General features: G+C 59.7%; 7 protein-coding genes across 22 annotated transcripts; 2 read left to right on the forward strand and 5 right to left on the reverse strand.

The window, feature by feature from the left end:
- The first annotated feature begins 4,429 nt into the window (after positions 1–4,429).
- Positions 4,430–128,140, forward strand: MACROD1 (mono-ADP ribosylhydrolase 1). 2 transcript variants are annotated; one of them, XM_054697583.1, is made up of 11 exons: positions 4,430–4,718; positions 14,739–14,840; positions 15,286–15,402; positions 116,476–116,505; positions 126,654–126,770; positions 127,017–127,138; positions 127,220–127,250; positions 127,323–127,396; positions 127,634–127,715; positions 127,802–127,838; positions 128,002–128,041. In XM_054697583.1, exons 1-10 carry the CDS (start codon positions 4,430–4,432, stop codon positions 127,804–127,806), a joined length of 969 nt encoding a protein of 322 aa, XP_054553558.1. In that variant the 3' UTR covers positions 127,807–127,838; positions 128,002–128,041. The 2 variants fall into 2 exon arrangements, with proteins under 2 accessions (XP_054553558.1, XP_054553557.1); XM_054697582.1 differs by lacking the exon at positions 127,802–127,838 and having other exon boundaries at positions 128,002–128,140.
- FLRT1 (fibronectin leucine rich transmembrane protein 1) lies at positions 34,721–101,143 on the reverse strand. Of its 2 annotated transcripts, XM_037517711.2 has the most exons (3): positions 101,089–101,143; positions 48,418–49,330; positions 34,721–41,554 (listed from the first exon to the last, which is right to left on the reverse strand). In XM_037517711.2, exon 3 carries the CDS (start codon positions 41,504–41,506, stop codon positions 39,482–39,484), a length of 2,025 nt encoding a protein of 674 aa, XP_037373608.1. In that variant the 5' UTR covers positions 41,507–41,554; positions 48,418–49,330; positions 101,089–101,143; the 3' UTR covers positions 34,721–39,481. The 2 variants fall into 2 exon arrangements, with proteins under 2 accessions (XP_037373608.1, XP_037373607.1); XM_037517710.2 differs by lacking the exon at positions 101,089–101,143 and having other exon boundaries at positions 48,418–49,730.
- Positions 128,141–129,050: 910 nt separating the features above from the next.
- On the reverse strand, positions 129,051–134,274 carry OTUB1 (OTU deubiquitinase, ubiquitin aldehyde binding 1). Its single transcript, XM_037517777.2, is given in 8 exon segments — positions 129,051–129,279; positions 129,379–129,409; positions 129,411–129,571; positions 129,681–129,765; positions 129,930–130,048; positions 132,305–132,403; positions 132,629–132,690; positions 134,176–134,274. Coding segments are annotated over 8 exon segments (813 nt in total). The 5' UTR covers positions 134,234–134,274; the 3' UTR covers positions 129,051–129,081.
- Positions 134,275–146,930: 12,656 nt separating this feature from the next.
- Positions 146,931–162,371, reverse strand: NAA40 (N-alpha-acetyltransferase 40, NatD catalytic subunit). 2 transcript variants are annotated; one of them, XM_037517800.2, is made up of 8 exons: positions 162,290–162,371; positions 155,140–155,235; positions 154,350–154,402; positions 151,902–151,997; positions 151,660–151,818; positions 151,395–151,478; positions 150,998–151,075; positions 146,931–150,716 (listed from the first exon to the last, which is right to left on the reverse strand). In XM_037517800.2, the coding sequence occupies exons 1-8, from the start codon at positions 162,293–162,295 to the stop codon at positions 150,575–150,577; spliced, it is 714 nt and encodes a 237-aa protein (XP_037373697.1). In that variant the 5' UTR covers positions 162,296–162,371; the 3' UTR covers positions 146,931–150,574. The 2 variants fall into 2 exon arrangements, with proteins under 2 accessions (XP_037373697.1, XP_054553565.1); XM_054697590.1 differs by lacking the exon at positions 162,290–162,371 and adding an exon at positions 161,535–161,618.
- Positions 162,372–179,243: 16,872 nt separating this feature from the next.
- RCOR2 (REST corepressor 2) lies at positions 179,244–183,702 on the forward strand. 4 transcript variants are annotated; one of them, XM_054697569.1, is made up of 12 exons: positions 179,244–179,406; positions 180,113–180,169; positions 180,458–180,538; positions 180,681–180,733; positions 180,824–180,985; positions 181,093–181,223; positions 181,310–181,379; positions 181,468–181,686; positions 182,305–182,382; positions 182,507–182,564; positions 182,686–182,912; positions 182,996–183,349. In XM_054697569.1, exons 1-12 carry the CDS (start codon positions 179,280–179,282, stop codon positions 183,308–183,310), a joined length of 1,578 nt encoding a protein of 525 aa, XP_054553544.1. In that variant the 5' UTR covers positions 179,244–179,279; the 3' UTR covers positions 183,311–183,349. The 4 variants fall into 4 exon arrangements, with proteins under 4 accessions (XP_054553544.1, XP_037373628.1, XP_037373629.1 ...); XM_037517731.2 differs by having other exon boundaries at positions 181,093–181,217; positions 181,307–181,379; XM_037517732.2 differs by having other exon boundaries at positions 181,093–181,217.
- A 2,148-nt stretch (positions 183,703–185,850) lies between these two features.
- Positions 185,851–238,542, reverse strand: MARK2 (microtubule affinity regulating kinase 2). Of its 5 annotated transcripts, none has more exons than XM_037517702.2 (19): positions 238,077–238,207; positions 199,180–199,359; positions 198,895–198,948; positions 195,865–195,913; positions 195,532–195,597; positions 195,374–195,444; positions 195,120–195,176; positions 194,192–194,428; positions 193,680–193,799; positions 193,479–193,578; positions 193,290–193,402; positions 192,349–192,481; positions 191,955–192,133; positions 191,541–191,638; positions 190,657–190,818; positions 189,780–190,037; positions 188,765–188,791; positions 186,810–186,854; positions 185,851–186,236 (listed from the first exon to the last, which is right to left on the reverse strand). In XM_037517702.2, exons 1-19 carry the CDS (start codon positions 238,128–238,130, stop codon positions 185,876–185,878), a joined length of 2,364 nt encoding a protein of 787 aa, XP_037373599.1. In that variant the 5' UTR covers positions 238,131–238,207; the 3' UTR covers positions 185,851–185,875. The 5 variants fall into 5 exon arrangements, with proteins under 5 accessions (XP_037373599.1, XP_037373606.1, XP_037373600.1 ...); XM_037517709.2 differs by lacking the exon at positions 238,077–238,207 and adding an exon at positions 205,527–205,546; XM_037517703.2 differs by lacking the exon at positions 188,765–188,791.
- Positions 238,543–249,478: 10,936 nt separating this feature from the next.
- Positions 249,479–261,069, reverse strand: SPINDOC (spindlin interactor and repressor of chromatin binding). 6 transcript variants are annotated; one of them, XR_008552611.1, is made up of 7 exons: positions 260,937–261,069; positions 258,167–258,496; positions 257,947–258,096; positions 257,636–257,794; positions 257,301–257,501; positions 255,679–255,921; positions 251,840–251,857 (listed from the first exon to the last, which is right to left on the reverse strand). XR_008552611.1 is itself a non-coding variant. In XM_037517758.2 (6 exons), exons 1-6 carry the CDS (start codon positions 261,061–261,063, stop codon positions 251,684–251,686), a joined length of 1,176 nt encoding a protein of 391 aa, XP_037373655.1. In that variant the 5' UTR covers positions 261,064–261,069; the 3' UTR covers positions 249,479–251,683. The 6 variants fall into 6 exon arrangements, 4 of the variants coding, with proteins under 4 accessions (XP_037373655.1, XP_037373654.1, XP_054553552.1 ...); XR_005126224.1 differs by lacking the exon at positions 251,840–251,857 and adding an exon at positions 251,858–251,895; XM_037517758.2 differs by lacking the exon at positions 255,679–255,921 and having other exon boundaries at positions 249,479–251,895; positions 257,636–257,791.
- Positions 261,070–270,306: the final 9,237 nt, after the last annotated feature.

Below are 270,306 nucleotides of genomic sequence, written 5' to 3' on the forward strand. Positions count from 1 at the left end.
TTCACCAGAGACAGAGTGGGGAGCAGAACAGGCAGATCTACTGAGATACACTGCTGAGGGGAGCAGTGGGCAAAACAGCAGAGGTCTGCTGCGCCATGTGGGTAGCTCCCTGGCCGGGGATTGAACTCATGCTGCAGTGGCTGCAGTGGCTACACTGGCTACAGTGGCTGGAGATAGCTTGATGCTGCTGAGATTTTAACCCCTGCACCACCAGAGAGGCCCTGTAAAGACCTACTCTTATCTCCCCTTGAAAAGGCAGAACTTAAATCTGGATACCTTTGTTTGTTGTGTCTTCCTCAGTAAACTCCTTACCTGACCTCCTTCTTTTCCTCCTCCCCACCCCCCTTGCCTTTGTCATGTGAGATGGCAGCTGAAGCCTGGTGGCCAGGAACCAAGTCCTCTGGGTCTCTTCCCTGTATACAGGCGGAATACAAGTTATTTTATTTTTTTTTTTTAATAGAGGCATGTTTTATTTATTTATTTATTTATTTTATTTTATTTTTTTTTGTTTATACATGCACTGGGTACAGTCAGAAGCGCGGGAGGGTGAGAGAATTCACCAGAGCCAGAGCGGGGAGCAGAACAGGCAGAAGGACCGAAGTCCACTGCTGAGGGGAGCAGCGGGCGGCAGGAGAGGTCTGCGCGCCATGTGGGACCCTCCTCCGGTGGCCGGGGAGCAGCCGGGGATCGAACCGGCGCCGCAGAGGCCGCGGGCAGCTTCGCAACCCAGCGCTCAACCGCTGCGCCACCGGGGAGGCCCCAATACAAGTTATTATGAAACTTTTTAACTTTTTTCTCTTATCACTTTGTCTGGTGCTTGTCAATTTGCCAGCCTAGAAGAACCGGGAGGTATGCTCAGGATGAGTTCCTTTGCACTCTGACACTGACAAAGCAAACCTAGTATGTTGTTATCAGTTTAGCAATAAGTTTTGTAATCACTGTGCTAATAGCTGTGTCTTCACTCAGGTTTTAAAATACTTGAGTCAATTTGCTCTATTTGATTTGTGATTTTCATGAGCGGCCCTGTTGCCAGGCTGCTGCAAAGATGGCTGTAATAGGCCCCCCACCCCTGGGTGCCTGTCCTGTGCCACGGGATTTGTCTGCTCTTCTCACTTTGAGGTGGAATTGACTTCTCCACTCCCTTGAATCCGGTTGGCCTTGAGACATGGCACTGAAAGGCAGGACCACGTAAATTCTGTGCAACAGAATGTAGTGGTAGCCATGGAGGGAATTCCGGTCAGGCCTCGAGGCATCCTCTTAGAGCAGGGCCTAGAGATCATCATGCCGTGAAGATGCCCAGTCAAGCCTGTTGGAGGATGAGAGGCTGTGTGGAACAGACCCAGGGGCCCTGCCGAGGGCCAGCACGGAGTGGCAGTGGCGTGAAGCACGTGAAGGAGATGATCCCGGAGCCGCCTTTGGGTTGTGAGCCCCTGCAGCCATCGAGTGACCCAGGTCAGACCAGCAGACAAACTTCCAGCTCACCTCAGCCCCCACTGTGAGCTCAGCTCTGGCTGTCATTTTCAGCCAGTTTTCAGTGGTTTTATTACACGTCAATAGATAACTAAACAGTGTGAATGAATCTAAGTTCATAAATAGTGTTGGAATATTGGGAACGAATTTACTGTGTTTTGAATTTTAATAGTATGTAAGAGTGGCTTAATTGATTGGGGGGAAAAAAATGTTTCACTGGGGCAGAATAAGGTGGGTTTGGAGGTGGAGGGTGAGGGTTGGGCCTATTCTATGTGAAGGGAAGAAAAATACATGTTTGCGTGAACTCTTTTTTTTTTTTTTTAAAGATTTATTTATTTATTTATACAAGCCCTGGGTACAGTCAGAAACGCAGGAGGTTGAGAGAACTCACCAGAGCCAGAGTGGGGAATAGAACAGGCAGACCTATGAAATACACTGCTGAGGGGAGTAGCGGGCATGGCAGGAGAGGTCTGCGGTTTGTGTGAATCTCTTCTGCTGAGAGTTTAAGGTGCTTGAGAGGGCCAGCTCTTTTGACTTTAAAATGTAGTTTAAAATCTATTAGCGGGCCTCTCCAGTGGCGCAGGGGTTGAGCGCCGGGTTGCGAAGCTGCCGGAGGCTGCCTCTGCAGCATCGGTTCGGATCCCCGGCTGCTCCCCGGCCACCGGTGAGGGTCCCACATGGCGCGCAGACCTCTCCTGCCGCCCGCTGCTCCCCTCAGCAGTGTACTTCGGTCCTTCTGCCTGCTCTGCTCCCCGCTCTGGCTCTGGTGGATTCTCTCAGCCTCCCGTGCTTGACTGTACCCAGTGCTTGTATAAATAAATAAATAAATAAATCTTTAAAAAAAAAAAAAAACTCCAAAAAAAATCTTAAAAAAAAATAAAATAAAATCTATTAGGGAATTTAATTACCTAAGTTTGTAATTGGCATTCATTTTCATAATCTGTTGAACCTGTGAGTTAATTAAATATTCATCACAGAATAAGTGAAAGTAATTGTTCTTATTTTTATCCCAAAATGAGTGGATTTAGAAAGAGAAAACAAGATTTGCAAGTTGCACTTGGTTGTTTAAGAAAAACGAAGCCTTTAAAAAAAGTATAAGTTTAATAACTACGGTATTAATTGAAACACAGCAGCAATCGCTGGCTTTTCTCTGCACAAGTCCCTTCTCCAACATTAAAAATCAGCAGCCCCACTGGCAGATCCAGGCCTGGCCCTCCCCACACCTTTGGTATCTGTCCAAAATTTACCTTTTCCAAAGGTACATGTGGAGACTCTGTGAAGAGTCCCCGTGGCCCAGTGGGAGTCATGTCCCTGCTCTAATGATCCCCAAGACCCCAAGCATGGAGGGTTGCGAGTTGCCGTTTTCCCTGTCCCCGACTGCCCTGTTGAGAACGAGCTGGTTCTCAACAATGAGAAGCAGGAGGTACAGGTGCTGGGGTTCCAGAGCCCAGGTGCAGGGGGCAGGGCAGCCTCCTGATTGGGGACAGTCTGGCGGGCTCTCCCAGTATCCTCTTCCCCAGACATTGCTGGGCTGCGGGAGCCAGAAAAGACCCCCTCCCAGTGTCTCCAGGCTGACCTGTGACTGTAAGAGCTGGGTGGAGGGGCGAGTTAAGGTGGCAGAATTGGTCTGCTACTCAGCCTAAATAGGGAGATTCTCAGGGATTATTCCAGGGGACCCAACACAGTCACAGAGTCCTTGAAAATGGAAGAGGGGAGCAAAAGAGCGGACTGTGGAAGTGGGGTCAGAAAGAGGCAACGTCGCAGGTGCCAGGTGACCCGGGCCAGGGGCCTGCTACTGCACACTGAACCTTTTCGCCAGAGGGTGCAGGCCTTGCCAGTGGTCTGGAATGTTGGGGGACCCTGGGCCCTTACTTCCTGTCCCCTACTTTCTGGTCTCCCCTCTCTTTGCCTTCATTTCCTGGGCTGAGCACCCCCCCCCCCCTGCTGGCGGGCAGGTGTCCTACCCCCAGAGTAGCGCCGGCAGCATCCCTGGGACAGACCCGCTGACCGACCCCTCAGCCCTGTCCAGGGTCATCGCCGCACTCGGGGGGCCTGCGGCGCAGGGCAGGTCTGTCCCGGCCAGAGCGCGGGCCTGTCTGATTCCCGACTCCTTTGCCCCAAGGTGGCAAAGCTGGTGAATGCGAGGGAGGGGGTGTCCCTGGCGCCTGTCCCTAGGGATTAAAATACGTCCTTTATATTTCTCAAGGACTAGGAATCGTACAGACAGATAAAATACTATGCTAAGAGCCCACCTCACCATCTCTGCAAAAAGTTAGGGAAAACAGAGAGAAAAAAGGACACCCCAATCTTTCCAGGGAAGAACGCCACGTGGCCCTCAAGTTTTCCGTCTTCAGATTCCGCTCGCGCACCCCGGCCTCCCCGCGACTCTCCGTGCGGAGGCGGCCGCCCCGGCCCCCCCGCCCCCCAGCCCCCCAGCCCCCCCGCCCGGGCGGCAGCGGCTCCGCGGCCCGGGAGAGTCGCCGGCCCGGACCTGCCCGACCGTTCGCGCCGCTCGTTCCTCCGCCCGCCCGGCCGGGACCCGCCACGCCCGGGGACGGGGTGCGGGACGCGGTGCGGGACGGGGTGCGGGGCCGGCCCAGGCGGCAACACGCCCGCGCGCCCGCCGGGGTCCGGGACAGGGACGGGCCGGGGCGCGCCGGGCGGGGCGGGGCGGGGCGGGCGCCCGAGCGCGGGGGCGGCGCGGGGCGGGGCGCGGTGGCGGGCGGAGTCCGGGCGGGGCGCGCACGTGTGCACACAGGCGGGGGGGGGGGGGCGCCCCGCGGCGGCGGGGACTACAAGTTCCAGGGTGCCCAGCGGCGGCTTTTCTGGCGGCGCGGCCCGCCGGCTCCGAACTGGTCGCCGCGCGCTGGCGCTGGCGCGCGCCTCCCTGGTCCACAGGGAGACACTTGCCCGGCCGGTGCACAGAGCCCAAGTGGGCGGGGAGCCGCGCCGCCTGCCCATGCCTCTGCGGGGCCGCGTGCCCGGCCGCCTGGCTCAGCTGCGCGCGGCGGGGCAGCTCCTCCGCGCCCCGCGCGCCTGGCCCGGCCCCTCGGCGGGAGCCGCGCGGACCCGCGGCAGCGCGTGCAGCCCCCCGCCGTCCCGGGGCCCCCGCGCGCGGCCCCCGGCGGGAGTTGGGGCGGGGGGGGCGGCGGCGGGGGGGCGGACGGCCGGGGTGCGCACCTGGGCCCCCCTGGCCATGGCGGCGAAGGTGGACCTGAGCACCTCCACCGACTGGAAGGAGGCGAAATGTAAGTGTGAGCCGGGGCGCGAGGAGCGCGGCGGCCCCCCGGGCCTTCCCCGGCCGAGCAGCCCCCCAGCCGCCGCCGCCCCGAGGCGCGGGGAAGTTCGGACCCGCCGGCCGCGGTCTGGGTTTCCTCCCCACGGCCACGCCCCCTCCCCCGCGCGCCCGGCCCCGCAGAGCCCGGTGCCCAGCCCGGGCGGGGGCACAGGCCGCTCAGGACCTGCCACCGTCCTCTCTGCAGGGGGAAGCCGGGGCCAGCGCTGAGCCGGGCGCCCAAGGTCACACTCCCGGGCCCCCAGGCGCGCACAGTTTGCTTCCTCGAGTGGTGGCACTTTAGCCGGAGATGCAGGGAATGGGCAGAGGGCACAGCTCAGGGGCTGGCCTCCCGCCCGGGGGGCTCAGGGAGTCCTCCCTGGGCTGACCTGTCACCTGTCCAGCCCACCCCTACCCCAGGGGGCCGGCTCAGTCACGTGGTCTGCTGCCCTTTTGCCCTCATCCCTGGCCTCTGGCCTTTTGTGAGCTGTCTCTGCCCCCTTCCCGCGGGACACAGGGCAGAGGGCCTGGGGCAGGACAGAGGTAGGGCATTGTGTCCGTGGGAACAGTGCCCCCCAGGCCCGGTCAAGCCGTTTCCTCACTCTCTGGGCACGAGTCCCGGCCAGGCACGGGGCCCAGACCTGGACTGGGCCCTGCTCAGGGCAGAGAAGGGAGGGGACCCGAGAGCCCTATGTAGTGCCAGCGGCCGTCCAGCTGCCCCTGCCCTTCAGAGTCTGCTCCCTGGCTCTTTGTGCCGGGTCTGGCCCTACCCACTTTCAAAAGCCGAGGAGAAGGCAGCTCATTGGCTGGACACAGAGGTGGGTGGGTGCAGCCAATGGGCTGGGGAGGGAGCCGCGCCTCGTTGGGGATGAAGGGGAGGTGCCCTCTCTTCGCAGGGGACTGGAGGTGGAGCTCAAGTTGATTGACCCCTGTGGTCCCGGAGTGGCCGGGCTCTTCCAGGTCGGGCAGAGAGCACCTGACTGCGTGCAGTGATCACATGGGTGCCTGCCCTGGGCCAGGGCAGGGGGTGCAGAGATACCTGGCCAGGGACTGTCCCAGTGGGGACTGGGAGCCCTGCTTGTCCTCTGTCAGAGAACAACCACCCAGGGTGGTGGCAAGGAAGCAAGGGGCACAGACACTCCCGCAGCTGCAGCTGTTGCTGGGACTCTCCACTGGCCTCCTGCGCCTTGGTGCCACTGGAAACCCCTGGGTTTCCAGGTTGAGGCTGCAGTAGCGTCTTTGCCTGGAGCTGGGCTCCCCATTTATTCATTCATTCATTCGTTCATTTTTGGAATCTGGAAGGAGCATCTTCTGTGATGCCGGCACTGTCTGGTGCTGGGGATTTAGCCCTGAGCCAAGGACTCTGCCCTCATGGAGGGGGTGTGGGGGAGAGCAGTGTGGAGAATGATCAAGCTGATGAGACAATGGCAGGTAGAGGCCAGTGTGTGAAGAGACCACGGGGCAGATGGACACTGAGCTCGTGTCCAGTGTGGGGGGACAGTATTCTGGGGAGGGTGGACTTTCCTAGGTTCCCCCCACACTCAGTGTGAAGCTTCTGGCAGGTGTGAGATGGTAACTTGCAAGGGTGAGATGGAGCGAGACCTCCGTTTGTTTTAGTTGTGACAAAATTACCCCAGACCTTAGTGTCTTAAGGCAGTGGACACCCGTGACCTCGCCATCTCTGAGAGCCGTGAAATGGGAGTCACTTAGCTGGGTGACGGGCTGCCATCGCTTGGGGCTGGGTGAACCTTTCTCGGACGCTCAGGTATGAAATAGCTGTGGCTGGAGGCCTGGGTTCTCCCCCACCCTGGCTTCTCCACACGGCTGCTTGAGTGTCCTCACGATGTGGACAGTGGCTTCCCCCTGGAATATAAGGCCTAGGAATGGGGAGTGAAGGTGACCCCGCCGGAACCCCAGTGCCGCTCTGTGGCCCAGTCTTCAAGCCCCACCGGGCTCTGTCTCGTGTGTTTCGTGCTCGGGCCTGGAACCCAGTCTCAGGCTCCAGCCTACCTCAAGGGGAGGGACGTGAGGTCCCGCCTTTCGAAGGAAGGGGATCAAACCACCACACTGTGGGAGGGCTGGGGGCGGCCTCCGTTGGATTCTGCCTCTGGTTGGGGTCTCAGCTTTGGTCCTTGAAGGATTACCCCCTTTTCCTTGCAGTCAATACGCACGTTGATTTGAGTCCCAGCATACAGGGAGGTACGGGGCGGACCTGAGGATAGTCCGTGTACTTTCACATAAGCAGCCGCTGCTCTGCTCAGACAGGAGGGGCACTGCCATCACCTCAGAAGGTTCCTTTGAGCCCTGTGCAGCTAACCGTTTTCTCTCTCTTCAACTTGTCTCTTCTCCAGCTCTGTGAACAGAGGTGTACATTGTGTCTGGCTCCTTTTGCTCACTGTGTAATTTGTCTGCATAACTGGGTGTACCCACAGTTTGTGCCTTTTTATTGCCGTCTGAAACTCCATGTCCTGGAGTTGGCGTGCGGGTTTTCTTGGTGATGGGCAGGGGATTTCCAGCGTGGGACTGCTCTAAATATCCCTGTCACTTGCTGAACAAGTAGTCTCATTTCTCATGTCTGGATGGGCCTCGAAATGCCTGTCTGTCTGTGCCCCACAAGGTCCTCTGTCAAAGACTGGCACGCAGTAACCAGACTCACAGGAGACTGATGTGTAGGCCAGCAGGTTGCTGAGCGTGGTTGGTGGTAGGCCTGGACAGGGCCTCTCCCCATGGAAGCCAAATCATGGTCTTCAGTTTGCTGATCAGAATGTGTGCTCAACCAAAGAGCTGGCTAAGTGATTTTGGAAACTAATCCCACCCCTGCCAGGGAACCCCCTTTGCTGGGCGGTGTGTCTGCAGCACTAAGTGTCTGCTCTGATCCCCGGGTGCAGGGTGCTGGGCGCGGGCGCCTCGGCCCGCAGTCCAGGGAGTCCTCCCGATGGATGGATTCTGCCTGGCGCTTGGCACTCCTTTTCTTTTATTGTTTTCTTTTTCTTTTTTTAAATTTTCATTTTTAAAGATTTATTTATTCATACAAGAATGGGTACAGGCCAGAGGTGTGTGTGGGGGGAGTGGGGTGGGATGAGAGGATTCACCAGAGACAGAGTGGGGAACAGAACAGGCAGATTGACCAAAGTACACTGCTGAGGGGAGCAGCAGGCGAGTCAGGAGAGGTCTGCCGTGCCATGTGGGTAGCTCCCTGGCTTGCTGGGAATCGAACTCGTGCTGCAGAGGCTGCGGATTACTTCATAGGTTGTGTCTTAATAACCCTTGCGCCACCAAGGAGGCCCCTTCATAGGTTGCTTCTTAACCCCTTGCACCACCAGGATGGGCATTCCCTTTCTCTGCCTTCAAGCTGTGCCCCTATCAGCCTCTATGCCCATTCTCCCCTCGGTGGGTGAACACCACCAGACTGGATCTTCTTGGCTAGCAGACAGACAGCCTTTTCGGGGGGGAGACCTTTGCAGTATCTGATTTCATCATCCACAGGTTGATTTCTCGAATTTAATTCCCTCAGTTCTGGGGCACTGCGTTACCCCCCTGGGCTGTGCCTTTTTATCAGAAGTCGTGCTGTCAAGGCAGCTGGGGAGAGAGGGACTTAAGGTCAGGCCTTTGGGGGCTCCAGGGGCTGTGTCACCACAGGAGGGGCCCGGAGAGGGCTGAGGATCCTCATTCAGGCCTGAGGTGGGGACAGAGCTGTGTGCTGCAGAGAATGGACCTTGGTGTCATCCATCAGACACAGTGAGCTCCCTGCCCCTATGCTCCTGGGCCTCGGTTTTCTCACCTATAAAGTGGAACCAACTGTGCCTGATCTGGAGGTTGTGCTCACTCACACTAGAAACCATTTTCTGGGCATCCCTGGTGGTGCAGGGGTTAAAGACAGCACTATGAAGCTATCCCCATCCACTGAAGCATGAGTTCAATCCCCAGCCAGGGAGCAACCCACATGGCGCAGCAGACCTCTCCTGTCTCGCCCGCAGCTCCCCTCAGCAGTGTACTTCAGTGCATCTGCCTGTTCTGCTCCCCGCTCTCTCTGGTGAATCCGCTCACCCCTCTCACCTCTGGCCTGTACCCTAGTTCTTGTATGCATAAATACATAAATCTTAAAAAAGAAACCATTTTCTGACTGGTTGACATTGTCTCCCCAACATGTTCGCAGTGCTGGAGCCCTGCCCCCCTTATAGCCTCAGCCACGTTTCCTCTCCCTGGGGGCTCAAGATGGGGCTCCTGTGTCCGAACCTCAGTTTGCTCTGTCTGGGCCGGGGCAAGGACTGAGTCCGGCCCCTGCAGGCCTTCACGCAGAGCGGGCGGCTCAGCTGACTTGACCGCACTGGAGCGTTTCCAGGCCCACCTGGGAAGACACAGGGAGTGGGGGTTTCTCCCTGCTGTCATCTGGGAACGCAGCCTTGCGCGGTGTGGGTGTGGGTGGAGGGAGGGCATCTGGGGAGAGCTGAAAAGCTCCCACGTGCCACTGGCTTCGATGAACCCCCGCTCGCGGGGACGGTGAGCGCAGGGATTAATGTCCGCGGAGCCTGGCCATTGTCAGCCCTGCCCACCCGGTCCTCTCCGGAAGAGAGGCGCCCCCGGACCCAGCCTGCCCTCACCTTTCTCAACACCATCTTGCAAAGTGCCATAAAGATACTTATTAAAACACATCATTGCGCTCCCCTCGGCCCGCTGCGCTTTATGGCTCTGGCTCGGGCCGCCTCTGCGGCTCCCACCTTGTGCCCGGGAGCCGCTGCGCCGCATCTGGGGTCAGGCCTCCCCATCAAAATTGACTGCAGACATCTTTTACAACACCTGTCTCACTGAGCTGTGAAATACTCTCCTCTCTCTAGAAAAGGAAGGAAATTAAAAGTATGTTGTACATATTTTAGAAGAAAAATAAAACTCACTGTGCTTCCAGTCTGCCTCTGGCCTTCTGGCAGAAAGAGGTAGAAAATGGTATGATTGCGTGGGGTGTCTGCCCCGCCTTGCTTCCTGCTTTCCCGCCTTCCAGGGATAGTGGGGGGTGGGGGCTCTGGGGCGGGCCCCTGCTGAGAGATGGAGCTGAGGACTGTGAAGGTGGGACAGGGCGGCATGTGGTGCCTCAGGGCCAGCCCAGCCACAGCCTCACTGGAGATGAGGACGCAGCAGCTGTGCTGGCCTCTCCGTGTGTGCTTGGGGGCTGTGGCCTGGAAGGAACAGACTGACAGATGTCCCCAAGGTCACAGACCGGTGGCAGAGCCAGGATGTGGCTGTATCCTGCTGTCTCTGGGAAGCAGAGCGGTTATTTGGACTTGGCTTGAGTGGGGGTGGGGGTCAGTGCAGAACAGGCCCTTGAACTTGCCTGTGACTGGGGCCGACCCCCGCGTGGTGGCATCTGCTCGGGGACCTAACGCATCTCAGGACACCCTCATCTGGTGTCCTGGGATGTCTGGGGCCTGCCCCAACCAGAGCACCCACTTGGGAGGTCAGTGGGGACAGTCTGGGTCCTGGCTGACCTCTTGTCCAGTGTCACAGCAGGCCCTGGGGCCAGCTGGCTGCACTGGCCATGTAAGGCCTGGAAGCGGCAGAGGTGTTTGGTCACAGTTGTGCAAGGTGACAAATAGGAGGACCGGAATCCTTAAAAAGCTCCTCTATCTGCCCTTTCCTCAAGTGGGAAAAAATGTGTTCCCTTCCCCCTCAAACGCAGGCTTCTTTGTCCTGGTTCTCTTCGGGATTTCGGGAAGGATGGAGCGTGTGTGACGGGAGGTTGCACTTTACAGCTTATAAAGCATTTCAGCTTCTCGTTCGCAGCACACCTGGGCGCCGGGGTAGGCCTGCGGGGCCCTATTCCAGAGATGAGACTCTGAGGGCGTGAGGCCTCGCGGTGAACTCGAGGTTGGGAAGTCAGGGCCCCAAGCCTACCGGGGCCAAGGAGCCAGCATGGACCCTGGGAGGCTTCCACAGCCTGACTTGTGCTCAGCCCGGGTACGGTGGATTCCCTGCTGCATGTCCTTCCTGCCTGCACACCCTCTGCTCTGGCTGAGCACATACTGTTCCCTCTGCCCAGGAGATGTTCTCTTAGCAAACCTTCCTCACCTTCAGGTCTCCTGAGTTTGTTCATTGATTCCTCTCCCAGACGCCCACGATCTGCTGAGCCAGTGTGAACAGGACAGATTCCTGCAGGGCCAAGGTCAAGTCAGGAATGAAGTACAGAAGGTGGGGAGGGGCTTCTCTGGGCAGGGGGCAGGGCCTCGAGGAGACTGGGAAGGAAAACCAGGCTGGGGTCACAGCAGGTACCAAGGCCCTGAGACCGGGAGCAGTCTGGCTGCTGGAGGAGCTGGGAGGTGATCTTGGTGGCCAGGGTGGGCAGTGAGGTGCAGGCAGCTCCGGAGAGGGCGGGCAGAGACGGCGGACCACGCTTGGGACTTGGAGTTTGGACTGAGCTTTGAAAGAGCTGAGGATGTCTAGGCCCCCTGGGCTGCTGTGTGAGGACAGACAGCAGGGTGGACACAGGACTCAACTGGGGGCCGGGGTGATGGAGGGGTCTGGGGAGCCAGGAGGAGTCTTGGCCCCTGGAGGGGGTGAGCAGAAGGCTTGATTTCCGGGGTATTGCAGGGAAAACTCTAACAGCCTGCAGATGGATGGAATGGGGGAGCGAGCAAGAGAAAGGGAAGAGGCCTAGTTTGGGGCCCAGTGGGGTCTGGGGTTATTAATTAAGAAGCCAGGAAAAACACATTTTGGGGGAAAGGAGTCAGAAGTTGAGTTTTGCACCACCGAGTTTGGGGATGAGTGCAGGCAGGGTGGGGGGCAGGTGCTGGGGGAGAGGTGGGAGCCGGAGGTGCAGCTCTGGGGTCAGGCACAGGAAGACGATTTTCAAATGCGTGGAACTAACGTGAGAACTTCATGGGAGGGCGGATTCCAGAGGGGAGGCTGCGAGGAGACCCAGGCGAGGCCAGGGAGTAGTGGGGTCCAGGATGGGTGGGTCCTGGCAGAAGGGGCTGCGGATGTTGAGTGCACAGGGGAGGACAGGAGGGGCCACAGCCTAAGCCAGTGGCCAGTGCAGTGACTGACCTTGGCCTTGTGGAAGGATGTTGCCAGACAGGCTGGGGAGAGCAGGGAGGAGGTGCAGGAGCAAGTGTGCAAGGTGAGGGGGGACAGCGAGATGAGGCTGCGGGATGCAAGCCCAAGGAGGATTTTGTTTTAAAGCTGGGGGTGGGCAGGGAAGGTGCCTGAGGGCAGACAGGACGCTGGGCGGCCTCAGCTGGTAAGAAGGACCTTTGTGCCCAGTGACCTGTGGGCAGGCAGTGGTGGGAGGTGGCGGCTGCTGTTTCTCAGCGCAGCTGGAGGACAGTGCCGGGGGCTCGGGAGAGGAGAGAAGGGGGACCCCGCTTCCAAAGCAGCAGCTGGAGTGGCCTGCCAAAGGGATCATCAGCAGGGGTCTCCATATTTAGAGGGGGCCTTCTTCTTGGGGGTGGGATTTTCTCTACGGATTTGCTGGCCCTGGGGCAGACCAGAGAAGTTGGGGGTACCTCTGGAGGGCCTCCCCTTGCCTCCCCTCTCCCCCTAGGATTGTTGCATGGGGGACTCTCAACAAATATTTCTTAACTGATCTGCATGGAAACTGCTGGGGAGAGCGTGTGTCTGGGCGGTGCAGAGCGGGTGGTAGGAGATGGGGGTGGCCTAGCCCTTTCCCCAGGGCTGTACACCCAGCCAAGCCTGTTCTGCCTCTCACTGAACACAGGAGGAGCTTTCTGTACCCCCATTTCACCTGAGAGGACAACCAAGGCGTAGAGAAACACTTCAGTCCCTTCCAAATGCCCAGCCTATTCCCAGCACCACCCCCAGAATGCAAGGGAGCGGGAACCTTGCAATGCAATGGGAACCTTGGCCTGTTCTGGGGGTGGGGGGGAGGCTCGTGAGGTCACATGCACAGCGGAGAGCGGGGCCCCTGGATGGGGCAGGGAAATGGGCTGTGAGCAGCGGGGACGTGGCGAGGGCGGTTCACCATTCATTCTGAGAGTGAGAGTTCTTTGGGAGAGTCTTAATCTACACCCGGAAGCATTTTATTTTAAATTCATTTTGTGACATCGTTGTTTATTTTTGGACAGTATTTGATTTCTCCCCTCTGGTGTGGTCCCCCTAGTTCGCCCCCTGCCCCCCGCGGGCCCCCCCCTTTCGCCTCCCCTCCACTGCTGGATGCCTCAGATCCGGGGTCAGCCTGCAGGTTTCATGTTTTTCCTGCCCGCTGGCTGGGTCCCTCTGTGTTCCACATGTAAGTGAGACCAGATATCAGGGCGCACTTTAAGTCTGATGAGTCACCCTCACAGGCCTCCTCTCAGTGTCCTCGCCCCACGATGAGTTTAACTCAGCCTGACCTCAGACATGCTGTTCCTGCTGGCGGAAACCCCTTCCCGGCTTCTGGCTCCTCTACTCCTCTTCCGAGTCTCTCTTTTGCCCCCAGGACTGGGGTGCATGTGACCTCCCCAGTCCCCTGACAGTCCCCATGGCAGCTGTAGGGTCAGGAGGGCCAGGACCAACTCTGCCGTGTGGGGTGTGTCCTGGCAGCACCTGCGTGGTGTGGGTGTTGGTGGAGCGGGGGGGACGTGGCTTCTGGGAAGTGTGGTTGAACAGATTCGGGGTGCTGCTAGGCCTTCAATACTGCTAGGCTTTAGTACTGCTCCCAGGGCCTCCCTGGTGGCGCAAGGGATGAAGATACAGCTGATGGAGCTGTCTGCAGCCTCTGCAGCACGCGTTCCATCCCCAGCCAGGCCAGGGACCTGACCCGCGTGGCAGACCTCTCCTGTCTCGCCCGCTGCTCCCCTCAGCAGTGTATCTCAGTCAGTCCGCCCATTCTGTTCCCCACTCTGTCTCTGGTGAATCCTCTCACCCCCACACCTCTGGCCTGTACCCCGGCTCTTGTATGCATAAATAAATAAATCTTAAAAAAAAATACTGCTCGACTGAGAACTGGGTCCGCCTGCGAGTTGTTTGATCCTGCGTCCCCAGCGTCCTTGAGGAGCAGACTCCGTGGGCCTAAGCGGCCTTGGGGAGAGCTGGGGCACGACTGGTGAGCCCCACCTGCCCCAGGCGTCCTCTCCGCGGGAGACTTGGGAGGGAGCTCCTTCCACCCCCCTCCTCGGTTGCGGGTCTTCTTCGTTTCTTGTGCCCCTCAGTGGTCAGTGGGGGCTGCTCCACCTGGGGTGCTGAGCAAGGTGGGGCTGAGAGCCCCGGTGCCTGGGTGGCCTCGGACCAGCAGGGGGAGCCCGCGAGCCACGGGCCTGGACAGCTGCTCCTGGCGCCTCTGGGGGGGCGGTGAGTGCCTCCAAAGCCAGGGGCCACCAAAGCCAGGGCTGGGGGCCAGGGAGCAGGGCCAGGCCAGGCAACCAGCCCCAACAGCCAGCTCTGTGACCACGAGTGGCTCCTAACCTGCCTGGCTGCCCCACCCCGTGTGCTCGTCCATAGACAGGGGGTGATGTCAGTGGCTCCCCTGCTCTTGCTGGGGGAGACCCCCAGGGGGGCCTGTGGCGCTGCCCCTACAACTAATGACCATGAAGATGTAGCCCGTTGGTAATGCCCCCATTGCTGATGTAACCGATGGACCATGTGCCAATGGGACAGAACTGACCCTGGGCGCCCACCGGCTTGGCTTAGCTGCCGCGCAAGCTTGAGACTTTCCCCGAAGGGCGACTTACTCCCCCTCCTGTGAATGGAGAAGTTAGGGCATGTGGACGCACGGGTGTGACCAAGTTGAATTCTGAATTCAGGTTTGTGGTGCCTAAGAGATGCTCTCTGCCTCCCTGGGCCTCAGTTTCCCCTCCTGAACAAAAAGGGCGGAACAAGGAAGTCTAGGGGCCTCTGGGCGCCTCTCGGGGCACCCCGCCCATGGGCCTGTAGGGTAGAGCAGGTCAGTTTGTGACTTTGGAGGAGGTGAGAATTCCTGCTAGGGGGGAGCTGGGGGTGGGGAAGGCCCCGGGCTGCTCTTCTCCCTGCCCGCCTGACTCCTTCTTGCCCGTCTCACCCGCCCCTGCAGCATTTCTGAAGGGCCTGAGTGACAAGCAGCGGGAGGAACATTACTTCTGCCGAGACTTCATCAGACTGAAGAAGATCCCCACGTGGAAAGAGACAGCGAAAGGTGGGCCCGGGGCCGCGGTTGCTGCTCGCTGAGTCGGGGCGCTTTGTACCCCTCACCTTATTTAACTGTTAGCCTCTGAGACAGGTTCAAGTTGTCTCCCCACTACGCACTTGGCTCTCGGGGGCTGGGATTTGAAGCTGTGTGAGGTGGCACCAACTGGGGCGAGCACATTGTAGGCCTGGTGACCCGCAACCCGGGCAGGTCACTCAGCCTGCCTCTGTGGCAGGCTTGACATTAATACTCTAGCTCTGTACAATGTACTGAAGATTCGAGAGCCTACGGGGGGCGGGGGTGGGGGGCTGCACACAGTAGGTGCTTTATCCACACGGGCTGTCATTACCCGTGTCATCAGTCAGGCTATCTCTAGAGGTGTGGGGAGATTGTGGGGGCACACCTAGCCTGCATGGCCTCGCTGTGACCCCCTCCACACCTCTGCTCATTTCAGGGGTGACCGTGAAGGTGGAGGAGCCGAAGTACAAGAAGGACAAGCAACTCAACGAGAAGATCTCCCTGTTCCGAGGGGACATCACCAAACTAGAGGTGGATGCCATCATCAACGCCGGTGAGTGGGGCTTCTGGCGCGCTGAGTGGCCCCTCTTGGCTGTTGCCTTTGCTTGGGCTGTCAGGCCAGGCGCTGTGGATGCCGCCTGGCTCCGGAGAGGCTCGGTGGCTGGATGAGGATGGCCTGCCGGCACCGCGGGAGTAGCCGCCAGGACTCCTCTCTCCTTGAAACCCTGACCCTTGTGTTGGAGGCCCTTGGCTGAGCCGCCCCGAAGCTCTGAGACCCATTAGCAGCCGGAAGGGAGAGAGCTTGGCTGGAACTGTGCCGGGCTGGGCCGCCCTGCCGGGAAGGCAGAGGTCAAAGCCAGGTGGTCTGATCTTGGGGGCTGCAGATGTCCCTGACTCCCGCCTTCCTTCCTCGGCCTCCTGCCCACCCTGTCACCCTTGGGACCTAGAGCAGGTGTGGGAGCTTGAAGCTGGTGGGGGGCGCACAGAGGCCCCCTATGCCCCAGGCTCAGCTTCCTGCAGAGGTGGCTCCTGCTGACTTGGCAGTTTATTGTAATGAGTTGAGAAACCTGCCATTCCCCCCACCTCGGGGGAGGGAGGAGGGTGGCTGCTCTCCTCCCAGGTGGTGGTTGTCTGGTCAAGGTCAGGTCTGCCAGGTGCGTGATTGCTTCACTGGACAAGAGCCGGCGGCGCCGAATCTCACCAAGCATCACAGGGAGGAGCCACCTTCTTTGAAAATATTTGGAGACCCGTGCAGACCCTCCTGTTTTTGGCTTTGACTCCCCAGAAAGCCCCCACTATCCCAGCCCCCTCCCCACCTGCACATCTCAGGCACTCCCTGGAGGAACTCAGCTCCCCAAGTCTCAACCTTGGGCTTGTAGTCACATGTCGACCCTGTGCTGGTGAGCGGGGAAGTGGGGTGTCCAGGCTGTCGGCATCCCTGTGATCCTGTTAAGTGACTGGGCTCTTGGGAGCCAAGCAGGGAGAGGTGGCTGCTCGCTGCGGCCTGCTGTTTGTGGTCCGGGTTGCATTTCCGACAGTGACCTTGCTCAGCTGGTGTTTGCAGTCACATGTGTGTCCCTTCCCCACAGGTGACCATTCATAGGGCAGGATTCTGACCCTGCAGAGGGAGCCTGGTCACCTTAGGTTTTCTGTTGGTGCTTCTGGGTCGGTGGTGGCAGTGAGGGCTGTGGGTCCTCTGGGGAGACAGCAGACGCCGTAACACCCAGGGGAGGAGGCTCTTGCTACCTGGACTCAGGAGGGGCTGGTCTGGGGGCCAGTGGAGGGGGCTGTGGTTGGGGGGACAGTCCAACAGTTCATGGAGCTTCCCCCCTCCCCGCCTTGTCAGTCATTAGTGAGGGTGGGGGGGTTGCCTCCTGCTACTTTTCTTGCTCAATTATCAGGTGGCCGGAGGGGAACAGCGGGGGAGGGGGGGAGGCATGTACCCCTTTTCATCCAGTTGTGTTCTTGGCTGCAACACAGGGGCCAGGACAGTACCAGGAGGATGCAGGTGGCATAGGGACTCTGGTGGCCTGGGCGTGGCGAATGGCTCTTCCTCGGCACTTTTGCTGGTGGGACTGGGGGCGGCGCTGTCAGTCCCTCGTACCCTGGTGGGGGCTTTCCTGGCGGTGCATCCACAGCCTTTTTTTTTTTTTTAAAGATTATTTATTTATACAAGAACTGGGGTACAGGCCAGAGGTGCAGGGGGTGAGAGGATTCACCAGAGACAGAGGGGGGAACAGAACAGGCAGACTGATGAAATATGATGCTGAGGGGAGCAGCGGGCGAGTCAGGAGAGGTCTGCTGTGCCATGTGGGTATCTCCTTGGCCGGCCGGGGATAGAACTTGTACCTGCAGAGGCTGCGGATAGCTTCACAGTGCTGTGCTTAACCCCTTGCGCCACCAGAGAGGCCCATCCTCAGTCTTTTTTAAGAACAAAAATTTTCTTGAATTTTTTATTTGAGCTTGTGCAAGAAATTTACAGGGTGAAAAACACACAAGTGAAGACGAGGACAGAAACCCAGGTGTGGGAGGGGATACTTGGTCACAAACACCAGTACGCAAGACACTTCTGAGTTCTCCCTCTGGTCTGACTACGGCCCCTCACCCCAGAGGGGGGCTGCGAGCTGAGCTGGGGGAGACCCCAGTCTTAGCTGGGCTTCTGCTTAAATGGCAGAGGCAGCCCCTGGACAGGGCTCCTCACGGGGCTGCGTCCCCTCGGGCTCTCCCTGCAGGACTTTGCCCTGGAGCTAGTCCCACCTCGGGGCTCCTTTGTGGTTGTGGCTGTCTGTACCCCCCCCTTCGGGGTGAGTGGGGTGGGCGTGCCCACACCTCATCCCTCGGGGTACCCCCCCCCTCGGCCCGGCCGCCGCCCGCCAGGGGGCAGCAGAGACTGCGGGTCCCGCGCGGCCGAGCCCCTGAATCCGCCTGTTCATTCGCAGCATCACAGTCGGGGCGCCGCGGCTGCTGGGGACCCCGTAAATCTGGAATCTGGGCGAGCCCGGGGAACCCATATGCGCTTAATTCATATGTAAAGTTTCAAGCAGGAGGAGGATACGGTCGTTCAGTTCCCTTTGACTTGGTTGTCATCTCTAGCCTGAACACCTGCATCTGGGGAGACGGGCGCCTCCACCGTGGGCGGGAGCGAGCGGTTACGGGGGGCGGGGACCCTTCATTGTCAGTGTTGACTCCGGGGCCAGCGCCGGGGCGGTGGGTGTGCAGGGCTGGGGGCTTGCGGTGACGGGCAGCTTCTGGATTTGGGGGCGCTCTCTTTTTGTCCCTGTGGTGCGATGGGGGCGGCCGGGGCGGGTACTCTGGCCGCCGCGCCTGTGGGGGCTGGCGGGGAGCTGGGGAGGGGCTGTGAGAGAAAGGGGGGCCGAGCCCCGGAAGCCCTGCATCCTGACGCACCATGGGCTTAGGGGTCTCCTGCCAGACTGAGGTGCCCTTTCTGGCCCCCAGGAGGACCCTGGGGATCCTTGAGAAGGCCCTACTGCCCCCCGCTTCTTCTGTCCCCACAGGGGACTGTGTGTGCGTGTGTGTGTGAGATAGATGTCGGCGTGGTGGTGCAAGGGTATCTGTGATGTGTGTGCGAGGTGCGTGTGTGTAATGGTGTGTGTGATGGAGTGTGATGGTGTCTGTGATGTGTGTGATGGAGTGTGATGGTGTGTGATGTGTGTGATGGTGTGTGTGATGGTGAGTGTGATGGTGTGTGATGGTGTGTGATGGTGTGTGTGATGGTGTGTGTGATGGTGTGTGATGTGTGTGATGGTGTGTGATGGTGTGTATGATGGTGTGTGTGATGGAGTGTGATGGTGTGTGTGATGGTGTGTGTGATGGTGTGTGATGGTGTGTGATGGTGTGTGATGGTGTGTGTGATGGTGTGTGATGTGTGTGATGGTGTGTGTGATGGTGTGTGTGATGGAGTGTGATGGTGTGTGATGGTGTGTGTGATGGTGTGTGATGTGTGTGATGGTGTGTGATGGTGTGTATGATGGTGTGTGTGATGGAGTGTGATGGTGTGTGATGGTGTGTATGATGGTGTGTGATGGTGTGTGATGGTGTGTGATGGTGTGTGTGATGGTGTGTGATGGTGTGTGTGATGGTGTGTGATGGTGTGTGATGGTGTGTGATGGTGTGTGATGTGCATGATGGTGTGTGTGATGTGTGTGATGGTGTGTGATGGTGTGTGTGATGGTGTGTGATGTGTGTGATGGTGTGTGTGATGGTGTGTGTGATGGAGTGTGATGGTGTGTGATGGTGTGTGTGATGGTGTGTGGTGTGTGTGATGGTGTGTGATGGTGTGTGATGGTGTGTGATGGTGTGTGATGGTGTGTGTGATGGTGTGTGATGGTGTGTGATGGTGTGTGATGGTGTGTGATGTGTGTGATGGTATGTGATGTCTGTGTGATGTGTGTGGTGTCTGTGTGATGGTTTTCATGTGTGATGTGTGTTATATGGTGTAAGGGAGGTTGGGGAAGAGAGTAGAAAGGGGTGCCTGGCTGGTGGCAGGACCACCCCCCAAAGCCCTGGTGCAGTGCAGGCCTTCCTGTCCCCCCTCGGCCTAGCCCCATGGAATGCTGGCCGAGACCACTTGCGTGGCGAATCTGGGCTCCCTCGTCTGTGGCGGTCACGGCTCCTGCCCAAGGGGCACGCCGCATCTATCTTAATTAAACTGGGCTGCCACGCTGGCCAGATAAGCCTGGGCAGCCCTGCAGGCTGGGGAGCTTGGGGGCAGAGCCTGTCTATCTCGTTTGGCCTGTGACCCCAAGGCTGTGTCTTGGGGAGAGTGAGGAGAGCAGACCTGGCTTCTCCTGCAGAGAAAGCACCAGTCTGGGGGTCTCCACCCCGGGGCTCTTTGACTTCTGGAGCATTCATCTTCCCCTTGCCAACAGGCCAGGGCCTTGGCTGGGTCACTTCCACGCCCCCAGGGGTCCGAGCTAACCACTCCTGTGCACGCCTCTGGTTCCCGACGTACAGCTGGGGCTTAGGTAGGGAAACGACTGTGTACAAAAACGAGCCCCCCATTCTGGGCCTGCCCAGGGGTCCGGCAACCTGCTTTGGCCTTCAGAGCGGAGCGGAATGTGGTGGTGATGAATGATGCTTTGTGCAAAGATGGGCGGAACCTTTCACTTCAAAGCCAGCCTAGGTCATAGAGTCAGGCTCCTGGCCACAGAGACCAGGAGCCGTCCGAGTCCTGGCATCCCTGCGGGCTTCCCTGCCTGGCGTCCTCGTGCCCCCAGCCGGGGTCCCCAGTCCTCCCTTTCCTCGACTGAACCATGGCTCTCCACCCGCCGGCCCAGCATGGGCGCAGGCCCGTCCCCCACTGGCCTGGGGCCTGGCACCCAGAGGTCCATTATTACGGGAAGGCAAGAGCAAGAGCAGTGAAGTAGAAGATAATGTGACAAAGTGCTCGGAGCGAGGCCTGAACAAAGTCCCCACAACAGCGCAGGGACCAATTAATTCTGCAAGGAGGTGTCGGGAGGTGAGGGGGGTCAGCGGGGCCTTCGGGGGACCGGGCCTGCAGGCGGCTGTGCAGAGCTGGCGGGAGGCTGTGTTTCACAGCCACGAGCTGCGTCACTGGGAGTTTTTAAGCCGCTTATTTATTTAAAATGAGTCATGAAGTGGCGCTCTGGTTCCTTAAGTCCTGGGCTTTGATTTGTGGAAACCCGCCAGCTGCTTATCTCCCTCCCCACCCCCAGCAGCTGCAGCCGCCTCAGCCCGCCTGTACCCGGAGGGCCGGTCCCCTCATGGGCCTGGGCGAGCAGGCAGTGCGGAGTCAGTGATTTAGAGACCGCCTTGATGGACTAGCAGACAGGGGGGCCGAGGGACACGGGCTGCCTTGTGGGAAGTGATCTGACGCTAAACTGTCGCCGTAAATCGCTTTATCTGTCACTTCAGATTTAAATGTGTTTGCTAAGCCTTGCGGGCCGCGGGCAACCTCTCCGCAGTGGGCAGGCGCGTTGGGTGTGGGCAGGAGCCAGAGGAGCTGGCTGGGCCCCGGGCCCTCCGGGCAGGCCCCCCCCCCACCGCCCCTGCCTTGCCGCAACCACCCCCCCCCCCCCGCAGAGGCTGCTGGGACTCTGATCTGCGTTTTTGGGGATCCAACCCAGGCTCAGAGCAAGAGATAACCTGCCCCAGCTCAGCAGATGACCAAGTCAGAATTCAAACTCCTGCACCGACATCTGTCACTCAGCACATGTAGGGCTACACCTTGGGGTAGGCCCTGGGCTGCCAAAGATGCAATTTCTAATCCCAAATGTGGAGTGAGCTACGTGGATGGAAAGGGACTGCAGAGCTCGCGAAGGCTGGGAGTTCTGTACGCAGGGGTGAAAGCCATCTGGAAGGCTGCCTGGTGGAGGTGGCACTTGAGCCGGGCAGGGGTGTGCCGGGGGAGACAGGGAGAGTGACGGCAGACTGAAGTGAGGTGGGTAGGATCGGAGAAGTTCTGAGGGGCTTGGGATGAGCTGGGGCGTGAGGGCCCTGAGCTCAGAGGGCCTCCCTCCAGGTCTGAGCTGCAGTCACGCCTCCCTGGCCTCCCAGAGTTCTTACATCAGTCACATGGGGTCATTGGGGAAACTGGGAGTCAGGGATGGGAAGCAATGGGGAAACGGGCTCGGAGAAGCTCAGCCACTTATCTGAGGCCACACAGCAAACCAGAGCTGAGAGGGGCGGTTTGCCAGATTCCAGAGCCTTCAGGAAATGGTTTTTTTTGCTGGTGGGTGGGGCTACTTCTTTGTCGCCTTTTCCTTTCTGGTTCAGGGATTTGAGTCCTCAGAGTCGGTAGACATGGGCAGGTGTCCTTGCAGTTGGTGGTTGTGCAGACAAGATGGGACAGCCTCTGGGTGGAGGTCCCTGGGACTCACAAGGCCTGCTGGGGTGCTCCAGCCCCTCACCTACTTGGGCATCCTGTGTCCCAACCCCTTGTCCTGGTGCCCCCATGGAGCCCCTGCTTCTGGGCTGGGGAGCAGCTTATTATTGACTATTCCCACTGCCCCCCTTATGTCTGAGGCAGGCACTAATACAACCCCCATTTTACAGATGAGGAAACTGAGGTACATGTGAGGCCACAGCCCTGGGTTAAAGGTAGAGCTAGGAATCACATCTTCTTCTTCCAGACTTGGCATTTAAGAGGGATGCCCTCAGCTTTGCTTTTTCATAAGTTCCCTGCACGTCCAGCTTGGGGGCCGGGGCAGAGTGGATGGGGCAGGCTGGTTGGGAGGCCTGGGGCCCAGCTGTGCTCTCCTCCACCTTAGAAAGCCCAGGCACCCCAGACTGTGCCAAGACCTGACTCTGCCACTGCACGAGGAGGGCAGCTTATTCCCACAAGGTTAAGAGGTGGTTCCATAAATTCATAAATGATGGATCCCTCCTGAATTATTGAGGTTCCCTCGAGACTCTGCAGGGTCTGGTCCAGCCAGCCGGGCGGGACTCCAGGACCCTGGATGCTCTCTGCTATTAGCTAGGTCTTTCCCACAGGGGACATGAGGGCGCCCTGGGCCCCATGGCCCTTGGCCCTGGGTTTCAGTAAATGTTGAATGGCCGCGCCATCATGCCCTTGAGAGTTGGCGAGACAGGGTCGGCCGGATGAAGCAGTGGTCTTGCCAGGCTCACCACCTGCGGCAGCCCAGACCCCCCAACTCTCTTATTTGGTCTTAGAAATCAAGCTGGAGGGTATTTGTGCATTTTGCAGAGGAGGTCAGTGGTACCACAGGTGTGGGGTGTAGGTGAGGCTCCAAGTTCAGTGTGAGGCGCTGGGCTCTCAGGCCCCATGACCCAGTGCCTGCCCTCAAGGCAGTTGCTGCTCTGTAGAAGACGAGAATACGGAAGCCCAGAGACCCCGTCTGCTCGGGGTCACACAGCAGGGCCCCAGACCCAGCCCCCTGACTGCCAGCAGCCCCCCACCCCGCCCTTTCTCCCTGATCTTCTCTCCATCACAACTGACAGGGCACGGAAGTCCTCGTCAGGGCACTGCTGCCCACGCTTGTGCTGAGCGGCTCCTCCCCACCCCCGGCAGACTGTGTCCCCATATGCACGGCCTCTGTTCCCTGACACGGAGCCGAGGAGGCCAGCGTGCATGGGTTGTGTGTGTTTTGAAATTAATGGGGACCATTAAGCCGGCCAAGCACGGGAGGGTGAGCGCCGCAGCCTGCAACCCAAGCTCGGAATGACCGCCAGCGCCTTGGCAGAGGGCTGCCCAGCAGCTGCCGGCCCCAGGAGCCTGTGGCTGGCTTCCCATTTAGCAGGCAGGTACCCTGAGTCCCAGGAGGTGAAGGGGGTCTGCCCAGTGCCCACTCCAGGACCTGGGGTCTCTTTCCTTCCCCTCCACGCCAGCCTGTGCAGACAACGCAGTCTGCGGCCGTATTGACGCCGCCCCCTCAACCCTGTTGTGGGCACACAGTCCAGACCCCCGCCCGGGGGCCCTGGGGACATGACAGGACCTGAGGGAGTCCACGGATTCAGCCCCTGTGCTCACCTCCCGCTCCTAGGCAGCCCCGCCTGCTCCCAGGTCTCAGCATGGGACGCGGTGACCACGTCACGGGAGCGAGGCCCCGGCTCCACAGGGTATCCCCCTGATCGCGGCGGGTCACGCAACCCCTCTAGTCCTCAGTCCTCTTGCTGCGGGCCCAGCCCTGCGGGCTAGGAAGTGGCACCCTTGGGGGTGGTGGGTGGGGGAGGTGAGAGGGTGGGGGCTGGGGCAGGGGCCTCCCACGGGAGCCACCCGCCGGCGTGGCCGCTCTAGCTCTCGAAACCCCGTCTGCTGCCGCCCACTCTTCAAAGGCAACAAGTGGCCCTTGTAAGCCGGTAGCCCCCCTTCAGCGGCTGCCTCCTCCCCTGCTCGGACATTGTAATTGCCATAAAAATAGGAGCTGCGCTGCCGCGCGAGTGGGGAGAGAGGCCGGCTGTCAGCCGTCCCTGCCAGCAGGACTCGCCTCTGTTTTATTATTGCTGCCTGACTGTATTTCACGTACGGTTTAAACATCATCAAACGCTACATCCCACTTGAAAAGCAAGCGCTGCCTTGCTGAGGATGTTGAGGAGAAACAGGAACATTCAAATCTGCGCAGCAAATGACCCAGAATTGACATTTGCGACGGGAGCTTTCAGCTTTGCCCGTCAAAGGAGCTGAGTCTCGGCTGGCGGGGAACTCGCCCAGGGAAGGTCTCTGCAAGGTGGGGCAGGTCACTGCCAAGGCTGTGGGCTTTGGCAGGGGTGGACCGGCATCCAGGTAGGGCCCTGGGGATGGGCACCTGCCAGCCTCAACCTTGACTCAGCCTCCTCTCCCTGCCATCAAGGTGTCCGCCAGAGCAGGGTGCTGGGGTCTGGGGGTGTGTTGGGGGCGGAGAGACAGGCCAGGGCTGGGTTCAAGAGTTCCTGTGACCTGGACCGGGCTGCACCTTCCCTCTGAGCCTTATTTTCCTCCTTTGTGAACCTGGGAGACAGGTCCCCTCATCCCCTCGCAGGCAGTCGAGAGGATCTAGATGATACAGCTCAATCAGTGGTAACTGTTATCACCCAGGAAGCGGGCATGTGTACTGGAATTAATTTTTAAAAAAGATTAAATGAGCAGTTTTCACTGAAAAGGGGGTATCAAATAAAATCAGGGACCAGGGCATCCCTGTGCTCTTGGCCCTATCTGGAACCCTTTGGCCTATACAACCCTCACACATGCTTTCCAGCCTGCCGGCCACCTGCTTGGTTCCTGGTTGTGGCCCTCTGCTCAGCCCTACCACCTGCCACTTGATGTGGCTCATGCCTGCCCTTGTACTTCATGGTCTCAGTGGCTGGCTTGGCTCCCAGCACCTACCCTGCCCTGCCCAGATGATACCTCGAATGTAGGTCAAGGAAGTCTATTACAACTAAATATGAAATGTGACTGAGCTTCCTGGCAGCCATGGCAATATAGGAAACAAGATTGGGTTTCTGTAACTCCAAACTTGGGAATCTATTTAAACCTACCTCTTTTGCTTTCTTAATTACTTTCACTTTTTTTTGCCATTCTCTCCCTGGAAACCCTAATCAACTGTTTATTTCCCCCACAGATACCTATACTTTGCCCCAGAGGCTTTCCATCCCACCGAGTGCTCCTCCCTTCACATGACTCTGCTACCCCCTTGGGAGATCCCTCTGCCACTGGTTGGTCAGTCACTGTCCATTCCTCTGGGCCTCTTGCCTTGGCCAGGCCCCGGGTCTGTCACTGGGATTTCTCTCAGATGAGTCAGTGACTAATAGGGGTTGCCCCTGGGGGGCCAGCAAAATCTCTCCCTCCTTAATATCGGGGTTTAAAAATGTGTCACCATCGATTTGAAGAAAAGACTTGTTCCTGCTGAGAAAAGCGGCCTGGAGATTCGTCTCGCCTTAGGAATCACAGGCAGCTGCATAAATTCCAGAGCCACAGAGTGCTCTCCATGCAAATGCTGACTCTCAGTGACTGTCAGCCCCAACCTCTCAGTGCCCGCCCTCTCCAGGCTACCCTGGCCTGGCACCTCCTTCCACAGAGACTCAGGGAGGCCTGTGCAGGTGGGGGGTCTCCTGGCCAGGAGATCCGCTCTTCCTTTCTCCCCATCTCTTCGTGGTGAAGCCAGAGGCTGAGTCTGTGGCTAATTCTGTGTCATAAATCTGTCATCATTTCAAGGATGAGTGGCTTCTGAGGGGGGCTCCTGGGAGCCATCTGGGTGCCCCCATAGGTCTTGTGAATCCCCCTAACCCTTGTCTGTAGTTCTGGAGGCTGTTCAGCTGCCCCAAAGGTGGATTTTTAGAGTCCAACCTCATTTCATTCTTGCCTAGACAGGACTGTTGGGGTCAGCCTCTGGCCTCTGGGCCTAACCTCATTCTGGCCCATCCTCTGCAGCAGCAGACTGTGGCCCCATCCTCCATGCCCACCCCCCACCCGCCCCCCAGCCCCAGATAATCATCATAAGAATGGCCTGGGAAGCTCTGGTGGGGCTCTTAGGTGACTTGTCCCTGAACAAATCAGGAAACTTGAATCTCGGGTCTCTCACTGTGAATCCTGGGTACTTTCCACTGCGTCCTGTCACCCTTGAATGAATAAGTGAATGGGGGAGTGGATGCGTGAGGGAGTGAGCGAGGGAGGAAGGAGCACATGAAGGCGTGAGTAAATGAGTCAGTGAATGGCTGCAGGGGGAGCAGGCACATGGGAACCACTCATAGTTCTAGGGTCTTCTGGTTAGTTGCCCAGGCTGGGGGGTGTTTGGAGAGCTTGGCGGGAGAGCTGAGCTTTCCAGGCCTCTGAGAGATCTTACCCCTCTGCCGTCCTGGTGGCTCAGAGGCTCACCGGGCACGGCACAGAGCAGGATGAAGGGTTTATCTGCCCGGATGCCCGCCTGGCCGCCCTCAGCACAGGCAGTGTTTGGTGGGCATTCTGCAGCCTGACTCTTAGTAGGGATGAGCAAAGGGGTGGGTAGGGTGCCAGTGGCCAGGGGAGTCAGGGAAGAGATGAGCAGGCAGTTTGCAGCCTCCCTGGCTGCCGAGCAGCTGTTACACCCGGTGTGGGGAAGCCCATGTGCTGGCGCCGCGCCGAGCCACCCCCTGCTGAAGAAAGGACCCCCAGGAGGGCTATGGCAGCCATTTCTCCCGGAAATGAGGGGCTTAATTTTTCCTGGCTCCCTAAATGTTATTGCCTTTATATGCTTTGGAAATCAGTTTTATGGCTTATGATGCTTGTCCCCTGAAATATGGAAAGCTCTGGAAATTAAATGTCGGGAGGCTTCTGGTCTTGAAAGGCCAGTGGCCAAGGGTGAGGGGCAGGGCTCAGCGTGTCCTTCCAGACCTGAGTCACTCTTTAGGAACCTGGCTGGCTGAAGGGAGACAGGGGCAGTGTGTACCTCAGGGTAAGAGGGTCATCCTGAGGCTTAGGGACCGCCCCACCATGTCAGGTGGTCCTGATTGACCCATCCTGGGATGGCAACTCATGCCTTCCCCCTAGATGCCTGACTTTGCCAGCAGGCTCCCCCTGGGGGCCATCGGGGCACCCCGCCAGTACCCCGCCAGCCTTGTCAGTGTTGACCTCTCAGTATTAGCAGCAAACAAGCCCCCTGGGTTTCACCAGCTGAGCTCAGGCCTGGCAGGGGCTCCTACCCACAGGAGGGTTCCATCTTCCCACAGAGTCGGCCTGTCATGAGCTGGGGGCGGGGGAGGGGTGTGGTATAGAGATTAAGTGTGGGTATCCAGAGGCCCACGAAATTCCACTTCCCTTTCCTGGGACCTCAGACTCTCAAGCCAGGTCCTGAGGGTCTGCCCCAGGAGCAGGCTGTGTCTCTGCTCCTTCTTAATATGCGAAGAGCTCCTACAAATCAATATGAAAAATGGGCAAAAGATGTGGACAGCCAATTCCCAGTAGGGGAAAAACAAATGGCCAGTAAACAAGTGAAAAGATGCAGAACTTCGCTAGTCATCACGAAAAGGCTAATTGAAATCAGAGGCATCATTCTTCACCGCGAGCAGCAGAGGCCGGCGTGCTCGGCAGCGGGAGCGGCCGTTTCTGGGGCTCACCCCAGCGTCTGGCAGCAAACCAGCACATAGTAGGAGCTGGGAAGCAGGTGTCTGTGCTGCTTTCTGCCAGAAGGCAGCTGGGGCTCCTCTCTGCTCTCTGTACGGCTGGGCAGGGACTCCCCCCTCTCCCCCCCCCACCGGCCATGGCCGTGGTCTTTCTGGGCCTGGCCCTTGTGGGCTGGATGCTTCTCAGTGGTGCGTCTGGGATTCTGCTCTCTGCCTGCACCGTTACCAGGACTTGGCGGGGGCACGGGGAGGGGTGTTAGTCAGACCACAGTAGAAATGGGGACGCCCAGAGTTGGGCAGCCTGCCTGTTCTTGTGGCTTCTTCCAACACCCTTGGGATCCTCTTGCCCTTGCCATGACTTTGGCTCTCTGGGCCTCCCTGCTGCCCATCTCATCTGCCCCACAACAGCGCCTGCCTATCCCACTCCTGTCTCCATTCCAGCCTTGCTAAATGATTTGGGGGTGTCATACTGCTTGTCCTCGCCCCCTTCCTGGTCTTTGTGCTGCCGGGAGCACCCACTTAGGCGGCGTGTCGCCCAGGACACTCCTCTGGCCTGGGGTAGGTGTCCCTCCTCTGGTGATTGCTCACTGTCAGGTGCTGGGTCTGCAAAGGGGAGCAAGGGAGACTCGGCCCAGGCAGCCAAGACACTCTCGGGGGCTCTAGTCACTTGTAGTGACCCGGACCTGGGGGGACAGACCTTTATGGAGGGTCAGGAAGGGGCAGCAGGGCAGAGCAGCCCTGACTGACAGGTTGGCTCAGTTTGCTGCTCCCAGAGCAGGGAGCTGAGGGGGGCCCAGATACCCTTTTCTGCCTGCCCCCAAGGGCAGCCCTTATCTGCAGAGCCAGGCCTACCACGCCACAGCAGAGCTGCCTTTGATGCAGAGGCACTAGACTTCATGCTGCTTCCATCCAGGGAATCTGGATCTCTGAGTCCTTGAGTCACCCTCCCCCCGCCACCCCCTGCAACTCCAAGGGCAAAGCCAGCCAGCCAGAGAGCCCGGGCCTGGGGGTCACCAGCCTGGAGCTCTCCTTGGATCCCAGCTGCCCCCCTGTTTGACTGCCCTCCTCACGGGCCCAGCCTCCTGCCAGGCTTCTCTTTCCAGCCCTCCAGACTGAGGTGGGCACAACCCTGTTCCTTCGTTCAGAATATGAGATGATGGGGACCAAGTCCTGCCCTAGGAGGAGCTCAGTGTATAGTCGGGGGCAGGCCCGAGCACAGAGTGTAAGTGCCTTGATGGGGAATCCTATGCAGGTCCAGGAAGGCTTCCTGGAGGAGGCCTGCGGGAGAGGCCTGCTTCCCCACTCGTTTTCCGGTGGGGCTCACTGTGCCTACAGACCCCACAGTCAGTCCTCCTCACAAGGCCTCATAGGACTTGGGGCTATGGGGGATCCTGGGCAGACCTGGATCCAGTGCCAGGCAAGCCCCTCACCATGACAAGCCCTTCACGCTGGGCCTCGGTTCGCTGGCTTGAAAATGGGGATAAGTGAGGATGGACGGCAGTGGCAGATATGTGGGGCCTGGTGCCGTTGGGCTGCGCTGCCTTGCCTCTCACAGATGGGCGCCCCTTTAGGAAATCACCCCCAGTGGTGAAGTTACGGGTCTGTGTGGTCCCCTCGGGAAAGAAGCGCATTTGTGAGAAGACCCAGCCACGGAGCCCGGCTCTCCCCGGCTTCCCCACGGACCTCGGGCTCCTGCTGTACATCCCCGGCGTCTTCCAGATTCCGTCTGCCCGCCTGCCCCTGAGGAGCAACGCCCGGCAGGGCTGCTCGGGGACCCACATGCCCCAGTGATGCCCCCTCACCCCAAGCTGGTAATCTCCGGGCTCAGGAGGACGCTGGCCCCTTTCTCCTGCCCCGCCACGACTAATCCATTCGCCAGGGCCCTGATCCAAGAGAAAGCTAATTAAGGAATTTCTGCACTTGGCTTAGCCTGGACTCTGAAGATTCCCCTTGGTCTTCCTCGAGTATCTGAAAACAGGTGGAGGGAGAGGGCAGCAGAAGGAGCCTGGGATGAGCCCCCAGAGTCTCTGTAACAGACTTAATCCCCCCAAAGCCGGCAGGATTCAACAGCCCCTGGCCGAGTGCTGCTGAGAAGGGGAGGGAGGCTTGTAGGACAGAGGGGCCCTTGGTCACCCAGCGGACCCCAGACCGCACGGCTCCTTGGCCCCTGCCTGCGAATGGGACACGGTGCATCCCCCAAGAGTTTCAGGGCCCCTCACGGCACAGTTCTCCAGAGCAGTGAAAGGCACAGCTCTGTGACTGGGGAGTGCCTGCTTTGAGGGCTGCTGCCGGGTAGCAGATGCTCATGGAAGTGGGGGTGGCCCCCCTTCCTTCAAGGGCTTGTTTGCCTCCCAGATATTTTAATCAACCAGTGCAAGTTTGTATTCAACACTGGCCAGCGAATGTGGGCTCCACAGGGCAGGGGTCTTCGGGGCTCCACTCACTGTGCCCCCAACCTCGCTGAGCCTGGCACACAGCAGGCTCTCAGTCAAGACTTGCTGACCATGCGGGTGGCAGCAGGTCCTGAGATGGGTGGTTTCTGTCTCGCACTGCTACTACCTTCAGAAAACACCTGAAGGTCTTTGGGGTTCACTGCACCCCAAATGTGGGTGGGGGTCTGAGAGCCTGTCCTCCCTGTCACTCTGGGTATTGACTGATGTCTCATCCTGGGGAGAGTCAGACCCGCTGCTGCCTCTCTGCACCCCCCCATTCCCTCTGCAGTGCTGGGGGTGGGGCGGGAGCATTTAGACCTGCAGATCCCTGTGCAGGGCGGAGGGGAGAGGGGCGCACTTGCCTGCATCATGGAAATAAAAATGATAAAAACCTGCCACTGAATGCTGGGTGGCAGTAAATTACTTAACACCTGAAACAGGTTGAAATGTGGCCGCTGTGGCTTTTAATAAGCCGGTCTCCGATGCAGCCGCTTCCGAGTAAGCAAGCCGGCCAGGTCTCTTCTCGAGGCATAATTTCATCGCATCCCGGGCTTGGCAGTGGTGCAAATAAGATTTCACTTCCCCTGTAAATCTCGGGGCGTTGCGGGGGGGTTGTTGGGATTTCATTTGTGCTGTCCGTTAGTGGCTTAGAGAGCCCATTTACTTTGCCCTGGGGGGAGGGTCCTTCCTGCAGGCCAGACGGGCGGGGAGGCAGGTGCTGACCTGAGGACCTAGGTGCAGAGGAGGGAAGGGCGCAGGCCAGGGAGCACCTTTGTTTTGGGTGCCTGCACGTGGATGAGCAAGCTTGCCCCAGACCTCCTGGGCAGCACTAGGGTCTAGCCGGGTGACCTCGCTTCTGTCCAGGACCTCTTAAGCAGGGTGTGAAGACTGGGCTGGAACTTGGGTGTGGGGGTTAGTTCAGGGCTGGTGGATACTTCCAGGCTTGATCGCCTCTTCTCCGGGATGCTTGGTGGGGTCCAAGACCACTGCTTGGTGGAGGCAGGAGGGAAACTTCTGGAACCTGGTGGTAGCCAGGTAAGAGCAGGAGGGTAATGGCTTCACTCTTCCCCTTGAACTGGAACTTTTAGTCCTGAGTCTGACAGTGACATTAATCTGGTTGTTTCCAAATACATGTGACCATGAACCTTTGCTGGGCAAACGCCCACTGATTAACTGTAGGCGCTGAGGAATCCAGTCTGGGAACCAGCCCTCCCGCCCCTGGGGGCTGGGCTTTGTGGCTGGGTCACCAGCACCACTGTGTGGAGGGTGAGGTGAGCTGGGGGTGGGTCCATTGTAGGGAGACACTGGCTCCAGTACCCAGTAGGGCTCATCAATACTTGCTGACCAGCTGCCTGGTGGACAGAGTCAGCTGAGCCCTGGCACTTCCTGGGCACCCACCGTGCACGGGCCCTGGGCTGCCCCCCGCCCCCCACAGCAGGATGGGTGGTGAGGACTGAGAAAGGAGGGTGGGGGCGCAGGGGGGCCCCTGAGGAGTCAGGGCCCCATCACCCCAGTCAGGTGACCCATCATCAAAGCACGTGGAGGAATACATGTGCTCCCTTGGAATAGAAGGAAAAGCTCATTAACCCATATCCAGACGTGAAATCAGATCTAAGGCAGAAGTAATGAGTTCTTATTTTATGTTAAATTTAGCAGAAACTGCTATTGTTCTCATGGAAAATTATTTTTTCCCCCTCTGTGGGATGTGGGAGATCAGACAAGGCCTGGGAGCTGTGAATGTGGTGGGTGCGTCCAGGGAGGGCGGGTGTCTGGGGGGAGGAACCCAGGTGTGTGCTTACGGGTGGGGGTGGGGTGGAGGGGTGGGGGCAGGAAAGGCACACTCCCCACACCCCCACAGCTCCAGGCTGATTGGGTGTCCGCACAGGAGCTGGAGCCTCTTACGGGATAATCCACGGGCTCCCTAATGCAGCTCCACGCAGGGCCCTCGGAGTTGGCCTTCAGCTCACGACCTCCCTGCCCTGGGCCTGGGCTGGGGTCAGGATGGGTCCATCTGGCAGAAGGGTCAGTGTTTTGCTTTGGGGTGGTGCCCCCCGGAACTTGCTCCATCCTCCACCAGAGGCTACCGACAGCCGAGCCCACCCTGGGGTGAGAGCCGGGAGGGGCGGGGCGGCCGAGCCCACCGTGCGTCTCGGCCCTGGCGCCGGCCCGCTGGGCACCAAGCTGAGAGTCAGCAGCCAAGAGGACTGTAAAAGTTAAATCTTTCTATTTATTTCAAGAAAGGACAAGGAAAGTGGACCTGGACATCTTATATGAAAACAGACAAACAGAAAATAGGACCAAATAGTTGATCACATTCATCTCAACGTTGAAGTTTCAAGGCACCTACTAGAAGGAGGTCACAGGGCGGCTCGCAGTGCACTTTGGTCTGGGTTGTCGTCGTGGGGGTTGTGGGTCTCAGTTTTCCCGGAAGCCCCGTCTGGAGGGGAGGCTGGGAATGAGGCAGGCAGGCCTGGGACCTGGCCGGCAGCGGCAGCAGCAGCAGCAGCGGCAGGAGCAGCCCCATCACCCAGAATTGCTCCACCCTCAGAACAAAGGAAGGAGACAAGGACATGGACGCTGGGCTGAGTCTGCAGGTTGGAAGGGCAGAGGCTCCGTCGCGCCTAGACAGGGGCCCCTGGGGTGGCAGAAGGAGTCACAGCTTTGGGAGAGACCAGGCCTGCCCTCCGCAGGCCGTCAGCCACGGGCACCCGCCTTCCACAGCAGAGGGACCCACCCGTCCCCGGGTCTGGCCAAGAACTCCACCCTGGCCATCTCCTCAGCTGGCTGCCGGAAGTCCAGCGCCAGGGATGCCAGGATCTCTTCCGGTGCCAGCTGAGATCCAGATACCTTATGTCTCGTTGTCATGGGGAAGGGAGTTGCTGTCACTGGTTAGGAGACCTCGCTCTGCAGTGCTTCTGGCTGGGGGTTCTGTTTATTTTCTTTGCCTAGGGCTTCCCAGCAGCCCCAGTTGCCACCTTAACCTTAGCTCTGCTGGCCTGTGCTAACAACTTCCCGCCTCCCTCAGCCCTCAACCCCACTCCCTCTCCACTCTCTCCCTCACTTGCTAGCTCAGATGACAAACCTCTGTGTCTCTTTATGAGCTGGAAGGCACCAGCGTCCCCCATCAAAAGAAACAACACCCCCATCCCAGTCCTGCCTCTCCCCTTGCTTCTCAGCCAGGGTGCTGGCCTGCGGGCAGGAGGTGTGTTGGGCCAGTAACAAGCTAAGGCTAGTTTCAGGGGTCCGGGTGCCTCCCGCCAGCCAGAGGGAGTGTCTCTGCACACTCTGCAGCCATGTCCGCCGCCGGGAGGCGCCCTGGACAGCCCAGCTCCGGGAGGAGAGCGTGGCTGCCAGCTGCGCTCTGCGGTGGGTCGCTCCTCTTGCTTTTATCTCCTTGGTCTTGAGCAGAAAACCGGGTAGTTCCTCCAGGTGGTGGCTTGGGGTACGGGAACTCGACAGGAGCGTTAGGCAAGGTGGGACACCCCGTTCTTCACCTCCCTGGTCACCAACTTGAGGCTCCATTGGGAGAGGGGAAACTGAGTCACCCAGGCCAGCGGCTCACAGCTGATTGTTGGTGGGTCCAAGGGATGGCAGAGGGAGATGTGCCCTGGCCAGGCTGCCAGCAGGGCGGGCGCGGATGATGACAGGAAGGCCGGGCCCACACACCCTCTGGGCCTTGTGCACGGCCTGAGGAGGTGGACGGCAGGTGGGGAGGAGGAGGAAGTGAGAGGACGGAGGAGGAGGCTGGAGCACGCCCGTGTGCCAGGCACCTGCTGGGCCTCATGGCCCAGCGTCCACCCTGACGGCTGTAAGAGATTAGGGGTGGTGACAGCCAAGACTGTCTTGCAGGGACTCTGTGGGCTTGGCCTTTGGGCTTGCTGGTGTGGGGGGCAGGGGTGTGTGTGGGAAGGACAGATTCGCGGCATCCTGGTGGCTGATGGGCGAGTGCTGGGTGGGGGTGAGTGGGTGGGGGGCTGACTGACCACATTCCCCAGCACCAGCAAGCATTTCAGCAAACCGGTGGGGGCGTGACAGTGGGCTCAGCGAGTGGGGGCCTGCCAAGACCTCTGGTGGGGAGTAAGGCAGGACCCCCCCAGGCTCTCCAGGGGAGACTTGGAGAAAAGGTGAACTTTGCTTCTCGGTCACAGGGGCCCTGGGCACACCCGCAAATCTCATTGACAGTGAGAAAGTGGGCCTGACCCTGGCAGTAGTGGAATTTCTGAAAGCAGAGGGGGAAAAACCTCTGCTGTGTTAAATATGCAGAGAGGGAGGAGGAGCATCAAGAGCCAAGGGAATCTTTTGTGATTGTTTTTAAAGAAGCAAATGTGGATATTTCAGGCAACTACTTGGAACATTTCAAAAGAAATGAAAAATGCTTGAAAATGCAGAGTGAGGAGCGCCCCCCACCCCAGCAGCCCCAGCCTGGCTGGGGAGAAGGACTGAGCAGCAGCCAGGAACTGCTGAGTTGGGGAAAAAGCCCCGCGGAGCCGGGGTAGGGCCTGGCACACACAGGGACCGCAGGCCGCCGCGTCCTGGAGGTGCCCCTGCATTTCCTCTCCCGCTGCCTCTTGGACAAAGATAGGAGGGTTTGGCCTCTTCGCTGGTGGCTCTTTGATAGTCCTGGACGGCCTGACTATGTCACAGCCCTGACCAGGGATTTCAGGGGACCCCTTCCTTGCAGGACCCTCGGGGTGATAAAGTAAAGGAGGGAGCCAGGATCTTCTGGTCACAGAGTCAGGCCTTGGCTTAGGCAGGAAACTCTGCCACAGCCCCATCAAGGACTTGGATGCTGCCAGGGACGGGGAGCTCACTGTCTGGCTCCTTTGCTAGACCAGAGTTTCTCTTCCCTGACCTTCAGTTTTCCTTTTACAGTTGGCTGCAGGGAGTGGATCAGAGGTAAATCCCTGTCCCCCCCCCCCCCACCACTCCAGCCCCAGCCCCTGGAAGAGAAAGGACCCAGAAAAGCTCAGGGCTCCAGGCTCCCCTCTAAACAACTGGATGAGCCACTTCCCCTTGCTTTTCACCCCTGAAGGCAGAGGTCAAGGGGCAGAGTCTGCAGAGGGCTCAGATGGTTTCTGAATGACTTTGTGGGCCGAAGTGCCCCCCGCAACGGAGCACAGGCCACTACATGAGGAGAATCAGTCTCCCCAAAGCCACGCTCAGGCCCAGCACCTTCAAACCCAGCATAAGCCTCAGCCTTCCAAGACCCCCAGTGTCCCCACCGGAGCTGCTCAGAGGCAGCCCCTCGGGTCCGGAAAAGCCATCTGCACGCAGCCACTGGGGGCAGGTTTATAAAATGCGAAAAATCCCCTTTCCCATCACCTCCAAGGAGTTTAATCTCTCCTAATCAATTTAGCAGACTCGCTTGGTTGTAAACGGTAATGATTTGCATTTTTGAGCCTTTTTATCCCTCCTTAAGAAAAAAGATTGCCTGCTCTGGAGGCCTGGCAGGGTGTGAGCTGCTTGTTAGCGCTCACCCAGGCGCCATCCAGTTCCTGTGCACTGATTTGAGTTTGGAGAGCAGCCGTGGGGTACCCGGGACGCCCGCAGAGGACCCTGGCTGCGCCCGGGCATGAGGACGAGGTCTGGCCTTGGGGGCCCAGTGCACTGGGCCCAAGGCCCCTCCTTCCAGCAGGCACCCAGCTCTCTCCCAGTTGCCTTCCCAGCTCTATTGCTCCCTGCTTGCCGCATTCAATTTTCCTTGTTGTATTTTTCATAAGCACAAAGCTCAGAAGCCCCATCCTCCTCCCTGGCGCATTCAGCAGGGAGCAGATTTCTGGAGTGGGTTGGCTTTGGGACTGAGCTGCCATTGGTGGGGGAAGGGTGGTGTCCTCCCCTCCATGCTCAGCTCCAGCGGGTGCAGGAGGGAGGCGCAGATGCCGTCCTGAACATGGCACCCGACCCCTCCCTCAGGCCCCAGCCAACCCTCTGAGACCCCACAGGGATCCTCACCTGGCCTGTCCCTCCTCCTCTGGGCCTCCTTCACCTGCCTGGACCAACTGGCACCTCCTAGAATTAGGAGAGGGCCTTCCATTTGACTTTTGGAACACCCAGATTTCCTGGGTGAAGCTGGCCCCCGCCTTGGCCCACCCCCACTTTACAAAAGGGAAACATCTTTCCCTTTACCACTCCGGAAACCCTCTCTGATGCTCCCTTCATGCTCTGGCCTCAGTTTCCCCTTGTTGGGGCTGGGTTCCCCAGCCATGGCATCTTCCCAGCTGCTGTCTCCTCCCTGGCCAGCGTCACCCTGAATGAGGAGTCAGTGCCCCAGCTCCTGCCCTCAAAGCCGGCCTGCGGGCCCTGGTGGGGGGCCCTGGCCAGCCACGTGGCTGCCATGTTAACACAGAGGCCGGGAAGAGGGAAGATGGAGGCTTCCAAGTGAGGCTGGGAAGAGGGAAGGAGAAAGGGAAGAAAAGAAGCTTTCGATGCACATCATGTCTGCGGAATTGAGTATGACTAATTAATAGATTTTATTCTTAGTAATCTCTTAAGCATTCCATACGTTGGGCCCCACGCCTGAGCTGAGCTTACAAGAGGCCTCATTCGCAAAATGCAAATGACTCTCCTGGCCCTGCTGCCCCTCCTCCTTCCCTGCCTCCTCTTGCCTTTTTTTTTTTAGGGGAAATTTAAAGGAAAATTGCCATGTAATAGAAAAGAGATTCCAATCACTACATCTAATTACCACGAAGGGTAAACCACTTAACCAAGGAAGTGTCGGGGGCTTTTTTTTAAAACTTTAAACCTGCCTTAAATGCCACAAGATACACTCATTAATGCTGAGGCCAAGGAGGTGGTTCCGGTTAGTTTGAGGTTGCGAGGGTCAGGTCGGCCGCCACAGAGAGATGCTCTGGACAGAAGTGGTGGCCAGCCCTGGGCTGGTCTACAGGGTCCTGCGTCCTCAGGGGTAGGGGAGGCCGGGCGCCCTGAAACGCCCTCTCTGTTGAGCCATGGCCAGCTCAAGGAGCTAGACCAAGAGGGGGACAGGCTGTCCGAGTGGATCTGCCTTCAGGCCCTCCCTCCATGAGGCTGCAGGCATTTGGGGCCCACTCTCAGGACGGACACTAGGAGAATGTCAAGATGTCAGGATGCTGAGGGCAGAAAAGATGAGTGTGGGCCGGCGGGGCCATCTCTACTAACTCGGCCCTTACTGGTGCGGGGGCTTGTGAGCCCAGACCTGAGCCCATTAGATGAGAACCTGGCCCAGGAGGCCAGCGTGAACCTGTTTTGTGCTATGGTGAAAAATGTGTCACCACCAAGGCCTGGGTTTGGTGGGCATAGTTGGCACAGCCTGACTCCTTCTCCAGGGCGTTCCCGCAGCCCTCGCTGTTCATATGCCTTCCCTCCTCAAAGGGGGTGGTCCTGCCTGGCTCGGGAAGGAGAAAGCAGGACCTGGAGTGTGGTGGGGGTGGAGCATGTTGGCAGCGGGGCAGGGCGGGGGCGGGTACCTGAGGGAGGGCTCCTCCTTTCAGAAACAGCAGAGACCTTGCACTTCTGCCCCTGGCTAATGCCCCCACACCCTCATGCACCCTCTCCTCCCAGACACTGCGGGGGAGCCTCTGCTCCTCCCCAGCTGCCAGGGATGGGCCTGTGTGGGGAGGGTGTTGCAGGCCAACGGGAGGGCGACCTTTACACCGACGAGAAAGTAAGGCTTGGGAAAATGTCTCCCCTGATCTCATTGTATGAGAAAATGATTCAGGTGGGAAAAGGGAAAAAGGCTTAGGTTAGAATGAAACATCCGTGCCCTCGGCCTCTCCCTGGGAGGGGGCTGGGCGCCCCATCCAGTGAGCCTGGCCCTGGGGCCTGGGCGCCCCACCCTCCACCTCTCTCACGCAGCCGCTGTCTCTTTCAGCCGCCTCGGCACGGATGGGGTCAGTAGCATCTTTTCATGTCAGGCGAGCAGCCGGCCGGGGCTGTCACTGGTGATCCTGTGACCGCGTTCAGCTTCCTCTCCCTGCCTTGGGCTTTTGTCAAAGCAGTTGAGGCCTTTTGAAAACACCACGGCCGGGAGCCGGACCCCTTCTCATCCTCCCTGCCCTTGGACCGCGTTTCTCCTTTGACATGGCTTCTCCCCAGTGCAGGACAAGTGGCATGTTGACAGATGGTGACCCGGCCCCCGGGGGTGGGGCGCAGGAGAGATGAGAACCCCAGGCCCTGCTCTCTCTTCTTTCCAGAGCTGCTGTCATTATTCCATCATCGTTTTAATCTCACGGCTCGCGGAGCTGCACTGTCAGTTGATAGATGGCCATTGGCCACGCTGACTCCAGAGGGAGGAAATCAAGACCCCGCTCCTCAAGGCCCAGCCAGCGTCCTCCGAGAGGAGGCTGGTGTTTTTAGAGCGATCTGGTCTTCCTCATGCCCAGCAGACTTCCAAGGGCGGCTGCGAGGCTGAGTTTCCTGCATGGGGTGGGGTGGGGGAGGTGCTGTCTCCCAGGGCTTTTCTGAGAATTTTCATGGCTTTTCTGGGCTTTGTTTGAGCAGCCATGGAAACCATTAGGTCTAATCGGTTGATGGGGGGTGGGGGGGAAGAAGCAACAACCTGTCCCTGTGCCAATTACCTGTCCTGTGAGGAAGCACATAGCACAGAGGAAATGCTCAGAAAGTGGCTGTTGGGGTGTTCGCATCTGTGTGGGGTGGGGGAGAGAGATGAGGACACTGGCCATGGAAGAAAGCTTCTTTCTGCTATCAGAAAGTCGCCCCCAGCTCTGGCCAACCTGAGATAGGATCGAACTGAAAGCTAGGGTCTCCTGAGCGACCCAGCCAGGACAGACACGCCTCCTCCTTTAGAAGCAGCATTACCCCCGCCCGCCTCCCTTCCCCGACACGCTTTGTCTACTCACTCAATGATTTCTAGGAGAAAGCAACGTTTTCTTGACTACTGTCCCAGGAAATTGTAGGAACTGACCCAAGCAGTCCTGTCAGGCCCGCGCGGGTGGTGCTGTCTCCCACCTGCGTTAGAGACACAACGCAGAGACAGGTCGGAAGACGCACCTCCAAGTGGCTGGGGAAGCCACAGCTTCCGTGGGCCCACGCGTGTGGTGCATGGAACTGAAGAGGGCTCCAGTGTAAGAAAAAGGTTGGTTTTTTAATCGACTACAGAATTGTTCAAAGAATGCAGTGAAAGGTGCTATTTCTGCCGATCTGGAAGGGAGACGGTATGGAAAGAACCGGGGAAGAGATTTCAGGACAATATCTCCACAGCAAAGCTCTTTTCTTCCTGCTTTCCTTTGTGAGGCGCCTGAAACCTTCCGTCCCACGGGCGCAGCGAGCAGAGCAGCCCGGGCGCCGCGTGGGGGCCGTGCTCGGCGGCTGCTTCTCTCTGACGGTTCTTTTGTGCCCTGAACAGAGCGCGAAGCGCAGACGTGCACAGGTAGTATCTTGCCAGTTCAGGGAAAAAAAACCCAGCCCAACCTTTCCTGCCACATTATTTTTAGTCCTTCCCTCCCCAACTGGCGTGATTCGGTATAAATTATGCCTTCAGCAACATCAGATCTCCCTCCTGCCTTCCTATGACTAAAAAAAAAAGGTTTTTCATTGTGTTCTACCAAATCATCCACCCTCCCCAAACTCGCTTTCTGCCGGGAGAGTCATGGTGGCATTTCTTTCCTTTGCTGTTGGGTGGCGGCAGGCGGGGCAGGGCCCCCTGGTCGCCTCGCGGAGGGGCGGGAGCCGGCGGGCGCGGCCGCGGCGTCAGGTGTAGGAATAGTCGATGTCGGGGATGCCGGCGTCCCGGTAGCCCCGCGTGGTGCCGTAGCCAATGGTGTGCGTGCCCTTGCAGAGGCTGCTGCCGTTGGAGGGGAAGATGGTGTGGACCACGTACTCCTCTTTGGCGCGGTAGGGGTTGATGGGCAGCATCTGCAGCCCGGGGCCGCGGATTTCCAGGATGGAGTTATCCTTCTTGGTCCCCGACTCCATGTAGTCGTCTTTTTTCCGGCTGCCTCGGTTGTAAGCCCTCTCCCGGGTCAGTAGCTCGCCGGCCCGGTGCACGTGCCAGCAGATGGCTCCCAGGACCAGGAAGAGGAACACAAGGGCGACCGCGCCGCCGATGATGCCCGCCAGGGGCAGGCCCGCCATGGGGTCAGCGTTCTGCTCCTGGTTGAGCGTGGTGGTGGGGCCGTAGCTGTCGGCCGTCTCCGCCTTGGCACACACGGGTGTCTCGTCGGCCACGTAGGTGTTGCCGGTCTCCATGGTGACCATGCAGATGATGTAGGTGGACTTGGGCTCCAGGGCGGTCAGCAGGTACTCTGTCTTGTCCCCCTGCACCAGGGTCTCTGTGATGGAGCCCACGGCCGGGCTGTGACCCAGGCGCAGCCAGCTGAGCCGGAAGGAGGAGGCGGGGAGCATGGCCTTCCACGTGATGCGGATGGAGTCAGCCGTCAGGGCCTTCACGTGGATGACCAGGGTCTTGGCGCCCTCACCCGTGGCCATGGGGTAGTCAAGGCTGGAGTCGGGGAGGCGCAGCCCCGGCCTCTTGGCCTTGAGGGTGAAGAGGGAGCCCTGGGGTGTGGTGGCCGATGCATGGTTGCCAGCCGTGGTCTTGGGGGCGGCGTTGGCCACGCTGCCTGGCGACCCTGCTTCGAAGCACTCGTCCATCTCGCTGGTGATGTCCTTGATAGCCATGCCCCGGACCTTCTCGGGGCCCTGGCACATGAGGCCCCGCACATTGACCACGGCCGCCCGTGCCTTCACCCAGTCCCGCAGCCACATGAGGTTACAGCCACAGAACCAGGGATTGTTCCTGAGCAGCAGCTGGGCCAGGTTCTCCAGGTCATCGAACAGGCCACGGGGCAGTGTGGTGAGGTTGTTGTTGGATAGGTCCAGCCGCTCCAGCTCGCGCATCTTGGCCAGTGTGTTGTAGGGCACGTGGCTGATGGCGTTGTCCTGCAGATAGAGCTTCTGCAGGTGGGTGCTGGGCAGGTTGAGGGGCGGGGCGGCCAGCGAGTTGCGCACCAGCGAGAGCTCGGTGAGGTTCTGCAGGCGGCTGAAGGTGTCATCCGCGATGCGCTGGTTGGCCAGCAGGTTGCCATCCAGCACCAGGCGCCGCAGGCTGTTGAGGCCCTTGAAGGCGTGCAGCGGGATGGTGGAGATGCGGTTGTCGTCCAGCCGCAGCTCCTCCAACGTGCGGGGCAGCCCCGAGGGGATGCTGCTCAGGTGGTTGCGGCTCAGGAAGAGCAGCTTGAGCTGCTTGCTGTCAGCAAAGGCGTCCTCCTCGATGCTGACGGTGGACACGGAGTTGTCGTCCAGGTGCAGCTTCTCCAGCAGCGGGATGCGGGCCAGCGAGTCCCTGGCGATGGTGCGTACATTGTTGTCCTGCAGGTGCAGCTCCCGCAGGGAGCGGGGCAGGTTCACAGGGAACTCATCCAGGTCGTTCTCATACAGGTAGATGACCTGCACGCTCACCTTGGTCTTGAGGGCTTGGGGGATGCCGGCGTTGTTGATCTGGTTGTTCTGCAGGTAGAGGGTGGTGGCGTCATCGGGGATGTCGTCGGGGATGGAGGTGAGCCCCCGGTCGTTGCAGTAGATGAAGCCGTTGTCGCAGCGGCACACGGAGGGGCAGGTGGTGCTGTCGATGACCTCCGTCAGGAAGGCGATGAGCCCGTAGCAGAGGAACAGCCAGTCCCGCAGGTCCATGGTGGCCGTGGTCATCACCACCGTGGCTGTGACAGTGGCAGAGGGCGAGGCAGTGGCAGGTGTGGTGGGGTGGGCCACCACCATGGTGGAAGGCTGGGGGGCCCGGCCCCACCTGACTCGGAGCCGCGGCACCTACAGGGGCACAGGACACTTGTGGTGAGAATGGGTCTCCTCCCCACCCCCCGCCACCCAGGGTCAGACCCCTGGGTCCCCGGTGGTGGTCATTCGGGCTGGCTTTGGGCTCTGAGGGACAGCTGGCACCGTTAGACCTCACCACCATCAGTCAGTGGCCTTGTGGACGGGACCGTGGGCCCAACAGGGGCAGGGATTTTGTGAAGGCAACTCGGTTTTTTTGCTCAGGAGTTCACCCCGAGCCAGTCTTTAGGGCTGATGCTAAAAGTGGCTGGTCCACAACAGGCCTATGAAAAAATGTTCAACATCACTTGTCATCAGGGAAATGCAAATCAAAACTACCATGAGATACCATCTTACACCAGTGAGAATGGCACATATTAAAAAAACTAACAACAACAAATGTTGGCGAGGGTGTGGAGAAAAAGGAACTCTTCTGCACTGTTGGTGGGAGTGCAAACTGGTCCAACCACTATGGAGAGCTGTGTGGAGATTTCTGGACCTACTAAACATAGAGCTTCCATAGGATCCAGCAATTCCACTCCCAGGTATTTACCCAAAGGACACAGAAACATCAATTCCAAAGAGCACCTGCACCCCTATGTTTATAGCAGCACTGTTTACAATAGCTAAGCTTTGGAATCAACCCAAATGCCCAAAAATAGATGACTGGAGCAAGAAGATGTGGTACATATACACCATGGAATATTACTCAGCAATCAAAAAAGATAAACACATGCAATTTGCAGCAACATGGATGGCGCTGGAAGGGATCATGCTCAGCGAAATAAGCCAGAAAGAAAAAGAAAAATACCGGATGGTCTCACTCATAGCAGGAATCTAGAAAACCTAAATAAGGGACCAGGAGAATGAATAACTATAAGAAAGTGAAAATCAAAATCAACAAAAAACTATGAACCAGAGACACTCTATGAGGGGTGGAGGGCGGGGAGGGGAGGGATTGGGGTCAAAATAAGGGGATTGCAATTGTATGGGGAATATAAAAATAAAATTTATTTAAAAAAAAAAAGTGGCTGGTCCACACAGATGGAGGGACTCAGGGCATGCTTGATGGATTCAGAGCCACCCTTTCTCACTAGCGAGGGGCCCTGCATGCCTGTCTGGCTCTGACCCAGGGCTGGGAGGGAAAGCTGGTTTCGAGGGGCCTGCGAGCTCAGAAGGGGGGCGCGTTGCCAGAACCTGCAAAGGAGAGGCCGCCTGCATCCTCACTGCCGTGCAGCGGAGAGCAGGGCCTCACGCCTGGTGTCAGAGCGCGTCCTGTTTGTCACTCATGCATTTTAGAGATGAAAGAAGGTGTCGACAGAACAGCTTCCTTGTGTATTTGCAAAAATCTCTCTCCGGGGAGACGCCCTCCCTCACCGTGCTCCGTGTTGATGGGAAATTATGCCACACCTCACCCCCTTCCCGGGTGGCGAGGCTTTCAGCTATTTAGAAATACATACGTGTGTGTGCTTGTGCACACGTGAGTGTGTGTGCATGCGTGTGTGTGTGTTTGTGTGTGTGTCTGTGAACCTATATGCATTTCTTGTATTGAGACAAACAGAAGGGGGGGTCTGTGCTCTGTGAGAACTGCATACAAGGTGTAATTTCCGTTTTCACAAATGGAAAAATTGCAGCCTAGATTTTCCCCATATTACTTTACTGTTCACTGTGGTAAAAAAAGTAAATTAAGAAGAAACTATCTCTCAGCCTCGGTGGGAGGTGCCTTCCTGCCGCTGGCAGGGGTCTGCCGGGTAAGACGCGTTCATTAAGGCTTCTCGCTGGTGGACATGACGGCCTCTTGGAGTCGGGCTGGGCCCCAGCCTGGAGGGCAGCCCAGTGTGCAGAGCAGAGACTGCCCCAAATGAGTCTGTGTGGGACCCTCTCCCGTGCCCCGGGGCCCAGTGTCCATTTCTTAACCGTGGCAAGCCTTCTCCCCTGTCTGGCCCGCTGTCCCTGCAGTGCTCCTCCCCAGCCAGCAAACTGCTCTCCAGCCTCAGGGCCCATCGCAGATGTCTCCTCTGCTAGGCCTTCTGATGCCAGATAGAGCTTCCCTCTGCTCCACCGTCTAACCAGTCACGCTTCCATCCACTCCCCCAGCCACCCCTCCCCCCCCACCCATCCAACAGAACTCTATTGAGCACCTATCACGTGCCAGCCCATGTTCTAGCCACTTGGGATTCTATTCTGGTGGGATGGTAGAGCTCACACTACAACAAAGTTTTCTCCTAGAGCTTTATGAATACATAAGTCACTTAACCCTGCCCCCAAACACCAGGTTGGAGCTTCTCATTACCATTTAGCAGATGAGAAAAGCGAAGCTTAGAGATGTCATTAACTTAGTCAAGACGACTTGTGCAGGGGAGAGGAGGGGCCTGGCCTCTGGGTCTCGGGCTGGAATTTGACCGCTGGGCTGCGGGTGCCACGTCTAGTGTCCCGGTGCCACACCTGTGGGCTTTCGGTCAAGCTGTCTGGTGACTGCTGTCTAACGTTCCTACTGGATTTCTGGTGCTCAGGGGCAGGGGCGGGGGCTGTGTGGCTTCCTTCAGAGACAGAGGGAGCGGGCTGCAGGGCCAAGTGAGCGGAACCGCCCCCAGGGCCACCACCCTGCGTGCTGGTGCCCGCTGAACTTTCAGGGACCTTTGCCAAGGCAGCCCTGTGGCCATGCCCATGGTTACCCAACACCCCAGCTCAGGGCCCGTTAGAGCATAAAGTTTTCTCGGTCCTGGAGGTGGGTCCAAGCCAGGTAGAGGGCAAGCAAGGGCAGGGGGATGAGCACGCGAGTCTGTGTCTCCCAGCCCCAAGGGGAGCCAGAGAAAGGGGGCTGAAGTTAGCACCGCCGCCTGAGGGGCCAAGATGCTCTCCAGATTATTCCTCACTGTTCCCCCAAGCTCATGGCTGTTAGTCAGGGGCTGTGACCTACTCTCACCCCCACCCTTGGACTTGGAGTTGGTGTTTGCTTCCCGCACGCTGAGCGCCCGGCTCTGGGTGGCCCTGGCTGTCGTCTGGGTTTCCCCTCGCCCTGGCTGCCCTCCTCCAGGCACGTCCCCTCCAGACTCCTTAGCCTACCTCGGACTTGCTCCTCATCCCAGGGGCTGGGAGGGGCACTGGACCCCACTAGTGGGCCACCCAGCTGGACATGCCGCCTTGAGAGCACAGGAGAGACAGGTACCGGGGTGACTCTCTCTCCAAGTGCACGTCGTACCTGCGCCCACCTCTCACAGACACACGAGGCCTCCGACCCTCCGTCTGCACACCTGTCCCCTCCTCTGAAGCCAGAGCTGAGGAAGTGGTGGGGCCTGGTGATCCTGTCAGAGGCTGCCATGGGCAGAGAGGCAGGCTGGGCAGGTGTGGGGCAGGAAAGACTGCTCAAAGGCCACCCTCCTTAGCCTTGGGGTCACATCTGACCTGTGAGGGACTCTGTTCTGAGTCCCCAGCATCTGGCCAGAGGACACACCCCTTCCCTGGTCTGTCAGCTGCTGAGTCACCCAGCACTGGGGTGCAAGGGTCTCCGGACACGGCCATGCCGGGCCATGCCCTGAGCCGGGGCAGGCTCGTTAACACCAACACCAAGGGCAGCCACCACCACGTCTTCTGGCGTGGACATCAGCTCACGGCTATAGTCCTTGCCCTCCAGAGGCCCTGGCGTCATTAGAGTGTAAACTGCGCCTCCCAGAGATGCCTGGTGGATAATTAAGAAGCACTGGGGAGGCAGGCACCCAAGGCCTTTCCATTCCCCTGTCTGTGGGCCTCATCCATCTTGGCTGAGTCCCCCGGCCTCCCCCTTTCCCCAAGGCCACCCCACACTGAGCCCTCTGGCTCCAGTGAAGCAGGGCAGGGCCTGCGGGTAGGGAGGACGTGAGCTCGCCTCCCAGGGGGACCCCTGTAATTGCCAGGGTGCCAGGGGCCTTTTCATTCCCTGTGGTGCGTTGGATGGTTTATGTGGCCGTCAAATCAAACCTGGTAAATCGCCCGTCTTTTATGGGGTTGCTTGTCGCATGGGTCCCGCAGACACCAGCATGGTATGAGTTATGACCTGCCAGCCCTGTGATTGACAGCAGATCCTTGTGTTCAGTGAGGGGGAGGGGAACAGTGAAGTGGCAGAGACTAGAGATCCCCCCTGAAGGGGGACCTGGGGCAGCTGCCCCACCTCCTGAGGGCACCCCTGGGTCTCAGGCCATGAGCAATGCACTCCCGGGTTCTCTGAAGGATGAAACGTGGTCACTCTGGGTCACTCTAGCTGCTCCTGGCAGCAGGCAGCTCTTCCAGACCCAGGAGCTGTGCACTGGGAGGTCAGGAAGGAGAACTTGGGACTTTTGGGTGAGCAGGGTTTTCCCAACTCCAGTTCAGGCACATGCTGAGGGCTGTTCCTGCCCCGGCCCTGGGGGCTAGGCCCCCCAGAGGCACCTCCTTCTGGCAGGGAGCTGGACCCACCACCCTCAAGGCCTTTCCAGCCCTGCCTTGTACGAGGTTGCCCCTGATCTGTCTGTGGCTGCCATTGAGAACTTGTAATGCGTCAGGGCGGGGGTGCCCCTTCTTTTAAAACCTAAAGTTAATTATTTTTCTAATTTCATGCTGCATGCATTATGCATTAGCTGTTATCACTGGCGGTGATTGCAGACAGGTATGCAAATCCGCTGGAGATGTACCTGGAGTTCACCTCTCTGCGTGGGCCACGTCAGGTGGCGGGATGCCCCGAACTTCAGAGAATGCAAATCACTTTAAAAAACAAGACTTTAAAATTGTGTCTGAGGAGGTTAATTATATTGATAACATGGTTCGATATTAAACTATTCCAGGCCAGGAGGGGGTGGGGGATGAAAGGAGACACGTGTAATTTTGTTTCTTTCTCTCTCCACCTTATTTAATAAGATGTTCCTGCTCTTGATAGTTCTGTCTCTGTATGTTTAGACTGAGATGAATTCCTTTCAGGAAGGAAAAGGAAAGACCAGGGAAGTTGCAGACAGTAGAGAAGGGGGCTGGGGGAGTTAGGGAGGAACAGAAGGCCTCCCCTGCAGGGATGACAGCAGCCCCCAGAACAGGGTGGCACCCCGGGGTCTGTGCTGCTGGACTTCTCTGCAGCCAGTGGGATCCATGGTGAGGAGCCGAGAGAGGAACGGGGACCAGCGAAAACCAGGTGCGGTGGTCTTACTGATCATAAAGCCACATGGAGGCCCTGCTCCTGGAGAGGGCCCCCCTACTTATTTATCATGATTGACTGTCCAACCCCTCCCACTAGAATGTCCATCCTATAAGTCGGGATACATCTGAAAGTCCAGGGCTCACTCACTGACCTGGATGAGCCAGGAGATGCTCATAAACGTCTGAATGAATGCGTGAATGAATGAATGAATGAATGGAGATGCCAAAAGGGAAGCCCCAGAATCTGAGGAGTAGGTAATGGGAGGAGCGAGGGGGGCCAGCATCTTCCTCCAGCCCCACTGGAGAGGTAGTGATGCAGACCCAGGCCTTGGACTCACTGTCCAGTGCTCCTCCCTTCCCAGGTGTCTCACCTGCCCCCCTCGGCTGCCCAGTCACCCCAGCCTGGATGAAGCAAACTCCAGGGAGATTCCTGGCTGTCCCCACTGGTCCCCTTTGATAAGGGGTGGCTGGCCAGGCACTGCTCAACCACCGGTTTTCCAGGCGTCAGAGGCTGGCCCTCTCCATGCCACCCTGTCCAGGCCAGACACACATAAGCCGGAACCCTAGCCCTCCGGACCCCGGAATTGGGAGGTATAGGACCTTTTTACAGAGGAGGAAAACAGGAGGCCCTGAATGGGGAAGTTCTAGGCCGGAGGTCTCCTGCCCTTTCCAGGGGGCGGGCCTGGGGTGGAAGACGGCAGACAAGTGCCCCACCTCTCGCAGGGCTTCCCCCTCCAAGCGGGTCTGGAATGCCTCTAGCCTGATGGAGGGTTAATAGCTACTTAATAGAAGTAGCTCAGCGCCAGCTGCACAGACTCCTTTCCAGCGGGGCACGGCCCTGCGAGCCGCGTCCCGTGCGCCCAAGGGCGTCCCGTGCGCCCAAGGGCGCGCCAGGTGAGGCGGCGGGAGCGCGGGCGCCCCGCTGCGTCGGGCGGGCTCGGGCTCGGGCTGGCGCGCCTTTGTAATAAATAACAGCAAATAGCCGATCCGCAGGGCATCTTTCACGCCGGTGGCTAATAACACGACTATTAATGCCCCGCAGACGGCGTGCGCGCCGCGCGCTGACGGATGTCCCGGCCCCGGCGCGGCCATCCATCAGCCCCTCTCCCGGGGAAGAGCGCGCCCGAGAGTCATTTTCCATCTCGGTAATGAATTGGGGCTGCCCTGCCCTGCCCTGGGCGCCGCGCTCGGGGTTGCCTGGGATTCGAGTTTGGGGAGAAGCAATCCCGCCCCCGAGGCTGCGGCCCCGCCCCGCCCGCCCCCGCCCCTCCCCCGTGCGACCCGGGGCTGCTTCGTGACCTGGGGGCGCCTCGGGGCCGCCTTCCCACACCCGGGCAGAGCGGGAAGCCGGCGCGTGGGCTCCGGAGCCCGCGGGAGCAGAGCCCTGGGTGGCAAGCCCGACCTGGGCCCCCCCCCCACCCCGGCCAGGACAGAGGCTGTCTGGATGGAGGGGACCCCTGGGCTTCCTCCAGAAGGAGGCAGCAGGTGCCCTGGCCTGTGGCACAGGTGCCCCAAGGTCCCCCTCCCTAAGGCTCCCTGCTGCCCGCTACGGGCAGAACAGGAGGGTCTCACTTGTGCAGCCACAGCAGGGGTGGGTGATCCTTTCACTCCAGAAAGGGCCACTGCTTGATTCCCTGGGCCCACGCCTCGGGGTAGACCTCTCTGCGGGAGGAACCCCTGGGCCCTCAGGGCCACCCCAGAACTGTCCCAATCATCCTTACCTCCTTCGCTGCAGCCCTGGAGCCTGCTGGGTCCGGCTGGGGTCTCCACTCTGGATGCTGCGCCTCCGGACACGGGGCCTGGGCCACACTCACATTTCCGTCCACAGCCGTGGCACTCAGGGTGCAAACCTGGGGTGTTGGAGGCGATGGGGGCACCCCTGGGGCACAGGGAGGTGGGCCTGTGCTTCTCTCTGCTGGGCTCCTCGAGTTCAGATGCGTCTGTGGGTCCGGAGCAGCATCCCTGGTGCCCTGAGCCACAGGCACTGCTGGCCTCTCTTCACAAAGTGAGGGCTGTGCTCAAGGGACCTGTAGGGGCGCCCCCCGTGGCCCTGGGATTTCCTCACGTAGACTGGGGGTGTGCTGGGCCCCTGCTCCCCGGGCATGCCCTATGGTCTGGTGCCCATCCAGGGAGGGGGCCTCTGTGGCCACTCGCTGCTCGCTCTCAACTTTCACTCTTTGTCTGTCGGCCCGCCTCCTCTGAGGCTTCTGCGTGGCTTTTACCCCTTTTCTTTATCGAGTTGTTTTTTTTTTTAATCCCTTTAAGTCACTCGGCAGAATGGGCTGGTGCAGAGAGCGGTCTTGCGTGACAGCGGAGAGGGAACCGCTCTCCAAAGAATCGGTGTTCCTGCCACTCAGGCTGTGTCTCCGGGGGCGGGGGGAGGCCGGGTCCACTACCCTGTGGAGGGGTTCGGATGCTCACCGCGGGGCTGGGGCTGCTGACATGCTCTGCTGGGCTGTCAGGCCCCACATGCCCCCCAGTGGGAAGATGCTCAGGGGTGCTCGGTCCTGCTTGGCTGCGCCTGCTTCTGGAGGTTTTCGTGCTGGGGAGGCTGGGGGATGGGTTATTCCTGCCTTCCCCCCGTCTTGTCTGTCCAGAGAGGAATCCTCCTTCTCCCACTTCCTGCCTCCTCACCTGCCAAAAAAACAATACAAGTGATGAAACCCAGGGAAATTAGGAGCCTGGGCTCAGCCCCCTCCTTGCCTCCCTCCAGAACCCGTTTCCAGAATGCCACTTTCCCTTGAACTGGGAGGGCACTGGGATTATTCTCCGCCATCTCCCTTCTCTTGAAAATCCAGATAGCAAACAGCTGGCCCTGCCGGCAGCCTCCCCCGACTCCCGGCGGCCCTCTTCCTGGGGGTGGAGGGGTTGGGAGGAGAGACAGTGGGGAGAGCTGGCAGTGCAGGGCAGCGCCCTCCGGCCGGAGCTGGCTGCTCTTCCCCCAGCACCTGCTCCTCTTGCTAAATGTTCAAACGATCCAACTGGGCCACTGTGGCCTTGGCTTCCAGAGCAGGCACTGCCTTCCCACCGCAGAAGCAGGAGCTCCAGGGGGCCAGGAAGCCGGGTCTCTGTGCCCCTGGCCTCCCTCCTCCCCTGCCCCACTGCCCAGGCCAGGGTCAGGGCTCCGGACCTCCAGCCACCTCCTGTGGCCGCCTCCCCATCCACAGACCTGGGGATCCCAAACGGAACCCAGCCCTCTGCGTTCGACTCTCATTAGCACGGCGTGTCTGAGGCCCACGTGCCCCGATGTCGTTTCTCCCCTGCAGGGGCCCCTCTTTGGAAAAGGGCTTTTATTACACATCTGAGTGTTAGCTCTGGTTTGAAATCAGATCTAGATGGGCTCAGCTGCATCTGGGCACTTTCCTTTGTAGGGCTGAAGGTGGATGATTTGGGAATGCTTGTCTGGGGCTGTTATGAATAAAAACGAAGCTATTTGGGGGGGTTAATATGCCTAGTGCCCAGATGGGGGCTTGCCCCCCCCCACTGGATGTCCAGTCTATTAGGGAGAGCATGTAGGCTGAGGGGCAGGTCCTGGCCAGGGGGAGGTAGATGGGGTGGACATGGGGTGAACAGGGTGAAGGGGATATGCTGGGGACCCGCTTCCCAGAAGGAAGGAGGCTTAAGAGCCAGCAAGTCCCGTGAGACGTCAATCCAGGGCCTGGTACATACTCAAGGTGTGAGCAGGCAGGTGGGGTGCAGCCTCCCATTCCCCAAGGGGCAGGAAGGGGGTTGGACAGAAGGGAAGAGGAGGACAGTCTCTGCATAAGCATCGAGCGAGCATCGAGCACCCGGCTCCAGTGCAGACTCGCGTTGCTATTACACTGCGTGATTTCATCCAATTATAAATTGTAATTTCTGTATGAAAGCGAGAGATGGAAAGCATCCAATGAGGTCATCTGCCTCCCAGGCCAGGGCGAGGAAATTGTTTTATGCAGCGGGAGGTGGGGCAGAGGCTATTGGGCCTCCATATTAGAGGGGATGTGTCCTCGGAGCCGGAGGCTCCAGCCAGCCGTGGCTGATCCCCAGCACACAGACACCACCGAGCTCAGCTTTCAAAATCCTGGATCCAGGAAGGTGGCTCCGTCCCGTGGGGCGGGGCCCTTCCCACGCCCCCTGGATCAAAACCCCCACCAGGCCCCCTAATGGCTGGAGCTGTCTCCTGCTGCCTTCCCACCTGTTGCCTGTTCCCCACCTGCAAGGCTCCACCCACGTCACCCCTCACCTGCAACCACTCGCCCCTCTGAGCGATCACAGAGGCCACGATGGTGGCCTGCCCGAATTGTCCCCTTGGTGCAGGGAAGGGGACATCTATTTGTCTGGGGCTGAGCTCCCAGCCCCTGGCTCCATGCCTTGCACACAGTGGGTGCCTAATAAATGCACCCCATGAATTCCCCCCACTGGGCTTCCTCATTTAGAAGACCAGGGCTCTTGGTGAGCCTGTCCAGCTTAGTACATCCTGGGTCTGCCTCCCTATTCCCCCCACTTCCCCTACTCCCCCCACCTCCCCTGTGGTCCTGCAAAGCCTCTTAGGAACAGCATGCCCCAGACCCCACTGAGGATACTGGGTCCCTCCGCTGTTTCTGCTGTGGGTGAGGGGGAGCCTCTCGGGCATCTAGGGAGTGTATTTATATTCAGGGTCAGCCCGGCTGGCAGTGCTTGGAGGTGTGGGCTCCCTCCACTGTGGGTGTGATGAGGATTGTTAGTAGCCGCCTGCATTCACTGAACCAAACGAGACCCAGGAATCAATAGGCAAATGAGCCCTGTTCTGCGTCCAGTAAGCCCACCCCGTCAGTGGTGGCGTGTGGACTCCTGTGTGGTCACGCAAGTTGACCAAGGACAGAATGAACCTTAGGGTCCCCAGGGTTCAGAAACAGAGGCTCCTCTTTGGCCGGCTCTGGGCGCTCCCCGACAGGCAGCCTCTGCTCACCCCCTTCCGTCCCAGCCCTCCCCTGTTCCCCAAGACTCCAGGCCTGGCCTCTGTGCCCGGGCACCAAAGAACCAATTTTGGGGTCAAAGGAACAAAAGCTTCCCTCTGTCAGTACTTGAGATGGTTACACAATTTTCCTTTTTGTTACAAGTAACGTCATAACTGTACTTAAGGAAATGTCAGCGAGGGCGGGGAGAAAGCCCAGTGCACACCCCACAACTCCACCCTCTCTGACTATGGCTGACCTGCCCACACACATGTGCCACTACCAGGGGACAATGCTCCTTGTCCTTCTCTGGTCATTCTGTTTTGCTGTCTCCTCTGAGCTCCGGACAGCTCAGCTGGCAGGGCAGGAGGCCCATCTCCAGGGCGCAGGTGTTGTGCCCCTTGTCCAAGGCTGCACACCTGCAGCTGCCAGCCGTGGTCTGGGACTCATGGCGGCTCCTTTCTCCTGCAGAATGCCAAGTCCCGGCGCAACACAGACAGGCCGGCAAACACATGCAAGGCGGCCCTGAGCCCACCCCGCCAAGGGACCTGGGGCTCCACCTGAGGCCTCTCGTGCGGTCACCCCGCCAGCCATTTCTCCATCCCCATCTGCCCAGCGCGCCATCCCTCAGTTCATCCTTCCACCCATGCCTCCATCCCAGCCCTCCCAGCCCCCGCCTGTCCACCCAGGCACCCTCCCACCCGCCCCTCCTTCCCTCCTCCTCCCGCTCCTCCCACCCTCCATCTCCATCCGTCCGTTCATCTCCCTGTCCACCTTCCTGTTGTCCATCCATCCATCCATCCATCCATCCATCCTCCATACAGAGAGCCGGCAAGCATGTACCAAGCCCAGTAATGCCCCTGGCACCCCGCAAGACACTGGAATCCAAAGAGGAGCCCCTGCCCCCAGGAACTCTCAGTCCTGGCGAGGCCACTGCTTTGCAGATGGCCCGAGTGAGCCATCATTGAGGCACACATTCTGGGAGCAAAACGGCCCCCTGCCCAGCCTGATGGGGCAGGGATGGGTCACAGGAGGCTTCCTAGGGAAGGTGTCACTGTGCTGGGGTCCTGGGGTCCCGCAGACGCCCACGTCGAGACAGTTACACGTGAGCTCAGTGGCTGGCTAGAGTGGGCAGGTGTGGCCAGTGTGGTCCCCGGCTGCCAGCGCCCGTCCACCCTCCAGCGCCACTGCCCCACCTCCGGCCTCCAGGCGTCCACTCCAAGTGGAACGCTCCTCGCCTAACAGTTGCCAGCTGCCTCGAGGCTCGAAGTGCCACGATATTAATTCCTCTATTAGCAATTAGCCCTCCTGCTTCATTTCAACCTCTGGCTCTTAGGTATGGATTTTTATGTGGGTGTCATTAATCAGATGCCTGGGATGGGCTGCTGGACGCGCAGGTGGGCTTGGAGCTGGGGACTTAGCCGAGTGGCGTTTTCAAGGAGCAACAAGCAAGCGGGGCCCCCCGCTGGCTGGAGCTGCCCTGTGGCTCAGAGGGCGGAGTTCAGATTCTGGTCAGCAGTTCAGAGCTAGTGTGAGGTTTTCGCTCATTCTGGACTTCCAGGCTGAGGTCAGCTTGTATCTGACCTTTATACATGAAAGGCCCTTTGTGACTCGGCCTGGAGATTGAGCTGGGCCTGCTGAGTCCCTCCCCACCTAGGCGCTGTCCTCAGGGCCGTCCCGCCCAACCCCCCTGCAATGTGGGGGTCCCTTCTCTCCCGGGGGCCCACATGGTCAGCACAGCCCCCTTACCTGATGGCAGAGGGCTGTGGGCTGGAGGGGGACTTTTCTATTGGGGGGTGGACTGCCTGCAGGGTCAGCAGGGTGAGGTGGCGCAGGAAGGGCATTTCAAGAGCTCTGAGTGAGTAGAGGACAGTAGCCTGAGCTGGAGAGGGACATGGGTTTCTGGTGGGGGTGCAGGGCGGTGGAATGCTCTGCAGAGGGGCTTCACACAAGGGGCGTAGGGGCCAGCGATGGCACCCCGGCAGGGAAGAACATGAGCAGACCAAGCTCACTGTGGTTACGGGTGAAGAGTTGGAGGGACCAGTGGAGACCTAGTGTCCTTAGCAGCAGGGAGTGGGCGGCAGTGGGGCTGAGGGGCCCGGCCACCAGCCTGGAGGCTTCCCTGAGACAGGCTGGGTGCTGAGTCCCCTGGGCCTGGGTTCCACCCCAAACCCTCCTGGAGGGTGGGAGTGCCCCCTCAACACCTGGGAGCAGCACCGGGAAGGCAGCCTGTGTGGGCTGCCAGCCTGGGGGGTGTCTAGGTGCCTGGGGCAGGGGGGCAGCAGGAGGCCCCTGGAGGGGCGTGTGCAGGCCCAGCTCCTTCCTCTGCAGGAGACAGGCCCCCGCTTCCCACTCACTCTGCCCCCAAGCTTGGCACCGCTGCGTGGCACCACTCTTGGTGAGAAGGGGTGGAGGCGTGAGAGCGGCACACTCCCTGTGAACCCTCCGAGCCGCCACTCTGCTAATTAAACCACTTCCTGACACAGCCCAGACTTTCAGGGATGGGTGTGCAAGCGAGTATATGAGCCGGGTCCGTGGATGGATGGATGGAGGAGCTGCTGCTGGGCCTTGTCAGCACCCACCCCAGATTGCAGCTGGGTGTGCCACAGCCCCAGGGCCCATGGCCCGCTCTAGGATTTCATGGGGCTTCTGCTCCCCTCCTGTGTGTGGGCTGGAGCCAGGCCCTAGGAGGAAGGGCAGGTATGGCCGAGTGGCCTGAGTTCATTCCCTGAGCCCGACACCGGGCAGGACCACATCAGCCTGGACCACTCGCCCCTGCTGCTCACCTGCCCCAGGGGGCCCACAGCACCCCCCCACCCCGCACTGTCTAGGGTTCAGCCCTCCCCCAGGCCGTTGAGTAACTGGGGCCTGGGTAGGCCGCTGAGCGAGCACTGTCATCCGGGGCAGCGGTCAGCCAGACAGAAGGAGCACCCCAGCACTCTCGTGCCTTTGAAATCTCCAACAAGGGTGACAGGGCTTTCCCAGGGGAGCGCAGCCAAGGCCTGGGGCCTTTCAGGACTGCCGGGGCTCAGCTGGGCTTACAACCCACCCCTGCCCTCAGCCTGGGGAAGGGGAGGTCCCAGGGGCCTGCCCCTTAGCAGGGGAGGAGGGGCAGGCCCTCACAGCCCCACAGGGGCCAGCCCAGGGGCCAGGAGCGCAGGCATAGCTCTTTATTCCCTCCCTGCCACCCCTCTGCCTTGCCTGGCTTGCTGTCATGGGTCTTGCTCACAGAGCCTGTGTCCAGCCCAGGGGGAGCCCAGGGAAGACGAGTTTGGTGAAGGCCAAGCTCTCCCAGGATGCCTCACCAGGGAGCCCCCAGCCACGGCAGGTGGGGCCCCTCCTGGCCACACTGGCTACAAAATAGTTTCTACGTAGGCTACGTGCTGTAGCTCTGGGGCAGCTGGTGTGCATGGTAGGTCCAGGGCCCCTCAGAGGTCAAGGCTGGCGGTCCTCCGGGGAGACGGTCAAGAAGCTTTCAGAACTCAAGGAGTGTCCACTCCTTTTGCGTACCGCGCCTTTCCCTCAGCCTCTCCCAGACTCAGTTTCCTTTAGGAACCCAGGCAGGTGTCCAAAAGTCAGTCCTCCCCACTAGCCCCACACAGTGCTGGCGGAGCTTCCCTCCCGCCAGCTGTGCCGGTTCGGCCCGAGGGACAGAGGGACAGGAGCCCTCCACCACCCCACCCACCCACCCTGCCCCCCACCCCCGCCCCCCGCCCCGGCTCTCCGGTTTCCCTGCACCAGCAGAAGCCCGTGCCAGGGGATTTTCGCCCCCACCCCCTCCCTCTTCCCGTCAACGCGCTGGGGCCGGCGTATGGGAGGCTGCATGCTTGGGCCGGCTGGCCAGACTCTGAATATTTACAGCGAGTGGCTCAGGAAGCTATTAGCTTCCTTTTCTTGTTGTTAATTGAAAGCGGAGAAGATGGTTGTAACACTTCAAAAGGACTTAAAGCCCTGCCTGAGAGACCAGCTGAATCGGGGGGGGGGGGGAAGGGGAGCAGGGAAAAAGGAGAGGAGTTTAAATAAACAAAGCCAGGAGGCCTCGGCCCCGCGAGGGGGCTGACGTGCCTTCGCTGGGTGTTGTGTGGTGTGGTGCTGCTGACATTCTCCCAGGGCTCCTCACTGCTGCTCATTGTACATTTTCCTTTTCATTTCGAAGCCTGCCTTGAGGAGAGAGGGGGGAGAAAAGAGGCTTCGAGGCTCAGAGGCTCACTTTTGTTAACGAGGCTCTTTGAAGCTGAGGCTGACCAGGCGCCTTCACTACCTGAGCCGCCTGGGTCCATACCAGCCTGGCAGCTGCAGGCCCAGGAGCATTCCTGACCCAGGGCCACCAAAACACAGGCCCAGGTGTGATCTCGGGGAAGTGCTGGGGCCTCAGCCCCTGTAGGCCCAGAGGCCACAAGGCAGCCATGGTCCTGGTGGGGGTGGGGGCTGCTGAGTGGTCAGGGAGCTGGAGTTCCGGTGCGCCAGGCCTGCGGCCTCTGCGGTCAGCCTCCAGGGCCCACTTTCCTTACTGCTAAGTGATCCTTCCCTGGCACCTGCCAGGTCATCTTCCGGAGTTGGCCCACGATGTAAGCCACCAGAGGCTTGGCCAGTTGCCCTGCGGTCAGATGCGGCGGGTTGGGGGACTTGAGAGTTCATGGCAGAGCCTGCCATTCCGTTCCGGCTGGCAAGTGTGCCCTCCTCCAGGAAGCCTCCCTTGATTCTCCCCATCCCCCATCTGCTTTAGAGTGGCCTCTGCGGCTCCTCCAGCACCCCCTCTCCATCAGCCTGGCCTTCTCTGTCTGCAGAGCAAGGTGGCCCGCTGTGCCAGAGGTGGAGGGGCCAGCGCCTGGTACGTTAGAGGGGCAGACGGCACACTGAAGGCTTTCGCCCGCCCGCCCGCCTCGGCCCTGCTGCTGCAGGCACTGTGCAGGCTGGGCCCCAAGGCACATGACCACACGGCACAGCAGGAGGGCGGGGCGGGAAGCGGAGGCAGTGACCAAGCCGGGGAAGGGAGCTGGCCTGTCCTGGTTTTTTGGAAGCAGGAAGAGCCTGTTCCTGCTCTGGAGGCCCGAGAACAAGAGGGGCCAGGAAGGGTGTCCTGGGAGGGATTCAGTTACGGAGGTACTGGAACACAGGGAGACACCAGAGACGGGCCGGGCTGTGTGGCCCGGGCACCAAAGCCAGACTGGACAGCCGCCGGGCAGACAGGCTGACGATGGTGAGCGTGGGGGTGACCCAGGCTTCCTCCCAGGCACGCCCGTTGTCTTGCTACTGCTCAGCCTCTTCTCCTGAGGTTCCCCGCCCTGGCCTCGCCTCTCATCTGGGTTCTCATTGTCCCCCCAACCCGTCTTGAGCTCTTCAGGGCAAGGACCGCCAGCAGCGACAACAGTAGCGAGCCCGACCGCGCCTGCCCCAGGGCTAAGTGGGCTGCCGGCCCTGGTCACACATCAGCTCAGGCACCCCCGGCGCCCTTGTCACCCCTTCAGTTCTCCATGTGAGGAAGTGCAGGAGCCTGCCCGAGGCTGCCCAAGGGCCCCTTCCCTACCCCTGCCCCGGCATGCTTTAGTGTTAAAGGCTCTGAGAAGTCCCGCTGCAAAGCTACAGCGACCGATGTAACGTGCTCGACCTGCTTCTCTCCAGGAGCCACGTGTCCTCCCTGAACGCTCTGGGAGACGCCGACCAGCCTTTGCTGCGCCGCACAGGCCGCACCGGGCAGGGTGAGGACAGGCAGGACCCTGACGGCTGCAGACACGCACGCAGCCAACGAGGGCGGATGAGCTGGGCAGGGCCCGGGAGCCCTGGGTCCTGGCCGGGCGCCTCTGCCCTGAGCCGCCAGCCTTCCCGGTCTGTGTTGGGCCCAGCCCCATCCTCCCCCAGCCCCGGTGGGCGGGAAGCAGCCCCTCCACACCGCCCTGCAGGTCAGCCTCTGCCCCCACGGAACCCCGCAGGGTCACCTCCTCTCTCCCCCCAGCTCTGTGTTTCTGGCCTTGACATTCTGATCACATCCTCGGCCCTGCCTGGAATACTAATTCTCCCAAGATGAAACCATCCGTGTTTAATTTTTTTTAAGAACCAGGCAGAAAGAAAAGACAAGAAAAGGGGAGGCAGCAGTGGGTGGGAGCTGGAGCCCCCAAAGCTTTCTCCAGAGCATCTCTGGGCAGCTGGTCCCCCGTGTGGGTCCCCCACCCCGGCACGGTGCCACCAGCCACCCCAGGACCACCTTGCTGCCGGGAAGGGGGCGCCCTACCTCCCAGTGAACCGGGGGCCGGAGCCCACGGCCTCCTCAACTCGCCTGGTCAGGCTACAGGCCCTGGCTCAGGAGGGCTGTTTTTGGAGACCCTCAGGAGAGGGCCCCTGTAATTGAGGGTGGGCAGCCAGGCAACCTCTCTTCTGTCCACTGTCTGCAAATTAGGTTTCTGTAGCTTGGGTCAGAAAGTCGAGCCTTGGGGCGCCCAGATGGTCACCCAAGGACAGAGCATGGGAGACTCGCCCTGCAGGTGGCCGAGCCTTCTTTGTGCCCACTGACTGGCACGTGCTGGGCAGCCCCACGGCTTCAGCATGAGTGACGTTGACTGCTGGGGGCTCAGCCACCCCCTGGGCCTCTGGGTGTGGCACCGCCTTAGGTGGGCTGTACAGGAAGAGCAGGTGCTTCCCCAGCTTTAGCCGCTGTGTTACCTGGGGCCAATGTCTTCTGTCTCCGTGTACAATTTGGGGTGATGAGGGAGTCGCCTTCATAGGCTTGGGGTAAGGATTAAAGGCGGAACCGTGGGGAGGCCCTGCGCCAGCCGGGCATGCTGCACACACACCTGGGCCAGGTGTTCTTACTACAGCCCCAGAGACAGTATCCTGGGCCAAACTCCCGCCCCGGCCGGCCCCTTGGCCCCCCTACCTAGGAATCCCCTCTCCCTGGCTATCCTGTGCCCCCCAGGCCTGCAGGCCTCTCCCTGTCCTTGTTGGACTCTCCCTGCACCGGCCCAGCCCTGGGCCCTGGGATGTGAGCTCAGCGCGGTGTCACCCCCACCCCAGTTTAACATCCTAATGTCCCCAGAGGCAAGGATGAAATTGTAACGGCGGGAAACATGACAGAACATGAAACATGATGAAATCAGCCACGTAGATTATGAAATCTGTGTCCCAGCCCGGTCCTCCTGCGGCGGATAAATGCTGTCAAATGCTCTGGGCAGGGAACCCTTTCCTGGAGCTGCTGGGGCTCCCTGAACCCCTTTACTGGCCCTGTGAGCGTGGGCTTCGCCCTCCCACTGCCGCACCCTTAAGCTCCCTCTCTCTCTCCTCCCCTCCCTCCCCACCCCCAGTTTCCTCCAGGCAGAATGGGGAGACCACTGACTGACCCAGAGGTCAGAGACTGTTCCCCGCTAGTGGCTGCCAACTCTGCTTGGGCCCCTGCGCATCAGGCCCCAGGCCAGATCACCCCAGCCCCCTTCCCCTGGCCTCTCCCAGTCACTTCCTCCCTCCGGATGTTCCTGACAGCCCAGGCCGACCCGCTCAGGCCTGCCCCCCTGGAGCCCCACCTGCGATAACCCCACACTGCCCCGCTGTCACCCCACACTCTGTTTCAGTCTTAGGATGTCTCTGCCACAGGATGGGGGCCCCGCCGGCTGCCCTGTCCTCCCCTCTGGGGAGCCCGCCCTCGCCCACCCTCCTGCCCGGGCGCTGGCCAGACCCGCCCGGCATCCCAGCGCCTGTGAGCGCGAAGCTGGCACGGGAGGGCGATTCCCAGCCGGCGTGGTGCTTGGGTCACCTCCCCCTCTGCCGCCTTCGGGGACTGCGTCATAAATTACTATCGACCCAGCGCCGGCCCGGGCCGAGACGAGATGGGGAATAAAGCACTGGGCTCAATAATTGTGCCCTGCCGCCTGAATTTACTTATTTGTGGCTTTCCTGCCCACTAGGAAATGCGACGATAAATAACTGCAGACTGTAGGCTCTCCCGACGGGAAAGCAGCCTGGATCTGTTTCCCGAGGGCGGGGGCCCAGCCCCCTGCCCACCCCGTGCCCTCTGGCTCTCCCGGCGCCCGGGCGCAGGCGTTTCCGTGGGGCGGGATGGGGTGTCTCATCCCTAGCGCCTGTGTGTGACTTCACCTCCCCGCGCCATTCCAGCAGGTTCTGAGCTAGGATGGCAGCCCGCCGGGCCCTAGATACACGCATCGTCTTTCCCGTCTCTTTGCCACCGGACAGAGAGAATTGTCCTAAGCGTTGCAGGAAGCTTTTAGAGGCCACAGACCCAGCCGTCTCGCTGCAGAGAAACAAACAGCTTGGAGAGCTTGAGCGCCTGCCCACAGCCCGAGCTGGTCTCCAAGCCCGTCTTCCCCTTCTGGCCTGGGCGGTGGGGTCCCCTAAGCGTGGGTCAGGAGGCCCCTCCGTCGGCCTGCACCACACAGGACCGGCAGCTTCCTCGGGGTCAGGCCCGCTCGGCCCCACTCCCCCAGAGGCGACGTGCCTGGCCCCACAGCTGATGAGGGCCGCCTGGCTCCGGCTCGGTGCTGACGGGACTAAAACCCAGGGAGAAGGAAGGTACCGCTCAAGGCCAATGAGACAAACCGAAGGCCCCGCGCTGGAGCTCCGCTGGTGCGGGATGGGGGGCGGGGGCGGCCGGGCCCGCAGCTGAGGGGGCTCTGGGAGCTCTGGGGGTGAGACAGGGCATGCCTGAGGGACGGGTGCTGGGGAGGGGTATGGGGGTGCATTAGCTGAGTTGAAAGCAGAAGGCTTCCTGGGTCTTCCAGGCGTCAGGGAGCCCCTGAGCCGGGACAGGGTGCCCCATGACCCCCCCAAGGGCTCGGGCCTCGGCTGCCTCTCGCAGGTGGGGTAGAGTTGGCCTGTTCGGGGCGGGCGAACTGGCAGTCATGAGCCTGCACTGCGCCAGGCCCACTGCTCTGCTCAGGCTCGGCCTCACACCGTGGCTGTTCCCAGAGCAGGCTCTGCCTCCCCTCCCCCGGCGGGGCCACCAGAACAGCCTTGCCCAGGTCTCCCAGCTGGACCTGACCCCTCCGCCCAAGTCCCTGTGCCCTGGCTCTACCTGGCAGCTGAACCTCTTGACGCAGGTCCCCTCCATCTCCTGGCTACTGCCCCTGGGTGCCGCCTAGCTCCTCCCAGGGGAGGCAGCCACGGTTTCCGACTCACCTGGGGGAATCCCCAGGTGGCTCAACTTTATTTTTGCCAAGCACTTTCTGAGTAACAGAGTCCCCGGGGCCCCGGGGTGAGAGCAGGAGACTCGTGGGGGGAGGGCCGGGTGTCCATGGGAACAGCGAGAGGAAGGGCCAGGGCAGGGGCGGGGTTGGAAGCAGCACTAACTGGGGCTGCCTGACTGGCCACGCTGGGCTGGTGACCTGGGGCAGGACACAGTCCAGACAATCATCCAACCTCTCCTGCCCTCTCTGACCCCAGAAATGAGGCGCGGAGCCCTCCTCTGCCCTCCCCTGACAAAGGAGGTCAGAGGACCACGGCCAGCCGTGCAGAGAAGGCGGTGCTGGCACTGGGCCGTCCACACCCAGCCTGTGGGGGTGAGGCTGGAGCAGCTGCCCCTTCCACTGTCCAGCGCACCCCAGGGGCCCTCTCTGGTGCCCTGATGCTCCTGGGGGTGGTGAGGGCCAGTCTGGGGCTGCCCACAGGCAGTGTAGCCAGAGGTTTGGGACGAGCCCTGCCCACATCTACCTCCCAGCAGGCTTCTCCCCTCCTTACATCCCAGGGGCTTTGCAGAGGGCCCAGTTCTGAGCAGAGACAAGGCTGGGGCCCGGTGGGGAGCGGGGAGGGGTGGCAGCACGGCCTTCCATCCATGCAGGTACACGTCTGTAGACCCCGGGCCTCTCTTAACCGCGCCACTATTTATTTTAATGCTCTGTGGTCCACATTTGGGTGCAGGTGAAATACAGCCTCGCATCGTTTAATGTCAGCTGTGCACTCTGGCGGGGGACGGACACACATGGGGGCGGCGGTCATGTGGCAGCCGCTTGGTCGGGCTGGGCCAGGGTGGGGAGGGGCCTGGAGTGACCATGTGCACCGCTTGTGTGGGGATCAGGGAGGCGGAAGCTTGGAATTGACGCGGGGGCAGCAAAGGGGGTTTGTCCACATGGAAAAGACTTCTCTGGTTTTCCTCTGTCCTCCTGTCTGGAGGAAAAGAGGCCTGAGGCAGCTCCTGCAGTGCTGGGGAAGGGATGGCAGGCTCCGTCCTACAGGCACCCCCGCAACGGGGCTGCAGAACCAAGAGTGTGGCTAGGGCCGGGGCTGCTGACCACAGCCTGGCCGACTGGGCGTGTCACCCCCCAAGAGCATCAGCTGTGCTGTGGGTGGGTAACCCTCTTCTTGCCTAAGCTTGACTCGAACTAGCATAACCTGATTCTCAATGTCTGTGCTGAGACCCTCAGGCAGGGCTTCGTGGGGATCCAGAGAGAAGCCATGTGGAGCCAGGAGGGGCAGGCGAGGAGAAGGGTCCGCAGCTTTGGGGTGCCAGCAGGAAGAGCAGAGAGGGAGCAGCAAGTTTGAACTTGAGAGTAGAAAGCTGGGGTGGGGAGGTGTGGGGCCACACAGGAACATTCCATGTGCTGAGCTGGGGGGCCGGGAAGGGGAGCCAGGGGGGTGTCGCTAGGGCACAAGACATTTATATAAATTCCCAAAGCTGCCTTGCACCTCCATAAAACCGCAAACAAGCAGACACAAGGGCCCAGCGCTGCTCTCCCCAGCCCAGCCCTGGGGGCTCACACTACTGAGTCTGGACTCTAGCCAGACCCATCTCCCTTCACACCCCGGGGTGCACCCCCCAGTGCTTCGGGGGAGGAAGGCGGCTGAGGGCTGCCTCACTGCTCCAGCTCTCCCTAGTCTCTGTCACTTTCTTAGAGGGGCTGGGAGGCAGGAAGGAAGCCAGCCCACCTCTGATGAGGTAATCGCCCCCGGGGGGGGCCTTTATCCACATCACTTCCCAGATTCCTCCCTACAAGGGATGCTATTGATCTCCCCCATTGCACTGCTGAGCAAGTGAGGCCCAGAGAAGTTAAGAAAATGCCCTAAGCTGACCAGTCTGGAAAGAGGAACAGCTGTGATTTGAACCTGACCCATTCTGACAGCAGCGCTCACCCACCGCACCCTTGGGGCCCTGGCACGGCCTCAGGGCCCTGGGCTGATCACCCTGAGCTTGGGACAGCCAGGCTCGGCCCTTTGCCCAACTCCACAGCCGGCGGGACCTCCAGCCTGTGTGGGCGCGACCGTCCCTTCTCCCCAAGGCAGGTGGCCCTGCCGCCCAGCTGCCATCCGGAGCTGCCGGACAAGGCTGTCCCCAAGCTGGCCCTGACTGTGGCCTGTGGTGGACCCAGCGGGTGGCAGGGGATGGACTTGGAAGATTTATGAGCTGGGTTAAAATTTAATTTGGGTGGAAGATCCCGGCCAGCCCAGCCGGCCGCCCCAGACAAATGGCCTCGTCCCCGCCGGGTCCTGCCTGCCAGCCCCACAGTCCGGCCTGGCTCCCGTGCCAGCCTCTCCCGCCTTCCCCGGAAGGCGGGCCGCCGCCCACTGAGAAATCATAGCACTGAATTTGATTTGGGGCGGGAGCAGCAGGCACTGAGCCTTGTTTGCACTTCAGCTCAAAATTGAAGAAGACAGAATCGGCTTTGGGCGGGAACTGTCTCCACCCGGCCTCCGCGGCGCCCAGGGACAGTGCTGCTCCACAAAGCCCCACCAAGCCCACCTGAGCCCACCCTGGGGGAGGCCATGCTCGGCACGCCCCCTGGCCACTCAGGGCATCCCGCCCAGCTGCCCTCTGTTCCTGCCTGAACACCCCTGACGCTCCCTGGGGTCCACCTGCCTGGGCTTGAAGCCCAGACACAGTGGGGGGTCTTGTGCAAGCAACTGAGCCTCAGTTTCCTCATTTGTAAAATGGATCATCTGTCAAATAGGGCCTGTGTCATTAGCTGACATGATAAGGTGATATGGGCTGGAAGGCTGTGAGCGGGGTGAGCAGGGGCTTGCCCAGCAGGAGGGGCCTGCAGCAAGACCCTGTGATCTAGGTCCTCACTGGGGTCAGGGCATCACCTCTTTGGACCTGGGAGAGCAGTTTTGGGTTTGTCAGACTGGCTGGACAATGTGGGAGCATTGGGGGTGGGGCCTGTGCTGCCCCACCTCCTCCTGGCCGAGCCCCTGGTCTCTCCTGGGTGCGTTTCTGCGTGGGTGCTGTCCACCTACTTGTCAGTCCAGCAAAGTGAGGCTCAGAGAGATCTCTGTCCCGGGGCAGCAGGAATGACCCAAGTCTAGCCCCTCGGCCCCCAAGCCCACTGCCCACAACGGCTCCTGGCTCCTGTCCAAGGTGGGACCGCAGAGCGGAGAGGAGCTGGCTGGCTCAGGGAGGGGCCAGGTGCTTGTGGGGAGGGGGGCACAGGAGTGCACACGCTCACACAGACACAGTGTGCTGGCCCTGGCAGGGATCCGGCCCGGAAATGACTGTGTCACCTTCGGAGGCTGAGTCCCTGGGCTGCTCTGCCTGGGCCTGGGGGAGACTGAGGGGGAGGGCTCGACAGCCCGGACTGTAGGGGGCGTCAGCCCATGCACACGCAAACCTGCACCTGCACACACTCCCTCCACACGCTCACACTTGAGAATGCAGGGTGGGGGACAAGCTGCAGAGGCCCCGCCTGAGCTTCCCCCTAGCCCGCCTCCTGTGGGACCAGCAGGGCTTGACCTTGCTCTGTTGCGCAGCAACACGACTCTCACCACCACCCTCCCCCAAGTGCCCTGGGCCTGGGCTGTCACTGAGAGTAGCTCCCAGCCCCAGGCTGACCCTGGACCTGAGCCTGGCCTGCCCAGCGCCCTCCAGCACCTGACTGGGGCCAAGGTGCTGAGTCAGGACACCCTAGGGTGCTTCCCTGCCCCACCTCGGGAGTCTTTTTAAATATTCTTTGGTGCCCACCAGGAACCCAGGGTCCTTCTTTCAGAAGCCCCAGGATTGGGGAGCTTGGCCTTGGCTCAACCCCCTGCACCAGCCGTCTCCCTGCCCCCGCCCCCGCTCTGGTCTAGGCCTGTCCCCTTGCAAGTGCTGAGCTAATCCTCTAAGTGCGCAGCAGGAGAGGGTAGAGGGATTAAGTGTCAAATATTTGCATTGTAACAGCATTCAGGGTCTCAGCTAAGTGAGCAGCACCCTGAGGAGCCCAGGCCCAATCCCTGCTGCCCACTAGGGCAGCCACACCCCACCAGCACGCAGGCTCGCCCAGCACCCTCCTTGGGGGCTCCCGCTCCACCTCTGGCTGGCCCAGTATGTTAGCCCCTGACTCACCCTTGGCTTTGGGAGCCCCAGTCTGGAGGTTAGGGTACCCCAGGACTCTCTCACCCCGCGCCCCGCCCCCCACAAGAAGGGCCTGGAAACAGGCCTGTCCACGCAGCCTCCCAGCTCTGACCTATGTCAGATGTCAGCTTTCGCTGCAGCCTCTCCTGATTTACTTATGTATTTATTTATTCATTCTCATCTCGTCCTAAAGGATTTGCGCAGCTTACAGAAATCAACCTGATACGGGAGGCTCCCGAGGAGGGAGTGTAGCTGGAAAAACCCAGCTCGGAGGCAGCCGCCTGCGGTACTTATTTTGCTGTGGCTTCACTTCACTGCCCCGAGCCTCAGTCTCCTGGCCTGCAAAATGGGGCCAGCACTGCCCACCCAGTGGGGGTTAACAGGGAAAATGAGAAAAGGAGGGAACCTGGCCCAGGGGTACCTGCAGCACAGGGACAGTTGCTATGCCTCAGGGAGGGAGGGGTCTCAGCCTTGAACCCTGAGATTCAGGAATCCCCCTGGGTTCCTCTGGAGGGACATCCCTCGAGTGACATCCCAGCACCCTATGTGCCTCTCACGGGGTGCCCAGAGCCTGCAGCATGGAGAAGGGCAGCGGTCTGGGCTCCAGGTTGGTGACCCCCAGCTTCTCCCTGCTGTCTATACGCACAGGTGCGGACTCATGCCAAGTTGAACTCCAAGTTGACCTTGAGTTCTGACTCCCTGGTCTTGTTTCTCCCAAGGACCAGCTCTTGGCTCCATCAGGGTCTCCAGTCCTTTAGCCCCTAGCTGCGCCCGAAGCCCCTCACCACCACTGCCTTTGGGGGAGGGCCCTAGCCTGTCCTGAGGAGGATGGAAGCTGTCTGCTTAGGATCACCCCATTCCCCCCACCAGTTTTTCCCTTTCAGGCCGCCCTGTTTTCTGCTGCCTCCCCAATCACACCCCTGAGCAGGAGCGAGCCTCCTCTCCCCCAGGGCTCAGCCACCAGTTGCTGGGAGTGTCAATATTTAATGTTCGCTCAGGACCTGCTCTCCTGGCTCTGGCTTTCCTCCTGGGTGGGGGCACCAGGCCTGGCAGCCAGCAGGGCCTGGGGCAGAGCCCCCCTGCTCCACAGGCTGGCCAGGCCACTTGGGGGTACACAGAGCAGGCAGAGACCCCTGTGTTCCAGCCCTGGACTCTGGACTCACACACTATAATCCTGGGGGGGGGGTGCTCTGTGAACTTGTTGACACAGCTGTGGGGACAGCTCGTCTATTAGAAGACTCCAGGTGGACAGGGGAGCCCAGGAGAGGATCCAAGGGATGCAGCACTCCCCCCTGCCCCGCTGAGCCCCCCATTCCAGCATGGAGCAGCCCCTGGCACTGGCCCAGTCTTCCTGTCTGTGAGTGGGGAGAATGGCCCCTGGGTCTCTCCCTAGCTTAGCTGCTCAGCGGGGAGGCAGGTGGGGGAAGCACAGGACCCCGAGGCTGGAGGATCCGAGCAGCAACCCCACCCCCCCACCCCCAAGGAACAGGCTGCTCCTCCCCACCGGGTTCTAGTGGCATCCAGGGGCCCAGATGAGCAGAGACAGCCCCCACGTCCCACGCTGGAGCCCCTGAGTGTGCCCGGAACACTGGGTGCCTCTGGACGGGCCGACTCGTGGTAGCTGATTTTTAAAACCAGCTCCCCCTTGGGGGGCCGATGGCAGAGTCTCCTCATTAACCAGACCCTGATCATGCCACATAGCCTGTCGGTGTGGGTGCGTCTGGAGAGTCGGAGTCCCCTCGCCCACAGCGATCGCCTGCGGGACCACACGGTCCCCTTCCCTTCCTCCCCCTGCCTCTGCCTCTCGCTGGCCCACTCTCAGAACGGCCTCTCGCAACCGGCCTCTGCTCCAGTGTCGGCCCCGAGGGGCCCCCTCCCCGCCATCACCCCCTCGCAAACCACCTCCCTGGTTTATTTGTGGCCTGTCTCCCTGGAGTGGGCACCCTCCCCGAGGACAGGGCTCCGCGCGCCCTTCACTGCTGGGTTCCCTGCCCACCTCAGGGGCACCTGGAGGGTCGGCGCTCAGTACATATTTGTAGGGTGAAGAGTGGAGGCATCTCCCGCTGGGTAGGGAGCCAGAAGTCTCTCCACGGTGCCCCAGGCTCCCCGGCCAGCAGCAGCCAAGAGCTGCTGGGGCCCCAGGGCCCTGGGCCACGCTCGGCTGCCACCCCCCAGACAGCTGCCTCCTGGGTATCCCGTCCAGGCTGCTGAGGAAGGCCGGGCGGAGTAACCAGATTAGCCTAAGCGGCTCCTAGTGTTTCTTGGCGTAATTGGATTGGGGCAATGTTTCGGTGCAGCTGCATTTAATATCGTAATTCTGAGGCCTCCTGGCCCCGAAAGTGTTGGCGGACCAGACCCTGCGTGGGCTGCAGCTGGAGAAGAGGCTGGGGTGGGGTCTCAGCCACTCATCTCCTTCCGGAGAACACCGTTCTCCTGGCCCGGGGCACGGCCCGCTCTCCTGGCTCTGCTGGGTTGGGCGAAGGAAGGCAGGAAGGGTGGCCTCCAGCACCCCCATGCAGGGCGCCGTGCAGGCCGGGGACCCAGGGCAAGACTGAAGGGCAGAGCTGACAGAGACTCTCCCAGGGCTGCTGGGACTCAGCTGAGGAGGGAGGGGCCGGGAGCCCATCCTGGGTTCGGAAGGTCTCCAGAAGCTCACCCACTGCTGCAGGGGACCCGGCCTGTGGCTAAGCAGAAGCCTCTCAGACTCTGGCCACTGTTGGCTCCGTGCTAGGTGGTGTGCGTGACAGGCAAGGGCTCCGGCTGGCCCCACCCCCCAGACCCGCGCTTAAATGGCAGTGTCTGCAGAGACCGGGGAGGTGGGTGTGGAGTGCAGTGTACGAGTGTCTGTGGGGGTGCCCGGCCGTGTCTGGGAGTCCCCAGTGTCTGGGCAGGGCATGTACATTTGGAGACTCCCCTGCGCCCCCGCCTGCAGCCCAGCTGCGTCCCCACCAGCACCTGGGTCCTGAAGCCATGTTGATGGGTCTTAAAACACCAAGAAGCTAAGAAACAAAACCCAAAGCAGCGCAAAGCGGGGGAGGGAGGGCGAGGCAGCTGCGGGACAGGGTCCTTAATTCCCAGACATCCCTCCCCAAAGCCTGGCCCGCCCCCATCCAGCCTGGAGGCGGCCACTGCTGGCTGCCCAGTGGGGGCACCTCTGGCGGATGAATCCCTGCACCCAGGGTGGCTGGTGCCTTTCGGGGCCCTTCCCCCAGAGCCTGAGACCCTAGTCAGGACCTCAGGCACAGAGCCACTTCTCCCGCACCAGCGAGAGGGGGTTCAGGCCACCTGGGGCTGGGGAGTCACGCAGCTCGAGGGCCCTGGGTTGGGGTCTGTAGACCTCCTCGCTCCCCCCCTCACCCCACTGCTCCCCACGGCTGGAGGGCCTGGTGACGGCTCCTATCCATCACTCAGCCCTATTTTTAGGAGGTGATAACCCAGCTGTGAAAATTCACTCCACACAGATCCCTTCCACGTGAGGCAGGCTGAGCCCCGAGCTGATGCGGCGGGAGGTGGCAGAGGGAGCTGGAGAGGGGGAGCCTGGGGTGTGTGGCTTGTGGCAGGCGCCTGGCAGGGGCGGGCAGTTCTGTCCAGCTGTGCAGGTGGGGTGCCCTGCCACAGGCCTGGCCTCCTGGCCTCCTGGGGCCCACTGTGTGGGAGGGGTGGGGGCCAGAGCCTGGGCCCACTTTAGCTCTGTTAATAACAAGCCCCACCTGCTCTGGGCCTCAGTTGCCCCAGCTGTAACGCGGGCTGTTCCCTCATCACCGCCTACCCCCATCACCGCCTGGGGTTTGCTCTGCCTTTTCTTCGGGGGGTGCCAGAAAAAGTACAGGGACCCACTTAATGTGTATCTCAGACAAACAGCTTTTTAAAAAAAGTACAGGTCTCAAATTTGCATGGGACATTTATACTACAGTACCCCCATCTGAGGGGGGTCCATGCTAAGACCCCCGGTTGGACAGTCCTGAGTCCTGTGTACCTAAGTGTGTGTTCACAGACGTATATAAACACGCACGTTCGCTGTTTCTTCCTATACATGGGTACCTATGATAACGTTTAATTTATAAACGAGGCACAGGAAGATAATAACAGCTAAGAATAAAGCCGAGCAGTACCACGACATGCGCGTTATGCGAGTGACTCTCCCAGAGTGTCCTGCGTAGCATTTGCAGATCATGGTTGACCGCTGGTGACTGAAACCGCCGCGCGCGCAACCACAGACAAGGGTGGATTACTGTGCATGAATTAGTGGTTATTTCTCTGAAATTCAAATGTAATTGAGCATCTGGTACATTTATTGGCTAAATCTGGCAACGCTTATTTCCTTAGAATGTCTCCACCTTCCAGCCGGAGCCTTTGCAGCTGCTATGTGGGGAATGGGCCCCAGGGCTCGCTCCCTCCCATCCCGCTGCACCCCCAGAGGCTCCCCCAGCCCTAGGCAGGGGCCACACATCACCCCCCCATCCTCCCCAAGTTCCTCGGGCAGGGCTCCAGCTCCTGAGGACAGGGAGGGCCAGGTTTTCCTGCTGTGTGACCTTGGGCGATTCCACTCCCTGTTCTGTGCCTCTGGGACATGGGGTGACACTAATGCCAAGGACTCAGTGCCCCAACACTGGCTGGGAGCTCAGCTGGGTGACATCAACCATGCCCAGATGCCCAGTGCGGGCTCAGGACCCGGCACAGACACTCGCTCATTCATTCCTACATTCACCAAAGCATGTGGCCGCCTGTGCTGGGCCCGGGATCAGGTACTATTGGGGCGCCCAAGGAGCCTCCAGACTCGTTCTGTCCTTAGAGTTGCTGAACCCAGGTGGGGTGGGGGAGAGTGTCTTTTGTCCCAGGAGATGGAGGGTCTGGGGCCGCCTCAGCGGGACAGGGCAATAGGTGAGTGGTGAGCAGGCCTCTGGGCTCCGAGCTGGGCCCTCCCGGTCTCCCCAGGGCTAGGGCTGTGTATCACTGAGATGCTTCTGGTTTGGGCTGGGGGTAGGGGGTGGGGGCGGGGGCACCAGTGAGGGGGAAGCCAAAAGGAGTGAGCACATTGTGTAGGGGCCTCTGGGAGGCCCCCTCCACCCCAGCCAGAGGCACCCGGGGCAGGTCTGCTTCTCCCGCCCCTCTTAGGAGCCCTATACTTTCTTATTTCAAGTCAGGATGGAACGGGGTGGGGTTCCAGCCACCAAGGGGGAGGCAGAGGGGCCAGCAAATCCATCCACCCCCATGAGAGCCTCATCCTCCATTGGAGCCCCTCTGGGGCTCTCCCATCTACCTGCTCGGTGGCTTTGAGCAAGTTACTTAGCCTCACTGAGCCTCAGTTTCCCCATCTGTAAAATGGGAGTGATAGGGAGTGTGAGGAAGATCCAAAAAAATGAGGCACTTAAAGCGTCTGGTTCTGAAGGCTCCCAGGAAATGGTTCTCCCCAGAGGGCCCCAGGGATCCCCAGAAGGGTGGGGCAAGGGCCTGGCGGGCAGGTCCCAGCCATCTAGTCCCGGCAGAAGGTTCTGGGGAGAGTGGAGCTGGTGCCTCTGATCTAGCCAGTCCAGTCTCCTGGCCTCAAACCCTCACAAGATGGGGGCTCAGACTCACCTCACTCTCTCTGAGTAGAAGAAGGTTGGAGAGGACGAAGTGCTACCCAGGGCCACATGGAGCCCCACAGCCAAGACCCCGGCCCCATGCCCTCCTCCTGCCTTGCAGGTAGCTGGACAGCGCCTTGGATTCCAGACCCCCCTTTCTGGGCTGCCTTGGTGGGGAAGTAGCCCCGTGGTGCCAAGGCTCCTTGATGGAAACAGGGTCTTTGGGGCCCCAAGTGAGGCCGGAGGTCACTGGCAGCAGTGCCTTCCCCGCCCAAAGTTCCAGGAGTGACCTGACCCCATAACCTGCCTGCTGCCAGTGAAGCTCGGGGCCCAGACACCCCGGGTCCCCAGCAGCTCGGAGGCCCAAAGGGCAGTCAATGGTGTTTGGCTCCTGGGAGAAAGCGGGGTCTATCTGGATGCCCTGGAAGGGTGCAGGCCTCCCTCAGGGAGAGCCCAGCTGGGGGATGACAAGGGGCTGTGACGGAGGCTGGGGGCACAGAGATTACATCTGTCGTTTGATCACCCCTTATTTGCTGTGTGACCTTAAACCAGAAGTTCAGCCTTGGAGAAGGGCTTGTTTCCTACACTGTGATGTGAGGACAGGCCCTCCCCACTTGGGCTGTGTCTCGCCGGGTCTGGCGGGGCCTAGGGCTCAGACGGAAAGCTGCTGTCACAAACCCCAGGCGAGAGGGCGGGGGTAGGGGAGCTTCTCCAGGGCTGTGGCCTTGAAGGCTGCACAGGCCTTCAAGAGGTACAAAAGGTAAGGGAACCTCCCTCAGTAAGCCTCACCCCCTGGTAAGAGAGCAAAGAATCCCACAAGCTGGATCCTGGCACCTTGGGGAAGCCCTCATTCTCTGTCTCAGTTTCCCCATCATAAAAGGCGATCCCTGTCCTGGCCGGCTTCACTGTTAGTTGCGATGTTCTAGGTGACTCCTCCTTGGGGGCGAGCAGGGCTGGGGTTAGGAGGGCATGTTCCCTCTAACCGCCGGGACGATGTGTCCCCCTGTGCCTCCCTCTCCCCCATGCCTGGACCTCCAGGGCACCTCCTGGCCAGGGACCCCAGGCTTCCGGCCACGCCCACTCGGCCCAGCCAGTCCTCCACCCCAGAGCCCAGAGCTGACAGGGCAGGACCCTGGTCCCGATTTAGGCTCTGGCCCCCGCCGGGTTCCCCTCCCTTAGCCCTGTGTGGACCAGGCGGGCGTCTCCACGGGAAGCCTGCAGTGTTTACCCTGCCGAGGCCCAGCTTTCACTCCCCGAGGAGTGTGTTTGGGAGGCGAGAAGCCATGCATGCGCCCGCACACACTCACACACCATCTGATGCGCCAGACCACACAGGCTGCCAGCCCAGCGCAGCTGTGCACCCCACGCTGGCTCTGTTGCACTCCTGCACCCCAGCAGGGCTGGGAGGGCTCAGCACGGCGGGGAGCGGCGCTAATGTTGAATTAATAAATTACTAAGTGTTACATGTGACCCCTGCTAGTCCGGCCCCAAGCCGCCCAGTTTCCTGCTTCCTTTCTTACAGAGGCCCACACTGAGGCTTTGGCAGCTATCACCCAGCCAGAGCAGAGAGTGGCAAGAGGGGGTCAGAGACCCCCTCCAGGACCCCAATTTGGCCTGGGTTGCTTAAAAGGGAGCACAGACAGGCTACGGGGACCAGCAGGGGTCACGGGCAGTGGCAGGGGACAGCGCACCGGTCCAGCATAAGCCTCACCACCAGCGCACTCAGCAGGTGGGCGTCCGGCAGCCCCGGGTGTCTCTGGATGCTGGCCCGAGGCCCCCAGAAGCCTGCAGTGTGGGGTCTCTGCCCCTGCTGCCAGGCTTCCTGCCTATGGCCGGCACCCTGGGGCCGGAAGGCGTGGCTCAAGCCATGGGCCTGCGGGCTCTGCCTTTGGCTGACCATGTGAGGGGCTCGACCCATTTCCCGGCCGCCTTAAAATGGGGAGTGGCGCATACTGGGGGGGCTCACTTTGAGAGTCTGATCCTCTTCCTGAAGTAGGACCCCACCCAGGCATTCAGGTTTACACAGGATTCACAGCCCTTCAGAAGGCCAGTTGAGGGGCCCCCGGGCCATACTTGGGGGGAAGCTCCAGCAGGAAACAAGGAGCGATGAAGCCCAAATCCAGAAAGCAGGCACCCTCGGTGCTCCTAGCGCTCTGGAGATCTGACCACATTTAATCCTCAGAGCCACCCTTAACCAGCCTTGTGGGGGTGCTCTTTATTCTCCCCGTCTTATGGTTATGGAGGCGAGGCACAGAGAGGTGGAGGAGCGTGCCCAAGGCCACACAGCGGAAGTGGCACCGCCGCCGTTCTGACCCGGGGCCTGGGCATTTAACCACTGGCTTAACTTTCATGCTGGGTCCCCAGAGCGCGGCCCATCCTCGTGTTTCATAACTGACGGGGACACCACGGGCGTTTTTTCATATTTATCTGATGCTATGTAGCTATTTAAAACTTTTTAAAAGAGCTGGGTTAAAACAAAAATAAGCTGAATTAGCTAACCTAATTTTAGCTCCTGAGATTCCTGTACTTTAGATTTCCAAAGCCTCTTCCAAGCGTCGCCCCCAAAAGGCCCGGCTCTGACACCCCACTAGCCTGCAGTCCTGGGCCAGCCCAGCCCCTCCCCTGGGATGGAGGGAGGGGGACGTGTGGCACCCCCCAGCACCCTAGCCTGCCTCCCCAGGCCACGACCACTCTCCTGCCCGCTCTGGCCGCCCAGGGCAGGCCGCGCGGCAGGTTATGAGCTCAGCGTGGATGCGCACATCATCTTGTCTGCCCGGAGGATTTAGTGCATGGCAGCCAGTCAATAGTGCATTTGTTTTGCTATCGACCTGGCAGCCGCTGGGGCAGGAGCTGCTGGCCCCTCAGGCCCCTCAGTCCCCTCGGGCCACAGAGCCAGAACCTGGAAGCTCTGGTGAGCAGGTTGGGGGTTCCTAGAGGTCCCCATCCCAGGTCTCCTGCATCCCCAGCCCCTGCACACAGCCTGGCCCCTGTGGTCTTAGGGATCAGGCAGTCTCCTACAACACCCAACCCTCGATTCTCCTGGTGACCCCACCACGGCTTCACAGCTGGGGAAACCGAGGCCCGGAGAGGTGCAGTAACCCGCGTGCTATTGGAGGAGCAGGAGTTTCAGGAGGAGGCCCAGGCCGGCCCCAGGCTGGTCTGAGAGGGGTGTTGCCAGGAAGCCAGCAACAGGACCCTCTTTGGCCCCATCCCAGCCACGGCAGGTCACGGGAAGACACGCCTGAGTCCATCCAGCTCTCGGCCGCATCGCGCTCAGAGCCGGGTCCGGGAATCCGCCTCTGGGAGCCCACAGCCCCCACACCCTGAGCTGCATGGAAAAATGGGGTGGGTTTCCTGAGGGGTGGTGCTAAGGGGGCAGAGGATCTGGGGAAGCTGTCAGGCTGCTTCCTGCTGGGGGCACCCTGTAAGCGGGCCGGGGAGTGGGGGTTTGGGAGGAGCTCTGGGGCTGAACAGGATTTTGGCAGTGAAAGCAAGTTGGAAGTGCGGGGCCAGGAGGGGCAGAGGCCCGGGGTCCCACACAGAACAGAGGGAGGAACAGAAAGTGTGGCTGGCAACAGGAGATGGGGGGCACAGTCAGTAGAGACTGCCCTCCCCGGTTTACTGGACCAACCCCCGGAGGGGGGCCACGAGCACCCCCTTTGTCCATAGGTGTCCCAGGCAGGGCCCTACCTCACTCTCCCCTCCCACCAAAATGAAAACGGGCAAAAAATACTATTATTGTTCACGCCTCATCTCCCACCAAAGTTATTAAATTTCATTCCACGAACAAATAAATCCATTTTTATTGCAGCGGCGGGAACGGGCAGTGGTTTGCTGCTTCACCTTTTATTTGTCCAAGTCCTGTTAAATCCGCCCCACCCCGGGGCCCGGCTGCTGCCAGGCCCCCAGCTACACAGCGGCCGCCCCTCCCCCGAGCTGGACCCTCTGACTCCGCCTGCCGGGGGGCGGCCCTCCCACGGCCAGCGGGGCGCTGGGGCAGCCTCCTGCCAGCCTCCTGTTTGTCTGGCATTTTAGTTTCCCAAACATTTCCCGCACATTTCCTCCCAGAGGTCCAGCTCGGCCTTTGCTTTTCGCGGCGCCTGCATTTCACAGGAGAGGAAACGCGGCTCAGAAAGGCTCGGGAGGCAGGAGAGCCCTAGTCTGGTGGCAGCAGGGAGGTGGCCTGGCCTGGCCACCGGGGAGCGGGGACAGGCTAGGCCGTGCTCACCCACCTCTGTCACCCACCAGCTGTGTGACCCCGAGCCCGAGACTTGGCCTCTCTGGGCCTCCCCGGCGCGTCCCGAGATACCCTGGTCGCCTCTCCTTCCTAAGGCCGCGCGAGGGCCGAGGTTGGAGAGGCAGGGGGCGTTCAGAGCAGAGCTGGTGCTGCCCTGGCCTCTCTTGCCTGCCTCCCCTAGACCCCCGGACCCCTGCCGGCTCTCCTGCAGAGGGACACTGATGCCACTATCGGGGTGGGGCAGTTCCGTGCCTTCACAGCTGAGGTCTGGGATGAGCGCCCAAGATAAATCCTCACCACAGCTATTTTTTCTCCCTAAACCATTTGCTAAAGACTTAATGACTGTCAATAAGAAGCCTGTTGCATCTCCAGCGCCGGCAGTTCCTGGAGGTTTCCCGGCGAAGCATTTCGGTGATGCAACTGCCCAGGCCAGGTCGGGGGATGGGGGTTCAGTGAACCCTCTCCCCACAAGGAAGGTGCAGAGGGATGGTCGCCCCTAGCCCAAGTTAGGGGCAGGCCATGGCTGGGCAGAGCCAACAGCCCGGCCCTCCACACAACTGGCCCCACATTTGGAGAGGGGGACCTCCCCACCCCTGCTGCCAGTGGCTGTGCTGACCCAGACCTGTCCCCTCCTCCAGGCTGGGAGCCCCCGGAGGCCCCGGCATCACCCAGTCTGGACAGCTGGAGCCCACCCCTCCCCCTCCTGGTACAGCGCTGTCTCGAGTGTCAAGTGGGCTTGTGGTGTCTCGAGTGTGAAGTGGGCTCGTGGGGCCAGGTGAAGACATCTGGGTGGTGGGGGACTCAACATGCCCTCAGTGCCTTCCAGCTCCCCCTCCCTACTGGGGGAGGGTGGTTGCCCACCCTCATGCTCCCACCCCCCCCCATCTCCCTCACCCCGCCTGCCTCTGCTCCCTGGGGATTCCCTTCTCTTCTCCCTCCCAGGCTGATAGCTAGTGGCCCTATCAAGAAAGACTAGACAGCTCCTGATAACGTTCCCAGCACTGTCGGCACCTGAGGCCACTCCAGCCTGAGGGGAGAGGCCGTGGGTACCCATCTCCCACCCAGCCTCCTACCACACCCCAGAAGCCTAGCCATTGACCCCAGCCACGGGGGGGGGGGGGGGGGAGGGTGGTTCAAGGGCACAGGCCTGAGGGGGTGGGCTCTGCCTGGCTGGAGTGCAGCCGCGCGTCCTGAGCCCATTATCTGGCACCAAACTGGCAGCAGGCCCAGCCCTGGCTTCCCTGCCTTAGCGGGGAGAGAAACGGACCCAGAGAAGTGACATTAGGCTTTTGTCTCCCTCTGCCAGCCCGCACGGAGGGTCCTCACTTCATTTCTCTGTGCCTCCCTGCCTCAGTTTACTTGTCAATCTGATGGGAATGCAGCTCCTGCCAGCTCTGCAGGGATGCTTGCAGCAGGATATACGTGCGACCATGACAAGCATCCTCACCACCTGCTGTACACTCCTGGCTCCAATCAGCTGCAGGCCCTGACGTGCTGGAACCCCCTTTTGTTCTGTGGGCACCCCCACGTGACAATGGCCGGGGTGTCCCTGGAGCTGGGCCAGAGGCAAGCAGGGAAGGAGCAGCGGGGGCCCCTGGGGTAGGTGGGCTTGAGTGTCCTCAAAGGCAGAGGGTCGGGGGTGTAGGGGTGGGGTGCAGGCATCCTCGTCCCAAGCGGCGGCAGCCCAGTACCAAAGGGCTCCCGGGGAACTGGCGGGAGGCGCCGAGTCACCTGGACAGAAGGCAGCGCCTTGCCAAGTCCCCCGCGCGTGACGGCTGCCAACTCAAACACCGCGTCGCAACGCCATTAATTTACATTTTGATTCGACTTTCTTAATTTTACTTCGACTTCGCGCGACTCCCGTTTGAGAATCATTTTAACGTATTTATCTGTGAGGCAATTTGTTAAATAACCCCCAAGACTCGGTGGTTTTCCGTTCTGAGCTTTTATGGCAAGGCTGTTTTAAATTAAATTAGTTGTCAGGGCCCCTGAGTGCGCTGTCGCGGGGATGAGTTCGCCGCCAGCCCACTCGTAAAAGTTGAGCAAAACGCTGGCTAAATGGCTGAGAGCATGCTGTGGGCCGCTCGGCTCCTCCCAGGCCCCCTGGGTGCTCATTTGGGAGGAGTTGGGGGTGCGCAGCCACCAGCAGTCGGGAAAGCAAACAGCTCTGGAGCCACCCCAGCTCCCAAGCCAGGACTGCGCCTGCCCAGGCCCCCTGAGGGGCAAATCTGAGGTCACAGGGGGAGACAGCTCTTTCCCTGGACCCCCAACCTGTTCCGGGGACCCCGGGTGAGGTGCGTGCGCGAGCCAGGGCACAGGTGAGCTGTTCCCTCTGAGGGGCAGTGGGGAGGCAGAGCCTGGTCTCTGCTCTGGGCCCCCAAGCCACAGGGAGAGGCGCTGGGCAGTTGTGGGGGAGGCCAGCCCCCCTCTCTTGTCTCAGCGGGGCGTCTGTGCTGGCTGTCTCCTGGGCTGGGGGCATGATTGGTGAGCTGAGAGGCACAGGTATTGAATCTATATTTCATTTTCGCGTCAGCAGCTGCTACTTGCCCGATAATGGATTCCCCTACGCCACTCTCCCGGGGGGGGGGGGGGGCGAGCGGCGGATGGAGGCCGAGTGTCCTGTTAATGATGCCGCCACTGCGCCACTCAGTGATGGGTGCCCAGCCAGGCCTCTCCTGCCTGTCCCTTCCCCCGGGTGGGCCCTGGGGGCCCAGAACACTTCCAGCCTCCCTTCAAACCTCACAGACCCCAGGAGCCGCCCACCCCTGGCACATGGACCAGACACTGGCCATAGGGAGTCTTGCCAGCTCCCCCAGGGCCGCCCAGCAGGAGGGCAAGGGTGGGATGCGTATGGCACATGGGCCCCTCCTCCACAGCCACGGGAGGAGGCTGACACAGTAGGTGTTCAGCAGGCGCCTCTCACTTGCTGGGGGCAGGGGCAGCAGGGCTTCTGGTGTCCGTGTGGGCACTGGGTCTAGGTGCCAGGTCCAAATCCTGGCTCTGCTGGTCTCCAGCAGTGTGACCCGGGACTTTCTAGTCCAGCAGCCCCTCTGTAAACCAGTCCTCCAAGGACCACCTCAAGGACAAAGTGGCCAAAGTGCTTAGAGGACCTGGGAGGAAGGAGCTTCACCGTGTTCCCACCTTGCAGGCAGTCATCTCCTAAGGGAAACGACTCTCTAGCCACTTGGCAAGCTCCTGTGCATCTGTTAAAGCCCACCCAAAGGTCACCTCCACTGGGAAGCCTTCCTGAAGCAGGATTAGTTGTGCTCTCCTCTGCCTTCCACCAGCCCACTTTGGCCCTGGGGGGAGCTGTGGCCATGTCCCTCTCCTACAAGGGTGGGCTCTCCTTTTCATCTTGTAAGCTGCCACCTCACCTCCAGGGGCATAGCCAGCCGAGGTCACCTCTGGGAAGCCCCCCAGGCCCCCAAGTCTGGGCCGGATGCCCATCCCGGGCTCCCTCCTGCTGTGCCTGACCCATGCCTCCACTAGCTGTACAGGACGGGGGAGGGGTGGGGGCGGTGAGCAGGACCCAAGCTGGACCCAGCCTGATGCTTTGGGATGGGCTCTGGATGCACTCAGCAAATGGATGAATGAATGAATGAACAAATAAACTAGTACGGTCCAGGTAAATCTCTGGAGTCTGGCCACTGCGTGCCTGAGGGCGCTACAGCCTTCCTGGGTGGTGTGTGCCAGGCCTGGCTGTCTGCAGGGGGTGGGGGGCAGAGGAGAGGGGAGAATCTAGAACTCCCCGCTCTGCCCATCACATGCTTTAATGTCTGGCCGGAGGCCCTGCGCGTTGGACCCTGTTCTCATGCTGTCAGGATACGTTCTGGGTTTTAATGGAGCCAAGAGGAGAATCCAGGTCCCTGCAGCCAGCAGGCGGCCACAGGCAGACGTGCCCCCCCACCTGCAGGCCCAGCAGTGAGGGACGGGCGAGGCCTCAGGCTCTCTGGCCAAGAGGAAACAGACCCTGTCGCGGTGGGCTGGTGGAGGGAGGGGCTGACAGTCGGAAGCGCACGTCCTGGCCCGCGTCCTCCCGGAGGTCCAAGCCAGAACAAGCAGCCCCTCCGAGGGGCCGCGGGAGGCAGCAGCTCTGGCCTCTTTCTGTCCCCAACCCTGGGCGGTGCCTTTGGGAATTTTCCCCCCTCCCTGATGTTTTATTCATGTAAACCCAGCCTGCATCTGTCCTCAAAAGACGCAGAGCTAGAGGGGCGCAGAGAGGAGACCTCGGAATGTGTGGGTGTCGCTGTTCAAAGCCCGTAACCTAGAAAGAGCCAGCGCGTGGCTCCGGCTGCCTGACAACAGAGGAGCGGCTCGATGCGGCTCATTGTCACCTCTTAGTCTACCACCGGTTCCTTTCCAACCTCTCCGCAGCTCCTCGGGGAGGGCTGCCGCCCTCCGCCACCCTCTCGGGCCCCAGGAGGGAGCGGGCGGCTTTGTCTGTGCTAATTGCATTGTTAGACCGAAGGTGCCTGCGTTGGGCTGTCTAATTTGGGGCCTTTATTAAACGTGATGGCTGGCTGACAGCGGCAGAGCGCAGCCAGCCCCGGGAGGCCGGCCTGGGTACAGGCACAGGTGCCTCCCTGCCGCCCTCCCCACCCCCACCCACCTCCAGCAGCCGTTTTACTCCCACCTGAGCTTCAGGTTGCTGGGAGGGAGATGCTGTGGGGTGTGCTGGCCCGTGGTGGAGGGACTCGCGCCTCCCCTCCCCTCCTTGGCAACTCCTGTTCATCTGGCAAGAAAAGGACGTCACCTCCTCTCAAGTCCTCTCCCTCCTTTGCTGCCTGGGCTTCCCTGCTGCCCAGGGGACCTGTGGTTCTCAGCTAACGTATGTGCGGCACCTCTGACACCCCCAGGCATCCTCCATGCCCTACATCCTATTCCTGTGGTCAGTGGGAATGGAATGACTAGCATCACCTCCACGTGGCTCAGATGAAAGGCGAGGCCCACAGCTTGAGCAGCCTGTCCAAGAACACACAGGGCTGGAGTCCCCTGGACCCTCCCTCTCCTCACATCGCTCCCAGAGACGCTGTGTTGGGGTGGAGACCCCATTAAGCCGCCGGAGCCCTCACACCGCACCTCACCAGCCAGGCACCCCATGTCCTCACAGTTTGAGCCCTCATAGCCCAGAAATGGGCAGGAGCCCTGTCCCCTAGCACTGTTTTGTCCCAGCCCCTGGCCAGGCCAGAGCACAGGTATGGCACAGCTCCTGGGCCCTGGGCTGAGCAGGGCTGGCCTGGGGGCCTCTTCTGCATTGTTCCCTCCCCCAGCCTCTACTGCGTAAGGCTGCCAGGCACCTGGTCCTCCCTCCCTTGGATTCAGGGTGGCAACCCAGGGCCTGGGTCAGGCCTGGGAAGTCGGGGACAGGTGCACCCAGGGCACTTAGCACAAACGGCTCCCAGAGGAGCCTCCATGCCAAGGGGGAGTCATGGAGCAGCAGGGACTTGTCAGTCTCACCCAAGGTCAGCGGCTGTGAGTGCTAGAACCAGGCCCACACCTGGTGGGTGTCCAGTAAGCCCATCATGATAGTATCTCACACTCAGACATGCCAGTGGTGCTAGTCTGAGTGTCTCAGTGCAGGGATCCCCACTGCACTGGCTGGAACCTGCAGGGTGTGTGTCAGCTGTGTCAGGCGGGACGGTGCCCCCCACTGTCCAGAGCGCTCAGGTGTGGGCAGAGGACTCCGCAGACATGCGACCTCTGCAAGCCCAACCCAAGCCAGTCCACAACCTTGGGGCGCCCTCTGGGAGGCTCTCAAGATTCTTGTTTGCTCAGTGATTCATGCACCTCACACCACTGAGCGCCCACTCTGTGCCAGGCACAGTGCACGGCACAGGGAGCTGCTCACAGACCGAAGTCAGGACCAGGCCCCTGTTTTGAAAACAAAACAAAAACAACCGTAATGTGCAGTCAGGGGGCACAGAAGAGGGTCCTCTGTCTGAGGAAGTTCAGGAAGACTTCATGGAGGAGGGGGCATCTGAGCAAAGCCAAATGGACTTCCCCAGGGAGGACGGGGCCAGGGCATGCCAGGGAGAGGCTTGGAAAGTCTCCGGGGCTCCGGCGAGGGGTGTTTTTGGAAAAGCAGTCAACAGAAGCAAGCGGGAAATGAGGTGTGTGTGAGCGAAGGGAGAGGCAAGTCGAGTCTCATTTGCCACTTTGAAAAGTAAAGTTGGAACTTAGCATTCCACTGCGGGATGCTCCCGAAGCGCCCCTGCCTGGGGGCTAGAGGGAGGCTATTCAGCGAGCAGACTGGGGGCCCCATCCAGCAAGGCGGGGGCACCCAGGACCGTGCGCTTTGAACACGCCGTGGGGGCCTCTCCAGGGGGGCACTAGGCGACCCGACTCGTGGCAGGTGACTTGAAAGCCCCGCCCTCGGGTGCAGGAGGGACCCCAAAACCCCCGGAAGCAGGCCTGGGGCCTGGGGCCGGCACCCGCGCCCCCCAGCCTCCCCGCGGGCTGGGGGCGGGAGCAGAGGCGGCGCGAGGGCAGGCCGGTGGGTCGCGGGGCGCATCCTCGGCCCTGACAGGCGGCAATTACCCCGCGCGCCGGCCGCGGCAAATGCATTTATTACAGGGGCTGGAAGCGGGGGGCTTATTTACTGGCAAATCCATACTCATTACCAGACTCAGCCTCGCCTAGACTGAAAACAGCTCAACTGAAACAAATAATTACCAAAGTCCTTCCAGCGGGAGGCTCGCAGGTGGTTGGGGAGCAAGGGGGGACGCGCCCGCCCCCTGCGTGGGGACCCGGGAGGGAGCAGCCGCCCGGGGAGGGGCGCGCGCCCGGCCGCGGGGCGCATGCCCGCCGGGTCATGAATATGCAAATGACATGGGCGGGACCGCCACGCCCACAGCCGCAGGCGCCGGGGGGCGGGGTGCGGGGAGTGGCGAGAGCGAAGCGGGGCGAACTGGGGCCGGCCCGGCTCGAAACTGGCCTTCAAAAGCCCCGCGTTTTCCGCGAGGGCCCGAGTTGCTGAACGAAAGGACCGGTGACCCCAATGTCCGCGAGACGGACCTCGCCCGGGATCACGCAGGCTGGGGGACCCCCTCTCTATCCGCAGGCCCAGGGCACCCTGGGGCCACCTCCCAGAGCGGGGTGTTCTCCAGCTGCCCCTCACAGGCACGCATAGCTCTGACCTCGTAGCCACAGAGCTGGCAGACGCCGGGCACCCCGTGGCAAAGGCTTGGGGGTGCAGGCAGCACAGAGTGGGCTCCCAGGCCCCAAATGCCTTCGGCAGCCCCCTAGGTCCCTCAAGGTCCAGAAACAGAACCCACCCGAGGCTTCCCAGGACTGCAGAGCACCCCTGGACTCCCGTCCCATTTTACAGATGAGGAAACTGAGGCCGAGAGGGGCCGTGGCCAGGCCTGGGTGGAGAGTTCCACTGCCCTGCGCTTTCGGGCCTCCCGGGCAGTGGCGGCATGGATGCCCCTGTGGGAGCTGTCAGACGGTTGAGATGTGGGCTCGGCCTCTCTGCCCGCTGGGCAGATGCTGGCACCGCCACCCATGCCTTAAATATTCATTCACTTGACAGAACACTAATTAAACAAAGTAAGGTGCATTATTACTTGATTAAATTTTTTATTGGCAGCTTAATTGGTCTGTTAGTTGCCCCTTAGGGAGTTGCTCACCCCGCTCCCCCCTGCTGTGAAGGAGGGGGACCCTAGTCGTCCGTGAGCTGCCCCAGCTGCCCTTCCCTGCCCGCTGAGCCATTGGGGCGCGCCGCCCTCCCAGCCACCTCCAGCCCAGCATGGTCAGAGGAGGGTCATCACGCCCTTCCCATAGGGAGTCAGGGTGGCGAGTGGGAACCCGTCAAGCAGAGAGTGGGCCTCTCGAGGTCAAGGTCGCCTGGGCTCCACCTCCAAATGTGCCAATTAGACACTCTGGAAAAGGGAACAGACCCTGATTTTGGAGGGGAAGCGGGGAGTGGCTGGCTGAACTCGCCCTCTCTGGGCCTGGGCCTCAGTTTCTCTGTCCACTCAGCCTGTCCCTAATAGACTGGGCAATCCACTGGCTGCACCCAGCCTCCGTGCCACCGCTTCTGGGGGTGCCTTGCAGGCAGGGATGGCCTGGGGTGCCCAGGCCTCACGTCCTGCCATACAAGAGCACGCCCCCTCAGAGCAGGTGTATACACCTTCCTGTCCAGGTTCCCCCTTGGGGCATGCCCTCCTCCCATCTCCCCTACAGGTAGCGAGGCAGCCCCTCTGCTGCACCCTTGGGACAGGTGTGCAATCTCCACCCTCAGTGGAAGTGGAACCTGCAGCCCCTTTCACAGCCACACCTCTCCCCCGCCCTCGCCCCCTACCTCCCATCAGGTGGCAGAAGTCTAGAGCCAACCTTCCCTTCCAATCTGTCCTCCATCCACAGCCCCCATGTCTGTCCTCTGGGGGCCAAGGCAGAGGAAAGGGCCAGGGGCTGTTCTGTCACATGTGCGCCTCAGTTTCCCCTGGTGCAAAATGTCTGTCCTCATGGAGTGGTAGGACTCCCGGGCCAGGCGCTCGCGTGGGACTATGCCCTCCGTCCCGAGGTCCCGGGTCACCCCTAACTCCACACCCACGCTTCCAGGGCACCTCCTTCCCCCCAGTTCTTGGATGACATAGCAGGTCCTAAGGGGCTCAGTGACTTGTCCAGCGTCTCATGTGGGGCTTGGATCTGCTGGGTCCGAAGCACAGACAAGGGGGTGGGGGCAAGGCCAGGAGAGTTGTTCCATGACCAGTTCAGCGCACAGCGAACCCCTCTGTGGTGGGAACAAGAGGAAAGTGGGGCCTGCCCTGGGCGGCCTGGGTCTTGTATTCTCACCCCTACCTCCCACCATGCCCAGCAAACCCCCACCCCAGTCGTTGCTCCTGCACACCCCGCCACTGCCCTCTCTACGGCCTCCTGCTCCCAGAGAGGGTCAGGGCCAGCCGATGACAAAGGGGGTGTCTGGCGAGCCCAGAGCCACACTGAGAAGCAGGAGGCGAGGTAATTGGCACTGCCAGCCGTGGGAGCAGGAAGTGAGCGGCGGCAGCAGCGCGGAGCGGGAAGCTGTTCAGTGTCATCGGCCTTATCTGGGAACAGGCTGCCCAATTACAGGGCCAAGCCCGCTGCCCCCGGCAGCTGCCGGCTCTGCTACGGCCCCTCCCCGGTGTCCTCACGGCATCTCCAGGCCTGGGCCTCTGCTGCCCTTCAGAAGGCACAGGCAGCTGCCCAGAGAGAGGCCTGGCGATACTCCCCACCCAGGTGTGCAGCCGCAGGTGTCCCCGGCCAGGCCGGGGACCCCGGCTGCCAGCTCCACCCTCGGGCCTCCCCTGCCGCAGGCCCAGGCCTTGCCCTCCTCTCCTAAGTATCCCCTCGGGTGGGGGCTGAGTTGGGCCTCAAGGGCCCACCGTCAAGCTGGCAGTGGTCCCCACCTGTCCCATCCCTCCGGGCACGAGGCCCAAGTCATCCTGCTCGGCTGCCCGCCCCCTCCCTGTGCCAGCCACCAAATGAGAAGATTAATAATTCTGTGGGTGGACAACGCTCAGCAGCACAGCGCCGCTGGGGACGGCGAGAGGGTGTCATAGATTAGGAAAATATGACTATAATGGGTTTGCAATTGTACAGAATGCAGCCATAATTAGCAGACGACGCTATGGCTCCCACTTCGGGGCAGAAACGCTGCCCCAGGGGGGCTGGGCCGAGGGTGGGCCTGGGCCACCCGTCCAGCCCAGCGGAAAGAGAACTAACTGGCTTTGGGATTGGACCCGCCTGACTGAAAGCCGTGCCTCTGTTTCCACATCTGTAAGGGGCGTGCCGCTGCCTGCTTCCTGCTAGAGGGAATCCTTCTAGCAGGAGGGATTCATCAGACACCCCTTTCTGGGCAGGCCCCTCTCGGAAAGACAGAGGGGGACCCTGCACAGGGACTCCACTCTGCAGTCCCATTCCTGACACCCTCCAAAGTGACCCAAGGGGTACTGGGTGGGGCTACCACCCCCATGCGTCTTCTGGGGACACAGAACCACATGAGAGCCCCCTTCCTGTTAGAAGACCCCCACCCGCACCCCAGCAGCAGGCAGAGGAGAGCTGCTCCTGGAGTCAAGCCCTGCCTGGCAGTCCCCTGCACTCTCTGCCATCCACGGGCCCATGATGCCTGCTTGGCCCCGTGAGCGCTGGCTGGTCTCCACAGCGGGCTTCTTACTGGCTGGACCTTCCTGAAGCTGGGATGGCCTGTCTGGTTCCTCTCTGTCTTCAGAGCTGGCACTGAACCTGGCACTCTCCCCCAAGGTTCTAAGGCCACCTGAGCAGGGGAAAATGCGTACTGGGCAGGGGAGGGGCCCACCACCACCCCCAGCCTGAGCATAGGGACCCACTACTCTCCACCCAGGATCTGGGACAGGCAGACTCCTCCCCTAAACCCAGCCCCCTAAATCCTGGCCCTAGGTGTCAGCTGAGGCCCAGAGGAGTACAGGGCACACCAGGGCAACCAGGCTCTAAGGAACCAGAGGACATGCTGAAACTCTGCTGGTGGTGACCTATGTGGCTGTGTGGCCAGGGAGCATTCCTGGAGAGTGGCTGGAGCAGAGGCCAAGAGGAAGGCCAGGGCAAGCTTTGTTCTGGGCAGGGAGGCTGGGCGGAAGGAGGGGGCTGACCTGTGGCAGTAAGCCTGGGGGGTATAGAGACACCCTATATAAGATAGACTCAGGTCTCCCCAGGGTGTGGGGCAGGCACCTCACCAGACCCCTGACTTCAGCTCATTGTTCACACCACCCCCAAATCATGGAGCCCAGGGCTGGCCTAACACCACCACTGCGGGATTCTCACTGTTGCCAATGAATGGTTCACACGGGCAAGCCTCCAGGGGGCCCCTCCTGCCCCAACCTGGCTCACCTCTTCACGACAGCCAACCTGCGGCTGCCACCACCAGCAGGGGGAAGACAGAGCCCAGAGGGCAGATCACACACTCCCCAAGGCCAGGCCAGCTTCTGCAGAGCCTCTGTCCCCACCTGCCGTGCCCCGCCTGCTTGCAGGCCCCAAAAGGTGGGGACCAGCTGTGCCCAGAGGGAGGTGAAGCCCTACAGTGCCCCAAGTACATAGGGGGAAACTGAGGAAGTGCCGGGGAGCAGAAGGACACTGGCCTCTGCCTCCTACCTAGCAGCCATCCCCCCCACAGGTGTTTATTGTTGGCCTAAGGGGCCAGGCCCCGGGGAGCAGGAAAGAGAGGAGGCGCCTGTGCCAGGGGGCTTAGGCAGCGGGCAGGAGCGGTGCTGTAGATAATGTCAGGTGGTGCTGGAAGGGACACAGGTGAGGTGCACCCCAGCTCCTCCTGGGCCCCAGCAGGGGAAGAAGCCATGTGGGAGGGAGACAGGCTGCCCGCTCCCACCCCAGCCAGTGCGAAGCGCTGGGCCCCTGTGGTTTCTGCTAATGAAGGGGCCTCCACCCTCCCAGGAACCCGCCCCGCTTCCAGCTGGTATTTAAAGAGGTGTCTTTGAGTGTGATGGTGGCGTTTTGTTCCTGGTTCCTGTCTCCTGTCTCCTTCCCACCCCCAATGTCCCTCTCAAGGTAAATTAAGACAAAGCTACTGGCTGCCCCTCCCCCCACTTTGGTACAGGCTGGGATCCTTGCCAGACCCTGTGCCGGGCACCGTGGATTTGGGGAAGACCAGGTGCTGCTCTAGGGACAGTGTGATGAGGGTCAACTCTGGACTGTGTTGGGAGAAGCAGGGGAGGCTTCCTGGAGGAAGCGGTGTCCACACAGAAAAGGTAGAGGGGGCTGGACTACAGCAGGTGGGGAAATGGCAGGCGCGAGAGTCAGCCATGAAGCGGTGGAACGAGAGGGCAAAGGGTGGCTTGGGGGTTGTTTATAACACCAGACATTGGACTGTTCTGAAAGCCGACTAGGACATCAGTGTGGACGCAGGAAGGCAGGGCGGACGGGGTGAGGGGTAGGCACCAGGAGCAAGGAGGACTGGCAGCGAGGTGGAAGGATCTGGGTAGGACTCGCCCATCTGAAAGATGAGGAAACTGAGGCCCAGGAAGGATCCGTAGCTTGCCCTGGAGTGTAGACAAGCTGGGGCCACGGCTGGTGCCAGCCTGCACTCGAGGGCGCTTTCAGGGAGCCCAGGGCCCACTGTGTGGATCCTGTGCCTCGGCTCAAAGGCAGCGTTTTCCAGCATGCCCAGATCTGCCCGCTGCCAGCGCTCCTGCTCCAGGGCCACGTGGGCCACCCGGCCCGCCCTTCCCCTGTCTAACCTCAACCTCCACCGCTGTCAGGGCTCGAGCCTCTGTCTCCTGCAGCGCGCCCCCAGACCCCCCAGGCCTGCCTCACCCCCTCACCACACCCGGGGGCCCCTCTCCGAGAGGCAGGGCCTCTTCCTGCGGCTCTCTCTGGGCTGGGCCTGTCCCCCTGCACCTGCTCCCCTCCCCTGCCTGTCAGGAGAACCTTGGGCCTTGGGCACTTCTGGCCGCCAGAGACAAGAGTCACTGGCCACCCTGGGTGGAGCACTCAGCACATGGGAAGTGCTAGGAGGAAGGTGCCTCCGGCCATGGGTGGTGGGCGGTTCCCGAGCCCCTGGGCAGTTCCCTTCCCCTCGCCAAGTCTCTTTCCTCATCCTCCCTGGTCACAAGTCCTGGAGCCAAGGGCTTTGCAGAGCCAAGGACCTCCAGGTTGTCCGCTGGAAGCAGCCAGAGAAGGGCTGGAGAAGGGGGGCAGGGATTTCAGCTCCCCAAGCCTCCCCCCGCCAGGCATTCACACTTGCTGAGGGTACCCAGGGTAGGGGGCTAGTCCCCCCCACACCCCCGCTCCAGCTGTGGCTTTTTGTGCTAAGGCCTCTGAGGCCAGAGGTGTCCCTGTAGCCTCAGGCCAGCCCTGCCTCCCAGACTCCCAGGCCTGGGTTCCTGGGCACACTCCCAGGGGAGACACAGAAATCCCTGGCCCACCTGACCCAGCACCTCAGCCCCCCAGAACTCTTTTCCTGGCCTGGGGAGGGGGCTGAGGCCAAGCTTAGCAGCCACCTCCAAATCCCAACCTGCAGGAAACCAAGGCTGCGACAGAGCCTGGCCTGGTTAATCTGCTCCATTAGAGGCACTAATTAATTGGCTTAATTAAAAGGGTAACCTGGAAGCCAGCAGAACTACCTCCTAATGAAGTACAAGGCTATGCTGAGCAGTCCCGGAGCTGAATCAGGGAGCCTCCCTGCCCCCAAACATGCCCACCCTAGGGCCTGAACCCCAGCCCTGGGCTTCTGGTGCACACTCTCCCCTCCCCCATTGCCTTTACAGTGGCCTGGTGACTGCCCTCCCCTCTGCCCCGGCACCCTCAGTCAATCAGCATGCTGGCGCTGGCAGGAACAGGAGTCAGAAGCCCCCCCATCCACACGCACCGCTTGGCTGCCGTTAACAGCCCAGAATGTAAGCTGCTGTAATTAGACGGCGCACAGCCAGGCTGCTGCCCATCAAGGTGAACAGGCCAGCGGGCAGAGCTGGCCCAGGAGGGAGGCCTAGCTTGACCACAGGCACGTGTCCTACAAAGATCTGGGGGCTCTAGCACAGGCACCACTCCAGCTGGCGCGGAGCCTCTGGGCCACCCCATCCGTGCTCATGAAATGGGAGTCATGAGAACCAGGTTTGACTCCCCACTCCCCCCCTAAAGGCTGGGTGGCTTTGCCTCTCAGCCCCATTCCCCACCCGTCATGTGGCAGCCTCAAACACCTGCCCACAGCTTCCCTCCCAGGCTCAGCTACGTCTACTCTGGCTGCGGGTCAGGAGCGGAGGCCTGCGTGCTACCCTGATCCCACCCATCCCGTCGCCCTCTGGAGAGGGGAAGAGTCCCACAGCCAGAGGAGAACACTTTCCACAACTACTTGCATCTCTCTAAGGCCTCATAACGCAAAAGGTTTTCTCCCGCAGACAAAATCCACCTGAACTTCCTGCCACCCTTCAAGCCTTGGTGCATCCCTGGTGTGACTTGTTCAGGCCATCCCGGCCCTGTGGGCACTTTCTCACGGGAGAGAGGAGACTGGGGGCATCCGCCAAGGAGGAGTGGGGTGGGGGTCACCTCCGTGATCCCAAGAAGTCCAGTTAGGCCCTAGTGTCCTTGGGGGGCAGGCAGGGGTGGAAGCAGAGGCCATGGACGCTCTGTCCATCCGTTCAGGGTATACAGGATGGAGACAGTAGGAGGATGCCCAGCCCAGTGCACCAGATGGATGAGGCCGGCGCTGGGTGGCAGCCCGGGGCACACGCAGCCCACAGCCGGCAGCGCCGAGCCCTCTCCTCCACTGAAACTGCAGTGGCGGCTGTCACGCCCGGACAGATTTAGTCTCTACGCGAGCAGCTGTTAGCCTGCGCGGCGACAGCTCTGCCGCCCACCCGGGAGCCCAGCGCGGTTCCAGAGAGGGTGCCCCCGCCCTGTAATGATGCGCCTCTGTCAGTGCCAGGCCTGGGAGGAGGGGCTGCGCTTGCTGTCACCAGCGACGGTGTCAGGCCCAGCAGCCACAGTCCTGCCCTGCCCCAGCTCCTCCCTGGCTCCCAGACCCACAAATCCCCACTCCCACTTATGCACCCCGAGGCCTATCAAGCATGGACTCTGCCAGAGCTGCTTCACCCCGAAGGACCAGCCCTTCCCCTCCCAGGATGGGGCACCCACGTGGGCACAGCTTCTGCCAGGAGTCACCCATCTCAGCTTCCCCCGCCCCATAATAGAGGGGAACCGGGCCTAGAGAAGTGATTGAGTGAGTGGCCAGAGACCCTCAAACCTCAGCCTCTGGGGGCTGCACCTGCCCCGGGTGGGTGGGAACCTTGGGCCTGAGCCCTGGAGTGCGTGGGGGACAGCTTCAAGGGCAAGAAGGACCGGGAGTGGGGCTGAGAGCCGGGCCGCCTAAACAAGAGCGCCTGGAGTAGGGCAAGAGCCAGTGGAGTGGCGGGAGGCCCAGGTCCTCGGCGGAGCCTCGGGCTCGGCTCTCAGGGTGCTCCGGTCCCCCAGGAGCCGCAGCCTGATGGGGACCCGTCCTGAAGCCAGCGACCCCTCAGCACACTGAGCCACAGCCTTGCCCTCACCCCTGACCCAGGCTGATGAGGGGGGGGCTGAGCCCAGGAGGGCGCCACGGGCTCACTCTACTGGCGGGTGACACAGGCCAGTCGTGTACCACCCTCTCTGGCTGGCACACAGTCCCGCGGAGATATCCTCGCCTGGTGGGGAGTAGAAGCCCAGGGGGCGACAGGCAGGGAAGTCTCGCGCTGAGGAGGGCAGAGTAGGCCCGAGCCCTGGCAGTGGGGGCTGAGTGTGCCGAGTCCTGCCCAGGGCTGCCAGGGGACAGCAGATGCCCTGGCCTGGCCCCGGCCGCGGCCCTCGGCAGCCGCACACTCCCAGAAGACCCGTAGGGAGAGCCCTGGACTCAAAGTCCAGCCCCGGGTCCAAGCCCTCGGCTGCTGCTGTGAGTCTGGGGAGCTGCTCGTCTCTCTGTGTCTCAGGTCCCTCCTGTGGGAACAGGGCAACCAGCCAGGCTGGGGTTCAGTCCAGGGAGGGCGCTGGCAGGGTGAGGAGGGCACGGGAGCCCGGCACCTGGCTTCCCTGCAGGAGTCACCTGCATCCTGGCCAGGAGGCCCAAAGGCCTGCTTTCCTGTCCTCAGGAGAGAGACAGGAAGGAGCACATGATCGCCCTCATCATCTCACCAGGCCGCTCAGTGTGAATATTAATAGTGTTAATTATTTATAATCCGGCATCCAGCCCCGGGCGGGCCTGAGCAATCCCGGGCCAGGAGGCGCTGAGGGAGGCGTGGCCTGCTCCCCAGGCTGTGGGGCTGCGCTTGAGACCCACTTCAAGGGCAGCGAAGGGGCCGGGGTGGGGGCCGGGTACGGTCCAGCCCTGGCCAAAGGAGGGTCTGCAGACAGGATCCACCCGTCGTCCCCCAGGAAGGCTCTGATCAGGCTTGGGGCCCATTTCACAGATGGGGAAACTGATCCTGTGCAGGGTGAGAGGCAGGTGGTGAGAGGCTTACAGCCTGCCCTGCAGTCACAGTCACGGAGCTTGGAGTGAGCGGTGGCCCCACCCAGAGGGCCCATCCTCCCTCAGCAGGCACCTCTGACCTGACTCAAGGGCAGGGTCCTGCAGGGGTGGGGAGGGGCTGGGGGGACCTCGAGCTAGGAGGTGCGGGGGAGGTAGGAGGTGCGGGCAGCCATCCCTCCTGCCCTGCAGGGTCAGGGAAGGGACCAGGACTGGTGAGGAAGCCACTGCACCCCTAACCCGTCGTCTCTCGTCATCAGTCCCCTTGACTCTGAACTGGGGTGTCGGGGCCTCCCTCACACCGGCAGTGAGGGCCCTGCGAGGGGGCGGGGCTCCTTGGGAGCCAAACTGGGCGAATTTGCTTCTGCGCGTTGTGGTGGCCGCTTGGGGCTCAGCAGTGGATGTTGAGTGGGACCAAGGGTGCCCATTAGCACTCTGGAGTGTGGGGCGAGTGACCCCACGAGCCTCCGTTTTCTCATCTCTAAAATGGGACCGACAACTGTCCACAACCCAGAGGGCTGGTGGGCTGCTTTGAGGAACCGGTGAGATACTACACACAAATGCCCATCAGCAGACACAGGGAAAGTTCCAGAATAGCAGCAGCCTTTGCTGTGTTTAACCCTCCAGCTCCACGCCCCCTCCCAAGCCCTAGGAAGGCGGAGGCCAGCCCCCTCCATGGCCAGTGGTGTTCCTAGCCACGCTCACCGTCCCCCGGGGCCAGCGGAGGTCCAGGGCGCCCCCAGCCCCCAGCCAGCCGCAGACAAGAGCCTCTGTCCTGCTGACCCGGGTCAGAGCAGGGGCAGCGCTGGCAGAGAAGCTGGGCTCTGTCTGCGCCTCCGGAGGGGCAGCTGCCCACGGGGAGCCCTGCTGCCACAATGAGGCCTTTGAGGGGCTGCCGGCGGGAACCCAGCTCTCCTCGGAGGCCCCCAGCTCTCACAAGCCCTGTCTGTCTGTGAGGCCACCAGGCCAGGCAGGCAGCTGCCGTGGGGGCAGGGCCATGCCCCCCTGCTCCGGGCACCGCCTCACTGGCCTCGCTCGCCCGCCTGACAGTCTGCAGGCCCAAGCGCCAGGCAGGGCCCAGGTGGGCCAGCTTCCCTGCCCTGAGGCCACACCTCCAGGCCTGGCCCACGGAGCTCGGGGAGGACGCTGCCCTGGACCCAGGGTTCTGGGGGAAGGGGGTTTGCTGCGCAGCTGGGCCCTGCCTCCCTGTTTCCCTCGCTCTCTTAGCCTCAGTTTCCTCATCTGCTAAATGTAGCCAGCACGTAGCTCCCTCCCTGGGCAACCATGAGAATCGAACGAGACCTGCATTTAATGCCCCCCTCAGCGCCAAGCTGGCAGCCATGGCTCAGAGAACACCAGCCTGGTCACCGCTTTGTCTTTGCCTCCACTGGGGGCCGGCTTCATCCCCAGCTAGGCCTCAGAGTGCCAGTTTCTCTTGAAATGAGCTACTGCCGCCCATCCCAGGCTGCTGTTAAGTGAGGGCTTGGGGCTTGGATGAATCAGTGAATCCCAGGTTCAACTCCTGGGTTAAGCTGCACCTACTGGGGCCTGGGGAGAAAGAAGAGGAGAAATAAAGGTGGGTGGAGGTAGGGCAGGGGCTAGAGGGATGGGAAGCAGGAGGGGCTGGTCCCTCTAGTCAGTCAGGGAGGGCTTCACGCAGGAGGCGGCATCACCAGTGTGGGCAGTGAGGGTGGACTTCCAGACACAGGAACAGCATAGTTGAAGGCTCAGAGGTGTCAGCCGTGTGGGGCAGGGACTGGAGGCAAGGCTGGTCGGCCAGGCAGGCCTGGGAGGGTCTGAAATGCCAGGCCAAGGGCTATGGTGGATTTTTCAGGAACTAGGGAGCCACTAGTGAGTAGATTAAATGTCTGGCAGTGTCTGTGCTAGGGGGTGGTATGAGGGAGACTTGCATGTGGTACCCCATCTTTTTTGCAGTTTAGGGGGGTCCTAGACAGGAGAATGTGCCAGAGGTCAGGGCCAAGCCAAGCCATCTGGGGCCTGACCGCCTGTGAGGTCCCGTCCCAAAGCCACATGGGGTGTAGCAGTGCTCCCCGCAGCAGCCCCGGCCCCGCCCCACACAGAAGACAGCTGGGCTCCAGCGCGGCTCCGCCCCTCTCTGCAGGTGACACCTCTCTGAACTGCCACCTCATCTGAAAAAAGGGGGATGGCCCCAGAGCCCCCAGTGCCGTTGTGACCTTAAGTTAGTTCCACACTTGGAGGTGTCTGCAAGAGGGGACCCCATTCCCTCTTCCAGGCCTTCCTCACCTGCTAAGAGGGGTGCTGGAGCCCCAGGGGAAGAGGTTGGAGTTCAAATCCCACCCTGCCACCTAAAAGCTGTGTGATTGTGATGCTCTGTGCCTCAGTTTCCCCATGTATCAAAAGCAAACAAAAACGTTCCGCCCGGTAGAGGGGCTGTAAGCGGCGGAGCCCTGTGGGGAGCACGCAGCACGCGGGACCCTGGTGCGGGCTGGGGTCCTGCTTTCTCTGTGGCTCGCTCTGAATTCCTTCCTGTCCCCTAGAGGACCGAGGCCTCTTCTGGTTCTCTGGCATCTGGGGGTGCAGGGACTTACAGAGCCACATATCTGGTGGATATGGGGTTCTCCAGTCACTCTCATAACCGGCTCCCCACCCCACCCCAGAGATCCCACTGTGCACCCCTGGGACCTGGCGAGGCTACCCCCAGCCTGGTCAGAGCATGAGGCTATAGGCTGCACCCATCCCCCCACAGTCCACACCCCTGACTGGGCTGAAGGAGCCCCCAGGAACCCCATCAGGTGCACCTACAGCCTGGGGCCCCGGAGCACCAGACCCGGCCACACTGAGGGCCCCCAGGATGCCGCCTCTCCTCCCCTGGCCCTGGCCGCCCCGGCCACACCCTGGCTGCGCCCCCACCTCCTGGTGGGGAGGGCGGTGTGCCCCACTCACTGCCCCCCCCCCACGGCCAGGCTGCAGAAAGCGGCTGAGTAAATAATGACATTTCCTCTTCACCCCCTTTCCCTTGCACAAATAAATTATCAACATGCCCAGGTCCCGGCGGAGCGGAGCACATCGCGGAGAACAATGAAAAAGCTTTTAATAGGATTCCAGGAGCTGCAGCCGCTCGCTCAGCGGCCCTAATGGAGATTGCTCCGTGACCGAGGGCCCTCGCGCCCTCCTGGGCCGCGCTGCCTCCCAGCTTCTCCGGGGCGCGCAGGCAGCCGGGCCGGCGAGGCCACCGCTGACGTCGCGGGGCCAGCCTCGGGCCGGAGAAGCGGCTGCCGGACGCCCGCCCTGGTCTCAGCCGCCCCAGGCTCTCCCTGCGGGGCTCAGCTGGCACCTGGGCTGGGGGCCCCTCCTGACTCCTCCCCCGTGTGCTGGGTGACATCACTGGTCTCCTCGGTAGCGAGGCCCGGAGCAGCACACCGTGGGGCTCCGGAAAGGCCTGTGCAGTCCCGGTGGGGGCTGGGAGGAGCCTGGGGAGAGGGAGGCTGAGAGCAGGAGACAGGGCAGGTCCCCAGCCAGGGGAGGGCACGGTCGGGGGAGGCTTGAGAGGGAGCAGAGCTGGGAAGCCAGAGACGCGGGGTTACCCCCTCCTTACCCCATTCCCAGGGCTGCCCTCGGCTCCCTGGACAAGAGCGTGTGTAAAGGCCCAGCCGGTGTGGTCCTTGTCCTCGAGCAAGCCACTGCCCATGGCAGTTCTGAGAGCGACGGCCCCTGAGGCTCCTTGGGAGGATGGGCCAGTCACCCCAGGGGTACTCTTGTCAGCTGCTCTGCCGACTTCTGGGCTCTCTGTGTGGTGTGTTGGGGGAGGGGATAAGAGGCCGCATCCTGGCCATGTGACCTTGTCCCTGTCACCTTGTCCATCTGAGCCTCAGTTTCTCCTTCTGTAAAACGGGCTGTTGTGAGGCCTCGGGAGATTGCGCGTGGCAGGGGCTTAGCATGACCCCGTGACACCTGCTACATACAGCAAGCACTCAATCAAGGCAGCTGTGATGGCCTCTGTGCCACCTGCAAGGGAGGGCATGAGCTGCGCTGGTGCCCGCGCCTGCAGGCCTAGCACACAGGAGGTGCTCAGCAAATCCCAGGGGCCCATCCCCGGAACCCACCATGAGCCCCTCCCTTGCCCTCTTGTTGCACAGCTTGGCCCCAGACCCTCTGGCTCCTGCCACCCCCAAACCCTTTGTGCTTTTGGGAGCCCCCAGGGTTTCAGCTCGCTCCAAGCCCCCAAGTCACCCACATTCCAGGCTGCCCCTTACCATAAGCACGTGGTCTGGGTCCTCTCCCCTCCCCACCCTTCTACCTACAACAGGGGGGGCAAGGGAGGCTCTCAAGGACCAGTGAGGAGCTCAGCAAATGCCCCCATGTGTGCAGGCCAGGAAGGGTGGGTGCCGCCTGTGCTCCCTGGGGCCCCGGGTCAGAAGCGACACCCAGCTCTGCATCTGGTTCCTGCGAGGCCTTTCTGTGGACATGTCACAAGCCAGTCCATCTTGCAGTGAGAGGGAGGCCTGAGAGGGGAGGGAGGCGCCCAGGGCCCCCAGCTGATGGACACGGACTCCACCCGCCCGCAGCGCTCAGAGCCGAGCCCACTACCTGGAGGTGAAGCCTCCCTCCCACGCGGCCCGACAGCCAAGTCTGTGCTCTGCCTGGGCCTCCCTAGCCTCACGGCAGCCAGGAGAACACCAGGCAGAGCCCGCCAGGCAGAGCCGCTCCCCTGGAAGCAGGGGCTCAAGCTCAGGTGCCCAGACCCGTGTCGCTGCCGGCCCTTCAGGCCTGTGGTCCACCCCTTTACCTGTACTGGTAGGAAACTGAGGCACAGAGCATCCTGTTGGGGCGGGGGGGGTAAGGGAGCGTGTGTGATCTGTCTCCCGGGCCGCAGCGGGGCAGTCTCCAGGCAGTGCAACCTCAGTGAGGAGGGGAGGGGCCTCCGAGACCCCTCACCCTCTCTAGGAGCCACATGGCCCCCCATGACCCCCCTCCGCTGACTTCCTCCCTGGGGTCAGAGCCTAGGCGGCAGGGCTGGCATCCAGGCCTCCTCAGTTGGAGCAGGGCGCAGGAAGGGGTTTTCACTCAGGCTTCTCATCCCTTTGCCCCAAAAAGGCCGCGGTCAGGGTAAGGCAGCCAGGAAGGGACCGGGGTGAGTGGCGGTTTTGGAGGCGGATGGTCACTCTGCCCTCTCAGCAGCGGTGTCCTGGGGTGGGGCTGGGATGTGGGGTTCATTTACCCCAGAGCCGGCGGGTGAGGAGGGCAGGTTGGATGTGAGGCTGTGTTACAAGAGGGGGTGCAAGAGGTGTGAGTGCCATGCACAGAGCCGAGCCAGGGTGCAAGGGTGGCCGGCTGCGGCCAGGTCCAGGCCTGGGGAGCTTCTCTCAGGGGGACCCTCCCACTCAGGCAGCCCAGCTCAGCCCAGGAGCCGCTGGCCCTGGGCCCACCGTGCCACCCTGTGCTTTCACTGGACAGGCAGCCTCGGGACCACAGCAAGGTCCCAGCGTCCCTGGCCTGCGACCAGCCGGGCCCCCAGACCTCAGAACCTGAGCCAGACCCCCTCAGAAAGTCACCCAGCAGGTGGCTTCCAGGCAGGGCTGCAGGGAACCTGGGTCTGCATTGATCCAGCAGGACCCAGGGGGAGTGTCTCTTGACACAGTCCAGTTATTTCACCCCCAGAGTGCAGCTGGCAGGCTGGGCCCTCCAAGGCTCTGGAGGTGGCTGTTCCTCATTCACGCACCCCTTCATTCTCCCTGGAGCCCTAGGACATGCCAGGCCCCCCACCAGGGCCTGGGGTACACCGTGGCTAAGACAGTCACCATCCCTACCCTCAGCCATCCCTTCCTCCAACCCCTTATGCCCAGCCGCTGCCACCCAGATCCAGCCAGGTGGCCCCACCCCCCAGGGCGGCCCCAGCTCCCCACGGCCCCCTGAAGGCTGGGCTCTCCCCTCCGCTCTGAAGGCCAACTCCACCGGGCCGCCCTGGACAAAGCTCCCCAGGAGCACACCACCCTGGCGCCAGCGCCCCTGCACGTGAGGCCATCGTCCCAGGCACCCCCGCGGGAGGAGAGGGCCGGGGGCTGCTCACAGGGCAAGTTGCTTGTGGCTCAACCGGCTCCTCTCCCAAGGCAGCCCCGCTCCTCTCGCTCGCTCGCTCTTTTTCTACAGTTTGCTAAATCTGCTGTAATCTGGTGCCAATGATGAACTCAGGCGGAAGGAGGGCAAAGGGAGCAGAAAAATGCTGCCACGGAGCCCTTCTGGGGAGCAGTGGAGGCAGAACGGCAGGGCCAGCGCTCGCGACCCCGGCTTTAATCGCCCCGTTTTAATTAAGCACAAAGCCAGCCCCCAAAACGGCCCCGCTTGGCCCCTGGCAGCGGCGCCCGCGGGAGCACAGCCCGGGGCTCGGCCTGCCGGATGCCTGGGTCCCGCACCCGCCGGGGAGGCAGCGTCCCCTAGTGGGCGGCGAGCCCCAGGCCGCCGGGTCCCCGCGGACCAGCCGCGCATGCTCCTCCCGCAGGCCGCCCTGCCCCAGCCCCTCGCCTCCGGGAGGGACGCTCAGAGCCCGGGGTGGGGGTGCTGAGGAAGCCCCCGGAGCACAGCAGCCCTCAGTCTGCACCGGCCACTGCTCCCTTCACACACAAGCCAAGGGTCCCCCCCCGCCCGCCCGCCATCAGGCGCGGGGTCAGCCTGCCCACGAGGGCGATATGCAGCTCTCGAACAGGAGGCCTGGGCCCAGGAGGCCCCAGAAGGAGGCTGGAGGCCCTTAGGGGCCCCGCTGCCCTGGGAGAGGGGGGACAGGCCAGCCGAGGGACGGGACGGGTCGGGGTGACAGGCCCCATCCATGGAGGGGTATCTGATGTGTCCATCACCACATCCAGCTAGAGGGCAAGACTTTGGGCTGCTGGTTCCCCCTTGAACCCCCAGAGCCCAGCACCACCTCAGGCCCACCCCTCGCCCACGAATGAGTGAGCGCAGGAATGAATGAGCAAGCAAAGGGGCAGGCGGGAGGCAGGGCGAGGCAGGGCAGGGCGGCCAGGTAGGCTGCCTCGTGTGCCAGCTCCTGCAGGGCCACAGCGGTACCTACGTCGGCCCCAGCTCTGCAGGGAGGGAGGCTGGCGAGCCCCCCATGGAAGTGGCAGAACCCAGGGCTGCAGCGAACCCAGCAAGCCCCTTCCTCGGGCGGGTGGAGGCCCCCGTGTGCTGACACCATCTGCAGAGCCCTGACCCCGCCGCCGCTGAACAGCCCCACCTGCAGCACAGGCAGACACGCCTGCACAAACACGGCTCCCCTGGGTGCAAGGCTCGGGGCTGCAGCTGCTACTGGCAACGCCAGGTGGCTACAGGGTGACAGGCGGGCATGGCGGGGTGCTCTGTGTTCACACACCCCTTTTCCTGTCTCCTGCAGCCACCTGTCTGCTCCTCCCAGCCTTCTCCGGGCGACAGCCTTGTGGCCGAGGACAGGTGCAGGGGTCTCAGACCCCGGCACAAGCCGGTGCTTCAGGGAAGGGGACGCGCCCAACACACACAGAGGGCTGTGCATCGGGGTCACCAAGCAGGCCTGGGCCAGCCCGCCCTTCCAGGGCCCAGGCCTCCCTCCTGATGGGGCACTCTGAGGCAGCCCCCCAGACATTCAGGGCCTTGGCCTCACCCACACCCCTCACCCCTGCCCTTGTCCACACCTCACTCACATCCCCCACACCTACCCCTGGAGGGGCCCAGGCCAGAGCCTCACCCTTGTTGCTCCCAGACATTCCCGCCATCACTAGGGCCCGGGCAGCAAGCGAGTGAGACCCCAATAGGAATGGTCTTGCGCGGCCAGTGTGGGGGCCCAGCCAGTCCTTTCTGCTACCCCAAGGCTGGGAAGAAGTTGGAAGCCCTCAGCCCAGCACAAAGCGGGGGGGGGGAACCTTTGCTAGGTGTAAACTGTGGTAGAAGCTTCAGGTGCCTCAGCTCATAGTGGGGGCCCCAAGGCGGGTGCTGCTGTTACCCCACTTTACAGATGAGGATGTAGAGGCCCAGTGAGATCCAGTGGCTTGCCTGTGGTCTGGGGCCAGCCAGAGAACCTCCCGGGAGCCACACATCCCTAGGCCCTGGGGACAGCATCCCGGTGTCCCAGGAAGACACTCAAAGGGGTGACAAAGCTCCGGAGACCCCCATCTCTGAGATCGGGCCAGACTCCCGGGCAGCCTGGCTAGGAGGGGGTGGCTGTCAGCAGGTCCCTTGCTCCCAGAAGACACAATGTGGGGGTCACCCACCCTGCTAGGCAGGGCTTCGCCTGTTCCCCAGCACTCCTGAGCCACCCACCCTTCCCTGGCTCGGGCACACTGCCCCAGAGGCCCTGGGTCTGCCTAGCGTGCCCGCCAGCACCCGGCTCCCTGCCACCCCTCTCCGCCTGCTGCCTGCTGCCTCCACCCCACAGCAGGCTCCCGGAATCTCATCCTCCCCTGCACCAGGGCAGCTGCCTCTGGACAGCCTGGCCTGTGCAGGCCATGCCAGGTCCAGGCCCACCTGTCCCCCGACATGTAAGGTGCAGGTCTATCTCTGAAGCTAGAGACACCACCTGCTCCCCTTTTGTGCGCTGCACTTCCCTGCTCCCCAACTCCCCCTACACGGGGTGGGACCCCTGCTGTACCCCCTGCAGGCAAGGAAGTCCTGTCCCCAGAGGCAGAAGTCCTGGGGTCACACCCACTTGGCTACTCGACTGTCTGCTGAGTCTGGCTGACCCCACCCCATAGAGCCCTGGTAGCTGAGATGCTGGGATGATGCCCCCCCCCTCGCCCCCGCCTCCTTGGAAACAGCAGGTATATGTCCCAGGGGCTTGGGCGGAAGGCCTCAGAGGAGGCATGACAAGGACGCTAGGGAGGGCCCCATGTTGAGGTCGATGTCATGTTGCAGACGCCAGCAGCCCCCTGGCTGGAGGGCTCTGTCTCCCCAACCCTCCAAGGTCTCTGCAGGTGTCCTCAGTCCTCAGCTCAGAAGCGAAACAGCTGTCTCCCTTACCCCATTTTACCGTGAAGTTCCACCCCCCCCAACTAAGCCTCAGGCGTTGGGTACAGGCAATCCCATCTCACCAAAAAGGGAAACTGAGGCTCAGAGAGGCAGAAGGACTCTGAGGGATCGCAGCGGCACCTGGCCAGTCTAACGGAAACCACTGCAGGCCGCAGCTCGTGGGGCGCCCAGCCCAGCTTGAGCTCCATGCCAGGGTGGCTTTGTAGAAGAAACCCAGTCCCTGCAGCTGTGTGACATCGTGGGGCTCACGCGCCGCACCCCCCACTCAGGCTCCCCGTCTGCCCACCTCTCATGACTTCAAATCAGCCAGGATGCCAGCCCCTCGGCTCTCCTGCCCATCCGCCCACCAGCTGGGCAGCATCCCCTCTGGTCGGCCCAGGCTCTGGCCAATTCCATTTTAAACCTCTGAGGAAGCCCTGAATAGTCGCCCGCGGAGCGGCACCAGCTGACAGGTGATGTTCCTCTCCTCCTGGGGCTGGCAGGGGGAGCTGCGGCTGGCATCACTCCGGAAGCCAGCCCAGCCGGAGCCCCTGAGCCAGGTGTCCCCCAGGCCAGCCCCCAGCCAGTGGCCTCCTGCATCCTGGGGGGTGTACCCCCACACAGGCCGCCTCCTCCCCGACTTCTCCAGCCGCCTGGGGGGAGGGGAGCAGAAGGGGGGCCCCTCCATCCTCCCTGAGGGGTCAGGGGTCAGGGTGGGGCCGGGCTGGAGGCAGCTCTCCCCACCTCTGCCTCCAAAACAGGCTTTAATTCACATCAGGGCGCAGCTCTGGACCCCAGGGGCCTGGCACACCCCGGCTGGGCTGTGTTCTCTTAACACCACACACCCCGAGAGCCCCACAGCCCTGGGGCCGCTCCCCGAATCTCCGCTCCACAACTTTCTCCTCCGAGAGCTCTGCCCCGCCGGGGCTCCCCGCAGCCGGGCAACGGCCTCCCGGCCCCCGCCCTGGGCCCCCGGTGCCCGCGGGGGGGCGGAGCGCCAGCTTACCAGGGGGCCCCCGCGGCCCCCAGCCTCGAGCTGGGCAGGCGCCCCCCTGCCCGACGGAGCCCACGGCCCACGGCGCGCGCGGGGAGGGAAGTTGGAGGCGGCTCCCGCCCCCCTCGAAGTGGTTTTAAAAATAAAACCTCGCTCCAGCGTGACTCACGCGGCCGGCCCGCCGCCCTCCGCGCCCCAACCTCGGGCTCCCGGGTGCGCGGCTGGAGCCGGAGCCGGAGCCGGAGCCGGAGCCGGAGCCCACCGGCCCCTCCGGCGCCCCGCGGCCGGGCCCTCCGTGAGGTGCCGCGGGGGTCGGGCGGGGGCCCGGCCAGCCCAGCCCCTCCCCGCCGCCGCTCCGGAGAGGGGCCCCGCGCCCCGCGCCTCCCCGCGCCTCCCCGCGGCGGGGCCAGCGCCGCCGGCACTCGGCGGTGGACGCGGGGCCCCCCAAGCCGAAAGCCCGCGCGCCCCCGCGCGCCCCTCGCGCCCCGCCCGCCCCGGCCCGTCCCGCGCCCGGCTCACCTGCGCGGCGCCGGGGGCGGGTCTCCTCGGGAAACTTTGCGGCGACGGCGGCGCCTCGGGGCAGGGCTAGTCCACGGGGCGCGCGGCCGCCGCAGCGCGGGGGCGCCCGGGGGGCCCGGGAGGGGAGCCCCCGGCGGGCCCGCGCGCGGGGGCGCGCGGCGGCGCATCGGCCCGGCTCGGGCGCCGGCGGGGCCGCGGGGGCGCGCGGGGCCGCGGCGGCCGGGGGTGCCGGGGCGCGGGCCGAGGCGCAGCGGCGGGGCTCGCGGGCGGCGGCGGGCGCGGAGGACCGGGCTGTGCGTCCGCCTCTCCCTCGCGGCGGCGGCGGGGCCGTGCGTGCGGGCGGGCGGGGGCGCGGGCGGGCGGCGGGCGGGGAGGCGGGAGGGGGAGCGGCGCGGGCGGGGGCGCGGGGGGAGGCGGCGCGGCGCGCTCCCCGCGGGGCCCGGCGGGGAGGGAGGCTGCGGGGACGCGCGGGGACGCGGCGCCGCCGGAGAAACGCTCTCCGCGTCCCCCCTGCGCTCCGCCGCGCGGCTGGGAGGGGGCAGGATGTGGGGGCGCCCGCCCCACCCCGGGCGAGAGGGAGGCGCCCAAAGCCAGCCTCCGGCGCGGGGCGGAGAAGGGGTTCGGCCTCGCGCGCCGCCTCCCCTCACGCCCGGTTCATTCATCCGTCCGTCCGTCCGTCCGTCCACCTGGTCATTCATTCCTTCTTTCATTCACCCTCGCGTCCTCGGCTCATTCAGCCGCCCCCGCCCCCGCCCACGCTCCTCCCCGCCTGGCACCCCTCCCGCGGGCTCTGACAGCTGCCCCCCCCTCCCCCCCCCCCCCCCCCCCCCGCGCGGAGCTCCCCGGGCTGCTCCGGTCAGAGCCCCGCCCCCCCCACTGTGACCTTGAGCAAGTGTTTTCACCTCCCGGGGCCTCAGTGTCCTCCGTCGTGAAATGGGAATGTTCGTGATGGGAGCTGGGGGGGGGGGTGCCCCTGGGCAAGTTCGGGACTCTGGAAATGTCTGTCCCTGCGGCCTGGGGTCTGCGGTGAGGGCTGGGGGGGTTAGATCAGATGCGCCTCCCTCCCTCCCGCTCGCTCTTGACATTCTCTGGGGTTCCATGAGCCCTTCCTGGGCCCAGCCTCATCCCGGACCTGTCACCCGGCCCGGTCCCCCCCACACACACACTGCCCTTCCTCAGTCCCCACCCCTTCTCCTGGAGGGCTGCTCTGAGGCTCCCCAACTCCACCTGGAAGCTCCCCGCCCCCAGGGCCCATTGGACCCCCGCAGTCTGACCCGGACTCCCTCACGCCACACCCATGCAAGCCCCCACCCCAACTCTGTGGTTCGTCCCTTCCCAGGGCCCAGCCAGGCCCTCTGCTCCGGGGTGCCCTCCCGTAGGGGAAACGGGCCCCAAAGGGGTACAGCTCTCCCTCTGCCCTCCTCCTGTGCTCTCTGGCCGTCCTGCCTGCCCCCCAGCCCAGGAGCTGACCACATCCTGGCCTGAGCTTCTGCCTCTGTCCTCGGCGCACCCCCGTCCTGGCCTCCCCGACTCACCTTTCCCTCCCACTGCCCGCCCCCCTTATTCCTTCTCCCACTTTCTCCTCAATTCACCACACAGCTATTTTTTTCCGCCCAGTTTTTATTTATTGCCCAAACAGCATTATACCAACAATAAAGGGAAGAAAAATCACCCACAATGCCACCGCCCTGGGGCGCCCGCAGCCTCCATGCCTCACTCCCTTCCAGGCCTGTCCTCGCCCTGACAGCTGCAATTTGTACCAAGCTGGGGCTTCCACTCCACCCCCCAGGCCCGCCTGGACCCGGGCCCCTGGGCGCCGCCGGCCTCCGTCACGGCACGGAGCGCGGGTCACGGCGAGTGCTCTCCTCTCCTCCACAGAACCCCTTGAAGGAGGGACCCTTCCCCTCCCGGCCCGTCCACGCCAAGCAAGGCTGGCACGGGGCACGCCTCCGTGCCTCGGGACAGAGCAGTGGTGTGAACAGATTGCCAGTTGATGTGCTGAACTCGGATATCAAAATATCATCTTCGTATTCGGGCTTTTAATAGCTGCGTGATATTCCACTGAGCTGACGGGCTGGGGCTGGCTCAGCCATGCCCAGTGGCTGCACAGTTTGGGGGATATTTCTGAAGCCCCCCTGTGTGCCTGGCCCTTTTCAGGTACAAGAGACCAAAAGCGAACCTGGCTCAGCGGGCCTCCGCCCCGATGCAGCTGATGCGGCAGGGGTGGGGACACCTGGCTGGCACGGCCTCGCGGGCTCTTGCCGAACCCCGCGTCAGGACCAGTGGCCAGGACAGCAGCCGTGCCATCCAGCAGAGGGGGCTGCTCCTGAGCTGGGGGTCAGGGGAGCAGTCTGGCCTTGTTCCCAGGGCCTGTGATATGAAAGAGTCCGGGGGGTAGGAGCTAGGGTGGAAGAGGAGGTGGCTGATGTCTGCCATGCCAGACGTGCAGGGCCTTGGACAAACCTGGGGAGTCTGGACTTTATCTTGGAAAGAGTGGGGGTTTGTGTGAGTACAGGAGCGGCACAGTTGGCGATAGACTCACAGCGATCACTTGTTCATTCAACAAACACTTGCTGAGTTCCTGCTTACCAGGGGGCTCCGTGAGGTCATGGGTGGGGGCCCCGGCCCAGGATGACTGAGCTGGTCTTCAAGTCAAGCAGCCACGGGGATGCTCTCAGCACAAGGGACAGCGCAGGTCACCCAGGGGTGATTTATGGCTTCAACCTCCAGCTGGCCCAGCCTAACTCTTCTGCTCCCAGGGCGGCAGGAACCCAGGCTGTGCCCAGCAGCCAGCTGTGACGGGACCAACCACTGGGCTGCCAAGGTCACCCTGGCCCTGCCCACAGCACCCCTGCCCCCTCTCAGTCCCCAGACCTGGGTTCTGCCCGCCACCCCCACGCCCGACGCTGGCCATCCCCAGCACTGTCCCACCTCCATGTTCTGAACTTAGCGCGACCCTCGCAGACCGGCTCGGGCTAGTGCGGGTTTGACGCAGGCGCCCGAGGAAAGCGCTTTGTGTTTTGTGTGCTGTGAAGTGCCGGCAGACTCAGCTCTCCGCGATCACATTCAGGCAGGGTTGTGTCGCCCTTGTGTCCCAGGGCGCAGGGAAGGGGCATGGACCCCAGCGACGGGCAGGGTCCGCCCCGCTGGATGGAAGTGGACACCACCAGGGCCCCTTTGCCTAGGCCGTGTTAAGAGGAATGAAGCCCAGGGCGGGCAGGGACCAGGGGTCAGCAGCGCTGAAAGGGCAGGGAGCAGTAGTCTGGGGGTCATGACCTTGGACTTCTACCAGATGCCTAACACTCAGAGGCCCGCCTGCCCCACAGGCCCCAGCCAGGGTGTCCTCCCCAGGCAGGAGTGAAGCCCCAGCTCCCCGCCGGGAAGCAGAGAGCCTCCTAATAGACTTTCTGCCCCTGACCTGGGATCTTGGTCTTGGGGTTCACTGCCCTTCGGTGAAAAAAAATGAAAAAAGGGGCCTCCCTGGTGGCGCAAGGGGTTAAGACGCAACCTATGAAGCTTCCGCAGCCTCTGCGGCACGAGTTCGATCCCCGGCCAGAGAGCAACCCACATGGCGCGGCAGACCTCTCCTGCCTCGCCCGCTGCTCCCTCAGCAGTGTGTTTCAGTCAGTCTGCCTGTTCTGTTCCCCGCTCTGTCTCTGGTGGATCCTCCCACCCCCCACGCCTCTGGCCTGTACCCCAGTTCTTGTATGCATAAATAAATAAATCTTCTCAAAAAATGAAAAAAAAAATCCCAGCACCCCCAGGTCTGGGGCACCTGAGGGAACCCCCCAGGGTCCCCGCGCCGATGCCTCAGTGCAGCCCTCGGGGTCTCCGTGAATCATGGGCATGAGGCTGTGGGTGGGGTGAACCTGGGGGGCACACCCACACTCCCCACTGCTTCTCTGCTCCCGGTCCTGGCACCTCCATGCTCACCCTCCCCACCCCCGCCAGTGCCCCAAACCCCTCCCTCCTGCACAGCACAGGGGCTCAGGGCTGCACCAGGGCGGGTGAGGGGACAGAGCAAGGCCCAGGGCAGAACTTCAGGGAGAGGGAGCGAGGCCTCCAGACCCAGAGGGGTCCCAGGGAGGGCGCTCCCCACAGGGACAAAGCCAGGAGGAAGTCAGGCACCCGGAGGGCCTCGGGCACTGGAGCAGCTGGAGGGGCCAAGCTGGTGGGGCCCAGTGGGCCTGAAGCCTAGCTGTGAGCACCCCCCAGCCCCCGCTGTGCTGGGGGACCCCATGTCCCTGCACTTCTGCCTCACCACCCCTGGCTCTGTCCCCCAGCGGCCTCCCTGAACTCCAGCCGTCCTAATTAGGCCATCTTGTTCTCCCTGCTCCCCGGGCCCTCCTTGCTAGCACTTAGCTCAGTCTGTGATTACATGTGATTTGTGTGCCACGTCGTTGTCTACTCCGCGGCCCCTAACAGCTGCGAGCCGGGGCGTGGCTGGCCGCTCCTCTGACCGCGGTCGTGCCTGGTCCAGGGGCCATGCGTGTCTCCTCGGCACACATGTGTGTCTCTCCCTCCAGTGGGCACCAGCTGGAGGGTGCTGGGCCTCTGGCTCCTGCGAGTCCCAGCTCCCGGGCCGGGGGTCAGGCTGAGCCCGTCCTGCGTGGCCACAGGGGCAGCTGTTCTGGCCCACCTGTGACTCCTCAGACCCAGGACCACCCCAAGATGGTGGGACCAGGAGTGTTGGGGGGTCCAGACACACTTGCAGTCACTGGGGCGTGGCAGGGCGGGGCCCCGGGGTGTGCATGGTGGGGGTGATAGGGAGGTGAAGGGCGGCCCGGGAGAGACAGCAGTTCCCGGCCCCAGGTGGGTGGGGAGAGAGATGCCAGAGTCAGCCTGGCAGGGGCAGAGGTAGGTGGGTGCCCCAGGCCAGGGCCCCACACCAGCCGCCGCCCCTGGCTGGCCAGGACAGAGGCCGCAGCCATCCTGCCTTACCGATGGGCCCTCCTCGCCCTCGGGAGCCTCCTCTTCTCCCCAGAAATGACATCACTGACCCCACCCCACCTCCACCAGACAGGGGCGCTCCCAGTACCCCCAGCACAGGTGATGCTCTGGTGGCTTAAGCACTTCTCATTCTCACCACCCCCGTGTTATGCCCATCACAGGTTCTGAAGCGAGAGGGGTGCGTCGGGGAGTGGGGCAGCAGCGTGTCCAGGCAGGGATGAGGCTGGAGAGCAGGCCTGACCAGGAAGGACCTAAGCGCCAGGCGGGAGACTCCCCAAGATAACAGGAGTCAGAAGGTGGGGTCCCCACGACTGCAGGGGCAGGGAGCGAGGAGGGCAGGGTGAGGCTGCAGGGCGGCGGTGCAGGGTTTGAGATGGGAGCTTACAAATCTCTCCGGGGCAGCCTCAAGCGTGCCCCCGTCCCACCCCCTGCCTGTCAGTGCCTCTTCTGACGCCTCCCCCAGAGACTTTTTTGGAGGCCTAGAACTCTGCCCCCCACCCTCCATCCCACCCCAGCCTGATGCCAGACTTTCAGCCCAGCCGGACAGGCCTCCTCTGGGCACTCAAGCAGCTCCGGCTGTCCCCTTGGGTCCTGCCTGTCTCCCCTGCAGGCTCCAGCATCCCAGAGCAGCTGCAGCCACTGAGTGGGAGGAAGCGGGAGTCTGAGCATGGGGTGTCCTGAGCCGGGGCCCCCTCCCCAGTCTCCTGGAGATGTTGAGATGGGCTGGGGGCCTGGGCCAGAGAGTGGGGTGGCTCGAGGCCCCACCTGTGGGCCCAGGCGCAGCAGGCCTGGCGGGTTCTGAGCTAAGTGCTCTGCTGAGCCTGGGTGCCGGCAGGGGGGGAGGGTGTGAGCGATGGGGGGCTGGGTTGCCCAGCAACCACCACGCTGCCGCCACCGGTGCTGCTGCCCGGGAGGGATTCTTAAAGAGCTGAGCAGAAAGGCCGTGCCTTAGAGGGGCTGAGGCGCCGCCTCGCATACCAATGGCTGCTCCGGTCTCCATCTCCCCCTCCTGCCTCCTCTCTCCTCCCGGTCAGAGTGGAGCTCCAGCAGGGAGGGCTGCAGGACGGGCAGGAGGGCGCAGTGGGACCTGCCTGAGGCAGCCAAGGCGGGGTCCTATCTTGTCCCCACAGGACAGGTCTGGGAGGCTGCCCTGTTTTGCGGGGCAGGGCACCCAGACCCTCCACACAGCCCCCCCAGGCCTGCACGGAAGGGGGCTGGGCCCCCCACGGGCCCCGCCACCCCTGCCCCTTCAAGGACTCTAGTTCCAGAGCCAGAAGAAACCGCCTCTCCGCAGAGTAACCTTGGCAGAGCCAGTCCCGGCCGCGGGGCAGATTCCCAGAAGTCCTTCTCGGCCACTAGACGTCCCTGGGGGCCAAAGGCCTGGGCCTTCTGTCCTTACAGAGAGAGAGGGCGCCAGCCTCAGGACCCTCCCGGCCCGAAGCCCCCGCCGTCAGGGGGCACCCTGGGGCCTCTGATCCCATCTACAGGTCAGGGGGCTGCACTAGGTCGTGGGGCCCAGCGGGGCCTCCTGCCGCCCTCTCTCAAGCCGGAGCTTGCTCCCTGCCCACTCCCTGTGGTGGGCGCAGAGACAGGCAGGGGCCAGCGCCCCCTGTAGCCTCACACACCAGGAGCTCCTTCCCCGAACCTCGCTGACGACTTGGTGCGCCAACCCCACCCATGCCCATTGCCAGCCTGTCTCCCGCATCCTCCGCCAGGTCCCTGGAGCTGGGCAGGGTCACCCTCGGCCACCACCTCACCCTGCAGGGGGCCCCTCCCAGCCCCCTCCCCTCCACTCTGAGGAGGGTCTTGGTGAAATGCCAGCTCCACCCTGCTGCTCCCCAGCTCCCACACCTGCCGGCTCCCTGCAGCCCTGAGGGGAGGTGGGGCCTGGCTGCCTCTCTACCTTCCACTCAGCCACAGTCTCCCCCAGAACCTCCCCCACCACTGGGGGGGGTGAATGGATGAACAGCCCCACCCACAGTGTCTCCCATGCTGACCTCTAGGGTGCAGGGACGTCACTGCTGACCAGGTCCCTTCCCACGGGCTGTGGAAAGCAGCAGAGGGTGAGGCCCATTACTAGACAGTGGTGTGGGTCCAAAGGAGGGTGACAGGAGGCACTTTAGCTTGGTGGTCAGGGGAGGCTTCTCGGAGGAGGTGGCATTTTCACTGAGACCTGAAGGATGACAAGCCCTGGAAGAGTGTGCCTGCCGGAGGGAGGGGCGTGTGTCAAGGTCCAGGGGTGCGCCAGAGCCAGGCCTATCGGGGCGAGGAAGAAGCGGGGGAGCAGAGTGTGGGCTACAGCTGTGCCCTCCCTCCCGGGGACGGGGAATACCGACTTGGTCCTGAGTACTGTGGGAAGCCATATGAGTTTTAAGCAGGGAAATGATATGATCTAATTTATATTTTAAAACGATCATCTGAACAACCACTTTGGAGAGCAATTTGGCAACAACTAGTAAAGTCAAAGACGCGCATACGCTGCGGCCCACAGACCCACTTCCAAGCACGCACCCCAGCAATGCAAGCACCTGTGTGCATGAGGCGTGTGCAAGAGGCCACCGCAGCTGCGTGTGCAAGAGACAAAGCTTGGTCAGGGAGAGAGAGGGTGAGTGGAGGCATGTGGGACAGCACCTGTCTGGAATATTATACAGCAGTGAAAACAGGCCGCCTCTGGCCCCCGGGCTGCTGGAGAAGGCTCTCAGGCACCCCCAGGGACCCCACCGTCCATCCCAGGGGAACAGCTTTTTTTTTTTTTTAAATAGAGGCATTTTTATTTATTTATTTATTTATTTATTGGTTTGTTTTGTTTATACAAGCACTGGGTACAGTCAGAAGCGCGGGAGGGTGAGAGAATTCACCAGAGCCAGAGCAGGAAGCAGAGCAGGCAGAAGGACCGAAGGACACTGCTGAGGGGAGCAGCGGGCGGCAGGAGAGGTCTGCGCGCCATGTGGGACCCTCCTCCGGTGGCCGGGGAGCAGCCGGGGATCGAACGGGCGCCGCAGAGACTGCGGGCAGCTTCGCAACCCAGCGCTCAACCGCTGCGCCACCGGGGAGGCCCGGGGAACAGCTTTTTATAAAACAGACCCGCCGACCCCCGTGACACCAATTGTGGGGCATATGATGCACAAGACTAAAGGAAACACCCCAAATGCAGGGTGGGGAGGGGCAGCATCAACTCTTCTGGGTCAAGGGGCTGTGTGTGTGTGCGTGTGTGTGTGTGTGTGTGTGTGTGTGTGTGTGTTCATACCTATAAAAGCAAGAGTAAAGGCTTCCTGGTTGCTGGAGAGGACAGAGAGGAGAAGGGACCTGCGTGAGGGGCACATGGGGACCTCGTAGGGAAGTTAGAAATGGAGGCGACAGCCTGGACTTCTCTGTCCCCCTCCTGCCTGGGGGCTTTGGGCCCTGCCCCACCTTCCAGCGGCCTCCAAGCTGGCCCCCCAGCCCTCGGGCCCCTGGTGTTCAGACCCCCTTTGCTTTCTGCTCAGGTCGTCCCAGGCGCTCTCCTTTCGGGAGGAAAGCTGGAGCTCAGGGCGGGCGGGTCTGCCCCGGGTCACCCCCGGAGCTGCGGGGCAGGAGCCTGTGGCCTTCGAGAGGCTGGTGGGGCCTGTGCAGCACTCAAGGCTGCCTCTGGACGCCACAGCCAGCCGAGCGGGCCCTGGGTAGGAGGCCTTCCCTCCCACCTGCCCACGCCCACGCCCCTCCCCCAGGACATTTTCCCACATCTCCCCCTCTCTCTCTGGGGCCCCCCCATTCCTGCCTAGATGGAGATGCACCCGGCTGGCTGGGGCCCAAGCCATCTTGTCCTAATTGGGTTTCAGGGAGGCTCATGGTTATGCTAATGGTGGACTCTGCGCCAGCCGGCGAGGGCGTGCTGAGTGGGGGGAACTCCTGGGGGGGAGGGGAGCCCCAGTGCTGCCTCAGGAGGGTCGCCCACTCCCGGCCGCACCCAGTGCTCCCCGGGATGTCCACTCCGTCCTGCTCCCCACATCCCAGTGACCTTGGGCAAGTCTCGGGCTCTCGAGCCCCCAGGGCCCCATCTGTGGAGTGGAGGGAAGAGAAGCAGCTCCGGAGGCTCTTGGGGGAGGGCGGGGTGAAATGAAAGACTCCCCCAGAAACGCTTGGCCCCTCGCCTGCCCAGGAACTTGCTCCATAAATGCCTTGTTAACTATTTTTGGTTCTGGAAGGCCCCCGGGGAAATGTGAATGGGGCTCCGTGGGAGCCCACGGGTGACTCATTTGTCTTTTGCTCTTTGTTTACGATCACGGTGTGATCTGGGGCACCGAGCAGGACTCCCTGCTTAGCAGAATCCCGCCAGTGGGCGGAGACCGGACCGGACGAGGGCCTTGGGGGAAAGTGGGTGTGAGGGGAGCTTGGAGGGCGCTGGCGGACGGGGCTGGGGGTCTCCAGGGGCAGAGGAGACGGAGAAGCCCCGGCTGTAGGAACCACAGCCGCGTCACCTGCTTGGGACTGTCAGTGTCTGACGGGGGAGGGGGGGCTCTTGTAAGGGGGGAGGGACACGGGGTGGCCAGGGAGGGGGCAGTGGGAGTGGGAGGCTTGGGAAAGGGGCGGGGGAGGCCCATCTGAGGTGCACGGTGGTGGAGGAAGGGGGCCTGGCACGGGGCCGTGGGAAGGAAGAGGACAAGGGGGGGACCTGATGGTGAGGCCCACTGGGTACCACTCCCGACGGATGTGGGGGCTCCTGGGGCTCCGCTCAGAGATGTTGTGGGGGGCTCAGTCCTAGCGGCAAATAAGCTGAGTCCAGCTGAGTGGGGTGCTCAGGGCCCAGGCTCCATTTCCTGTCTGTCAGGCACTTATCTGCGCCTCGGTTTCCCCATCTGCACTTTCGCGGCTCTCCGTGGGAGCTGGACGCCCACCTGGCTGAGCAGGCGCTGCTGTCACCCTTGTTAAGAGCGCGCCTCAGAGCTCCAAGGCCACAGCCGGGTCACCCGTTGTTCGCGTGATCAGCCCCTCAAAGCCCCACCCACGTGCGGAACGCAGGCCCGGCAGGTGCGACAGCTGGCCCAGGATGGCCCAGGACCCCGCTGGGGGTCAGGACCGGACAAGGATGTCCGTCGGCAACTCTCCCGCCAGGGGCGGTGGCTTTGGGCCAGACTCTGTCCTCTCTGGCTCAGTTTCCCCATCTGTAAATGGGGTGGGGAGGGGTCGTGTATACACACAGCTCAGGGTGAGGCCGGGTGAAAACCTGCATGCAGTTGGCGCTAATCACCACGCTCGCCCCGCCCCGGGGCCCCCCCAAGTCCGGGGAGTGTCCAGTAAACCTCCCACTTCCCGCTGGGCAGCCGCCTCGAAGGACTGTGACCTTGGCCTGGCGCAGTGGAACTTGTCAAATGCGGCTACAGCTCTCGCGGCTTGAGATGCCTTTGAAGTCACTTGTTTTATCTTCACAAATTCAGTACATTTCACATTTGATTCCATCTGCGGGGCGTTTCTAATCTAAAACGTGCTTTGAACGACTCCCCCCCAAGTTACAGGGCTACTCCCCAAGGCCAGCGGGAAGTGGGGGCGGCCGCCATGTTGATTTCCCAACAGCAAAAACCACTCTCCCAAGCCCCGGTGGGGCTGGGGCCCACTAGCGGCGCTGGTGGCCAGTCAAGAGCCTCCTCATAGGTGCCAGGTGCTGTGCCAGGTTCTGGGAGTGGGAGAGCAGCGTGTGCTCAGCCAGTGGCCAGGATCAGGACACTAGGATGGGGAGGGACAGGCATTGTGGGGACCCTGGGGCTGCCCCTGCCCCAGGGCCTTACATAGCTGCCCCTGCCCCAGGGCCTTGCACAGCTGCCCCTGCCCCAGGGCCTTTGCACAGCTGCCCCTATTCCAGGGCCTTGCACAGCTGCCCCTGCCCCAGGGCCCTTGCACAGCTGCCCCTATTCCAGGGCCTTGCACAGCTGCCCCTGCCCGGGGTGTACTCCTCACAGCTGTCCCCTCTGTTCAGCAGGTCCTTGCCCCGCAGCCCACCTGCCACTTTCCCCTCCTTTTGTTCTCGTCCCACCACCTGGTGCTAACAGTAATTCTTGTTCAAGTTCATTCACATTCAGTCCCTTCTCAACTGTCCCCCGGCTCTGCCCGAGGGCCCTGCCCATCCATGTCCCAGGGGCTGGCCCAGAGGAGGACACAGATGTGCCCAGTAACAGGAAGCTGATACTGGCCTCAAGGGAGGGTGCGGGAAGGTGGGCCAGGCCGAGGGGCGGGTGATTCGGGGGAGCAGGGGGTTGAGACCAGGATGCGTGCACGAGGCAGCAGGCAGGGCCCGGCCGCACACAGGCTGTGCCCGCCGCAAAGTCACCGCGGTGCCCGCTCGCCCGGCACCTCCCTGGCCCAGTAACCTGCTCAGCGCTTTCCTTGGGTCACTGAGTGTCCTCTCTGGCGGCCCAGCCCCCGCACAGCGCCCCACCCCCGTTGGGTGGAGGATTCGGTCCCTGGGTCCCTGTCAGGGAGAAGCCGGGGCTGAGGCCACTCCTGTCACCTCCTGCTGCTGCCCTTGGATCATCTAGTCCCCCCAGGTCCTGCCTCCCGGTAGCCCCTGCCAGAGCGGACTCCTCTGCCAAGAGGTACAGTGGAGCCCAGGCTGCAGGGCAGGCAGCCCGTGATCGAGCTGGGCGGCCGCAGTCCACCACTGGGCCATCGGGGCTGCTGGCGGGCTGGTGGCACCCGCCTTGCCAGGAGCCGGGGACACAATTGTGGGCAAGATCCTCAGGCTGGGGGGCCAGGGAGCAAGCAGGCACTTAGCTGGATGCCAGGAAGCTGGAGGCGTGCCCGGGAGAGTGCCAGGGAGCAGCTCTTGACCTGGGAGGGGAGCAGGGAGCACCCCTCAAGGCCGACTACAGTGGGGGACAGTGAGGGGGTCTCCCTGGGGCCTTGGAAAGGAGCCAAATTTGAGGACCTGGAGTGTCAGGGAGACGCGCACACAGGAGGGAGAGGTGACTTGTCAGCGGGGCCCATGGGCCCAGGATACGGGGGCCGGTTCTTTACTCTGAAAGCACAAGGGGCTTTGGGGGGACTAGTGGGGAAGCTGGGGGTAAACAGGAGGTGCTGGGGCTGCTGTGAGCTCTTTCTTTGTTGCGCTGGAAATGGAATGTGCCTCACAGGGTAGGGAGCGGTGGGCCGGTGTCCTCACCCTCCCGCAGCCCCGGCCTGGCCCAGGCAGTTGCGCCCCCGTAAAGCGCAGTCTCGGGCAGGCAGCCTCTCGCCCCTGCGGACACTCTGTCCTCGCTGCCCGCCCGTCTCATGCCCGCGACCTCCTCAGTGACGAGATCGCCCGAGCCCCAGTCCCGGCGACGTGGGCCCCCCGGGAACCCTTCCTTCCGCGTCAAGTTTATTAATATTTCTGCTTACTTTAAAAGGAGTTACATTTTTGTAGGTGCCCCATAGTTTTGGGGCCCTGAGGCACGTGCCGCCCTGTGCCAGGCGCTCGGGGAGGTGTTAACTGGCAGGGGTGGGGGGGAGGCTGGGAAAGAAGAGAAGGGGTGTCTGTGACCCCAGAGGCAGCTCCCTGCCCCTCTCACCCCTTCCTGCCCTGCTCACCCCTTCCCCAGCCCCCTGCCCTGGCCCGGCTGAGTCCCGGCAGGAGCTTACAGCTCATTCCGCCTCCAGCGGGCTCAAAGTCCCCGCCCCGTGCCCCGGGGGCCAGGTCCCCGGCCCAGCTTGGACAGGAGTCCAGGGCCCGTCCCCAGTCACCAACTGCCCAGCCACGGCCACACCCCAGCAGCAAGGCGGCCAGAACCTTCCAGACAGGAGCACGCAGGGGTTAGGAAAACGGTGCTGGCCCCCCGCCATGGCAGCCTCCGCCTCCTCACCTGGGTTGATGCCAGGTATGATTTACAGCTTCAAACCAAACTGAGGGAGCTGGGGGGGCCCAGGAGAAGGGGGCGTGTCTGGGTCGGCTGAGGTGGGAAGGGCCAGCCCTGGTCTGGGGCAGGAGGTGGGAACTGCCCTGCTCCATTCAGGTGGGGGCCAGGCGTCCCGGGGGGCTGCCTGCTGGTGCCTCTGGCACCGCTCCCCTTTTCAGAGACTTCTGGCGCCGCCGGGCCCAGCTGTAGGGCCTTGGACAGCCCTCTGGGGACCCCCTTAGGCCAGTGTCCCGGCCCCGGGGAGAGGGCCAGCCAGGGCCCGTGGGAAGGAGGCGCAGAGGAACTGGGCCCAGAGCACCTACCCCCACGTCTGCGGAGCACGGCGGGCGGAGGGAAGGGGACACTGAGGCCGGCCTCCTAGGCCAGGGACCTGGTCCTCGGCGCGGCCCAGCTCCGAGCGCCCAGCCCCGCCGCGCCCACCCTTGCCCACCCGTGGCGCGTAACTTGGCTGGGTTGGCCGGTGAAGTCCTTCCTCTGCCCCGACCACCCCGTCCTGGCCCGGCCTGGAGAAGGTGGGCGCAGCTCATTGGCGTGCCCCCACGGGGCAGGGCCTCCCACGGCGAGTGCGGGGTGGCGGGAGGGCGGGGGTTGGACCGCCTTCCACCAGGGCCCTGCGGAACAGCGGGTCAGCACCCTCTCCGCCCACCCTCCGGGCGCGCTGCCAACCCATTTGGCGCTGCGCCCCGAGAGCAGAGTCTGCTGGTTTGCGGCGTGTTAATTAAGAGAGGTGATGGGGGAGGTGGGGCGGGGGGGGCCAGCTGCCAGCAGCTGCCTGGACTGACCCCAGGGCCGCCCCCAGGGCCTACAGCTCCACCTGGGGAGCCCCTGTCTCCAGGAGCCCCAGCCCCTCGTCTCTGCAGCCAGGCCTCCCGGGCAGCGGTCAAGATGGCCTCCGAGGGCCTTTTGCCCTGCCCAGCTGTGGGCTGTGGAGGGGCAGGCCCAGCCCTGGCCGGTGGGGTGTCCCCACGACCACCCTGGCATCTGCCCTGAGTTGGACCTGCCTTGAGGCCTGACTCTGGGTTCCAGTCCCGCTACTGCCACGGCCTCCCGCAGTGGCTGGGCCTCCGCCTGGCTTCCCTCCTATGCCGCGTGGGGGCCGGGGTGCCCCGCTGGTGGCGTCGTTGTGATGGGAAGTGGGGGTGGGGGTGTGGGGGGCACTCCTGGCGAACTCTTTGCTCCCTCGGCCGTTGGGTATGTGCCCTCCTGGAGCAGAGGCCGCGCCAGGGCCGTTAGCTCCCGCGCACCCCCACCCACGGCGCCCGCCGGGGTCCACAGGCTCCGGCCGCCCCCCGCCCCGCGGCGCCCGCCTCCCGCATCCCTGCGGCCCCCACCCCACTCCGGCGCGCCCAGCTGCTCCTCGCGCTCCATCTTAATTAGCTGCTTGTATTAATCTCGCAAGTAACGTGGCAACTCGCAGCCCTGGGTTTGCAGGCTGTGCAATTAATTATTCCCCAAGCGAGGCGCTGTCAGCTCTGGGAGGCCGGGCGCTCGGAGCGGCCCGACACCACTTAGCAGCGTCCACAGCTTCGCGGGGTGCCCTGGCCTGTGGCCTGCGGGGACGGCCCCCTTCCTGGAGGGCACTGCCCTGTCCCCCTCATCTGAGGGGCTGCGCAGCCCCTGGGGAGGGGGCTCCGGAGGCTGAAGGAGCTGCTGGCCCTGCCCGGAGCCAGGCCCCGGCAGGTCAGGGGAGGAAGCACAGCTGCGTGCCCGCCTGGGCTGCACCTGGGCACACCTGGGCACACCTGGGCACACCTGGGCGTCTCGCTGCCACTTCCCCATCAGCACAGCAGCGAGCCGAGTGCAGCTGGGCGGCCAGGAGCTGGAAGCCCGGCTGGGAGAGGCGGGACCCACGCAGCCCTGAGGGCCGGGGGAGGCCGCCAGCTTCACTGCCTCCACGCAGCCTGTGGGAAGCAGGACGGCCGTGGCGCCACTCAGGCCGGGGCAGGGGCTGGAGCCCAGGCGCCCTCTCCCCCCGACCTCTGCACCAGCCCCGTCGGGCGGCGCCTCTCCCCGTTTGCCATTCAGGGAAGCTGAGCCACAGGGCAGTGGGCCGGGTCAGCTCCCTGCGGCCGGCTTGGGTTCCGTCCGGTGCCCCGGCCGCTGCTCCTGCTGCTCCAGGAGGCCCCGCTGCGCCTCCTCACCCCAACGCACGCTCGCCCCGCGGGCCGCTCCTGCCAGGTGCAGACATCCTGTTTCCACGTGGCCTCAGTTGCCTCCGCGGCAGCCTGGGAGGCCCAGGAGGGCGGGGCTGCTGTCGCCCCCTCTGCACGGTATGCGAGACACGGGCCAGCAGGACCCGGGGGAGGGACACCCCGGGGCCGTGGGTCCGCTCCTTCTGGGGTGGGCAGGCCCTGGTGGCTCCCCTGTCCCCCTCCCTCGCACCCACACACCCTAGGCCATTGGGAGCCTCAGCGGGAGAGTCGCGCCAGCCTCCCCGCTCACCTGTCCGGCCCTGGCCGCCGGGGAGACCCTCGGCCCCTCTGAGGAGCCCGGGGCCTGGGCCGTCCCCTCACCACACAGCCCTGCCCCCCCAGCCCTTCCTGACTGACCGGCCTGTGTCTCTCTCTTGCAGCCAACAGCTCCCTGCTCGGAGGCGGAGGTGGTGAGTGGACCCTTCCTGGGGCCTGGGGGTGCGGAGGCGTGTGGGTTTGGGGGCTTCGGGGCTGCCCGTCCTCCACATTGACTTCTCTCCTCCCGGCCGCCTCGCCGCAACGCCTGGCTCTCGCGGCCGTCGCCTCTCCCAAAGCCTCCCCCACCCCCCATTCTCCCTCTCTGCCCTCTTCACTGCCCGCCACGCCCCTGGTCTTGCCGGGCCTGCCACCGCCTTACACCAAGCCAGGGACCTGGAGGCGGGCCCTGCTCCTGGGCTCGGGGTGACCCTGGCAGCCCCACCTGTGAGTAGTGGCCTCCCGGTCTGTAATGGGGGTGTGGGGAGAGGGGGGCACACGAGGTATAAAAAGGACCGGGCCTGCTCCTGACGCCCCATTGCCCTCAGCAGGTCCTGTGTGCCTCTGGCCTCAGTTTCCCCACCTGTGAGAGCAAAACAAAAGTCTGTGCCCTGTCCTGTAGCCGGCGGGTGGCCGGGAGCCCGGACAAGGGTCTCGTGGTCAGAGCGGCTCTGCTGCCTGTCAGCCCCCCTTTGGTGAAGGGCCACCAGGAGCAGGGGGTCCTGCAGGGCCAGGTGGGCAGGAAGGCAGAGGTCAGGGTGGGCTCTGTGGCCAGGCTAAGGGCAGGGGATGGGGGGTGGCCCTCCCCTCCCGTGCCCGCCTCCCCTGGCCAGTCCGGCCAGGCAGAGCCGCCCCCGGCCCCCCCCCCACTGGCAGGGCGCCCCGCTGTCTGCCATGGCAGCAGGATGATTGGTGAGCCGGGGGGCAGGGGTTAATGCGCCGTCGGATAAATCCCGGGGGCCGTGTTTACGGCAGCGGTGGCGGGGCCCAGGCCAGGTTTTAAAAGGGGAAAAAATAAAAGGGGCAGAGAAGGTCAGGAATAAATAAGAGCAGCACTAAGAGCTGTCGGGGACCAGCCAGGACGCAGAGGAGGGGCTGTTTGTGGCCAGAGACAGTCCCTCCCGCCCGTCTCCTCCAGCCGGCCCGTGGAGGTCAGAACTCCCCCCGGACGAGGGGCTCTGCTGAAGCCTGTCCTGTTGGAGGACGTGGGGTCCTCGCTGGTGCGACACCGGCCACGCTCTGCCCGCAGCCGCCCCCCTTCGTCCGCTCGTGCCTCGCCCGGTCACTGAGCGCCCGCTGCATGCCCAGGACAGGTCCTCAGGGGGGCCAGGACAGGTCCTCAGGGGGGGCCAGGACAGGTCCTCAGGGGGGGCCAGGACAGGTCCTCAGGCCCCAGCGGGGCCCCGCCCCTGCCCTCCTGGAGCTCACAGCCCTGGGACGGCGGCTGGACGGCGGCGAGGCCAGCTGCTCTCGGGTGCCGCGGAGCTCCGTGAGGAGCGCCTGTCCGGGCTTGGGAGAAGCGGTGCCTCTGGGATCTGCGAAGCGGGCAGGAGACAGCAGCGGAGAGCAGAGGGGCGAACACGGGCGGAGGCCTGGCGTGGGGAGAATGCGGAGGCTCCCCCTGGACAGGGCAAGGCTGGAGGTGAGGCCAGGGCCTGAGTCCACGCGAGGAGCTGGGCCTCAGCCGCTGGGCTCAGACCCTAAGTCAGGCCGTCACCCCGCTTCTCTGAAAGCCTGGCCAGAGCTGCAGCCTCAGCCGGACGCCGGGCCAAGGTCCTCACTGCGACCTGCGCGGGCCCCGCCCCCTCTCCACTCTGCTCCGGCGCCCAGGCTCCTCGCGGCCCGGAACTGGCTGGCGGCTGCCGCCTCAGGGCCTTTGCACAGGCTGTTCTTCTGCCCAGATGCTCTTCCTCCCCTAGGTCTAGTTGAAAGCCACATTCCCAGGGTGGCCCCCCCGGATTTCTGTTGAAATTGAAGCTGCCCGCACCCCACTCCCCGCGCCCCCGCCACGCCCCCCAGATCCCTCACGCTGCTCCACTTCTCTTTCCCTCTGCGTCCTCCCTCCTACGTGCCGTATAATGGACACGTTTGCTGTGGTCACTGCTCACTGTCTGTCTCCCCGGAGCTCACCAGCGGACAGGGCTGTATTTCCAGCACCTGGACCGGGCGCTGGCCCGTGACGTGTAGTAGATGCTCAATAACGGTTGTTGACTGAATGTATAAACGACAGGTAAAGTCAGGGCCGGGCTTCCGTGTTCAGGGAAAGACTTGCTGGCCAGGGCAGGGAGTGGCTCCTAGATGGCCGGGCGACCTCATCCTGGGAGGTCAAAGGCACCTGCTATGCCGGCCTGTGAGGGGGCACCGTGGGTGCCCCTCTGGCCCCTGCCTGTGGCACTGAGAACAAGAGACCCTAGAGCAGGCCCCAAGCCCGGCCTGACCGGCGCAGAGATGGGTGGGGGTGGGCCAGGCCCCGGGAGGAAGCGGCCTGGAGCGCAGCCTGTTAGCGCCAGCTGAGATTTATGGAGCCGCCGCAGGTGCTCGCTGGGGCTGTCACTCTACTAATGTGATTGGAGCAGGTGGGCGGCGGGACGGCACTGTGGTGGGGCGGCGCTGGGCTGGTGGGGCTCTCACCTTGAGTGAGAAGAGCTGGGGTGGAGCTGAACCCCAAGTTGGACGATGTTGGACATCGTCCGCCCTCCTGGCTCCCCCATCGCCCTCAGGCTCTCAGCCCCACCTGCCCAGGTGGGAGGCGCAGGCAGGAGTAGCCCGGGCTGGGGGGCCTGGCCACCGCCCGACTGCCGAGGTGGACCCCCATCTTCCCAAGGTCCCTCCCTCATCTCTTGAGTCCAACCCTGAAGGGGTTCAGAGTTCTCCCCACCCCCACACTGCTGTCACCACCACTTGCCTACCCACCCCCACCCCACCTCCCCCATCCCACCCCCACCCCATGCAGGTGACAGGCCCTGTCCCCTGCCCCACCCCTCACCCACCCTGTGCTGCCCCCAGCACGGACCCCCTTTTACGTATTTGTGTTTTATGCCCTCTCCCCTGAGAATGCACTCTCCCAGGGACGGGGCTCGAGGGGACCCCAGTTCCCTAGAACAGCCTCTAAGGGGCAATTAACTGCACCCTGGTTCTGGGCCTGCCCAGCATGGGGGGAGGGACAGTTCACCAGCAGAGCCCATGTCTCAGGCTCCAGGGGAGCCTCCAGGGCCAGCCTGCAGGGCTGTGGTGCAATGCCCCTGGTGGTGTGGAATAGAGGAGGATTTCTGCCTCTGGGGAGCAGGGAGGGAGTCGGCAGGGCACCCCATCCTCCGTGCAGCCCCCAGGGCCAAAGGACTCAATCCAAAGGGCCAGGCCTCCGAGCCCTGCCACCCTATGGGGCCGGACCCTCCTAGGTCCTGCTGTCAAGCTAGGTGATTCTGATATCACAGCGAGTCTTGGGGAAGCACCTACTCCCCATTCCTTCCCAGTGTCCCCTCTGAGAATACATGGGTGAAGGGGGGACCCTTCACCAAACTCTGGAACTCAGGACTTGGCGCTGCCCTCAAAGAGACCCAGTTTGGAAGGAAGCTTCCAACCAGAAGGGGCATTTGACTTGGGCCCTGAAGGTTGAATAGGAGTTCAGCAGGTACAGAGAAATTGAGAGGACCCAGCGTCTGTGCTGGGGAGACTCATGGGGAGGGGGCAGCCAGCAGGCCTTCCGGAAGGACCCTTAGGCCTGGGGATTCCAGGCCTCTCCCGCCCTCCACCTTCCTCCTGGAGAATCTTTCACTGGCTTGATAAAATTTAAAAAACGACTCTCTCTGGTTGTGTGGTAAGAAGGGAGGCGGGCCCTAAATCAGGATGGGAATCGACAGGGCCCTGACGTGTGTCTCTTCTGTTTATTGGGACTGAAATGTTTACTCGGTGATAAGGAGTCGGCTTTCTCTGGGAGATGTGCGCGTGCTTTTTCAATTACCCCTCGTCTTTCTCTGCCACTTTCGCACTAAAGGGATAATAAATGTATTGGAGCATTTCAATTATTCATCTAAATCATGGCGCGCCTGCCATGGCCAAGCTTTAGTGACAGATTAATTCAGGGCCGCCTTCCTGTGGCTGCGTGGGGCCATCTCTGCTCCCGCCTGGCTGACACCCCCAAGGGCCGGCCTCAGGGCGGGCAGGCTAGTCAGGGCCCCCCCCCCACCGCAGGCGCGTGCCAGCAAGGAACCCCATCCCCTCCTCCCTCCCTGCCAGTGACACGCCCTGCTGGGGCCTTGTCCCTGACCCCCCCAGACCGGAGGAGCCAGTGACACGTGGCCACGCTGCCCTCCTGCCCCTGGCTCTGCGCAGCCCCGGCTCCAGTGCCCACCTCGCCGGCCCGCGTGTGCCCCATGCCCCGCGTGTCCAGACGTCTCCCGCCTGGGCGAAGCCAGGGTGGCTCCCCTTGCCCAGAGCCTGCTCCTGGCACAGGGCCGTTGCACTTGCTGCTCCCCTGCCCGAGGGCCCCTTGGCTGCGTCCCTGGCTATCACCTCCGGATGTCTGGGGCGCCTCCGCCCCTCCCCGCTGCTTGCTGCCCCCCGCCCTGCTGCCCTGCTCCGCTCCTTCACCGTCACCGTCACCGTGGCTGTCAGACTCCCGTCCGTCTGGGGCACGAGCACAGGCTGCCCCCCAAAGGGCACGCACGGGGCATCTGTCTGCCGCCTCCAGGCGAAGAGCAGATGTGCCAGCAGACCTGGCACCCCGCCCGCCCGGTGCCTGTGTGCTTGTGGGTGCCCCCTCCCCCCGCCCTCAGGCAGGAACCACGCCCTCCTCCCCAGGCTCCTCCCCTCTGTCTCTCTCACTTCACCTCCCCCTGCAGCTTCTGTCTCAGCCTCTGCCTGTTGCTCGCCCCCCCCCACCCCGTCATCGCCCTGGCCCTGCTGTCGCCTCTCACCCGGTAGCCAGTTCTCTTCCCTGTTCTTTCTCTCCAGCCTGTGCACGCTCTCCCCCCCTCCTCCCTGCCTCCTCCCTCCTCCTCCCCTGCCTCCTCCCCTGCCTCCTCCCCTCCCTCCTCCCCTCCGCCCCCTCCCTCCTCCTCCCTTCCCTCCCTCTCCTCCCCTCCCTCCTCCTCCCTTCCCTCCTCCCCTCCTCCTCCCTTCCTCCTTCCCTCCTCTCCTCCTCCTCCTCCCTCCCCCCCTCCTCCTCCTTCCTCCTCCCTCCCTCCTTCCTCTCCCCCTCCTCCTTCCCTCCTTCCTCCCTCCCTCCTTCCCCCCTCCTCCTCTCCCTCCTCCCCTTTCCTCCTCTCCTCCTTCCCCCCTCCCTCCTCCTCCCCTCCCCTTCCTTCCCCCTCCTCCTCCCCCTCCTCCCTCCTCCCTCCTCCCCTCCCTCCCCTCCTCCCTCCTTCCTCCTCCCCTCCCTCCTCCCCTTCCTCCTCACCCCCTTTCCCTCCCTCTCTCACCATCTCCCTCTTGCCCTCTCTGCTCTGGGGGAGGATTAGTGACCCGCTAAGGTTTCTGGCCTCCGCCTCTCCCTGGCCTGCCCGTGCTCCCTCGCCCGGCCCAGCAATACCTCGCCTCGCCCGCATGGCTGACCCGTGGCTGCTTCCGCACGGCCGCCACCCGGCTCTGCTGCCCGGCGCGGCCCGGCACACCGGCAGACCCTGCGGGCCATGGCCAGCCGCCTGCGGCATGCCCCTCCCGGGCTGGGCTCAGAGGAGGCAGGTGGCCCCCGAGGGCCAAAAAGCCAGGCCACGAACTTGTCTGAGGCCTGACAGGGTGTGGGTGGGCAGGGCAGGGGGTGAGGACGCCAGAACCTAGAATCGTGGGGTGGGGTGTGCGGAGCCAAGCGGGGGGCATCTCAGGCGAGGGGGGCCCTCCGGCCGAGAGGCCGCCTCAGACCGCGGCTCGCACACTCATGGCCTGTGCCCTGGGCTGGAGGGTGACACGCGCCCCCCAAGGAAGGGCCGCGCCCGCCGCCCCGGCAGTGGTGCTCGCAGCTGTGCGCCTCCCCGTGGACACCGCCCCCAGCCTCTCCCCGTGGCGCACCCCGCGGGCTCTCCATTTTGCTGATGAGGAAACTGAGGCACCGAGTCTGTGGTCCCCACCGGGTAGGAGGGAGAGGGAGGCTCAGACCCCGGGGACAAGCCTGGGCCGCCCCGCCCGGAGGACCCGCCCAGCCCCTGCGCCCGGGCACGGTGACCCGCAGTGAGTGTGCGTGATGCACGCGCCGCCGCTGCGTGGCGAAGCCCTGATGTGTGCAAATCCCCAGTTAAGGGCTGATCTCGCCCGTCATGAATCTCAGATCACACCCCGGGCGGGGTCCATCCCTCCCCCCCAGGGGCGCCCACCCGCTTGGCACCGCGAGGCCGGGCCGGGGCGGTGGGCTCCACATCCCGGGGTCCACGCCCCAGCCCAGCCAGCGCCCAGGCCCGCGCGGGTTTGTGGACTGAATGAGCGACGAGGACTCAGGACGGGCTGAGGCAGAGCAGCGCTTGGGGCGGGGCTCCCCGGCCTGGCCAGCCGGGAGGGGGCGGCGGGAGAAGCAGGAGCTCCTGGGCTGGACCCGCCTGACCCAGCTGGTACCCTCTCCGGGACTCGGTTTCCCCGTGTGCCCGGTGGGGGGCCGGCACGTGGGCTCCTGCGCTGGCTCCTGTGGGGCCCGGGGCCCGGAGGCGAGGGGTCAGGGCGAGGCCTGGCTCGGGGGCACCCAGGCCCAGGCGCGCTCACGCCGCAGTCTCCAGCCCCTCTTGCCCGTCCTCGGGTCCTCGGGGACGCTCCACCAGGCAGGGCCCAGGCGGAAGGGGCCCCGGGCCTCCAGGGGCACTCGGGGCTCTGTGGCTGAGCCCCCATCTGTCTCCCCGGCTGTAGAAGAGGGATGCCGTGAGGAAGGGCGGGGTACTTGGCCGAGGGAGGTGCAGTTCCTGAGCTGGCACGGCGGGGAAGGGGCCCCTCAAAGGGGTGGCAGAGCTGGGGCACTGCGTGCGGGGGTAACCCAAGAGTACTCAGCACCCCGGGAGTTCAGGGCCCAGTCCTGCTCCCTCCCTGCCCTGGGGACCCACTGAGGCCCGGCAGAGCCTGGCAGGGCAGCCTCCACTTCTGCTCCCCTCCTTGGGAGGCCGCCGCATCCCTCTGGCCTGCCGTCCCCCAGGCCCCGCGCAGCTTCTCTCAGTCCTCGCCGCTCCTCTGAAGCCAACTCGGAGGCCCAGAGAGGCTCAGCACAGCCACCAGCTTGCTGCCGGGAGCTGGGGCAGGAAGAGGAAGCCCAGAGGGGGCACGTGGAGAGCCAGGCCCATAGGACAGGGGAAGGGGGGTAGGCCACGCCCCGCGGGCAGGGGGGGCCTGGCGTCCTGGGCAGGGACACCCTGCCCCGCTCTCCCGCCCCGTCCTCCTGGACGTCCTGTAAATAAAGAATCCGCCCTGCCTCAGCCCTGCCGGCTTGTTTGTTTGGCGCGAGGAACGCTCCCCGCCGAGACGCATTTATTGCTGAATAAATTTAAATCTCTAATCTCCCCTTCCTGAATATTACAGCACCCTAAAGAGTGGCCAACACCTCCTCTGGGCGAGGCACAGGGCCCCCCAGGAGCGGGCCCCTTCCACCCCTGCCGGCCCTGCCCGGGGCCTGGCTCGGCGGCTGCCCTCTCCCGGCCCACCCTGGCCAGACGCCGGCACCGGGCGGCCCCCAGGCAGGCGCGACTGGGCTTCTCCGGAGGACGGAGGACGCCCCCGCGGCAGGACAGGACGCAGGACCCCTGCCCTGGCTCAAGGCTGGAGCAGAGGCCGTGGGCTGGGGGAACGCGGGGCGTCCGGACAGCAGCCTCCAAGGAGCTCAGGGGGCGCTGGAAGAGACCAGGGCGGTAGGACGGGAGAGGGGGGTCTCCAAGGTGGCCTTGAGGGACGCAGGGGGTGGCCAGCCCGGGGGGGGGGCAGGAAAGCTGCCTCATTCACGCAGCAAGCAGCGGCCCCCAAGCCCCTCTGTTGGGCGGGGACGTCTGATTTGGGGAGAGCCCAGGCTGCAGGGACAGGCAGGGGGGACGGCAGGTAGCTCAGGTGAGGCGCCAAGGCCCGGGGAGGGGGGGAGGGGAGGAGCGGCAGCGACAGGCCCTGGGGTCCCGGCCTGGGAACCCCCGTGCGGCTGTGTGACCCGGCGTCTCCCACCCTGTCCGCGCCTCCATTTCTTCTCTGAGGCAGGAAAGATGACACCCGGCCTGGGGGGGGCGGGCCTGGGCGGCTGAAGTGCGGGGCCTGGCGAGGTGCCTGCGAGGGGGCACCAGGGCCGAGGGGGCAGCAGGGCCGAGGCGAGGCCGCCGTGCGGGGCCAGGTGGAGGCACTTAAGGGCGGAGGCGAGTGGGCTGGGCCTGTGGAGACACCTGAGGCGCCTCCCGGCAGAGCCGGTTTTCTGCTGATGCGGGGTGGGGGGGGTTAGGTTTGTTTGCTGCGAACTGGGGGGCCGGCAGCCTGGGCCAGGGCTGTGCGCTTTTCCCGGCTGCCCAGGCTGAGGAGGGCAGGGCGGGCAGGGACCTCCCCCAGGATGGAACCCCAGGAAGGTTTTGGGTCTCCCGGGCTCGGCTGAGCGCAAGGTAAGAGCCGAGGGGTCCCGTGGGGAGACTGGGGAAGGGGGGCCCTCTGGGTCTCTAAGGGACAGCAGTGCTGGGGGGCTCCTGGGGCTCAGGGTGAAAGAGCAACAAGGCCGGGCGTGGGCCTGGGGGCAGGGCGGGCAGCAGCGGCCCAGGCTGCCGACACCCCAGCGGCAGGGCCAGTCTGTGCTTTGGCTTGTTGAAGTGGGGGTGGCAGCCAGGACCCCCCCACCTCGTCTCTGCTGCAGAGAAAACGCTCCCCTGAGTGACCCCTGCAGCAGCCGCTGCCCCCCACCCGGGCCACCTGTTCTGGGCCCAGCCCAGAGCCTCTGCCGGTGCCAGTTCCTCCCTCCCCGCGCCGGTGCCCCCAGGTCAGCCCCAAGGCCTGGCCGCCGGCCTGGCCGCTTGGGCAGGAAATAGTCCTGGACCAGCTCTCGGGGCTCCGCTTCCGCTGGCCACACGCCGGCCAAGGTCCCCGCGGGGCCAGCGCGGCGGGCGGGGCGGGCAGCCAGGGCCAAGCGCTAAGGCCTCTGGGGCTGGGCAGGGACCCCCGAGGGCCGCCTTCACCCCCGGCGTCCTGCACTTCGCCTTCCACATCGCCCCGGCCTGTGGCCACGCAGACATTGGCTTCCAGTGGCCCTGCCCGCCGGGGGCCGCTGTCACCCCATTTTCCAGGCGGGCGCTAGCGGTCACGGGCTGCGCGGCCGTGGGACGGGCAGATTGAACCCAGCTGCCCAGCTCCGGGCCTGCCTCCTGCCCCAGGCGCCCCCACCTGACGCGCTGCCCGGCTCCCTCCTCCTCCCAGGGCAGCTGCCCGGTCCGTCCCGGTGCGGGAGAGGAGGGGCCCGGGCCCCCAACTGCTCCACCCCGCGCGCCGCGCCCCGGGATGCTCCGGGCAACCGCCTGGTGCCAGCTGTGAACACGGTCGCAAAATGATCTTTAATTGGGCCCCTCCGGGCACAAAAAAGAAAGAGGGGGGTCCAGCTGGCGTCCCTGGACCCGCGCCCAGGGGCTGGGGGGCTGGGGCGAGGGGAAGGGCCTCGGCTTGCGCATCTGTGAAGTGGGGGCCGCGGTGGGTTCCTGCCGCTGGCGCCTGAGGGGCTCCTGGGCGGAGCTGGGGTGTCGCCAGGGGCGGACCACGTTCCCCCGGCCCGGAGGGGAAAGGACGGGCGGGGGGAGCGCCCAGACCCGAGCGCGGGCGCCGGCCCCGCCGTCTCTCCCCGGGCGCCGGGCGCGGGCGGCGTCTCCCGCCTCCCGAGCTGTTTATCTGGGCCCGGGTCCCCAGGGCCGCCGGGGGGTCCCCAGGGCCGCCCTCGGATCAACACGCCCGGGCCCGGCCCCAATTAAGCCGGATGCGCTAACGAGGCGCGCGAGACGCTCGCTAACGAGCCGGGGCGCCCCGAGACGCCCGCGCGGCCCCGCCGCCGCCCGCACCCCGCCCCGCCCGGCCCCGCCCCCCGGGCCTCGGCTTCCCCGGCCGCGGAACGGGCGCGCGCCGCGGGTCGGGTCGGGTCGGGTCGGGCCGCGGCGGGGTGCGCCCTGCAGGCCGGCACCGGGCCCCGCGGGCGGAGGCGCGCCAGGGCCTGAGCCCCGCGGGCGGGCAGCTCCTCGCGGCTCGGCCGGCGGCCCCGCCAGGAGCAGGGCGGGCGGAGGGCGCCCCCTGCCGGCCGCGGCTCCCCCGGGGCCCCCGGACGCCGCAACGCGGTCTCCCCGGGCGGGGAGGGGGGCGCGGGGCCGCGAGCCGTCGTGACGCGCCCCGCTCCCCGCAGTGGACGGCTGCATCCACCGCGCCGCGGGGCCGCTGCTCACCGACGAGTGCCGGACCCTGCAGAGCTGCGAGACCGGCAAGGCCAAGATCACGGGCGGCTACCGGCTGCCGGCCAAGTGTGAGCCCCGGCCCGGGCTGCGGGGAGCTGGGGCGGGGGCGGCCCCGGGAGCCGCTGGAGGCCGCCCGGGCGGTCCTTTCGGAGCCGAGACGCGGCGCGCGCGGTGTGCGGGCCCGGCGGGGCGGGGGCTGAGGGCGGGGCGCGCCCCGGAGTGTGGCCTGGCGTGGGGGGCCCTTTCCTGCACCGCGGGGGGGGGGGGCGGGGGGCGGCGCCGGAGCCCCAGCCGGACGGCCACGCGCCCCGCAGACGTCATCCACACGGTGGGGCCCATCGCGCACGGGGAGCCCAGCGCCGGCCAGGCCGCCGAGCTCCGCAGCTGCTACCTGAGCAGCCTGGACCTGCTGCTGGAGCACCGGCTCCGCTCGGCGGTGAGCGCGGCGGCGGGGGGGGGGGGGGGGGGGGGGGCGCAGAGGGACTGCGCCTCCAAGCCCGTCTCCCCTTTCCCCCAGGCGTTCCCCTGCATCTCCACCGGAGTGTTCGGTGAGTGGGGCTGGGGGCGGGGCCGGGCGAGGGGCGGGGCCACGGCCGGCGCTCACGCCCCCCCTCCCCCAGGTTACCCCAACGAGGCGGCGGCCGAGGTGGTGCTGGCGTCGCTGCGCGAGTGGCTGGAGCAGCACAAGGACAAGGTGAGGCCCGGGCCCGGCCTGTCTCGGGTGCCGCGCGCGCGCCCTGCTTCCCTGGCCTCTTCCTGCGCTCGGGACGCCAGGCCTGCGGCCGGTGTGGAGAAGGGGCGCCTGGTGGACTCGGGGTCCGTGGGTGCCCCAAGGGCCGAGCAGGTGAAATCCTGCAGCCGGGCAGTGCTAGGGCCAGAAAGCCGGGCATCACCCGGCGGCCACGCCCAGGCTGAGCAGGCCCTGGTGCAGGTGGATCGTCTGGTCATCTGCGTGTTCCTGGAGAAGGATGAGGGCATCTACCTGCAGCGCCTGCCCCACTACTTCCCCCCGGGTAGGTACCGAGTGTCTCACCGCCAGCCCTGCCCCTGCCCTGCCCCGCCCCACCCCGGCGGGCTCTCACTGTCCTCTGCCTTCCAGCCTGACGGCACCCCACCGCCCACCCTGGCCGGGACTGGTAAGCAGGGCCTGGCCCACCATGTGGCTGCCCACTAACCCGCCCCCCTAACACGCCTGCTCACCCTCGCCCAGTGCTCACCCTCACCCTGGGAGGCCAGGGCCGCAGGCTGGGGTTTGGTGGAAGCCCACAGCCCCCTCCCAACTCTCCGCTCTGCCTTCAGACTCGCCTGGGCCTGCCGGACCTCGCTCCCAGCTCTAAAGGGTCCCGAAGCCTGCAGCCTGGCCTGGGCCTGGCCACCCCCTTCCTTCCCGTGGCCCCCCGCCCTCAGGAGCCTCCTAATAAAGACCATCTTTGTTGCAGTGCCTGGTGTCCGAGCCCTGGCTGGGGGTACGGGAGGAACCCAGAGGTGGGCACAGCTTCAGGTGAGCCGGGCGGGTGGAGGCACAGGCCAGACGGCAGAGGTGGGCAGCACTTCACATTTATTGAGGGCCTGCCCCCAAGGAGCTCACAGCCTGGGGGCTGAGACCCCACATGTGCTGAGGGAAAAAAAAAAGGTGAAGGCAACGCAGAGACCCCGTGGCCCAAGCAAAGGGGGTGCAAAGCAGGCACAGGCAGGGGACTTGGGGTGGTACAAGGAGGAACGGGGGCCGGCACGCCCTGCCTAGACCTGGGCGCCCAGCACGGGCATGGCAGCCATCCCTCCCCACCAGGCTGGTGGCACCTGAGCGTGCACTGGGGGCACCCCAGCTTCTCTACCAGTCCGGACCGTTACATTGGCCCTCCCTACCCAGGGAGACGCCTGACGCCGGCAGGAAGCTGGGGCCGGGGAGCCTGGCCAGGGCAGGAGGGTGGGGGCAGGGCCTGGAGGGAGCAGCTGTAAACCTGGGTGGTCCAGGTCCCGGGCAAGTCCTCCGGGAACGTCCAAGTTCCCATGGAAGCCTCTGGACCAGCTAAGGCGGGAAGAGGATAGAAGCAGAACCCCACTAACCAGGAGGGCTCCCCAGAGACCTGGTTCCCTCAAAACCTCCTGGTGGGGAGGTCGGGTGGCCGGCAGGAGGCCTGGAGGAACCCACCTGGGAGGGGCGGGGCAGCCAGACACGGAGCAGCCAGGCGGGCAGCGGCAGAGCAGGGACACGCACACACGCGCTCACACCAGCATCCCCTTTAATAAAACGTGGAAGGTGTGTGGCAGGGAGGGCAGTGAGATATGACCATTTACAACCACGAAGACCTCTGTACATGTCGAGCGCCTGGCGGAGGGGCGGGCCGGGCGGGCCGGGCCGGGCCGGGCCGGGCGGCCCTACTTGTAGAGGATGTCGTAGTGTCCGGGCCGGTAGAGGAGGTACACCTTGGGCTCCGAGCCCTCGGGGAAGACGTGCGGGTTGGTGGTGCCGCCCTCGCCGCGGTCCATGTACTCCACCTGGATGGACACGCTGAGGGCCTGCGCCAGCGCGATGATGTGGATGTGGTCGCTCTCCTTGCACATGGGCTCCACCTCCTGCGGCACAGGGGCGTCAGGGCCCGCCCCCCGCCCCCGCCACGGCCCGCGCCCCCCCAGCCCAGCGCTCCCCACGCGGCGAGAGGAAAGGGAGGGCACCTGCTGGCAGAACTCCTTCACCGTCCGCCCCCTCGATGAAGTGCTCGAAGAACTTGCTCTCGCGCTGCAGGTAGCCGGACGTGAGCAGCCGCAGGTAGACCACCAGGTAGTCGGAGGTGCTCTGCTCGTTGAACGCGGCCAGCAGGTCCGCCACCGAGCTCTGCTTCTCCACCTGCTCGATCAGGTCCATGAACTGCGCCCGCAAGCAACAGAGGGCGGGATGAGCGAGGGGGGGTGAGCCCCGCCGCGGCCGGCGGACCCCCTCCTCCGCGGCGAGCCGGCGGCGGCAGGGACGCGCTCACCGTGTTGTGGAAGTCCTCGATGGTGAACTCGGTGAAGCCCTGGGACACCAGGTCCTCTTTGCTCTTGGCAGACACAGCCTTGAACCTGCGCGGGAGGGAAGGGCAGGCCAGCATGGGCTCCTCGCCCCAGAGCAGCGCCTGAGGCCGGCCCCTCCCCCAGCTCAGGCCGCACTGCGAGGGGGCGGGGAGCCCACGAGCGCTAGCCGACCCCCTTCAGGGTGCAGGCACCCAGGGGCCCACCCTCCTCACCGCTGCAATTCCTTGCTGTCATCCAGCAGCGCCTCCAAGTGGGAGAAGCCGAAAGCTCGATAGAAGCAGTTCCCGTCAGGCCTGGTCTTGCGGATGTACGAGTACTTTTTGTGGAGGTCCTGGGGAGAGACCCCGGCCCAGCCCATCCACATCAGGCCAGAGGCAGGGTCAAGGAAACCCCGCGGAAAGGCCCCCCCGCAGCGGGTGGCAGCTGAACACCCAACAGTCACCTGTCACTCTGGCTGCCGCCCGGGGGATGGGAGTCATTTAGGGACCCACTGCCCAGAGTCCCCAAGGCGCCGGGAGCTGCTTATGTCCACACCAGTGGCCTGGATCACCCAGGAGTCACAGGCCACTGTCCAGGCCGCAGCGCTGGGCCCGGGGGCTGCTGGCTCATGAACACCGGCCCAGAGGCGGTCCCCGGCCAGCGCGGCTTTTCCAGGGCACGGTCTTCCAAGCTGACAGCTCTGGGGCAGACGAGTCAGGGTGAGGCACTGGGCCAGGTTCGGAGCCCCGCCGCGCAGCTCTGCGCGGGAACGCCATCCCGTCCGCTCACGCCTCTAGCCCGCCTTGCTCCCCAAACCCAATGGGGTACCTTCTTCTGGTGGAACTTTCCCACGCCGGCGAGCCCTCGGAGCCCCGGCTCCCTTGGCAATGCCCTTGCTCCTTTCTGAGAACCGGGCCCCGCCCCCGGCTCTGCCCCCCCCCCCAGCTGGCCCGGCTCCTGGGCGTCAAGGGCGTCTCCAGGGACGTCCCCCTCCCGCACCATCAGTTCTTCACTCCCGACAGGTTCAGGCCCATCAGCGCAGGAACAAGGCGTTTCCCTTGTCAAAGTCCTTTGCTTCACCTGGATTCCTCCCCGGCCAGCACCCGCGCTCCCGCCCGCTCTCCCTCCCGGCAAGCGCCAGTGCCAGCCTCCCCGCTCCCCGAGCAACCCAGGCCCCCAGGCAGGCGCTCACTGCAGGACACTGCAGGTCCCGGAGGGTCAGCCCACCCCTCCCCACTGGCCTCGCCTCCACACACTCCTTCCGGGCCGGCGGCGGCACTGCTTCTCCCCCCTCATGGCCGCGCTCGCTCCTCTCTAACCTGGGAAGGTCAGGGCCCCCCCAAACCACACGGTTCTTTCGGCAAGACACCGTCTCCCGCCAGGAGACGGCCAAGACACCCCGTGCCCACGCCTGCCATGCAGGCGGCACGACCCGGGACGGCGTCTGCCGGCCGCCCACCCTGGCCCTGACGTGGCCAGGCGTGGAGTGTAACTCGCCCAAGGGAAGGCTCAGCCCGCGTCTCGGCCCTCCACTCCTCCCCGGCCCACAGCCCCCTCCAGCCAGCCTCTCCTCGCAGCCCGCCGGCCCCACGGCAGCGCCTCTGCGCCATCCCCTCAGCCCACCGCCTCCTGCGGGTGTATGGCACAAGCCTCCTCGCCTCCCCACGTCCCGGGAAGCCAGAGGAACCTGCTAAACACTCATCTCCCTCCCGGGCCCTGCTCTGGCCACCAGCCTGGGCACCTCGCCCCGGCCTCTGCTCAAGTCACACAGTCCTGCCCCCTGCTTCGTGCAGTTTGCTGCCCCGCTGCCGCCCACTCCCCTCTTCCAGCTTTACTTTCTCCACAGCACTGACCTCCCCTCACCCGGGCATCTCAGCCACCCCCGGCTGCCTGTCTGTCCTCCACCATGACGTGCCGCTTCCCAAGGGCGGAGTCCGTCCCTCCACCCGCGCAACAGCGCTGGCTCCCCACGCATGCTCAGAGACGTGCACGGAGCAGCACATGTGTGTACAAGTCACCGCACCTTCCAAAAGAGCTACCAGAGCACCCTGAGCACCTAATCTGGGCCAGGCCCTCTATGGAGGCTACACCCATCTCCTAGTTGTCCTCGCAGGCGTCCACCACGGAGGAGCCGAGTCTACCCAGATAGCCTGGATCTGCCACCTGGGCCTGGGTATCCAATGGTCCCGTCACCTTGTCAGTGCCTACTGGATACTGTTCCCACACCCCCACGGTCACTTCAGGGCTCACAGAGAGAAAAGGGAAGGGACGTACCTCTGTAAGCAACACCGCAGGGTCTGGCGAAAGGTCTGCGCAGACCCCGAGAGACAAGTGGTGGGGACACCCTCTTTCCCCAGGGCTCTCCAGCGCCCTCAGCCCCACTAGAGCACTGAGACCATCAGCTCCTCGAGGGCCCGAGGCTCTACGTGCCGAAGCCCGACCCAGGGGCCAGCAGCCGTGGGGCAGAGGCAGGATGTGAATTGCTGTCTGATCCAGTCTGCACGCACGAGCACCTCAGCCCAAGGGCTCCCTGCACCCGATCCATGGGGAAGCCAGGCCCAGCAGGCAGCCGTGTGCAGCCACCCTCAGGCCCTCGCCCGGCTCCCACCTTGATCTTCTGTTGATAGATGTTGTCGTCCTCAGCATACTCCTTGTACAGGACTGAGAGCTCCAGCCGCTCCGAGACCAGAGGATTCTGCACAGCGATCTGCAGGGGCAAGAAAGCCATCATGCTCCGGCAGGTGGACGGAGTGACCCACACAGCCAGAACGCCCAAATGAGAGGTGCTGAGACAGTGACCCAGTGACCCCATAAAGACATCCAGTACCTAGCACAACCGGGAGAGGAGGGGGCTTCCAAAGTGGAGATAAACACTAGGCCTCAAGCCCAGCCTACACATCCCCACAACAGGCCACTGGCCATAGCCCCTCACCTCTTGCTGAATTCGGTCCTGCTGAGCCATGATGGCCTCATCATAGGCAAGACAGTTCACACCTGAAAGAAGCAGCCAAGAATCATCGCAGGCCCTTGCCCTCCATGCCAGGCAGTGGGGCTGAGGACATGAGCGGGTAGGGGCCGAGGCGTGGCTCTGGCACACACCCCTACGCCACCTGTGTAATCTCAGCCAAGTCCCTTCCCCTCCTGGGCCTTCGTTTCCTCATCTTTAAAACGAAGAGGTAGAGGTGATCACCCCCGAGATGTGCTCTTCAGTCCGAGTACCCTCTTCCCGCCCTGCTTTCCAGCATCACTTCCCAGCAGACTGGGAAAGCTCCCGGGCCTGGCAGGGTCTCCGGGGGAAAGTAAGATGAGACCTTCCTGTGAGCCCGCACTTCACTCTGTCACACCCTTCCTCCCTCAGCAAGTGCAGGTATTCGCAAGAATGCCCACTTCACAGGCAACAGCACCGCTGCGGCCAGGTGAAGTCATCTCCTCCAGGTCACGACTAGTCAAGACCTGTGGTCAAACCCAGGGTTGTCTAACTCCGAAGTGTGAGCTCTTCACCAGTCCCTCTCCTCTGCTCCCAGCCTCTCCTCAGCTGTGAAAAGGGGTACTGCCCCAGGGAGAAGTGGTTCCTCAGAGGCACACCTTAGCATGGGGGTGGGGGGCAGGCCCACCTGGGGAGCAGCCATCAGTGGAGGCACGGGCGGCTGGCTTATCCCATGTGATCCCACACAAGTCCCTTCTGGGGGCCTGGGTCTCCCAGGTCAGAAGGGCCCCTGAGTATGCTGGGCGACTTTTTAGGTCAGTTCCTTTGGGCCCCAGCATTCCGGATCCCCCGCCGGGCCTCACCACCCCTTCCCCGCCCCCTCACACTGCCCAGCAACAGGGCTGTGCCTCCCACCCAAGTGAGCTGCTCAGTCCCAGGGCCTAACTCATGGGTGAAAAAGGAGGGGGTGCGACCGTTTTGGAGGCCCAGCTCCTCCGAGGTCCAAGGAAACAATGCCGTGAAGGCGGCCCGGAAACCGGGGCTGCAGTCCTGCGGGGCGCACACCGGCGGCCTCTCCCTCGCCAGGGCCGCCCCAGCATCCCGAACGGCCCGCCCAGTCCTTTGTGCTCCGCGGCCCGGGCGTAACTCGACGCCCTCGGGGCGCGGGGCTGCCCTGGCGAGGGCGGGCGGCCGGCCCCGGCCTCGGCCCGACCGCAAGGACCCGGCCCGGGGCGCCCGGGACCCCCGGAGCCCCGCGCCCGGAGGAGGGGGCCAGGCGGGGGGCGGGGCGGCCCGGCCCCGCCCCGGGCGCGCGCGAGGGGGAAGGGCCGCAGGCCCGGGCCCGCCCCGCTCGCCCGCCGGCCCGCCGCCCCGCCGGGGGTCGCCGCGGCGGCTCCTGCCATTGTGAGGGGGAGGGAGGCGGCCGCGGCGCAGGGAGGGTCGCCCGCGCGCTTCGCCCCCCGCCGCCCGGGCCCCGCCCGGCCTCCCCGGGGCCGCGCGGGGCGGCATCGCTCCCCAGAGCCCCGTCTGGACGGCTCTCCCGCGGGCACTACCTTCGGAGTCGCTGCCCAGCGGCTCCTGCTTCTGCTGCTGAGGCTCCTCCGCCGCCATCTTTAAACAGCGCCGCACCGCCGAGCGCTTCCGGGTTACGCGCGCCCCCCGGAAGCGCCTCCCGCCTCCTCGGCCACGCCCCCGGCGGCGGATCCCCGCGGGCCCGGCCCCGCCGCCCGCCCGCCCGCGCCCCCCCGCGCCCCTCCGCGCGCGCGGGCTCGGCTCCACGCCCCCCCCGGCTCCCGCAGCTCCTGCTGGCGATCGGCGCCTCCGGGGGGCTCCGCGCTCTCCGCTGGCGCTGGCCAAGTGGGCGGCGAGGCTGAGGGCCGGCGAGGAGGAAGCTCGCGTCACGCAGGCGGCGTTGCTGCCGCGGCTCCGGGACGCACGCCGGGGCGGCCGGGGCCGGCAGCCGGCAGCCCCGCCCGGACATCACCCGGCCGGGAGCGGGGCCCGCCTGGCCCGGGAGACCGCGCGCTCCACGGGCTCCGCTGTCCCGCTTCCTGGCAGGGCGAACAAGCCCCTGGGGCCAAGGCTTAAGCCCCGGGTCTAACTTTGGACCCGCCCCCCCAGGGTGAGAGAAAAGCAAGGTCTTTTTAAAAACTAGGAGTTGCTAGAAAACAGGAGGGACTCCTGTAAGGATGGAAATGTGTCTTGCTGGCCAACATCCTGATGTGCGCTGCCCCACAGCTCTGCAAGATGCACATGTCACTAATGGGAAAAATGGATAAAGGGGCGGGTGGGGGGTCTGGGTAAATAAAATGGCGTGATTTTATCTTTAAAAGTTTATTTAAAAAGCAGCAAGGCCGGGCCTCCCTGATGGCGCAAGGGGTTAAGGCAACCTATGAAGCTGTCCGCAGCCACTGCAGCATGAGTTCCATCCCCGGCCAGGGAGCAGTCCACATGGCGCAGCAGACCTCTCCAGACTCGTCCTCTGCTCCCCTCAGCTGTGTATTTACGTGGATCTGCCAACTGTGTCTCTGGTGAATCCTCTCACCTCCCACACCTCTGGCCTGTACCCCATTCTTGTACGCATAAATGAATAAATCTTTAAAAAAAAAAAAAGCAGCAAGGTCTTGGATGCTGAAGATGCTGTCTCTTAGGTTAGTCTGGGGCTCGGTCCCCAGCTTTTCTCTCCTGATGGCCCTTCTCATGACATCACTGTGCCCTTTTTAGCACCAGAGGAGGCCATTGCCTGCTCTCAACCCACCCGCTGGGTTCCTCCAGCACAGGTTCAGGCTATGGCCAAATTTTGTCCTGAAACGGGTGCAGGTGGTGCCTGGGCTCGCCACACAGCCTGGGGTCTCACAGCAGCACCACAAATGTCAGATCTGTGTCCCAGCAGCAAAGCACAGACCTCTATTGGGTTGTTTCCAAACTCAGGAAAGCAAAGGGTCCACCCTATGTGGACCCCATGACTAACAAATTGTACATTCCTTTCCCCAGCTTTAACAATGCGATCTGCCAACTGCCAACCAGATCCTCAGCAGGAGGAAGGGTGATTGGCAAATGAAGGGCTGAGACAGTTCATGACAAAAACACAGCTTCTGTTTGGCTTTTCAGAATCTTAAAAAAGGCCTCTTGGACCACTCCCCCTGCGTCAGCTAGGGAGCCCAAGAGGGGCTGGAAGAAGCTGGGCCGCAGCTGCCCTGGAGATGAGAAGGAATCCTAGTTGGGGTCCTGTACTGGCCCAAAGCCAGAAGGCCCACCGGGAGGAAATGAGAGCCGCCCACGCAGGGGTCTGGGCTGAGGAACGGACAGCACCCTCCATGTACAACGGGCCTGTAAGGAGGGTCCTCGCTCCATGCCGTCTTCTCAGCCTTGTTCTGACCCCAGCCCGAGCTTGGCCATAGCCGACTTTCACCTGCTCTTTTCCACGCACATTATTTAATGATTACCCTCATCCCACCTCGCCTGTTAACTTCGGCCATTTCAAGGTTTTGCTCCCCTATCCTGAAGCATCTAAAAGCCACTCCACATTTGCTGAGAGTCAGCGATGGAGCTACAGATTTTATCTGTGCCCTCAATGCCACCCAAGAACTGGCCCAGAGCTGCAGCCCGGCTGCCTGAGGGCGGGGTGGAGAGCACTGGCGTCACGCAGCCCACCACTGCATTTTCCACAGCACGCACATGGCCCGGGCTCTTCACGGCCCTGCTGGCCAGGACACCACGCCCAGGTCCACAGGATTCCATTAGGGGGAGGCTGAGGGGGAATGCCCATAGCAGGACCCAGGGATTGCAGAGGTTCCAGGGGTCACCTGGCTTCCAAATACCACCTACCCATCTCTTGCAAATGACAGCCACAAGACAGTCGCCTTCTCACAGGAAGGGAAGGACTCGGACCCTTCCGGAGGCAGGCTTGGAAAGTCAGGCAGTTGCCCGCAGGAATCTCCAGAGTCCACATATAGCCGGTCCCCAAATTTTTGGTCCAGCAAAGCCTGGGCAGATACTTGCCTGCAGGGTCCAGGTCACCTGAGGCAGAAAGCAAGGGCTGGCCGCAGCAGCCAAAGAAGAGGACCTCCCTTCCCATAGGCTCGCTCTGCCGCTCTCCCCACGGGGGAACGGTCCTCTGCAGACACGGCACAGTCTAGTGTACGAGCACCCACAGCGCCAGGCCAGCCAAGCAGCAGGTGCCTCTTAGCTGCGGCAACATGGCCACAAACCCAATACCTAAAAACAGCATGGATTTCTAACTTGCCGGTCCTGAGGCCAGGAGTCAGGGGTGGGTTTTCCCCGGATAAAAACTAAGGTGTCTGCAGGCTGCTCACTTCCTCGGCTCTTGAGGGAATTTGCCTCCTACTCACGGGGGGAGGAGGGCAGATCTCAGGTCCTCGCTGCTGTAGGACCGTGTCCCTGGCTGGCTGTAAACCCAGGCTGAGTCCAGCTTCTAGAGACCAGTGAGTTGGCTTAGACCCACTTCCTCCGCCGTCAAGGCCAGCAATGGCAGCCCCATCTCTCTGGGGCGGCATCTCGGAGATGCACACCACCTGCCTTTCCAAAGACCCAGGATTGCACGGTCCTCCCACTGCGGGGTGCGTAGCCCTAACCCCCTCCGTGAGGCCCCTCTGCCATACACGGTAGTGTATTCACACGCTCCGGGAATCAGCAAGTGGACGTCTTTGGGAGCCGTTATCCTGCCTGCTACCTCATATTCATTCTACAACCAAATAAACTGAGGCTCAGAGAAGCTAGCCTAGCCCAAGGTCACACAGTGAATGGCCAAGTCCGGCCTCCTGACTCCCAGCCTTCAGCTGTGGACCACACAGCACCTGCCACGCCCGGGCTGTGCCTCCCCCCCTGCATGCAATCGGGTCAACCCCATTCCCTCCGGACTCAGAATCCCACAGGTCAGACACAGAACACTGTTCTGGAAGACAGGGAAACTTGTTTTTACTACAGGGAGGCGCTCGGGGTCCCTGATTTGCTTGGGGATGAGGGAGGAGCAGTGAACCATGACCAGATTTCTGGCCTTGTGGCCACACTGAGGATCCAGAGGATGGGGTTCAAGCACCACAGGTCACTGGCATGCCAGTGTTCCCTCAGGCCCCAGTAGGTTATGGGCGATGGGGCCAGGGTAGTCGGGGGCTTGCTAAGACCTTCTCGACAGGCCTGCCGGACCACTGGCTTCCAGTCCGAGTGGCATCTCAAAGAACACAGCTTTGGGCTGGCGTAATCCTCATGGCACTGGGGACCACGGTGTCCTTTGGATTCCAGGGGTACAGAAATAGGGTCCGCCCCTCAAACCCTTGGCAGGGCTCTATAATTGCCACAGAAACTCAAGTTAAGTTCCCCTCCCCTCTAGCAGAGCCCCAAGGACACGACTGCCCCATGTCCTCATCTGCGGCTCCGGAAGCCCCGAGCCAAGCAGGATCACGCGGCTCCACATCCTCTGCTGGTGAAGGGGAGGCTTGATCGGAGTGGCCCTGCTGCTCAGCTCCCTCACCCTGGGGGCTGAACATCACCCCACTCCCCAGAGAGCCAGGGACCCACCAGGCCCAGAGACAGGGGTGGGAGGAAGGACAGCAGGCACTCAGCTTCGGCCTCACCTGGGGGCTGATGGTAAAGCACCAGAAGTCTCCTACAGTGAGGGGTGGGTTGGAGACAACCCTGGTATACGGGAGGAAGCAGCTCCAAGCAAGACCCAAGTTGCTGCTGATGTCTCTGCAGGTGGTAGGTGGGCACCCACACCACCCCTCTCAAGCCAGCCTGAGTGCCATGTGGGCTCCCCCTTCCTTGGCCAAGATACCAAACCATATGCCTCTTAGTGTTCTAGGCCATCCCTCCAGCCCCAGACACAAAAATGACTTGTGCAAAAAAATACGATTTTCGGGCCTCCCCGGTGGTGCAGCGGTTGAGCGCTGGGTTGCGAAGCTGCCCGCGGCCTCTGCGGCGCCGGTTCGATCCCGGCTGCTCCCGGCCACCGGAGGAGGGTCCCACATGGCGCGCAGACCTCTCCTGCCGCCCGCTGCTCCCCTCAGCAGTGTACTTCGGTCCTTCTGCCTGCTCTGCTCCCCGCTCTGGCTCTGGTGAATTCTCTCACCCTCCCGCGCCTCTGACTGTACCCAGTGCTTGTATAAACAAAACAAACAACCAAACAAATAAAACATGCCTCTATAAAAAAAAAAAAATACGATTTTCTAGGAGTCAGGTGACTGACTCACTACCCTTCATGGAAACAGCCAAGGCAGGAGCTGTGCTCGTCACAGCATCCCGGTGCCAGGCCCACCTGCATCGCCAGCCACCACGCAAAAGGCCAGGAGTCTAGACAAAGGGTGGGCGGGCAATGCCCACATTCAGTTCGTCAACAGGAATCAGGAAACAAGAGCCTGTCAGGAGAGGGAGGGGCTGGGAGATGTGCCCCACACCAACCCCCAGCGCCACCCCCCAGCTCTCACCTGGCACCTCTGCCTGCTGTCCAGGCTCCCGCGTCCTTCCAGCCTCAGCGCCAGAGAACACTGAGCTGCGTCTGTCCAGAAACCATCCTCGTCACCCAGCAAAAGGGGATGCAAAGACAAGCTAAAGCCACGTCCTCTGGTGTGAAGCCAGCAGGTCTGAGCATTCCTTCCAGACACCGGCGCTCACACTCCAGCTCAGCACCGAATGCCTCACATGCACAGTCCCAGCTCAGGAGGTACCCCAAGCCCCCGAGGGCAGGACCCCGGGGATAGAGGACACCGGGGAAGCAGGCAGTGGATGGGGCAGCCAGTCAGGCCACAAGCATTTACGGATTAGTGCGAAACACAAAGGCCCTGAAGTTGACATAAATCTGCAAGCTACTATAAATGCCCCCACGACCAGAAGGGGCAACACACACCTGAGAAATGGCCAGAGCCCCCTGGGGAGGAAAAGCCGGGGCAGCTGGCCCTGGCCCTGGAGGGACACACACAGAGCCATGAGCTTGGCCCAACCCAGGGAGCCACAGGGAACAAAGAAGAAAGGCCGCCTCGGGGCAACAAGTTGTCTTCCCAAGAAGCCAGAAAACATTTAAACACAGGAAAGCCTGCAGAGCAGCACTTCCGGGGAGGACAGTGAGGCCCACGTGACCCACCACAGGGCAGTCAGCCAGCAGGGGCATGCCCCAGACAGGCCCTCTCCTCCACACCCCTGCCCAGCACCATCCTCAGCTCAGAATCAAAGGCAGGAGCCTGGCCAAAGGCACACTGAGTTTCTGAAGCAGGGTTTAAATACTTTATTGTTACAAGGGGGGCCCTACCAAGCAGGGCCTTCTAAACTGACATATACGTGGTCCCAGGACGTCACCATGGAGAAATCGATTGGTCATGATTGCGGGAGAGGTGACTGACTGAAGGACATGATCCAGGGAGGCCGGCCAGGAATGCAGCGACATGATCAGAAGAGGCCGGTGCTCAGGTCCCAGGGAGAGGAAGAGGACAGCCCCTTCACTCGCGCTTCTTGTAGCTCTCCAGGTTTGACAGCACCCAGCCCGACGGCAGGAGGAAACACAGGAAGCAGGAGGTGAGCCCAATGACGATATCCTACAAACAGCACAAGAAAGAAGGTACCCCCAAGTAAGGACTCCTCCAGGCTTCCCGGGGCCTGAGCAACAGAAAGCCACCCCCCCCCCGCCCCCAGGGAGTTAAGATTCACCCTCACATAGCAGAGCCAAGGCCACGCTAGGTCTCAAGGGAAGAGTCAGATATAGGGCAAGGGCAGCCTGGAGGAGGGTGGACAGAGAACTCCATCACCAGATGGCCAAGTGAAGGGACAAGAATGAGGACTCAGACCGTTTTAAAGCGGTCTGCAGGCTGACCCAAGGGCCCTGCATAGTATCTGAAAGTGGAGCTCCCCTCCGTCCCATCTCCTGTCCAGGGCTGCTACTCAACCCTGGGGACCGGGGATGAAAGACTTTTTAAAGGTGCTTCCACGTTCCCTAGCGTCATTAAGATCACAGCACAACTGCCAGGTCCACGGAGACCAAGTTCCTTCTGTTGAAGGTGACTTTTGACAAGTTAATACACTGCACGTAATTTCAGCTCCCTCATCCTTGAAATGGCGATACTGCCCCTTTCGTGGGGGGATCGCTGGCAGGAGGAGCGAGACCGCACGCAGCAGGCACCCAGCGAACGCGGCCGCAAGGACCACCCCTGGCGTCTCCTCAGCGGCAGCGCTCTCCCGGCCCTGCGCGAACCAAGGCCCACGACCCTGGCTTCTGTACACACGCTCAGGACGGGGTTCTGCCACGGAGGCAAAGGTACGACAGTTCCAATCAGGCGGTTAAACACTCCCACACTCTGGGGAGTACAAAGACCTGTCGGGGTGATCCTGCCCCCACCTCCCCCAGTGATTAACAACAGTAACCACCATTATTCCCTCTGCCCTCAGGCGCCCGGATGAACCGGCGAGTCTACGGGCTCCGAGGGGGCTGAGGACGTCTGCCCGAGGCTGCGCGCCGAGCAAGCGCTCTGCTGGGAGCGAGCGCCACCGTCTCCCCGGAGCCGAGCGCGCGCGGCGGCCCGCGCACCCCGGCCTCCCCGCCCCGCTCCTCACCATGGTCCCAAGCTGCACCCGCGGTGGCTTGGAATGGATCTGGGCACGCGGCACCACGAGCCGCCGGGCCGGGCCCATCAGTCCCCTCAGCAGCAGCGGCGTCAGCACGGACATGACCGCACGCAGCAGGCTGCAGACGGCGACCAGCGCAGTCCAAGGTCGGGAAGTCAAAATGGCGACCCGGGCCGGAAGTTCCGGCGCTGGGGAGGCTGGGAAAGGACAGCCCGGAAGTGTTCCGGAAGTGACGCAAAAGCCTGCGGGGGGGGGCCTTGTCAGCTTTTGGCGCGTTCCTCAAAACAGCCAATCGATGCCGTCCTACCACCGATGGGTGGAGCACAAAGGGGCGTTTCTCTCAGCCAGGCCCCGCCGCTAAGACGAAGTCTCTTCGTGAGTGACATCTAAGGCGACCAATCACATAAGCCAGAAACCCAGGCAGCGTTCTGGACGCCTCCCTCCATTCACAGCCCTGAGTCTCCCTCTTCAGAATTCCCGCCGTGTCTCCCCCGGCCTTTCCGTGTTATGTCGGGCCGGCACTCATCTTGCAAGCGAACTCGCCTCTCCAGCACCCTCTGCAATTTCAGCTTTCACGCACTGGCAACCGCCTTCCTTCTTTCTCCCGTTCCTTCCATTTTTTTTTAAAGATTTTATTTATACAAGAGCTGGGGTACAGGCCAGGGGCGGGAGGGTGAGAGGATTCACCAGACACAGCAGCGGGAGAGACAGGAGAGGTCTGCTGCGCCATGTGGGGATCTCCCCGGCCGGCCCGGGATCAGCAACCCGCGGCGCTACCGGGGAGGCCCCCTTCCTTTTTTTTAAAGCATAAATCAGACCAAGTCATAGTTGCTTTAAAATTTCCCAGTGCTCCCCACTGCTTACCAGTCAGAGTGCAGTCCCTGGATGTCACTCTTAAGACCTCATCTCTTCACTCACACATTCCACGCCTTCCTCCCTGCTTCCTTTGCTCTTTGTCTGAATGTCCCTTCACCTCCTCAAGTCTTTTGCTTTTTTGTATTTTACCTTTTACCTAGAAACTTTTCAACTCTCATCTTGCTCTTTCCCTATGCCAACCCCCGCTTCCAGGCCTCCACTTACTGATGACAGCTCTTCATTAAACAAATGTTTACTTGCCCCTACTGTGTGCCAGGAACCGTTCTACATGTGAACAGTGGGCAGATTCCCCAATACAGAACTGGCAAAGGGAAGGAACAGACAATAAACAAGCATATGAGAAGCTACTGAAAGTGACAAGGTGATAGGAAGTGAGGGGTGGCACTGCGGCAGGAAGCTTTTGCTGGTCACCCCAGGCCTGGCGCCCTCTGCCTACAGCCCCCGTGCCAGTACTACCTTCAGATCGGTCTCCATCCCTTAGGAGGGCCACCTAAAGGCAGATCCTGTGTGGGTTCACTGGACTGCTAAGTGTCTGGCTCACACCAGACCCTCAGAGAACGTGTGCAAATTGTGGGCAAGTGAACAGGAAATGGGGTGAGGGGCCAGCCCCTGAACCAGGCCTAACCTGTACGATCTCATTCCATCCTCTCACAACAATGTCATAAGAAAGATGTTATGATTTCTTTTTCTTTTTTTTTTTTTACAAATGAGGAAATAAGCCTGGGAGCTGGATAACCTGCACAGGTCAAGTAGCCACAAGCTGCCTAGCCAGGATTCCAGAGGAGATCTATCTGCTCCAAAGCCCATGCTTTCACCCACCACAAGCTGCTGGAGATAGTTTCCAGATATTCCAGTTTTGACATCATGGTCAACAGCATCAAAGCACCCATGGAGTGGGGTGGGGTGGGGTGGTGGGGCTGGGAAAATAGGCGCTTTAGAGAGAAACCTCAGTGCCCAGGGGCAAGGGAGGAAAGGCGGCCCAGGTGGAATGTTCCAAGTGGTGCCTGAGCATCTTGAGAAATGGGCTGCCAGACCCCAAGTGACCCAGGGCCCTTCTCCAGCCCTCCCCCATGCCCTCACCTGTTCACAGTCTGACCAGGCCCACTCCCAGGGACCAGGCCTCCTGCCCTCACCCTGCCCTGGGCCCAGGCCAACAGCCCAGGACAGATGCTTCTAAACTCCCTCCATCCATCCCAAGGGCCATGGCACAGGCCTGGGAGGCCTGGGGCCAGCTGCCTGTCCTGGGAAAAACAGACAGGGACCTCCCTGCTACCCTCTGGGACTTGGTGAGGATTGTGAACAAAGTAGTAACTTCCAGATTAGAGGACAGGGAGGCAGGAGGCCTGGAAGAGACTGGCTTTTTGTGGTTCCCTGGGTACTCCCTGGGAACCACACCTTCAACTCTTTCACCAGCAGCTGGAGGAAAAGAAGTGTGCGAGGCACAGGGACCTCTGTGCTCTGTCAGGTGCTTTCCTTGCAGCCCCTGATGTGCCTTCTCTGGCAGAGGAGCAGAGCCTGGTGAGATGCAGCCCAGCGGGGCCACAGCTAGGCCTGTCTATTGGCTTAACACCAACCCCCTGCTGTTCCCCAGCCTTGCAGGAGCCCACCCCTCCCCCAACCCAGGGACAGTCCTGCTACATGAGCACCCATGTGGCCAGGTTATGTGAGGAAACACTATACCACAGCAGGAAAAGAACTGAAGCTGCAACACAGAGGGCTGTAGAGGGTCCCCACAAGCATAATCGTCATGTTGCATAGGCAAGGCAGACACAAGGGGCAGCCTGAGTGGTCCCAATTCTATCACAGGTAACAACAACAAGCGGAACTACTGGGGCAGAAGGAGCAGTTAGTGGGGATACTGGGAGAGGAGAAAGGGCTTCTGGTGCTGCTTATAGGGGTGTCCCCCCACCACCCATGATGACACCATCACCAGGGTCCCAGCAACAGCCATGCGTGTACTTCTCTGCGTGTCTGTTCCACTGCACTTAAAAACGTTTGTAAACAGACAAGAAAAAAAAGCAAGCGAAACAACATGTGACATGATCTTGTTTCTCCACCAGAAAAAACATCTAGAGAATATTCAGGCACAGAGACAGGTCTGGAAGGACCCACAAGTTATGAGCAACGGTGTTTTCTACACAGTGGTGGTGGGAAAAGAGGTGTTTGGAGTCTATTTTCTGCTACATTTTCCAAGATGGCACTGGAGTAAACAAGGGAGGGTGGTCCAATAAGGGATGTTTGCCACTTGGGAGGAAGGGACCCAGAGAAGCGTCCACCTGGGCAAGCGCTGCGCTCCCTGTAAGGGTGAAGCTTCTGCTCCCACAGGGACCGCCCACTCACGTTGCTAGGGCACCTGGCTCAGGGGCAAGGGCCCATGCCTCCTCCCTGAATGCGACATCAGGAATTGATTCCCACCCTGGGGACGGGTGACTGAGCTGGTCCTGTAACAGGGGGGTCCCCAGGAAAGGGGGAGGTTTTAGGTTCCCTGCCCCACCCAAGGGAGGGTGGAGCTGAGCAGGAAGAGAAGAGGATGCAGAGGAAACTAAGGAAGGAAGGAAGCAGGATGGAGATCCAGAAGAAGACCTGGAGGAGGCGCATGGAGCCCAGAGACATGTGAAGAAACTGCGCTTGCCTTTTGGTCGTGGACGGGGTGACACAGATGTGGGTGAGACCCGTGGGGAGGTGACAATGGCAGCTTTTATCTTGATTTTAATTTTGCTCTTTTCCTTCCGGGCTTGTCTGGTTGTTTCTGACCCTTTTCTGGGGGTCCCCACTGGAAGATGCTTTGGACTTGGGGCAGGCTTTGGGGCCTTGCTCTGGGCCAATCCCATATGGATGGAGTTTTACCCACGAGGGGACGGGTCACTTTGGGTGCTTCATTTAGAAACTAGATTCTTTGCCTTCCCTGTATTGTTCACTAATTGTATTAAAGTTCCTTCCATTAAAGTCTCATGTTTGGGGTTAATGCGGCGGATGGCAGACCCCTATATAAAAGAGGCAGGTTTGCGGGGTTTGGGCTGCCCCTCTCCCTGCCCTATAACAGTCCCACCTCCTGAGACCAGTGTCACAACCCAGGCCCCAGAGTCCCAGACCCCACTGGCCATGCATCGGCTAGAGAAACACTGGGTGTCCCCACCCCAAGCCCAGATTCCTGTCCTTCAAGGTTCTGGCTCAACAGCTGCTCTGTTCAAACATGATCTTATGAGGCTGGGGAGGGACCAGCAGTATGAATTCCTCAGCTGCCCCCTACCCACCCCCAGCACAGGAGTTTGCCACCTCCCAAAGCATCTGACCCAAAACTGTAAGACCCTGACGTGAAGGAACCTCTCACGGCGGGCAGCTGTGACCTCTCCACCAGCCTGTGGGGACTGGCCCTCCTGGGTGGGAGCAGCAGCAGGAGGGCCCAGTGGAGCCTCGGGAAGGATTCAGTGCCCCCAGGAGGAGGAGGGCCCAAAAAAGGGCGGGGGAGAGTGCCAGTCTAACCGATTTTCTGGATTCCGTCAATGATGCTTTTTCCCCGGCCTGCACCTTAGTCTCCCCATCTGTGAAGTGAGCCTTTCCTGTAAAGTCCAGCAGCATAAAGGGGCGGTGGAGGGGTGTGCCTCACAGGAAGAGGGCAGATTTGGGAAACCTGATCTGGAACAGGTGGTGGAAGTGGGACAGGGACAGCAAGATCCTAGAGTGGGGTTCAGCGCTTCCCGGGGCGGCTGACCAGTGGCCCTGACACAGCTGTCCCAGCCAGGGCGCCCCAGGGGTCTGCATGCACACCAAGGTACAGGGAGGCTGTGGGCTGAGGGATGCCCCTGGGAGCTGAGTGGGGGTTAACCCCTTCCAGTCCACAACCCACAGTCTGAGGTCATATATGACTAAGAGGAGAGCACGCAAGCAGACAGCAGTTCTGTCATACCCTGTGGTACAGGGCGGTACTGGGCCACCAAGGCCTCCCCTCCCCATCCCCCAAGTTGTCAGGTTGTCATGGTGGACACAGACCCCCAAGGGCTTGTCTGGGGGCCAAGAAGTATAGAGCGTAAGTCACCAACTGGGATGCCTGGAGAAGACCCTCCACTGCGACTGCTACCAGCACCCTCTGCTGCTCCCCAGGCCCCACTCAACCCCAAGGCCAGCCACACCACACCACCACCCAGGTCACATTCAAGACCTCCCCACCCTGAGGGTGGCCATCTAAGCCTGTGGGGTTGCTGTAGCCTCTGGCTGCAAACCAAGCTTACCAAGCTTACCAGTGCCCCTCGCCTCACCCCTACCCTGCTGTGTGGCACTGCAGCCAGAGCCCCTCCGCCTCTGGGCACCCCGCCTGGAGTCACAACTCCAAACCCGAGAGGACCCCCTCTCTGCCTTCGGGCCCCGACCTCTGCTGTGTCTCTGGCCCAGGGCAAGTTCCCCATTCCTCGTTTTCCCACATCCCAGGGCCAGAGGCCCTGCACCAGAGCACCTGGCCACACCATCAGGCTCCTGAGCAAGTTCCTTTCCACTCGGGGTCTCTCAGACCACATTTGAGAATGACCCCGCCGCCTGTGGAACAGGTTGCTGTAAGGACTGGTGGAGGGCCTCCCTGGTAGCGCAAGGGGTTAAGCACAGCACTGTGAAGCTATCTGCAGCCTCTGCAGCGAGAGTTCAATCCTTGGCCGGCCAGGGAGCTACCCACATGGCGCAGCAGACCTCTCCTGTCTTGCCCACTGCTCCCCTCAGCAGTGCATTTCAGCAGATCTGCCTGTTCTGCTCCCCACTCTGTCTCTGATGAATCCTCTCACATACACCCCCCACAGCTCTGGCCTGTACCCCAGTTCCTGTATGCATAAATAAATCTTTAAAAAAAAAAAAAAAAAAAAAGGACTGGTAGAGGCACAAGCATCCCATGGTGCCCAGCACACACTGACAAAGCAGGGACTCACCAAATGCCAGCTTCACACCAAGACTCAGCCAAGTGACGACGTGTGGGCCCCACAGCCTCATCCTCAGGCTGCATGGAAGGGCCTCTGCTGCCCTTGGAGAGGGAGCAGCAGGAAACGCTGGGTCAGCCAGCATATGAGAGCCGGCTGCCTCCACAGCCTGGCAGTCAGAACTGCTCGTGGCCAGCGTTCATCCTACTGGGGAGCCGCCTCCCTTCCCAGTGCCCCTCGGGCTCTGCTGGGAAGGGAAGACACTGCTATTCACGCAGCAAGGGCCACCCTGCAAAGAGGCTGCAGCTGGGGGCAGCCATGGTGGAGGATGGAGGGGCTGAGTCCCGGCTCGGACTACCGCTCTCCTGTACTCGGCCCTTTGCCCAGGCGCAACGGTGGCCCTGCTGAAAAGGGAGCGCCATTCCCACAAATTCCAACCAGGGAATCAAACAGCCTTCAAGGAACAAAGAACCCAGGGGAATTTTGCCACAGGAGGAATCCATTGGATTCCCCTCCCAAGGACGGGAAGCCTCCCAGGTGAGACAGTGGCTGCTCCAGCTGTTCCTGGCGAACCTGGCAGTCGGGGGAGTGGGCTGCGATGTGCTGAAGGCCACGGCAGCTCTTCTCTGGCCTAGCCGCGGGAGGGACGCCCCGTAGCTGTACTGTGAACCGTGTCTCACTTTCCCCGGAGGCCTTTGGAGTTTTCCTGAGACACGGAGCAGGGACCCAGCACATACTTATTAAAACACATTTAAGTCTTCCCCCAAAATGAAGACAGAGCTGTGGAACCACCTCATGCACACTGGCCAGCAACACCCAGCCTGCCCTTCCTGTCAAGACCCCACCAGAGCACAGACCCTGTGTCCTTATCGGACGCCCTCCACCTGCCAGTGAGGCCCAGCATGAGGCCCATCCCTGCCTCTCCTTCCAGCTCCCCTGGGCAGGTCTGGAGGGATTGTTGCCCCCCTCACACTCTAGGGCCAGAGTCTCCCTGCTCCCCAAGTGAGCTGCCCTTCTGTGGAGCCTTTGTCTTCTGAATGGAAGGAAGGGGGCACTGGAGTCTTTAGTAGAGAAAGAAAACCCTGCACAACCCAAGTCAAAGGGGAAAAGACACCTTGGCCCATTTTACTCCCACAGGACGCTGGTTTGTACATTTGGTCACAGACAGCAAATCTATCCCCAGGACTTCCGGGAAGTGGCACGAATACCTGCACTGGGTGGCAGTTCCCACCTCCAGGTGCTCCCGCCAGACACTGAGGTGTTCTCAGGACGAGGGCTTCCTTCACAGGATGGGGGTGCCAGGCCTGCCCAGCTCACGCCGCAGTGTTTAGGACCCACACTGGGCCAGTCTGGGTACCCTGGCATCAGGAAGACATGCCAGCAGCTGAGCAAACTGTCTTTTATTTGTGACTTACAAATACAACCAATGCAAAAAGAGACCATTTTCCCTTTGATGCCAGTGATAACAATCAGCTAAAGAAAAAAATATATACCAAGGAGTTTCATCTTCAAAGTTTCCTCTAAAAAAAACAAAGGGCTAAAAGAAACTTTTACACATGTCACATACACGTTCGACAACAAAAATAACCTGAAATCGGGTGGATACAACTAAAAAAAGAAGTGTTTAAAAATATTTGAACATGCCCCAAACAACAAACAAGAGCCAGGTACAAAAGGCCTGCCATGTTTCTTAAAACCAAGACCTGGGGGAGCAAAGACTGATGTTGAGAAGGAGCGGCTCACCACCCACAGGGGCCTGTGGGCCGTAGGCTACCCTGCGTGCCCTACTGGTCTCAGGAGCAGCCCTTCGGGAAGCGCCCCATCTTCCAGTCAGTGGGCGGAGGGGGGCCCGATGGCTAGAGAGAGACGACATACACCAAACTCACCTTACATGGGTTTTTGGATGGGGTGCCTTTTGGTCCCCTTGAGAAGCATCAGAAATCCATGATCTAAGACAATAAATATTTATCATTCTGTGTCCTTTGAGACAGGGCTCAGAGGGAAACTCTTCCTGAACATGCTTCTGTCTTTCCACTGATTCTTGGAAGGAGCCCACCCCCGCCCTCCTGGCAGTCTAAAACCCCCTAGGGTGCCACCCTCCAGGAGCCGGGGGTCTGGGCAAAGGCGGACTGATTCCAGTGTAAAGCTGCAAGGCCCTCTCTGAGGAGTGCCGTGTCCAGTGCTGGCGGGGTGGAGAGCAAGGCGGGGCACTCAGTGAGAGCTGCTTGGGGGGGCGGGGGGAGACCCCTCCCACAGGCCCTACACAGGCAGGAATGTGGGTCAGAAGCAAGAAGCCCTGGGGGTTCCACCAGCACAGACCCCTGAGTTGGAGCAGAGGGCAGATATGAGCAGACGCAGGTCTGATGGACCCTCAGAACTCTGAGAGCAACTGCACAAAGGCTAGACCCTTCCAGACAGCCCTTAAGCAGAGCTCAAGGAAGTCGGAGGGGAGGCGTTAGGTGCTTTTTCCTGGGCAAGGATTTGGTCATTTTCTTCCCTGGAGGGGGAACAAGGTCTAGAGATCAAGACGAGTTTGTGCTCTAAGCCCACACCCTCGGTCCCACACATGGGGAAGGCCTGCCTGTGCCCCAGCCTGCTGCCATCGGCGCCACCGGAGAGAAAAGCAGCTGTGGGGGCACCAAGAGGCGTCCTGCTGCAGCCTGAGCTGCTGCCAGGGCAGTGGCACTAGTGCCTCACTGAGGCAGCGAGGGGTGAGGCTGGGGGGGGGGGGGGCGCAGGCAGTGGGGCCTGCTGCTGGCTGGGCCTCTCTGCAGAGGAAGGGTGCCCCATTCTCAGAGAGCTATAAGCACCAAGATAGGTGGGGAAATGACATAAGACATGCCAGGGGGCTCCTTCTGGGGGAAGACAAGGGGCTCCCTGATGTTATTCCCCCCTTGAGAGCAGGAATGGAGGTATCTGGGGTGGGGTTAGGGCCAGGGCAATAGTGGGAGAGGGACAGACATGACCGCTGGCTTCTGTCAGTGAGTGAAAAACTCAAGTCACTGCCAGGAGATCAAGAAGTCAAGCTGAGATGCAGCGAAGTCCAAAAGCCCCGAGGCGCAGGGAGCCCCACCACACCGGCTCCCAGCCCTCAGCCCTGCACTGCCAGCCAGGGTGGGAGGTTCCTCCAGAGCAGGCTGGTCCCCTGGACCACTCAGCCTAACTGTGGGTCCATAAAAGCACAGGTAGAAAGAGCACCCCACTTCCACAGTCTCCATCCACAAAGATGCAGGGCTCTGTGTCAGATCTTATGCTGAGTCCATTCCTCTTTGGGGACCAGTCAGACCCCACACCGAGGTGTCCAGGACTCTCCTAAAGGTGGGTATAAATACTCCATCTGTCCAAGTGTGTGGGGGGCTGTCAGCGCACAGAAGTCAGGGAACCTTACGCCTGAGGGCTGGAGCCAAGAGCCGCAGTCCTTCATGGTGGGCCTGTGGCGCCTCCCTCAGCATCCGCTGAGCGGCTCTCTCAGGAGAAGAGGCAGGGAAGCTCGGACCTCTCCTCCCCAGGCTCCTGTGTGCTCAGGGCGCAGCTCTGAGGGCACCTGAGGCATCTGAGAGGGAGCCGGGGCAGAGGGCAGGCCTGAGGAGAGCGCGTCTGGCGTGGGAGCTCAGTGGCAGCAGCCGCCACAATGCCCGCCCCCGTGGGAGTGCTGGCTGTCCCCAAACTTGGTCCTGCGGCTCAGGATCTCGTAGGAGCAGTCCTCTCCACAGCACCCAGACATGCTGGGGGAGGAGTCATCGATCTCAAATCTGCAAGCAGGCAGGCAGGAAGGTGGGTCACGGTGCTGCCTCCCTGGCTCCCTGAGTGGGGTCTCTCCACCCACCACATGCATGAGACCCCGAGCAGTGAGGGGGCAAGAGCAGCTGGGGCCAAGGCAAGGAAACTGCCACGCCGGTCCTAAGCCCCGACACCCACGGCCCCTGGCCTGGGCGCGCTGGTGTCAGGATGAATGGGGGACAAGACCGGGCAGAGACATGGGGCAGGCACCCCATCCCACCCCCCAGAGGGTCCCAGGCCGCCAGCTCCTTACTGCAGGGCTTCTCTGAAGAACTGGTAGGCGCCATGATTGTGCTTAAATACCGTTAACATAACTTTCTTCATCTGTGTGCTGAGAAGAGAGCAGAGAGATCACCTTCCGGAAAGAGACAGAGACTGCATCAGCTCTTCTCTCACTTGCCTGCCCTGCAAAGCATCGTCAGCCTGACCTACCTGATGTGGCCCCAGGGTGTACGGGGCCTCCCTGCCTCCAGCTGACCAGATGTGGGGGGGGCATGACCACCTGAGTGCGGCGCCCACACGCAGGCAGAGAAGAGCGGCCCAGAGGCGCGTGACGCCCTGTGGGGCTCAGCCGAAAGCTGGACTCAGCAGTACGGGGAGCACCTTACTGAGAGGGTTTAGACGAGCCTCTTCCTCGGGGGTACCCTCACCTGTTTGCCATGAGCTGCAGGATCTGAATGAGGAACTTCCCCAGGCCTTTCCGCCGCACCTTGCTCTCCAGCTGCACCTCGTAGCTGCAGAGGGGAGCAGAGCAGAGCGCTGAGCGGAGGGCGGGCGTGCAGGGGCTGCCGGGCTAGTCAGGGGAGTCCCAGGACACAGAAGGCCCGGCAGACTCTGGCGCCCGCTGAGAGCCTAGAGCAGCGCGGTTTGTCCCCCCCTCAGCCCCCCCTCCCAACACCGGGCTTGGCTCCCTACCAGTACAAGACTTCATCCCCGCATTCCACGTCAAAACGGAAGTGAGAAAAGGCGACAGGGATGGAACTGCTTTCCCAAGCAATGAGGTACCAGGCTCGGTCATCCGTCATTTCCTCCCGTTTCTCTCGATCCTTCCAGCCCCACTCGCTCTGCTCATACCTGAGAAACGCGGGCCATCAAAGGAACTCTGGGAGAGGAAGGCAGCCTGGGAAGGGCACGCCTCCCCTCCCGGCGGGGCTTACATGGACTGCATGTTGGTTTTGGTCAGGTCAAAGGCCCAGTCCACGGTGGCCGGCTCCAGTCCGGACACGCGCTTACATTCGATGGAGACATTTAACCTGAAAATTGGAAGAGGATGCTGGGAAGCAGCTGCAGGCCCAGCGCCAACGCCTGCCCCAGGCCTTTCCACAAGACTACGGAACTGTCATCACCGGCCACCCACCAGGCCCGCCAGCCCATTCCCTGCCTGCCCCTGCCCTTGCCAGACTCAGCACTTTGTAAATTTCTGTCCCTCTCTGCCACCTCTGCTCTCATCAACCTCTCTTCTGCACCTTGTTAGAAACACAGAGTCTTCTGGGTTCCCCGAGTTCCCGCTAGAGGCATTCTTCCCGTTGCTTTCATGTCTGAAGGACGTTTGGGGACCTCCTATCTACCAATCTCACCTTCTGAAGCCAGGGGTGACCTCAGGCACTTTTAGAAGACCACAGTCCATACCCCGCTCTGAGGAGCCCTGCCTGCCCATCCATGAGGACATAGTAGGGGGTGCTGGTGGCTCATCAAACAGGGTGGAATGGGCCCAAACCCAGGCTCTATTTTCCTAAAGACTGTCACAGGCGTTAAGGAATTTTTTTTTTAATTTAAGTATTTTATTTTATATAATTCTTACATCTTTTTTCATCTTTGCACAATGTATGCATTTTCATTTTGGTTATATTCCCCATACAACTGCACCCCCCCCTTATTTTGACACTAGTCCTTCCTTTCCCCCCCCCCATGTTAAGGAATCTTAATCTGTTATTTACTTCTAAATGGAATGTAGGTACATTATGGTTAAAGCCCTCAGCCACACTGCAAATCACACCTTCTAGATACTACCACACCCTCAAAGTACTAAAGCAGCAACTCTGCCTCTTCAAAGTGCCCCACAACCGCAGATGAAGGGGACTTTCAACAGGACCCCTAGGCGAGGTTCGCACCAGAACCCCACCCCACTAACAGGCACCGTGGGAGCGGTACAGGGGCTGAGCCTTGTGAGTTAGGACCTGGCTGGCACACAAGCCTCTGGGCAGTGCTCGTCACGGAGCAGTGAGACGTGCCCCCACAGCACCGCCCTGCTTCCAGAGGCCAGCCTGCCAGATAAACGCTCCATCCATCTGAGCTCAGGACTTGAAAGGAAAATCACAGTCACACGGATCACACAAAATGCCAGGCACTAAAGGAGCCCAAGGGGGCCACAGTGTCTGCAAGTTGGGGGAATAGGAAGATTGGGGCCAGGCGACATCATGGCAAGGGTCTCTGAATGACGACGTGTAAAGCACGTGACCACACAAGGCGGGCATGTCAATGTGACGCTAAGGAGTCAGCCTCCGGGAGAGGGGCAAAGGCGTCCCTGCTGCCCCACCTCAAAGCGCGGTTCCTGGCTCTCCCTGTCACTTTCAAAACACTTGCACAGCTGATAATCCAGAGCTCAGTATCTTCTCTTTCCTCCTGAAAGGCACCCCACAAGTGTGCCCCCCGCTCCACTGAATAGAGAAACAGGAGGCTCAAGGAGCATGAGCGACTTGTCCGGAACAGTGACAAGCCCAGCAACCCACAGCCTCGGCTGTGATGCTCTGAAACCATAAACCCGTCTTTCCTCAACCGAGAGCACTTTTGTAAAACAGATTCTGCCTCCTGTTTTATAAACCAAAAGGACAGAAAGAGCAGGGGGGCTTTAATCCAGATCCTCTGATGAATGGGATTAGTAATAACAACTGGTGGTAACAGCTATTGGGGACCTACCTTTAAGCTTGCTCCAGGCGCAAGCCTTTCCAGCTAGTCTCCCTGATGAGCCCCCCGCATCCCCCACGAGGCAGGCACTATTATCAGACACATTCAGATTTGAAAACTGAGGCACAGAGAGGTTCATTTGTCCAGGGTCACAAAGCCAGCGAGTAGTCTTTAATATTAAGTTATGCCTCGGCAGCTGTCCTGCCCGCCTGTGCCGCGCAGGTGTCTCTTTCTTAAACCTACCACTTTCAGGGGCAGCTATTTCTGCCCAACTGTATCTGTGCATGGGTCTTTTCCTTCCCTTTTCTTATAAAAAACCTGCTCTTTTGGATACAAAAGGGAAAAAAGTATGCCACATACTCAGGGAAAGCGCAGTGGACTGGAAAGTCAAGTCCTTCAGCTACTAGGAGAAACCCTGTAAGCTCAGAAATCTCATTCAACTTATCTGAGCCTCAGCTTCCCCCTAACAAAAGGAGGGGGTCTGTGTCAGCTCTGATTCCTGGTGTGGAGAGAACAACAAGCTGCGGATCAGCCCCGGTGAGACTGGCCATGGTCCAGGCACAGAGGCCCTGGCACCCTGAGCAGGGTTCTCTAGGGCGCCCGGCTCCCGCTGTTTTCATAACAAAGAAGAAGGAGAAACCCTGGGGCTGCGGAAAAGTGACTTCCTACAGACTCCGCAGACAGGAATGCAGAGCGCTCACCCATTTCGGTCGTACTTCTTGAAGACCGGGAAAGCCTCCAGGGGGTCCCCGAGCTGTGGAAGGAAAAGAAAGAGGAGTGGCGCAAACACACGTGTGGGGTGCAGGCTCTCCCTCCAGCAGTGGGGGGGGCGGGTGCACGCAGGCCCACATGGCTCTGGGAAGGCGGCCCAAGAGCTTCCCCTGCTGGCAAAAGGAGAGGCGGAGGAGGCCACCTGATCCACCTGGTACTTCTAACAAACCCCCAACTGTGCTCATAGCCCAAAACGGAGATTCGCGTCCCTGACCCACATCCTTACAAATGTACCTGCTCGCTGAGCGGGATCAAAGAACAAGAATCGGGATGTGGAATGGGGGCAGGGAGGATGACCAGACTCTCCCGGCGCGTCTGCTTCCAGTCAGGCCCATCCAGGGCTGAGGTTCCGGCTTCTCCCCTAACTGTACACCGGCCCCCACCCCACCCCAGCACTGCCTTTGGTACCCGACGTGCCGTCAACAAATGTTTAAATGAATAAATGAGAAAATTACACCACATTTTACCAGGGAAATTTCCTCCCCCAAATGCAAAATCCTAACAAAATTTCCTGGAGACCCTCTTCCACGGGGAAGGAGACCCACAAAAGCAGCCACCTCCGAGGTCCTGCACACCTGGGCCAGCCGCTGCCCCGCCCCGGCTCCCCGCCCCCGCGCGGCGGGCAGTAACGCAGTCCGCCGCAGGGTGGCGCCAAAAGAAGGTAAATTGAAAACCAAGCCCCGGCTGGGGGCGGGGGGTGGGGGTGGAGGGAAGAGTCACCCTGTTGGCGGCTTCCACTTTGGCACAGACGGCATCCATGGCTGCTCGCTCCTCCAGCCGCTTCTGCTTCTTCTCCTTTGCTTTGCTCGACTTCCTCTGCAACAGGGAAAAGCAAGGGCCTCCGCTGGTGGCGCAGCGGTTGAGCACCGGGCTGCGAAACTGCCTGCAGCCTCTGCAGCGCCGGTTCGATCCCCGGCTCCCGCCAGCGAGGGTCCCACATGGCGCACAGACCTCTCCTGCCCCTCGCGGCTCCCCTCAGCAGTGCATTTCGTTGGTCTGCCTGTTCTGTTCCCCGCTCTAGCTCTGGTGAATTCTCTCACCCTCCCGTGTTTCTGACTGTACCCAGTGCTCGTATAAATAAAATAAATAAATCTTAAAAAAAAAAAAAAAAAAAAAACAGGGAAAAGCAAAGTTGGCTGCACAGTCTGCGGCCAACCAACCAACAGTCTGGCTTTTCCCGCGGAGGGACAGGCGCCCCTCAGCCCGGGAACTGCCATGCTGAGCGCAGCACACCGGTCGGTCGCGTGGGGAGCCCCAAGCACTTCCAGGAGGGGAGACCTGGGGAGCCTCGTGTCTCGGCTTCCTAATACTCAGGATCTTGGGTCACTGTCAGGACCCAGCGAGGGGACGTCATGTGGCAGCGAGCCCAGCCCTGGGGGGAGGCGAATCTTTACTCCGAAGCGCCTGCTAACGGGCGGGTTCCGGGCAGGAGCGCCATCCGAGGTGGCGCTGACCGCTGTTCCATACTGTGCCATGATTCAAAGATCTTTCAGCTTTTCCAGGAGACAAAAATCTGGCCTGTGGGGCAGCCCCTCTGGGATCTGAGCCCCCTTTGTAAGATAAGGCCACAGCACTGTGGCTTAAGTAGACCAGGGTGCCAAAGAAGCACCGCTTGGCCAATGCCAACAGGTGGCAGGCACAGTGCACACCTGGCAGCAACAAGGCCCTGGGGGCTCAGCCAGGGACTGAGGTTGTGCTGGCACATAGCGGGCAGGCCGGGATGCAGGGCACACAGGCAGCAGGGGAAGAGCAGAGGGAGTTTACCTGCACAACGCCTGTACCTGTGCCCATCGAGGCAGAGCCAGTTCTGAAGCTAATGTGGGGCTAATGGCAGTTTCAGGAATGGCCCCTCTCACCCTCTTGGGAAACGCTGGTAGCACAGAAAAGAGTTCAGGCCCCAGAGGTTTGTACAAACCCTCTTTCTGCTCTTCACAACCTGCAGATCTCCGGACAAGACACAGTCCCACTCCCGCCCCCCAGCCTCCTGAGTGGGTTCCCAATGACTCCAGTGTCGCTCTCTGCCCTCGAGGGTTAACACAGCGTGTGTGCCCCAGATGACAGCTCTCGTCCTTACTCCCAAGCACGGCCAGAGCAGCACATACACAGAGAGGTGCTCGCCCATCCACCCGAGTCGGGAAGGGGCTGCCAGGACACCAGCTCATCTGTCCCCAGCCTGTTTCCCTGAGCCCCGGCGTTCTGCCACCTCTCCTCACACCGTGGCCCTGGGAAAGGGTGAGCTGAAGAGCAGCTGCTGGGAAACTGGCTCAGGATAAACCCTCCCCCCACCTCCCCCAACCTCCCTGGTGCCTGTGGGTTAAATTCTCAGCACCGTCACCACTACTGCCTGAGTTTGATCCCCAGCCAGGGAGCTACCCACATGGCACAGCAGACCTCTCCTGTCTCCCCGCTGCTCCCCTCAGCAGCGTATTTCAGTCAGTCTGCCTGTTCTGCTCCCCACTCTGTCTCTGGTGAATCCTCTCGCCCTCCCACCCCCCCCACACTTCCCACACTTCTGGTCTATACCCCAGTTCTTCTATGTATAAATAAATTTAAAAAATAATCCCCCCCCACCCCCTACCTCCTCAGGGCAGACCCTGCTTCTCTCCACTTCAAGTAGCCAGGATGCTGGGGCGGAGAGCAGGCCTGGGAGCCGCCACCACCTGCTGCCCACTAGCGAAGTCTGCGCACTGCAACTTCCCGTCTCCCAGAGGGGGTGCCCAGAGCAGTCTGACTTCACATGGCTGGGAGGTGGGGGCAGAGTAGGGCCTTTCTACTGCATGCAAGTTTTAGAGCCTCCATTTTTCTCTCTGGGAATTTGGATTTCAAGACAGCAGGGAGAGAAACAGCTTCAAAGTGCTTTCAAGTACATCATCTGACTCAATTCTCAGGGCAGAAACCATCACCTCCCTTTATACACAAGAAACGGGGGCTCAAAAGGATGCTGTGTCTGCTCAGAGCTCCCCGGGGAGTGGCCAGCAGAGGGAACAGTTCCAGGGGCTGGGTTCCCCCGGGCACATGCTGATGTCGCCCTGAGAACCTACATGAGTGTCCAAGACCTTCCCTGGCCCAGCCCAGACCAGGCCGGGGCCGCAGAGCCTCCAGGTGGACCCTCAACAACACACTTCCCAACGCCCTTCCAGCCTGGCAGGCTGACATGATGGGCCGCACCCAGAGCCCCACGTCTCTGGTGAGGCTGGGGCATGAACAGGGACGCCTCGGAAAGAGGCCCTCTGGGGCTGCTCAGCGGGGCAGAGAGAGCAGGGGCTTTGCTCCAGTGAGGCCAAACTGCTCCTCCAGCCACCCCTCCACGGCTCATGAGAGCAACTCCATCCCCAAGAAAACGGGCACAGAGGCGGGCCTCACGCAGCAGCTGCAAGGACAGGTCAGAGGCCGGCTGAGCTCCCAGCGGCCCCTCCTCCCTGCACGGGCTCTCTTACCACCTCCCAGAGCCAAGGGCCAGAAGTGCTGGAAGTGTGACTCTGGTTGGCGAGCAGTGAAACCTGGTCTAAGCACACGCAGCAGGAGGCCGACCTGGGCCTCCAGGAGATTTACGGGCTCATGGGCACAGGGCAGGCAGGCAAGCCAGGCAATCCTCAGAGTGAGGCGAGGGGGCCGCCGCTGGGCTGCAGACAATGAAAGAGCCCCTTAAGCGCCTCACAGCCAGCACACAGGGCTGCAGCGGGCTGGGCGGACAGGGGGCCGCCCTCCCTCAAACCCTGCGCGCACCAGAAGTGTCTCCCACTGCTCCCATTAGCCTGGCCATGCCTCGGGGAGGTAAGACTGTCCCGCGGGGACCGGGAAGACTCTGCTCGTTAAGAGGGGAAATAGCGGAGTGAAGAGTAAAGCTCACTGTGGCTAAGTGTCTTTCCCAAAGGCACTTCATATGATAAAGAGAGTGGGATTTCGAGTAGGGAGACCTGGATTCGAGTCTAAGCTTCTGCACTCCAGAGCTGTGTGACTTTGGGCAAGTTATTTAATCTCTTTTCAGCAACTCACTCAGTTTCTCTGAATCTCAATTCCCTCATCGCTAAAATGGAGCTACCCATGCCTACCTCTTCCAAGGCTGCTGAGGACAGAAGGACACAGTGTACCGGTGCCAGATATGAAAGCTCTTTATATGGACACACAGCTTCCTCAGGTATCCCTAAACCCAGAGGTGCTCAAAAAGCAGAGTAGAAAAGGGGTGTGGCTCCAGAAAGCAATTTACCCAGTAAATGACTCAGAAACTTGAATTCCAGGGCTCCCCTGGTGGCCTAGGGGTTAAGTCTCAGTGCTATTACCACTATGGCCTGAGTGCGATCCCCAGCAAGGGAGCAACCCACATGGCGCAGCAGACCTCTCCTGTCTCGCCCGCTGCTCCCCTCAACTGTGTGTTTCACTCAGTCTGCCTGTTCTGCTCCCCACTCTCTCTGGTGTATCCTCTCACCCCCCTACCTCCCCACACCTCTGGCCTACACCCCAAATCTTATACACACAATAATAAATCTTAAAAAAAAAAAGAAACTTAAATCCAACCTCTCTCCTTCCTATCACTTTGGTCTCCATTTTTCCCAGGACAAAAAACATGTTCTCATAGTTTTCTTGTTTCTAAAATCAAAGCCCAGCATCCCAAGACCATCCAGGGCCTGCCTGGAGCTCACCCAGAGTCACCTAACAACTTGATTGTGAACCAACTGCCTTAACCCTTAGGGGGAGGGGCTAGCTAAGCCAGAAGACCAGACCGAGGGCAGAAAGTGAGGGCTTCACAGGTGGTCTGTCTGAGCCTGATCAGAAGTCAAATGAGTGGTGACAAGGGATGACTTCACCCAGAAAGGCCCATGCAAGTTTCTAAAGAGATAACTATCCAGGAAGCAGAGTGAACAGAAGTTTGGGGTGGGGGATAGTGAGGTGGAATGGGTCCTGGTTATGTTGTTGTTATTTGTTATTTGTTGTTATTAGCTTTGATTTTTTGCTAATATAAAACAGAATATTCAGGGCCTCCCCTAGTGGCACAGGTGGTTGAGCGCAGTGCTGTGAAGCTGTCCACAGCCTCTGCAGCAGCGGTTCGATCCCGTCCAGCCAGCAAGGGTCCCACATGGCGCGGCAGACCTCTCCTGTCTCACCCGCTTCTCCCCTCAGCAGTGTATTTCATCAGTCTGCCTGTTCCCTGCTCTGTCTCTGGTGACTCCTCTCACCTTCCCGCAAATCTGGCCTGTACCCCGGTTCTTGTATAATAAATAATTCTTTAAACAAAAAAAAAAAAAAACAGAATATTCAGTGAACCTAATATCCATGTACAAATAATAAGTGTTAACAGTAAAATATTCAATGAAAAGTCAAAAAATTGGTTCTTGACAGTAAGGACTTCTATTTCCAAAGACCCATTCAGCTGAGACACCCTGCTAGTGCTTTAATGAAGATAATCTACTCTGCTCTTTACCATATTCAGCACCTACTTTTTCTGATGAGAAAATCAAGACAAGGCAGTTTCCAGTTCACAGGGCCAGGGAATGGTCTTCTCATAAAGGTCTTCCTAATATCTCTTCCCTCCATGCCCACCAGACCATCCATGTGCTCGTGAGCCAGAAGCCCCATCTGCTTTACCTGCCAATGTGTGCCCAGAGGTCAGCAGAGAGCAGGCCATACTGCTCAATGAATCACCCAAGACTCAAGTCCAAGGGGGACCCTCGGGCCCATGCCCCCTCCACTACATTGACAGCATGGACGCGGCCCTGTCGCTATAAAGCACAAAGAAATGTGGTTTTCACATGCAGCTGTGAGACGCAGCCCGTCCCTTCCCACGGCAAGTTTGCATGCACACTTCCGAGACTGTGAGGGGCCGCACAATGAGATCAAGAAACAAAAACATCAGCCAGTGCAGGAGGATCTTCATAAAAGGGATCTGGATCTCTTAGATTTTCAGTGTCAATGTTTCCATCCCACAAAATATCCAAGTTCTGGAAAGAACCTGTCTTTGGAGAGCTTAAATTCTATGCCTGAAAGACAACACAGGCGTGGCTGCAAGGAATTTTGAAGAGTGGTGCTCCACCTGATGTCCTCCCTCCCTGAGGTCAAGTTGTTAGGTGGGGCAGGGCCCTCTGCTGCAGGGTGATTACGAGGACACGGAGACAAGACACAGGAACTTCCTGACAGAGGAGGGGACTCCACAGTCCCCACCTGTGAGGAATGAGGACAAGAGTGGTTTCCAGTTCTGCTTCAGGAGGAGAGTTCATGTTTCTCTTTTGCAGTGGGTTTTAGGCTAGACGCGAGGAAGGGGCCATCCTGACAAACATGAGCAACAACTTAGGACCCTGAAGGAAGTAAGAGCAGCAGGGTCTGAGGCCTGCGCCTTCAGCTCAAGCAAGGAGACGTGTGCGACCAGAATGGCAAGCTCAGCCTCTTGTTTTCTGCTCTGCTGGGTGGACACTTACTAATAGGACACAGGTTTTATTTCCGTTCAGCAAGAGCTGGGGTCTGGGACCTTCACCAAATCTCAAATATGCCAACGGTCTCTTTCTTGGTAGATAAGTACAAAGTACCCAAACTTACTTTCTTTTGTTTTTGTTTTACTTACTAAATTATTTTTCCAACTGAACCAAAAGTTCTCACTGAAACACCATGATCTGTATTTTGACCCAGACCACATGTTTTGACATGGATCAGGCAACTACTTCTGTCTAACAAGTTGACTGTAGTCAATAACTATTTGATTGGAGGAATCTAGGTTAATAACAGCAGGGATTAAACATAGCACAAATCTATTTGCCTAAAGCAAGGGCTGGGCATGCAGGCCACAATAACAGCCACTATTTAGGAGGCACCTATTTCTCTATTCACATCCTCTCTGTCACTCAGTCCCACGTCTCTGCCAAGCATCCGCTCTACACAGCTGAGGAAACTCCGAAAGGTGGCCTCCCTGGCACAACATCGTGCTGCCAGCCGGCGAAGATGGGTTAGCATTGAGGCAGCAGGGTTCCCTAAGGAGGTGGAAATTCCATGTAAGAACTAACATTCACACAGTGCCAGGGAGGGCCGCCCGCATTCCCGGAGGGCGGCCGAGGGTGCTCTAATTAGGACTTAAGGAGGTGAATTCGCAGAAACCCGCGATTAACTTCTGCCCAGCCCGCTATCAGCACCTGCCGGGGACGGCGTCACCTGCACCTCGGCGCTGCCTCGCACGGAACAGGTGGTCTCGATGCACCGGGGCCCCATCCGGCCCGGGCTCGGCTTCCCCTCGCCAAGCCGGCGGCAGTATCAAGGCTCGGAGAGGCCAAGTAACAACAAGGACGCCCCGCGCATCGAGGCCGCCGCCGAGACAGGCCGCTGCTGGACGGGGGAGCGGGGGGAGCGGGGGGAGCCGGGGGGCGGGGGCCGGGCGGCGAGGTTCCGGGCAGCATCGGGAACCGGCTCCCGCGAGGAGCCGCGCAGCGGGGAGCGAGGGGATGCGGAGCCCGGGGTCGGGGTCTGGCTCCCCGGTCACCGTCCGTGACCTTGGCTGGGGGCCTCCTTCTCTTTGGGCCTCGACGCCCCCCAAGCCGGGGCCGGCCTAGGACGCGGGAAGCCGCGAAGCCGGCGACAGTCAGGGAGCGGGCGGCCGTGGGGCGGCGGGGACCCCCGGGTCCGCGCGGGGGGATGGGGGCGGCCCAGGTAGCGGGTCAGCGCGGAAGGTAGCGGCGAGCGCCCGGCGAGGGGCGGGGTGCGCGGGGGTGGGGCCGGGGGCTTCCCAGGGGCCGGCCGGGGGACACTGCGAAAGGGGGAGTCATGTGGGGGCTGGGGGTCACGTGAGGCCGGAGGGGGTCGGGGTCACGTGAGGGGGGGTCAAGGAACAATAGGGGCGCGGGGAGCGGGGCGCGCTCCCGGCCCGCTCGTCTCGTCTCCGCGCCTCACTCACCCCCATGGCGGCGGCGGCCCTCGGCTCCGGCTCCACACACTCGCCGGCGGGGAGGCGGCAACGGGCGGCGGCGGCGGCACCTCAGCAGCGGCGGGCCCCGCACCGCGCATGCGCCCCCGGGTTCCCCGCGCGCCCGGCGGGCACCGCGCCGGCGCAGAGCCGCGGGCCGAGGCGGGCGGGGGAGGCGCACAGGTGGAGACCGGGAGGCGGCCCGAGGGTCTCGCCCCCGAAAGAGGCGGGAGGCGCGGGCCCGCGTCGCGCTGGCAATGACGTGCCCGGGCCCGCCCCTCCTCGCTGGGCTGCGTCTGTCGCCACGGCAACAGCCGCCGGGCCCCAGGGGCGGGGCCGCCGGGTGGGTGGCCGCGCCGCGGGCCAGTCCCGGGAAGCCGCTTCGCCTACGGCCCGACGCGCCGCGGCCGCCGAAACAGCCGCGCCCCGGGCTCTGGGGAAGCCTTCGGGAAAGTTCCCGCCTCCTGGTGAGCGCTGAAGTTCCTGCTCTAGCCGAAGCCCCGTTATTTGCTCATTCCTCCATTCATTGACCGTCCGCTCGGCGCTCTCCAAACACCCTCCAGCACCTGCGCTCTGCCGAGCCCGGGGCGCACCCCGAGGTGGGGGATGCCGTGGCGGGCCCGAACTAAGTTACGAGGGGACTCGGACACGTGGCCAGTGTCACGGGAGCGAGTAGTGCTGTGGGAACCAGTCCTCTGGCCTCCCGGACAGCGTTCCTTTCAGCCGAGCCCATTCGACCAGAAAGTGACCCCCTCCACCTAACTCAGTCGCCTGAGAAGCTTGTGCAGCCTGCACACCCCCAGAGCCTACCCCGGAACCCCCGCGGTGGAGCCGAGTCTTCCCTCCTAAGGATTCCCCCGGCAGGGTCATGCCCTGTAATTCAGAGTTTGCGGGTCTGCGGCGTGGGCTGGTAGACCTGGTCGGCTTTGCTCACTCTCCACTCTCAGTGCAGTGTTTTGAGTCCCCAACAGGCGCTCAGGTAACGTTTGTTGGGTCCCTTCCATGTGCCTGGCATTGTCCCAGGGAACAGGGAAAACAATAACAGAAAAGGTACCACCCTCCTAGAAGTTGCATTCTAGAAGGAGGAGGCAGGTAATTAAATAATAGGTAAAAGTCATCCTATGTTAGGTGACCTAAGGCCCATGGAGGAAAATAAAGCAGGGAAGGGTCTCGGGAAAGTCAGGATTAGTAGTTTTAACAAGGATGTACAGGGTAGGCACGCACAAGGCCATGTGAGTGTCAAGATCTAAAGGAGGTGAAGGAGCAAGACCTGAAGATATCTGGGGGAGGGATCTTCAGGCTGGGAATCCAACCAGGGCAACCCCCCTGCCCCCCCCCCCCTGCAGGAGCATGATTGGAATGTTTGGGGAACTACAAGAAGTGAGAACAGTGTGACTGGGAGAACAGTGGGAGGTGAAATCAGACAGGTCAGGACAGGATCATTTAAGGCTTGTAGGTTTGAAAGACTTTAGGACTAGAGGGGACCAGGAGATGCCATCGAGAGGGAACAGTAGTGCTGCTTTCTGTGCTTATACCCTCCCCGCTGGGTCAGAAGAGAGTACAGGGGCAAGTTCAAAGGAGGGCCAGTACAGAGGCCCTGCTCCTAATCAAGGCCAAGGGGAAGGTGCCCAGCTGGACAGCAGTGGAGGCGGGAGAGGAGCTCTGCTCCCCATGTCTGCTGACGGCGGAGCAGCTGGACCTGCTGGCAGATTGGACGTGGGTGTGGGAGGGAGAGAAAAGCCAAGATACCGTCAAGGTTTTTAGCTTGAGCTACTGGCAAACAGGGTGGCTTCCACTGAGTGGTGGACGGCTTCAGAAGGAGCGAGGGGGGTGGGGGAAGACCCAGAAATCTGTCTGGCCACCGCAGGATTGAGGTGTCTTTCAGACATTCTCCGTGGAGATGTGGAGTGATCCAATCTGGACCTTGGGGAGAGGGCCAGTCTGGAGATCCAGGTTCAGCACAGTCAGCCCTGGATGAGACTGGTTGAGACCTTGGAGAGGCCTCAGGGAGATTAGAGTGACTCCAGCCTGCAGCCTCTTCCTCCGTCAGGACATGTGGCTGCCAGCACCCTGGGAACCAGAAGAGGGAGCTCGGGGCGGGCAGAGGGCAGCCGAGGTAGGAAGAGGGGCCCTCTGAACTTGCCCTTAAAGGAGGAGGAGGCAATGAGATTCCAGGGGAGGGAATTCTATTTTCAGAGCCAGGAAAGCCTGAGTGGGTGGGGCAAGGGGATTTAACTGAGGGAGGAGGGGCAAGGTGGGGGCTCCAGTGCCCGCCCCCTCCCTGTTTGGGCTTCCCTAGTCTCTTTACCACATTGAACTTCACAGCGAGCTGTTGCAGGGAAAAGACCGGCCTTGTGCTGGCTCTCTTCTGCCACTCCTCACTCTCGGGACTGCCCTCTCCTCCAGGCTGGAATTTGCTGGAGACCAGACAAGGCCGAGAAGGTGAGGCCCACAGTCCCTTGGGGAGGTGACAGCCACTAGACCCTGAGAGAGAGGCCTGAGGAGGCCCCGCACCCCGTGATACCAGACCACCAATCCGGCCATCTGCACAGCTCCATCTCCTCCCAGTCCGGTGGTGAGAATTAGAGGAGCATGAGTGCCGAATTGGGCTGAGGCAAGGCCGCGCAGGGACCTGCAGTGGGAAAGGAGTCCCCTCCCAGGGCGCAAAGTCCGTAGTCCCTGCCCCACCGGCCCTGCCTCTCTTTCGGCCAAACCTCTACTCCTGTGGACCCGGCTGCGGACCTTGCCTCACTCACCACTCCCTCCAGCCTCGCCCCATTGGACACACGCTGCTGACCCCCGAGGACAGGGACACTGTCCCCAGCCGCCGCCACCCGCATCCCTCTCCCCTCCTCTGCCTCCCTACACAGCCGCTCTTCTACCTCGCTCTGGCCCCCTCTCTCCATAGTCCTCAGCTCCCCGCTATTCACGCATTCATTTGCTCAGCAGGGCTGGGGGGCCGAACCGGTGCTCCCCCGTTGTCTCCTGTGTTGGGAGCAAGCCTGGGAGAGGGTTGGCCGGGGGCGGGGGCCGGCACAGAAGGCACACTGCGTCCCTGGATTTCCCAAAAAGTATCTGCGTGCACAGCCCCCACCCTTCCTGCTGCCCAGGTAGCTGGACCTCCTCTGGCCAAGACCAGCCCCAGGCCTCTTCCCCTCAGGCTCCTCCCTCCTCCCCTGCTCCCCCCTCACTCCCCAGCCTCCCTCCACCCTGCTCCTCTGGGTGCTCTCCAGCCCACTCCATTCCTGCTCAAAAACTTGTGGAAATAGTGGCCTCCCTGTCTCTGCCTCCTCCTTTCACTGCTCACGTCCCTGCCCACCGAGCCTGGTTTCTGTTTCCACAGCCCGAGGTGGCTCTCCCGGACGCCGCCAGGGTTTTCCGAGGCACAAGGCTCAGCCCGTACCTTTGTGAGTCTCCGCGACAGTTGGCCGCTGCTCTCTTCCTCTTCTTCAGAGGCCATCTCCTTGGCACCCGTAACCCCACGCGCCTCCGTTTTTCGAAAGTGCTTGTCTGGTCAGGCCACGTAGAAGCCTCCCTGGCTCCAGATGCTGCAAAGGGTCAGGGTTGCCCTTTGGGCCTTGTTACCCCACTGGCCCGTCTCCATGCTCTGCCTCCAGAACCTTAGCTCTTCCTCAGCCCTCGGGCCCCAGCTTACAGGCCCCCTCCCACTCACCTGACTGACTCAGGGCCCACTTCTGGGGGTCTCTCATCCCTGCCACCTGCCACTAAGGCTATAAGCTCCCTATCCCTCCCACTGCTGTTAGGGCTGCCAGATACAGCCCCTCAGGCTTGAACTCACTCCCCGTTTATCTGGAATTCAGGTTGGACTGGGGGGCCCCCTGGAGGGGGCGACACCTGCACCCAAAGAGGGGGAGATGTAGGTTCACGGCATCAACCAGCCCTGCATGGGGAGGCGAGTTGACCATGCCACCCAAAGGTATATCCAGTCCAAACTATGATGTGATCTGGTTTAGAAAGAGGCTCTTTGCAGACGTCATTAGGTCAAAGATCTCAGGATGAGATCACCCTGGATTTGGGGGGAACCTGAATCCAACTCTGGTGTCCTAATGAGAGGAAGGAGAGGGAGGTCTGCGCCGCACACGGGGGCAGAGGCCCGTGAAGACAGAGGCAGAGACCAGAGGGATGTGACCGCAAGCCAGGGCGTCCCGGAGCCTCGAGACGGATGTGGAGTAGGTTCTCGCTCAGAGCCTTGAGAAAGGACCAGCCGGACAAACACCACAACTTCAGGCTCCAGAACCGAGAAAACGAACTGCTGGTTTTCAGCCATCGCCTGCTGGTGCTGTGACGCCCGCCTGGGACAGAACACATGCCCCAGCTCTCGCCCCACCCACAACCCCCTCAAGGGCCAGCCCTCATATTCAGCCTGTGGGCGCCAGCCCCCCAAGGCCCCGCGGTCCTCTCCCCCGCACCCGTGGCCTCCTGTGACAGGCCTCTCCATCAAAGGGGAGATGCGTCTCCTTGCAGTGAATGGACGCCCCCTAACCTTCAGTCCCCTTGGGCCCCAGGCCCCACGTGCTCGGGGGTGAGGGGCAGGTGGGCCCTAAGAGCGCCCTTGCTCTGTGCCCCGCCCTGCACGCTGGCCCTGCTGGAAAGGCGCCGAGGAAGGACATGTGGTGGAGAGACATGGAGACACTTGGAAGAGACGCGTGAGTGACAGACATGGGGACGCTGACAGTGGCAGGCACTCGACTCAACCTGTATTTTCATTTCGCTGCTTTTGTCCCGGACTTACCAGGCCCTTTGCCCCTTTCTTGGGTTTCCCCGCCAGAAGGTGCCTTATGCCTGGCAAGCTGTCAGTGGGCCTCAGAGGCCCTGCTTTGGGCTGACCCTGTCTGGCTAGGCATCTGCCCATGAGGGGATGGGTAACTTCGGGCATTTTTTTTAAAGATTTACTTTGATTTCTTTATGCATACAAGAGCTGGGGTACAGGCCAGAGGTGTGGGGGGTGAGAGGATTCTCCAGAGACAGAGTGGGGAGCGGAACAGGTGGATCTACTGAAATACACTGCTGAGGGGAGCAGTGGGCGAGACCGGAGAGGTCTGCTGCGCCATGTGGGTCAGCTCCCTCGTCAGGGATTGAACTCAGGCCTTAGTGGCTGGTGGTAGCTTCATCATGCTGAGACTTAACCCCTGAGCCACCAGGGATTGTTTTACTGGGACACTAATATCCTGTCTCTTCTTCCCTCTCTATGCACGCTAATTCTATTAAAGATTTTTCACAGTATGAATCGGCCTTTGTCTTTATGGCAGGATGGCAGGATCCCATTTTAGAGCACGCATCCCATTTGTTTGGGGTCCCTGGGTGCCCCTTGATCATGCACTGACTTCTCTTTTACCCTCCCACCTTGGGTAGGGCTGACCTGTGCGACCATAAAACACATAAATGATCGTGTGTGACTCCCCAGACAAGGTCATAAAACTTGAGACGAAGCTCCTGCCTTGGCCTCTGGGATGGTTCCCTGGGAGCAGCAGGGCCATCTGTCAGGACCGGGACACCAGGCATCACGGAGACTGGAGCAGTGTCACAGGGAAGGCCATGTGCCGAGGCGCGGAGGCTTTGCACCACACTCACCCTGCTCACTCACCAAGGAAGCCAGTGCCTCAGAAGGTGGTTCCTGCGCAGGTCAAGCCTTTAGGTGACAAAGCCCAGACAACATCTCTGTGGCAACCCCGTGGGAGACCCCAAGTCAGAGCCACCCAGTGAAATGAGTCCTGAGTTCCTGACTCACAGAGGCTCGGGACTATCTGCTAGGCAGGAGGAGATAAATAGTACTAGACCCTAATCAACGGTCCCACTTGTTATTTGGGACTTCAAAGTCCTCAGCCCTCAGCACTGGAAGACAAGGGGAGGTGATTGGAGGTACTCTTTTTTAAGATTTATTTATTTATGCAAGAGCTGGGGTACAGGCCAGAGATGCAGGAGAGTTAGAGGATTCACCAGAGACAGAGTGGGGAGCAGAACAAGCAGACTGAGTGTAATACACCGCTGAGGAGAGTAGTGGGTGCAACAGGAGAGGTCTGCTGTGCCATATGGGTATCTCCCTGGCCAGCCGTGAACCTGTGATTGAACACAGATTGAACCTGTGCTGTAGAAGCTATGGAAAGCTTCATAGCACTGTGCTCAACCCGCTGCGCCACCAGGGAGGCCCAACGTACTCTTTTTTTTTTTTTTTTTTAGAGGCATGTTTTATTTATTTATTTATTTGTTTGTTTGTTTTTGTTTTATACATGCACTGGGTACAGTCAGAAGTGCGGGAGGGTGAGAGAATTCACCAGAGCCAGAGCGAGGAGCAGAACAGGCAGAAGGACCGAAATACACTGCTGAGGGGAGCAGCGGGTGGCAGGAGGGGTCTGCGCGCCATGTGGGACCCTCCTCCGGTAGCCGGGGAGCAGCCAGGGATCGAACCGGCGCCGCCGAGGCTGCGGGCAGCTTCACAACCCAGCGCTCAACCGCTGCGCCACCGGGGAGGCCCCCAACGTACTCTTTTTTTTTAAGATTTATTTATTTATGAATACAAGAGCTGAGGTACAGGCCAGAGGTGTGTGTGGAGGATGTAAAAGGATTCACCAGAGACAGAGTGGGGAACAGAACAGGCAGATCAACTGCTGAAATACACTGCTGAGGGGAGCAGCAGGTGAGACAGGAGAGGTCTGCTGCGCCATGTCGGTTGGTCCTTGGCTGGGGATCGAACTTGTACTGCAGCGGCCACAGATAGCTTCATAGTGCTGAGGCTTAAACCCTTGCGCCACCAGGGAGGCCCTGGACTTACTCTTGACAACAGGCATCCCTGCTAGACTCTCAGGGCTGGGAGGGCCAGGGAGTCATTGAGTCCACCCCCCCTTGACAGCCAGGCCAGGAGGGGAAGCTGATTCTGAAGGCAGCAAGGATGAGTCTTTGACTTGGAGGCCTGCATCCCCTTCAGGTCCTGACCCCGCTCAACCTGAAGAGACCCTGAGCCAGAGGCCACAGCCCCATATAGGTTTCCTGCAGAAAAAGGTGCCCCGGGCTGGGTGATGTAAACAGACATTCTTTGTCTCACAGTTCTGCAGGCCAGAGGTCAGGCTGCTGGCTGGCTGGCTCCTGAGAGCCTTCTGCTCTATACACACCAATTCTTTTAAAAATCTTTCACACCATGAGTTTACTTCTTTGTCCTTCCCTTGTGGCACTTTCAGAGAGTGCACCCCTTAACAGTTTGGAGTCTCTGGGTACCCCTCAGTCACTAACACTGGGGCTAGGACCTCAATGTAGGGACTTAGGGAGGACATAATTCAACCTATGGGTCCCCTCTTTAGGGTCATGGTCTTGCTGCCTGTAGCTTTCCCTCTCCGCCTCCCTGCCATGAGACGCTGCTCATGGCCCTGACATCCCTCCTGCTGGAGCGAGGTGCACACGCTGCCCCATCAGCCATCTCCAGACAATCTACCCGCCCACCTCCGGCTGGTTAAGTCTTTGCAGGGGAGCGAGAGGGGTCGGAGGGGACCGTGGACTGTGAAGGCACGCTGAATGACAGAGCGTTCCAGAGCATCCGTCTGTCTGTCCCAGGTTGTCTATCCCTTCCGACTCACCCGTGGGCCGATGAGCCGTCTCCAGCAGGCTCCCCGGTCCTCTTGGCTGGTTCTCGTCTTAGGGAAGGTGGGCGCCCGGGCCCAAGACTGCTGGTCCGGAGCCCAGGGGAGGGGCCCCCACTCCTGCTTGTAGTTCAGCCAACAAGCTTTCTGAAAGCTGGCCAGTAGGAAGGGCGCTGTCTCAGGGCAGGTGGGCAGGGGGCGGCAGGCCTGTCCACCCAACGGGCAGCTAAGGGAGCCCCAGCTCTGCTCACTAGGGGAGAGGGTGGAGACCCAGGGTGCCGGGGCAGGTGTGCTGCGGCCGGGTCCAAGCATGGGAACCCTGTGCCTGTGGGGCAGGGATGGGCTTAAGGGGCTTGGGGCTGCTCAGGGATTCCCGGGAAAGGTTTTCTCCCTGAGAAAAGAGAGATGCCAAGGAGAAAGCCCCCGCCCCACGTCCCTGGCCCCCGAGGACAGGCGGCCCCCAGGGCCCCCGGCTGTGCTGCGAGCAGGAGCCCTGCCCGGGAGGGGCGGGGCCGGGAGCCGCGGGGCACCTGCGGCCCTGACGACCGCCTCCTCGCCGCTTCCCGGGATCACGGGGTCCGCTTGACCCAAACCCGCGCGTCTGAGCTGAGAGGACGCGGGCGCAGAGAATGAAAGGCATGGCTCGGGGGTCCGCTGGTAGGACGGCCCCGGCACCGCCTTCGCGTTGTGTGACCCCAGGCGGGTCGTCTCCTCAAGCCTCAGCTCCTCGCCCATAAAAGGAAGATAATTGGATGAGCTTCCTCACGGGCTACTGTGAGGGAAAAGAGGTCATTTTGTAAGGCATTTTGTAGACAGTACTCGGTACCTGTAAGCGCCCAGGCGCGGCAGGCCTCTCCTGTCTCCCCCTGCTCCCCGCAGCAGTGTGTTTCAGTCAGTCTGCCTGTTCTGCGCCCCACTCCGTCTCTGGTGGATCCTCTCACCCCCCCCCCACATCTGGCCCAGCTCTTATATGTATAAATAAATACATCTTTAAAAAAAAAGTTACAGAGCCCCAGCAGCAATGCACTGGTAGTAATTTGGGGCCTAGGGGTGAAGCTGAGAAAAAAAATATCAGACACTTGAAGAACTTGGCTGTCATTATTTCAAGAAGTTGCCTCTTTTTTGCCATTGGAGTGTAATCGCCATATATTAGATCAGCTGTGGGTGTACAGTACCATGATTTTTGTACACAATGCAAAATGATCACAAGTCTATTTCCCATGTAAGCAATTTTTCAAATTTGTAATACTATATTATTGCCAGTGGACCCCCTGCTGTAAATTACATCCCTGTGGCATATTTATTTTATAACTGGAAATTTGAACCACTTGATTCCCTTCACCCATTTCATCCATGCTCCAACCCCTTCCCTCTGGTAACTACCCATATGTTCTTTGTTTCCATTAGATTTTTTAAAAAAATTTTTTAGCCTGGTGGCACCGGGGTTAAGTCTCAGTGCCTTCAAGCAATCACCAGCCACTGCGGCCTGAGTTGGATCCCCAAGCAGGAGCTACCCACATGGCATGACAGACCTCTCCTGTCTCCCCCGCTGCTGCCCTCAGCAGTATTTTCAGTCAATCTGCCTGTTCTGCTCCCCACTCTGTCTGGTGAATCCTCTCACCCTCCTACCCTGTGGCCTATACCCCAGTTCTTGCATGCATAAATAAATAAATCTTAAAAGAAAATGTCATGGGAGATTAAGCAGGAGTGGCTTTTTCAGACCTGGCAGTGTAGGTGTGGGTAGGATGAGAGGATGGGGCAGGTAGGAGGGGAGAGCAGTTTGGAGGTGGTGCCCGGGAAGCCTGAGGCTGATTCACTCCACAGATGTTGGTTGAGTACCTACTGTGTGCCAGCTGTGAGGCGCTGGGATACATAGGTGAGTGAGACAATGCCTGCCCCCACCCCAATCTGGACTCACAGCTGCGAGAAGGGGACAGGCAGGTAAATAGGATGGTGTCCAAGAGCAAGGTTGGTGCTGAGATGGGGAGGGGCAGACCACAGAAAGGTGATATAAGGATTGGCACGCAGGCATCAAGAATCGTGTGTATAAAGATTCCAAGACAACTGCAGGTTGCTGGGCATGCTGAGGGCACCAGTTCAAGTGGGTAGTGTTGGGAGATGCACTATTTCAGAACCTGTGGTTGCAAGTGACAGAAATCTGAAATCAACCAGGCTGAAACAGTAAAGGGACCACACCGGCTCCTCTCACTGAAGCGCTCAGCGGCTTTGGGTGAGGCTCAGCCCCGTGGTCAGTGATGTCACTGAGAGAACGAGTTTCCCCATCTCTTTGCGGTGCCCTCCACCACGCTGGCTTTCTGCGAGGATCCAGCATGGCAGCCGTCACTCCTGGGCTTCGCCTCCTGGCCGCCGTCCTGCACTTGCTGCTGGCGGTTTGGGTCAGTTTAGGTCCCCAGTCCACTTCTGAACCAACTGTAGTGTCCAGGATCTTGGGAAAGGCTGACATTGAGGCGGGATCAACCCCACAGTGCCACATGGATCCCCAAAGGAGAAATGTGAAGGGGCAGGAGGTCAGAAGGTCAAATTTTAAAGGTGATAAGTCATGTAAAGGAGCTTGGACTTGATTCAAGGATAACGAATCCAAGGGTTGGCTTGGTCGGACTGGATTTGAGGAAAATCACCCTGGCTGTTGAATGAAGAATAGATTTGAAGGCAAGAGAGGAGGCAGGGAGGCCAACTGGGAGGCTGTTTTAGTAATGGGGTGAGGCAGCATGGCCCTGAGGGAGGGGACTGGCAGCCACTGGAGACTGATGGACAGAGTGAAGGGAAGAGTCCAGGGAACTCCCAAGCTTCTTCTTTGGGTCCAGGTAGGAAGGAGATGGGAGACACTGGAGGTGTTGGGGATGCTGAGACCCTTGTGAACAGGCCGAAGTTGAAGCATCTGAGACATCACCGTGTGCGGATGTCCAGAAGGCCGTTGTTTAGCTATGGGGGTGTGGAACCCAGGGTGGGGATCTGCTTGGGGTGGAGTCCGGAGTGTCCCCAGCTGCAGGGGCTGAGGGTGTGGGGTGGACTTGGAAGACCAGCAGTGGGTCTGGCGGCAGGTGGGAGGGAGCCAGCAGGGAGTGGAGGTGCAGGAGCAGGGGTGTCCTCTCTGTCCAGCCAGAGGTGGAGTGAGGTCATGCCCGCCAGAGGCCCTTAGGGGTTAGCGATGATGATTCCTGGTGACCTTGGCACGCAGTCTCTGAGGAGTGGCAAAGGTGAAAAGGTGAAGCAATGCTGCAGAGGGCTGGCAAGTGGCTGGGAGGTGAGGACAAGGACAGGGGTGGGGGTGGGGGTGGGCAACTGTTTTTAAGGAGCGTAGGAAAGAAGAGGCAGCAGTCATGTTAGCTAAAGGGGAACCTGAGGTGAAGGGCAGAGAGCAGTGTGTCTTCTGTGTGTGTGTGGGGGGGTGACTTAGGAGGGAGGGACTTAGGCATAGGTGAGGGGTGTGTGTGCAGGGGGGACATGAGGAGTCTGGGAGTGAAGTTGGTCCTGGGTGGGGGGGGATACATCTACAAGTGGAGGGGGGGGGGAATTTGCTGAATCTTCAGGTGCAGGAGCGGACCCCAGAGGGGGTTCCTTCCAGGTGGCCTCAATTCTCTGCGGAAGCGAGAGGCAAGTACCATGGATGAGTAGAAGAGGAACACCTGAGGGCAGGCCTGCCAGGAGCAGGAAGGGTGCTGGCACCCTGGATGTGTCCTGTCAGGGCAGAGCTTGCCAGCAGGACCTGGCAGTCCCAAGGGAGGGGCCAGGTGTGGAGCATGCAAATAGGTGGGGCGGGCCAGGGCGCAGGGGGCATTCTGTGGCACCAGGTAGGGCTCAGCAGATGGTGAGCAGACCTGTTTGGCTGGATCAGAAACTGGCTAGAAAGCCCTTATGTATCTGGCTGGGAGAGACAGGGCCAACTTTGCCCAGAAGGCAATAGGGAAGCATGGGAGATTATTAAGCAGGAGTGGGACGTGATCAAAGCATGTTTAAGACTGTGCTCAGCTCTGTATGCGTGACGGGTCAGAGGGCCCGCGGACGAGTCTCCTGGGACGTGCGTCAAATGTCACAGAGGTACAGTGTTGGCTCCAGAGGGCAGATCCTGGAGGGGGGTGGTGATGGCCTTCAGCTGGTCCACAGCATGTGGCTGCTCAGGGAGGGGTCTTTAGTCCTCCCACCTGGTTCTGGGGGTGCCCAAGAAGAGACCCCTGCTTTGGAAGGAAATAAATGTTGATGGAGGTTCTACTTCCATTCCATCTGAGTCCACGTGGGAACTTCCTATCAATCAGATGAGGTCAGAATTATTCCCTTGAAGAGATGGAGGGACTGAGGCTCAGAGGAGTCAAGTAACTGACGTCAGGCCACACAGTGAAAAGAACCGGGACTTCCCTGGGTGTGAGGTCCTTGGCCAGCGCGGGTCCTGTCCTTTTCCTGCTGCTCCTGTGTCTCCTCTGTTTCTCTAGGGGTTTCTGTTCCACCTGACTGTTCTGGGAGGTTCCAGGTGGCTCTGAGCCAAAGAGACTTGCTGGTGATTGGCTCTAAAGCTCGGTAACTCCAAATGACCCAGGGGGGGCCTGACCCCATGCACTTCTCCCAGAAGAACGGCACCCCAGGAGGTACCAGGCTCAGCCGCCTGGGGAGGACTAAGGTGGCTGGGGAGAGGTGGGACCCACCCAGCCCCTCCAGGCTGTCACCACCAGAGGGCGCCGTTGCCGCCCAGGTGAGGGCCGGGTGGGGGGCCCCTTCCAGGCTTCCTGCAGAACCCAGCAGGCTCCTGGGTCTGGAAGCCGCCTCCAGGGGAGCCCCCGTCACCTTCTCGGGTGTCTCTCAGCTGAGTCTTGCTGACCCTTCCTCCCCAGTTCCCGCTTTGCTCAGGGAGTCAGATTTCCTCAGCGGGGGTGTCAGGAAGCCTGGGGTCTCCTGGGTGACCTCCCACCTGGTTCTGCGCTGCCCTCCCCCAGCGCCACTTACAGATGTGCTTGCCTCACCTCCTTCAGCCCCCTCCTCCCGCGCCCACCGCACCGAGGCGGTGCCAAGCACCGGATTGTCACCTCTGTCACCTTCCCTCAGCCTCTTCACAGCGCCGGGTGGTGGTGCCGGCCAGGCCAAGGGCTTACTAACTGGGCCCCACGAGGGGGGTGGCGCCCAGGGCCACACAGCCTGCCAGCGGGCCCCAGGGGTTTGGCAGGCGGGCGGGAGGAGTCAAATTCCTGTCTGGGCAGGATTGAGGGGGTGGGGGCCCTGGAGGGAGCTCCCCATGCTCCTTTCAAGCTGTACCCACCTTCTCTAGTCCAGGGGAGCGCCGCCACCCAACTCCCCCCACCCCATTGCTCACCCAGGTTTCTCTTTAGATCCATCTAACCCCCTCCCCACCCCAGGGCCTGGGCCCGGCCTGCCTGCCGCCCTCCCCAAGCGTAGCCCCTGGGCTGTGGCCACGGAGGGCCTGGCCAGGGTCCCAAGCACCACACCGCAGCGGCCAGGCCGGCCGGAGCCCGGGACAGTCCCAGTCTGTCTGGCAGGGCTGCGGGTTCAGGATTGGCTGGAGCTGCCCCCGCCTTTGGGAGGAGGGAGGCGTGAGGGGAGGCCCGGTGGTTCACTCAGCTCAAGGTCACCCTTCTTTTCTTTCCCAGCATCCCTGCTCAACCTTTGTCCCTTCTGCCTCACCTTGAGGAGAGAGGAGGCCAGATGCCCACAAGCCAGAGGACAGAGGCGTCCAGGGAAGAGAAAGGCTCTAGTGCTCCTGGCACTTATCGAGTGGGCAGATATTTAGTGCCTACTGTATACCTGGGCCTTGGGAATCCCGCGATGGACACAATGCCTGCGTGCAGCCCGGCGGGCCACAGACCAGAAGTAAACAATCACACAGTCGTGTAAACTTGTGTCCCCAGCAGTGTGGCAAAGGCACTGCGTGGGGATTTGGCTGGGCCCCCTCGGGATCTCCTCTGTGGCCTGGGGGGGAGGCAGGTTCTGGAGGCAGGGGAGCGGGCAAAGCCTCAGTTTCTTCAACTGGAAAACGCAGGACACAAATGTGCCCCACCAGGAGGTGACGGCAAGACAGCCTGCCTCCTGGCCTGCAGCCCTCACAAAGCAGGCGCTGTCATCCTCCCTGTGCAAGGGTGAGTGGGAGCGCATCTGAAAATGGCGGGGAGAGCCTTCCAGGACCAGGAGCTTTCCCAGCACGGGGGTGGCTGCAGGGTGGTGAGGAACCCCAGTGCCGGTGCCCCTGCCGGCCTTCACTGGCCCCAGGCCGCCGGAGCCTGGAGGAGAGGGGGGCTGGTCCCCAGGCTGCCTCTGCTCCTCTCCCCTCCCACACCCCACCTTCTAGGCCACGTGGCACCTCTGCTACCCCAGCCTGGGGGAAGATGATTCCTGACTTGGGAGCTGGGGAGTCAGGGAAAAGTGGGTGGTATTTGGGGACCGCTGAAACCACGTCCTGAGCTGCAGCTCCACCCCCACCCCACAGCCCCAGGGCGGCAGGGAGGGGGTGCTGTCTCTTTAAGAGCCTCCAGGCTGCTGGGAGCAGATGGCCAGGCCGGCCGGGGCCCTTGTCCTTTGTGTGGCTTTGCACAAAAGAGGGGGCCAGCTGGGGAGGGGTGGGCTGCAGCAGGTGGGAGGGTGGGGCCTTGCCCCTCCCCCACTCACCTCCAGCCAATGCCTCCTGGGGAGGGGGGTTTGCTCTAAGGAATGTACCTCCTCTCAGGACACTCTGGCCCCCACAGTCACCCCCAAACTCCCAGGGTACCCCTCCCATGTCCCACCTCCTGGGCAGAAGCCTCAACACACCAGGCCTGGTGACTCTTTCCCCACCCCAAGCCGCCAACTCCAAAGAATAAATCTCCCTTCCCTGCCCCCACCTCCAGAGCGGAATCTTCCTCTGGCCCTGAGCTCCGGGCTCCAGGGAGAAGTGAGAGCAGAATTAGGTTCTGGGGGGGGAGGGGTTCTGGGGAAGGAGGGATGCCAGTGGCTGGGGGTACCTGGGGCAGCCCTGGAGAAGGGAGGCAGCCTAAGCCGGATGCTGAGCCTGGGTGTGGGAGCCAGGGGCTGGGCCGGGGACCCTTAGGTAAGGAGCAGGACCGGAGGCAAGGCCAGTCGGTGGGTGGGGGCCCCAACTCAGGCCCTGCCTAATGGGAGGCCAGTGTGGGCAAGATGGAAGACGCCATCGTAGGAGGGCTGTGTGCAGCGATGGCTGCCGGCCAGGCAGGAGGGGACCGAGGGGCGAGCCTCCCTACGCTGGAGGTGCTGTGGGTGGAGATGGCACCCTGCCCCCCTGGAGGGGTCGCTGGGAGGTTCTTTTCATCGTGCAGCAGACCCCCTTGGCGCAGGCCTACCTGACCCATTCATTCTGCCCTGCGCAGACCTCCCCACCCTGGGGCTCAGTGCCCAGGCCACGATTTAACAGCAGGAAAAAGGCCCCTAAGCTCCAGCCGGAGGTGTGGCCGGGCAACGTGGCCGGGGAGAGCTGGGTGGCCCCAGGGTGGCCCCGTGCGGCCCGACTGCGCCGCAGCCGGGTGGGGACACGCCTGACGTTCTCCGGTCACCGCTGGCGCCCCCAGGAGCGGGCGGCCCCCGCCGGGCCGCGGCCGGACCGCAGGACCCCGGCCGGCCGGCCGCAGGCAGCGGGTGGGGGCGGGGATCCCTGGCCGGGCCGGGGTTGCTTCTAAATTTAGGAATCTGATTACAGAGTGGCCGGGAGGGAAGGGCGAGGAGGCCGCTGCAGGCTCGGCTCCGTCCGGGCACCGCGGGGTGCGCCCGGGTGGAGGTGTGTCTGGGGCCGGGGCGCGCGGGAGGGGCCCGGCGGGCCCGCGTGTGTGCGGCGCAGCACGTGTCCCGGCGGCGGGACGGGCTCGGGCGCAGCCCGCGGGCTCCGGGCCCCGCCGGTGTGCGCGCGGCCTCTTTGTGCGCCTGGCAGGGTGGCTGGGTCTGGCTCTGGAAGTCTCTGCCCACCCCCTCCCCCAGCTCCGTCTGTGCCGCGCTCCCCGCTCCCCTGTCTGTCACTCTGCCCGAGCTTGTCCTGGGGGAGGGGGTGCTGCGCCCAGCTGGGGTGACAGAGAACGCGGTGGGGAGGAGACCCGGCCCCTCCCTCTCCCTGCAGCCCAGACCTCTCCCTGCACCGCCTACTCCCCATCCCGCAGTCCCTTCTGCCACTGTTTTCGGGGTGTGCACTGCAGCACTGAATGGGATGGGGTGACCCCTGGGGACCCGCACATGCACCGGCAGCTCGGCTGGGCCCGGAGCCCGGGAGGAACCCATCCCTGGCCTGTCCGGCCTCCCATCCGCTCTGGCCCCCAAGGGCGCCCGAAGGGGGGTCCCCCCTGCGGAAGGGGGGGCGGGGAGTTCCTTGGCAGGAAGGGAAATGGAAGGAAAAGCTGGGCTCCACCCGGGCGGGCGGGCGGGCGGCCTCGGGGCCCCGGGGCAGGCGGCCGCCACCCGAGCCCGCGGGCGTGCGGGGCCGGCGCGCGCGCGGGTGGGGCCGACCCGGGGTCCTCCTGGGGGGCGGCCGGGGTCTCCCCGGGGCCCAGCCCGGGAGCCGGGTCGGGGGGCCGGCCGAGCCCGGGGCTCTCCTCCCCGGCCCTGACCCCACCCCCTGGAGGTCTGGCCCCGGCCCCCAGGCCCCGCCCCCGGGCCCTCCCCCCCACCCCAGGGCCAGATGTTCAGCTGGCGGAGGCATCGGCTGGGGGAGGGGTGCTGAGGCCGCAGCCGGCACTACTTCCCTGCCAGCAGCTTCATTGTGTGCGCGAGGAGCGAGCGGCGGCGGAGAGCGGGCGGCGAGCGGCGCTGCCCGAGCGCGCCGGGGACCGCGAGCGCGCCGGGGAGGGTGCGAGGCGGCGCCCGCGGCCGCGCTGCGCCCGCCTCCCGGCCGCCCTGCCCAGCCGCGCGCCGTGCGCGCCGTCCCGCCGCCGCCGCCGGCTGCCGTCGCGGGCCGGGGTCCGGCCGGGACGGGGGTCCCCGCCGCGGGAGTGGGGCGTCCCGGGGCCGCCGAGGGGCGCGGAGCCCGCGGGGCGCCCCCCGCGCCGCGGCGCCCGCCCTCTGAGCTGCGCGGGGCCAAGGAGGGCGGTGGGGCTCCGGGGCGCCCCGAGGGCAGGGCGCCCCGACTTCTCCCGGGGAGCCCCAACCCGGGGGAGCGTCCAGAGCGAGCGCGCCCCAGCCGCTCCGGACCCGGCGCGCGTCCCCCCCGTCCCCCACTTCTGCACAAACTTTTCTGACGCCCGCGCCCGCGGGGGTCGCGGGGAGCGCGGGGCTGCCCGCGGGGCTCCCGCCGCGCGGACCCCGGCCACGCTGACCTCCCGCCTCCGCGGCCTCAGTGGCGACCCCTCCAGGCCGGGCCGGGCGCGGCGCGCGAGGCGAGCGCGGCCAGCCCCGCGGCTCTCCCGAGGCTCCCGCGCCCCCCGGGGCGGCGGGGCGGGGTGATGCCCTCGGTGATGGAGAAGCCGGGCGCGGGCTCCGGAATCCTGTCCCGCAGCCGGGCCAAGACGGCGCCCAACGGCGGCCAGCCGCACTCGGAGGATGACAGCAGCGAGGAGGAGCACTCGCACGGTGAGCGCGGCGGGCGCGGGCGCACGGCCCGGGGGCGCGGGCGGGCAGCGTGGCCGGCCTCGCGCGTCGCGCCGCGGGCTCCGGCGGCCCCGGCCGGGACCCGAGCCCCTTCCCTGCGTCTCTCGCGAGCCCGGGGCTGCCGGCCCCGGGAATCTGGAGGCTGGGCCCCTAGGTGCCGAGGAGGCGGTGCAGCCCGCCCCCGCCCTGCCCTCAGCCGCCGAGGGGCTCGGGCGACCTCCCCGCCCGCAGGCGGGGCCCCCCGTACCTTGCCACCTTGCGGGGACCGGGGTCTGGCCGGGGCGGGGGCTGGAAAGGTGCTGCGGGCGGCGCGGCGCGGCTCATGTGGCGGGGAGGAGCCTCGCATCCCCGCGGGGCCGAGGTCCAGGGCCCGGGGCAGCCCCCCAGCCCCCGCCCCCTCGCCCCCCTGCCAGAACAAAGGGCCCGGCTTGACCTGGGCTCCCCGCGTGGCCCCTGCCCTCCCCCACCCCGGGGCTGTGACTAGGCAGGGTCCCTCTCCAGTTCCCTCTGGGGCGAGGGGAACTGGGGGAAGAAGTGGGGGGAACTGAGGGGAAGATCTGGGAAAAGTGAGCCTGGGGAGGGGGGCGGCCCTGGGCGGGCAGGAGGGAGAACTCCAGGCGCCCCTCCCCGCCGCATCCCCCGGCTCCCTCCCTCCCCGGAGTCCTGACGGCCTCCCCTGGCTCCACAGACAGCATGATCCGCGTTGGAACCAATTACCAGGCCGTAATTCCGGAGTGCAAGCCTGGTGAGTGGCAGGACAGGCTGCGAAGGGAGGGGAGCAGAGGGCCCACGCTTGGCCCCGAGCCCCACCTGGGGGAGCCCTTGGCTGGCGCCCACTGGAAGCACAGGCCGGTGGGCGGGGGTGGGTGGCCCCGTGGCCTGGTTAGTTTTCCTGCTCTGCCTTCCTGTCTGGGTCGCTGCCCCTCCTTCCCCTCACCTCGGAGGCCCCACTCCCCAGCCTCCCTCTGGCCCTGGGTCCTGCCAGCGCCACCCGGCTGGTCTGAGCCTCTGCCCGGTGTGCTCTGCCTCTCAGAGAGCCCTGCCCGCTACAGCAACAAGGAGCTGAAGGGGATGCTGGTGTGGTCGCCCAACCACTGCGTGTCTGACGCCAAGCGTGAGTGGGGCCTGGGGCAGGTCCCTGGGGGCTGGGGCTCCTGTCGGCCCATGGCCAGCTCTCCTCAGAAGTGGGGGGGGGGCAGGCCTAGCTTAGGAGCTGAGACCCCCTCCTCCATAACCCGGCCCTCCCGCCCCTGCAGTTGACAAGTACATTGCGATGGCCAAGGAGAAGCATGGCTACAACATCGAGCAGGTGAGCCTGGGCCTGCAGACTCGGAAGGGGGGCTGGGTTGGACCTGTGCAGGGGGCAGCCTGGCCTGAGTTGGCATCTGTCCTGCGCCAGGCACTGGGCATGCTCCTGTGGCATAAGCATGACGTGGAGAAGTCACTGGCTGACCTGGCCAACTTCACCCCGTTCCCGGATGAGTGGACGGTAGAGGACAAGGTGCTGTTTGAACAGGCCTTTGGCTTCCATGGCAAGTGCTTCCAGCGGATCCAGCAGATGGTAAAGCTCCTGCACCCCTGCCTGCGCACCTGAGCCCCTCCTTTCTCACCAGCCTGCCCTGGGATCAGACTCTTGGGGGGCCCCAGCCTCTGGTGTTGCCCCTCCAGCTGCCTGACAAGCTGATCCCCAGCCTGGTGAAGTATTACTACTCTTGGAAGAAGACCCGTAGCCGAACCAGTGTGATGGACAGACAGGCCCGGCGGCTGGGGGGCCGCAAGGACAAAGAAGACAGGTGGAGGTCCGGGGACAGGTGGGTGGGGTCAGAAGAGCCCTTGGGGAGCCCCGGCCCTGGCTTCACCCCCTCCCTGTCCCTTGTGTCAGCAGCGATGAGCTTGAAGAAGGACGAGGAGCTGTGAGTGAGGGAGAGCCAGATGCTGGAGACCCCAAAAGAGAGGTGAGTACTAGAGCTGGCCTGGCCCTGCCCATCCACCTGTCCTCTCCTTGGGCTCTGAGCCACCCACCTTCTCTCCTTTCCCTGGCAGCCTCTGCCCTCTTCTCGGCCCCTGAATGCCCGCCCAGGCCCCGGGAAGAAGGAGGCCCAGGGGTCTCAGTACCGCCACCACCCACTGCGAACCCGGCGGCGCCCACCCAAGGGCATGTACCTGAGCCCTGAGGGTCTCACTGCTGTGTCAGGAAGCCCGGACCTGGCCAACCTCACGCTTCGAGGCCTTGACTCCCAGCTCATCTCCCTCAAGCGCCAGGTGGGGTCTCAGAAAAGACGGGGCCTTGCAGAGGGGCTACATTTGGGGGACAGCCTTAGGGTGAGGGAGATGATGCAGGTACCTGGCTTGCCCCCGCTCCATCCTCTGGGTAACTTTTAAAAGTTAACCAGCCTTGGGCCTCCCTGGTGGCAGAAGGGGTTAAGCACCGCACTGAGGCAGTCTGCAGCCTCTACAGCATGAGTTCGATCCCTGGCCTGCCAGGGAGCAACCCACATGGTGAGGCGGACCTCTCCTGTCTCGCCCGCTGCTCCCCTCAGCAGTGTATTTCAGTCAGTCTGCCTGTTCTGTTCCCTGCTCTGTCTCTGGTGGATCCACTCACCGCCCCGCGCCTCTGGCCTGTGCCCCAGCTCATGTATGCATAAATGGGTAAATCTTTAAAAAAAAAAACAAACTTAACCAACCTTTAAAATTCCTCTTGAAGAGGCGAAGTGCAGCCTCTCCCTTCCTGAGAGGCTGTGCAGGAGGGATGGGCGAGACTGGGCGGGGACAGAGGCTTTGTTGGGAAGTGGGCCCCTTGTCTGCAGGAGCAGGGGTTGGTACCACCAACCAACCAGGTTGGCGAGCTTGATGACACCTTCCTGACCCGGGCCTCCCCAGGTGCAGAGCATGAAGCAGACCAATAGCAGCCTCCGTCAAGCCCTGGAGGGCGGCATCGATCCGCTACGCCCCCCTGAGGTAAGGCTGCTCTCAAGTTTGGGTGCATGAGGGGGTTTTTCCGAAGAAAAGGGACTTCTGCTTAGAGAACAGGGCCTCCATGTCCCAGCTTTGGAGTCTAAAGGCTCCATCCCTTGCTCTCCAGGCCAACACCAAGTTCAATTCCCGCTGGACCACGGATGAGCAGCTTTTGGCTGTGCAAGGTGGGTTTGACGATAGGGAGGAGGGCCCCAGGAATCCACCCCCACTCTCCGAGGAGCTGGTCAGAGAGGTCACTGCTCCCGAGAGAATGTTCACACTCTGCTCCCCTCTTGACCCTTGCAGCCATCCGTAGGTATGGCAAGGACTTTGGGGCTATTGCAGAGGTGATTGGGAACAAGACTCTGACGCAGGTGAAGACCTTCTTTGTGAGCTACCGGCGTCGCTTCAATCTGGAGGAGGTGCTGCAGGAATGGGAGGCCGAGCAGGATGGGGCTCCGGGCGCCCCCGTGCCCGAGGAGGCTAGGAGAGGGGCTCCCTTGCCGGCCCCAGCCTTAGAGGAAGACGATGAGGTGAGCGGGGAGAGGAGCCGCCCTGTCCTTAGACTGGGCCGAGGGTGCCAAGGCGCCTGGTTTCTCACTCCTCTCTCCTCCAGGTCCAGATCACTTCTGTCTCGACGTCAGTGCCCCGAGCGGTGCCCCCCGCGCCACCCCCTCCTCCACCTCCCGCTTCGCTGTCTCAGCCCCCCCCACTGCTGAGGCCACCTCTGCCCACAGCTCCCACTTTGCTTCGACAGCCGCCCCCACTGCAGCAGGGCCGCTTCCTCCAGCCTCGGCTGGCCCCCAACCAGCCCCCTCCTCCTCTCATCCGCCCCGCTCTGGCTGCCTCCCGCCACAGCGCCCGCCCCGGCCCTCAGCCCCCACCCACCCTGATTGGTGCTTCTCTGGAGCCTCCAGCACCCTCACTCTGAGCCCTGAGGCTCCAGAACCCCTTTGCTGCATGTCCTCGGGCGCCTCTGGCTTCAGACAGAAGGAACTAATGCTCCTGCCAGGTCTTCGAAGACCTGGAGCTGCCGACAGGCACAGCCTGGACCCGTGGGCTGTTTCTGGCAGCCGAGCCCATCTCCACCCCCACCCCAGCCAGGGGCTGGGACTCAGGGGCCTCTGGGCCAGCCAGAGGGTACTTTCTCTTCCTGGCCTGGAAGGGTTGGCTGCCCCCCTAGTCTGCTGGGGCTCGGCCTCCAGGCCCAGTGCTGGAGGTCAGGCCCTTCGTGTAGGGGGGTAGCGACTGTAGCTTGGGTGGCGGGAGAGGACAGTATGGTGGGCTGGCTGTTCTTCCTCTTTCCCTTCTTTTAGCAATAAGTCTAGGGGGAGGTGGGGAGGGGGCTTAAGGGGGGAGGTGGGCAGTTTCCTCGAGGGCCTGACTGCAGCGTCACTGGAGGGCAGCAGTGCTTCTGTCTTCAGGGGCCTAGGGGAAGATCGAAGGGGCTCTGAGGGCGCCCACAATGCCCACTGCCCAAAAGCTGAAAGGGCTGGGACATATGCAGACATGGGTTTATTTTTCAATGTTTTTAAAAAATAAACAAATAAAACCTTTCACGTTCACAGAGTCCTCTTTCCCGGTGGGTGAAAGGGCCCTGGGCTCTGCTTCCTGTCTGTGCCCTGAAGGTGCGAGAGGCCTGCCGTGGCCTCTCCCCCAGGTCCCAGACAGGAGTCAGTTGCCTCCTGCCCCGCAGGCAGGCGGGCTGGACTACATCTTGCCCACTGGGACTGGGTCCTTGCCAGGTTGGGAGAAGAAACAGGAGGAGGCAGCTCAGATTCCAAACATTCTCTTTATTACGTGTTTGATCCAGAGGAGAAACTAAGTGCAGGAGGGGGGGCTGGGTGGGGAGGGGCCACCTAGCCTGGGAGGCCCCCGGGCTGCCACCCCCTCTGGGAGTCAAGCCATGCCCTCCTGGCCCCTCGAGCACCCGGGCTGTTCCATAGGGCAGGAGCAGGGAAGGAGGGAGGGAGCCCTTGGTCAGAGCCGGAGCCCGCAGTCGGGGCTTGGGGCAGGAGGGCTGAGGTTGGCGAGGCCCCTTCCTGGGACCCAAGGGCTCGACTTGCGCGGAGCCTGGCCTGGGAGGGGGGTGATGAGTAGGGGTGGAGTCATCATAAATCAAAAAAAAAAAAATAATAAAATAATAAAATAAAAAATAAAACCCATCACAAAAAATGTACAACTCAGGTGAGGGTAGAGGCAGCCTCTGTGCGGGGCCCCCTCCCCCAATTTCTCAAGAACAGAAACAGCAGAGAAATAAATTAAGGGATGCAGCGGCCGCCACCAGCCAAGCGTCCATAACCGGCCACTCCCACACTGGCTGCAGAGGGTAGCGAGCTGGGAGTCACTTGGCCTCTGACCCCACCCTGTGGAGGGGCCTGGCTGCCCCCCCCCCCCCCCGCGGCCTCCCGCCAGGTGGCCATGGAGGCCTGGGCGGGTGTCTCCTGAGAGGAGGAAAGGCCAGGCCAGAGATGAGTGGGGAGGGAAGTCACTGCTCAGGAACTAGCTGGTGCCCAGATTAATGCCAATGAAGGGGAGCCGAGGGGAAGGTGCGGCGGCGAGGGGGCTGTGCTTTCAGACAAAGGCTCTCCCAGAACGGAGATGCCCAGCAGTTCCGGAGACGAGCAGCCCTGGCAGCCCCCTGGGGGCCGAGGAGCCCATCTGCCCAGCGTCGCCTCCCGGCTCCCAGCCCTGGGGTCAGCCCTGCCTTCGCCGGGAGGGGTGAGAGAAGATGGCACAGACTTTTGAGGAGGGGAACAAAAGTCCCCACAGCAGCTTGTGGAAGGAAATGCCCAGCTCTGGGAAAGGCGGAGCCGAGGATACAGTGTGGAGGGAGGCTGGAGCCCCTCGCCAGCGGCCGCCAGCCCACCCGTCTCAGGGCCGGCAGCACCCCCGCCCCAGCCCCCCGCCGCACAGGCCTCCTGCCCGGGAGCCTGAGGTCAGGGGAAGGCCACCTCTGGAGGTTTGCTGGGAGGGGAGGGGAAGGAGAGGGGAGAAGCCCAAAGTGGGCCTGGCGGAGGGCCTGGCAGGGAACTCCACCACTCTTGCCTGAGAGTGTTCCAGCCCTGAGCCACCCTCCTGGGAAACCCCACAGATCCAGTCTCGACTGTCCCGATGGGGCAGGGAGGAAAGGTGGTCGCTGGGATTTTTTTTTTCTTTTTTCTTTTTGGTAATAAAAAATTTCTTGGTTTAGGCGAAATACTCTGTGCAACCGCAGTACCGAGGGGGAGCCCTGCCCCCCCACCCCCTCCCCTTCTTTAGCCTCCTGTGGGGGAGAGGGGAGAAGGGGGAATTTCTGGACAGGGGTAAAGGGGGGTGGGGTGGGAAGAACCACCTCCCACCCCCCACAAACACGGAAGAAAACCGGAGGGGGCGGGGAGGGAGAAGTGCCAGCAGGGGGAGACGCCCGGCCCGGCGCGCCAGTCGGCCCAGCGGGGCACCGGCCCCAGCAGCTAAGTCCAGCTGGCCGGCCATCGCCCCCGCGCCGGGCAGCCTGTTAAAGCTTCAGCTCGTTGGCTATTTTGGAAGCAATGTTTTTGAAGGCCATGGAGGTGCCCGATATCCGCTTGAATCGCACGCCGTTGAGGGACAGCCGCGGCAGCTTGCACACCTCCATCTCCCACTGCACGAAGCTCTCGTGGCCCGGCGTGCCATGCATGCACAGCAGCATGTACCTCTCGTGCAGCTCGCTCTGGCAGCTGTTTGCGTCCAGCACCTTGCGGATCTCCCGCATCATCTCGTTGGGCTCCATGGAGCTCGTGGTCTTCATGCTCCACGTGAAGCGCAGGGAGCGCGGCTTGGCCTCCCGAAACTCCTCCTTGTCCTTGTCATTGCCGCCGCTGCCCACCACGTGAGGTCTGAGGAGAGGGCAGAGGCGACAGTCAGGTGGGGCAGAGGCACCCCCGTGGGAGAGCCCCCCCGGGCAGCAGGACGCGGAGACCAGAGTGCAGTGTGGGAGGCGGCCCGGGAGGCACAGGCTGGAAGAGGGAGCTCAGACTGGGGGGGTGGGGGGGGAGGCGGACGGCCATCCTGCGACCTCCCCAGTGAGCAGAGAAGGCCCCAGAGAAGGCAGGAGCACCAGCCCCAGCAGGGGGGAAGCCAGCGCTGCTTTCCTTTGGGGAGGGGGAGGCCAGGGAGAACTGGGTGCCCCGCGCCATGGCCCTGAGCAGCGCTGGCTGGACAGAAAGAAGGGCTGAGGCACAGACAGGTGAGCGGGTGGCCAGTCCCCACCACCCAGCCCAGGGCTCCTGTTGCCAGAAGACACCAAGGCTGAGAAGGGCCCACACCTACTTCAGTGGGGGGTGGGGGGCTCCTCTAGGGAAAGGGAGCCCCGAGAGCTGGGGACAGGGCGGAGCAGGAAGAGCCAGGCGGCAGAAGGAAGAGAGGAGCAGGCGGCTCGGGCGGGCCGGGGCTGGCTCCAGCCCTCTCACCTGAGCGTCTCCACTCGGTCTTTGCTTTCAGGTTCATTCAGGTTCCTCAAAAAACAGAGCGAGGGAGAGTTTAGTGCTGGGACCTCTCGCTCCTTGCGCTGCCACCAACCCAGGTGAGGCTGGGTCCCAGGAGGTGCGGCCGCTGGGTGGGCGGGCCCAGGCCCAAGCCCACGGGCCCCTGCCCTTCACGGCTGTGCGGCGCCACCCACTGGCAGCTTTGCAGGCCTGTGACAGGAGCCCAGCCCTCGGCCGCCCCTCCCCACACCCCCAGCAGATCTGTGCTGGGGAGAGGGAGCTCTGCGCCTGGAGGGCACGGATGTGCACATGCGCACTGCCTTGCACCAGCGCCTCCCACACAGTGACCCTGTGACTGCTGGGTCTTCTGCTCCAGTGACCAGGGCCTCAGCACTGGAGTCCTCTGGGAAGGAAGGGGCTGAGGGATGGACAGAGGCCTCTCTTAGGAGGCAGAAAGGGCCAAGAGCGGCATCGCTTTGAGAGTGCCTGGGGAGGGGTGGGAAGGAGCAGGGCCCTGAGGCCAGCTGCAGACAGGCCCGCCTCCCCCATTCTTTTATAACCCCCTGCCTGCCAGGCTGCCAGGCCATCTGCTTGCACAGAAGGGAGGGTGGCGGGCAGGGCAGGGCAGACACCTCAGAGGGTGGGTGGGGAAGAGGTCTGGCCCCGCTGAGCGGCTGCTCCAGCTCCTGGCTGGAAGATGGGTGCCTGGAGCGGGAACCCGGGGACTGCTGAGGACAGCAGGGAGGCGAGGAGGAGAGAGAGCGCAGCGGCAGCACATGGAAAAGGAACACGAGACACACCAGACACACGGATGCAGACCAGTGCGCTGCGAGCAGGGAGGAGGGCTGTGCCGGGGAGGAGCCTGGCTGATCTCTCCAGCCCCACCTGGCTCCTGCCCTGTGGGTGGAGGCTCCTGCAGGGCAGGCCCCACTGGGGCCCTGTGAGTCAACAGCCAGCCATGCGGGCGAGGAGCTGGGTGGGGAGCAGTGGGTGGAAGGGGAAAGTCGGAAGACCCTGCCCTGGCTGTTGCTCTGTCAGTGGGGCCCCAGTGTGCCTCCCAGATGCCTCAGCCCCCACGCAGGGTCCGGGAGGACAGCCTCAGGGAACCAGTGCTCCTGACCTGGCCCTTGGTCTTCGGCTTGGTCTTTGGCCCACCCAGACCTCTGGGGAGGATGAGAGTAGGGCCAGGGCTGGAAGAGGCAGGATCCAGCTCAGGAAGGGAGATGCCTGAGTCAGGGGGGGCTCCCATTTTTCGCCAGGGTCAGGAGTGGCCAACCCAGACCTGAAACATCCCAGTTCCTAGCTCTCTGGGCGCCACAGGCACAGAGGCCGTGCACAGTCCAGGGACGCCCTGCTCCTGCTGGAGGCAGGAGGTGCACTGGATGGGGGTAGGGCGTGCCCAGTCTGGTAGCAGCTGCCAGAAGGGGGTGCTGTGCCCCACTCCTGATGCAAAAAGCTCCTTGGACCTGGAGGCATCAGGTGGAAGCCTTGGGACCCCAGTGTCCCTGTAGTGCCTCCGAAGTGCTGCCATCCCAGAGGACACACAGCCCTGAGGTGGAAGGAGAGAAGGGGAAACCCAGGAGACCTAGAATGAGACACCATCCCCGAGCTCTCTCAGTCCCAGAGAGTCTCTTCACAGCACATGCACAGACAGCAGAGAGGCTCAGAAAAGGAACCCAAGACTTGTGACCAAACCCAGGGTGAGGGTGGGGGAGACAATCTTAAAGGGAGAATTTCCTGTCATTGTCAAAGCCACTTGCCCTGAGGGGGCCAACATGGTCCCCAACTGCTGCCCAGTCTTCATCCCTTTAAGATGGCAGAGAGAGGGCCACACAGACGTGGTTAGCAGATAGGGAAGGGAGCAAGAGCCAGAAGAGGAGTTAGTGAGAGAGACAGGACACGGGACACAGACACACACACACAGCGGGCTCAACGCCTACCTTCTGGCAAACCTGAAAGACAGATTTCTAAAAAAACAAACAAAAAAAGACAAAATAAAAAAAGAAATAAAAAAAACCAACAAGACGGTATGTGGATAAGCAGGTAGGGAGTGGGCTTTATAGGTTCAAAGGTCACCCCGTTTGTGAAAGAGCCGCTCAGCGGGACTAGAGCCACAGACAGCCCGACCTGCTCCCGCCCCACCCAGCGGCCAGCCCGGAGCCTGGGTCCCTGGGCTGCACAGGGGCTGGGTTTTGGGCGACTCCAGCTGAGTGGAGGGAGGCACAGGAGGAAGAGCCGACAAACCCACCCAAAAGCCCCCTGCTGCTTCCGGGGCTCCACTGAGGCAGTGGAGGAAGCAGAAGGATGGAGACAGGGAGCAGCCAGAGGCCACATGGCTGAGGGCACCTGGAGAATCAGAGCTGGCCCCTGGGTGGTCAGGGGCCAGGTGCGAGAAAGCCCCTGAAGAGTGCCCACCCTCGCTCCCACACAGGAGAGCCTCAGGGATTCAGGCTGTGCAGGAGGCGGCTGCCCTGGGCCCCACCCGCTGGTTCATGTACGGCCTTCATCCTGGCAACCTGGGCTCAAGAACATGGCGGCAGCAGACACGACCCACTGTGGGGTGGGTCAAAGGGGAAGACACAGGACCAGGAAAAAACTCCCTGCTGGCCCAGCCTGGCTCATGCCTCATGACTTTGCAGCTGCGTCACCAAATACAAGTTTCCATGGGAACCCAGGAGAGAAGAGGGGGCTTTTATTTTAGCATCTGAGTTCACACTCTCCTAGAGGAGGCGGCACAGGCCATCTGCTTGGGGCCAGAGAATGAACGAGGGGTGTGTACAGGAGTTGGGGAGAGGCCTGAGAGGATGGGTCTGGCATAAAAGATTCTGACGAGGACCCAATTTCTTAGGCTTCCAGGCCTCTCCTAACCCAGGAAACCTCCAGTTCAGGGTATTCCCCACGCCCCGTAGGAGGACCTAGCCTCAGGCTCTGTGCTACACTAAGCCCCCTACTCACCTGCGTACAAACTTGGAGGTGAATTTGCTGAAGATGCTCCCAGAGGCCCCCCGCCGGCCCTGGCTGTTGCCAGAGGGAGAGGCTGGGGTCACACCATAGGGCAGATTCTGCTGGTCCCGCACCTGTCGGAGCTGCCCTGCGTGGAAGGTGCTTCGACTGGACACACCCCGGGGGAAATTAGTTCGTTCTGGGGCTCCACCACTGCTGCTGATGTTGTGGGCGGAGGGGGAGGCGACAGGGACACGCTGGGGGGCTGTACTGTGGGAAAAGATGGGGCACGGGGGCAATGCATCAGGGCACAAGCCAGGCATCATCAGAGCACCGGGGCGCCCTGGCCAGGCACAGGGAGGGGGTGCTAGCGCGGAGGCAGCCATCACGGAGACACAGAAGGAAGGGTGTGACCACCGAGGACATGGGGAGGACTCCGGTGAAGGAAAGGAGATGGTCTGGGGGAGGCAGGAGGCGAGGAAGGACACGTGTGTGGAGAGCAGTACAGGCTGGAAAGAAGTGGCTCCTGGGAGCTAGGCAAACTGGAACCTCAAGGGGACAAGGTTGACCAACCCTCAAGGATTGAGTCCCTGTGATGCTGACTGTCCCCGGGGTCCTAAGGAAGTCCAGGAAGGCTCAGAACAAAAAGGCTTCCTCCTGGAGCCTCGGGACGGCTTCTGGCATATCTGTTCTGAGAGGGAGAACTGGAGGAAAAGAGGGACATTAAGCTATTTTCTGTTCCCTCCACTTCCTAGCTGCAGGGGCCAGAGTCAATTCTTATGGCTGAGGACAAGAACAGAGCAGGACCCCCAAGTGGGAAGAAACTGTTGTGGGCAAGGGGTGGGCAGGCTGAGGGCAGCAGGTGCGGCCACTGCCCCAGCACACTTGCCTGGGCCGCGGCACCTCACAGTTACTGTCCGTGGGGGGCAGCCCAGTGGCCTTGTTGGGGTGCACGGAGGCCGACATGGATTTCTGGTGCTGGCGGGGTCGGGCCGCAGAGACTGCGGCAGAAGCAGAAGCCGTGGAGGCCCGGGACCCTGGCATGGTTAGGCTAGGAGACAAAAGCAGCGGAAAGGCCTGGGTTAGGGGTGGTGGGGGTGGGAGGTTTGGGTTAGGAAGCCAGGGCAGGGCAGGGAGAGCTGGGGAGCAGCAAGGGGATGCAGGCGCAGGGCCGGGAAGCAGAGTGCAGGGGAGGCAGGGAGGCCGCAGTCCACGGGAGGATGCCTAAGTTCGGGCAAGCTGACAGACGGCCCCCTCTGGGCTGTGCTGGTCTCCCAGGAGTGCTGAGAACAAGAGTGTTTCTTTGACAGAGAGCAGGGTGCTGTTAAAAGTTTTCAGCTCAGGAGAGGTGGAGGCAGAAACCAGTACTTGGGTTGTTGATGGTCAAGGTGAGGGTAGCTCTGCTCTGAGGGGTATGGCTGGAGTCACTCTGCTGTGTACCCTTCCTTCTGCCCTGAGCCAGGGCCCCAAAAACCAAGCCCCTGGCATTGAGGCCGAAGGGCGCACATGGTCACGCCCTGGCTGCAGTGGAGAAGCAAGAAGGGAGCGGAGATGACCAGGAGTCTCACAGTCAGCACACCACACCTTGGGGGAGTGGTCACAGGAGCACAGGGGGCAGGAGACGGCGGGGGTGGGGGTGGGGGGGGAGGGGAGGGCGAGGGGTGTGGGTGTGGAAAGTTGGACCAGACAGAGCCAGGACGGAACTCCAGGAAGCAGGGGGTGCTGTGCCAGGTGGCTCTCAGGGTGCATGGCCGAAGGGCCAAGGATTCTCACCTGTCTTTGCCATTCTGGATAGAGGCCTGGCCCAAGCTGGCTCTCTCTAAAAGTGGGGAATTCCTGCTTCGGTTTGTGCTGGTGGAGAGGACACTGTTCTGTGGGGAGCAAAGGGCACAGCTGTGTCACAGAAAAGGAAACGTCTACAGGCGGGCCGCAGAGGCGGGCTCGCAGAGACCGCTTCCCCTCTGCCGTCGGCAGGCAAGATAAAGGATTCTGCCTTTACTCTTGGGGGCCAGGCTTTCGACAGTCAGCACAAGTAGCCCCCAGAGCAGGTCAGGTAGGCACCCAAGGCAGCCCTGTGTGGATTAAGAAAAGAGCCGCAGGCGGGGAGGGCGGCCCCGAGCAAGAGTACAAGGGAGGACCTCAGGACCGGGGCTGCTGGCTGAGGGAGGGAGGACTGGCGAGGCTCACCGTGGAGGGGGTAGGGGTGGTCTTCTTCCTCTCCAGGCCAGGCAGGGGGCTGGCAGGCACTTTGGCTGTGCTGCTGGCCTTCCGCCCGGACTCCCGGTCCTCCTCAGGCCGCTTATTTTCTGCGTTGTTACTCTGAGTCTTCTTAGAGTAGGAATTAGAGGTGGGAATGGCAGGACCAGCTGCAGGGACAGAGGGGGAGGGCTAAGAAGGTAGGACAGGCCCACTGCGCGCCAGGGCTCTCCTACAGCTTTACCAGCAACCTAGCAGACCCCAGTTCACAAAGGGAAGCTAAGAGACTCGTCCAAGGCTGTGCTGCTCATAAACTCAGCTGCATCAACAATGTCCCCAGAGAGAGGGGGACAGTTGGCCTCCTGTCGCTGCCCGAAGCACTTACCCTGGTCGCTGAAGCGCCGCTGCTTGGGGTTGGCGGAGACACTGCGCTGCACCTTGTGGGAGGGGGAAGGAGCACTGCTGTTGGTCAGGTCTGCGGAAGGCCGGGGCTTCAAGGTGATGTTGTCGCCCTCCAGCTGCAGGAGACAAAAGGGAGGGCACAGTTAAGCCGAGATATGTGGGGACCGATGCCCTGCTCTAACACTAAGCCACCCCAGGCTCACAAGAGACATGCCTCCTGCAAGTCCAGGGTGCACCTCACTCCCGGAGACCCCCGACAGAGGCCCTGATAAACACTGCCAAAGACGACCCCCACCCCAGCCAAAGGGAAATACAAGAATGCACACAGACCCACAAGAAAGCACACAGACAGACCACCCCACCCCTACCAGATACTCCTGAGCAGGCTACAGTTAGAACCAAGAGAGGGAGGCCAATACCACCAGCGGGGCAACACAGTGCGGAGGCCCTGGGGGCACGTGGGGACAATGCACAACTGGACAACTGTGCATTTCCACTGAGACGTTTGACTTTGGACTCAGATATGGCTGCCTGGGACAGGCGGAAGAACCAGGGTCTCAGACAGGAGGATGGGCATACACACACACACAAGCACTAGACAGATGCAACACACAGACCCACGATGCCTGTAGAAAGACACGGGATGCATGAACCCACAAACGCTTCCGGATAGAGAGAGTGACGCATACACCCAACATAGCGAGGCCAACCAATTCCCAGTCTATCCAACACAGACCCAGCTGGGTCTACTCACCCATAAGGACCCCCAGGCCCAGGGCCCACCAGCTCTCCCTTCACTGAGGGAGATCGGTAAGAGCAAAGGCCAGAGGACCTTCGCCACCAGAGCCAGGCTTCACAGAAAGCACACGGGGTGCCGCTGGCAGTGAGCTGGCCAGGTGAGGGGACAGAGCGGGGAGCACACACCTCAGAGCTCTTGTAGCCCAGCAGCAGATAGGTGGCCATCACCTCGTTGTACCTCTGGCCCACCAGCGAGTCCTGGATCTCTTCTCGTGTGTAACCCATGGACACCATCAACTCTGCAGAGGGGACACACAGTTAAGGCCGGTCCTGAGTCCTAGGCCCACTCAGTCTCATAGGCCAGCACAGCCTCACCTGTCCGCCGAGGGTCCTTATAATCAGGGAGTGGCTCCACATAAGGCTTTAATTCATCATCTTCGTGACCCACATTCATCCATCGATCTTTCATGATTTGCTGGGGAGCAAAGGGAAGGGAAGGGCAGAGGAGATGGCTCAGCCTGGAGGTGTCCTTGAGAACCCAGGACAGTCCAGCCAGCAGGCCTCCAAGCTGCTCACCTCTAAAGTGCCTCTCTTGCTGGGATTGAGAATGAGAAATTTCTTAAGCAGGTTTTCACAGTCCGTGGACATGTAGAAAGGAATACGGTATTTTCCCCTCAGTACCCGCTCCCGCAGCTCCTGTAGGAGGAAAATTTAAGTCACCCCAAGGCCAAGGGAAGAAAGCTGATATCCAGGATCTTGAGAGCTTGACTGGCCAGGCAGGGGAAAGTGAAATAAGGTAGGAGGCGGAGGGCCTGGGACAAGGCACCTCCCCAGAAGGCGGCGATGTCAAGTGCCCCGCGCCCTCTGGCTTGACCAGTCCGAGGCTGCCAGCTCTCGAGGAAAGACCTGATGTGATTACACTGGATGCAGAGGGCCTTTCAACTGCTGCCACCTTTAGTAAGCTCTCCTTTGAAGTGCAGGCGCGGGAAAAATGTAGAGGTGGCAAGGGTGAGAGGTCAGGGATAAGACCAGGCTGAGAGAGGAAATGAGGAGTAATTAACATGAGCTAAGTTTGCACTTCACTCCACCTTGAGGTTCTGTCCATCAAAAGGCAGGGATCCGCTGACCAGTGTATACAGGATAACTCCCAGACTCCACACGTCCACCTCGGGACCATCGTATTTTTTGCCCTGGAAGAGCTCTGGGGCAGCATAAGGTGGGCTGCCGCAGAAGGTGTCCAGCTTGTTCCCAAAGGTGAATTCGTTGCTGAAGCCAAAGTCTGCAATCTTGATGTTCATATCAGCATCCAAGAGCAGGTTTTCTGCCTAGAAGGTAAGATGGAAAATGCCGGGGATGGATCCATTTTTCCAAATGGATCACATGTAGGCATTGGACAGAAAGAGGTGACGGAATGGGAGAGCAAACAGGAAATCATCCCCAGGCTTGGTACTTTCTCCCCAAAGTCCAAGGCTGGCCTTCAATCAGCATGACCAGGCTGGGCTGGAGGAGCGCAGCAGAGGCCACTGCTCACTCAGGTGGCCACGTGGTGCTGGGAGCTGAAGGCTCAGACACCGTGAGTGCCACAAAGCTTTCGAGTCAGGCCCAGGTTAATCATGGTCACGTCTGTGAGGACTCAGGGGCCAGGAGACTCTTAGGCAGCCTCACACTCTAACAACCAGAGACCCAGTGAGCACGCATGACTGCTAAGCAGCAGGGGTGCAGCTGTGGAACAGCCCGCAGGCCATGTGTCAGCCACAGAGCCAGTGGCAGCGCTCCTGCTGCACAGGGCAGCCCCACAAAGTGACGCGCCAATGGGTGAAATGGCAGGTCTTCGGGACACCAGATGGGGTGGGACCCCAAGTCTTCCCAGGGAGTAAGTACATAAGAGGCCCGAGGAGCATCCTCATCATTTCAAAAAATTCAAGGCTGGAGTTTCCTTGCCCCTTCAGGGCCTGATGGTCATAATTAATGGAGAGCAACCCAACCCAAAGACACAGGGTCAAGAGTCAAACTTACCTTTAAGTCTCTGTGGACGATGAACTTCTGGTGGCAGTACTGCACAGCAGACACTATCTGAAAGGAAGGAAGGAGGGTTAGCCCAGGGGCACCTGAGGGGGACCCTGTGACCTGTGGCCTGGCTCTGAGCTGACACACAGATACGCAAAGCCCAAGTGATTCTCCAAAGGGCACTGACAGACAGGCAGCTCCTCCTTGCAGGCCAAATCCCAGAAGGCAGAGGTCCCCCAGACGCTGGGGGGGAGCACACCCACCTGACGGAATTTGGCCCGAGCTTCTTTTTCTTTCATTCTGCCATGAGCCACTAGATAATCAAATACTTCTCCTGCAAGAGACAGGCAGGGCGGAAGTCAGAGCTGGCTGGGGTTGGGGTGCAAGGGGGTGCAGCTGGAATGGGCAGGTCTGTACCTACCTCCACTTGCGTACTCCATGACAAGGTAAAGTGTTTTTTCAGTCTCAATTACTTCAAATAATTTAACTGTAAGAGAAATGGGCAAGTGATATAGTCAGAGAAGTAGCTGGGGTCCCACATCAAGCCCCAAAATATCCAGGGGCATCCTGGAAATGGAAGTCTCCTGCTTTCGCTCCACCCTCCCAGGAGAGAGGCAGGGCTGGACTAAGAGCTGGGCTCCCCCGAAGCCACCCTGAAGGCCTGACTCGAGAGGGCACTACGCCGGGGAAGAAGGGCATGCTGGGGAGTGCAGTCTTGCGTGGGGAGAAGACAGGAGTGACAACTGGTTCTCACCTATGTTGGGATGATTCAAAACCTTCATTATTCTTACTTCACGGAAGAGCTGAAAAATAAAATAGCAGGGGGTCATGCCTGCTCACCCTGCTCCCTCAGTGAACCACTGCTAGGACGCTTTCTTCAGGAGACAATGGGCAGGGAAGAGAAACAGGACAGCTGCCCAGCTCATCCTTGCCCTCCGAGGTGGCCGAGCAGGGGAGTGAGCACCTCTGCTGCAGGTTACCCAAATCAGGCCCCCAAACAGCAGCTGGGTTTGGGGCAGGGGCCTCTGTAAGGGATGGTGTGAGTCCATGTTCATGAATATTCAGGGCCTGAGCTGCTTTGAAAGTTCAGTGACAAAACAGACTCTGGCTTGGTCGGTGCAAAGGGCTGGGGGTTTCCTGAAGGGGGACCCCATCATCTTCTGATTTACTGAAGTCAGAGCTCTCCTGGGCCTCCAGGGTGGTGACAGAAGAAGCCACTCCTATATATAGCTGATGCCAATTTTAATCAAATCCACCTCCACACACTCACGCTCTCTTTGTGAAACAAAACCAGGGGCTCCAAACCATGTATTTCCATAAAGAAAGATGACAGAAATGAACTCCATCCCCTCTGCGGGGGCCAGAGAACTGGAAGGTTGTTGTTTTTGTTTTTTTTTTAACTTCCAGACCTCACCACTTGCACAAAGAGCAGAATTGTTGTTTTGGGAGATTGGGGGTCTGCAGACCTAGTTCAGGATCCAGTTTATGGAATAAAGTGAAAGCATTTTCCCATGTATCGAGGAGCCACAGCTCTCGTGAGCCAGGTCCCCACCCATGAGGAACCTGGTCCAGACACTCACTCCCTCTCCTGGCCCAGCAGTTGTCTTGGATGAAAGGGCAAAAACCCCTGGACACACCTTAAGGGGCAGTAATACAGAGCAGCACTGAAATGAGTCCCGAGAGGCAGCTGCCTGCATGCCCTGAGGACACCCTCCTGGCCTGGAAGTGGACTTTCCTGGAGAATGTGCTTCGCCAGGCTCCCCCTAACCTTGAAGGGGCTGCTTCTTCACTTCTCGCCCAGTTGGACAAGTGTGACCTGGCCACAGTCAGACTGCCTCTGGATAGTGTGTGTTAAAAGTCTCTTAAGATGGCTACATTTGGGCCTCCCCTGGTGGCGCAGGCGGTTAAGTGCCACGCTGTGAAGCTGCCCGCAGCCTCTGCAGTGCTGCTTCAATCCCTGCCGGCCTCGGAGCAACCCACATGGGGCAGCAGACCTCTCCTGTCTTGCCCATTACTCCCCTCGGCAGTGTATTTCATCAGTCTGCCTATTCTGTTCCCCGCTCCATCTCTGGTGGATCCTCTCACCCTCCTCATCTCTGTACATCTGGCCTGTCCTGCACATCTGGCCAACCGGTTCTTTAAATCTGTATGCATAAGTAAAATAAATCTATCTTAAAAAAAAAAAAAAAAATGGCTACATTTATGTGGCAGTGTGCCTTCCAGACAGTCAGGAAGAAAGGCAGGGTGAGGGACCTCCCTGGTGGTGCAAGGGGTTAAGTCTCAGCACTATGAAGCTATCGGTAGCCACTGCGGCCTGAGTTTGATCCCCAGCCAGGGAGCAACCCACATGGTGCAGCAGACCTCTCCTGTCTCGCCCGCTGCTCCCCTCAGCAGTGTATTTCAGTAGATCTGCCTGTTGTGTTCCACACACTGTCTCTGGCGAATCCTCTCTGCCCCACACACCTCTGCCCTACACCCCAGCTTTTGTATGCATAAATAAATAAATCATATTAAAAAAAAAGGCAAGGTGAAAAAAGGTGGGAAATGGGCTGGCCAGGCAGTTTTGATGATGGCAGGCTGAAATGTTCCAGAGGCCTATAGCCACCCCAAGTTCTAGTCCATGGGATCTGAGCCAGTAAGTCAAGAATAGCCCTGTCCCTTGCTTCCAGAAAGTTCCAAGTAGGGAAGCCCTGGTGATGACAGCAGAGTTTCCTTTGAACTCAAGAACCTTGAGGGGATCCCGGGGGGTAACAGAAAACCGGAAACACCTTGGTGCTGGCCATCAGTGTGTCAGCGCACCCCCGCCACAGCCTCTTGTTCTATGAACAGCAATCTTGCTGACAGCCACGGAGCCGGCCAGTCTCTCCATGGTGGTTCTGTGGGCATGAGGCTGTATCCCTCCTGAACTGAGTAACAAAATGCTTGTAGAGAGAAAACTGCAATTTGCCACAAGAAGAAAACTGGGCTGAGCAAGTTCAGAAAATCTGAGCCACGATCAGCTGGAGCAGAGGGCACAGGCATCTGACTGGCCCGATGAGGGGCACTTTTTGGAAGCCAGATGGGAGATTTCCTCCTTCCCCGAAATGCTGGCGCCCAGGGTGGGGGAGCGGCAGACAGCTTCCAGACCGACAATAGCCGTCACAGGCAAGCCTTCTGCAAAGGCTCATTCCTACCAGCCTTGCCTAGTTTCTGGAGGTGGGGTTATGTCTTCCTACCTGGAGGACTCCCCAGTCAGCTGTGTAAGACCTCAGGTTCCCATCCAAGTCAAGGAGGGCAGGAAGGGTTCAACCTCATTTAGCAAAGAGTATGTGCAAATGACCTGGTAACTTCCAGGCAAGAGAAGCTGGCAAGAGAAGCCGGGGAGAGGAAGCAGTTCTTAACCTGCATGCTGCCAGGGCTGGGGGCCGCCTGTGTGGCTTCCAGGAACCAGGCTTCTGGACTCATTCTCTGAAATGGAGCGGGCGCAGGATCCAGGAGGAGCTGCATGTGCTACCAATGCGTGTTTTTGCACTGGACTGGCCAGGGGCCAGAAGATAACGAATGCGGGAAGCAGGTCAGATAGCTCGGCCATTCAAGAGCCAGGGCCTGTGGCCAGGAAGCCCAGTAAGGAGTGAACCCAGGGGGTCCACCCAAAGCCCAAAAGGTAACGGAGCCACGGAGAGAGAAGAGACAGTGAATGACCAGAGACCATAAACCAGGGATTCAAGAGAAGTATGAATGGGGTCAGTAGATCACTGACCCCTAAAAAAAGTTTAGAAAGGAACGGGAGGGGCTGTGCACTTACTTTCTGGAGGCTGGAGGAGTTCAGTTGAGTCTTATCAATGATCTTCACAGCTACCTGGACGTGAGACAAAAAGCCCAAGATTACCTCTGACCGGGTTAAACACAGCATGCTCATCGACTTCCTGCTTTATGTTCGCCCTGTCCCCCTGCCTCAGTGTCCCTACTGCTTGGACCTCATTTCCACCTGACAGACAAGAGATGGACTGGGACGGCAGTCCCACCCCTGCCCGCAGGGCAGTGACGGCTGGGAAAGGCTGCGTGTCCATGTCCCAGCCCCAGTGCTCACCTCCTTCCCGGTCAGGATGTGCCGGGCCAGCTTCACCTTGGCAAAGTTACCTTTGCCGATGGTCTTGAGGAGTCGATAGTTGCCAATATGGGGCTGCTCGTCAGCAGAGGTGGCCGAGTTGCGGCCCCGCAGCATGTTGGACTTACTGCTGGGCTTGGAGTCGAGGTGTCCCAGGGCGGGCTGCGGGGTGGAGACACGGGCACCTTCAAGCTCACCGCCAGTCAGTCCCCAACCCCTTGCCCTCAGCTCTCTGCAGACATCGAAGAGGCTGGAGTATAGGGACAGACTTCAGGGGGCCAGCAGGCATGCCCAGAATCGCAAGGCAGAGGGGGGAGAGGGGATGAGAAGAGAGCCAGTCTTCCCTCTAAAGGAGCCTGGTGTCCTGTGGACAGTGGAGTTGCGGACCTGAGCTGTCCATCCCTGGCTACCCCGCCCGGTGGCACCAGACCCGTTAACAGCCCAGCACTGCCACCCAGCACTGCCTCCCCGAAGCTGCTGTTCTCCTGATGCCTGTCCACGGGCTGCGAAGCCAGGTCGCAGGAGCAACACGATCAGAATCGCCTCAAAGTGCGCCCCCCACCCCAACAATGCCTCCCAGTCTCCTTCACTGTTCGTCACCCTCATTGACGCGCAAAGAATGGACTGAACCACAGGGTCTGAGCGAGGGCGAGCCCCCAGCTCAAAGAAGGGCGTGAGGAAAGGGAAATGACGACGCCAGTCCTGAAGGGGGCACCAAAAGGAGAAGGCCCAGACAAAAGCCTCGGTGGGCGCCAAGACTTGCACACACCTTGCAGGGCCCAGCCCAGGGTTGCTGGCAGCCTGGCAATACCACTCCAGGCAGCTCGTCAACGACACGGAGACGCACGCCCCGGACCCAAATAGCCACGGCCACTCACTACAGTTCAGAGAGTGAGTGAGTGGCCACTTGGAAAGCCCACCCTGTGGGGCACCCCCAGCAGAGACGGGGTGAAACGCCGACGCCTGCTCCACGCGCATGAGCCCCACGGCGGCAAGTGTAGCAGCCACAGGGGATCACACGGCGCCTGACTCCACTGGCCCGTAGTGTCCAGAACAGGCAAATCCACGGAGACAGAAAGGCCAGTCGAGGGCTGAGGAGGGTGGAGGCGGCGAGGGGACGAGGGGGTGAAAGCTCGGGGAGCCCAGGTAGTGAAAACACGCCAATGAAATATTGATGCGGTGCGTGCACTGCTCTGTGAATTCACTAAAAGCCACATAACTGTGCCTTCCGTGGGTGAATTACCCGCTGTCTGAATTTCATCTCAATGAGATTGCTAAGTCTGGTCTCTTGTCGGGACCCCACGCCAAGATGGCTCCAGCATCCTGGCCCCAAGTACTGCCCGAGCCCCACTCCGAACTGCCCAGGAAGGTCAAAAAGAGAGTCTTGGGGGGCAGGGCTGCCAGAGGCATGTGATGGAAAGGTCGCCCTCTCATAGCCCTTTTGGCTCTAAGTGAAGCCCTCAAATTCACAGTGGAAAGGAAGGACTTGTTAAGGCCCAAGGAACTGTCCAGGGTTCCCTGGCAAGACATTTTTCAGGCAGAAAAACAACAAGAGAAAGTAAGTATCCCGCTCCCTTCTTCCTGCTGTCAACGCAAGGCCCTCTTCTCTTCGCAGAGCGGCTGTGGGCAGACTGGGGTGAGCTGTTTGACTCAGATGCCGTAAGCATGTGGGGCTGGCCCTCTGAGGAGAACAGATGCCCTCGCCATGGCAGACCCTGCAGGGAGGTCCCTGACCTCTGAGAAGAGCCTCTTGCCCTCCTTCCTCGTTCAGGGAGTACCCCTTCCGCTGCCGTCCTCAACAACCATCACGTCCACGTCTAGTCCCAGTGCCCATGCCTGTCAATCCAGGCTGCAGAGGCCACCTGCTCTCCACACTCTGTAGCCACCTGAGCCTGCCTGGTCCTCAACAGGGTTTGCTAGACCAAAGAGTTTCAAATACTTGGTTGTCACCCCCTCCAAAGGAACTCCAGGGTTCACGCCCCTCAGCAAGAAGGGCTTTTCTGAACCCTGCTGGTGTCAAATTCAGGTCACCCTACTCCAGGGCACCCGAGGCTCATCTCCCAAGGGCCTGAAGGCCTGGCCTCTGTGACCGACCTCCCCTGCGCTCCCGCTTCCCTCCAAGTGCCTAGCACCCTGGCGGCCTGCCTCAGGTCACAGACAGGAAGACCTCTCTCTGCCCCACCCCACATGGGAAGGTGGGCGACCTTTTTCTGACAAACTCTAATTCATCTCCTAGGTTTCTTGTCACTCTCTTCTCCGAGGACACAAAGCCTGGAATAGGGATTCAGTGTCTATGAGGATTTGGGCCCCTTGTCCCTCTGAAGCCAAGCGTGGGACTCCAACTATCTGTCCTCCTGAATCTTCTCTCTGTGCTGCCCCCCTAGGTATTTTTGGCTCAAGGACCACAACCCTGCATGGGGGGCTTCAAAGACCAGGAGAGGTGCTGTGCCCGCCTCTTTCCTCCTCCGAGGTAGAGGGGCGTGGTGAAGAGTGCAGATGCCAAAGACAAACTCCCTGGGTTCAAACCCTAAATCTGTTGCCTACTCAACACACACTCACTCCATCATTATCAACATCACCCTTAAGGAGTGATGTTGGATTCCCAAAGGCTCCTTAAGGAGGAGGGGAGGCTATGACAAAGGGTGAAGGAAACCACCCAAAAGATAACTCGTGCAGGGCCCCTACACGTGAAGCCGGGGGCTGCCCCTGGGCCAAGTCCTGGCTCTCACCACTCATTAGCACGAGTCTCTTGCGTAAATGGTGAGTAAATAATCCCCAGTCCACGCTGGACAGGTAAGGGGACCTGTGTACGATGCTCTGTCCCGATCCCGCTCCAGAGCTGTCGTCCCCACTGCTGCCCCTGTCCACACAGCCCCAGCTCCTGTAGCCATCAGACAGCGGCTCTACGCCGCGTCCTCCGAATCCAGATGCAGCCCAGATGGAGGCCGACAAGAGGGGCTATGAGCCCTCCTGCTGGAGAGGGGTCCGGGCCAAGCATCGGGCACCCTCCCCGGCTCCACCAGGACCCTAGGCTTCACAGGCGGGGAAGCCGGGGAGCTGGGAGCCAGACTGGGCAGCGGCGAAGGGCTGTGTCCAGGCTGTGTCCACTGGACAGTGACGAGAAGGCTCTGCGGTCCGAGTCAGACCAGGGAGGCAGGAGGATGGCGCCTGCGCTCTGATCCCCTGCTGCACAAGTCAGGCAATCCCCTTTCCGGAGGAAGCATCAAGTCTCAGGATGCAGGGCACCCAGGTCCTTCTCTCACCCCCTTTGCTTCATCTGTGTTGCAAGATGCTTTTCACATCAGGGATGTGGGAGGGGGCAAGGGAAGCCCGGGGGGAGGAAGCTGGGAATGAGAGCGCCTTCAACAGAAGACGCTGCTTAGACCTAGGTCCTAAGCACAGCGGCTTCTGCAAGACCAAAGAGAAGTGAGGATGAGGCTGGCTCTTAGGGAAGACTCCTTTCTGGGGTTCTGTCTAGGCCCATTCTGCCGGGACCTGGGTCATACCAGCAGGGTAAGACCTTCCTCCTTGCTCACGGTGAGACATGGAAGCCCAGGCATTCCCAAAGGCCCAGCCTACACCACCCCCCAGGTGGGCCCCATAGTCTGCTCAAAGATGGCTCCACGGGCTCAGGGGGCTCCTGAATGATTAATAGGTCACCCTCTAGGCAGGATTTGGAGCCAAGGGCAGCAGCTGCAGGTTATGAAGCTGGCTGATTCAGAAGCCAGACCTACCCAGCTCCAGGGTCCTTGATAGAGAGAGAACACAGAAAACGGATAAAAGAGCCTTAGATTCAGTGGCTCCTTCAACCTGAGATCTCAGAACTTGGCCCAGGCCTGCTGCCAGGCCCGCCCGGAAGACAGTCTCCACCCCGAGAGCCGGGCGCTGACTCAGGTAGGCAGGGCCCCTTCCCTAATGCTGGAGGCTCCCCCTATCATTGTGCCCCTAGGAAAGCTCGTGTGTTGGGGCTCTGCACTCTGGATTGACCCCCAGAGTCCTGAGGTTTCCCCTGGGCTGGAAAGGGGCTAAGCTGGGAGGGGTGAGAGGCTGGCATTCCCCGGCCGGGGGCAGAGTAAGCACTGTGGGATGCCCCTGGTGCCAGTCTCCCCTCACGGCACGCCGGCACGCCCTTGTGGGCCTCTGCCTGCTGCTGGCCTCTTCCTCTCACTTGGTTAAGCCTGCAGACTCAAGTAGGGGGGTGCTCTCCTGCTATGTGCTCCCTCTTCCTTTTCTAGGCAATGCCTCTGGAAGCCCATGAATTTTACTACCTGTGCTAATGCCTGGCTCCACTAGCAATTCTTTAAAGATCCTGTTTGGGGTGGGAGAGGAATGAGGGGGCAAATCCAGAGGGAAAAAGGGAAAACATACCCGTCTGGAAGGGACAAGGACTACCAGCGACTTCCATTCAGCAGAGCCCAAAGCAGGAGCTGTCAGGCAGCGAGGGCAAAGTACAGAGGCCGGGAAGAGCCGGGCCCAGGGCGGGGCAGGCAGCTAGGCCAGCCTCCCTCACTCAGCCAGGCAGGCGACACCTTCCACCACCTCCTCAGAGAAAAGGAGCGAAGCAGCCAGGCCAAGCGGCTCCTGCCTGGGAACCTGGACTGTGTCGCAACCGAAACCACCACTAGCAGAGAGAGAGCGGGCTGGGCGAGGAGAGCACCGAGGGACACAGCCCCGTGGCTTCTTACGGCCTGGGCCTGCTGGCCAGGAAGCGCAGGCAGTCCCAGGAAGCCACCCCAGGAGCAAGGTGGGAGGAAAGGGGCAGGAGGGGAACGGGAAGGAAGGGAGACAGAGAAAAAGAGGCGGGTTTAGATCAACTTCCTTCTCCCTTCCCCTCCCCCTCCCCGGAAGTGGGCTGCCCCACCCTCCCCAAGGTGCTCTGCTGGGTAACAGCTGGGAGAGGGCGCCCAGACGGTCTCCAGCCAGGGCTGTCATAAAGCCCTTATCTCCCTGCAGCAGGTGGGACCTGGGTAGGGGCTCAAATCTGGCGGGGAGGAGTAGCTGAATCAGACTTGCTGACCCAGGGGGCCAACACAACATTGCCCCACAACAAAGGGGGACAGAAATCACGGCACCAGGGGGGCAGATGGACCTACATCACAAAAAGCAGTGTTAAACCTGAGAAAACGCACATTCTAAGTATACACAAAATATTCTGGACATATTACAGGGGTTTGACAAGCCCCTTCGGGGTCTGTGGGCTGTAGACTAAGAACCCACATCAGTGGCCGAGAACGCGGTGTTTAACTAAATTCTGCCCAAGCCAACAGGCCCTACAGTCTATCCCTAGGTTTCTGCCCACCTCACACATCTCTCTCACCCCCACACCCCAACACTGCTTTCTCTGAGAACTATGCAGGCCTGCGAGCACCAGGGGCAGCCTTTCTTCACTGCTCCCTCCCATAGGACCCTCACTGGCCTGGGCACCTGCTGAACACGGAACAGGCCGGGGCCTCCTCAGCAGCACTGCTGTTCTGGTCCTGGCCTCTCCCCGGCCCCTAGTCCATTTCACATTCATTCCACTAGTTTAGGTCGGATTGTCCCCATTCAGCAATTCTTTAAAGAGCTCCCACTGGCAGGCCACACACCCCTCCCGAAGGGCAGTGCCTCCTGTGCCCCTGGAGGCACTGCAGACACCTGGAAGGCCAGGCTGTGCAGCACGTGCCTCACCAGTCTGTCAGCAGACCCCACACATCTGGCGCTGCCTACACTCTCCACACCACACACCTACAGGCTAGGTAGCAGCCTCACTTAAAGATGAGACACTGAAGAATGGAGGTTAACACACTTGCCCAGGCTCCCTGGCCTCCCAGAGCAGTTATGGGGCTGGAGCCCCAGGCCATGGTGCCCATTTCAGGCTTCAAGGCTCCCCACAGGCCCCTTTACCAACTTCTCATCAACTCTTCTTGATGTCTGATCTGATGCCTTATTTCCCCCCAAAGCAGCCAAGTCCCTGGCTCCTCCTCTACAGATGAGGAGGAGGAAGATGTGAAGCCTCAGGAAAGGTGTCTGGGGCAGCGGGGACGCCATGTTAGTTCCGGTCAGGGTGGTGGGCTGTCTTAAAGGCCCACCTGGGGATCCCACACAACCCCTCCTATTCGCACCCCTCCCCGAGGGGACCCTGATCTCAGCAGAAGCGGCCAGGGCTGATGCTGGACCCTGCGTTCAGGCTTGCTGGCACCACCTGCCCCTTCACTCAGGAGCCAGAGCGGGATCAAAGGGCTCCATTTTCCCAGTCCCCAGGGTTTTGCAATGTGACAGGATTGTTTCCTCAATCCTATCGTGGGAGGCAGTAAGGGGTTTTGTAAACTGAGGAAGTACCAAGCACTGACCTCAAAGAGAGGCTGGGAGAGATGGGGTAGGGCTGAGCTGGAAAGTCACGTGGCATGGCAGTGGCCAGTTCCTTAACCCTTCCTCCTCCCTGAGTCCAGGAGCGGTCTTGGCCTTCTGAGACCCTAGCAACTGTCGCTCTTAACTGCCAAGAGTGAAGAAGCCAGTGAAGCATTCTGGGTAGGAGAGACCTTGTAAAGCTGTGATTAGCACTGACCAGTGGAGGGGCTGGATGCCCCCCGCAGGCCTGCCCTGCACATCCCCCTTGCAAGGGGGCTGTATAAACTGTCCCAGCCAGGGTGGGCACCTCCCTGACACATGGGACCCACTGGGTCTAGCAGGGCCTGCAACTGAAGCACAAAGCCAAGAGGAAGGTGGTTCGCTGCCCTGAGCCCTCTGAGCTTCCACCCTGAGCCCATGGGGGCAGCCAGCACTGCAGCGTGGGCCAGAGGGGAGCCTGCAGGCTCAGCACAGGCAAAAATTGACCTGGAGTGAGAGCAGACAGGAGTCACCCCCTATTCACTTCCTTACACATAGAAGCCACAGTGCAATGAGCCCTCTCAAATCTGTCTTCAGAGTCTGCCAGGCTCTTCAAATACAGTGGATTCTGCCAAGCATCAGGGGCTTCAACAGCTTCCAGCACCCCGCCATGCCAGAGAATCTGCTCTCAGGGTCCACTCTATCCCAATTCCCAGTGACTATTGCCCAGTCACAAACCTTTGTTGAGAACTGACCTCTGGAGTCAGGGTCCGCTGCAAAGTTTAGAGAGACCTGGTTCCTGCCTTCCAGAAGTTTCAAGGGGGGGAAGTGCACATGAGACTCACTGCATTCCCTCTCAGGAGAACAGAACAGGATAGAGCTCCGGAGGCAGACGGGGCTGCCTCTCTCCGTGCCGGCTGACTGAACACGGGCAGGCTGACCTGGCTTCTTGCACTCTGTGTCCCCATCGGGACACAAGGACACAAGCTGTCCCCTCTTCACAGGACTCGTGGGAAGACGAGAAGAGGACTCCACGTGGGTGCTGACCACAGGGCCTGGTGCTCAGGAGGGGCTCCACAGGGCTCTCTACCATCTCTCCTGACGTTCAGTTAAGAACTTTGTTTGCACCTCCACGGTTCCTCCGCCACAAGATGAGCTACAATTTCTAAGAACTTGACTGTAAGTATCAGTGTGGCAAAACTGGTGTTCCTTCTAGAATAAACAAAGTCAAATTTCTACCAGGGCTGGGCTGTCAGGCAAAAAAAAGACCCTATCTGCTAACAGAAAACCCCTCCTGCCCAGAGCAGTCCAGGGGAAGGCAGGCCTGCTGGCTCCATAACTCCTGCCCCCTAGAAAAGGTCCGGGAAGCCATGACATACCAGTACCACATGGTGCCAAGGGCCGGGGGAAGCTGGCGTTGCCAGCCTCAGTGGAGTGCAGCTCCTCCCGTACCAGTGGGTTACTGTAACCATGGCGACCAACAAGTTCCTCCATATCACAGGAGAGCCAGGCTGCCAGCAGCCCAGGCTCTGGGGGAGGCAGGAGGCAGCCTGCAGCAGAAAGGTTTTGCTCACTTTACAGAAGCCTGACAGGAGCTGAAGGGACTAACCAGGCGCAGCTGAGGTGCCTAGGCTGCTTCGAAAAACACCTTTTGCCCAATAGCTGGTGTTTCCAGAGCACTGCGTGGCCCTCCACGGGCAGCTGAGGGTTTTGGATAGATATGTGGGGGGACCCTAGCTCCTCCATTCTGGTTGCTGTGCAGAACTGTGGATCAGAACTGTGGTAGCAAGAGCCACACACACAAAAGCTAAGGCCCGGCAATCACATAATGCCTTCTTTTAAGTGATCCAAACAAATAAACCCTTTTGTCCTAATCCTTTTGTTAAGGATTCACCTTTCTCCGGCCTTGGCCTCGCCTCGCAGGACACCCTGACAGCACCTCTTCATCTCATCTTACACACCCTATATCCACCTAAAGTCTCCACACCTTACCCCTCTCGCTCTGTGCCAGGGCCACCTTTCTATGCCCTTAGTGCCCAAGAGCTGCTGCCTCTTGCTGCCCCCTGTGAAAATGCTCCTGGAATAAAAGTGGTAGAGGTATGCTTTATTTATGCTTGTTTGTTTTGTTTATACATGCACTGGGTACAGTCAGAAGCGCGGGAGGGCGAGAGAATTCACCAGAGCCAGAGCGGGGAGCAGAGCAGGCAGAAGGACCGAAGTACACTGCTGAGGGAGCAGCGGGCGGCAGGAGAGGTCTGCGTGCCATGTGGGACCCTCCTCCGGTGGCCGGGGAGCAGCCGGGGATCGAACCGGCGCCGCAGAGGCCGCGCGCAGCTTCGCAACCCAGCGCTCAACCGCTGCGCCACCGGGGAGGCCCAAAAGTGGATCTTTTGATGCTCAAAGTCACCTTCCCCTTCTCCCCTGGGAGGTAAGAGAAGGAAGGAAGGTCAAAACCTACTGCTGGGAGACCCTTTTCCTCTTTCAAGACACTCACTGCCCACTGAAGTTGTTTGGTCACTGTCTGTCCTTCCCAATGGACTGGATGCAAAGGGAGGGCCCCGCCGGCCTTGTTCACACCCACAGCAATGCCCACCACAGAGGGCGGAGGATTCTCTACGGTGCTGACTGACCAAATAAATGTGTACAAATGATTAAATAAGAAAATGTTGGGGGAAATCTTTCATTGTGGCCCACATCAGGGCAACCTGCAGACAATGTTCCAGCAGGCTCTGGGCCCAAGACCCTCTCTGCCAAGGATGGGTGAGATTTGAGAAGTGTCAGTTCTGCCAACGGGCATCTCAGAGGCTGACAAGGCCCCTGGTGCTCTCTTCTGACACAAATTTTCAGGCAAAGGTACTCGCCAAGGGGAACCGTACTCAGAATACAGGACAACTGGGAAGCACCAGGGCCACCCCTCAACACCCCCACACTCTTAATCACGCCCAAGTCATCCTTTCATCACAGAAGGAAAAGCCCTTTCCTCCAAACTTCCTGCTGCCCTCAAACCACCGGGTGCTCTGTTGGCCAGGTCGTGCACACCTACCCCTCCACGGCTTTGCTACCAGGACCATCAAGCCATTCTGAGGGGCTACTGATTTGAGGACACGACTGTGACATGGAGAAGGTTTACTTACTGTCGGCCACACGAGCACTTTGCCTTAGCATTTCCTCCTCTAACCAGTGAGCGGATGGTAACGCCCTGTCAACCTGCGAATGCCCCCCAAATTCGCCCATATACACCTGCCTCCTGTCTTGCCACACAAACCAGCAGACCCATCCTCCACCACCACCCCCCACCGCCTCCTGTTACAGAAAAGCAAAGGAACTAAAAACGGCAGCTGGGGAGCTCAGTTGACTCACCCAGCATAATCATCTCCTCCCAGAATCTCCCATCTTCTCCTGGGGTTTTTGCCAACACAAAGTAAAAAAGCAGCACGAGATCTTAAAAAAAAAAAAACCCTCTCTCAGCTTTTATGCAACAGCCTTGCTACCTGGGTGCAGATTTAACCCTTTGTCTCTGCTCTTTCCAATGTGTTTCCTTAAATTGTCACTATGCTAGGGAGCAGAGCCAGCTCTGGGCTGGGAACAGGCCTTCGGGGCCCTTCCAGCCCCAGCTCCACTGCTGGAAGGTGCTGAGTAAGACACGTGCCTCTTCCCACTGCACCTCCCTCTGAAAGGGGGAAAAATACCACCTTCCAGCTCCTCCAGTGTCGAAGCAGGAGTTAAAGGAGGAGGAAGAAATGTCAGAAAAAACACTGGGACAAAGTTTGCTGCTGCAGAAGTCACCATGGCCAGAGGTCAGAGCTTGAGCAGCAGAAGGAACAGAAAGCAGTGAGGCCGTCCCCACCTCTGACCCATCCCCACCTGGCCAGGCTGCAATGTGACTGTTCCTCTCGAGTGTCCATTAAAAAGCCAACTGGCTGCTCTTTCCATAAGCAACCTTCCCACCCCACCCCAGGCTTCCCCTGCGCAGGGCCCGTTTCCTCCTATCGAAGATGGTCAAAACCCAAGCAGGGGCCTCCCTGGTGGCACAAGGGGTTAAGGCGCAACCTATGAAGCTGCCCACTGCCTGTTCAGCTCTCCACTGCCTCTGGTGAATCCTCTCACCCCCCTCCCGGCCCGTACCCCAGTTCTTGTATGCATAAGTAAATAAATCTTTTAACAAAAAAAACACCAAGCAGGTGAGGGCAGCAGGTGGGACGTACTTGTCCTGGCACTGCCCGACACGGTCAATCCGCCAGACCTGAAGGTGCAGTCTCACTCGCCTCAGAGCCATCCCAGGACATGCTCTCCAGCAAGTCTTCTGGGGAGGAAGGGGAGGGGGAATCGGCGCACGCTTGGTTTTTGTCTTTCTCCTTTGGTGTCCAGGAGGGCAGCTTGCTTTTGTGATCGACGGTGCCACTGCCACAAAATTATGAGAGCACTTCCACGAGGCATATGCAGATCTGCTGCAGCGAGTTAGTCGAGAAATCCCCGACCTAACAGAAGTTCCGCTCTCAGAAGGAACCATTTTTCCATAGAGACATGTTACAAATGGTGGCTGTGCTCGCGGGTCAGCCCCGAGGGCCCACCCAGCATCTGAAGCAGCGCAATGACCATGCCTGAGAGATGAAGCACAGTCTAGAACAGCAGAGGAAATTCAGAGTTCCAACAGGGAACCCAAGAACGCAGTCTGCTCTCCAAGCAGCAAGGGCAGCAGAAACTGGGGATCCCTGACCTTTACGTCCCGGGTGAGCACCTGAAGCACTTGGGGTAGGTTTAAGGCGCACTGAACCCAGGTGGAGATGAGGAATGAGGTCGGAGGTCAGAGATTTTGAATGGGCATTGCCTTACACGAGGAGGAGGACTCACTGCTCAAGACCAGTGAGAACTTCTGACAGGAGAGAGAAGCAAAGGGAGCCAGGCACAGGCCCCTGGCATGTTGGGGGCAAAGGCTTCCCAGCACTGTCGCCCCTGCTAGCCAACGGCAGCTGGGACCTGCCTCCCGCCCACCTCCCGGCACCTGTGCTGTCACCACAGTCTAGACCCTTGGCAGGGGGCAGTGCTGGCTCCTGTTACTCAGCGACCACGTCCTGGGCAGGAGCACTGGCTGGTTTGCCAGGCAAAAAGAGGAGGGTTCACTTGTCAGAAATCAGGGGAGAAGACTGGAAAACACAAGCTTCTTAGTGTGACCACATCAGCTTCTGACTTTAGGCCCAGGTTGTCTCCCTGAAGCCAAACTGTTCCTTTTCTGGCAGCGAGGACAGTTCTACTCCAGGGTGCCCTGGAGTCGGTGCGTTCGGCCTCGGAGCAGAGAGCAGGGCGCACTGCCGTTTCCTACTACAAGTGTCTCCTTAAAAAGCACTTTATAGTTAATTCACCTTCGAGAGTCCTAGGAAGAGAATCCGACTGTACTGGCTCCCACGGGGAGAGCAGGCCAGAGAAGGGTGGCAGAGGCCAGGCCACGGCAGCAGGGAGGCCGGGTGCAGGCTTGGGAGCTGGAAGGTTGAGCTTCCCAGCCCGTGACAGGAACCTGGGAAAAGGCTCTCTGGTGCTGGTGAAAGCCCTGCTATTAGAACCGGCAATTAACAGGTGGCACCGGGGAGGAAAGGAGCCGTTTCGGGGCATTGTTCGATGTGCTATTACAGACACAGTTGGCGGACAAGAGAGCGCCGGTTATTCTGAAGGAGGCAAGCAGCCAGGCCTGCAACTCTTCACAGAGAACTCACTCCGAGAGGGCAGGGAAGAGAGAGCTACAGAAGGAACAGAGGGAGCGTCCCCCCAACAAATCCTGGAAGGCAGCTCTAACTGCCGGCAGGCAAGGGGCTGAAGCGAGGATCTAATTATGGGGAGAAAAAGCGCGCCAGACCACCTCTGGTCAGAGCCGCGCGGGGCCGCTGCTCTCACCCCACCGCTCCGGCCAGGACAGTCAGCTAACAGGGCCAGAGGCCCCACAGCAGAGAGGGGGCTCGAGCAAGAAACAGAAGGTGTAAAGTCAGAAATGACTGCACGTCCAACACCACCCAAGACGCTCACCACAGTGCCCGGCACAAGCTCGCTGCTCACGACATGCTGGCTATTATTACTACAATTCCATATGCGCTTCCAGGTTATTCTGTAGGTTACCAGAAAAAGATACTTCTTTTGGCTTTAACTTCTTGACCTGAAGCTCACCACCCATAGCTCTATACCTCTGAAAGAGAGATCTTTTCAATCCGGCAGAGGAGAGTCTGAGCTGAAGGCCGAGTTCTGGTCATCCATTCCTGTGGCTGAGACTTGGACCTGGGTTTCTTGCGAAGCCAGAAAAGGCTCTAGCAGCTCAACTGTTTCATCCCTTCCATAAAAGGCCACTCTACTTTGCCCTGATAAAAAGGCACTATCAACATACAGCCCACCCTAGAAAACCCAGAGTCCACACACAGCTTCTGAGGTACACAGCGTTAGCAACCCGGCCAAGACCTTCTGGCTACATGGGCCTGCAAGCCAGACAAATCAATAGCTACAATGGGAGAAGTGACTAGTATTTAACACGCACACACAGTGTGACTGGAGTCCCAGAGCGCTCCCTGCAGTGTGCCATGAGGGAAATATGTGGGTGCGGGGGTGACAGTGGTGAGCACTTAGCCGCACTTCCAGCTCCTGAGTGTCTCCGGCTTGGAGACTCAGCGGCCCCTGCAGCAGCCAGGCTCCCACCACCAGCCAGCTGTCCCTCACAACAGAACAAGATCACTGTTTGGGAAGCTGGGATTTCTGGGGTTGGGCTTTGTATCCCATGAGTTAGCACACATCTGTCTCAGGAGCTGTTTCCTAAAACAGCTGCAGGTCCCGGGCCCCTGCAGATAGGGTGTGAGATACTGGGAAAAGATAAAGGAGCTACCAGAAGCACGGACTTGGCAGAATTAGAGCAAGAGGCACGCGAGCATCCAGCTGTCCTCTCCTCCTGTCGCCAGAAGCCAACCTGTCCTACCTGCTTCTCACTCAGCAATCACCCGTCCCCATTTACCTTCCTCGGCAGACCCAGGCTTCCTCCTGGTGTGTCCACCTCCTTCCCCTGACACTCTACAATGTCAAGTGACTGCAGTATCTGAAGCTGATGCTGGCTGCCATGAAGAGATAACCAAGGTCATGTGAGCTGGCCTGACACGTTCTGCTGCACTTGTTTATAGGCAAGAGGATTAAAACAACCTGTCAGGGGAGGGAAGGGGGCAAACCCTGTGCACCGGGCCAGTCCTGGGAACAAGGCATAGAGGCCTCCCGCCAAGAAATCTTTTACTCGAATATAAAGCAGAAATCTCTCACCAAACGCCAAAGCAGCTCACAATGCCAAATACCACTTACGATCAAGTGACCTTGAGGCACTACTCAGTTTTTCCAATGTTCACTGTATAAAAGGTTAATGTTTGGGTTTGAGGGGCAGCTGGGGAGAGACTACAGGGATGGGCAACATAGGGCGCCCTGAAGAATTCCAAATTAAGTCAAAGCAAAGTCTCCTAGACCACCAAGAAATCTATATGGTGCACGGCTTAAGAAAGAGGGATGTTTTGAGGGTACATCTGAATAAAGAAACGATTCTCAGATGCCTCAACGCCCAATCAGAAGTGAAACTACCCAAACAGAACTTCCTGGAGTCTTTTCTTGCCCTCCTCAATGTTGGGACTGGGGGATAAACGAGACACAGGTTCAGGATGGAGAGGCTGGGCAGCAGGGAGTCTGAAGACCAGTTCAGGGTCATCCTCGCTAAGCAGAGGTCAACCTGATGACGAGCGCACTAGCCACAGACACAGGAAGGAAGAGGGGAAGGCGGTCTAGGCGTTCCATAGCGACGCTGCAGAAGCTGGCCCCCGGCCCTGTGAAATTAGGTTTTCCCCCCTTCTCCTCTACACCACCATTTGTCACAGCCCCCAGCGCCCAAGTAACCAACCCTCTGCTCGCCAAGCCTGGGCCGCTCAGGCCTGGTCCCTGCAGTGGGCATGCAAGCCTGAGCATGAGGATGCTTCCATCTGTGGTTGCCCTGGCTGGCTGGAGAGGGCTGGGGTAGTGCCCCTTCCCTAGCCAGGCAGAGGGCAAAGATGAAACACCTGCTGGCAAGCTGTGCTCCCTCCCAACCCAACACCCTGTCAGGTACAGCAGCAGCTTAACCTTCCACCTGCAGCCTTGCTGTGCCCAGGGAAGAGGCACCCATCCTTCCACCTAAGGTACCAAGTCCAGCCTAGGACATGAGAACCTGGCTGAGGGGAAAGGGAGGTGGCACTGCAAGGGATCCCAAGAAGAAACTGCCCAAACCACCCATCAAGCCCTTTTGAAGAGCAGGGGTGTTCAGAAGCACGTTCCATTTCCCCACACCTTACAGAAGGTGTGGCCTTGGGAAATGCACACCTGGCCTGGTCACTGTCTCCCCTAAAGATCCCTGGTCTCCCTACACACCTGGCATGGAGGACCAGCCGGGATGGCACTGTGCTCCAGAACTCACACACTCACGCTTCCATTAATCTCCTCAGATCAGGCTGTCAAACAGAGCAGCAAGGCGGGTGAGTCCCGCTCTCCAGCCTCTGAGCCGGTCACTCCAGTTTGTTTGGCGGTGTTGGGGGAGGGGGAGGAGGAGGAAGGAAGATTATGATTCTCTGTTTTCAAGCCCTGCCTCTCAAAGTGGGGGGGTGGGGGCCTCCTGCCCACTGCAGAACTTTGGGGAACCTGCACATCAAACAAGCTGAGAAAAGGAGGGGAAACCAAGCCGGGAGAGGCAGGCCCGTCTCCTGCCAAACACTCCAAACGGGCTCTCCTGTTAACTGGAGCGCAGGAGGAGGTGGGCAGGTTCATGGTCTCCGGGGAAGAGTGAAAGCCTGGTGAGGAGCGTGGTGGACCCCGCTGCTGCGGGCCAACATCCACGTGCAGTCAGAAGCGAGGTGCCTCTGAGGGGCTGGGCTCCCACCCTGTACTTTTGCACATGGTGGTTTCTACAGCCTGTAATCATGCTGCGCCACTCAAGCGCTTACGCTCCTGCGGCCTGTGACAGGAGGGTAGGGGACTCTCTGGCTGGATTGTGTAATCCAGTCCCTGCCAAGGGTGGAGCAGAAGCCACAGATGAGGGCCCCTCCCAAGGGGTGGAGGGACAGCACCTCCTTTTTCCAGCGCAGAGCCCTAGGCTACCACAGAGAGGTGCTGTTTAGTGACAGAAATGTCTGTCGGGATTGGCAGGTAGGATGGCCACCAGGTACTTCCTCTTTCTCACCAACTGCTACCATTGGCCTGCACAGGCTGCCTCTAAAAATCCTGCAGAAGCTCCAGTGACAGCAATGGCTGTGAGTCACTCCCCCATGAGAAGAGGGAAACTGGGGCCCCTGGGCCAGAAGCAGCAGCAGTGTCCTCAGACAGTCCTGCTCCAGAGCCAATGCCAGAGGCCCCTGGCAGGACTGAAGGTCCACACAGCCCCTCCCTGCCCACACCTGCATGCGGCAAGGCTCCCTCTGACCCAGCATAGGGCCGGGTGACAGCCTCAAACTGCCCCTTAAACACACTCAATTGATTAATCTGTGTATGTGCACATGTGTGCACAGAACGTCTATGTATGGACGTGTGTGCGTACACACACGTAAAACTGGTTTTCAGACTAGACCCACAAGGTTTTCTGGATTTTTCCTAAAGCTGCTTATGGGCTGGCTCCTTTTCCCCTCCTGAAGTTCCAGCCTCACCCTCGCCCCTTCCTAGCATCTCACTGGGCTCCAGCCACAGTCCTCCAGTGCAGAATGGAGGCCTCTCAGAGCTGCAGGCCTTCACCTCAGCCTCCCACTGCCTGGGGCCGTGCCCTCCCCCTGAGCTTGGGCTACATCCCTTCCTGCAGGAACTTTCCCCTGCTCCATCACTCAGACTGACTTCACAGGGTCCCTGGCACGGGCTGGAGCGGCCCTGCAGCCCTTCCTGCACCAGGACCTCACTGTTGGCCGAAGGGGCACCTCCTTCACCACTCTTGGTGGCTGTCTTCTCACCATTACACAAGACCAAGAGAGGCCTAAGGGACATTTCCAGGACTGAAGTCATCTCTGTGTCCTCAGTGCCCAAGGCACAGTGCCTGGCACTCAAAAGGTTCTCAAGAAAGGCTTTCCTAACTCCGGAGGGAAAGTCAGGGTCCAGGTCTCCCTGCTTTCTTCCAGAGTGACTCCTCACCCAATGGCTCTTAGCACCATTTTGCTCCATGTGACCCCTTCAAGCTAGGTCCCTCAGAGCGCTGGTGCCTGAGCCCCCTCTGGCACCTCTCCAGGGAGACCAGTCTCTGGCAGGACTCAGACCTACCCCACCCCAGTGTGGAGCTGGGGCGTGCTGCCCTGCACTTGTCCCTTCCAGTCACCCTTCTGCCATAGGGTCTGCAGGTAGCCCCATGCAGGCCACCTAAGCAACAGGACGACTTCTAAAGTGGAAGCGATGGGGGGGGGGGGCAGTGCCAAGGTCGCTGAGAGAAAGCAACTCTATACCAGGCTCTACCAAGACAAGTTAAATAACCTTGAACAAGTCATTCACCCTCTTGGGACCTACATTACCCACCTGTAAATGAGGGACTGGAGATGAGGTCTGAGGGTCTGTCCCGTGTGGATGTGAGGGTGACCAGTACCTCTGCGCTCCCCAGCCTTCCAGCCCTGTCCCTGAGACTGCAGCAGGAAGCAGGCATGGTCTGCGTGTTCTGAAGACCACATCCTGACCTTGGCTTACACTGAGTCCATCTGCCTAGAAGTCTGGCTCTCGAAGTAACCCTCACCTAACATGGCCCACTCACACACTGGAAAATCTCTTCTGCTTCAAACTGAAAAAATGAAAGTCACCCTAGGTCACAACTCCAGATTTAGAAACATTATAACATAACCTGAACTCAGAGCCCCAGGGAAGGATCCTTTCCCTTCCTAGACTCCATTTACTCAAATTTACAAGCTCCTCACCCCTCCCAGCCTCTCTGCATGCCATGAATGTGGCCACAAGGTGCAGGGATAAGCACCACGACACAGTCACATAGTCCTTTCCAGCAGGCCAGGACGACAACCCCCACACACCCAAGATACAAGGCACGCCTAGTGGCCAGCACCCGCCCCACCCACATCGCGGCTCTCCAACAGCTCGGCTCCTTCACGGGCTCCTGGGTGGGGAGCTGCCTGCCTGCCCGCTGTGGGCAGGTAACCCAGGAGGAGAAACCGACTTGGCAAAGTCCAGGAAGGAGCAGTTTCAGTCTCCCTGCCCAGAGTGGGGGGAGGGGAGGCGGGTCCAAGCCGGACTAGTCCAACAAGTCCTTTCCCCACCACCCTCCACTGGCTGGTGCCTTCTGCCCTGATTCAAATACAGGAGACTCCCAAGCAAGGTAGAGCTTCTACACCCTGAGTTACAAAGACCAGGGGATCAAGAAGAAAGAAGAAAACTATCACCTTTCTCGCTCCTGTCCTACCCACAAAGATCCTGGGAAACATGGCCCCTGATCTCACAGCGCTCTGTCAATTCAAAAAGCAACTGATCGCCCCTGAGATGCTCAAAGAAAAATCTGGGTCCTCACCAACACTAGGCGCTGAGGTGGTGTGAAATCAGTCCTTCCTGTGCCGGTCTCCTGAACTTGTCCCCACTATAAATAACTCCAGCCTCTGATGCAGGCCACATGACCCTGCCAACTCCGGACACCCTTCCCAACACTTGGTGTACCTCTCTTCACCCATCATGAAGGGGAAGGATGTGGCCAAGTGAATTAACCAAAAGCAACAACTTAGCCAGAGACGCTGCATGTCAGGGACAAGAACTCAGCAATGCCAGGAGGACTTGGCCCTCTGGCCCCCTTTCGACTTTGGAAGCCAGTGGGCTTTCCTCAGAGCGCATTCTCCCCTGTGGCTTCTGCCCTCAGTTCTCTACACATGCCAGTAACAGCACAAACCTTCCTCCTTATCCTCTCATTCTGCTAACGCTCTTCTTTTTAGTCATCCTGGTACCTACTAAGACACAGATCAAGACTTGTGACTTTTATGGCCAAAAACACAGACAGAGATCTAACTTACAAACCAATATGACACCTTCTCCAAGAGAGGTTTAAGTGGAGAGTAATACTCACGTTATAATTTTTCTTATGTTTTACTTTACAAATAACTGCAAGGTGACCTGTACAAAGCACTCTAACAGGCTGGGGTGGGTGGAAAGGGAGGACAGAGAGAAGGATACAAAACAGCCCAACCTTCCAAAGAGTACGTCATCTACGAGGAGAGATAATAAGCACAAATCACAAAATCCGACAAGGGCCCAAATCCAGGAAATAAAGCTACAGTCTGCCTAGTCCCTCCAATTTACTAGAAGTCTGTGGCTTCAAAGGAATCATGGGCTGAAAGGTTTGCAGATCTCAGGTCTGTGTTCTGAGGACCTGCCTAAACCCTGCGGCTCCATGAATGGGATGCCGCCCCCGCCGGGAGGAGAGCATGGCGAGAGCCGTGCCATGGCTTGAGAGGTGGTTAGCCCAGGAGACTCGCAGGACACCAGTCATTTGGCCTTCCTCATCTCATCCCCATCTGGAAACTGACAGGCCTATATACAAGCAAAGAGGATGTGGGAAGAGCTCAAACACAAAGTCAAAAAAGTTGCTCAGGACTGGGGTCACGGAAATGAAGTCAGAAAAGGCCCCTGCTGGTAACACCAGAGAGGGTGCTCTTAGGGGAGTTTTAAAAGGGATTCCTGGAGTTCTGCACCCAGAACCTATCTCAGTGCTGCCCGTGACTAGGAGGACGTGTCTGTTTATTTTTCCTGTTGTTTCCCAATAGATTGTCAAGCCTAGCCTCCCTCCTTAATTCTCATGCAATCAGCACTACAGCTCAGGACATACTGATGCCAGGTTTTTTGTTTTTGAAAGATTTATTTATTTATTTATATGAGCACTGGGTACAGTCAGAAGCGCAGGAGGGTGAGAGAATTCACCAGAGCCAGAACAGGGAACAGAACAGGCAGACCGACGAGGTACACTGCTGAGGGGAGCAGTGGGCGCAGCAGGAGAGGTCTACACACCATGTGGGACCCTCGGAGGCTGCGGGCAGCTTCGCAGCCCAGCGCTCAACCGCTGTGCCACCAGGAAGGCCCTGATGCCAGTTTTTAACTAAACTCTTATCCATCAGACAACCAGCAGTGTCAGAGCTCATCTGGAAGGTAGTAGGGAGGGACAAATACTCATTCCTGAGAGCACTTGGGAAGAAATTGAATCCCTAGGCAAACAGAGGAGATTCTATGATACTGAAGAAAAAAAGTTGGTTGATTATCCCTGGTGGCCTAGGGGTTAAGTCTCAGCACTATCACCCTGACAACCTGAGTTCGGATCCCCAGCCAGGGAGCAACCCACATATGATGCAGCAGACCCCTCCTGTCTCGCCCGCTGCTCCCCTCAGCAGTGTATTTCAGTAGATCTGCCTGTCCTGCTCCCTACTCTGTCTTAGATGAATCCTCTCACACACCTCTACTCTACATCCCAGTTCTTCTACGCAATAAATAAAAGACCCAAGTATTCCTCTAGTATAGGAAAAACAACACTGAAACTAGTTCTATAAAAATAGGATAAAATAGGGCCTCCCCGGTGGCGCAGCGGTTGAGCGCTGGGTTGCGAAGCTGCCCGCAGCCTCTGCGGCGCTGGTTCGATCCCCGGCTGCTCCCCGGCCACCGGAGGAGGGTCCCACATGGCGCGCAGACCTCTCCTGCCGCCCGCTGCTCCCCTCAGCAGTGTACTTCGGTTCTTCTGCCTGCTCTGCTCCCCGCTCTGGCTCTGGTGAATTCTCTCACCCTCCCGCGCTTCTGACTGTACCCAGTGCATGTATAAACAAAACAAACAAACAAACAAATAAATAAATAAAACATGCCTCTATATGTTAAAAAGAAAAGAAAAGAAAATCACTTCCTGGGGCCTCCCTGGTGGCACAAGGGGTTAAGATGCAACCTATGAAGGTATCTGCAGCCTCTGCATTACAAGTTCGATCCTCGGCCAGCCAGGGAGCAACCCACATGGCACAGCAGACCTCTCCGGACTAGCCCACTGCTCCCCTCAACGGTGTATTTCAGTCAATCTGCCTGTTCTGTTCCCCACTGTCTCTGGTGAATCCTCTCACCCCCCACACTTCTGGCCTGTACCCCCAGCTCTTGTATGCATAAATAAATAAATTATTAAAAAAAGAAAAGAAAATCTAGTCCTGAAACTTAAAAAGCAAAAAAAAAAAAAAAAAAAAAAAAAAGCACATGATGGAGAATAGGAATTGATTTGTTTAAACCTTTCCTGAACAGTAGATAGCAGATCAGGTATACAAAGAATCTTCTGGAATGGTTTACCATGAAGTATTTTATAACGCAGCATTCCAAATGTGAAACTGGGCGTTCAGCACCTAAACGTTCATTATTGAGAAAAATCCTCACACCACAATCATAATGAAGGCTTAACATCAGTGTTTGACATTTTGTCATTAAGGGATTGGTTTTAACAGAGTGGATTTGGCTGCCCGCCCTATCGGCTGTTGCACAAGCAGTTTCTGTGGTTTCAAGAAAGGCAGGGTGTTTGCTTTTAAACACTATCTTAAAAATATATTTCAGAACAGGGTTCAACCATTCCAAGACAGAAGGTGGGAATGAAAACGAAACCAAATAAAGGAATCTGGTGCTACCAAGCAGCGAGTGTGCGCGCACACCGGAGGCGCGGGAAGGAAACACTCGCCACCTGCACCGAGTGGCAAGCAGAGCCTGCCGAGCGCTCCCCGTACTACCGAGTCAGGAAGCAAGGACAGCAAAGGCACTAAAGACACGAGGCGACTAAAGGGGAATCCCTACACAGACCTTCATTGCTCCCAAATAAACTCACCTGGCTCAGATTTACTTGTTTATTTAAAAACAAAACCAAATCACCCCACAGTTCCACATCAGTGCAAAGGACTGTCGTCTAATCAATTAGCAGCCACACCTCTCCGCCAGCTGATGTGGTAATTAAGGTAGAGATTTTGCTCCCTGGGAATACCAGTACAGAAGGGCAGAGCCCCTGTGGACCTAACCCATTATGACAGTCTTTTCATTAGCAAGGAAACATGCCACGCACTCTCTGAGGAAGCGGTGGCCCGCGTCACAGAACACCTGTGTGAGCAGCAGCTACCTCTGCTGAGAGGTAAGAAACAAGAGACTAGCGGTCGGAGGGAAAATCACTTTAAGGAAACCAACAGGCTACACTTCTCAAAGTGATCTGTGTGCACCTTGGCCTTTCCGCTCTAACAGAAAGATGGATTCTGAGGTAATTCAGAAATGGCACGTAACTGTGATCTTGGAGAAGTGAATCAAGTTTGAACACAAATACAACGGTCTAGTTGATCACTCTCTCTCTCTCCCTCTCTCTGCCTGCGAGGACAGCAGTGAGACACAAGAAGATATGTGATACTTGAATCAAGGGCAGCAGCTCAACCCTTTACCCACATCCCAAGCTGGCATCTTAAATAGGCTCAAGGAACTTGGCTAATAAAATTAAAACCACCAACGGGATGAAAGAGAAGGTATCATTGACAGGGTGAGACAAGCAAGTAAATCAAGCCACAAACTCAAACTCAAGTTAACCAAAAGTTCACAGAGGAGCAGCAGTCTCTGTCACCAAGACAGGACCGCGGCTGTCCGGGAGAGCCGCAGCACGCTGGCGCAGTCCAGCCGCAGGGGAGAGGGAACGCAAAGGCCCACCGAATGTAATCAGGAGCGGAGGTACATTCCACCAGCACTCGGCCAAAAGACACCGCAGGATGGCCCGCGTGCAGCTCTGGATGAAGTCCCATACATACATGGTGGCCTGGCACTACCTGTTACGATGCCCAGTGCCCTTGGCAGGCAAGGCTAAGAGCAAGCAGCTCTGCAGGTGGAAGTGGCTCACGGAGTGTCGTAAAGAGAAAGTGCTAGCTTTATAAGGACAAACAGAGTTAGGACCCACATGTCTTGCATGCAAAAACCGGGTTCTAGAACCCCAGCATCTTAATGGGTGCCAGTCCCACTGACAACAAGACAGTCCCATGTGGTGAGGCTACTCACTATAATTTTAGGCCACCAGACTCTGGTTTTTCTTTTTTCCTTCTTTTTTTAAGGCTCTGGTTTTTCTAAAAGGGTTCTTAAAATTCCAGATTAGAAGAGAGAAAGAGGAGAATCAGAAGTCGGGATTTTTTTTTTTTTTTTAGGGCCTCCCTGGTGGCGCAAGGGGTTAAGACGCATATATCAAGCTGCCTGCAGCCACTGCAGCATGAGTTCAATTCCCCCCGCTGGCCAGGAGCTACCCACATGGTGCAGCAGACCTCTCCTGACTTGCCCGCTGCTCCCCTCAGCAGAGTATTTCAGTCAATCTGCCTGTTCTGTTCCCCATTCTGTCTCTAGTGAATCCTCTCACCATCCCCCCATCTGGACTGTACCCCAGTTCTTGTATACATAAATAAATAAATCTTTTTTAAAAAAAAAAGTTGTTTTTTTTTTTAAGTTCTCCAGGGTCTTCCTGGTGGTGCTAGGGGTTAAGTCACAGCACTATGAGGCTGTTCACAGCCACTACAGTACGAGTTCGATCCCCAGCCAGGAAGCTACCCACATGGTGCCCGCTGCTCCCCTCAGCAGTGTTTCAGTAGATTTGCCTGTTCTGCTCCCCACTTCTGTCTCTGATGAATCCTCTCACCCCTCAGCACCTCTGGCCTGTACCCCAGTTCTTGTATGCATAAATAAATCAATCTTAAAAAAAAAAGTTTCCCATCGCTCTTGTGAAACAGTCAAGACCAGGGAGGTAAGGCCCAGAGGGCTGAGCACGCAGCATTGGCACCACAGCATCACTTTCACAAGGGTCACACAGGGCAGGAAGCAACAATCTGGGCAGAGGAGACCAAGTACCAAGTCAAGCTGAAAGACAAGTGCCCCATGCCAACCGGCAGCAAACCCAGCGTTGCCTTCTGCTGCCTGGACACAACTGAAGCCAGGGTCAGAGGGCTCTCCACAGCCAATTCTGACACACACACTCTATCTCTCTTGACATGGGTTTGTGACCTTAAACAAGTTACTCAGCATTGCTGGGTCTCTGCTCATCTGTAAAGTGGAGGATAAGAGTGTCACAAAGAATAATGAGTTAATGAATGTAAAAGCTGAATAAATGTCAGAGACAAAATCAAGTTCAATAAATGTTGGTTATTATGATGTCTGTAGGTAAAGACACTGGCACAGAGCAAACCAGGCCTCATGAGATGGGGTGGGGAGGCACTGTCTACCCACCAAACACTCAGCCCGTTTCCTACCACTTATAACAGGTGATGCATCAGAGGACCTTCCAGCAAGCAACATTACCAAGTTAACAGAGTGAACAAATCACCTTTGAAAGCAGAAGCCTCTCTCCAGAGCTCAGTGGCCAAAAGAGAAAAGAACACATCAAGTTCAATCCTGGAACTGAAAGCCACATGTGAGACTGGAAAGAAATATGCTCAGTGTAAAAGGTAGGACTGTGGGACTTGCCAAGTGATAGGAGTTGAGTATACGTATAGACCTGCAGGATTAAAACTATTTGAGGGGCCTCCCTGGTGGCACAAGGGGTTAAGGCGCAGCAATATGAAGCTACCCGCAGCCATTGCAGTGAGTTCGATCCCCAGACAGGGAGGTGACCCACATGGTGCAGCAGACCTCTCCTCACTCGCCCGCTGCTCCCCTCAGCAGTGTATTTCAGTCAGTCTGCCTGTTCTGTTCTCCACTCTGTCTCTGGTGAATCCTCTCACCCCCCACACTTCTGGCCTGTACCCCAGCTCTTGTATGCATAAATAAATAAATCTTAAAAAAAAAAAAACTCCATTTGATATGTTGATCACCTGATTAAACAGTTTTTAATGATCTCGATGACTAGTGATCCTGAGCAAATGAGGTAAGTTTATAAAGATTTGCTTAAAGTTGGTCCAAGTGACCACAAAAGGATGCCCAATGGTCTCCTCTTAGTGGCACTAAAGGAAACTCTTTTAAAATTGAGGTAATGTTGGTTTACAACACTATGATTTAGAGGAAAAGGTTCACACCTCCTCAGATGGATGTCACCACCCCCCACCAAAGCACCCAGAGAAAGTCCTCTAGCCCAGAATATCATCATTTAACCCCAATTCTACAGTCACTATTTCTGGGTTTGTTTTGGTTTAGTTTTGTCAATTTTTTTGTTTTGTTTCTCTATATTCCACAAGTGAAATTATCCAGTATTTGTCTTTCTCCTTCAAGTTATTTCACTCTTCATGTTGTCACTGAGCGCAAGATTTCATCTCTTTGTGATAACTGAGTAGTATTCCATGTGTATGCATCGCATCCGCTGTTCTCGGGCACTTAGGTTGTCTCCATAACGTAGCTATTTAAATAGTGCTGCAAAGTAGAAGTACATATGTCCCTTCAAATTAGTGTTTTTAAAAAGAGGTGCTCCAAAGTAGCAATACAAGCTCAAGGACAAGGTCAAGAATTAGAAAGTCACTTAGAAACTGTGTATCTACTGCAGTGGTACCTGTCCTTAGACTCATCATGGAAAGTAAAGTCCTCATGCAGTTACACCAATCTGCTTACCTCTTACCAGAGGAAAAAATAAAATGTGTGGCATTTGGTGGGCATGTTTCATGAAGAAACAGGGCGATGGAAAGAGTGAAACACAAAATAAATAGACACAAAGTGTGTATGCTTTGCAGCAAGCCAGGGAACAGGCTACTGGGTGTTCTGGCATCAGGGAATGAACTAAGCCTCCCAGCCTTCAGTTATTGCAGGCACCAAGGTTCTTCAAGGATAGAGGCAAAGCAAGCTTTGCAGTTTTCAAATTTGGAACTGACCAATAGCCAACACATAAGCTTAAAAAAAAATCCACTGTTACAATGAAATCCAAGTAAGCCAAATGATCTTTTTAATGGAATAAAAAAAAAAAAAAAAAAAAAGGCAATGCACTGTATTAGGAGGAGGAAACAAGCCAACTTTGGTCAAAGTCCCTCGGGTCACTGAGGACCAGTTTCCTCAGCTAGAACCACTGCAAACCAGGCAGCAAATGTCTCCGCCCGCTGGGACTCTGAGAATTGCAAAACAAAGGCTCACTGTGAGGTCACAGCAAGGAAGCGACCAATTGAGGGCAGGGATGACCAGCCCCACATCTGTCTACAGAAGTAAGCCTCACACTTCTGTCTGGCCATTCTTTATATATTTAATTGTGGACCTCAAAATAGCTTTTGTTTATGCTGGTTATAGCTACTGTATTATAATTAAAACTGAGAAAATGTTAAGCTATTAACTCATTTAAAATATTTCTAAACCCAATACAGCTACTACACAAGACTTAACTTTATTTTCCAACATATCAACTTTAATACATAGCAACATAGTAAAATCCAAAATGGAATTACAGTCACATGAGGCCTCCCTGGTGGCGCAGGGGTTAAAGTCTCAGCACTATCAAGCTATCACCAGCCACTGCCGCCTGAGTTTGATCCCCAGCCAGAGAGCTGACCCACATGGCGCAGAGACCTCTCCTGTCTCACCTGGTCCTCCCCTCAGCTGTGTATTTCAGTAGAACCACCTGTTCTGCTCCCCACTCTGCTTGTTCTCCACTGTCTCTGGTGAATCCAATCACCCCCAGTCACACACACACCTCTGGCCTACACCCCAGTTCTTGTGCGCATAAATAAATCTTTTTTAAAAAATTACATTTAACTTTTTTTTTTTAACCTTACACGGTCAAAGCTGTGTATTCAAAGGAAGAAAAAAACAACTTTGAGCAAAGTCCCTCAGGTCACTGAGGACCAGCTTCCTCAGCTAGAACCACAGTAAACCAGGCAGCAAGTGTCTCCCCACCAGCCAAGACTGAAAAGGGGCTGAGAATTGCAAAATATTAGGAAATCGAATCACCAAAGCCAAGGAGAATTATCCCAACTTGTGTCTAAAACCATGATTCTTATGCTTTCTGGTTTCAGAAACCTTTTGCACTATTCAAAGTAATTCCCAAAAAGCCTTTTTAATATGCATGAAAACCTAAGCTACTTATTTTTTTTTTAATTTTTTTTTTTTTTATAGAGGCATGCTTTTTATTTATTTATTTATTTGTTTGTTTGTTTGTTTCATTTATACATGCACTGGGTACAGTCAGAAGCGCGGGAGGGTGAGAGAATTCACCAGAGCCAGAGCGGGGAGCAGAGCAGGCAGAATGACCGAGGTACACTGCTGAGGGGAGCAGCGGGCGGCAGGAGAGGTCTGCGCGCCATGTGGGACCCTCCTCCCGTGGCCGGGGAGCAGCCGGGGATCGAACCGGTGCTGCAGAGGCTGCAGGCAGCTTCGCAACCCAGCGCTCAACCGCTGCGCCACTGGGGAGGCCCTAAGCTACTTATTTTTAATGAAAAACTGTTATTTTCCAAACTACAACTTCACACGAACCAAAGGCCACCTAACAAAGTGACCTGACAGTGCAATCAAAACACAACGCCAGTCTAATAAAAAATAAAAAAAATACTAGAGAAACAAAAAGGAAAAAATGAGAAAAATAAAGGGGAAAAAACAAGGGGGGATTAAGGAACAAAGAAAAGGAGAAGATAAATCAAGAAACCACAGACAAAACAAGAATAAAAGTCCCATTGGGCCAGTGGAACAGAAGAAGAAAATAAACTCACAGGTTAAATTAAGAGATTAGATCCTAAGAGTTCTCTTCACAGGGAGAAACTTTTTTCTTTTATTCCATCTCTAGGAGACGGTGGATGCGCACTACACCTACGTGATTATGCCACAGTGGGTTATAAATAGTCACCTTATTGGAAATTGAAACTCATAATTTAAAACATTTATTAATTTAAAAGAATAAGCCCATTACATGTTTATACAAACAATCTTATTTTTATGAAAAAAAAAAAAAAAAAAAAAAGGAAATGCACGAGAAATGTTGCGCCATTTTACATTCTTGCACATCTCTTCAACGTCTGGCTTGATAGGAGATTCTCAAATCTGCTCCTGCATTCAATGTGCTTTTGATATATTGTTGAGTTGAAAGATATGAAGAAAATCTCACTTCACACAGACCTGTAGTTGGAAAAGGAAGTTTAATGGCTTTTCAGATACTGAGGATTTTCTTCTTTGATACTGGACTGAATCTCAAGCAAGTGGTCGTTTTTAAGACAAGCTGCAATGTGCAATCTGAGACTATCGACATGTCTTCTGTGTGCTTTGACACTAAAGCCCAGTGGTCACTGTGCATTCTGAATGGCTCTTACTCACTGGCAATCTGGGAAGCAGTCCGTTGCTGAATTACGTAAAGTTTCCAAATACTGGCATTTCATACAATATCCAAAAATCGCATTCCATTAATTTTACCACCCATCGCATCAAAAACTGTCTGACAAACACAAGCTACCCACGATTCTAACTTTCACTTGAAAACTTGAACTTTAACACTGCCAACAGTGTTCTGTTCAATTTGAAGAAAACATCCACTAAGAACTCAAGGACGAACAACTAGTATATTCATCAATTGCTCTTTCTAAGTGAAAACAGGCCCGTCTGCGGGCAGGGCACCACCACGCCAGGCGCATCCTCAGACAGCCTCTGTGCCTGGGGCCACAGTGGGGAAGCTTCAGATCTCACCACTCACGGGTTCTATTAGCAAACTAAGATTTAACACAAATTAATAATTTTCAGCACTTCATCCAAGGCATTCTTAAGTGAGTGGCTCTTTCTCCCTTAGCCTCGAGCGGGAGAGCAGGAAAGGAGGCCTCGCCCACTAGCGCGAGGGGGCTTTGGCCCACAGCCGGATGCACGGTACGGAGCCAACGGTCTTCTCCTCCCGCCCTTCCCAGCAGCGGGAATGGTGACGACGTTCTTGCAGGATAAACCACAAAAGTCAAAAAAGTACTCCATCGGGCCTCCCCAGTGGCACAGCGGTTGAGCGCTGGGTTGCGAAGCTGCCCACGGCCTCTGCGACGCCGGTTCGATCCCCGGCTGCTCCCCGGACACCGGAGGAGGGTCCCACATGGCGCGCAGACCTCTCCTGCCGCCCGCTGCTCCCCTCAGCAGTGCACTTCGGTCCTTCGGCCTGCTCTGCTCGCCGCCCTGGTTCTGGTGAATTCTCTCACCCTCCCGCGCTTCTGACTGTACCCAGTGCATGTATAAACAAAAAAAACAAACAAACAAGCAGACAAATAAATAAATGGAACATGCCTCTATTTAAAAAAAAAAAAAAAAAAAGTTCTCCGTCCCTTTCCTATTTATCGCCACTTGCGTTAGTCACATTCTTTGAAGCACGGCCGGCGCTGACACAAGTTGAGCCATGTCTATGAATTTGCTCATTTGTGAGATGAAAGGAAACACTATAAACAGGGTATTAACTCATGTTTGCGGCTAAATCTTTACGTCGGCGAGTCACGGTGGCACACGACGTGGCACTGCCGCGTCACTGACTCTTCCTCCAGCGGGACGCGGGGTGCGCGGGTCACCGCGACGAGGTCTCTGGCTTCCGGGGGCGCTTGTCCAGACAAAGCAACGCAATATTGATCCCGTAAGAGGCTTCAGTGACTTCTTCATGTTTAGATTGGAAAGCTGGAACAAATTTTGGCTTTTAAAGCACTTACGATGTGTACACTTAAGATATTCAATTCCTTTCTCTTTAAACTCTGAAGATTATCTTGACAGGATGCTGCAATTTAACTGGTACTATATTACATGAAAATGCTCTGATGCGTAAGATGTAAAAAAGCACATTATCAACATCTGTAAGACTGAGAAGACAGCTTTCATCACAATTTCATTTCTTATTTAAAGATCTTCCCAGGGCCTCCACTCCCCGGTGGCGCAGCGGTTGAGCGCTGGGTTGCGAAGCTGCCCGCAGCCTCTGCAGCACCGGTTCGATCCCTGGCTGCTCCCCAGCCACTGGAGGAGGGTCCCGCATGGCGCGCAGACCTCTCCTACCGCCCACTGCTCCCCTCAGCTCCCCTCAGCAGTGTGCTTCGGTCCTTCTGCTTGCTCTGCTCCCCACTCTGGCTCTGGTGAATTCTCTCACCCTCCCGCGCTTCTGACTGTACCCAGAGCTTGTATAAATAAATAAATAAATCTTTAAAAAAAAAAAAAAGGATCTTCCCAGCTTCCTTGGAGCAGATTCTTCCCTTTCACTTGTTGCTATGTCTATCTCAGTAAACTGAGGTGGAAACTATGGTTGAGAAGGCAAGTCTTCCAATCTCCCTTTTTAAAGTCAACAATCCATCCTTAAATATAAGAGAAATATTACAAATTTTCTTCTATTTTAAAATACTAAAATAAGTTGTAAATTAAAAAGTTTTAAATTACAAGTTATTCCAAGTAAGTTTTATAAGCTGTACTTACTTCTTGTGGTGTTTCCTCGAAGGTACCTGGAAAATGCTGGGATTTCAAAATAACCATTTATTGGACAATAATGAAGTTTACAGAGGTGACAGCGGGCAAAACGGAAGAAAGCTAGTCAGAGCACAGAAGTACTGAGGCCTAAAGTCATCACTGAAAGGTTCCACGTTTACACCTTAGAGAAGCACCTTAAAAATGCCGAAAACCGGGCCTCCCCGGTGGCGCAGCGGTTGAGCGCTGGGTTGCGAAGCTGCGCGCGGCCTCTGCGGCGCCGGTTCGATCCCCGGCTGCTCCCCGGCCACCAGAGGAGGGTCCCACATGGCGCGCAGACCTCTCCTGCCGCCCGCTGCTCCCCTCAGCAGTGTGCTTCGGTCCTTCTGCCTGCTCTGCTCCCCGCTCTGGCTCTGGTGAATTCTCTCGCCCTCCCGCGCTTCTGACTGTACCCAGTGCATGTATAAACAAACAAACCAGCAAACAAATAAATAAAGCATGCCTCTATAAAAAAAAAAAAAAAAAAAAAAAGTCTTTAGACTTAAAAAAAAAAAAAAAAAAAAAATGCCGAAAACCCAGTCCTGAAATGTACATTTTATGAACCCAAAGTGATGATGTCAATACACATGATTCAGCCTCTGGAAACTCCACTGTGTGCCAGAGAGAGAATGAGAACGAAAAAAGCAAATACTGCATTGCTGCCTGAAGTAAATTGTTTTGACTTCATGTACCACCAAGAGGGGCTCAGGAACTCCCAGGGGCCCCAGACCACACACTTGGAGAGCCAAGTTCAGTAACGCACAATCCAAAATTAACAAGAGCCTCCGCAGCTCTCCCACAACAGTTGGGGTGATGGCACTCCCCCTAGTTCAGAGAGCAGCCCAGGACCGGCTCAGACCCCGTCACCAGGGAGGCCACCGCTGATGAGTTGTCAGGTCACCCAGCCTAGCTTTACTGAAAGGAAGGCGGCTCCGGAGACAAAAAAGAAAACGAAAAGCAGTGAATCCTTACCTTTACAGAAATCAGATGAACAGGAGAAAGGAAGGACAGGTAGTTCTGGGATCCTATACCAGATCTCAGGCTATCAAACTTCCCCTCCCTCTGAGTCAGGACACAAAAGAAACAGGTGAGGACCGCAGGGGACACAGAAAAGAAAACCCAAGATGGAGGTGAGAATGAGGAGCAGACACAGAGAGACCAAACACGGAAAGGAAAAAAAAAAAAGGAAGTGAGAGGACTCAGGCAGAGGGGTCAAAGGGAAGAGGAAAATACCTGCAAGAAACACCCCCCCACCCCACCCCCATGGCTCTAAGCAACACTGTTATCTTTCTCCTTGGCCACAGTTGCATTGTGAGAACACTAAGCAACTTACTTGCTGCTCCTGCCCAGGCCCTTCCAGGAAGGCAGGCTTGGGAAGGAGCAGGAGAGGAGGGTACACAAGGACCAAAGGAGACCAACATCTGCAGGATTCAAAGGCCACAGAGCTGCAGGAGCAGCTGAGGAGCGGCAGCGCCCCTTCCAGGCCTCAGGAAGAGGAGGCTTTCTTCTCACTGCAGAGGCCAGCAGAATGAGGGTAGGAGAACCTGCCCTTGAAGGCCCCTACTGGTCACCAGGAACTTAAAATCATTAACTGCTCCATTCCCAGGTGGCCTTTGAGAGAAACAGGGAACTTTCTCCTATTGCCAAAGGACAAGCACTGCACTGCAAGATAGGCAGGCCATGATGGAAGAAACCCCTGGACTCAAGTCTCCTGTCACAGCCAGACCCCAAGCGCTGGGGTGACTTTGGGTCTGCCCACCAGCCACGGTGCAGCTGCCTTCATCACCACCTTCACTACGAAATGCAGGCCGGTAGAAGGGGTGTGGGATTGTTTTCTTAATTAATGAAATCACCTACTACTGATAACCTGCAATAAAATGAACTATCCCTTGTTTTCTAAAAAGCGCTCCCAAAGCACATAAACCCACCAGCAGCACTCGGTTAACAGGTCGGTTAAAAAAAAATCAAGTAAAAATAAACAAGCAAATTAAAATACCTAGAATGCTAGGGGAGCTGCAATGGCTCGAAGAGGCGAGATTCTTCCACTGGATTACAGAGAAACACCAAGGTCTACCCCTCATGCTGACTCGGAGGTATGCAGTGCTCAGGGGAAAGTCATTTCAGTTTCTCAACTGGAACAATGATGACGACAATTATTACGTCCTGCTGGGCGCTATTCTAAGTGCTTTATATTCATTAACTCTCTTGGTGCTTCTGAGGATACCTGCAAGGTAGGTACTAACGCTTGCACAGAAGACACACAGGCCGAGAGGGGTCAGCAAGAAAACAGCGTCCTGAAGGATGGTCCGGGGTTCCCACGCGAGAACTCCTGCTCTCAGCGCAACCGCGCGCGCTGGAGTCCAGGAGCCCAGGGATCTCCTTTCAACCCTGCTGTACGTTCAGCTCCATCGACTCAATCAGGCGGCTATGCTAGACCAAAAGGGCTGAAGGGGCCCCACTTCCTGTGACTGGAGAACCAATAATTCAAACTCTTGTGGGCAAAAAGATAAAGCAACAAGCCACAAGTGCCTCCAACGCTATGCGCAAGACAAATGATGGCCATCTGGGGAGGGAGACGGGGAAGTGATGGGTTAGGAAAGGTCAGCGGACACTAGGGTCTAAAGAAGGCGGAGGAGCAGCAACGGGAGCAGCCTGCCCCAAGAACAAGGGTACAGGCTGGAGCTCCGCTTGCAGGCAGCTTCACTATCAATTACCAAACTTCCGGACTTGACAGAGATCTGCCTGTCAGGAGCCTGGGGAAACTGTCCTGCACAAAAAGCAGCACCGACGTCACAGGAGCCTCAGAACCCCGCTACCTCCTCCCCCTGAGAAAGCTTCCCTGGCCGCTGTTGCAGAAGCGTCAGCGGCTGAAGGATGGCTCCCACTTTCTTACAGGTATCCACATCAGGGACAAAGGCAAACTCTCCTGTGACTGAGATCCCTGATGAACTGCTAAGGACCAAAAATTATTTTCTCCTTTTTCCTTCCCCAGCAGGCCTGAACTGACAGGCCCACTATGCAGAACCAAAAGGTCCAGGGAGCTCATCAGACTGAAAAGCCAGATCGTAGGAGTCAGGAGAACAGATCCCCTTCTAGATCCACAAGTGGGGCACCAACCAGACGCAGACCAGCCCGGTTTCTTCCTGGAAGCTTTGAAGTGCAAAGCTTTAGCGAAGCTATGAAGTACAAAGGATGCCCAAATAAAGGAGCTGTATCTTCGAGCGTCCAGAGAAAGGAGTAAGACAGACTTGCCTTGAGGAGCACAGCTGTAGAGAAAGTCCACTAGCGTGGAGAGGCCCAGTTCAGAGGTCCACTCGGTATTGGGGGGAGGGTGTTGTTTACAGGCATCCAAACTCATGGCTCAATGAGCAGAGCCCCAGAGGAGGCAGACCTTTGTATTGCCAAGTACCTGAACAGCACAGAGAAAAATAGGCCGAGTCTGCTCAAAACCAGCTCGACTGGTTCTACAGTGAAGCGTCAGGTCGGCTCCGCCTTCTTAGGTTAAAAAGAAAAAGGCGGCCTGGAGCCAGTCTCTGAGCTCACTCCCCTTCTCTCCCTTCACGCCCCTGCCGCCCCACAGCAGTCACCTGGCCTCCATCTTAACCTCTCTCCTGCCAAACCTAAGTCTGAAATTAATCATTTGATGCACAAGAAGAAACATTTGATTTTGTCCTTTGCTAACCACTTTCTCCGGAGAAAAGCAAGGAATAAGTGAAGTGGGGGGAACCCAAAGACTGCCGGCCGTGGAAAGAACTCCCCACAGGGACGCGGAACTTCAAACACTGTCGACAAAACAGACATCCAGATGAAGAGATCCAGTCTATTTATACCCCCAGGGGAGGGGCAGATCTAGTGGGCAAGAGGAGGAACTGGGATCCTTCCTCCGGAGAGGTAACCAGACACCAAGAGGCCAGATTCCCTCTAGGTGTGGACTGTGAATCATGCCTACCCTCTCAGAAGTCTCAAAGTCCGCAATGACATTCAAAGGCCTGCACCAAAACGACGGTGGTGGGGTAGTGACATTCTGCTCGGAGAACTAGAATGTTCTGAGTTAACACGGGGATAGCGGGCCTCTTCCCAGGCCAGAAGTGGGAAATGGGTGGCTTCCCTCCCTGCAGGTTTGTAAAGGTTTACCCTTCCCAGCGCTGAGCCAGAGGGGAAAATGCACAGATCTGCGCTTGGGTGACTCACTGGTGTTTGATGAAGGCTGGGAGAAAGCCCGGAGAATCCAAGCTTCAGTGGGAAATGTACAAATACTGGAATCTCCCATCAAGAAAAGGAAACTCAGTCACCTATCTAATCTGTCATTTTGCTGAACTTCTGCTGAAGGAGGAAGGCCAGGTTTAAATTCCTCCCACCCTTTCCACATCATTCTCAATTTTTGCTTTGACAGGAAAGTGGTGAAGCTGGCAGGCCCACCGTGGCCAGGAGAACAGGTCCATGCTTCCTCTCAAAGCACAGGCCTAGCTGGAGACACAGCTTAACCAGGCTGAGGGAGCTGGGGGCTGTAGGAAAGCCCCATCAGGCTGTCTACGGAAGGAGGATGACCACCCTCTTCACCCCTTCCATCTGCTGGTTACTTCATCTCAGTCCATTAATGGGCTTCAAAGTGCTGCGGAGTGTGTGTGGGGGGGTTTCCATTTAGCAGAGACGCAATCATGGGCCAAAGGTGGCGCCCAGCCCCCACCCCCAGCCCCCACTTGTCAATAATGGGCCATAAAGCCTGAGGCTTGGCTGCACTCTAGGCATAAAATATTCATTCACGTTGACATAATACATATGTAGAAAGGCATGGATGCTCCTGGGAGAGGGGAAATGCCAGCCAGGTGGCTAAGTGCTCGATGGGAACAAGTGCATGAAGGTGTGGGTTAGTCGTGGTCAGAGGCCCCTGAGAACTGGGTTGTTCTGCCCAAAGGGAAAAAAGGCTAGTCTGAGAAGTGTTTGACTCCCAAAAGGTCTAACTGTGCAAACCTCTCAGGCAAACAAATCCCCAATCTTTTCTGACCTAAAGATCTCAACTCTGGTTAAGGCATTTATGTTGGGGGAAAAAACAAAACAAAACAAAACCCAGGGCCCAGTCTTTGGTCACTGTCTAAAAGATTCAGTTGTCCCCATGCAAACTGGGTTTTCAGCTGAAGCAGCCAGGTTTCAATGACTGCCTTGTACCTACCTGTTTAGCTACTTCCCAAAGTTCACAGATTAGGAATTATTACTATTTACTAGGTAATTTACCAGGCTCAAAGGTTATGGTATGGCAACTCCATGAACCTCAGGGCCTCCTGAAGCCCTTGCTCTAAACAGCACCTCATGCCTGATTTCTAGAGGCAAGCAGAAAGGAAGACTGTACGGTCTGATATGCACCCACATCCCCACTCAGAAAGCACCACCAAGGAGTCCCTGGCTAGAATCAAAAGGCAGACATCAGAGCGGGCACACAGGGCTGCACAGCTCACACGGAATGAGCGCCAACCAAGTTCTTTTCTGGATGTCACTAAAACCAAATGAATCAGTGCCACATCCAGTCACAGTCAACATGGCGGTCCAAGGGACAGGTATGTTTGGAGTAGCTCAGTTGTTCTTTGAAGGATCCTATAAGTTCAGATTTGCTCTCTTCATCCAGACTTCCAAACACCTCTTTCCAGAACACTCACAATATAAAAACACCACTTGTTCCCTAGAAGAAAGACGGCACCACATTCTTGCCCAGTACAGCAGCATGGGGGGGGGGGGGGGGGTGAAGGGTCCTATTTTTCTCTCAAGTTCTCCTGTGTGGTCTGGAGGCCCATAGCTGGGGCAGGTCTAAAGTCATGCAGTGCCCCCCACCAGGTATTACAGAAAGTTCTTGATGTTAGACCCTCTCCACACTTGCCTATTACTGCTGTTGCTGGCCGGAAAACAAGCAGTCATCTTGCTGATTGCTTTCACCACTGCCAAGACTCCAGGCCAGCAGAACCATTTGGAAAAGTAGTGAACAGAAAGCTCAGCTCACAGACTAAGAACCCCGCAAACCACCAGCCCCAGGTCACAACCCTCCTGCCAAAGAAGGAAGAGTTTATGACTGTGAAAAAGCACATCCAGAATCAGGTGTCACAAAAATCATCTTAAAGACAGGGCATGACTTTCTTCTACCTCCTACCTTCACTGTTAGAAGCAGAGTCGACAGCAAATAGGCAATCTCCCTGAAACACAAGGTTTATTTTTATGCTTCAACATTTGTGTGTGTGTGTGTGTGTGTGTGTGTGTAATTCAGACATGATCAAAGAGCTCCCGGAAACAAAGAGCTTATCAACCACATGTTTTAAAGCAAGGGGAAGAAAAAGAGCAAAAAGTGATTGGAGCTTGAAGACAACTAGTAGTTTACCTATTTTCTGGTAAAACCAGTTTAAATCGTTTAAAAATAAATGAGTGACAGAGGACCTCTGGGGGGAAGCAATCAGCCCAACCAAATCCCTTGTTTTTTATTTCAGAACACGAAGGCTTAGTGCAATGACTGCGCTCCCACGACTACTTCAGCAAGAACGGCAACAAAATCAAGAAGAGCTTTCTTGCTCTTACCTGGCGGCAAGTTCTATTCTAAAGGAGGCCAATGCTTCTGGCATTCCCTGGCCTTATGGCCTAAAGACTTGCTACTTGGTATTTTTCTTGTTTAAAAAAAAAAAATGCATGTACCTGCCTGTAACAGGTGTTTTCAAGGCTTTCCAAAATCTATTTTTTATTAGGATGAGACTTACTACCTAGTCAGCAGTATGACTGTCTACCCTGCCAGTTACAGCAGAAGCCATGCAGTGGCCCAGGAGAACCTAAGTCTATGAAGAATGGAAACAGGACGAGAAATCCGTAACTTGGAGCAGAATGACAATGACAATGCATGCAGTCACTGCCCTGGACGAAGTTATCAAAGAGCAGCTTACTTACATTCCAAAGTTCACCGATTACTGCTATTACAAAGTCAGTGATGTGCATAGAGGTCCTACTATGTGCTCAGCAGTATGCTAAACAGGTAGGGAAGAGGAAATCAATGCACTTATCACATGCACAAAAAAAGATCATGGCAAGGTTACATTAACATTTAGTAAACAGCATAAAGAATCTGTATTGAGGCCATCTGTTACTCCACTTTGCTCAACACAATGCCCCCCACAGCCTTGCCGAGAAAGTAGGCACTCAGCAGCCACTCCCCAAATGCCTGAGGGTGCCAGTCAGTCACCTGGCCTCCCCCTCCCAGCTCAAGATCAACAGTCTGGGAAAGTTCTCCAGTTAAGCAGGGTTTACCCGCTGAGACAAAGGTTGTGAGAGGAAAAGGAACTGAATAGGCCTAGAGAAGGTGGTTCCCAGCAAGGTGAGAGAAACAGCTGGAAAGGGAGGAAAAGACTGAGAGATACAGACCGAGCTCCTGTTTCCAAAGATCTAGTCGGGTGCAGAGCCCATAAGCCCAGGGATGAAAGGGAAATCAACCATCCCTCCCTGTCAGTCCATTTCACCCCCAGAAGCAATCAATCCTAATCAACCCATCAGTCCTAAAAGGGTCAATCTTTTAGGACTGAAGAAAAAAACTCAGTCTAGAACTCCTCTTGAGTTCCTGCTGGCCTGATTTAGGGAGAGCAAGGGGAAAAAAGAAAAAAAGCAAAACAATAGAAAAACGAAAGAGGGAAAGTTTCTCAGAGAAGGAAGTTAACGGGCAAGAGACTGTAACAATGACTCGATCAAGCCAGCAAGAAAGAAGGGAGGGGAGGAGAGAAAAACAGGGGATGGCACACAGGAGGGAGGGGACAGACGCTGCAGCAGGAGAGAAGTCCTTCCTCAAGTCAAGTTTTCCTGGTCTAATAAAGTTCTCCACCGAGAAAGGTGTGCCAGGCAGGGGGCTCGCACAGAGCAGTCAGCAGGGGACACTGGAGATGGTGAAAGAAAGGGGAGAGGAGGAAAAGGCGGACGCCTCTCAGTTCAGAGGTGCGATGACAGAAGAGGCTGAGGCTTGGGTGACAAATGACAGCAGTGACGGTGAGGATGAGGGGAAGCCTGTGGCTCCAGAAAGGAGCCTGCAAAATGCCTGGACGGAGAGTTACAAAGACAAGCCAACGGGAAGGGGATGGACAGGGACATATGTGGGGAAAGTAAATGCCATGTGAAGAAGGCAGGAGACCAGCATGGAGAGGAAAGGCAATACTGACTCAGAAGCAAGGTAAGGAGGACTGGGTGAGGGCAGAGAAACGGGAAGGCAGCAGCAAGAAGGAAGAGACCATGAAAAGTCACAGGCCCAGGAGTGGAGAGAAGAGGCGTCATGGTTTGTGCTGCAGTGAAAGAAGACAGAGAGGCAAGGACGGTGCTGCCGATGCCCCCAGGCCCGGGAGAGCACTGAGCAACAGGTTGTGTTGCTGGGGGTGGGGGAGGGGGCTGAAGTAGTGCATGTCTTTCCCTCGGTAGGAAGAGCCCGAGGACACAGTTGTGAGGCACCCACAAGAGAAAACCAGAAACGTGCGGGGCCCAAAGGCTCTGAAGGGAATGGTGATTGGAACCCCAAGACAACCTGTGGGAAAACCATGCGCATGACAGCTGTATGGGAAACACGGAAGCAACAAATGCCAGCGCAGGCAGCAGGGAGCTCCGGGTGAAAGAAGGGAAAGTGATGAGCAAAGAGTAGGCGAACGTTTTGGAAAGGTGATGAGGGTGGAGCTGGTGGGTTGCAAAGCAAGAGGGAGCGCACAGTTTGCAAAGGGAAGAGGGTAGGAAAAAACCGGGGAACTGGAAGGGGATAGGGATCGAGGACACACTGTCGGGACAAGGGCCCCCGAGGGCGATAACCAGGGACCGGGAGAACCGGTGCAGGCGGAGGGCAGCAGGGCTAGAGAGGAGGAGGAGGAGGAGAGGTGGACAACGATCTGGGGCAAATCGCGGGGTGCTGTTCGAGGAGCTGGAGGGTGGCTGCTTTGAGCGTGGGTGGAGGAAGACCAGAAAGGCCCCTGAGAGAAAAAGGGAAGAGAAGGGGAAGCTGCGGAGGTAACACGGAAGCGCACAGGAGGGCGGTGAGGGGAGAAGGGGGTCGGCAGAGAGACAAGTGTGCAGCTCCAGTCAGGAGGAGGTGGGTCCCAGGACGGGACTCGAAGGGGATGTGCGGGGCCGGGAGCCAGATGACAGGGCAGCCGAGGCTTGCAGGATGGCAGCAGGGGCACGAGGAGAGCAGAAGAGGGAGGAGGCTCCGCAAGGTGCAGGGGCCCAGCCAGAGAATCCGGGGAGCCCTCGGGGCTCCTTACCTGCTCCGTGTCCCTCTCGTTCAGCGTGGGTAGGGGGGTCCGGGCGCTGGACATGGCGCCGGTATCTCAGGGGAGGGAACCGAGAAGCTTGGAGGAAGGGAGGGAAGGGAAGGCGCGGGGCCCGGCCGGGCGGGGCTTCTCACAGCAGGGGCACCCGCCGCATGGGCCCCGGCCGGGGGTGCGGGGAGGCCGGGTAGCCGCTCACGCCAGCCCGGGGATGGGCCGCTCGGGCTAGGCCGCGCCGGCTCCGAGCGGCTCCGGACCGCACCCCCCCGACCCCCGGCTGGGCTGTGCCGCCTTTCGGCCGGGCTGCGCCGCTCCGCCTACTCTCTGCCGCCGCAGCCGGCCGCCTGCCTCGCTCCTCCCCTGCCCTCAGCGGCACTGCTCCGCGCCCGGCACTCAGGCAGCCGCCGCCGGACCTGCTGCTCCCAACATGGCCGCCACCACCGCCGGCCCTCGGCTCTTTCCGCCGGCAGCAGCCGGAAACATCCGAAGCGACGAGGAGCGGGAGGGGGACGCGCCTCCTACTCCCGGCCGGGCACTACGGGTGAATTCCGGAAACACCCGAAGAAACTAATCCCCGGGGACGCGCGCACCTCCTAGATCCCGAACACCGAGCTTCGGCTCTGTTTACGGAAATCCACGAAGCGACTCCTGGCCTTTCAGCCACGCCCACAGGTTTTGCCCCGCCCACTGCATGCTAGCTCTCGGCAGTTTCCGGAAACACCCGAAGCGACTCCGCGTGCCGCGAGTCGGCCACGCCCCCTCCCGCCCCGCCGGCGACAACGGTCGTCGGCCATTTCCGGCAACACCCGAGGCCGGCGAACCCCGGGTCATTTCCTCGGTGGTACCGAGAGTCTGACTCTTCGTTTTTTTCCCGTCAGTTGTCGGGTGTTTTGAAATCTGGAACGGGAAGCTTGGCTCACCTGTGCTTATTATTATTTGACAAAATAGAAAATAGAAAATAAGGCTTTTAGCCGTCCCCGCAACTGGCATCTTTTGGTTCTAAAGTAATTTTCCGTCTGCGTGTCCGTTCGTCTGGCAGTTCATAAAATCCATCTTGTCTATCACCCAACCTGTCACCTGTCAAATGCGGTGTTAGTCTACCATCTACCACCCATCACCTGCCATTGTTCTCCTTGGCTTCCATTTCTCTCTCCATGCAGTCTCATGCCCAGGGCCCTCGAGGTGGGGGACAGGCACCAGGTCAGCCAGCTGCATCCCTGCCCCAACTCTGTGGAGTGAGAATACTGTGTGATCTGGGGGGGAAATCTCAGTATATCTGAGTTTAGGCTCCTCGTCCCTATATTGAGAGCATCCACGCCTTTTGTTCCAGTGATGACATCCTAAATAGCATCTTTGAATTCCAGTAACCTTTTAAATGCCCCCACAAGGCAACAAAGAGGCATTCTCACCTTAATTCATATCTGAGGTATCCTTCCTAAGATAGAAAACCCATGGAAAAGAAATGGAACTGGCTGCAGATGATTCCAGGGGGCACTACTTGGAGAAGTGTCCTGCCTTCCCTGGGCGTGTGTCCTCCTCATTGGATTCATGAGCTTTAAGTTCCCCCCCACTTTTTTTTTTTTTTTTTTTTGGTGGGACCCTTGCCAGTGGCCGGGGATCGAACTGGCGCTGCAGAGGCTGCCCTGGCAGCCTCACAACCCAGTGCTCAACCCCTGCGCCACCAGGGGAGGTCCTTTAAGTTCCCTCTTATCTTTAGAGGCCCCCCTTAATATAACCAGAAGCCTGCTTCCCCTAGAATGCCCCCCCATTCCTCTGGCTCCAAGCTACCCCCACCCCTGTGTCCTGGACATATTGTAACTTGCCCCCAAGGACTCAACAGCAGTTAAGGTGAGCAGAAGCCAGAGTCCTCACAGGAGCCAGAGACCAGACCCAAATAACAAGTCCCCAAAGGTACAGGATTAGAGAGGCCCCAGGGATTGTGGAGGAAAGTGTTAGTTGGATCTTGAACACTTGACTTCCAACTCCCTGCTACAGCATCTTGAGCAGAGCTCTTAACAAAGTCTATCAGAGAAATAGGCAGCCCAACAGATGCGAGGAGAGGATGATGGCATGAAAGTATTGTCTGAGGCAACAGGTACAAGGAACAGTCTAGTAAATGCATGGGACTCCAGGAACTCTCCCCATGTCCCGCTTCAGCTGCATTCAGGCACCCAGCCATTGAGGGACAGTTGGAGGAGGAACATTGAAGTCAGTGAGGGGAAGGAGAGAAGTTGAAACTGACTACATGCTGCTCCCCCCAACCCCAAAAATCATCCCGCAAATCTTTGAGAATGATCTGCCCTCTGGTGGACATTGCTGATTCCTAGTTCCACATCACCTCCAAAGAAAGGTGTGCTGCCATCGGGTCTTCCCTGCAGGCCTGTTCTGGTGTCTAGGTACACTACCACCGCCTCCAACCTCCTGCTCACTAAAGTTCTCACCCCTGCCCTATGCCTCTTGTTCCCCCACCTTCACTTTCTCTGCACAGGGTCTCTCTAAGGAGATTCCCTCCTACCTACCCCACCAGACATGCCTGAATAATCATGCTAAAGTCCAGCTCCAATTACATCCCTGGCCTGCTAGAAGGCTCTCCTCAGCTCCCTTGTGGGATAGGTAGGGTGTGCCTGATGGGCCGATGGCCTGTGTGCTCACACAAAGCCCTGCTCTTAGAAGAGCTCCATTTTATGCTCTGCTGTCATCATCTTGAAATTTTTTACTAGGGCGTCCCTGGTGGCCTAGGGGTTAAGTCTCAGTGCTACCACCGTGAAGGCCCACCACTAAGGCCTAGTTCAATCCCAAGGCAGGGACCTAACCCACATATGTTGCAGCAGACAGCTGTCTCACCTGCTGCTCCCCCAACAGTGTATTTCAGTAGATCTACCTGTTCTGCTCCCCTCTCTGTCTCTGGATAATCCTCTCACCCCTGCACCTCTGGCCTGCACCCCAGTTCTTCTACATAAAAATAATTAAAGACTTTAAAAAAAAAAAATGGGCCTCCCGGTGGCGCAGCGGTTGAGCGCTGGGTTGCGAAGCTGCCAGCAGCCTCTGCGGCGCCGGTTCAATCCCCGGCTGCTCCCCGGCCACAGGAGGAGGGTCCCGCATGGCGCGCAGACCTCTCCTGCTGCCCGCTGCTCCCCTCAGCAGTGTACTTCGGTCCTTCTGCCTGTTCTGCTCCCCACTCTGGCTCTGGTGAATTCTCTCACCCTCCTGCACTTCTGACTGTACCCAGTGCATGTATAAACAAAACAAACAAACAAACAAACAAATAAATAAATAAAAAACATGCCTCTATAAAAAAAAATTTAAAAAAAAAGACTTTAAAAAAATAAATGCTTTTTCTAAGGGGGCCTCGCATTGTCATTTTGCACTAGATCCCACAAATTACATAACATGTCCTGGCAGGGAAAGTTTTTATCCTGCTTTCAAAGCTTTACACAATCTGGTCTCAGCTGACCTTGCTAATATCCTCTCCAACTAGGTATGAGTGGTGAACACCTCCCTCCAACTCCTGCAGGCCACCAAGCTCTCTTGCCTCCATCCCTGTGTTCAGGATGAGCTACTGCCAGTCACCTCAGCTCCCAGATATACTTCCAGTCCAAATATCACCTTCTCAAATGTCTGAGCCTATTCAGTTCTCAAAGATTCATTATTTCTAGGGTCTCCCTGGTGGCACAGGGGTTAAAGTCTCAGCACTATCAAGTTATCACCAGCCACTGCAGCATGAGTTCGATCACTGGACAGGGAGCTGACCCACATGGCGCAGCAGACCTCTCCTGTCTCCCCACTACTCCCGTCAGCAGTGTATTTCAGTCAGTCTGCCTGTTCTGCTCTCTACTCTGTCTCTGGTGAATCCTCTCCCCTCACTTCTGGCCTATACCCCAGTTCTTGTATGCATAAATAAATTAAAAATTAATCTTAAAAAAATTCATTATTGCCACAATCTTACCCCTCTTTAATTTGTAAATTCATTCATCCCACAAATCTCTAATAAGCACATACTATGTGCAAGGCCCAGTTTGTAGGCTCTTCAGCTAGAACAATGAACAAAATAGGCAAAGATCTTTACCCTGGGGGGCTTTCATCTCAATTGGGGGCAGACAAACAACAAACATAATAGTCTGATTAAAATGCCACAGATGAAAAGGAGGCTCAGGGCTGCAGGAGTGAGGGGGTAAACAATGAGATGCAGTGGTCAGGGTGGGCCTCACTGAGGTATCACTTGAGCAAAGATTTAAAGGACGTAAGGGCAAGAGCTCTGTGGATGTCTGGAGGTAGAATATTCTAGGAAGCCAGTCAGTCAGGGCAAAGATCCTGAGGCAGGAGTGGGCTTTGCTAAAGATCAAGGAGGCCAATGAGACAGCAGAGAGTAAGCGGGAGAAAGGGGCAGGGAGTTGATGTGGAGCCACTGCTTTGGCTGTCCCTGGGCAGGGGGCGGGCCACTGCATGACATGTTGTGTCAGGCTCCTCCGGAGTTGAAAACAGAGTGTAGGGGAAGGGCAGAGCAGAAGCCTGGCCACCAACACGGAGGCTTTGATGGTGACAATGGCGTGGAGCAGGACAGCAGCAGTGGATGTAGTGAGAAGTGGTCGGATGTGGGATATATTTGGAAGGTGGAGCTGACAGGATTTCTTGATGGGTTGTTTGGAGAAGGGGGTTAGAGAAGAGTTGATGATAATGCCAAGATTTGCAACCTGAACAGCAAAACCAAAACAAATACAAAAGTAAGTGCATCTTCAATGGGCCCAGATCAGATGAAAAACAACCAATGGTCCAGTGCCCCAGAGCAACCACAATGCCCCTCAATTCCAGAAGGGCTTAGGTATTCCCTCCAGTGAGCCACAGAGGCCTTAGGGTAGCACTCCCCACTAGGGAGGCAGGGAGGACAGAAGCCAAGAGGAGGCAAAGGTTCTGGAGAGAAAACATCTTTATTCTCACTCCTCAAAACATTGCAACTTTTTAAAAAATACTCTATTTATTTATGCATACAAGAACTGGGGCGTAGGCCAGTGGTGCAGGAGGAGGGCAGTGAGGGGATTCACCAGAGACAGAGTGGGGAGCAGTCAGGTGGATTGACTGAAATACACTGCTGAGGGGAACAGCAGGTGAGACAGGAGAGGTCTGCTGCACAATGTGGGTCAGCTTCCTGGACGGGGATTGAACTCAGGCTGCAGTGGCTGGTGATGAGACTTTAACCCCTGAGCCAATGGGGAAGCAATTCTTCTCTTTTCCCTCCCAACCAGCTGGACCAGAGAGCATGTGTCTTCCAAGCAGCCCCCCTGAGGGGCTGGAGAGAGTGAATGACAGGTAAGTGCCTGGGGTGAGGAAAGACCCACATACGCCCTCTGTTGTGCCAGAGGCCCTCCCATCTCGCAGAACATTACCTTCTTTTTCTTTTCTTTTTTAAAAACATTTATTCTATTTATGCATACAAGAGCTGGGGTACAGGCCAGAGATGCCAGGGATTGGGGTGGTGGTGAGAGGACTCACCAGAGACAGAGTGGGGAACAGAACAGGGAGACTGACTAAAATACACTGCTGAGAGGAGCAGCGGGCGAGACAGGAGAGGTCTGCTGCACATGTGGGTCAGCTCCCTGGCCAAGGATGGAACTGGTGCTGCAGAGGCTGCGGATTGCTTCACAGTGTGGTGCTTGACCCCTTGCACCACCAGGGAGGCCCTACCTTCTTTTTCCACCATGTGGAATTTGGGCATTTCAGAGATGTGAGAAAATGTGCATTTAGAATGGATGGAAGAGACTGTGTTTACTGTCAGTGTCCCTGCCCACCCACCAGGAGGACTTGAGGTGCACAGTCTTGTCCCCCTTTGCTGGGTTTGCTCTAGTGTGGGAGCGAACAGTGAGGAGGAGGCACTGTGTTAGTAGGGAACTTAAAACATAGAGAAGTTGGTCCCTTGCAAGTGGGGGAGTAGGGGGGCCAGCGGGGGCTTCCCAGCCAAGAGAGGTGGCTACTACGGGCTGTTCCTTGCCAGTGCTGTGATCTCAGGAAGCCTCTTCACTGCTCTCTGCCTTCACTTTCCCCTCTGCTAGGATAATAAGTAGCACCTCCTTGGGTTGACTTGTGCAGCTATAGCAAGTTCACGTATGAAACACGCATATAGAGTCTGGGGGGTGACCAGCATGCGTGGGCTGCCTGTCATGTGAGTCAGCTTCCCTGAGAGTCTTCTGTTAAGTCTCTGCTCTGCCCTTCTACCTGCCCAGAAGGACAGCACTGTCGGAAGTGAGATAGCCAGGGGCCTCCCTGGTGGCGCAAGGGGTTAAGATGTAGCACTATGAAGCTATCGGCAGCCACTGCAGCACAAGTTCCATCCCCAGCCAGGGAGGTGACCCGCGTGGCGCAGCAGACCTCTCCTGTCTTGCTGGCTGCTCCCCTCAGCAGTGCATTTCAGTCGATCTGCCTGTTCACCTCCCCACTCTGTCTCTGGTGAATCCTCTCACCCCCCCCACATCTCTGGCCTGTACCCCAGTTCTTATATGCATAAATAAATAAATCTTTTTTTAGAAAATGGAGAATCTTAAAAAAAAAAAGAAGAAGTAAGAGAGGCAGCAACTGTGGTCCCAGCTCTGTCACTAATGGGTCGTCTGATCCTGCCCCGCTGGGGTCCCCAGCTCCTTGTCTGTGTAATGAGGGGGAGCTGGGCTCTGCTCTCATTGGGTGCTCTATTATGATGCACAGGTGCTCCCCCAAGATTCATGTTGACCTGCTAACCTCCAAGGTGATGTATTGGGAGGTAGGGCCTTTGGGAGGTGACTAGGCCCTGGGGTGGCACCCTCATCAGTGGAATGAGAGGCCCCCATGAGACACCCCCTGCCCTAGCCTTCACACCACATGAGGACCCAGCGAGGAGACAGTGTCGTGGCACAGGAGGCTCCCAGCAGGCAGGTCCCGGTGCCTTGGTCTTGCACGTGCAGCCACCAGAACTGTGAGAAACACTCTGTTTGCAAGACACCCAGTCCGTGGTATCTTGTTACAGCAGCCCAGGCAGACGAGATACTCTTCAAAACCCTAACCAGAGGCAGTGTCGCTCTTGCCCTTCCTGGTCCATGAACCTGGGTTCATGGGAGGGGGCGGGGTCCCGTGTGTCCCAGAGTGGGGGCCACCTGAGGTGACTGTCCTCATTCCCTCCTGGGCCACTGTCCCAGGGCACAGTCTGCTGCCTCCATCACTGTGCATGGGCCAAGCTGCCACACTGGCAGACGAAAAGAGCAAAAAGGGCTGCAGAAGCGAGCAGCTTTTCATGGGGCTTCCAGGGGGACACCAGCATGGTATCTGGGCACAGGGACTGGAGGGAGAACAGGAAGACTTCCCGGAGGAGGCGATGCTGGCGAACGGCTGCACGGAAGGGCTGGCAGAACTGGGAGTGGCCCACGGAGGCGTGAAGACAGGCCTGCTTGGTGGAGATGCCAAGTGGGCCAACAGCAGCCTCAGCCTTGGAGCTGACAGGGGAGTGGGTCCCAGCTGGTGTCCAGGCTCTAATGGGTTTCCCGGAGGAGGCAGGAAGCAGGCTGGGCACTGACGTACCAGTGGGCCAAGGTGATGCCCCCATGTACCTGCCTCTCACCTTCCATCCTCTCCAGGGAGGACAGAGCCTGAGGTGCCCACAACAGTGCCTGGCCGTGTGTGAACCTTGGGGAATGAGGCCACAGGGCTCCACTCTCCTTGTCCCCTCTGCCCGCAACTCCCTTTCCCTACTTCACTGCGCGGCTCTTTCCACGTCTTTTCTTCAAAAAGTCCTCTTGAGCTCCCATTGCAAAACCGCACCCCTTGCTGGGTGGACACGCTAAGTGATATCACAGGGATACAACCAGCCAAAGCCAGGAGGGAGCAACCAGGAGGTAAATTCTGTCACAGAACAAACCAACCTCTGTGTTCTTAGGAAAAAAGAAAAAACAGGACCTCCCTGGTGGTGCAAGGGGTAAAGTCTCAGCACTATGAAGCTATCGCCAGCCACTGTGGCCTGAGCTCAATCCCTGGCCAGGGAGCTGACCTGCATGGCGCAGCAGACCTCTCCTGTCTCGCCCGCCGCTCCCTCAGCAGTGTATTTGAGTAGATCCGCCTGTTCTGCTCCCCACTTTGTCTCTGGTGAATCCTCTCACATGCCCCCACCCCTGCACCTCTGGCCTACACCCCAGCTCTTGCATGCATGCATAAACAAAATAAATCTTTAAAGAAAAAACAGGGAAAGGGAGTCAGGAAGGGCTGGTACGGGGTGAGACATACCAAGTACTGAGTGGGTCATACTTAGCTCCTGATTCAAACCAATCAGGCGAGAAAAGATACTCGTGGAAGTTTCTGGAGGTGAGCTGCACAACAATGTGAATGTCCTTGCTTACTGGACTGAATGAACACTTTAACACGGTGAAGATGGTAAATTTATGTTATGTGTATTTACCACAATTGACAAGGCCGTAAAAGGTACTCATGGATCAGTTGGGGCACGTGTACACTGATGAGACAGTAGAAGAAATGAGGGATTATTAATTTTTAGTGTCAGAGTGATATCTTTTACCGGAGTCAAACCTACTTACAGATGGGATGATAAAACATCTGGGATTTGTTTTATCTTTCTTTTTTTTCTCCAAAGATTTATTTATTTATGCCTACAAGAGCTGGGGTGCAGGCCAGAGGTGGGGGGGTGGTGGTGAGAGGATTCACCAGAGACAGAGTGGGTAGCAGTGGCTGTGGGTAGCTTCATAGTGTTAAGATTTAACCCTTTGCGCCATCCATCAGGGAGGCCCCTAGGATTTGTTTTAAAACAATCTAGGGGGCTCCTGGTGGCGCAAGGGGTTAAGCACCGCATTATGAAGAAATCCGCAGCCTCTGCAGCATGAGTTCGATCCCTGGCCAGGCAGGGAGCAGCCCACATGGCGCAACAGACCTCTCCTGATTTGCCCTGCTGCTCCCCTCAGCAGTGTACTTCAGTCAATCTGCCTGTTCTGTTCCCCAATCTGTCTCTGGAGAATCCTCTCACCCCCCATATCTCTGGCCTGTACCCGAGCTCTTGTACGCATAAATAAATAAATCTTAAAAAAAAAAAATCTAGAAGGGCGGGCAGTGGGACATACAGATCAACCACACCCTCCTGTCAATAATTTGGAAGCAAATCCCAAACTCTGAGTCTAAACACAGGGACACGTATCTCTAAGGTCTCAGAACTTTTCCTATTAATACAAAAGAAAAAGATAAACCCAAATGGGCCACATTGTTGGGTTGGTCATGGGCTGGTCATGGATACGTGGGGTTCCCTTGCTCTTCTTTTGGGCGTGTCAGGGAAGAGCACCCCTCCACCAAGCCACTTTCCGCATGACACTATTCCCGTCAGACATTTTTTAAAAAAGATTTATTATTTATGCATACAAGAACTGGGGTCTAGGCCAGAGGTGTGGGGCTGGGGTGCGGGGTGCTGAGAGGGTGCACCACAGAGTGGGGAGTAGAACAGGTGGATTGACTGAAATACACTGCTGAGGGGAGCAGCGGGCGAGACAGGAGAGGTCTGAGCTCCCTGGCCGGGGATGGAACTCAGGCCATAGAGGTGATAGCACTGAGCCTTAACCTCCAGGTCACCAGGGAGCCCCCCATCAGACATCTTGAGAAGCCCCTATAGAGGCATCTCCCTTGGTGGGTGGCTCGCTGCTGTGGGCCTGGGTCTGCGTGGCCTCGGAGCCCAACACCGGACGTGCTGAGTGTGAGCAGCTGGTTCGACCACAGTTCTGACCTCGGAGGGTCCTGAGCGAGTCTCTCGCAAACTGTTCACCCAGGAAAACGGCACTGTGGTGGGGGACAAGAGGGCTCGCCCCAGGCCAGGTAGGGTCTAGGAGACCCCCACACCCTGCTCCCTAGAACAGCCCATGCTCCTGTGATGGCATCCTCCCTGTCTCTGTGGCCTCCAAGTGATGAGACCCAGCCTCAACCAAAGCAGAGGTAGCTGAGGGAGGCCAGGCCAGATCCTGCCCAGGGGCCCAGGCACCATTGTCTGGAGAAAAGGGCAGGGGTGGAGTGAACTCTCCGCTCTCAAAGTGCACAGCTTGGTTCCCACCATCATCACGTGCGACAGGTGTGCTGAGCCCCTCAATTTCTCACTGCCAGGCACAGGGCATGATCCCTGCAGCTGCCAGGATCCAGGGGACTGTAGAGACGGGTGCAGTGAGGACCCTGGGCGCACCAGCCCCAGCGCCAGAGCAATGGAGGTGCTGGGCTTTGTCCTTGCGAATGTGCAAGTCACCACACTTACCTGGTGTGCCTCACCTGGATGATGGGTACAATCTGGGGTGACTCACAATGGACACTGGGACAGTGTCTGCACACTGCAGTTCCTAACAGTGCCGCTCACAGGGGGTCTTCAATCAGTTTTGTGGAATCTGAGCCCCCAAAGATGGTCCAGCCCCCTGTTGCTTCTGCTTCCTTGGGTCTCCTGGAGGTGGGGTCTGAGATTAGTCATTTACACTGTGTGAGGGAGGCCATGGGGCCCTCCCTTCCTTCCCGCAAGGCCCCTTTGTCAGCCCATGAATACCCTCTAGGGACTGAACCATTGCAGGGGTGTGAGGGTGCCTGGCTACAGGGAGGTGTCAAAGTACACACTGGGATGCTAGGGAACTGCCTTACCTGTCACTGCACCTGCAAGCTGCAGGTGTGCTGTTGGAGGGAGGTCAGCTGGGAACCCCACTCGCAGAGCCAGTGGGGGACGGACAGAGGGGACAATCCTATCAGAGGTTCTCCCACCCCAGTCCCATCCTCCTACCACACCTCACGGCTGTGTGGGACTTCATGGTTTACAAGGGGCACCCAACAGTCTCCCTGGAGCCACTCAGCAGCCCTGTGGGGGTTGGGGGGCGGGGCAAGCACTGTCCTTTTTGCAGAGGAAGGGGAGGTCAGACCAGGAGCTGCAGAACTTAGGCTAGACCAGTGATGCCACTGGTAGGCTTCAGGGGCCCAGCTAGTGTCCCCTCACCCACCCACCCCCGCCCCCACTTTCCCTGCAAGGATGGAAGGAGCTCCTTCCCTCGTCCGAGACTGGCTTTGTCCTCCGGCTATGACACCCATCCAGAGACGTCACAGGAGTGTTGGGGTCTAGGGCATAGTGTGTGTCCCCAAGTCAGGAGCAGCAGCTCCTTCTCCCCCGACCCTCCCTCCACAGTTGTGGACAAAGTTGCCCATCACACCTGGACAAAGTTGCCACCGCCAGCCTCAGGGGTCGTATTTGCATGGGAGGCTGCTTGGTGTTACAGGGCCCCCTCTACAGGCTGGGAGCTCTGGTGCAGGTTGGGGGACCCCAAGTGATCTGTCATCTGTATTCAGAACCTTCCTTCTGTACCCCACCTCCCCGCCCCATGGGGTCAGGCCCTGGGCTCCGCTCTCTCCACCCCTCCCTGGAAGTGCAGAAGTGCCCACGGGCTCCCGGACACACAGGCTCGCCCCGTCTCCGGAGCCTGCTGAAGCGGGAAGGGCCCCGCTGGCCAGGATGGGGGCAGAGGGCTGAAGTCCCGGAACAAGGAGGCGACCAGCTGTCGCGGGGCAGCCACGCTACAGAGAATCCCACTCCAGGGACCGGATCGCGCTGGCAAAGTGTCACACAGGAACACAGACCAAGAGGGAACTTGACAAACATTTATTGAGCACCTGCGATGTGCCAGGCCCTCTGCAGGGTGTGGGCAGAGGAAGCCAACACAAGCCAGGCCCTGCCCGAAGGAGCGCACAGTCTAGCGGCCAGAACGGCAAGCACATTCACAGCGGCAGAGGTGTGCCAAGCGCCACGACCTCACGACAAGTTCTAAGGTACATTTTCTCCATAGTGGACACCCAGCGACACAGCCACATTGTTTGAAAAGCACATCGGTATAAATGTAAACAGCCACGGGATTGAAAGACAGACAGAAATCACCTGCAAGATTTCACATTGGCGTTTCAGAGCCAGACCTTCGGCATTATTCATATTCTCGCCTATCAGGTAGGATGCAACCTGTGGAGACGCTGGTGGGGGGGCAGTGGGGGTTCTGGGGCCCAGCTGCCATTCCCATGGTGGTGGAGCGGCCCCGGACACAGTGTCCCGAATCTGTAGCTTGCTTTTGTGCCCCCCAGGGCCCCAAGCGTGCTCGCGCTCCTTCTCCAGAGCCTGTCAGATGGGGAGGAGGTCCCTGCCCTGCCAGGGCACTGAGGTCACTCACACTTGGTCCCGCCCAGGCTGGCCAGCCATGGTCAGCACACAGCACAGCACGCTTGTGCCCAGGGCCCGCCTAACTTAGACACTGGCCTTCTGCTCAGTCTCGGAAGCTGGCAGTGGGCGGTGTATGAGAACAAGCGTCCCGCAGGTCTATCCTGCACCCCCTCTCCTGAATGCACGGTGGGGAAGGCCCTATTCATCAAGGATGCTTGCAGTCCCAGAGGGAGCTCCTCGTCCCCAAAGGGGTAAAACAAAATCCCACATGGATTTGGCCTGTGCTGGTTAGTTCTGGAGGGTAAGGGAGCTGGGGAAGAGGTGCAAGCGGGCCACCTCCTGGTTTGGTCCAGGAAAAGGGGAAGCTGACAAGGGTTTGGGTTAAGGGAGCCGGGGAGAGGGCAGGAAAGCTGGCAGCTGTGCGCAGAGTGGGAAGGCCAAGAGTGGGAAGGCCAAGGGCAGGACCGTGCTCAGGGCGCACCGTGGCGGAGGTGGCTGCCCCAAGGCTGGACGCAGCCCGTGCACTAGAGAAAGGTCAGCGCCAGCTCCTAGGGTTTGAGTGGCCCCCGCTCCCACCATGGCCTCGCCTGGACAGAGGACCAGTGTGGAAGCAGAAGGCAGGACATGTCAGAGAGAAGGTGTTTCTGACCCCATTTCAAGGACAGGAACACCGGGAGGTGCCCGGGTCCTCCGGCCTGCTCCAGCCTTGGCCTCACTCCAGCCTCCGGGGCAGCTGGCGCTCTGGCTCCCCCCCAGGACAGTGGTGCAGCCCTGCTGCCCCTTAAGGTCACCCCAGGGGCCAGATCACCTGCTAGCACCCTGTTCCCCAATGACGGCCCAGACGGAACTGTCTTAATAAAAAAAAATAATTTATTGTCAACAAAGGAGATATATACAACAGGAGAACAGGTGACAGGAGTGAGGGTGAATGGAGCCCCCAGGTGGGCTGCTCTGGCCACCTTCAGGGATGGAGCGGGAAGAGGTAATGGAGGGCTCCTGGTGCGGGACCCTGAACGGATGGGGGAGGAGAGGTGTCCCCCGAGGTAGTGGGACTCAGTTCAAACCCCTTTATGACCACCTCTTGTGTAAGGCACTGTGCCAGGGGAGAATGGTGGGGGGCTCAGGGGGAGGGGGGAGGAGGCTGGGGACGAGGTCTGGGTCAGCAAAAGGATTGGGATGGGTGTTCTCCACAAGCCCAGTGCCCTACCGCACAACAGCCCCCTGCGCCCCCTGTGCACCTCAGGGCCCAGGTTCAGGCCTGGCCAGGGAGAAAGAATTCCAGTGCCCCAGTAACAGCGACGCCGCGCCCCCCTCCTCCATCCTGTCTCGGCGCCATGTCTTACCCTCCATTAGGTGGCCTGGCTGGGCAGCTCTGAGTGATAAGCCAAAGGGGGATGCTGCCCCTGCTCCCCACCATCCCCAGAAAAGCAAGAACCTACACGCCACTCCCTGCCTCTGGCTGGTGCCCCACTGTGGTGCTAGATTCCGACAGAACCGCAGGCCAGTCTGGGGTGTCACCTGCTCCCACACCCTTGGTGCCCTGGGGGTGCTTGGACCAGTCTTGAAGGAGGCTGACGGCCGGGGGCTCCTCCATCCGCACTCGGATGACCTGGAGATCCAGTGTCCCGCGAAGCCCCGGAGGGGGAGCTGCGCAGGGGTGGGAGCAGAGAGTAGAGTCAGGGCCCTCCAGATACCCCCACGAGGATGTTCCTGAAAACTGCCCCTTTCCACAGCCCAGCACCTGGCGGGGAGGCAGTGGGAGGCTCCGCTCTGGGTTGGTCCTGGGACCACAGCCACCGGAGTCAAGGTCAGGCCGCCAGGGCAGAGTCAGCGCACCCCGAGCCCTCTGCTACTGGCATGTGGCTGATTAGCCTGCTCCCCTTCAGCTCTTCAGCTGACTCCAGTCTACCTAAAACTCGCGGGTATCCTAGCCAGAGGGATTCTTCCCAGTGTGGACAGGGGTGATGGGGCAGGGAATCCTTAGCACAGAGTAAGACATGGTTCTGCCCACAAGAAGTCCCTGAGCAGGGGCCTCCCTGGTGACACAAGGGGTTAAGACACAGCACTGTTAAGCTACCTGCAGCCACTGTAGCACGAGTTCCATCCCCGGCCAGGGAGCTGACCCACAGGGTGCAGCAGACCTCTCCTGTCTCACCAGATCCTCCCCTCAGGAGTGTATTTCAGTGGATCTACCTGTTCTGCTCCCCACTCTGTTTCTGGTGAATCCTCTCACACCCACCCTCCCCCCATCTCTGGCCTGCACCCCAGATCTTGTATGCATATGTAAATAAGTAAATAAATCTTAAAAAACAAAAAAGAAGTCCCTGAGCAATTAGGTAGGTGGGGGAGCACTGCACCCCGGGCCCATCAAGTCTACCATAGTGGAGCAGAGAAGCTACTCGTAATGGGCAAAACCAGGCCTCAAGTCGGGTGCACAGCCTGTTGACACCAGTGGTCGCGGGGAGCTGCTGCGACAAGGGTGCAGGCACACCCGACACCTTTACGTTGAAAACAAAACCAAAAAAAAATGCATCTACGTGGGAGAGAAAACTACAATTTTCGGGCCTCCCCGGTGGCGCAGAAGTTGAGCGCTGGGTTGCGAAGCTGCTCCGCGGCCTCTGTGGAGCCGGTTCGATCCCCGGCTGCTCCCCGGCCACCAGAGGAGGGTCCCACATGGCGCGCAGACCTCTCCTGCCGCCCGCTGCTCCCCTCAGCAGTGTACTTCAGTCCTTCTGCCTGCTCTGCTCCCTGCTCTGGCTCTGGTGAATTCTCTCACCCTCCTGCGCTTCTGACTGTACCCAGTGCTTGTATAAACAAAACAAACAAACAAACCAGCAAACAAATAAATAAAGCATGCCTCTATTAAAAAAAAAAAAAAAAAAAAAAAAGAAAACTACAATTTTGCTGTCCAGGTCACTTATAACGACGCAGACGCTGCCACTGGGTCAGACCAGGGAGCAAACCGTGGTGCAGCCGCAGAAGTGGGTTTGTCTCCCCGGCAAGCTCCCTGAAGGCCGAACCCCACACACTTCCTTTTCAGCCCAGCGGGAGCCATGGAGCACGCACACTAGTCCAGCTGTGTGGCAGCTGCCTCGGGCGCCGCTGGCTGGAGCGGGCCCAGCCCCCTTGGAATTATGCTCCCGTCGTGAGGCCCAGCGCGCAGGACGGGCAGCTAGAAGATGCGGCATGTGACGCGGGGACCCAGTCTGTTAGACGTGGGCGGAGGAAAAATTAGCCAGGAAAGGGAACAGGGACGGAGAGCGGATCCCGGACACATCTCGGTGCTGGGGCTACCAGGATGTGCTGCTGGGGTTCGAGAGACAAGAGGGGGATGACCCAAGGGTTTGGCTCAAGCAATCTGAAGAAAGGGGGAGGGGAGAGAGTGGAGAGGGGCCGGGCTGCGGGGAGGAGATGGGGGTCCAGTCTGGACATGCTGAGTTCGAGATGGTTCAGACAAGCACACAGGGGTCAAAAGGCAGCTGAAGAGAAGCTGGGGCCCAGGGACAGGTCCATCCGCAGGGCCGAGGGGACAGGAACGGTCTGTGAGCACGTGGCCCACACCTGCAAGGCTAACCCAGCGGGATCACACGGGAGTGAGACACTCGGCCTGCCGTTTGGGCACCGAGTTGTTCCTTCTCCACAGACACAGCAACTCCCTGCGCCGGGCACGGGGGCGTCAGTGCATGAAACACACCACCGCCCTGACCCAAGCGCGCTCACATTCTAGAAAGGGAAGAGGGAACAAAAGGTTCCAATGTGAGCAGCTGAGACTGTACAGGCAAGACAGACAGAGGAACAGCCAGCGAGGCCGAAGAGAACCAGGCCAGTTCTGCCTAAGGGGCAGAGAGTGCCTCCTGGAGAGGGGCCGCTGCCACTGCCGCCAGACCAGGAAAGGCAGGGACTGAGGACTGGCCCCTGGATTCCACTTGGTGCAAGTAACTGGCCTTGCCAAAAAGGCAGTCCCAGTGTGGGGCGGGGAGCGAGGGGATGCGTGCGGTGCTGGATAAGCGATGAAAATGGACGTAAATGGCTTTAGGCTGGAGGCAGTTAGCAGAGAACGTGCTTCCCAACTTGGCTATAAAGGTCCAAGGACACAAGGGATAGCGGCTGGGAGGGCAAGGGTGACAGAAATCAGTGTTGTGGGGGAAGCGCCAGAAGAGAGGGCAAAGCTGAGTGAGCTCTTTCAGCTGCTTATGGGCGGGTGGCCCCAAGTTTCCCAACACCTTACGCAGCGGTTAGTGGATTTAGGAGGTAACGCCCGAGTGAGCTCAGCGCACAGTAAGAGCTCACCAAGTGAGGTGCTCTCAAGCCAAGGGAATTAAAAGCCGACCTTGTTGGTACCAACAGCAGGAGTGAAGCCTGAGATGAGGCAGAGACGTCCTTCCAGAAATCATGATCGGAGAACCAGGGTCAAAAAAGCACAAGCCAGGAGGACTTTTCTGGGCCCTATATCACCCCAACCCCCAAACTACCCCAAACGCCTGAGCCTCCCCAGGATCATGCCGTCTGCCCCCCCTCCACCGCAGCCACATCGTGTAATACGCGTACATATGGGTGGAGAGTAACCCTGGAAATGTCCCCACCAGAGAGGTGGAGGCTGCCACCACCCACACATCCCTGAGGACACACCTGAGTGTTCTTTGTGCTGGGCACCATGCCAGGTGCTAAGTAGATAGCAGCAAACAAGACCTTTCCTCAAGAAGCAAATGCTTGGGCTCCCTCCCTCACATACGCCTTGCTTCTTGGTCCAGCAGGAAGGCCCGCTGTGTCTGGCCCAGGCCTCTCTTAAGCTGGCCCCAAGTCAGGGCCCACTTAAATCAAACACCAAGATAGAGGGGCTCTTTCCCCACTATTTCTGAGGGAGCCCTCAGAACTCGCCTTCTCCCCTGGTCTGGACAACCCTCCCTCACCCTCATCCTCTAAGACCCTTGGAAAGTTCCAGAAGGTCTTCACTGACTGCTCCACACCCATCTCTACCAGGGTAGCTGACCTGACCACAGTGACCTTTTTCAGCTTCTAAATCCTTAATTTTTAAACATTTTTTTTTCCCCCAAAGTGCCAGGACCTTTATTCTTCCAAGAACTTGAACACATCAAGTGATCCCGAGCAGAGACAATTCTGGTCAAAGCCTCACAGGTTTCTGAGAGATCTGTCTAAGCTGTGGGTTTCTAAATCCACTCCTCTGGAGACTCTGCTCAGCACAGAACCATCGTAGGCGCCCCTGCAGTCTTGCCCACGTCGCTTCCGAGAGCTTCTCCAGGGCTGGCCCGGGGGGCCCTGTGCTGTCCTCAGCCTCTGGCTTCTAGGCTGCCTCCAGTCTCCACATCCACAAGTGAGACACCGCCCCATCGCCTCCATCCCTCAATCCTTCCATCAGCAAACTGAGCCCCAAAATCTCAGACTTTGCCCATTCACCCCAAATGAACTCACCACTCCAGACAGGGGGAAGTCTGGGCACAGGGCAGCCCAGGACTCGAAAGAAGGCTCCCCTTTGAGAATGAAGCCAGGAGAGCACTACTGGAGGCGGGCGTCACTTAGAGCCGCAGCCCACGGGGAGGCGGGGGAGACGCGTGGCTCCAGGGCCAGCAGAGCGCACGGTCTCGGGAGGCAGAACTGGGACTCGAGCCGAAGCCTGAGCCAGTTAAAACCATGATCTCCGCGATGGGGCGAGGCCTGAGATCAGAAAAGCGGAGCCCATTTTGGTAAAATAAAGAAACAAACGGCGTGTGCACACACACAGGTACGCACACACGCACCTGCGTGCACCCCCCGCCCCCCGCTGTGTAAAAGATCTGAAGGACACAAGCCAAACTATTGGCTTGTCCCCTGGCAGCTGGAGTAGTGGCATCACTGCTTCTTCTTTATACAAGGACACCTCCTTTCTGAGAGGCCTGCTCTGGGGAGCAACCAGCACCCCCGCTGCCAGTTTCTCAGCCTAGACCTCCAAACGCACACTTCCGACAGCGGGAGCGGGCACTCCTGACACACACCCACTATTCTCCTGAGCCCAACAAGCAAGATGGAGAGGGACCCGGCTTGGCCCTGCTCTCCTGGACCGTGTTCCAGTCTCACGAGCTTCTTGCCACTCCTCGGTCATGTGACCGAGGGGCCAGAGATGCCTCGTCCTCAGCCCCGGGATCTGTGACTATGGTCTGTCACGCTGCGAGGGAGGATGAAGGCTGCAGTGGAACCCACATCACTCAGCAGCTGACTTTAAAATGAAGCGGGTCAATTGGGCCATGGGGGTGGGCTCAGCGTTGTCATGGGGGCCTCAATAGGAAGAACAGGACAATAAGGTAGCCAAAGGCTCTGCCGGCCAGTGCTGATTTAAAGATGGAGGAGGCCACGAGCCAAGAGATGTGGTGGCCTCTAGATGCTGGCCAAGGCAAGAAAACAGCTCCCCCTAGAGCCTCCAGCAGGGAACCAGGCCTGCTTCTGACCTCCACAGCAGAGGGTGATAAATGTGTTGTCTTAAGTCACTAAGTTTGTGGTACTTTGCTATGTGACCACTGAAAAGGGAGACAAGAACCATGGGGAAGAGGGAAGAGTCTCTGAGACTTGGTCTCTCCATCTGGAAGATATTTTTGCAAGGGTCAAAGGAACTGCACAGAAATTCCTTAAAATCAGTAGCACGCAATCCCTGCCCAAGGGCCCGTGCCCCCGCGAGGAGGCAGCTCTCTGGGCAGCGGTCCTCTTGGACGTGTCTGTCCAGTCCCCCACTGGCCTACTCTTCCTTAACTGCCCTGCTCTGGCCCCTGCCCACCAGGGCGAGGTGGGGTCCTCTCAGGCTCCACGTGGAATCCACCTCGAATATGGGCACAGGTGTGGGGTTTGGGGGACACGGCCTAGCCCAACCGAGGCACCGGTCCCAGGATACTCGGGGAGTGCTTGGCAAAGCTCTGCTCCCAATCATGCAGATTCCCCTGCCCCGCCCCCTCTCCTGGGGCCCTGGCCCCAGTGCCCCCCGCCCCACACCCCGGGCTCTGCTCTGGCCAGCCTCAAAGGCCAGGCCAGGCCTGACTTGCCTCTGTCGCCCCCTCTCAGTAGCTCACCTGCAGAGGGGCTCTCCAACTGGGGAAGGCCTTCCCCTGGGGCGCCCCCCTCTTTGGGGGGGCCCTTGCTGTCTGGGGTCCTGAGCTGCGTGTGGGAGAAAAGCTGGAGAACAAAGCCAGGGGGGAAGGTGCCGTCCGTGAAGTGCCGGACCTCAGCAGGGGCCGCGAACGTCTCTGTGGGCGAGTCCGGTGATGGCGGCTCTGGGGGCGACAAGATGGGGCTGTGAGCCTGGGAGGCTGGGCCCTCAGCTCCACAGAGGTCAGAACCCCCAGGGCTGAGCCGAAGCCTCCGGGGCGGTGTAGGGGCCCTCTGCCTGGCCCAGGCCGCCCCTCACCTGGGTCAGGATCAGGATCAGGGTCCGGGTCCAAGTCCAGATCCAGGTTTTTGGTCATGGGTCTGCCTCTTTTCTTCCTGACTGGCTCGTCCCCAGGAGGCTCCTTCCATCTCTGACCACGGAGCTTCTTGCTTCCTGGTTCCGTGACAGGGGCAGCTGCTGAGAGACAAGCCCTCACGTCTTCATAACAGGCCATGCCCGAACCCCGCACCTCAGGGCCATTGAAGACCCGTGCCCACCAGCCTTTCCCCACCCAGAAAATGGGCCAGGGCCGCCCATCCCCCGAGGCGCCCCCTTCCCTAAGGACTGACCAGGAAGCTCGAGGGGGCGGAGTCCCCTGGGCCGAATCCTTTTGGGGAGGGATGGGTTGTCCTCAGAGTCCAGGAGAACCACAATCTCGGCTGGCATTTTGGCGGCGTCTGCACTGGAGTCTGGGTCTCCGTCGACATCTTGGCCGGAGTCTGAAGGGACCGTGGTCCAGTGAGCGCCGTGATTCCACAGACCAACCCCGCCCCCACTTCACCCCACTACCTGAGTTGGGTGGGGACGGCTGCTCAGCTCTGACATCTTGCAAGAGGGCCACCCCCTCACTCCAGGCCTCCAGGATGTTGCTCTTCTCGGAAGGGCTCAGGTCCAGGGTGTGGGGGTGCTGCTCCAGGATGTGCATGCGCGCCGTGTCCGCCGAGGGGGACCGGATCTCGGCCCCACACACCATGCACAGCGCCCGCCCGCTGCCTCCCGGGCTGTTCCCCACCAGGAACTCCTGCTCCCAAGACACCTGCTGCTTGGGCTCCTCGCAGCCGTCGCTGCCGGCCTCCAGCAGGCTGGGCCTAGGCAGTGGGGGCTTCTCCTGCTGGGCCACTGTGGAGGCGCAGAGGAGAGGGTGCCATCAGCTCAGGTGCCGTCAGTCACGACACGTAGAACACAACTCCCAAGCTGGCTGGTGAGGTTGTGGGGGCAGCACCTACCATCTTTCCCCTCTTCTCCTGGGGTCCAGGGGTCTTGCCATCCAGCTGCCTCCTCTACCCTTCCCGAGGCCTGCAGGTGCCCATGGCAGTTTCTCAATGGGGACCCATTCCGACATGTCTTCAACTTGACACATCGTTCCAGACCACCCGGAAGAGCCTGACAAACTCCTACACATCCTTCACGGCCCTGCTCAAATCCCCACCCATGTGAAGCCTTTCCTGATGCCCCATTCTGAGTGGTGGATTATACCCACATCGACTTCCAGGTTTGGGGATGAAGGTCCCCGGCATACAGAAGATGCTTCACGAGCCCTGGGTCAGTGAACGACATGCCTCTTTCTCCTGCTGTTGAGACTCCTTCAAAAGGCCACCCCACTCCTGCGAACTAGGCTCTCTTGCCAGGGGCTCCCAGAGCCCTGCAGCTGTACCCTTGTCCCCGGGGCCTGCCCAGCAGCTGCTCAGTGCATCTGGGGGGACTGCCACCTTTCAGGGCTGCACCGCTTCCACCTGAGAGGATGGGACGAAGTACACACCCCTCCCCTCCACTCTGTTCTCTCCAGAGCCTGCACTGTGGCCCATGCACCGCAGGCACCAGCTCAGCACCGGGTTTCCGCGTTCACGCCTGCACCTCCAACTCTGGGGCAGCACGGCACATGGGGCATTCAGAAATGTCTGACGAGGCACTGACTGAAGCCCCACCTGGAGGCACCAGAGCATCCTGGGCTCAGGCACTTCTTGGGCTCATTGGGCTGATGGTCCCAACTCCCATGAATGAAACCCAGACCCCCATGTGTCACTCCATCTCCACCTCTCCTGACGTGCCTCAGGCATCTCAGACCTGCCACATTCAAACCTGAACGCCATCTCCCATGGCCTGCATCTCACCCTCCCAGCTCAGCAAGCGGGAAGCCCATCCTTCCAGTTGCTCCAGCCCGAACCCTGAATTTCTCCTGCCACCACCATCCCAATCTTTGAAAATGCTCCTGCTTTAGGACCTTCGTCCTCGCTATTCTCTCTGCTTGGAATGCTGCTCACTCCCTCCGGGTCCGTGCACAAAATTCACTCCATTTGGGAAGGCCTTCCTGTTCATACAGTAGGTCCAACAAAACGCTCATCTCACTCCTCTGCTTAAACGCCATCTGACATGTTACACCTCTGTTCACCTGCTGGCCTGCCCTCCACTGTGACCACATGTACACGTTCCGGAGAGAGCGGTTTCGTCTGCTTACAGACATTAGCATGGCAGCTGAACAGAGAGCCTGGCATACAGCAGGTACCCCCCAACACCTGTTGAATGAATTAACTTCTCTAGACTTGTACTTCCTCATCCCCAAGGATGGGGGACAAGACAGCTTGAGAGAATTAACTAAGAGCCTGGCATCCCGCGCTCAGTAGAGTATTCACAGGGAAACTACCTCTGCTGGACTGAAAGCTTTGACAAAGGTGGTGGCTTTATGTCCTCATTTTAAAATCCTCCTGTTTCCGAAAAGCATGAGGCCAAGAGGCAGACAGCCTGTACTTGCAGCCAAAAGGTAAATAAAAAGCCTCGCCCTCCACCTCCCAGGGAGAGTCCCCTGAAGGAACAGGCATCCAGGAATGTGACAAGACATCTGCATTTCCATGAACGCTAAGTCCCCCACAAAGAAGGCCCTTTGTTTTCGTTTGCAAGGTCCAGAGGACTGAAGAAACTGGGGAAAGGAGCAGGGAAGGGGGGCATTCCCAGAGCCAGTCTCCCCTGGGCCTGTTTACTTCTGGGGTGGCTCAATCGCTTCCTCGCCCAGCGCTTTTTTCCAAAACCGGGCGCCGCCTGCAATGCCATTCACCCTGAAGTTCCAGAATCTGCCACCTGTGGCTCACGCCCCGGGGAAGGTCTGCAGGGCAGGGGTGGGAGAGGCTCTACGCCTGGCGGGCTCCCGGAGCCCTTCCGCGGCGGCGGCGGCGGGCGCCCGCTCCAGCCCCGCGTCTCCCCCGCGCCTCCCGCCCCCGCCTGAGCCGCGGCGGCCGCCGGGCTGTCTCCGCTCCCCTGGGCCCGAGGCCGCGGCCGCAGACCCGGCGCCGCGGGGGCCCCGGGCGCGCGGCGGGCCGGGGAGGGGGCGCGCGGGCGCCGGAAGATCCGGAGCGCGGCGGGCGCGGAGCTGGAAGGCTCCAGACCCCGGGCGAGGGCGGGGGAGGCCGAGATTCCAGCCCTCGGCGGGGCGGAGCCAGCGCGCGCCGGGCCCAGACGCGGGGGGCACGGGCGCCCCGGGCCCCAGAGGGGTGCGGGGCGGGGGCGGGCGGAGGGGGCGCCCCGGGCGGGGGCCGGGGCCCGGGGCGCGGAAGTGCCGCCGCCTCACCTCGGAGCACCGGCTCGGGCCGCGGGATCACGGCCACCACCACGGCCTCGTCCTCGTCCTCGCCGTCCTCGCACTTGAGCGTCACCTCGAAGCAGTCGAGCGCGGCGCCCTCGGCCTTCAGGGCCATGGCGGCCGGCGGGCGCGGGCCGCGGAGGACGGGCTCGCGGGCCCGGCGCAGCCCCCGCGCCGCCGCCGCCGCTCGCCGGCTCGGGACTAGCGCGTCGGGACCCCGGGCGGGGCGGGCTCATCCGGGGCCCCAGCCCCCCGCCGCTCCCTTTTATGGAGGCTCATTGTGGCGCCCGCCCGGCCGGCTCGCCGGGCCCGCCCCCGCCGCGCGCGGCCAATCAGGCGCGGCCCCGCCCCGCGCACGCGGCCCCGCCGGCTCCGGGGACCCGCACGGCGGCGGGAAGGGCCGCGCGGCGCCCCGCGCCCCCCGCGCCCCCGCGCCCCCGCGCCCCCGCCCGCGCGGCCGCTCGCGCCCGCGGCCCCTCAACTCCCCCGGGCGTCCGCAGCCGTCGGCCGGGCCGGCGCCCTCCCGTGCGAAGCCGCTCGGGCTGGATGCCGGCGTGAGGGGCGCACCTGGGTCCCCCGAGATTTGGATGGGGTCCCTTGAACGAGCCTTCCCCCGCCAGAAGATGCTGGGCGGGGAAAGGACGGGTCGGGGTGGAAGAGGGCTTCGGCCCTGGGGCCTCATTCCGTGACTGGCCCGCGCTGTGACCTTGGCCCGCGGCCTGTTTCCTCGCGCGGCCTCATCCTTTGGAAAGATAAACAGGGGCGCCTCTGGACGGGCGAAGGCAAAGATGGGGAGCGTGGCTGGCGCGCCCCGCCCCGCCCCCTCCCGCGCTGGGGGTGAGTCCAGAAATTGTGGCCCTCCTCAAGGTCACAGAAATCCCCCGGGGCCCCAGACCAGAGTCCAGTTGCCATGACGCTGCGTCGTAATCCCACTCCCGGGGAGCTTGCGCCTCTGCCACAGATTCCACTTGAGAAAATGACGTCGAAAATCCACTTTTAGCCTCCCTGGTGGCACAAGGGGTTAAGCACTGCACTGTGAAGCAATCCGCAGCCTCTGCAGCACGAGTTCGATCCCCCGCCCGGCCAGGGAGCATCTCACATGGAGCAGCTCTCCTGTCCCTCCCGCTGCTCCCCTCAGCAGTGGATTTCAGTCAGTCTGCCTGTTCTGAGCCCCACTCTGTCTCTGGTGAATCCTCTCACACACACACACACACCCCCCCCCCCGCACCTCTGATCTGTACCCCAGTTCTTGTATGCATAAATAAATAAATCTTAAAAAAAAAAGAAAACCCACTTTTAAATGCCACTGTGTCACACCAGACAGTAGTAATTCAGAAGCATGTAGTAGGTGGAGGGTGAGAGAGATGTGAACTAGTCTAACTGGACCACAGTATGATTTTTTGGTTAAAGATCTATTTATTTGGGCCTCCCTGCAAGGGGTTAAGCACTGCACTGTGAAGCAATCTGCAGCCTCTGCAGCACGAGTTTGATCCGCTGCTGGCCAGGGGGCCACCCACATGGCACAGCAGACCTCTCCTGTCTCAACCGTGTGCTTCGGTCAATCTACCTCTTCTGTTCCCCAATCTGCCTGTTATGTTTCCCCACTCTGTCTCTGGTGAATCCTCTCACACACACACACCCCACCCTGTATCTCTGGCTTGTACCCCAGCTCTTGTATGCACAAATAAATAAATTTTTAAAAAATATTTATTTATACATACAAGAGCAGGGGTACAGGCCAGAGGTGTGGAGATGAGAGGATTCACCAGAGACAGAGTGGGGAACAGGACAGGTGGATCCACTGAAACACACTGCTGAGGGGAGCAGTGGACAAGATAAAAGAGGTTTGCTGTGCCATATGGGTCACCTTCCTGGCCAGATTGCTTCATGGTGCTGACCCTTAACTCCCTGCGGGGCCACCAGGGAGGCTTTGGCTTCTTTTAATTAGCATGTCCTTGTAACATATCGGTACTGCATTCTCTTTATAATTGGACAATATTCAGTGTATGTCTATGTACTACTTATGAAATCCGCTCATCGGTGATAGACATCTGGGTAGTTTCTACCTTGTGGCTTTTGTGAATAGTGCTGCAGGGAACATTATGGACAAGTCTTTGTTTGGACATTTGCTTTCAATTTTGCGGGGTATATGCCGAGGAGTGGAATTGCTGAGTGATATCGTAATTCTATGTTTAACCTACTAAGGTGCTGCCAGACTCTTTCCCACAGCTGCTATACCCAGTGTTCCCACCAGCAGTGTACGAGGGATCCAGTTTCTCCACGTCCTTGCCAACACTTGCTATTGTCCATCTTTTCTATTACAGCCATTGAGAGGGCACATGGTAACATACCAAAAGGGTTTGGATGTGCCTTTTTCTAATGACTCAGGATGTTGACCAGGTTTTCCTGTGCGCATTCTCCCTTTGTGTTTGTTCTTTGCAAAAATATCTCTTCAGATCCTTTGCTCATTTTAAAATTGGGTCATCACTCTTTGTATTGCTGAGTTGTAAGGGTTCGTTATATCTTCTGTATACTAGACCCTTATCTGGTATAAAATTTGTATATATTTCTCCTATCCTCTGAGTTGTCTTTTTATTCTTTTAGTAGTTTCATTTGCAGAATAAAAATAGCAAATCACTTTTTTATAGATTTATTTATGCATACAAGAGCTGGGGTACAGGCCAGAGGTGTGGGGGGTGAGAGGATTCACCAGAGACAGAGTGGGGAACAGAACAGGCAGACTAACTGAAATACACTTTTGAGGGGAGCAGCGGGGAGACAGGAGAGGTCTGCTGTGCCATGTGGGTTGCTCCCTGGCCGGGGATCGAACTTGTGCTGCAGTGGCTTGGATAGTGCTGAGACTTAACCCATTGGACCACCAGGGAGGCCTGGAAAACATTCTTAAGTACATATCTTGGTGGACATATGTACTTTTTTTTTTTTTTTTTTGTGGGACCCTCGCTGGCGGCCGGGGATTGAACTGGCACTGCAGAGGCTGCGGGCAGCCTTGCAACCCAGCGCTCAACCGCTGCGCCACCAGGGGAGGCCATTATACTTATTTTTGTTGAGCATGTACCCATTGGAATTGCCAGGTCATAGATTTATAGGTATAATTAGTTCTACCAGGGCCTTCTAGACATTTCTCAAAGTGGTTTTATTAATATATATTCCCACCTGCACTGTAAGAGTTCCACCTGTCTATCTCCTCGCCAACACTTCTCGTTGTCCATCTTTTCAGTTTGAGCCATTCTGGTGAGAGTGTATTGGTATCTCATTATGCTTTTTATTTTCATTTCTCTCATGAATAATGTTGCTGAACACATTACAGAACATGTATTGGCCATTAGTATATCCTTTGTGTTGATGGACTTGTTTAAGTCTTTTGTCCATTTTTAGTGGATTGTCTTTTCAGTAAGTATTCGCATGGAGTAACACACCCTAACATTCTGTGCTGCTGTTTTAGTGAGGTCCATTCGCCCATTTCTTTCCCAGATCTCCTTGCAACCAAATTTCCAAACCTTAAGAATGATTTATCAAGAAAGAAGAACACATGGGTTTTAAAAAAAAGATTTATTTATTTATGCATACAAGAACTGGGGTACAGGCCAGAGGTGCTGGGTGAGAGGATTCAACAGAGACAGAGCGGGGAACAGAACAGGCGGACTGACTGAAATACACTGCTGAGGGGAGCAGTGGGCGAGCCCGGAGAGGTCTGCTGCGCCATGTGGGTCACTCCCTGGCCTGGGATGGAGCTAGCACTGCAGTAGTTGCAGATAGCCTCATAGGTTGCATCTGAACCCCTTGCGCCACCAGGGGGGCCCTATCACGTGCACTTACCAAAACTGAAAAACCAATATTTGCGTTTTAGTACTAACTGAACTCCAGATTTCTTTGGGTTTCACTGGCTGTACTGGTCTGCTAAGAGCTACTGTAGCAGAATACCACCGGCTGGGGCGTTTAACCAACATGCATTCAGTTTCTCACAGTCCAAGTTCAAGGTGCCAGCAACGCTGGTGCCTGTGCTGTCTCTTGCTGGCTTGCAGATGGCAGCTTCCCACTGTGTCTCGAGTGAGCCCTACTTCGCGCGCATGCAGGGAGAGGGTGCATGTTCCCGTGTCTCTTCCTCTTGTAAGGACAATATGGGGTTAGGGCCCCTTCCTTAATGACCTCCCTAAAGGCCCCATATCCAAATATAGTTGCGCTGGGGTAACTGTCTATGGACTCGTTTTTCCACTAATGTCCTTTTTCTGTCCCGGGATACCATGTTGCACTTAGGAATATGTTTTTAGATTTAAATAGATTTCACCAATTTACCTTCCAAAGTGTCCCTGCTTTGGAAGTAACATATTTCCAGCTGCGGGTCCCCCTTTCTCCACGCCCTCTTTGCCAAGCAGATGGAAGAAGAATGAGATCTTACTGTTTAATCGGCAGCCCCTGGATGCGAGCGAGGCGGTTTCTCAGCTGGCCACCTGTTTTTCCTGGACCATGAATTGCCCATCCCTAACCCTTGACCAATTTTTTGGACCATGGGATGAATTTTTCTTGTTGAATTGTGGAACCTCGTGACTTTGTGAGGGGTCGTGGCAGACACAGGCCCACTGGCTCACGGCAGGTGCTTTGGGTGGCAAGAACAGGAGGGTAATTTAGGACATGGGGAGGGGGCTGCTGGCAGGCGCGCTGTCCCAGATGTGAAGGGAAATCTCAGCCTCTTCTGGGCTTGGGAGCAGGGAGGCGGGTGGGCGCTGCCTCTCACTCGGTGGCTCCCAGCTTCTTCTCTTTCCACAGGGCACTCGTTGCTCAGGCCTGTGGGGTGGACGAGGGCAGTCCTGATGGCTGCCACCCAGGCATCACCTGGCCAGTGTGTGGAATCGGGACGTGGTTCCCCCTTGATTCCCCGCACCTGCTGGACACTCACCGGTAGGCTCCTAAGCTGAACGTGTGGGTGAAAGCTGGCTTCTGGGAGTCCCCACTCTGTGGGGAAGGAGGGGATGACCCCAAATGCATCACACCCCCTCCTCTGACTCTGTGTTGCTTTGGGTTAGAATGACCTCACGCTCCTGACCAAGTAGCCAGGCATCTGCTGTTCTGCACCCCTGTTTTCTCAACCCTGCACCTTTTCCCTTGTAGCCACCACCCTCTCAGTCCTCGGGACTTGGGACACCACCAACTCCTCCAGGAGGGGGGCGTGTGACCCCCCCCACCAGTGAGGGGCAGATCCTGAGGGTCTGGTCACAGTAGTGGGACGAGCACGTGACTAATTCAGGCCAATGAGAGTTAGACCTAGGGAGGACTACTTGGGGGAGCACCTTGAGGACCCTTCTTAGGGGTGGGATGTTGCTTCCAGGTCAAAACCTGCTTGGAGGTGGAAGACATCTCGTCCTGGAGGCCCTGGGGGAGGGGCCCTAGGGCCCGCAGCTGCGGGTCGAGTTGGGTGGCAGATGTTGGGGAGTGATAGGTGTGGGAGAGGGGACTTTGGAGGCAGAGGCCAGCCACACCTAAGGGAGGGGTGCCCTCGCTGGCCTGAGCTGACTAAGGAGCCGCTGGACAGCCAGTTGGATGCCTACGTGCCAAAGGTGAAAGGACATCTGGACTCTGAGTTGATCGTCCAAGTGGCCCAGGCAGATCCTGCAAATGGGATTGAAGCCTGACCAGCTCCTGAGAGAGATTCCACTAGTAAATAGCCTTGAGATGGCAGATGGGAAGACCTGTCACAATAGGCTGTGGACTTAGTTGCCGCCAGTTTGTGCATTTAGTGTCTGTTTTACTTTTTCAATATTGGATTGTATGAACACTCTTCTGGGGAAAAAAATCTAAGCTGGTTTGATTTGGGTTTTCTGTGATTTACCACGAAAAGTGTGCTGACTCATACTGAGAGGAGGGCTAGCAAGACAGCTAAGCAGCTGTTGGGGTGCTCTGTCCTGGGTGACAGGTTATGGGATGGGACTGAGCAATCCCAAATGTCCAGTTTTTTTTTTAAGTTTTATTTATTTATGCACACAAGAGCTGGGGTGTAGGCCAGGGGTGCAGGGGGTGAGAGGATTCACCAGAGACAGGGTGGGGAGCAGAACAGGCAGATGCACTGAAATACACTGTGAGAGGAGCAGCAGGCGAGACAGGAGAGGTCTGCTGTGCCATGTGGGTCACCTCCCTGGCCAGGGATTGAACTCATGCTGCAGAGGTTGCTGATAATGTGATAATGCTGAGACTTAACCCCTTGCACCACCAGGGAGGTTCCCAAATGTCCAATTTTGACACATTTCAGGAGGGACAGGAACGAGGGGCTTGCCGATGAGTTACTCTGTGCCCATCTCTGCCTGTGCTGGGTCAGGAGTTGGACCATTTAGGGTCTGTCCTTCCTTAGTGGGGTGGAGAAGTAGAGGAAAAGCTAGAACCAGATGTTCATGCTAGATCAGGAGGAGTGGGATGCGGGGACCACGTTGGAGACATCCCTACAACCAGGAGCTGGAGACCCGGCAGAAGCACCCCAGCATCAGAGGTTTCCAAGCACCTCCTGACGCACCTATGGTGGGAATTGGGGCCACTTGAGCCTTGCTCCTTAGAATTAGCCTTTCTCTGGTACCAACTGTTAGGGGCAGGAAGGTTACCCTGTATTTTCTGATTGATTACATCATCCCAGTAAATAAATAGCTTGTGCAACTGCACATTAAGTGTGTTTTATTAGGCCAGTTCCCCTAGAATCGGAATCTGAGATCAGAGCGTGAGAGGTAAGGTTCATCTGTGAGCCAACCTTGAGGGCGATGACCGCAGATGTGCAACAAACAAAGCTGGATGAATAAGTGAGTGTGTTTGAGAATAAACTGTACTATGTGGGCAAAGTGCAAACCGTTTCGATAGTTCCCAGAATCCTAAGTATAGGCTGATGCCGTTTATGTAAAGTTTAAACATATGAAAGTCATGGATTTATATCATTTATGGGGGGGCATGAGAGTGGTGTGTCTGGTGAGCTGCCGCTGCAGGAAGGGTTCACTCTGGGAGGGATGGAGGAGAACAGAGCACGGAGGTTTCTGTAGCAGCTTCAACAGTCTCTGTGCTATTTTTTTTCTTAAAAACTATCCTGTGGCAAATGTGTCAAAATGTTTAGATTTGTTCAAGCTGAGAGGTATGTATGGCGAGAACAGATTTTTTTTCCTTGTATGTTTGAAATATTTTATAAGAAAATCGTGTGTGTGTTGGGGGGTAACTGTCAGGGAACCGGAGAGTGGCAGGCTTGGAGCTACATCTTCTTTTCCCCGATTTCTGTGTTTTTGGAGAAGTTACTTGTTTTCCCACGTGTGACGGTTCTCTTGGGATGCCACCGCCTCTTCACCTGAACACTCAAGAAGTTACTACTGGGCAAGAACTTTCCAGTGTTCTTTTTTTCCTAAAAACATAAATTTTATTGGCTGCTTTATTTTCAAATTTAAGTGGCTGGAGTTGACATCCCTGGCTCCCACTCCTTCCGTGCACACATGCACAGTTTGAAGTTTGGCTTATACCTGGAGATAAACCTCAGGCTTGGAATTCCTTTGGAGTTGAACAAGGGATGACTTCATTTGCAATCTACATCTACGTGGAAAGTCCCTTTGACATTCATAGGCTTTATGACTGATGGGCTTTTGTTCTTTTTTTTAAAAGATTTAATTTATTTATGCTTACAAGAACTGGGGTACAGGTCAGAGGAGCGGGGGTGAGAGGATTCGCCAGAGACAGAGCAGGGAACTGAACAGGCAGATCTACTGAAACACACTGCTGAGGGGAGCAGCGGGGAGACAGGAGAGGTCTGCCGCGCCATGTGGTCACCTCCCTGGCCAAATTGCAGGTAAACTTGAATCTAGGGAGGTTGATATATTTACCCCTTAGCAACTTCCTTTAGGGACGCCACTGACAGTTCCTCCCTTCCAGCCATCAGCCAGGCCCTGCCTTTGTGGGACCATCCCCTGGAACCACTAAAGCGAGGAGCATGCCAGGGATGCTGCCTCCTCAGGCAGGGACCAGCCATGCTGGGAGCCTGAGGGGCCCCTGGAGACCCTGGAGACCCAGAGGCCCCCGACATTGGCTAAGGATCTGGGCCAGAGCATGGAGGGGAGAGAGGCTTGCAAAAATAAGTTCTGGTTGTGATGCAGCCTCCAAAGATGCCAGCTTGTGACCTCATTCTGTCCCCCCCCCCACTTTCTTTTTCTATTCCTGCCCCTGCAATCCAGATGCTTGGGAGGTAGCCCCATGGCCCTCAGACCAGCAGTTTTGACCAGGCACTGCAGCCTGTAGCTTCTCCTCTTTCCATATGGCTCAGTCTAAAACCCTGCCAGCCTCTAAGGGGCCTTTGTTAGAATTTACAGCCAAATGTCACTGATTGGCCGGGATACCTGGCAGGAGGGATGCAGGTAGATGATGCCATCCTTGTGCAAAGTCAGCATAATTACACCAGCCCCCAGCACATTAGACGGTATAGAGGGACCACAGAGGGTGTCTTCTATGTGGTCCCTCTTTGCTGGAAAGCAGGTTAAGTGATGCATGACTCCCCTTAGGGACCCCCTCAGGGTTAGAGAATCAGGAAAAGGCGCCCCTCTGGATAGAAGCTGCTTTCAGGCACTGGCGTGGGGAACGACTGTTGACAGCTCCTTGGTGAGGAAAGAGTCCTCTCCTCCGGGTGCTGCTCCTTAGCTCTCCCTGGTGGCTGGACGCTCGGTGCCCACAGGCTCTCTCTTCCCTCCCTCCCTCCACTCGCTCTGGGACTCAGGCTGAGCGCCCACACACTGGCTCCAGGGCTCCCCAGGCCTTTGAGGATAGACCCCCCCCCCACCACTCAGCCAAGGCTCTTACTCCTGTCCATTTCTGCTTCTTCTTCTGCCTGTCCCACCTGCAAGTCCCTCCATGCTTGCAAGTTCCCTGCCCTTGGCTGGGAGAGCCCTTGGTCCCTTCTCCTCCCACATGGTTCAAGCAAAACCTTCCCCAGGGCGTCTGGGGTACTTACCCCTGCAATGCAACACAGGCCTGCTCACCACTGCTGGGCACTGGGGGCACAAGAGCCAGTCACACTATTGGGGGTCATGGAACCATCTATTTTATTTTAAAATTGGAAGGAAATAAAGTATTCTAAGGGTCAAATTTTTTTTTCTTACATTAGCAAAAACTTGCAGGGCCCCCAGAAACATTCACTCTTGGTTTAAATAAAGATGACCTGGAGGTAAAAGCAGTGGCCTTGGTGGCCACTGCCTGCCACTTCCAACAGTAGACCCAGCTGATGGGGAGCTTCTAGAAGGGGGATGGAACCCCAGGAAAGTGCCAGGACAAACCTTCCTGTCCTCACCGCAGCCCAGTGCTGCTCTCCTGAATGAATGGCCTTGGGAGACGCTTGTGA

The sequence above is a fragment of the Talpa occidentalis genome, unplaced genomic scaffold (assembly GCF_014898055.3).
Source record: "Talpa occidentalis isolate TD23 unplaced genomic scaffold, MPIMG_talOcc4v2.1 talOcc4.17, whole genome shotgun sequence".
In the NCBI taxonomy this organism is placed as follows: Eukaryota; Metazoa; Chordata; class Mammalia; order Eulipotyphla; family Talpidae; genus Talpa; species Talpa occidentalis.

What these genes read in the sequence shown, in the direction of transcription:
- MARK2 (XM_037517702.2), bottom strand. Translation starts at nt 238,130, where the DNA reads ATGTCCAGCGCCCGGACCCCCCTACCCACGCTGAACGAGAGGGACACG. An exon ending in TTTGAATCATCCCAACATAG is followed by an intron (nt 195,598 to 195,864) that starts GTGAGAACCAGT and finishes TTTCTCTTACAG; the next exon opens with TTAAATTATTTGAAGTAATT. An exon ending in GCAAGAGAGGCACTTTAGAG is followed by an intron (nt 193,579 to 193,679) that starts GTGAGCAGCTTG and finishes TTTGCTCCCCAG; the next exon opens with CAAATCATGAAAGATCGATG.
- MACROD1 (XM_054697582.1), top strand. Translation starts at nt 4,430, where the DNA reads ATGCCTCTGCGGGGCCGCGTGCCCGGCCGCCTGGCTCAGCTGCGCGCG. An exon ending in AGCACCGGCTCCGCTCGGCG is followed by an intron (nt 127,139 to 127,219) that starts GTGAGCGCGGCG and finishes CCTTTCCCCCAG; the next exon opens with GCGTTCCCCTGCATCTCCAC. An exon ending in CATCTCCACCGGAGTGTTCG is followed by an intron (nt 127,251 to 127,322) that starts GTGAGTGGGGCT and finishes CCCCTCCCCCAG; the next exon opens with GTTACCCCAACGAGGCGGCG.
- SPINDOC (XM_037517757.2), bottom strand. Translation starts at nt 261,063, where the DNA reads ATGGCCCTGAAGGCCGAGGGCGCCGCGCTCGACTGCTTCGAGGTGACG. An exon ending in CCGCCCCCTCGAGCTTCCTG is followed by an intron (nt 257,795 to 257,946) that starts GTCAGTCCTTAG and finishes CTTGTCTCTCAG; the next exon opens with CAGCTGCCCCTGTCACGGAA. An exon ending in GTTGGAGAGCCCCTCTGCAG is followed by an intron (nt 251,896 to 257,300) that starts GTGAGCTACTGA and finishes ACCCCTGCGCAG; the next exon opens with CTCCCCCTCCGGGGCTTCGC.
- RCOR2 (XM_037517733.2), top strand. Translation starts at nt 179,280, where the DNA reads ATGCCCTCGGTGATGGAGAAGCCGGGCGCGGGCTCCGGAATCCTGTCC. An exon ending in CTGGAGACCCCAAAAGAGAG is followed by an intron (nt 181,380 to 181,467) that starts GTGAGTACTAGA and finishes TTTCCCTGGCAG; the next exon opens with CCTCTGCCCTCTTCTCGGCC. An exon ending in ATCCGCTACGCCCCCCTGAG is followed by an intron (nt 182,383 to 182,506) that starts GTAAGGCTGCTC and finishes CTTGCTCTCCAG; the next exon opens with GCCAACACCAAGTTCAATTC.
- FLRT1 (XM_037517711.2), bottom strand. Translation starts at nt 41,506, where the DNA reads ATGGTGGTGGCCCACCCCACCACACCTGCCACTGCCTCGCCCTCTGCC.
- NAA40 (XM_037517800.2), bottom strand. An exon ending in AAGTGGAAGCCGCCAACAGG is followed by an intron (nt 154,403 to 155,139) that starts GTGACTCTTCCC and finishes TTCCTTCCACAG; the next exon opens with CTCGGGGACCCCCTGGAGGC. An exon ending in TTCTTCAGAGAAGCCCTGCA is followed by an intron (nt 150,717 to 150,997) that starts GTAAGGAGCTGG and finishes GCCTGCTTGCAG; the next exon opens with ATTTGAGATCGATGACTCCT.